The sequence below is a fragment of the Prionailurus bengalensis genome, chromosome B3 (genome assembly GCF_016509475.1).
Source record: "Prionailurus bengalensis isolate Pbe53 chromosome B3, Fcat_Pben_1.1_paternal_pri, whole genome shotgun sequence".
In the NCBI taxonomy this organism is placed as follows: domain Eukaryota; kingdom Metazoa; phylum Chordata; class Mammalia; order Carnivora; family Felidae; genus Prionailurus; species Prionailurus bengalensis.
In genome coordinates, this window is record NC_057355.1 from 98,976,259 (window position 1) to 99,220,285 (window position 244,027).

General features: G+C 40.2%; 3 protein-coding genes and 2 long non-coding RNA genes across 16 annotated transcripts in view; 2 read left to right on the forward strand and 3 right to left on the reverse strand.

The window, feature by feature from the left end:
• Positions 1-49,747, forward strand: part of ATL1 (atlastin GTPase 1) — an 84,750-nt gene extending 35,003 nt beyond the window's left edge. The window contains exons 3-15 of one of the 3 annotated variants that reach the window (XM_043556113.1): positions 12,063-12,310; positions 14,559-14,693; positions 15,134-15,238; positions 17,240-17,290; positions 19,689-19,745; positions 34,921-35,013; positions 36,035-36,173; positions 41,179-41,306; positions 42,390-42,446; positions 43,514-43,585; positions 44,895-45,326; positions 46,527-46,541; positions 48,875-49,747. In XM_043556113.1, the coding sequence (XP_043412048.1) occupies positions 12,063-12,310; positions 14,559-14,693; positions 15,134-15,238; positions 17,240-17,290; positions 19,689-19,745; positions 34,921-35,013; positions 36,035-36,173; positions 41,179-41,306; positions 42,390-42,446; positions 43,514-43,585; positions 44,895-45,326; positions 46,527-46,541; positions 48,875-48,985 (1,643 nt within the window). In that variant the 3' untranslated portion in view covers positions 48,986-49,747. The remainder of the gene's footprint in view (positions 1-12,062; positions 12,311-14,558; positions 14,694-15,133; positions 15,239-17,239; positions 17,291-19,688; positions 19,746-34,920; positions 35,014-36,034; positions 36,174-41,178; positions 41,307-42,389; positions 42,447-43,513; positions 43,586-44,894; positions 45,327-46,526; positions 46,542-48,874) is intronic. The other 2 variants (XM_043556114.1, XM_043556115.1) reach the window with 2 other exon arrangements.
• Positions 49,748-50,236: 489 nt separating this feature from the next.
• On the reverse strand, positions 50,237-75,492 carry SAV1 (salvador family WW domain containing protein 1). The gene is made up of 5 exons (XM_043556116.1): positions 75,018-75,492; positions 71,500-71,943; positions 61,536-61,806; positions 57,479-57,622; positions 50,237-51,631 (listed from the first exon to the last, which is right to left on the reverse strand). The coding sequence occupies exons 1-5, from the start codon at positions 75,109-75,111 to the stop codon at positions 51,430-51,432; spliced, it is 1,155 nt and encodes a 384-aa protein (XP_043412051.1). The 5' UTR covers positions 75,112-75,492; the 3' UTR covers positions 50,237-51,429.
• Positions 75,493-109,983: 34,491 nt separating this feature from the next.
• NIN (ninein) lies at positions 109,984-209,068 on the reverse strand. Of its 10 annotated transcripts, XM_043556118.1 has the most exons (33): positions 208,906-209,001; positions 208,372-208,425; positions 204,557-204,617; positions 199,704-199,907; positions 189,280-189,361; positions 178,924-179,013; positions 176,937-177,097; positions 161,892-161,931; positions 160,445-160,635; positions 156,190-156,336; positions 155,550-155,717; positions 154,922-155,058; positions 154,474-154,614; positions 154,062-154,236; positions 151,263-151,373; positions 150,784-150,873; positions 147,294-147,432; positions 145,320-145,441; positions 143,922-144,427; positions 140,722-142,866; positions 139,330-139,455; positions 139,156-139,225; positions 137,313-137,528; positions 133,948-134,061; positions 131,104-131,226; positions 130,325-130,438; positions 129,436-129,582; positions 127,546-127,713; positions 126,100-126,249; positions 123,585-123,689; positions 119,956-120,156; positions 116,074-116,187; positions 109,984-113,935 (listed from the first exon to the last, which is right to left on the reverse strand). In XM_043556118.1, the coding sequence occupies exons 4-33, from the start codon at positions 199,884-199,886 to the stop codon at positions 113,726-113,728; spliced, it is 6,486 nt and encodes a 2,161-aa protein (XP_043412053.1). In that variant the 5' UTR covers positions 199,887-199,907; positions 204,557-204,617; positions 208,372-208,425; positions 208,906-209,001; the 3' UTR covers positions 109,984-113,725. The 10 variants fall into 10 exon arrangements, with proteins under 10 accessions (XP_043412053.1, XP_043412052.1, XP_043412054.1 ...); XM_043556117.1 differs by lacking the exon at positions 204,557-204,617 and having other exon boundaries at positions 208,906-209,068; XM_043556119.1 differs by lacking the exon at positions 204,557-204,617 and having other exon boundaries at positions 123,585-123,686.
• On the forward strand, positions 131,170-132,709 carry LOC122469077. The gene is made up of 2 exons (XR_006293378.1): positions 131,170-131,277; positions 132,507-132,709. It is a non-coding gene; the product is annotated as an uncharacterized LOC122469077 (long non-coding RNA).
• A 7,552-nt stretch (positions 209,069-216,620) lies between the features above and the next one.
• LOC122469079 lies at positions 216,621-227,605 on the reverse strand. Its single transcript, XR_006293379.1, has 2 exons — positions 226,963-227,605; positions 216,621-217,221 (listed from the first exon to the last, which is right to left on the reverse strand). It is a non-coding gene; the product is annotated as an uncharacterized LOC122469079 (long non-coding RNA).
• Between the last annotated feature and the right edge of the window lie 16,422 nt (positions 227,606-244,027).

Here is a 244,027-nt window from a genome sequence, read left to right on the forward strand (position 1 = left end):
TTGAAACTATAGTTATTTTTAATGCTCTTTTCATTTAACTTTTATACTGTAAGAGTTTAATGTACAATTGTAAAAAAGTTTCCTATTTCTGTTACCTTAATCAGTTTTGTGTACTTTTGTCTTTTTGTTTTAGCTTGAAGAATTCCTTTCAACATTTCTTACAAGGCAGGTCTAGTGGTGGTAGAATGAACTCTTATCTTTTGCTTGTCTAGAAAAAATTTTATTTCTCTTTCATAGCTGAAAGATCATTTTTTCAGATAGAGTCTTCTTGGCTGGCAGTTTTATTTTAAATACGTCATTCCACTCTTTCCTGGCCTATAGAGTTTCTGCTGAGAAATCTGCTGATTGACTGATGGGATTCCTTTGTAAGTTATCGTCTTTCCCTGGATACTTAAAAAAAATTTTTTTTAAGCTTATTCATTTATTTTGAGAGAGAGAGTGCATACATAAGCAAGGAAGGGGCAGAGAGAGTGGGAGAAGGAGAGAATTTCAAGCAAGCCATGCACTGATGGTACAGAGCCCTATGTAGGGCTCAAACTCATGAACTGTGAGATCATGAAGTGAGCCAAAATCAAGAGTTGGATACTCAACTGACTGAGCCACCCAGGTGCCCCTTCCCTGGCTACTTTTAAAATTCTTTATTTTCATTGATTTTTGGTAATCTTAATATGTATCTTAGAGAAGTTCTTTTTGTGTAATAAGTTATTCTATTGGCTTCATGGATTTGTATATACAGTTCTTTCCCCAGATTTGGAAGGTTCTCAGCTATTTTTTTTTAAATAAACTCTGCCCCCTTCTCTCTCTCTTCTCATTCTGATATACCCATTCTTCTTAGGTTGACTTTTCTAATGGGTCTGGTGGTTCTCATAGTATTTTTTCACTTTTAAAAAATCTTAGTTCTCTCTCCTCTTCCACCTGAGTCTTTTTTTTTTAAGTAAGCCCTACACCCAATATGGACTTGAACTCACAACCCCAAAATCAAGAGTCTCATGCTTCATCAACTGAGACAGCCAGGCACCCCACTGGAGTCACTTCAAGATTCCTATCTTCTAGCTTACTCATTCTCTCTTCTATCTGATCTCTATTTCCAATGCATTCTAATACATTCTTCATTTCATTTACTGAGTTCTCCAGCTCCAGAATTGCTTTTTTTTTTTTTTTTTTTTTTTTTTAAGGATTTCAGTCTCAGGGCACCTGGGTGGCTCAGTTGGTTGAGCATCCGACTTCAGCTCAGGTCATGATCTCACAGTTTGTGAGTTCGAGAACCACATTGGGCTTGCTGCTGTCAGTGTGTCAGCACAGAGCCTGCTTTGGATCCTCTGTCCACACACCCCCTCTGCCCCTCCCCTGCTTATACTCTCCCCAAAATAAATAAATAGTTTTTAAAAAGAATTTCAATCTCTTTGGTAAAGTACTCCTTCTGTTCATTAATTTTATTTCTGATATCATTGTATTGCCTTTCTGAGTTTTCTTGTAGCTCATTGAATTTCTTCATAACAGCAATTTTGAATTCTTTGTCAGATCACAGTATTCCCTTCCATGTCTTTGGATTTGGTTGCTGGAAAATTGTCATTTTCTTTTTATAATGCCATATTAATATGACTTTTTCATGTTGTTTGATGAAAAGTGTCTCTGCTACCACATTCGAAGTTGCAGATACCTTTCTCATTTAGGCAAGGTTTTATTTGCTTTGATTCTAACAGTTCAATAGATTTGGTTATTAGAAGTCTTCTTTTTGTTTTCCAGAAGGTGGTGCTATAGCACATGTTTTTGGTTTCCTTGACAAAAGCTTACAGCTGCTAAAGTTAGGAGCATTTATATATATTATGTTTATATATATATATATATATATATATATATATATATATAAAGCTAGAAGAGGGGGAAAAAAGGGTGGGTGGCTTTAGAGGGGGAAAATGTGTACTTAGCACTTGGAATTTGGGGTGTGTCCATAGCTGGAAGCCAGCCTAGTAGGGACTCCTTGAATGGAGGGATTTGGGTCTCAGAGGTCCCTGTGTGGTCCTTTTGTCAGAACCCTGGGGCAGACAGCAGGAAACATTTTTCTTCAGTTCTCTTTGCCTACTTTTTCCTTTCTGTCTCCCCCTTTACTGCATTTTTACCTCAGAGAGAGCAAAGGTCCCTCCAGCTGCAGAATGCAGAACCAGCCTGGCAGACCCCCACTCATTGCCTTTACACTATACCTCTTTAAAGGCTTATGCTTCCCAGCTAATATATTTGATGCTGGAGGCTCTATAGCCCTAGGTTCCATGACCTCCTCTCTCTCCCTGCAGCCTCCTCTGTGGTCCAGTCCACCCACTTTTTGGTGCACAGATGAATGGATCTCTTGGGTGTTGTAGTATGTTGTGGAGAGGCTCTTTTTTTCTTTCTCTTTTTCTTTCATTCGTTATAGATGTCCAGTTAGTTTTAATTTTTTTTTCAACGTTTTTTATTTATTTTTGGGACAGAGAGAGACAGAGCATGAACGGGGGAGGGGCAGAGAGAGAGGGAGACACAGAATCGGAAACAGGCTCCAGGCTCCGAGCCATCAGCCCAGAGCCTGACGCGGGACTCGAACTCACGGACCGCGAGATCGTGACCTGGCTGAAGTCGGACGCTTAACCGACTGCACCACCCAGGCGCCCCAATGTCCAGTTAGTTTTAAATCAAAGAGGTGAGAAACTCATGAGGAAGGACTCATGTCACCATGATGCTGATGTCATTCTCCTCATATTATCTTTTAAATATCTGTAGGATCTGTAGTGATATCTCTTTGTCATATCTGATATTGTTGATATGTGATTTTATCTTTTATTTTCTTTGAATTGTCTTAAATTATTAAATCATTCTGGTTGATCTCTATTTCTGGTTCATTGATTTCCCACATCTTTATTCCTACTTTTTCTTTTCTTTGAATTTAATAAGCAATTCTTTTTCTTACTTAGGATTAATATTAGATTATGCTTCTTCAAGCATATTTTCTATTAAATGTATTTCAAAGTGTAAATTTCTTCTCAGCAAGTTTCTGATATGTTATATTTTAACTATCTTTGTATAATTAAAATACTACACTCCAACTTATTGATTCTAATACTTATATGGAAAGAGTCAAAACACCCCCAACTGTTAATAATTAGAAGATAGGACCAGCTTGCCCTACTATATGTAATGACTTTTCATAAAGCTATTTTGATTAAGATAGTATAATATCGCTGATGAATAGGTTACATTCATTAGATTATTTAGTTTACAACATTTTCTTTTTTTTTTTTTAATTTTTTTTTTCAACGTTTATTTTTGGGACAGAGAGAGACAGAGCATGAACAGGGGAGGGGCAGAGAGAGAGGGAGACACAGCATCGGAAACAGGCTCCAGGCTCTGAGCCATCAGCCCAGAGCCCGACGTGGGGCTCGAACTCACGGACCGTGAGATCGTGACCTGGCTGAAGTCGGACGCTTAACCGACTGCGCCACCCAGGCGCCCCACAACGTTTTCTAATTTCCATTATATTTTCTTTTATCCAGAGGTATTTAGAAATTTACTGCTTAATTTCAATGTATTTAGGAATTTTCTAAATATAGAGTTATTGATTTCTAGTTTAATTTCTTTATTATTAGAGAACATATTTTTTGCAATATTTTAATAATTTGGAATGTGCTAACATCTGATATATGAACCAGTACATGATCTATTTGGTAAATGTCCCATATGAACTTTAAAAGAATGCATGGTTTTGCAATTAGATGTCAAACTGGTCAGGTTGGCTAATGATACTATTTAAATCTTCTACATCTTTTCTGACTTTTTCTTTTAAGTTTTAGACAATGGAGAAAAATTCCTAGAAAGATAAAATGGACCAAAATTTTTCTCAAGAAGAAATGTAAAACTTGATTAGTACTAATGTAACTATTGCATCATAAGTATAATGAAATTGAGGTAACAGTTAAAAGTCATCTCACAAAAAAACAACAGTCCCAGACAGTTTTATAGGCAAGATCTATCAAAATTTTAAAGAACTGTTTGCTCTAATTTTTAAAAAATTTTAAAAATATTTATTTTTGAGAGAGAGAAAGAGCGTGAGCAGGGGAGGGGCAGAGAAAGAGGAAGACACAGAATCTGAAGCAGGCTCCAGCACTCTGAGCTGTCAGCACAGAGCCCGACATGGGCTTGAACCCACAACCATGAGATCATGACCTGAACCGAAGTCCAGCACTTAACCTACTGAGCCACCCAGGCGCCCCTCTAATTTTTATTACAAACTCTTTTTGAAGATAGAAAAGAAAGCATTTGCTAATTCATTTTATAAAGCTAATGTCAACATGGAATATTATACTTGCCAAAGACAAAAATGAGAATGGAAAATTATAAATTCAATTCATTTGTGAATATAGATGCACAATTCCTGAACAAGATTTTCATGAACTGAATCAATAGTATATAATAAGATTTGCACCTTGAAAATATTAGGTTTATACAAAAACTTAAAGATATATTACTTACTACATTAACAGAGTAGAGGTGGAAAACCAGATGATCATCTCAATAGGTTCAGAAAAGGTATATGATAAAATTCATTTTCCATTTATGATTTTTGAAAACTGACAGTAAACCAGTAGAGGAGAAGTTCATTAATATGATAAGGTAAAGTGTACCTACCAAACCAAACTATAACAAATATGAACTCAAATGTTGGAAGCACTCCCATTAAAATCAGATAGTTATGCTCACTAAAATCAGAAGTCATGTCTGCTACTACTATTGCTATTCAACATTGTATTGAATGTCCAATGATACAAGAAAAAGAAAAGAAATACATAAGGATTAAAAAAGTAGAAATAAAACTCATTATTTCTACAACTTATTTTTGTTTCTACATTAATAAAACCCCCAAATGTCTAAGAATTTATAGGGAATGGTAGTTTAATAAATGTTTCAATATGAGGCTAATCTATTAAAGTCAGTTACTCTTTGCCCAAGCAACAACTATAAAACATAATTAAAAACACAACAATGAAACCAGTTATAGTTAGCAACAAAAACTAATGTATCTAGCAATAAATGTCACAAAACTACTTTCCTCAGCACCCCAAATTATAAAAAGTTTATTGAAGGAGATTAAGAGAAATATCTCATGCTTACAGGTTGGAAGACATTATCATAACAGTATTGAGTCCTTTCAAATTGATCCATAAATTTAATGTAACTTCAAAAAATTCAGCTAACACTTTGATTCTAATATTTATATGGAAAGGGTCAAAATAGCTAAGACTGATAATAATTAGAAGAATAAAGGGGCGCCTGGGTGGCTCAGTCGGTTAAGTTTTCGATTTCGACTCGAGTCATGATCTCACGGTTTGTGAGTTTGAGCCCCACATCCGGCTCTGTGCCCACAGCTCAGAAACTGGAGCTTGCTTGGGTTCTGTGTCTCCCCCTCTCCCTGCCCCTCCCCCACTAGCACTCTCTCTCTGTCAAAAATAAGTAAATATTAAAAAAAATTGTTTTTAAAAGAATATGGCTGGGGTGCCTGGGTAGTTCAGTTGGTTAAGCGACTGACTCTTGATTTTGGCTCAGGTCATGATCTCATGGTCGTGAGACTAAGCCCCCACATTGGGCTCCCATGCTGACAGAATAGAGCCTGCTTGAAATTCTGTATCTCCGTCTCTCTCTCTGCCCGCCCCCCCCAAATTAGGTAAACATCAAAAAAAAAAAAAAAAAAAAGGAATATGGTCGTACTATGTATGACTTAAAAAAAATTTTTTTTTAACGTTTATTTATTTTTGGGACAGAGAGAGACAGAGCATGAACGGGGGTGGGGCAGAGAGAGAAGGAGACACAGAATCGGAAGTAGGCTCCAGGCCCTGAGCCATCAGCCCAGAGCCCGACGCGGGGCTCGAACTCACAAACCGCGAGATCGTGACCTGAACTGAAGTCGGACGCTTCACTGACTGAGCCACCCAGGCGCCCCCTATATGACTTTTATAAAGCTTTTTTGATTAAGATAGTATACTGTTGGTGCTGATACAGACAAATTGTTGAATGAATCAGAACTGAGAGATCAGAAACAAAGTGTGTGTGTATGTGTATAAATATGTACATATATATTTATGCATATATATACAACATGCATATATGTGTAACTCTTATTTATGACAAAGATCACATGGTAGGCTGCATGAGGAGAGGAGGCTTTGATAGAGTTTTGAAAATTTTGTTACTCATATGGAAAAAATCAAATTGGTTTTCTATCTCACAGCTTACACAATAGCAACTCCTTGTGGGTTGAGAACTTAAATATCAAAAGCAAAACTTAAAAACTAGAGGTATGTACAGGCGCCTGGTTGGCTCAGTCGGTTAAGTGTCCAGCTTTGCCTCAGGCCACGATCTCACGGTTAATGGGTTCAAGCCCCACGTCGGGCTCTGCTGACAGTGAGGAGCCTGGAGCTGCTTCAGATTGTGTCTCCCTCTTTCTCTCTGCCCCTCCCCGACTTGTACTCTCTCTCTCAAAAATAAAATAAACATTAAAAAATATATTTTTATAAAATGGAGGAATGTATATGATGTCTTTATATTTTGTATAAGGAATAATTTCTTAAACATGACAAAGTGCTAATCATAAAATGAATTATGAATAAAATCTGTTACATTAAGAATTTCTTTTCACCAATAACAGCTTAAGGAAAGTGAAAAGGCAAGGTCTAAATTAGGAGAGTTTTGCCATACGTGTAACTAACAAAGGACTAGCATTCAAAATACATAAAGAACCACTGTAAATTGAGGAGAAGACAAACCTAATAGAAAAATGAACAAAAGGCATGTGTTCACCTTATCAGTGTTTAGAGAAATGTGTATGAAAACCATAATGAGATACCACTCACTCATTTTATTCCTATGCAACTGACAAAAATTAAGAAGTCAGACAAAACCAAGTGTTGGAAAGGATATGGATGAATAGGGTCTCTAAGAAGCTTTTAGGAGTGGGTGAGGAGTGAAAATTTGGTACAACCACTTTAACAGATTGCATCTTTGATGCAATTTTAAAAAATTACAACCCAGAAATTCCATTCAGAGTACCTCTTATATATATGTAGTTTGATGCAAACAATCTTAGAGAATTATTTCAGTCTGTAGAAAGTTGTGAGATAGTTTTCAGCTCTGAAGATGTTTTTCCATACAAAATATTGTTTATCCAGCATCCTCAAGTCACATCAGTTGTGTACTCATGTGATAGGCAAGGAGCTTCATCAAAGAAAATGTATATTTGATATCCTCGAAAAAGGGCCTGTGTTCTGAGGCTGAAATAAGGTTGGCAGGTAGTACTGGAATCAAATATGAATAGATAATAATAACTGATAGTTTTAATAGAAGTCACTATTAATAATAGTGCTATTAATAATACTTTTAGTAGAGGTCATTATAAAGCACATACCATTTGTCTGGCTCTTTGGCCTTCATTTAATGAACATTATTTAATTGTCATAAAACCTTTCTGATATAAGCACTATTCTCAATCTTGTTTTTCAGATAGCTGATAGTGAGCCATTGGGGGGTTAAATAACTTCCACAGCTTCATATATAAGTTGTGATGCTGGGATTTAAACAAAGACTGACTCCAATGTCTGCGATAAGGCAATATGGAAACTGTCATCCTTTGGATATAAAATCAATTTTTCTTCACTTTGCTGAGAGAACAGCTCTGATTCATGGCTATAGGCAGTGGTCCTGTTGTCTCCAGATGCTTTGTACTATTGTTCAGAAAGTATTGGTATATATCTGTCTCCAATAATGAAAAACTAAAATTATATGTTAGATTTGCAATATTTCAGTAATACTATCTTATAGATGAACAATATAATATAAAGAGAGATAGTTATCAAAGTGATACAATTATTTATATACATATATATGTATATATGTAATATGAAGATTCATTTAAAATAACACCAAAAGATAAAATTGGCTTGTTTTTCTCTAGTTATCAGACTTCTTACTAAGTATAGGTATTCTCTTTTTATTGCACTTCGTTTTATTGTACTTCGCAGATACTGCGATTTTACAAATTGAAGGTTTGTGACAACCCTGCGATGAGCAAGTCTGTAGGCACCATTTTTCCAACAACATTTGCTCACTTTGTGTCTCTGTGTCACATTTTGGTAATTATTGCAATATTTGAAACTTTTGAGTTTGATGACTTCAAGGGGTTCAAGACTTCAGTAGAGGAAGTAACTGCAGAGGTGATGGAAACAGCGAGAGAACTAGAATTAGAAGTGGAGCCTGCAGGTGGGACTGAACTTGAATGGATGAGGAGTTGCTTCTTATATATGAGCAAAGAAAGTAGTTCTTGAGATGTCCTGGCAATGATGCTGTGAAGATTGGGGAAATGACAACAGAAGGTTTAGACTATGACAGACTTAGATGAAAAAGCAGCAGCAGGGTTTGAGAGGATTAACTCCAATTTTGAAAGAAGTTCTGTATGTGTAAAATGCTATCAGATGGCATTACATGCTACAGAGAAACCATTCATGAAAGGAAGTCAATCAGTGCAGCAAACTTTATTGTTGTCCTATTTTAAGAAATTGGCACAGTCACCCCAGACTTCAGCGACCTGATTAGTCAGTAGCCATCAGCATCGAGGCAGGACCCTCCACCAGCACAAAGATTACAACTTGCTGAAAGCTCAGATAATGGTTAACACTTTTTAGCAATAGTTTTAAATTAAAGTGTATACATATATACTTTTTTAGACATAATGCTGCTGCACACTTAATAGACTACAGTGTTGTGTAAATATAACTTTTATATGACTTGCTTTATTGTAGTATTCTGGAACTGAATCTGCAATATCTCCAAGGTGTGCCTGCAGACATAATGGAGGATGTCTTTTAAATATATTTTTAAAGATTTAAATGAAAAGTTGTTTAAGAGCCCAGTTGGTTCAAAATTAACATTATTGAGGGTTGGTTTGAGGTTAGGTCATATATCTGATGTGAAGAATTAATTGGTATATGTCTTGGCTTTCTGTTCTTTTGATACAAAACAAATGAGCCCATTTATGTGGTGTCCAAGAGTTATTTGATTTCCACTAAAGAGGCAGAATGTTATAGTAGAAAGGCCTGGGATGAGAGTTTAGATACCTGGGATCTAATCTCAGGTTGACAGTTACTAACCCTGTGAACTTGAATCTATTGCTTACTAATGGGCACTCTCTTGGAAAAGTTACTTAACCCAGTTCTTAGTTTCCTCGTGTCAAAAGTACAGATAATAATAAATACCTTGCTGGAATGTTAAAACAATAGTAACACAAGAAAGCATCCATGGTAGATTGCCTGATACAGAAATTCCACATCCTTTTCTTGGGCAAGGTTAGTTACATCTTTCACTTTAGTTTCCTAAATCTATACTAATACTAATAGCATTTGTTATGTACCAGCCACTGTTCTAGGTGTGTTACATGAATATATTAATTCACAGCAACCTTATGAGGTAGGCACAGAGAGGTCAAACAACTTGCTTAAGGTTATTCAGCTAAACAATGGGGAAGCCTTTATTCAACTCCCACAGTCTGGTGCCAGGGCCTCTATTTTTAACCACTACACTGTACCTCCTTTCTAAAGGAAAGGGTTGTAGACTTTATCAGTAGTTTATTGCCTGTTATGCTGCATAATAAACAACCACAAAACCTCAGGGGCATAGAACAATAAGCATTTATTGATCACACATGTTGAAATGGTTGGTAGACAACTGTTAATCTTGGCTGAGCTGCCCCATGTGGCTTGGGGTTGGTTTGCTGTGGAGTTGGTTGGGACTGGCAGTTTGCCTCTGCTCCAAGTGTCTCTCATTCTGCAGCAGACTAGTCTGGGAATATTCTCATGGTGAATGGGAGAAGTGAAAGAGCAAAACGGAAAAACACAAGTGGTTTTCCAAGCCTCTGCTGTCTCATGTCTGATAAAGCACATCACATGGCTGACCCCAGAGTCAAAGTGGGGAGACATTGCAGTTACATTACGAAGGCAGTAGATTTAAGAATGTGTCACTTGACACATTGAAGCTGTTTTGTAATATACCACAAATGCCACGGTCTAGGGTTCTAAAATTCTTGCATATTAAGGATTAATTCTAAAAGCTGACCTATGTCAAAACTGACATTTCTGAAAATTAAATAAAAAAACTTTTTTTTTCCATGTTATATATGAAGAAACTAAGCACTAGAGTTTCAAAAAGACTTGACAAGAGAACAAGACTTCTTTGGCTCTATTTTTGCTTTTACCCTTTGACCCTCTTCACCCATTTCTCCCACCCTCAACCCCCCATTTCTGGCAACCACCAATCTGTTCTCTGTACCTATAAGCTTGTTTTTTTTTTAATTCCACATATAAGAGACACCATACAATATTTGTCTTTAGATGTCTGACTTATTTCACCTAACGCAGTGCCCTTGAGGTCCATCTGTGTTGTCACAGATGCCAAGATTTCATTGTTTTTTATGGTTGAGTAATAGTCCATTGTGTATGTGTGTGTGTCTGAACATGTATGTATATGCACACATACATATATACATACGTACACTCACAGACACACACAGTATAATTTCTTTATCCCTTCATTCATCATTGGACACTTAGGTTATTCTTAGGTTGTTGCCATATTTTGGCTATTGTAAATAATGCTATAATGAACATATATCCTTTTTAATTAGTCTTGTCATTGTCTTCAGATGAATACTCAGAAATTGAATTGCCAGATCATATAGTTTTATTTTTAATTTTTCCATACTGTTTTCTATAGTAGTTTCACCAATTTACATTTTCGCTAACAGTGCACACAGATTCCTTTTTCTCTGTGTCCTAGCTAGCACTTGATGCTTATCTTTTTGAAAATAGCCAATCTAACAGGTGTGAGGTGGTATCTATTTGGTTTTAATTTGCATTTTTTGATGATTATGATGTTGAGCATCTTTTCATGTGTCTGTGGGCCATTTGTGTGTCTTCTGTAGAAAAGGGTCTGTTCGGATCTTCTATTTTTTAATTGGATTGGGTGTTTTTTTCTTTTTTTTTGCTTTTGAGTTGTATCAGTTCTTTATATAATTATCAGATATATGAAAACTCTGAAGACACACACACACACACACACACACACACACACACACACACACTTCTGGAAACTAGGCAGAAACTTCTTCCAGGAATACTTAGTTCAGTCTATAACCCCAGGATAGTGGTGGGGATGATGATGATGATGATAGGTAATCTTTAGGAGTTTACTATGTGCCAAGCACTGTTCTCAGCACTTGATGTATAGTAGTTTCCTTAATCTTTACAACAACCCTATTAATGGGTACTATTAGTAGTAGTTTATATTTTACAGATGAAGAACTGAGAAGTTTAGTAATTTCCCGGGGTTACACAACTTTTGTATAAGATCTCCACACCAGATAAATTTCAAATTTTTCTTTTTTTTTTTTTAAATCAAATTGTGTCTAGACTCCTTCGCTATGGATTTGAAGGTTGTCTGTAATTCCATTGCTCTGAAGTATAATTTTAGACATTTAAGAATCTGGGATTTTGTAGATGGCATGAATGTATTGAAAGGAGCTTTAGAACTAGATGCTTTAGAACTTTATTCCAGTTTCAAAAATATATGATTCTGAGTCCCTGTATGCATTTCCTCTTTTGTATGTTCAGCTTTAAAAAGTGTTGCAAGGATCCTTTATGTGAATAACTAAACCTATTTCTAGGAGATGAAGAAAGTATGAACTAAAGTCCTTTTATTCCTGTGCTCCAAAAGTAGAATCCTTTGCTTTGAATTTCTTTCTCATTCTGCAAACAGAGTTCTCTGCCCTGACTTAGAGCATTCTTGAGAATAAAATTCTGTTTGATTTGGTCACATGATCAGAAAGACCAGATATGTCTTTCTGAGACACGATGTGAATGACATTAATGTATGTCATTAAAACAGGCATTTCTAATTCCACTGTGCCCCTGTTTCAGATATTTGAGAATTGAGAGGTACCTTACATTTCTTGGTATTTTGAGATGCTTAGCCGAGTAAATTGCTGTTTTATTCAACAGGTGGGTTTTCAGAAAAGACATATGAATGGAGCTCAGAAGAGGAGGAGCCAGTGAAAAAGGCAGGGCCAGTCCAAGTCCTCATCGTCAAAGATGACCATTCCTTTGAGTTAGATGAAACTGCACTTAATCGGATCCTTCTCTCAGAGGCTGTCAGGGACAAGGAGGTTGTTGCTGTGTCTGTTGCTGGAGCATTTAGGAAAGGAAAATCATTCCTGATGGACTTCATGTTGAGATACATGTACAACCAGGTATGTTAAGTGTTCTAAGGGGCACCTGGGTGGCTCAGTCGGGTAAGTGTCCAGTTGTTGATTTCAGCTCAGGTCACGATCTCATGGTTCATGGGATCAAGCCCCATGTCGGGCTCTGCACTAACAGTGTGCAGCCTGCCTGGGGTTCTCTCTCCCTCTCTCTCTCTCTGCCCCTTCCCCACTATGCACACACTTGCGTGCTCTCTCTCAAAATAAATAAACTAAAACAAAATAAGTGTTTTAAAATGTCTTCTTGTTTCCGTGCTTTTGTCACTTTGTGTTTTTATTTAGTAGTGTCAAGTATTTCCGCTTCCATTATCATATACCTTAATATGAACTAGTTTGCTAATGCTGTGGTACAACCATTCTGATTTCAGTGCTTTGGGCACCAAACTCCATAGGCCACTTTTGTCTGAAGCCACTTTGCAACATTTCCCTTAGGACATAACTTATTTTTTTAATTCTTTTAGAGAGAAACACAGCATAGTGATATGATTATAAACTTTACACTTTAGAGTGTGTAAAGTGTGTCAAATAATTTTTATCATAACTTTTATATTATAATCATATTCCCTCCAGCATTTATGATGACATTTTTCAAGCAGGCAGCAAAGTTAAAAGAATTTTATGGTGAACACCTACGTATCAAACTACCTAGATTTTACCGTTAATATTCTTGCTTCATCACATGTGTCTCCAGATACTCTTCCCTCTTTACATCTGTCACTGCATCTTATTTTTTTATTCATGTCATAGTAAATTGCTGACATTGGTTGCACTTCCTCATAAATATTTCGATATACATCATCATCATATATTTCAGTAGATTTTATCTTTTGTTGTAAAACTAGATACACTTACATGCACAAATTGTAGGTGTACATTTGCTAATTATTATTCTTTTTTTTTGGAAAATGCATATGCCTGAATGACCCCAAATGCATCAACTATATCTTGCTGTTACCCCAGAAAGTTCTCTCTTATCTTTTCCCACTCGGTTCTCATCTTACCCATCCCCGGAGACAACCAACAGTGTTATAACATTTGAGAGAGCAGTGTGGCACAGAAATGAGACTATAAGGGACCTAGGATAAACCAAAAGCAGAAGGATAAATGAGAAATCAGAGTCAGAAAACCGAAGGTTGGGAATGGAGAACGTACAAGTAATTTTTTCTGCTCTTTACCCATAGCCATTTCTGCTGCAAATATGGATGTTGAGGCAGAATAGACACACTACCCAAAGAAACTTTGTATCATGTATTTATACCGTAACTATTCATTTTGGATTGATCTTTTATAGTTAGGGTATTTTTGATCAATTTTGTAAAGTTAACTTTAATATCTTGTATCTCTAGCTTCAGTTCAAACAAATCAAGAATAGAACTACCAAAATACTTCATGCTTTGAAACCAGACAGAACTGTTTCTAGCATATCACCGTTAATATGCTACTTAACACAGCTGAGCAAATTAAGTGAACAAAATTAGTATCCATATTAGTTTCCATACTGTGGGATTATACAGTTTTAGGCATATTCATAGTTTTACCTGTGAAATAAACATTAAAATCAAATGCTCAGTAACACTTGTCATGTTGCTTGTGTTAAATGGCACTTGCCAGATTAAAGTGTAACCGATCTGTTGTGTTTTTGTTTTTGTTTTGCTGCATCTACTACTAGGTGCCTCTCCTCTTGCTATTCACCCCCTCCTCTTCCAATACCAAAGCATTTGTATGTATTATTATGGTGTATATCCTGACATATTGTGTTCTCTCTTATCTTTATTCCTTTGCTTCTAGAATGCCCTCCCCAAGTTTGCTCATCTGGAAAAATTCCCAAACATCCTTCAAGTTTTAGCACAAGCACCACCTCTCCTATTAAGTCCTACCTGACCAACTGTTAGTTATTTCTTTTCCTATGCTTCTATCTTTGCGTAATATGCACCTCCATTTTGGCATGCATGTATTGCATCATAATGGTTTCTTGACAGGTCTGTCTTTCTATTAGGCTGTAAGCTTCCTCTGGTCTGGAATGATATCTTCCTATTCCCAGGACCTAGAATAAAATGTAGCACATGGTTGCTCCTCTGTTATAATGTTTCAGATAACAAAGAAAGTAATTGTATCAGTACAGTAGATGTGAATACATCTCCTTTTGACGGCAGTTGGAGAGAGATACCCGCCAGAACGGATGCAGGGAGGAAAGTATACCACCGTCCACTTCCATATCACAGACTTTCTTAATTTGCAGGAATCAGTCGATTGGGTTGGAGATTACAATGAACCATTGACTGGTTTCTCATGGAGAGGTGGGTCTGAACGAGAGACCACAGGAATCCAAATATGGAGTGAAGTCTTCCTCATCAATAAACCTGATGGCAAGAAGGTAAGATGCAAACTTTATAAAGAAAATTGAGTTTTCAATTGGCAACTGTTACCACTGTTCAGGATCCTTGAAAATGATCTTTTGAAAACTAATTTTGACCATTCGACATGAAGTTCAAAAGGGATTCCTTGTTTCCCTTTCTGTTGATCAAGGTGATAAAATCATAGGAACGATAGAACAGCAGATCAGCAAGCTAACAGCTGTCTGTTGTTTCAGTGCTGTTTCTGTTAGCTTGGATTACCAGTGAAAATTGATCATTATAGTACTCAGCTAATTAATATTTTCATTTTCTGTGGCATTCATGGCATATATAAAAAATTACCTGTTAAGTATTCATTGATAATGGGTTGCTATAGTTCTCATAGTGTTAACTTTGTAGTAGCCCTAATTCTACATATGTTCTATAAAATACTGATAATATATTGTCTACTTGCCTGTAGGTTGCAGTGCTATTGATGGATACTCAGGGAACCTTTGATAGCCAGTCAACTCTGAGAGATTCGGCCACAGTATTTGCACTTAGCACAATGATCAGCTCAATACAGGTATGGAATAAAATAAATCCATTTCGATGGCTGTTACTTTAAAAATTGTAAATATGTGTATTCCTATATTCCTACTACCATGCGTGTGGTAGTGAGACCAACAACAGAAATGCTGAATATGTTATTTGGCTCAATTAGCATCCCAGTTCTTATGATTGATTTCTATGAGTAGAATTGGCTTGGTTATTGTAATCTAATTTCTGATCAGTTTCAAGCTGCCAATAGCCAGAAAAGTTTGCATTATTTCACTGATAATTTTTTATGTTTAAAGCCTACAATAAACTTAATAATATTGTCTTATAATGTATGCAGATAGATATATTGGAACTACCCATTATAAGTTACATTTACTGAACCAAGATTTATAAATGGTTTTTTGTTGTTGTTGTTGTTGTTGTTGTTGTTGTTTTCATAGAGTGTAGAAACATTGCTAAGGGTAAAAGCATTTATATGCTTTCCCAGCTGTTAAAAACACTTAATTAACATTTAGGAAAGAAAATGTCTCACAAAATTTTTTTTATCTTTCTTTCCTTTTTTTCTTTGTGTCTTATTAAGTATTGTTTTTGAGGTTAATGTAAGCTTTACAGATCATCTTGGAAAGTCTCTGGAGAGTTTTACTATAACCATAGAACACATAGCATGAAAGGTTTTACATTAACTTTTAGATATTTTCTATTTATTAGAAAGAGCAAGAAGTAGTAGTAGCCAAGAAAACAGTTAAAAGAAAGGTAAGATAGTTTAAAAAGGTAGGGGAGGCAGAGTGGTTGGGATGAACAAGTCAAGGCTGAATTATAAGTGAGCAGAGAAAGAGGCTCATGAGCCAGCAACCAGGGTATCATGTGTGGCTAGGACAGTGAGAGGGTGGATAGAAGGAAGACTGAATATTTTCTACAAAAAGCTTTAAAGTGGAAGCCATGATTATAACCTGTGATTGATTAGCTTTTAAAAATAGACTTCTTAAACGAATGAGCCTGTGAAATACGGACTTAATGTCTATTTTCTTCATAATCAGCAGTATAAAACCACTTGTACAAACCAATTAAAACATAATTCTTTATTACCTATATTTCTGTTTTACCTGAAGACATTGAATATTTTCACTGAAAAATCTTAAGTCCTTAGTAATGACCTTTTTATCATCTGAGAAACAATCTCTTATTTAAATAAGTGCACAAAGCATTCTCTTTGTGTCAATACATAAACATAGAAGCTTCCTTCACTGTTTTTTGAAATTACTCCTCAAAAGAAAAAAAAAAAGATAGAATGTCATCTTAGTACTGTGGTCTGTTCATGAAGTGGTTATGTATATGTATAGGGATATGAGCCTGATACTCAGAACCTAACTTCAATGTGATAGAACTTTCCAGAGACTTAACTAAATTAATCAATTGTGAGAAAGTCAACATAATTTTTCAAGACAAAATTTCATGTATGGCTTACTCAGATCTAGATTGTTATTATTTTGCTATGCTTGTAAGAATGATTTTTTATTGACTAATCGTTAAATCAGTTTCGTAAATAATTTTAATATTCTGTTTCCAGAGCAGGTGGCTGTTGTATTTCTGGAACAATTTTATGATCATTGTACATGGTTTATTGTTTCTCAAGCTTTCTTTACTCCTCTCTCAAGGTCTTATAAATGCCATTACGTGAGAATACATGTAGGGGCACCTGGGTGGCTCAGTTGGTTAAGCGTCCGACTTTGGCTCAGGTCATGATTTCTCTGCTCATGAGTTCAAGCCCCACATCAGGCTCTGTGCTGACAGTGTGGGTCATGGTTGGGATTCTCTCTCTCTCTCTCTCTCTCTCTCTCTCTCCCCCTCTGCTCTCTTCCCCTCCCCAACTTGTGCTTGCTCACTCTCAAATAAATACACTTTAAAAAAAGAATACATATAAGAAAGTTTGATTTTGTGAAAATTGATATTTATAAAAATAATGACATAGTAAGTACTTCGAAGGATGCCAATTATTGTTTCATTTTGACTTTATTTCTTAATCAAGGTATATAACTTATCCCAGAATGTCCAGGAGGATGATCTTCAGCACCTCCAGGTAACAATATGTATACTCTTTTTTATATATATCTGGTAATGTTTTGAAGATGTGTGGATTTTGTTAGGCCTTCTCCTACCTAAAACTAAACAATTCAGAAAGATTTAGAAACATAATCAAATGGAGATTGTCTTATTCCCAGGTTTCTTGTTTTAGCCCTCCATGGTTATGTTCTCTCTCTCTCATTCAGTTTTCAAAGTTCTTTGTTACTCTAAAGCTACTTGCTACTGGCTCCGTATATTTGAAAATATATGGCAAATTAGAGTAGAGAAAGAGCCTTTGGTTTAAAAATGACCCCAGATGTGAAGCTGATCCAGTTATAAAATAAATAACTCACAGAGATAAAGAGTACACCACAGAGAACGCCGTCATTAATACCGTAATGACATCGTCTGGTGACAGATGGTGACTGCACTTGCCGTGGTGAATGTAGCATAGTGTATACAACTATCAAATTGCTATGCTGTGCACCTGAGACTAATATTATATTGTATGTCAACTATACTTTAATACTGCATTTAAAAACCCTTTCTGTTCTATGTGCTGCCCTCAGGGGTATTGTTACAGCACAAATGCAGAGAACAGTAGTGAAGTTGAAGTCTTACGGTCAAAGATTTAATAATTGCTAGTATGATATCAGTTGCGTGCCCGATTTTTTTTTTCCCTGTGGACCACTTTATACTTAAGAACTATGAGGAGCTACCTGATAATTCATAAAACTCTGTTTTAGATCTGAAAGAGACTTCGGTGACTCCTAATTTACCCTTCATATTTTACAGATGAGGTAAATTTGGCTGCAAATAGTAAATGACTTGCCTAAACTCATGTGGCTAATTAGTGGTAGAGTGGGCATAGAGATCTGGGCATCTTCTGGGCTCAGGGCTTCTTCCATGCTCCAAGTAGCGTTTAAATTTCAGATAAGTAAAAGATTAGATATTTCCCAAAGATAGTTTACATCTCTGTAACACTTTCTGCTCTTTTTCAATTCGTGTTATTTTGGTTACACAGCAAAACCTATGTACCTTAAATATATAATCTATCTTGGCAATAAGAGCCATGTACAGCTTTAGCAGACAACATAGAATGATAGAGCAGGGTAACCTGTGATGCTGGACATAACATTTGGAGTTCACACCTGACATTATTCCCAAATATATTTCTAGTATCTCACACTGAGCATTTGTGACAAATAGGCAGTATGCTGAATGACTGTTCGATGTTTCTTGTAATCAATACGATTTACTTCTTCAGGCACGTGTCATAACTAGCCAATTATTTTCCAAGTTAATGGCATGGCACTGTTCAATACCAGCTTAGGGATTTCTTAAAGAAGGGCTGATTTTGGACTTTGATATTGAGTAAGTAATGTTTTTCTGAGACCATTTAAAACTTTTCCTGTAAATGGCAACACCTCAGCCTCCTCAAAAAAGATTGTGAATTCAAATTATGTTGGTAGATGATTCCAATGAGAGTGCCTAATCCCTGGAGCAGCTGCAATATTCCAGACACAGTATTCCAGACTTTTCATTTAAATACTCTAATCAGATGCCTAGTAATTACTCTGGGCTTCCCCGATCCCCCTGCAGGAGAGATGGGGGTTGCTGTGGGAGCTATCCGAGAAGGGCAAGGGGTGGGAATCCTCTGTATCACTTGCACCCCAGCTCTGAGAAGCTGTTGTGCCTTGTAAGTCTTATGGATGAAGTGGCATTTCCTGTGTACAGATGGGGAAACGCATTCCACTGATGACACACTCATCGGAGGCCTAATCACAGTCACCCCCTAGGGTCTTTGTTCTCTGACATCTTCCTTAGTTTTTGAACAACACAAAAAACTGAGAGGGTGCCTCTCAATTGGGAGCAATTAAAAACAGAAGAAGGCAGTGTATTTGGTTGTATTTTTAAGCCAGATGCCTCTATGCCTTTGTAATAATTCAGTCCATTGTGCCATTAAATTTCCTCTGGCGACAACTTTCGTTAAATATATCCAACATAGTTTATGGCTCTCTGGTCTAATCTGTGCAAGTTCTGCTTTGAAAGGTTTTTTAACATGTTTCTTTCTCCCCCATCTTCCCTACAAAAAACTGCCCTACATTCTTGATATAAAGTTGTTGGCTTTGAAGTAGAAACTTTATTTTTAACATATACTTTATGTCCTTAATTTTTAAATATCCAATTACTATCGTTCTGCTTTAATACTTAGTTCCTTAAAATGTTTATTGTAACCTTAATAATATAGTATTATGTTATAGTGAGGGGGGAAAATGAATGGAAGAAAGCACAGAAGTAAAACTTTGCAGATACTGAAGTTTGTGTGTGTGTGTGTGCGTGTGCGCGCGCGCGCGCGTGTGTGTGTGTGTGTGTGTGTGTGTGTGTGTGTGTGTGTGTAATTTCCCTTGTAGCTTTTCACTGAATATGGCAGACTGGCGATGGAAGAAATATTCCTGAAGCCATTTCAGGTGAGTGAAGAATAAAATTATGGTATATTCTTATTAAATTTTTCTTAAGAGTATGACCAGGTATATGAATTGAGAAGGTCACATTTCTTTCCTTTTTTCTTTATTTCATTCAAGAAGCACTTTGAACACCTTGCTAGTGCTATTTGGTGCAAGTAGGAGATTCAAATGGGGAAATGAAAATTTAACAAATTATTTTTTTAAAGAAATGGGAAAAACTTATTGGGAATAACAAAAAATAAATAAAAGAAATGGGAAAATGAAAAGATGAATTAGATATTTTGATTCCTGCAAGAATATCATCTTTTCTTCCCTGAATTCAACTCTAGAGATGTCACAGAAACCAAAAGAAAACTGATGAATTTGTCAAACATAAAAGCTAAAAACAAACAAGATTCCTGGGACTATAGAAAGGGTCACAAGTCACACAAAACCTGGCTAAGGCACAGAGACAGGATATTGGTCAGGTGGGTGCAAGTTTATTGAAGGTACTTTCTCTTTCTTACACAGTGACCCATGTGAACCATCACTTGCTTCATTGCACTAAGTATCAGACTAGCAACCAGCTCAGCCTCTTGGAACAGCAGGATAACATCAGGGCAATATATGAGCTCGTGTTGGGTGGTATAAACAGACTATCGGGTCCTTTAATGCTCCCTTCTGCCCCAGCAGTCTTTAAATAACAGGAACCAGGAGAGTATAATTAAGTCAAAAAGCCCTTGAAAGCCTGGAGGAGGTACAGATTTAAACACCCAAGACTGCTCACTTGAAGCATGACAGCGTCAGCCTTGGCTTCTCAGGGGGCCTCAGGCTAAGTCCCAGAATTTAGCCCCTCCCTGGTACGTATCACCAGCCAAGATGGATAATACCCTGAGAGGTATGTGAACGTACAAGGAGAACGAATGATAAAGGGCAAAGTAGAATTTATGGCTTAAATGGCAAGTAGTTTATTTTTATTTTTTTATAAGTTTATTTATTTATTTTGAGAGAGAGAGAGAGAGAGAGCACATGCAGGTAGGAGGGGGGCAGAGAGAGAGGGAGAGAGAGTATCCGGAGCCAGGCTCCATGCAGTCAGTGCAGAGCCAGATGTGGGGCTCGAACTCACAAACTGTGAGATCATGACCTGAGCTGAAACCAAGAACCAGATGCTTAACAGACTGAGCCACCAAAGCACCCCAGCAGGTAATTTAAAATGAGTTATTTAGTTATCTATTGTTGCATAACAAATCATCCTAAAAGGATAAACATTTATTGTTTCACACAATTTTTAAGGGTCAAGAATCTGGAGTGGCTCAGCCTGGGTGGTTTTGGTTCAAGGTCTCTAATGAAATTATGCAAGATACTGGCCAATGAAACATTCTCAGAAGACCTGACTGGAGGGTCCACTTCTAAGCTTACTCACATGTCTGTTGGCAGGAGACTTCAATTCCCTGCCATATGGACCTTTCCACAGGGCTGTTCACACCAAGGTTCCCAGGGCAAATGATCCCACTGCCAGAGTGACCAAGCTGCAATCATTTATAACCTCATCTTGGAAGTGAAGACACCGTCAGTTCTGCTAAATTGTATCTGTTGTACCCACCTACCCTGATATAATGTGGGAGGGGACCAAATAAAGGTGGGAATACCAGGAGGAAAGGATCTCAGATATAGTAAAAAATAAGCAAAGAAACTAGTACATACCTATTAGAATGGCCAAAGTCCAGAGCACTGACAATACCAAATGCTCCCCAAATGAGGACGTAGAATGTTAGAAACTCCCATACATTTCTGGTGGGTGTGCAAAATGGTACAGCCACTGTGGAAGATAGTTTGGCTGATTTTTACAAAATTAAACATATTCTTTACATATGATCTGGCGTTGTACTCCTTGGTATTTACCCAAAGGAATTAAAAACTTCTGTCCATACAAATACCTGCACACAGATGTTTTTAGGAGCTTTATTCATAATTGCTCAAACTTGAAAACAACAAAAATGTCCTTCAATAGGAGAATGGATAAATCAACTTTGCTACATCCAGACAGTGGAATATTATTCAGAGTTAAAGGAAATGAACCATCAGGCCACGAAAAGACATGGAGAAACCTTAAATGCATATTATGAAACAAAAGAAGCAAATCTTTAAAAGGCTACATACTGTACTGTGCTACATACTGTAAAATTCCAACTGAAATTCGTAAAACCTTGGTTTGCGAGCATGGTTCACTCTGGAAACATGCTTGTAATCCAAAGCACCTGTACATCAATGCGAATTTCCTCATAATAGATAATGGAAACTCGGATGATTCATTTCACAACCCAAAATATTCATATAAAAATGATTACAATGCTATAATATAATACAAAATAATGAAGTACAAAATACAAAGAAAAATTAACCAGCACTTACCTTTGAAAACCTTTGTTGTGAGGGAGACAAAAGACAGGAGTGTTATTGTGTAGAACGACTATCACTATCACTCACAGAATCACTACTATCCATTGGGTCAATGGAATCTTTTTCTTTTTGTGCACCTTCAACAAGGAACCAATCCAATGACCTAGAATGAAGCAAATTATTCCTAAGCTAACTCTTGTATGGAAAAGCAAAGGACTGTCCATAGGTGCTTTGAAGTAACAAAAAAATAAACTAGTGCCCATTGTGGGCACCTTCTAACATTCTGGAAAATCACTGATTTCTGCCAAACACCATAGCCTGAGACCAAGCATCTAAGCATGGGAGACGATCACCCACAATCCCACAGAGAGAGAGAGAGAGAACAACCATGTTCACATGAGGGAAGAGGGTGCAGACAGGAGTTCAGGTAGAATAAAAACAGTCCCTGCTTACAATCCTCTGTTTTGTTTACAATACCTACTAGTGTCTGTTAACTTTAAAAAATAGTAATTTGTCAGGTTGATAAGTGAAGTATTCTATAGTAATTGGGCTATTAGCTTAGGTTTTTCTCTGAACTTTTTACTCTCTGGATCCATTGGCATAGGGTAGGAACTCCATTGCAAATTCTGGAAAGGATTTTTAAGTCTTAACCAGCAAATGTTACTACTTTTTAAAAAAGTTTTTAATGTTTGTTTATTTTTGAGACAGAGAGAGAGAGAGAGAGAGAGAGAGAGAAAGAGAGAGAGCACGCAGGGGAGGGGCAGAGAGGGAGGGAAACACAGAATCTGAAGCAGGCTCCAGGTTCTGAGCTGTCAGCACAGAGCCCAACACAGGGCTCAAACCCACAAACCATGAGATCATGACCTGAGCCGAAGTCAGGAGATTAACTGACTGAGCCACCCAGGTGCCCGAAATGTTACTACTTCTTATGCTTTTTAAGATACATTAAAACCAAGAGGGACCAACTGGTGCTCTGATTAGATAGATAGATAGGTAGGTAGGTAGGTAGATAGGGAGAGATACTGCTTTTGGTAAAAGAAATAATAATGAAAACAATGGAAAAAGTTTTAGCACTTGTTGGTAAACTGAAGGCATTTTGAAATGTCAGTGAAAAAAGTTTTGACTGAAAGAGTCAACAATGACTTCTAAACAAGTTTGTACTTGTAAATCTATGTATCTGAAATTGAAATGAGAAAGTCATTAAGTAGCAAAAGTGGCTTCCAAAGATACTTAATAATATTTAAAATGAAAGCAACCAAATTCAAAACAAAAAATACTACACATCATGAAATTAAAAAATAATATGCAAATATATTCAGGTCTCAGAATTTTTAAGGTATCAGCAAATAATTCACATTTTTAAAAAAAAACACCATTAAGACCAATGTTAATGAGCTTTACTACCTACAAAATAATTCACATTTACCTTAGAAAAAGTTTCAAGAGAAAAAGTTCTGATATGGTATAATTTTTAAATGAAAGTTCAGTTAATTCATCAAGATTTTTTTACTTTTTATTTTATTTTTTAATGTTTATTTTTGAAAGAGAGTGTGAGTAGGGGAAGGGCAGAGAGAGAGGGAGACATAGAATCCGAAGCAGGCTCCAGCCTCTGAACTGTCAGCATAGACGATGACGCAGGGCTCAAACTCACAAATGGTGAGATCATGACCCAGGCCGAAGTCAGACGCTTAACTGACTGAGCTGCCGAGGTGCCCGCATCAAGCTTTTTTTTAGAAGGTTATCACTTCCATCCTCTTCTTCTATCTCAGGAGAGAGCAGGTTTATTTGTTTGGATAAAAGTGTGGAGAAATTTTAAACACTGCCCAAGAAGGCAAGGTGAGAGGTAATGAAATTTAAATCATAGTAATTTGTACTCAAACTAAATTTAATAAATTCAAAATAGAAGAATTCTTACGTCTGAAGCAGTGAAATTGTAAATAATTAGCAAGATATATCACAGGCTGGAAAAGTAAGGGTAATTAGGCAATGAAGTAAATAGCTGCATTAACAGATTCATTTGATCCTTTTTTTTTTTTTAAAGGTTTATTCATTTTTCAGAAACAGAGCATGAGAGGGGGGAGGGGGAGAGAGAGAGGGAGACACAGAATCCAAAGCAGGCTCCAGGCTCTGAGCTGTCGTCACAGAGCCCGACACGGGGATCAAACTCACAGACTATGAGATCATGACCTGAGCTGAAGTCGGATGCTCAACCGACTGAGCCACCCAGACACCCCAGATTCATTTGATTCTTAAATGAAAAGCCAGTTTATATCAAGAAAACAAAATATCTGTGGTATTTAAAACTGTTTTTAAGCAGAGAACTAAAAGCGCAGTGAATTCAGTTTAAAAGCAATATTTAAGTGTAAAGTTTAGCCAAGTGGTGTGCTGGTAAATGTATACAACTGGCTGGTGAGGAGGGAGGAGGTGGTTCTGATTTAAAGCATTTGCTGATTTCTGGTATGAATACCTTTACCATGGCTGATTTCAGGCTGCCAACATGATGTCAACTGACTTGTAAAATTTCTCAGACTTGAACAACTGCTCCTTGTGAGCCTGTATAGGCCAGCTTTACACTAGTTAGCACACTCAGGAAGTATAACCCATGACAAGACATGGCATTTGAAGATTGAATTAACAACTGGGCACGTCCTGGCAGAGGCATCTCTGGTAGGGGAGGTTCTGGTAGCAGAGAGGTGGGGTGCCGTTTCTGTGTACATTTTAAATTTAAAAAAAAAATTTTTTTTTCAACGTTTATTTATTTTTGGGACAGAGAGAGACAGAGCATGAACGGGGGAGGGGCAGAGAGAGAGGGAGACACAGAATCGGAAACTGGCTCCAGGCTCTGAGCCATCAGCCCAGAGCCTGACGCGGGGCTCGAACTCCCGGACTGCGAGATTGTGACCTGGCTGGAGTCGGACGCTTAACCGACTGCGCCACCCAGGCGCCCCTCTGTGTACATTTTAATGTACAAGTTGGTAGTAGATTAAGGTTTACCTGTAATAGGAAAATAAGGATAAACCCTAAAAAAAACTTCCTGCACACAAACTTTAGTTCCCTTCTCCTAGAAGTTTTATTTTATTGCTGAGCATATATTTTAGGACCACTCACCTTTAATCTCTGCTCTTTCACCTCCTGGGTGTTAAGTACTTCACCTTTTAGATTAGTTAATTCACCCCAGTTTTCTCCCCATAGCATTTAAAAAATTTTTTTTCAATGTGTACTTATTTTTGAGAGAGACAGAGTGTGTGAGCAGGGAAGGGGCAGAGAGAGAGGGAGACACAGAATCTGAAGCAGGCTCCAGGCTCTGAGCTGTCAGCACAGAGCCCAAAGCAGGTCTCGAACTCACAAACCTCGAGATCATGACTGAACTGATGTTGGACGCTTAACCGGCTAAGCCACCCAGGGCCCCTCTCCCATAGCATTTTTAATTAATCATTTCATATGCTTAATGGCCCTTAAGGGCCTTAGAAATAGATCCACACACACACACACACACACACACACACACACACACACGATAAGTACATGAGGTGATGAATATGTTAACTAACCTTATTGTGGTAACCATTTCACAATGTATACGTGTGTCACATCATTATGTTGTAGACCTTAAACATACACAATGTAATATGTCAGTTATAGTTCAGTAAAGCTGGAGGGAAAAAAAGATTTGAATCCTCTTTGTGAGAAAAAGTGAAACTCAACTTTTCATGTTTCCTTTGGTAGAGATGTAATTATTAGATCAGTCCATGCCACTTTTATGGTTAAACTGAATGTTGATGGAAAACAATAGTAGAGGAAGCATATAAAATATATTGCTATATTAGGATAAACCTGTTTCTCACAATTTCTCATTCAAATTGGGCCTACATATGGAAAATTAGTAATATTTTACTTAATTATATTTAAGGACCCTTTATTCCTGTGATTTAAAAATGTTCAGGGGCTCCTGGGTGGCTCAGTTGGTTAAGCATCTGACTTTGTTTTAAGTTTATTTATGTATTTTGAGAGAGCAGGAGTGAGTGGGAGAGGGGTGGGAGTGGGGAAGAGGGGGATAGAGAGAATCCCAAGCAGGCTCCATGCTGTCAGCACAAAGCCTGATGTGGGGCTTGATTCCATGAAACATGAGATCATGACTTGAGTCAAAATAAAGAGTTGGATGCTTAACCGACTGACCCACCCAGGCACCCCAAGAGTACATGTGTGCTCGCTTGCTCTCTCTCTCATAAATAAATAAATAAATAAATAAATAAATAAATAAATAAACAAACAAACATAAAAAAACACATGTATAAAAATGTTTGGGATGCCTGAGTGGCTCAGTCAGTTAAGCATATGACTCTTGATTTCAGCTCAGGTGGTGATCTAGGGTTCATGAGATCTAGCCCTGTGTCAGGCTCCATGCTGACAGAGTGGTGCCTGCTTGGGACTCTCACTCTCCCTCTCTCTCTCTTTGCCCCTCCTCCACTCACACACACACACACACACACACACACACATACACACACACACACACTCTCTCTCTCTCTCTCTCTCTCTCTCTCTAACTTTCTCAAATAAAATAAACTTAAAAAAAGAAAAATAATAATTAAAAATTAAAAATGTTCATCTACAGAATAAATTCTTTGATAGTGATTTCAGCCACTTTAAAACAAACTATTCTTGGTCAAATATCTATGATGACTGTAATTGCCAAGTCATACCAGAGAAATGCATGACTTCACTGAGAAAATGAGAGGCTGTTTGTGCCTATATGGGCTGTAAATTAAAGAAAAAGATATGATGGTAGGGCCGAGAAAAAGGCCCATGTTCTGTCTAGAGAGCAATTTAGGTGATCTGAGAGCTGTATGATTCAGAATAAATATTCACCTGGCTACATAGAATTAGGTCAGTGATATGCACCAGGCTTCTCCCAGTGTCCACATTTAGGTACATGAACTATGTAGAAGATCTGTATAAAATAGTAATAGTTCATTGAGCATTTATGTTGTGCCAGGCGCTGTGCCAAGTATGTTTCTTACATAAGTCAGATTATATTCATTATAGTTATATAAAAATAAGTAATGTTGTTTCTTTACTCTTTCTCTTTTTTAACTGATGAAGGAACACTGAAGCATAGAGTAGTTAAGAAACTTGTCCCTGGGCACATCATATCTGTTTTTTTTAAAGGATTTATTATTTTTTTTAAGTTTATTATTTTGAGAGAGACAGAGTAAGCACAAGCAGGGAAAGGGCAGAGAGGGGGAGAATCCCACCTAGCCTCTGTGCCATCAGCTCAGAGCCTGACGCAAGGTTCGAACTCAGGGAAATGTGAGATCATGACCTGAGCCAAAATCAAGAGTTGGACACTTACCTGACTGAACCAGCCAGGCGCCCCTGGTCACATAATATCTTTAAGTTGCAGAGCTGGTCTTCAACCCAGGTAGGCCACAGGCTCAACGCCCTGATAGTTCCACCATCCTTTATTGCCTCTCTTCCCCCTCATAATCCTCGTACTTATTGAGCTATATCGTGTAGTCTTATATTTGAATGTGCACATCTTCCTAAATTATAAATACCTTAGGAGCAGGAACTATTGTAGTTTCCTTGTTTTCTTTTTAGTCTAGTACATCTAACTTCATACAGCAGATGTTCAATTAATGTTTGCTAATTATGGTGCTGTATACATATTTGGGATTGTGTATAGTTTGAATATAATCCGTGGGACTCAGAATTGAAAGACCTGAATTCAAGTTCTTGTGTGACTATTACATGTCCATCCTAGTGTTACCTCTTTACATTTTAAGATAAGATACATAAATATTAAGTCATACGCTGGTATGAGAGTGTCCAAAGTATTTGTATATGCATGGCCCCTTCTTGAACTGCAGAAACAACAATCATGAAATTTTCTTTTGGTGGGTAAGGGTAGTAGAGATTCTGAATTGAAAGTATTAATTGGGGGCGCCTGGGTGGCGCAGTCGGTTAAGCGTCCGACTTCAGCCAGGTCACGATCTCGCGGTCCGGGAGTTCGAGCCCCGCGTCAGGCTCTGGGCTGATGGCTCAGAGCCTGGAGCCTGTTTCCGATTCTGTGTCTCCCTCTCTCTGCCCCTCCCCCGTTCATGCTCTGTCTCTCTCTGTCCGAAAAATAAATAAATAAACATTGAAAAAAAAATTAAAAAAAAAAGAAAGTATTAATTGCTGGGTGGTAATATAAAAAGAGTAAAGTAGCATATTTCATTAGTTGAGACTAACAGAAAAATGTTTGATGTTTTCAGTTTGGAGTAGTGATTGTATGTGGTACCATCAGATTTAAAGGTGATCCTAGTACAGTCTGAAGATGCTTCAAGTAGTCAGACAGTTAGTGGTTAGATGTAGTTCAAGTAGTTAGACAAGGTGCTCTGAAGTTAGAGCAGCTGCTCTGAAGCAAGGGAAGCCTTGGCTGCTGGATCAAGGGATGGGCCATTAAAGTCATTGATGTTTGCCAGGTCGTAATTTAATACCTTGGATAGCCTAATTTCTTATATACATAAAAAAGAAAGATTTATGTAATTTGGAAGATATTAATCTAGACTCATAGATTTGTCACCAATTTTTCTGCCTATGTCCTTGGTGATTTTTGCTCAAAGAGATTCTGCAGTTACTTTTGGAGTCATCCACAACTGTATTTTTAGCCAAGAAGGGAAATTCATTCTTCAAGTGGATTTTTTGCTTGCTCTACCTATAGGTGTCTCTGTTGATCGATTCCTGATTCATAGAGAACAAAGGATATTTTTGGTCTTGTTTTTCATGTGGAGGGCCCCAAATTTGTTTTAATTTCTACCCTGTTAACTATTCAAGCCCCTCTGAAAAGTCAGCCATATATTGGAGATTTCTAGATTGATGATTTTTCTTTCAAGTTTTTTTCTTCAGATTCCTGTATTCTATGTCTGAGCCCATTTAAAAAAGAGCAGACAAGGTTTCCTTTACTTCAGCTATTTAGGTACCCAAAAGATTGAAAATTTCCTGAAGTCTATTTGAGTTTTTTATGATTGATCTTTATTTTGTTTGCAATTTTGAATCTTTGACCAATTAATCACTGAGAGAAAGTCTTCTGAAATGGTGTTAAGGGATGTTTTATCTATTTTTCTTGCCCTCTAAAGGCTGTTAAAAATGTTTTAATTATTATTATTATTATTATTACTATTATTATTTTGAAGAGCTGGTTTGCTTAGATGTTCTCCTGGTCTTTCTTACCCTATTGCTTTTCACCATTTTTCCCCCATCCGAGAGACTAAAAATTAAGTGAACTAGTTGGAACAGAACTGATAGTTCGGGTCAGTAAGTATCAAACAAAATCCTGAATTACACAGCAAATTTATGCCTTCTTGGGTTAAAAAAAATTCTTTAAACTCAGCTCTAGACCAGGGTTTAAATTCAGCTATCTGTAGAACAGCCTTCTGGTCTAGCAATTAGTTGTTTGGGGCAGTGTGGCCAGTCCTTTTCTAGGAAATCAGTTAGGAGGTCAGGGGAGGGAGCAGAAGGAATTGAAGGGGTGCAGTGAGTGGTGAAGATAAAACTGAAAGAGATACAAGGAGGGTAAGTTTCAGAAGGTAAAGAGTCAAATTGAGAGATGCTATTTGGAATCAGCATTTTGAGATCTCAGTTTACTAATTAAAGAAGTGAATTAATGAGTTATTAAGAGAGATTTTATGTCTTAATTTTATAGAACTCTTCTTAACTGTATTAGTTATTTATTTTGACATGTACAAAGATCACCATAATGACCCCTGTTACTCTGAATTTTTTAAAAGGTCATTTATAATTGCAACAATTAGGATTATAGTGCAATACAAATAGAAAGCAGAGGTTTTTCTAGGAAGAGGGCCTAGCTTTGATATATACAAACCTGTAACAGGTTGGTCAAAAGTGTGTGCTTTGAAAAGCAGCTTGGAGGGGCGGCTGGGTGGCTCAGTTGGTTGAGGGTCCAACTTTGGCTCAGGTCATGATCTCACAGCTTGTGAGTTCGAGCCCCGCGTCAGGCTCTGTGCTGACAGCTCAGAGCCTGGAGCCTCGTTCGGATTCTGTGTCTCCCTCTCTCTCTGCCCCTAACCCACTTGCATTCTGTCTCTGTCTCTCTCAAAAATAAATAAACATTAAAAAAAGAAAAGCAGCTTGGTTCCTCAAGCAAGCAGAGGTCAATATGGTGCTGTACGATCAGTCATCTGATAGCCACTGATCCTGTATTATGGGCTAAGAACAGTGACTCACAATTACAAGATCAAGAGTGTCCTCTTAAAAGTTTTGTAGGACTCCCCAGGCCAAGTTTGACTAATTACTTTTGTGTAAATTGGTTGCCAGTTTAACAGACCTCCAACCATTTGTCCTTGGGGCATCTTGATTGGTTTGGAGACTTATGAAGTCTGTGCCTCTATCTGTTCTTTCTGAAGCACTTCCCTATACATTCAGCAACACAAGACAATTCAAGCAAAAATACATGATACAAGGGCTTTGTATGAATTGCCAAGCAAGAAGGCAAAGCAAGCAGCAAAAGCATAAAGATATTAATAACAAAAATATTTACTAAATCGTATACCTCCAAGCCAAAAGTTCTAATAACCTTATACAAAAATTAGGTCTAATTATAAAATGAGTTCACTTCCAAAACTGAAGGTTGAATTGCCCTATACAAAGACTTTGAACTGATGACCTTATATGAAGACCTAGTGTGTCTTTATAACAAAAATCCTAGAATAACATCCTAGAATCCAAAAATCAGCAACAAGAAGCTCAGTGAAACAAATCAGAACTCTAAGTAAGACCATTGTTGAGACACATTCACCTGGCAGTAAATTTGAAGGACAAATGGAATTTTGGAACAAGGGACAAGGAGAATGCACCTGTTAGTCTGAGGGTATCAGAGACTTCTGCCAAGTGAGAGTATTCAAAATTGTCTCAGCGAGACTTCCAGAACTGTCAAAGGATGACACCATCACTCAAATCTGGTACAAAAGCCAAAGCTGAATTTATTGCTTTATTAAGTAAAAGAGGTATGCTGGTGAGGCTTAGTCTCATGAGCAAAGTCAACTAATGATTATACATAGGGTTTAGGAGTGTGTTTTGGAGTTGCGTGGTTTCCAGAGGCAAGAACAGGTTGATGTCAGTTTTAGAATATTTGTCATTGTTGAATACAGAAGCATGTTTTGTGTTGGCTATAGAGGGGAGAAATGGATGCACATCAGCCTCAGTGAATTTTCTGGAGTGATTCTTCCATTAAGTATGAAGCTTTCACTGATTGGTTGGCTTTCAGTGGGCTGTTGATTGAAGTGACTTGTTAGTTAGATGGGTTTAAAACAAGTTCTAAACCTTGTTTCATTGTTCTCTGAAAGTGAAACTGGAGCTGAAATGTGTTGATTACATGCTTAAAAACCAGTTCAGGTATTTACTGACTACATGGTTCTAGAACAGCTAGTCTTTTCCTGGGGATGGGGCTGGTAGGTATCTATAGCTAGCTTATATCAATTCATGCGAACTAGTTAGTAAATATTCAGGAATGATATAAGCCAACTATTAAACTGCTAATAGCTTAAAATCAGCCATGTTGGGCATATTTACACCACAGAAATGGCCAAATGCTACAAAATCAAGTCATTTGGAGAGTCAGTTTACCAGGACATCACTGGATGGGAGCATTAGGCATGGAACTTACGAATTTAATACTATAGACAAGTAATGGATTCCTGATTTGAGAAAATAAGACTTCATATTTGATCCTATTCTACACATGGTCCTCATTATATTGACTTAGGGAGATGGCCAGTGAAACAGACCAAAAAATGAAACTAAAATTTCCCAAGAAAAATGCAAAATATAGCCAAATCCACATACTTGGCTTCATTGATCCTGGGTTATGAAGCTCTATTTTGTAAAAGTTGCTTCCTAGCTAATCTCTATTTTCAAAATACATGTTTAGGTAGAAATATTCTGAATACAAATTACTGTATTTCATTTTGAGAAAAATGGGCATCTGTTACAGACAGTTTAAAGATCATGGATAGGGGTATTTTTATTTTTTAAAAAATTTTAATTTTTTAATTTTATTTTATTTTAGAGAGAGAGCAAGTGAACAGGGAAGAGGGGCAAAGGAAGAGAGAGAGAATCTCAAGCAGGCTCCAAGCCCAATGTGGGGCTCGATCCCATGACCCTGGCATCACTACCTGAGCTGAAATCAAGAGTTAGGTGCTTAATTGACTGAGCCACCCAGGCGACCCATTAAAATATTTTATTTTTAAGTAATGTCTATACCCTAAGTGGGCTCGAACTCAACTTTGAAATCGGGAGTCACATGCTCACTGACTGAGCCAGCCAGGGGCCCTAGAAGTATTTTTAAACTCTCCTCTCCACAAAAATGTCTCCTTCCCCACAAGAATCCCCAAAATGAAAAAAAGAAAGGAGAGTTTCCACTTTGTGAAACAAGACTATCCATAACTCAAACTGAGAAGTGTCCCTGGTTTCAGGACAGGAGATGTGAGCCAAGGATTTTATATCCAGCAAAATTGACTTTCAAATAGAAAAGCACAACTGTTAAAACGGGTCACAAACTTATCAATATGTAAGAATGCAAAGAATATTGTTCTCATGAGCCCTTAATGAGAAAGCTACTGAAGAATGAACTTCAGATAAGCAAAGATGACATAATTTCACCAAAGGAGAGATAATCATAAACTATGTGCCTCCTGATGGAAGAGCACTCTGCCAAAGAAATAAAACCTGAGATCAAGGCTCTGTCTCCAGCTGCCAATTTGCAGAAATCCAGAAGAAAAAAAGAGCATGTTGAACTGCCGGTGAATATGCAGGGTCCACGTTGTGGGAAACTCTACATGGTCATATAGAATTTATGGTTAAATTCCTAGGTTCTTTAACAGATAAAGTAAGGAGGAAGAACCCATCGATTAAAAGAGAATTAAGAGACAGGTCAACAAATTTTAATAAGCAAGATTAAAAATTCAGTTAAAAACTCAAAAGATATAAACTTTTAGAAAGATCATTTAAAGATAGCTAATTTCATAAAAATTATTAATTTTTTCTCAATTTCCTGCATTTTTACTAAAACTAAAATTTGAAGCATCTTTTTTTGTTTTAAGTTTATTTGTTTATTTTGAGAGAGAGAGGGAGAGAGCGAGAATCTCAGGCAGGCTCTTCAGTGCCAGCACAGAGCCCCGGGTGGGGCTTGAACTCACAAACCCTGAGATCATGACCTGAGCTGAAATCAAGAGTTGGACGCTTAACTGACTGAGCCTACCCAGGTGCCCTGAAGAGTATCTCTTAATCTAACTTATAAAAGCATGATTTTATCAGACCTCAGATTGTAAACTACAGTGCATGTTTTATACTTACTGTTGAGGCAGTACAACAAGGTTTTGAAGTAACCCAAGTTTAACCTGTTCTATCTCTGTGTGCCTTTGGCCAAGTGACTTAATGTCAGGTGGAGGTGATTTTTATATATCTCTTGTGAAAAGAGTCACAAATTATAACCTATCTCTTAGCTGTTGCAGGAATGCATGAAATATGCGCATAATTTTTGATATTGTGGTTGCCATATGATAGGCACTTAAACGAAAGCTACAATTACTTTGGTTCCAAGTGGTCTGGGGTGGGGCCCAAGAATTTTGTGCTTTTAAAAGCCTCTCAAATGATGCTAATGATTGTTCTAATTTTGGAAACACAGTCTCTGATAAAATCTTCCTGGATGTGAACAAATATTCAGCTTCAAGGATTTTTTCAATGCATTTCTTAGTAGAAAAACTGGAAGACATCTGGGAGACTGGCAAAATAAACTATGGCCTATCAATTTCCTAAAATATGTGGCCATTAAAATAAAAATCAGATCGCTAACACAGCACTGTTCCAAATGCCTAATACATATCTCATTTAGTAGTCCTGGGAGATGGATTCCATTATTACCCCTATTTCACAGATGAGGAAAAATGTACACGGCATTACAAATAAGTTATGAAGCAGAGACATTTCTAAACTTTCAGTACTATTTTTTTTTATAATAAAAGATGGCCTTGTTAGAGGACAGACTGAATTAGCTTTTTAACAGAAATTATTTCATAATCATTGAAGATGAAGCAATCAAATCATTTGCAGCCAAAAACAGTAGGGAAAAATCTATTAACAAGGTACGTTAATTATTTTTCAGGATTTGTGTGTGTGTGCTTGTGTTTTTGTCAGCTTTTTTGTATTTGTAATTTGTTATTTTTCTGATTCTAAATAAATATTCACTATCAAGCCTAATTATGTATTCTTTTTTGTATTGAGCCCTCCTCCCCCCAACAGACTGAATAAGCTTTGGGCCTCACAAAACCTGGATTCCCATCCATCTGCATACCCTGTATGTAAACTGAGAGCCCCTGAAAAAGAGAATGGGACAGAAGTAGTAGAGGAAAAATATTTAAAGAGATAAAACTTTCCTCAAATAACACTTGAGTCTTCATAAAGAGCTGTCCCCAAATTGCCAAGAAGAATGCGCCCCACCCCCCACAAGAGATGGGAGACAGAGGTGCCCTCAAACCGGCTGAATGGTTCTATGTCACTACAATCAGTTTGGAGGCAGCTTTCTGTTTACACTTAGTGGGAACAGGGAGGGTGATCCCATGGGGGAGAGATTGCTTGGAAACTTTCAAAGGTTTTATGTTTGCTGTTCAAATTCCATAGTGCGTTGTAGGACACTACTCATATGGTAGTAACAGTAGCACTTCATTGGTTTCCATAGGAAGCAGAGGAAGGCAATTTAAAGTCCCCTTATCAATCCTTTCTTCTTCTTCTTGTTTCTCAGAGTCTGATATTTCTTGTTCGGGATTGGAGTTTCCCATATGAATTTTCATACGGAGCCGAAGGCGGCTCCAAATTCTTGGAAAAACGCCTCAAGGTTTGTTAGAAATTTAGGTGAATGAAACTTCACCAGTAGTAATCTAGAATTATTTCTGTTGAATGAGTTGCAGAATGGACATTTAGTAGATACAGTCTTATGCTTCTAGTGTCTCTACTAACAAACTAAGATTGATATTTAATACAATGCTTTCAGAGTTACAGTTTTAAATATTATGAGTAATTATGATACAGATAAAGAATTCTTTTGTAGGTATCTACAAAACAATGACTGATTCCTAAAGATAAATCTTTTAATTTGAATAATTAAATCAGTTCAAGGCTGACAGTACAAATATCTGTTTTCATTGAGGTTTAAAACAGTCTAACAGAAATATATAATTTTGAAATCCCCAAAGTCAGTCTTAGAACACTCTGCTAATAGTTCAGAGAAAGTGAAATTAGAGGGTTCTCTATTTTCTGTATCAGGATAGTGCAATATTGAATCAACTGTTTATATTGAACACAGATGACAACAAATACCCACTGAGAAAAAGTCCTTTTTGGCTTATAACTGCTTTTAGGGTGGTCGTACTATTAACTGTCAAATACATTTGAAAAAACAGGGGCAATTTAGCTTATAAATACCCACCTATTCAGACACCTTTCTAGAATTTTAATGTATACCTACCAAGTGACAAGAGGTTGTCTTGAGTATCTCCTGAAAAGAAGGTAGGAATATCTTATGATCCATTCATGTCTCCTGTGAGTACTTTGAATTAAAATTGTAATTTATAAGAACTAGCTAGAATAAAACCCCACTAATTTGTAGTAAAAAATGGGAAGGCCCACCTGAGTTAGCATAAGAGTAAGCATTTGTTAATTGTAATAATAATGGCATATATATGCTATATGGAGATATGGCTGTTCACCCAAGACTTTATTCTTTCTTTATCAGCTTATATATTGTCATTTTTATCATTGTGGGACCAGACAGACATAGCAAATATAAGATGCTACAGAATTCTTTGGAGTTCAATTTATGTTGCAAGTAGTTTAAACTTTAGAATGATTTACTGCAGGTCTCAGGGAACCAGCATGAAGAACTACAGAATGTTCGAAAACACATCCATTCCTGTTTCACCAAAATTTCCTGTTTTCTCCTACCTCATCCTGGCTTAAAAGTAGCTACCAATCCAAACTTTGATGGAAAACTGAAAGGTGTGTTTTTTAATGAATATATACTTACATTACTTAGTCTGGTTGTAAAATTGTCATTTTATCTACTGGGCTTACAGCTGCTGATTTAGGTTATCCACTTGTGTGAGGCTGATGACTAAAAAATGTCAGGAGAACTGGGAATCCTGGTCTGGTGCTGGAGTACCTTCTTGGGGGAACTGTAGGATTCCATGGGTACTAAATACGTACATGGAGAAAACAGGCAAAGTCTTGCATTCACCTAGGAGGCAGCGACTCTGCCCTTTTTGCAGAGGTTTCTGCTTACGTCAGTACATTGAGAAATGCTCCTTAATGCCTTCCTGTTTAATTTGCCTTATTTGCATTAGAGGAGAAAAATAGATGTCTATGTTATTGGAATGCTGTATTGTAAGTTATAGAATATTATGATAAGTTATAGAATTAAAGATTGAAAGAAACATTGTGTAGTTCTGAACTCAAGCTCTTTAAAAGTGCTACTAAGGAATTTAATTATAAACTATTAAAACCCTCACTAAAAGTGAAATCCTCTTCTGGATGAGGACCAGTTGCTGAAAAACCCAGAAGCACTAGAGTGTTTTTGAAATAGTGTATTCTAATAGTATGTAATTATCTGTCAAACAGAGAGGCATTCCTAACATTTTAAGATTCCAAAGAATCTCAACTTGTTTTAAAAAAAGGGGTGGGGTGGGTGGGAGGGGTCTGAAGAAATAGAATTTAATAGTTCCTAATAGATATCACCAGGTCTTTAGATATTTGCTTTGTAATTCATACAAAAACATTTCTGACTTACTTACTTGTAAGGCTAACATTGAATACACACACCACTGAGTTCAGATATTTGCTTAATTTCCTGTGGCCTTTCTGCATCATGTCAGGGTTGGTGTGACAGTGACATTAACAAGCTTTTCAGCACAACTGTTCTCAGAGGGCTTCAAAATTAATCTTAAAAAGGGACAACATAACATGTATTCACTTTTACAGAACTGGCAGGTTTGAAAAGCAAACCTATTTTTTTCCCCCGTTTCCATGGCATTTGTAGTCAGATACCTTATATTTAACTATGACAGTATCATAAATAGAATCTCACATTTCATCAGCAGTATTTCTGTACATGTTTTAAATTATCTTTATATAACAGAACAGATAGCACCAGGCACATATTAATGGAGGGATTCCAGGATCCTATCATGTCACTGTCACTGTCACTGTCACTTACGAATTCCAACCCAGTAATGAGCACACAGACCTCTTGATACTGTGCACTTACCTAATGCCATCAATGTGTTTTGAATAAATTACATAAAGGGTGGGCTCCCACAAGGCCCCTCTTCTCTGGAGTTGGGGAGTCATAAACAGGCAGGGGAGGGGCAGGCCTTCAACAACAGTCCTTTATTGGGTCACAAAAGTACTCTGGCTTGTTCCATTCATGCAGTGTACAGCCACAGGTCTTAAATTAACTGATAGATTTTGCAATGAAAGAGCTCAGGGAGAGAGTTGAAGACAAAACACACAGGTATAGAACCCCCCCCCCTTTTTTAAAGTTTATTTATTTTCAGAGAGACAGAGACAGCGTGAGCAGGGGAGGGGCAAAGAGAGAGGCAGAAAGAGAATCCCCAGCAGGCTGTGCACTGCCAGCACAGAGCCCGATATGGGGCTTGAACTCGTGAACTGTGAAGTCATGACCTGAGCCAAAGTCAAGTTGGACACCTAACCGACCGAGCCACCTGGGCGCCCCATGAACCCCACTTTTTTTTTTTAAATTTTTTTTCAACGTTTATTTATTTTTGGGACAGAGAGAGACAGAGCATGAACGGGGGAGGGGTAGAGAGAGAGAGGGAGACAACAGAATCGGAAACAGGTTCCAGGCTCTGAGCCATCAGCCCAGAGCCTGACGCGGGGCTCGAACTCACAGACTGCAAGATCGTGACCTGGCTGAAGTCGGACGCTTAACCGACTGCGCCACCCAGGCGCCCTGAACCCCACTTTTTTAAGCAGATTTGTTTCTCATCAAATTGTACATATATGTCTAAATATGTACTAACCTACACAATTGTTTTACAGGTACCCCAAAATTATGAGTTTACCAAAGTGGCTAGCCTGAGAGAAAAAAAAAAATGAAAAGCAGCTTCAGGTGCCCATCAAAATTGCAGTTTGATGAGGCTTTCTAGGACGCCTGCTGAATCTGTCTGTGTGCCAAAATGTTCTTCTTAGCCTCAGTTTCTCCTTGGGCAGTTTTGAAAGTCAGCTATCTACATTGCTTTTCCATCCCATCCAGAATCTTGTAATTCGATGTGAGTTCTATCTGGGATGTCTTGTCCACTGGCTATGCTGCTCTCCAGAAGGCTGGCATCTGAATAACCACTTTCTTCCTCTACGGAAGAAATGTCTCTAAATAAAGAGTTGTGCAAAAATTGTTCTCTGATGATAGTTCCCACATACTCTTTCACAAACTTACAGAAGTACTTTCTAGTTCATTGTCAGCAGTAATAATTGTTATAATTACTATTCATGGTCCCTCACTACTGAAAATGTTATCTTACCATTTCCTCTGTTATATGAAATTTATGATACTATGATTAAATTTAGCTGCTATTAATTTAGTGGCTTCCCACATAGGAAATCAAAAGGATCAGGTTCATTCCTGCTGCATTCAGACAGTTCTTTCCAAGTGCCCACCGAATACCTCTCCTGACGTAGTCAGTCTAACCTTTCAATTAACAAGGAGTTACTTTTTTGTTTTTTTTTGTTTGTTTGTTTGTTTTTTTGAGGTTCCTCTGGGTTATGGTACCACATGTAGAATGGCCAGGCAAACCACATCATAAATTGTGGAGATGCATTCTTAGCAGCTTCAGTTAGAGTTCAGGAAGCGTAGCCAAACACTATTGCAAGGTAATGGTTTTTTAAGAAGCTGTTTCTAATGAATTGTCAGTCAGGTAATCCTGAGATCTCTTTCTTGGTTGATTTACACAGCAGTGCCACACCAGTGCATCTGCCCCGCAGAGTTCTTTTACAGCATGTTATCATGTCCCCAGTTGTGGCAGATAACCACTTTGGCCTAGCCCCTGAATTCCTGGCAGAGTTTTACTCCGGTGGCAAAGATTATTGAAGGAATGGTAAAGACAGAACAGCATCCCCAGTAACGGTCTCCCCACACGTATTTGTTTGAATACTTGGAGTGGGTCAGAGCTAATTAGCACACCTCTGTAAATTGACCTGAACTGGGCTGCCGATATTCTGGGTCATGTGTGTACTGTGTTGAACTGATAGTGTTAGCAAGAGCTCACCACTGCGTATGTTGTGAACCTCTGGTTTGTGTTATCTAAATCCAGAATTGGGATATCTGGTATTGGTCTCAGTGAGAACAAAGACTATGGCCAATGCCATCTTCAGAACGCATTTTTAATCCAAATATGTGGTTATATGCTGGCTGCTTTAATGATAATTACCACACCTGCTGGTGCAAGAGACACAGGTGTATCTTATTTCATTCCGATTTTATAAGGGAGTGGGTGGGGAGTGGAATTTAAGTACATGCGTTAGAAGTGATTTTAAAGTCATTTTAAAATGAGAAAGGTTGTTTCATACAGAAATTCGGGAAGAATTCATGCATTCTAGATATATAGGAATATTTTACAAATGCTAAAAAAAAAAAAAGAAAAAAAAAACCAAGGTGATAAGCAGAGAAGAAAACCTACTGGTATCAGTGAATACAAATGCATGTGGTAACATAATACAGACACCAGTATTGTTCGTGAATATTGGTACCTGAAAAGCAAGCCGCAATAATAACTGAATAAATACATTTGAATAAGTCTATATATAATACAAAGCAAAATTATGAGTAAGAATTGGTACAATGCAACAGCAAAATACATTTGAATAAACACCTATGCAAGTACTCATAAAAGATTGGGCACTACAATTTCAAAGGTATACAAAACCTGAAATAAAAGAAGTCTGAAGGATTTCCAACAGTATGCTCATGCATCTCGTAAAGGCAGCAAGCAAGAGAAGAAAAGCATGAATTCTTATGTAAACTAGTATTTCACTATATAGTGGGGTTGTAGTAACATGCAAGGAAAATGCAAACACAACCACATGGTTTGAATCTTTATTCTTAAGACCTCAGAAATCCCCAGTCCCAAAGCCTGAAAGCTCAGTGATTCTGCTTAAATTCAGATTTTTAAAAATTGTAGGCAGTTATTACATTTACTTAGATATCAAATCTCTGGACATATCTTGCTTTTTATGTAGGTGTATTTTTCTATATCTTTTGAAATGATTTAGAAATTATCACTATGTTCAAAAGACTTCTCTGAATATGTATTTTCTATGTTACTTTGCTAAATACGTAATGTTAAGCTTGAACCTAATGCCGTAACATGGATTATGTGTCATCAGTTGTCCTAAACATGGTAGGTGAACAACTCAGACATCCTGATTTGCCTCCATGGCCTTTTCTTGCCATGTTATTTTGTATGGGCGAATTTCATCACCAAATGTCGCATCACCATCACTGTCTTTCTGAACTTGAGTACTAGTTAACAGACCTTATTCAGTTCTGTACACTTTTCATAAGGTGGGCACACTAAAAACAGAGCAATTTTTGCATACATTTTCTGGCAGGAATACATCTTATAAACCAGTGAGTGTCTGGCCTTTTTCCCATTTATGAGCCTGTATACATAAAACCACCAACAAACTCATCAGAATACATGAAATGTGGTTATGTGAATGGGATGTAAAATATTTAATGTTTAACATCAAGAAAGCTACTTTATGGGTCGAAGATAAATATGTAGTTGAAATAAAGAACAGCAGTTTAGGCAAGGAGGGTCACTCATCCAAGAAAAGTGGGTTTTGGGAATTGCTTAGATGATGGCAAAGTGAGTGATGGCTTTATCACTGGGGAAGAAGTAGACAAAATCAAGAATGTTTTATTTATTGTATGCCTTGGAGGACTTGGATTGGATTTTTAAAATAATGATGAATGTGCTTTTACTTGTAGAAATAGATGATGAATTCATCAAAAACTTGAAAATACTCATTCCTTGGCTACTTAGTCCTGAGAGCCTAGATATTAAAGAGATCAATGGGAACAAAATCACCTGCCGAGGTCTGGTGGAGTACTTCAAGGTATGACTCTCATTTCTAGAGCATTGTTTTGGAATGCAGTTCCTACTTGAAACAAACAAAAAAGTATAGACTCTGTAATATAGGGGCAAACCTAGGAGGAATCTATAAAAATGAGAAAAAATCATTAGACTCCCAAGAGTAGCTTGCTTTCTGAAATTAAAATTTTTAAACTCTTAGTGTTAACTTTATCTTGAGAGAAATATATTTTGAAATATAAATATGAGAGCTGGTAAAGTCTGTTTTTTGTGGGGGGAGGAGGTGTTTCTCGAGGTCCATAACATGTAGTCCTCAGTCATGACCTATGCTGAATTTTACCTTCATTCTGAAGATTCTTCCAAAGGGGCTATCCTTTACCTTTCTACTAGAGAAAATTCCTCCACATTTCCTGTCTCTGCACCACGGGCCGATGTAAAGTGGAATAACTTTAAATTTGTGTTTATTTTTTAGCTTAGGTAGCACCGAATACTACACTTTTTTTTTTTTTTTAACCAACCACATACTTATTGGGGAATTTCAGTAATCAATCTCATTTGTGGAGTGATGCTCCAAGGACTAAACTATTTTTAAAATTCACATTTTTGTCATTAAAAATACTTCACATATCTCCTGTGTGATTATTTACCTTCATCACTCTTAGCAATTAATGAGATGTTATTTATCTATCTAAAATTTGAATTCTTATTGTGCATAACACTATGGAAGAGCTTAGAAGTTAGTAGGAGGTTAAGGACCCTTACAGAAATCAGATATTCCATAAAGGTGATGACAGCAGCAGGTACAAATTCCTGTGAGTAAATGAAAAAGAAAGGTTACTCCTAGCAGAGGGATCTGAGAAGGTTTTAGAGAAGGGGGCAGTGACTTAAGTCTTTAAGAAGGGTAGGATTGGCCAAGTAGAGTTGGATGAAAGGGCCACTTCAGGAAAAGGGAACAGGGACTAAGAAAGGGGGAATTAACACATGAGAAAGATAATAGTTCCCCAAACTGTCAAGACTTTAGACCTTCGAGTACAATTTCACAGAGTTTGAGAAATAGTGAATGGAATTACTTGAACATGAGTCTCTCTTTTTCTTTTCATTTTTTTAGGCTTATATAAAGATCTATCAAGGTGAAGAATTACCACATCCCAAATCCATGTTACAGGTATTTATTCATCAAGAGGCGTGACATTTTTAAAAATACTTGTTACTAAAGCTAAGCTTTCCTTAGCTTTAGGCTATGCTAAGCTAAAGATAAGCTCCAATCCAGCCGTCAGTAATTGCCAAATAAACATGGTGGAATGATTTATTGGAAAGTTATTTCTCTGTTAACTACTGTTTGTGTGTTCAGCTAAACAGTGTTGTATACACATAGAGGAGCTTCACTTGTGCTGACTATACAAACACTTTTTTTTTTAAGTTTATTTATTTTGAGAGAGACAGACTGCAAGTTGGGGTGGGGGTGGGCAGAGAGAGGGGGAGAGAGGAATCCCAACAGGCTCCACACTGCCAGCACAGAGCCCAGAGGGGCTCAAACTCATGAAACTGTGAGATCATGACCTGAGCCGAAACCAAGAGTCAGATGCTTAACTGACTGAGCCACCCAGACACCCCAACATACACTTTATACCAAAGAGTTCTCATTCTCTTTGTACAAAATTAGTTTGGAAAATAGACTCATACTGTGGTTTAGATTCACACATGTTAACAAGTAGAAAAGCAGGTCCAGGTTTTTAAACAAGTGGTCTCTATAAACATTTAAGGAAGGAGAAATTAGCTTTTTCTTTATTAAAAAAAATTAAGTTGTTAATAGTTCCTTTTTGTCAGTGATCCATTGTTCTATCAGTATCAATCTTTAAACTTAAGACATATTTATATATATATTAGTACAGATAAAATGCACTGTATATTATTTCCCATGTGTTTGGGTTTATAAATTCCCCCCCCACATTTGGTGAGAGGGTTAAAATTATTTTTAAGAAGAAAATTCTTCCAAATGAAAATTCAGTTTTAGAACTGTGACTTACTGAGTAAATTTCTGTGTTTTATGTATTTTGAAATTTTAATTTTACCAGTTTTTAAAAATGTAGTGGAAATACTTCAATACTTTCAAATTATTTCATGACCTTGTGTTCTTGTACATTTCTTGCACATGATACTCAGAAATGAGAATTGCCTGTGAGAGTTTAATATGAATTCCATTTTACATCATATTTTGTACTTTGTCCAAAGGCCACAGCAGAAGCTAACAATTTAGCGGCTGTAGCAACTGCCAAGGATACATACAACAAAAAGATGGAAGAGGTAAGAATTAAATAATATTTTAAATTATGTTTTAAATAAAATCAGTATTTCTTCCATGAGATCATTCTTTTTTTTTCTTCCAAGTTATACTGTCTACAAAGGAGTGGTTTTAACTTCTGCTTTCTCAGCCTATGTTTATCACATTTCTATTTATTATATTCCTAAAGTATTTTTTAGGAAAGGAACACTATGTAGGCATAGTGTTAAAACACTTTTTACAAAACATAGTGTTAAAACATATTTTAGATATGTTCTCTCTATATTAGAGACACTTTTCTTATTTTTTTTTTTTTTGGCCATTTCTTCCCACTATTTATAAGTTCTAGTGACTAATATAATGTGCTACCATCTCCACTACACTTCCCTTCTTGCAACAATTCTAGTATTTCTATCTTAACTATAAAAACCTGTTAGGAAAAAAAAGAAATTAAGCCTCAAGGGCCAATATTTCTACATACTATATTTCCTCTTTTTAACATTCCGAATTTGGGTGCATCGAATAATTACTGTATATACCTACTAATTGGATAGGTTTTTTCCCTCTGAAAATGTTCTGTGATAAAGATTACATCCAAAGTAGCTGGAGTCTTAAGTCAAGAGAAATACAGTATATGGAATAGTGTTCACACCATACCTAAACGGTACTTAGAGTATGTACTTGGTATGCTTTATGTAGTAAAATCTCAAAAAACCAAAGTGAAAGGTATGGGTGACTGAGATTTCCCTTGTAACTTTTGAAAAAACTCCAAATGTGGTCCAAGAACATTTAATATGCTTTCATTTGGTCTCTTGAAGAAAATACTGAAAGGGCTCCATTCAAACAAAATCAGTAAAACTGCCAAAGAACATGTTTTTCATAATTTTACTTTAGAGTTTTATAGCACTACTCATTGTTTTAAGCTAAACCTCATTGGTTAAAAATACTTCAGTGTAGTTAGAATAAATTTCCTAGAAGAACTTGTATATAAGTAGTTTATTTGAATTTGGATTCATTCTGTGAATGAACTCAGTTTGCAGTTCACTTTGTATCATGCGTTTTCATCTTGAGGAACTTGGATTAAGTCTTGGATATTCTTTCCCAGGTGAAAAAGAGAATAAAAATTAAGAATGGCTTTATATAAGTCACCTATAAAGTACCGGTCCCACTTACAGTGATGCCTGATAATGGAGGGTGCAAATGTGGGTTGACAAAACATAAAAGTAGACTCCTTCCGTGTTCGAACAAATTCACCTAGCTAAGTGGAAGATTTTGACACAGTTGTGAATTTTACTCTGCATTGCATAAATGGCACTTCTCTATCTGATACAGATTTGTGGTGGCGACAAACCATTTCTGGCACCTAATGACCTACAGACCAAACATTTGGAGCTTAAGGAAGAATCTGTGAAGCTATTCCGAGGGGTGAAGAAGATGGGTGGGGAGGAATTTAGCCGGCGTTACCTGCAACAGCTGGAGAGTGAAATAGATGAACTTTACATCCAGTATATCAAGCACAATGATAGCAAAAATATCTTCCATGCAGCTCGTACCCCAGCCACACTGTTTGTCGTCATCTTTATCACTTACGTGATTGCTGGTGTGACTGGATTCATTGGCTTGGACATCATAGCTAGCCTATGCAATATGATAATGGGACTGACTCTTATCACCCTGTGTACCTGGGCATACATCCGGTACTCTGGAGAATACCGAGAGTTGGGGGCTGTAATAGACCAGGTGGCTGCAGCCTTGTGGGACCAGGTAGGAATACATTTCATCCTTTTCAACGAATTTCGGCACATTTTTGAATGCCATCTGTTTACCAGACACAATGTAAGATGTTGGAAATAAACAGGTGAAAATGACTTGGGCCCCAGTCTTCGTGGGCTTTAAAATCGGTCAGGATGGCCAAACTGTAATACAATATGTGAAGTCCCACACAATTGTTTCCCAGTCAGCATTTCAGTATTTTCAAATATCCGTGGATTAGGCAGTGGTTTTTTACTTTTTGTCCTAAAAGTTAAAGATGTTAAGCACAGCTGAATTTTTTTGAGCCGATTGTTATTTATGTGTTAAGATTACTTCATACTTAAAACCCATCATTTGGCTAGAGTTGGCTTGGTTAGGAGTGTATGTGAACCACTATCCTAAGTTGTTGTATCACTGTCTCTCTTAGTATAATCTCCTGAAAGCAAGATCTGATTGCTTTAGATTGTCTCTATTTGAGCTAGACATTTGTACCGGGCCACAGGAGTCCAGGTCAAACTCTGGATCAGCTGCTGATCGGTTGGTTGTCCTTTATGTTTCAGTTAACCATAACCTAGAGAGTCAGGGTCACTGTGGCCTGTTGTTCAAATAACTGATTATGGGTAGGGAAGACAATAATAAACACACCTAGAATAACAATGAACTCACTCTATCATCCTGGAAGGGTCTTCAGTACCTCATGAAAATTTAGGGGCATTTAGTGAAGCTAAAATAGAGATTCTTCATAGAATTCTGGAGTTAAGACTTTTGAACATTTATGTTCTGCAGGTAGTAATAGCTACAATTATTCCAGCATTTATACTTACATACACTCTTTAGAATTGTAACTAATGAATTTACCATGTGCCTTTGAAGAATCTAGCTAAAATAAACTAATGGTTGCACTGTGGGTAAAGAATGAATGGATCCTCTGACACGGTCTCAAATAGCTCCTCAACCTCAGAAGAGTGAAGAGGGGCTATTTGAGGTCATTTCCAAGGACCTCCTAGAATATGATGCTGAGCCCTATGAGAAATATAGAATTGGGTTCGTCAAAAAATTCAGATAAAATATATAATCTGAACTAAAAATATTTGCAGGAGTATTTATTCTTAAATGCTCATAAATATTGTAAAGAGTTGAATTATCATAATGCTATTAATGAAGCAGGATATATACTTTTCTTTTTTCCCTTTTAAACTGCCTTTGCCACAGGGAAGTACAAATGAGGTAAGTTGAATTTTTTTAATTAAGAGCTATATATTTATAAAAATTACTATGTTCTTATTTTGTAAACTAGCCATTAATGGATATCTCAATATAGATTAGAAAATCTCTGTTGACAACTGCTGTGTTCTAAGATTCACAATTTTAACTATGAATTTTTAACACGGTTTTAAATAATCTATTCCAGACATCTTATGTGATTTGATCAGGAATATCATGTGTTGTTTTGTTTCCTGAATGTGTAGAAAATTTTGAAAGAATTTTTTAAATGTTTATTAGAGAGAGAGCATGTGCACACACAGACGTGTGAGGGAGTGAAGGAGGGGTAGAGAGAGAGGGAGAGAAAATCCTAAGCAGGCTCCATGCTGTCAGCATGGAGCCTGATACCACGGGGCTGGCTCTCATGAACTGTGAGATCATGACCTGAACTGAAAACAAGGATTGGGTGGGTGCTCAACCAACTGAACCGCCCAGGTGCCCCCCCAAATCTCCAAATTCTGCAGTTACAACATTGTGTATTTTGTTGTCCTGGGAGTGCAACAAAATAGTTACGAATCTTGAGGAAACTTAATTAGTAGAGAGTATTTAAATGGAACTACAACCTTTAGAAGTTGTTTTTAATTTTGGCTTTTGAGTGACCATTACCTTTACCACTGTAAGCAGGTTCCGGGCCAGTGTGCAGTGTAACTTTCTTAGCATACCTCAGACAGGACCTGTAAGTTGTTCATATCTCCTGCACATGGGCAAAACTCTGTGTCTGAGGAAAGAATCTGAGCTTGCAGGAAGGAATCATTTGTTACATAAGAAAAACGATCTCTGTGGAGTTATTCTGGTCATTATCTTCAGGAAGCAAAACTGATCTTAATGAGAGATAGCACATAATTCTTTCCTCAGTTTTTGCTGTTACATGTAACTGAAGTATGTCCTCTAATTAATATCAATGACACATTTAATACAGGTCAATAAAGAATCATTTTATATAAAATTCAGTAAAACAAATTCATTAAAAAATAAAAGCAATCTAAGCTTTTAAGAGAACAGGGATTAAATTGAATGTTAGAATCTAATATGATAGATCTAGGGATTAAATTGAATGTTAGAATCTAATATGATAGATCTAGGGCAACGCCATTTATGCATTTATACCCATATGCATTCATAAAACTGATGATGGTATTACTTAGACTTAAGAAAACAGCCATAGAAACTTCAAAAAGATAAAAAAAAAAATAATGGAATTTCCTGGGTATTGGTTACTATTTAGAGGATATCAAGCTTTTACCCAGCTTTTAAAAATATTCAGACTCAAGGGTTGCCTGGGTGGCTCATTCGGTTAAGCGTCCAACTTCGGCTCAGGTCAAGATCTCACCGGTTTGTGGGTTTGAGCCCTGTGTTGGGCTCTGTGCTGACAGCTCAGAGCCTGGAGCCTGCTTCAGATTCTGTTTCTCTATCTCTCTCCCCTCCTCACCCTCTCTCTCAAAAAGAAATGAATATTAAAAATACGTATTAAAAATATTCAGATTCTTTACAGACCAGAATTACATCAGTAAGTTGATTTTAACTGGGTGTTCAATATGTGAAAGTGCGAGGGGGGAATGAATCTTAGACTTTTGCTGAGGGGGAAAAAGGACAAAAATATTTATGGACACTTATGTAAAGCAGTATGTAAAAATTCATATGATTCAAACACTGTTGACACAAAGAACAATCACAGTTTTAATGAGCAAAGGCTTTCTGAGGTAATGCTTCTGAAAAACGTTTTGTAAGATATAAACCAAGTAAGGGAAACAAGGCAAAAGAGCATGTTTAACTGAAGGATCCCAGTGGCAAGGGGAGGGCAACATGTGCTTATTTACATGACCATATCAGGAAATAATGGAAAATAAAAATGGCCCCATTCTGAAAAACCTGTAAGGAAGCCCAGAGAGCAAGTGACCTACCTGTGTATAATAAAGCATCTATTGGCAGTCAGAGGTTATGAGCTCCTCTAATTCCTCCAAAACCGATAATATGCACAATGAGTTCCCAGCACATTCCTCAACTGGAGCACAGTGTTTAGGAAGCTCTGCTCCAAAAGGTGTGCAAGGTAAAAGGAAATGCAGTCTGAGAATAAAACATTTACCACAAAGATCAATCCACAAAAGCAAAAACGCATACACAGTGGAGAGGTGAAGATACTTTTGAGTTCTAAGATTATTAGTTATGAATTTATATCTTATATAAAGATCTAAAGATTCCACATTTAGCATGCTAAATTTTATATAGTACCATAAACTACACTAAAAAGGAAAAATTTTATATCTCTGTGTTTATACTCTTGATTCTTATATTTCTAGGCTTTATACAAGCTTTACAGTGCAGCAGCAACCCACAGGCATCTGTATCATCAAGCTTTTCCTGCGCCAAAGTCAGAATCTACTGAACAATCAGAAAAGAAGAAAATTTAATCTAAATTTTTAGAAATACAGGTGCATGACCAACTGTCAGTTAAATACTCAGTTTTCTGTCTCCATGCAAACATTCAAAGTGCTCCTATCAGGACAGAGTAAAATGCCGAGCTCCTCTGAAAACTTCGAAATGGTTTAGTTCTTTTACTTCAGTGTTTAATAAGCAGATGTATGTATGCATGGTTATATCACTTTGTTAACATGTACAGTTTCCTGATTTTGTCTTCAAATATGCTGTTATAATTTCAAGTATTTGTCTATTTATGATGACAGTACATGTGTTCTGCTTGAATTTACTAAATTCTACTACTGGGTTATAATTAAACCATGTAGTAATATTACTCCATGTTTAGATATGCTCATTTAATTTCCACAGAAGAATTTAAAACTTATTTCCCATAGTCATCCATTTAATCATAGCATCATAACTCAGCAGGCTCATAACTCAGCAGGCTTGATTCAATCTATGTCATCTTCTATATACCATGAGCTTTTATTTTTAAAGACATTTCAGAGAGCTTTTCAGTTGCTTTATCAATAACTAAATACTGCTTCTTTTATATTATGATTTAACATAGAATATAAACTTCTGGATCAAAATGCATAAAAAAATCACTTTGTATATGTACTTGAGTTTCACTGCATTGTATATTTTTTCATTTGGTACACAAAGAAATGTATTCTTCATAGGTTTATTCTTTTAACATGTGAACTATTATTAAAGTTTACTCTGGTTCCTAAGATTAAAAACAAATGCTTACTGAATTTGGAAATGTTTGGGAGGTATTAATATAGAATGATAAAAGTTTAGCTCTCTTTTAAAAATTAAAATGCATTTTTCTTCAGTGTTGACACCATCGCAAACACACATTTCCACTTTAATCCACTAATCCCTTTTAAGGTAACTTTCAGTTCTTTTAAACCAGCGATTCTATAATCTGGGAGCGCTAAAACAGTAATTTCTAACTTTCTTAGAAATGGTTAAGTTTAATTAATTAAATAGTCAGACAAAGTAAGTAGTAACAGGAAAGAATAATGAAGATAGAAGACTGTGTGACAGTTCATAAGATATTTGAAAAGTTTGATTACATGTTCTGAAAGATAACTTTCCCAACTGCTAACATCCCACTACATATTTTCCTTTTTCAATGTCCCTTTCATTATACCGCTTCCTTTGCCTTTGGGCCTTCTGAATGGAAAAATCAAGTATTTGCAGCTCTATGTAAAAGACATGGATTCAAACATGACACATTTAATTTCCACAAAAATATATTTAATAAGCTTGTTATATAAAATCAAACATTTAACATTTTCAACATTTTATCAATTCAAACTCACTGGTAACTGGGAGTGCTCTGTTTTGGAAGATTACCTAAACATATATTTACATATTTACAACACAGGTAAATATAACTGAAGAGCTACTTCAACTAATGTTGAAATTCACAGAATTCTAGAGATTTATAGGCTAAAAGTGCCATAAATTTATCTGTAGTCAAATGTACTGCACTAATTATGAACAATATCTTAGTAAGTATTAAAAGGAAAAAAACCTGGGAGGGAAATGGTGCTCTTAAAGTTCTGTGACAAACTCTTAGAAGATACGTGAAATCAATTTAATGACCAAGATTTCTTGACGAGTCCCTGATTGTCACTTTTGGCAGCTCAACCCAGTCTGTTGAGATGGCAGTGTGCTATATGCTGTCCAGAACCCTGCACTGTCTCATCAGAGCCATGCTCCTAAATGCTCCAAGGGCCCTGGTCAAAAGTAAGGAAATGATAGCAACTCTGAGTGCGGTATACACCTTTCCCATACAGGCTAAGGCCTTATGCCTAAATTTATTACTAAAAGATTACAGGCCTTTTACCCTCTCATACCAAAAAATACATTCTTACCATGTTTTAAAAGGGTTCTTTCTTTCCATTTTGGGAGGAGGTGAACCCTATGCATTATATATAGAAATATATCACAATTAAGGTCCCAAATCCTATTTTGCATTTTAAACTATGCAATAATAATACTTAAACCATCTGATTTCAGACAATATTCCACATTAAAGCAGTACACATCTGTTTTCAAATACTGCATAGGTTGTTTTTTAAAGAAATGTACTGCTGCTGTATGAGTTTACCAAGTGATCATTTCCTATTTACTCTCTGTTTATAATCACACTTCTTGCTGCAGTTGTCTCCACTGAGAATATTCAAAGCAGTTTCTAATATATAGCGTTTTAGAAGTGTTTGCTGTGTTGGCTTTTAAATGATAAACATTTTTTTGCTCAATAAAATAATATTTTTAATAACAAAATACATGTAAAATTAGAATTTTATCATTTCCAAAAAAGTTGCCTTTATTAACCAAAGTACTTGTTTGCAGTTTTTTATCTGTGAAAATATTTTAAAGCCCTTACAAAAACCTAAATTTTATTTAAAAAAAATTTAACTTAAAAATTCTTGCCATGTTGCTGGGCATACCACTGCTGTCTCTGCTTGCGGCTTTCCAACTCTGTGAGCAGAGCCTGTCTGTAGGCTTCATACATTTTAACAATCTGTTCCAGTTCTTTCATGAAAAGCAACTTTAGCATTCCCTGGTATGTATCCAGGTCAGCCAGTTGGAAGAGTTCCCACTTGAGAATGTGGTCATATCTGTTTTAAAACATAATCATGCATATGTTCACAACACATACAGAAACAGGTATTGACAGCAACAAAATAATCTATTTTTATAAAGATCAACTTTATTATATCTAACAAACCATAAGCTTTAATTAAAAATAACTGAGTTATTTAAACAGACTATCTTTTTAGGGAGAGGAGAAAACTGCTGATACTACTTCGTTTCAATTTAAGTTAAAAAAATACCCATTTCTTTAATCTTTATCAATTATTCTAATGGTAACATTAGACAACAATTAACACAGATTTCAGACCACTGTGGTTCTGTAATTTCAGAAAAACACACATGCTATTGCTGTTCGTAAGTTCATCTAAAGTTAATTATCAGGACTTAAGAATGCTGTAGACCACATTATGCCTGAAAATAATATACAAAACTGGGCAAAGTCACTGTGTCATTAGTGTTGATAGAGCTTTCTCAAGAATGCTATCACTACAGTAAACAAGGAACTAAAAGGAAAATGAAAAGGAACCATCATTTGTGGGCTTTTTTCCTGAGGTGAGTATACACTATTAAAACAGAAAAACTCAATCAGAAAGGGAAGAATAAGTTATTTTCAAAATGAAAGTAAGTATACTGTAGAAGTGTGTGGAGAAGGACTCATGTAAGATTGTATTTACATATATCTTAGAAGGCTTTTTAGTCCTTCAATGGTAAGTTGGTCCCATACTGAGAGGGAAGTAGTAAGTAATAAAAAGGAGTAATTTACACTCTATATTGAAAGACCTGAAGCCATTACTCCCAATTTCCCCATTTTACAGATGAAAAAACTGAAACCTAAAGAGGGTATATCTCTCTGGCAAGATTGTTCAGTGACTAAAAAATCAGAAAGGCAGAGAGTAATAGTTTTTAATGTTAAGTTTAGACAAAGAACTTGAAGTTCTTCTCAAATCATATTGCACAACAGATACAATAGGAAGCTCTGATTGTAAATTCTAGTAAATTTATTATTAATAGTTACATTTCCTACCCAATGATTCTTTGGTAATTCACTTACCATCTTATTCCAAAAGTATCATCTAATATATTTTTAAAAAGGGTTTTTAAAAAGGGAAACCGTAAACAAATAATGAGCAGTCAATATGAGCCACACTGACATATTTCTGTACAACTTGGGTACATGTACCATGAACCCCAGGAGCACAATATGCAGAACCACAAGGTAAATATATCTTGTGGGATCCTAAATTTACCCATTTAATTACTTGAGTGCTGCAAATCTAACAGGTATACTTGGTAGAAAGCTTTATATTCTCTTTAGTGGGAAACTCCAATATAAATAAGAGAGATACTATAAGAAATACTCAATGAGCCTCTATGAAATAACAGTTACAAGGTATTTCCTAGAACCTCTGCCATGCATGTAGCTTAAGATCTTATTTGTTTGAGACAAATTCATGATTCCTAGCAAAAAAAAAAAAACAACAAAACGCTTCAGGTCAGAATTCCATAGCTAAAGGACATTGCACCAATGTCTATTGATTCAAGATGCTTAAATTGATGACGACAGTTGGAACTATAATAACATTAAAGCTCATTTATCATCTGTGTACTTTCTAGCAAGGAAAAAGAAGGGAGAGGATAAATTAGTAAGTATCACACTTGTTTTAAGATAGGACTATCACTCTAGAAGCATTCAAATTTTGAAAAAAGGAAAAAAAAATAGCTTCACACAATTTTCTGACTTCCCAATCACCGCATTTAGCATCAAAAACAGGATTAAGGGTAGCAACAACAAAATCAGAATAATTACAGAAAATCCATTGGGAAGAAGAAAAAGCACTCCAGAAGAGCAGAGATGAGAAAAGTATGCAATCTGCCAATTCCCAGTCCAAAGTCTTGCCCCCTTGCTATTTCTATGGCGTTACTTCCCTTCTCATATAAAACTTCCCAATATGCCTGTTTTGTTTTGTTTTTTAGGAGAAGTAAATATTTTCCATTCTTTGCTTCTTAACTAGCCAAATTATCTGATTCCCTAGGCTTAATTTTTAGTCACTTATATAATATATAGGTAAATCATTCAGAAAATAGGCTGTAAACTACTTCAGTAGCCTATACTTAGTTTCTCTTTTTGCTGTTTTTCCTAGGGCAGTATTCTATTCAAGTAATTTCTTATAAATAACTCACACATGCAAATATCAATTGCTGTCGTCCTACCAAAAAATTGTGTTCATACTCCAGGGAATGCTGTCTTTAAGGAGCCAAAAGTCCTACTACTTCCAGCTCCAGGGACATGCAGCCTATATCCCTTCATTGTGCCTGCCCTGCCTGTAACATTCTTCCTTTCTACCCACACCCAGAGCTGGGGCAAGACAACACTGCAGGACCGCCAAGCTGTAAGGAATAAAATACAGTCCATGCGAAGGTGATGCTCGGACTGGTGTTGGGGTACGTGTGTATGAGGAACAATGGAAAGTAAATATGCTCCTGATGGCTTTTTCCTGTTATATATTAAACCTTATAACTTATTCTAGAGTTCAGCTTGATTACAGCTATATGATGCATTACAGACTTCTGAGTAGCCTCAGAAATACAACTTCACTGGGGCGCCTGGATGGCTCAGTTGGTTAGGCATCCGACTTCAGCTCAGGTCACGATCTCAGTTTGTGAGTTTGAGCCCCATATCGGGCTCTGTGCTGACAGCTCGGAACACGGAGCCTGCTTAGGATTCTGTGTCTCCGTCTCTCTCTGCCTTCCCCCACTCACGCTCTGTCTCTCTGTCTCTCAAAAATAAGTAAAAACATTTAAAAAAAAAATACAACTTCACTAAAATTCATCAATAAAAATTTGGAACAATCTAAGTCAAATTCTGGAAGTATATGCAAAATTGTTTTGGTAAATTACTGCTAGAGACAGAATTTTTAAATTTCTGGAAATCAGACTGGCAACTGTTAACAAAAGGAGAAAAGATGGTAGTTTTTTGGCTAAAACCTCTCCTTTGATAAGTAAATGATTCTCCATTATCTACTTCATAGAGAACAGCTCATCCTTTGTTGATAGAACAATATCAACTATTTCCATTCTTTTTAGAGACAAAAATTTTGGACCAACTAAAAAGTAACAGGTTCCTAACACTCTTAAGTTTTTAAGCCATAAAGAAGTACTTGCTCTCTTGTTTCAGTCTGGCCTATTCTGAGAGTTCTGACCTATTTGGGAAAAAAAAAAAAAAATAAGTTGTTCATTTCGTAAAGTTTTATAGCTAGCTCACAGAACCAGAGTTGAAAGGGCTATGATCTCTGGGAGTCTGTTTCTTTTCATAAGAAGCAAGGAATTTCACTTACGTACTATCTTTTTCTTCCAAAAGGAGAGCTTTTTTTGTTATTCCTAATGATGATTATAAAGTAGAACTAACATAAAGTAGGAAGAATAACCCTCCTCAATCTTATCAACTCCCAGAAAGAACAAAATTTAACAGGCACATATTCTTCCAGACTTAAGGAACATATAATATGCATATTCTGTAGGACATAATATTAGCATATGAACAAAGGCTGTACACAGTGATAGGTCAACTGGTACCAAGAGTGAAAAAAGAGGGAAAAAGGGATGAAAAGTCCATCTGCTATTATTCCTTATTCCATTCCTATACTGTATAGATACAATCAGATAAAGAGGCTTCAGTAGGTCAGTGCAGGCACCAAACCAAGCTAAACATCTATGGATAATTAGGTACCTAATTTCAAATAACCTAAAACCAAACTTTTGAAAAGTATTGTTTATATCTTGCAAAATAATATCTATAATTAAAACCTTTTAAAAAATTACGTTATCAAGGCTTAAATTTGACTTAGGGGGAAAAAAAGACCCTCCAAGATTGTTTTGTCTCCATATCAGACCACAGATTAACACCCATGAATTTACAGACTGAGAAGAATGTTTATGTTGGCCAAAAATTAATAGTTCATAATAAAAGGCCAATAACTTTATGAGAATGTTAATGTGGTCTAAATGAGCAGAATCATGATCAAATAATTATGAGATCCTTGAGGTAACCTATCAATTATTCAAATGAAAAGCCTGAAAAGAAGATAATAAAAACAAACAGCTCTAAGCAAGAAAAATAACTTCTAAAATCTCTAGGCTAAAGGCATACACATATGCATGATTGAATGCAGATGCACACACGGTTGGTAAACACAGAGTAACATGGCAAAAATTTAGATCAGAGTTGGCTTAACCCCCTGCAAATTTTATTTCAATGATCATCCTTCAAAAGTATGGTTAAAAGTTACTATTTCAAAAAATATATATGAAAGGTTTTACATTCCTTTCACTTGAATCTCAAAGATTTAATTTTTTTTCCCCAAATTCACTGCCCAATCATCTTATACTCTCTAAAACTCTTCTTTGGGCTATTTTATACTGATAATTTTGGTTTCTGAAATACAAAAAAGAAATAAAGAATAAGACTACAAAAACAAGTAACTAAATGTTACCTTAACAGAGTTGTTAAAAGTACATGCAATTATTACGTATGAAATGCCTAGACAAGTAACAAGAATTTATTAGCTGCTCAGTATGTAATAATTTATTAAATCAGAGCATTATTAATCACAAAAATTAAGAGCATGATCTTTGTAACTAGAGATAAAAGTCTGAAGTCTACCACTTAATAGTTGTATGACCTTAGCAGCGATAAAGCCTCCATTTTTTAATATCTTTTAACCTGTAAAATGGTTTTAGAAAGATTATATGAGATAACATACATAAAAACTAGCACCCTAAGATACATGGGAAGCACTGGATAATTAATAACTATTTATTTTCAAACACCCCCTTTTCTGAAATCATAGCACTTTGTATATACCAATGTTACTAATCTTATCACATTGGGTTACTGACCTAGTACCTACTTGTATTTTCCCAGACGAGAAAGGCTCTTTAAGCCTGGCAAATTCACAGACATCTTTAAAAACTGGCCCACCTAGCGTTTTCTTCTTCAGTGCAGCTTTACTAGCTCCAATCCATAGTAAGAAACCATACTAAGTGCTTACACAAGGCAGCCACCATGCCATGTGCTTTTAAAATGTGTGATCATTTATGAATAATAAAAAAAAAAAAATGTGATCATTTATCCCCCACAGTTCAGTAGAAGAAAAAAACTTAATTCTAAGTTCAGGAACTTGTCCAAGGTCATTCAGTAAGTAGGTGATGGAGCCAGAAATCAGACTTAGTTTCCTTCCTGACCAATCTTGACCACTCTTCTATACCTCTGCCCCCAATCATCATCAGCATCATCATCATCATCATCTTTACTAAGCTCTCAATGTACAAGGTACTGTTCATAAAAAATACTTTAGATGCACTATTTTATTGAAATCTTAATAACCTTAAGAATAGGTACTATTACTATCCTCAATTTACAGAAGATAAAACTAAGTTAAGTACTCTGGCACAGGGTTACACAGCTAAAAAGTATCAGTAAACTCAAATAATCTCATATCAGAACTTACAGCCACTATATATATTTTTTCCTCAACACCCTTGTATCCTGCTGTTTCTTCCTTGTACCCAGGACTTACCTGGGTCCTTACTTTTATCACAAGGTATGTATCACTTATATACAAGTTAATCTACCCGCTATGAGAATGTAAGCTCCTTACTGTATCCCTAATATCGCCCAGGTCTGCGAACAAAGAAAGATTTAATAAATGTCTGCAGAACTTGTATTTGTAGCAAATGATCTTTAAACTTTATAACCTGTGATAGCTGTTCCTCAAGTAAAATATTAGTTAAAAGCCCAATATTATTAAGAGAAAAAAAAAAGGTGCTACCGCTCACCCCTCAATAAAACTCTGTGCTATAAATTCACTTACTTCACAGGAGCTCGAGCATATACCTGAAGCCAGTCAGGAATTTCTGCAGTATGGTACGGATTTGCAGGTACCAGCAGGGACTGATTTCTTTCAGTTTGCTGTGGTTGATATGTGACAGGAGGGGGCTGATCATACCGAGGTACACTAAGAAAAAAGAATCAACATTCATCAGGATAAAGGCTCTAAATCTAAACAAGAAATTATGAAGAATATTATTTGATGTTTTTCAATGTGCCTCTTGCCTAAACTGAACTCCTTCTACCATATAAAAAAACAGAGATGTGCCTTTTGTTTTTTACTATACCAGAAGAGGAGTAAAATCCACCTTCTCCAAGAAAATAACAGGTCATTAGTGATAGATCGAAATCTAAACTAAATCTTTACATATGTTTAAGAAATTTCTTCTGTCTAGTATTTAGTCTTTTCAAGGAATGTCAAAGGAGGCCATAAAAAATCTGGAGATAAATTATAACCTTCATAACAGAAACTTAAAATTAGAATTATAATTTTCATTAATAACTAGTAACTAGTTATACATTTATATTGGAAAGGTTGGTAGTTTCTCTCAAAATGAGAATGGATATGTTCTTCCTCCTTCAGGCTGAAAAGAAGGTCTGGAATATGTAGTACTGTAAGAGTGAGGACTGGGCTTGAAATATCCACATTAACTGTAGTATTTCCTTTCTGCATTTATCAACTTACCAAAGTTAGAATTGATTAGAACTCATTTTAAATCACAGAGACTTAAAAAAAAAAAAAAAAAAGACCATGCTTTTAATTAGTTCTAATGGCCTAACAGGTTGGACAGAGAGAACAGCAAAGTGGGGAGAGAACTGTTATATGGGAAAATGGTAAGGAAAAATACTGAACCACCTGAAGGCTAAAGACAGACATCTGGGAGGTCAAAATGATCTATTTCAGAATTGGAGACAAAACCAGAAGAGCCTGCCCCAAACATCAATATTTATGTGTATACTTGAAAAGGTCACTACAATACTAAACTAGGATTAAAATAAATGTTAGACTGTGATTAACAATTTAAAGATCAATATCCACTGAGTTCTACTCCTGAAACCAATACTACACTGTATGTTAACTTGAATTAAAAAAAAAAAAAAAAGATCAATATCCAAATGGTATTGTGTTTTATCCTTATCTCCTCTTTCTAAGTAAGTACAAAGTAAAATATCCCTTGATAGTGCAACTGGGAGGTGGAAAAGAACTGCAGCTCTGCAGTCAAATATCCTGGAGGGTTTTTTTTTTTTTTAATTTTTTTTTTTCAACATTTATTTTTGGGACAGAGAGAGACAGAGCATGAACAGGGGAGGGGCAGAGAGAGGGGGAGACACAGAATCGGAAACAGGCTCCAGGCTCTGAGCCATCAGCCCAGAGCCCGACGCAGGGCTCGAACTCACGGACCGCGAGATCGTGACCTGGCTGAAGTCGGACGCTTAACCGACTGCGCCACCCAGGCGCCCCAAATCCTGGAGGGTTTTAACCTCAGCTTGGGCACCTTACAAGTTATATGAATGTAGGCCGAACTGCTTCACTTCTCTAACTTTCAGCCTCCTTACTTGTAAATTTGGAATAAATTCATACCAAAGATGATTGTTCTCAACAGTAAATGAGCTAATGTAAGTCAAGAGTTTTGTATATAGATTAGCATAACAGAGATAAACAGCTATTAATATTATCTATGTGAGCTTAAGAAAGGTGTTTATTCTCTCCTGTTTAATGTCTACAGAGTTGCTAAGACAAGCAAATTGTGAAAATACTTTGTAAATTAACAATTCCATAGTAAAAGTTACTGATGACAAACAGAAAATTCAGCTCAAGGTGGCTTGGTAGGTTAAGCATCCGACTCTTGATTTTGGTTCAGGTCATGATCTCAAAGTCGTGAGATGGAGCCCACGTGAGCCTCAGCACAAAGCCTGCTTAGGATTCTCTCTCTGCCCCTCCCCCACTTGTGCTCTTGCACATGCATGTGCCCTTGTTCTCTCTCAAAATAAATAAACTTAAAAAAAACAACAACAGCTCAATATACTCCCAAATCTGGTTGTCAGGACCACAAAGTCTTCTGCCACCAGGTGATAGCAATCTGTTATCACATTTGGTTTTTGGGTTTTATTTGTTTGTTTTTGCATTTCCCATCATTATTCATCAACAAACATCACTGTGCTCCTACTATGTGCCTGTCTCTGTGTTGGATGCTGGGACACGGCAGGAATAAGTGGAACTCATCCCTGCTCTTGGGTGGGAATTGTGATCAGGTAGAAGCGGGAGACTCAAAATTACCCCCATGACATAGGCCTGAAAATGGAGTCCAGGGAAGGCAGCAGCTTGCCTGAAATGGTATAGAGAGTAGGTGAAGGGACCAGAGCCCAAAATAGGCAGAGTGGCCAGCCTGGCTCTTTTGAAAGGATGACAATTTCATTTGTTCAATAAACAATGATTGAATGTCACTAAATGGAATCACTGGGGAAAAAAACTTTTCAAAGTTGAATTAATAAATCCAAATATGTAAAATGATTAAAATAACACAATAATGATAAAGCTTATTTTAGGTGATATTAAAATCTATTTTCACAACAATTTTAATGGTTCTAAAAAATGCCAACGTTTGTTATCACCAAAGATCTGCGTTATGCTAGATATTAAGGAACATCTATCAATATGCTGACGATATTCTACCCATTTTAAATCTTATGGTTCAGAGAGAGTTAACAGGAAATATTTTCAATTTCATTACTAATACTAGCTTTTTATGTACTTTGAAATCCAGTGTGTATCTTACATTTACATACAATATACCTCAATTTGGATTAATTACATTTCAAATGCTCAAGAGCCACATGTGACAGCTGGCTACAGTAGTCACAGGACTAGAAATCTGACCATAAATGAGATCTACAGGATAAGCCCAAACGATCACTGGCTACATTTGTTTATTTTTATTAGAAAAAATTTTTTAATGTCTATTTATTTTGAGAGAGAGAGGGCAAGTGGGGGAGGGGCAGAGAGAGAGAGGGAGAGAGAGAATCCCAAGAAGGCTCTGTGCTCTCAATGCAAAGCCTGACATGGGGCTTCAACCCACAAACTGTGAGATCATGAACTGAGCCGAAATCAAGAGTCAGATGCTCAACTGACTGAGCCACCCAGGTGCTCCTCACTGGCTAAATTTATTAAAAAGATCTGGGATGTTTTGTACAGTTCCAATTTTCACTTTCTTGCCTCACAACAGTAAGAAACAGAACATAAGTGTCAGAAACTGAGTAAAACAGTAAGATGTTATAATTCAGAAGAATATTTTGACACACTAGGAGGAAGGTCTGTATTATTTATAGAAATTGAAATGTAAATAGATAAATGTTTTATTTATTTATTTATTTATATTTCTGGATATCTACAATCTAAACACTGGCATATTAAAGCAAAATCTGATCATAAGAATAATGATCGTGTTTTTGAATTTGTCTAAAAAGTTTTTTTTATATATATAAAGCTTATTTTGAGAGACAGAGAGAGAATGAGTGAGTGCTTGGGGGAGGGGCAGAAAGAGAGAGAAGAAGAGAGAGAGAGAGAGAGAGAGAGAGAGAGAGAGATAGAGAGAGAGAGAGAGAATTCCAAGCAGGCTCCACACAGTCAGTGCAGAGCCTGGTGCATGGCATGAACTCACTAACTGTGAGATCATGACCTAAGCCGAAATCAAGAGTCAGGCACTTAACTGGCTGAGCCACCCAGGCATCCCTTGTTTTTTGTCTTTAAAGATTTAATTTGAAAGTAATCTCTACTCCCAACATGGGGGTCAAACTCACAACCCCCATATCAAGAGTCGCACACTCTACTGAACCAGCCAGGTGCCCCTAAAAAAATTTTTTTTTTAATTATTAAAACCATTACTGAATCTAAGTCCTAAGAAAAATGTCATAAACTTTTAAAAATAAATCTTTCAAATATCAAACTTCAGGATGCCTTTCTCTTTAACGAAAATAGGAATTCAAAATCTAACATTAGATAGCCTCAATAAAAAAACTTAAAAATAGAAGTGAAACTATACCTAGGAGCACAAGGATGCCTATATTGAGCCTTCTTATTTGTGTGATCCACGTAATAGGTTCCAAATTCTGATGACTCAACTCGCTCCCATCCTGGAGGAAGTCCTTCTCGCTCAAGAGGATGGCTCCAATGAGTTGTATTTGTGTTGTGATCTATATAATATTTTCTCCCTCTCATTGTCCAGTCCACAGACCAGCCAGGAGGAAGAGGTAAATCTTCAGAACCATGGTTAGTTAAATTTCCTAAAGATGTAGCAGCAACTCTCCCAATTCCTGAGGATAAAGAGAGAAAAAGAACAGAACAATTATTCAAAGCTAAAAAATACGCCATCTGAGAAACAGTTACAAAATCAACTATCCTGCTTATACTCTTTGGCCAAAATCCATGATTTCATAATTATAAATAAAAATTTTCATGAAACTAGCCAGTATTACTAATGTTTAATTACAAAAAAGGGAGGAAACTAGATTTCCTCTTTGAAATTAGTTTTTTTTTGGTTGATGCCTCCATCACCAGGCTATATAAACATTTAGCTATTAGCAAAGCTACTTAAGTATGTATATTGCTAAAGGAAAAGTGAGGAAAATAAAATTTCACCCCATTCAAGATTTAAGATTTGACATCTCACCTAAAACAGCAAAAATAAATTTGTAAAACTGTTTCTGGTTTATGATTACTTAAATATAATCTAGCTGTGCCCTAGAACCATTAAGTAAATTTATCACGGTAGCATCATATGAGGTCAACATACAAAAATCAATTAAATATCTGTATACTAGCAACAACTGGAAACATATTATACCACTTACTATAGCTCCAAAAAATCAAATATTTACATATTAATAAAACAAAATATAGACAACAAATTACATGAAGAATCTGTATGCTGAAAACTACAAAACACTGATGAGAGAACTGAAAGATGACCTATCATGGTAATGGACTGGAAGACTCAACATAAAGATGCCAATTCTTCCTGAAATGACCTTTAAGATAATTCCACTCAAAAGTCCAGCAGGAGTTTTATAGATACAGACAGAAATAGGCAGACTCTAAAATGTATATGGAAAGACAAAAGAACTACAGAAGCCAAGAAAAAATTTTGTTTTAATTATTTTTAATGTTTATTTTTCAGAGAGAGAGAGAGACAGAGATCAAAATTGAGCAGGAGAGGGGTAGACAGAGGGAGACACAGAATCTGAAGTAGGTTCCAGGCTCTGAGCTGTCTGCACAAAGCCCAATGCCGGGGCTCAAACTCACGAACCATGAAATCAGGACCTGAGGTGAAGTTGGACACTTAACCAACAAGCCACCCAGGTGCTCCAAAGAGCCAAAAATTAAAAAAAAAAAAAAAAAAAAAAAAAAAAAAAAAAAAAAAAAGAACAACGTTGGAGGATTCAAGCTACCTGATTTCTTTTTTAAAGTAATCTCTATGCCCAGGGTGGGGCTCGAACTCATGATCCTAAGATCAAGAGTCACATGTTCTACCAACTGAGACAGCCAGGTTCCCCTCATATTACCTGACTTAAGAATTAAAACAGCGTGGTATTGGCAAAGGACAAACAGATCAATGGAACAAAGAATCCTAAAATATACCTACACATACACTATCAATTGGTTTTAACAAAGATGAAAAGACAATTTGATAAAGGATAGTTTTTTCAACAAATGGTGTTAGAATTGGACATCTATATGCAAAAAAATTAATCTATACATTCTACCTTCTATAAACCTAAGAGGGATCATATACCTAAGCATAAACATAAAACTATAAACCTTTAAAAAAAAAAAAAAGGAGGATAAATTTTTGTGACCTTACATTAGGCGGAGTTCTTATATGCTGAAAGTGTAACCTATAAAAGAACCTGTATACAAATGTTCACAGCAGCTTTATTCATAATAGGCAAAAACTGGAAACAGCCCAGATTCTTCAATAAGTGAATGGGTTAAATGAGCTCTGATACATATATAACCCAGAATACTATTTGGCAATAGAAAGAGGAACTATGATACATACACCAATTTATATCAATCTCTAGGGAATTTTGCTGAGTGAAAAATGCCAATCTATCTCAAAAGGTTACATGCTGTATAATTATATAACAGTTTTGAAATGATAAAATTTTAGAAATGGAGAATAGTGATTATTTGCCAAGGTTGGAAAGAGAGGTGAGTGCGGTTATAAAAGGGCAAACATAAAAGATCCTTGTGTTGACAGAACTCTTGTGTCTTTACTATGGTGGTGAAATACACAATCTACACTACACACACACACACACACACACACACACACACACACACACACAAGTGTTCAAGTAAAGTAAAACTAGGGAAACCTGAACATGATGGATGCATTGTAACGAGGTCAACATCTTAGCTATACTATAGTTTTGCAAAGTGTTCAGCAATGGGGGAAACTAAAGTGTACAGAGGATCTAAGTTATTTCTTACAACTGCATACGAATCTACAATTATTTTGATAAAAACTTTAACTAAAAAACAAAGAGGCATAACCTTTAGATTCAATATACATGTAATAACTGCCAAAAACATCTGAGATAGAGTAAGAACAGTAAAGAAAGAAATAGAGATAAGAAGAGAGCACTGTGAAAAACTAGTTAGCCCAAAACACTACTCTGGTATTTTCTCATTTTCCCTCCACAACCTTCCACAATGCTTCCATCTCTAGCAATCATAGGAGGAGATTTCAAACAACTGGCAAAGAAAAACTTAATTTATTCAATATGTATAATAAGACCAGTACAACATCAATTCTTAAGAAAAATTAAAGAGTTCTTCAAAAAGGTACAAATTTATTTAAATGAACATTCAGAAAAATGTCCCAAAGCAGAGGGGGAAAATAATGCAACTAAATATTCTCCCATTAATTAAACGAAAAAGAGGAGGAAGCAATCAACTCTCTGAAGGAAGATCACAAAGAAAAGCAAGAACCCCAAAGATAGGATGGTAAGCCAACAAAGATAAAAGCTATGCTCAGGAAAGAAAGATGAAGACAAAAAAATGGAAGAACAAACATGCAATGTTTGTTTACAATGGAGAAACCTGGCAAATCTTAACCAAGTATGAATGTCAGTATCACCAGTAATGTCATATACATATCATGTACACCTCCCTATATTTGACATGAAGAGGATATTCCACTTTTGTGGCATTCTTTCCAAAAACGAAAATCCCAGTCTAATCATGAGAAAAACAGGAGACAAACTCTAAACTGAAGGATGATCCACAAAATATCTGACAAGTATTCCTCACAACTATCAAGGTTGTGAAAAACAAGAAAGGAATAAACAGTTGTCATAGACCAAAGAACACTAAGGAAACATGACAACTAAATGCAACAATTTGATGAGGGAGCCAAGATGTCCACAAAGTTCCAAAATGGCTCATCACCTTTACCAATGCCATATTAAACCATGATTCCTAACCTTTTCATGACACACCCCACCTATACTTTCTCAAAGTATTATGTGCACTAATTTTTTTTTTCAAACTATTTGGGATAATTTTATAAAACCCATTGAGAGAAGAATGTACAGTACAAAATAACTCAAAACCACAGATTTAAAACACAACATTCCTAGTAATAAAATAGGTCTAGCAGACAGGGAAAAAAAGCTGTATCAAGCTCTAGCACATGAGACCCCCCACTCTAAGTTCAGCCAGAATGCTGAAACTTCAATAACCAAACATGCCAAATCTGAAAAAAGCATGCAAGGGCACATTAACACTCTTACAAAGGGAATGAGCACTGACAATTACTAGTGTCTCCTCTGTCCCTGCCCTTTTCCAAATGAAGTAGTTCATACACAAAATAACTCTAAGGTAGTAGTATCACTACCAATTTACAGACGAGGAAACAAAGATTCAAGTAAGTTATTTTACCAAAACCACAGAGTTGGTACATGGTCAAATGACGAATTTATTACTAACAAAGTGTCACACAAAAGATCAACTGTAATTCTTCAAAGAAAAAATATGACTACCATTAATACAAGAAAAAGGCAGCTACCAAGTTTGAACTCAGTGGAAAAATAACTTGTTTCTGATACAAGGAAAAAATTAGTTTTCCATTATTTTGATTAGTTTCAGAAAAGAATGGGTGGCATTCATAATCCTCAAAATAACTTCCATTTCATATAAACACCTTCCATTTACATGAAGTAAAACACTCATATGCTAAATACATTATTTCCCATACATAAGGATAAAGGATAACACAAGGATATTACTTTGTCTCTCCACCAAGATTTATTAGATATGCCGCCAAAGAATTTACAGCTGGCAGGTATCTGTGAAATCTGCCCTTATAGACAAAGCTCAAAAATTCTGGTTTGCTAATTTTGTAGTGGATATGAGAATAAAATGGAATCTGAACTCTAAGGAAGGTCCACAGGCTTCAGCGTAAAAAATACTAAACATCACAGCCCATGTTACAATCAAGATGTTGATAAAGAGATGTAAGCATTGAACCAAGCCAACTACTTTTTCTCCTCCTCTGCAAAATAATTACAAATAAAGTTGTATCCCTAAAGATTATTTACATCTCCTTAAAGATGATTCTAGGTTCACTAAATATTTATGCATTTCCTGGAGTAAACTTAACTTCAGTGTTTTTTTGTAAAGTCTGACACTTTTCAGTTCAATTTTGGTAACTTGAGTTCATAAGTTCAAGTCTTGCATCGGGCTCTCTGGTGTCAGCACAAAGCCTGCTTGGGATCCTCTGTCCCTCTTCTGCTTGCGTGTGAGCTCTCTCAATGAACACTGGGGCACCTGGGTGGCTCAGTTAAGCGTGGCTCAGATCATGACCTCACGTTTCGTGAGTCTGAGTCCCACGTCAGGCTCTGTGCTGACAGTTTGGAGCCTGGAGCCTGTGTTGGATTCTGTGTCTCCCTATCTCTTTGCCCCTCCCTCCCTCCCTCTCTCTCTCTCTCTCTCACACACACACACACACACACACTCTCTCTCTCTCTCTCAAAAATAAACATTAAAAAATAAACATTTTAAAATACATAAATAAATAATAAAAGTTTTGAGGCGCCTGAGTGGCTCAGTCAACTGAGCGTCCAACTCTTGATCCCAGGATCATGGGATGGAGCCCTTTGTCAGGCTCTGCAGGGAGTGTGGAGCCTGCTTAAAAGTCTCCCCCTCTCCCCACCCCTCCCCCCTCCCTTGTGTGCAAGCTCTTTTTCTAAATAAATGTTTTAGCAGTCTGTTACTTAAACCTGTATAGAACTAAATTATTTAAATGCAAAACGAAGGAATTCAGTCTGCCATTAGTATTCCAACTAAAGACTTCCTGTTAACAGTAGAATTCCTTCCTTTGGCACATGGATTGGGTGCCTGACCAGTACATTGGCCAAAACATTAAAGGTCAAATTTCGCAGCTAAACAGAACTTGCTAGGCCCTAAACCTCTTTGAGACCTTATACAATCTGTTTTTGGCTTCTGCCAAATACAGTAACATAAAGTTAACCCTTGAGATAAGGTGTTTCCTGAAAGTCTAAGTAATTGGCAGGATATACTACTTTCATTAAGTCATTACAAAACTATTTTCTTCCACATCTTTTTAATGTTTACTACATTAGAAAAACAATCAAAATTTAAAGTTGTGGAAATAAATCTGTCTATAGCACATCTTTATCCTCCCACAAACTTTCTCCTTTCCATTCATTCAAATTCCTTGAACTCTTGTCAGCATAAATCATGAAAATATAATGAAGTTTCAAGTCTTTTCAGGATAAATTCAAGAAACTTCCAGCTACTTTTTCCTATTCAGATTATTTTTCTTTCTGGAAAACACAGCTGTTAGGCTTTTCTGCTCGGTTAATAATTGATTATTAATCCTTTCCTGACACTTACTCCTTCAAAGAACTGGTTTTTTTTCCTAAAAGGTAAAGCATTAAATCTTATTGCCCTGATAGAAACTGTTAAGTGAAATTTCTCAAGTATATGATCACTGCTCTAATAAACACAAATCTTTTTTTAAAATGACATTCTTGTGGCGCCTGGGTGGCTCAGTCAGTTGAGCATCCAACTTTGGCTCAGGTCACAATCTCATGGTTCATGGGTTCGAGCCCCACATTGGGCTCAGTGCTGATAGCTCAGAGCCTGGAGCCTGCTTTGGATTCTGTGTCTCCCTCTCTTTCTGCCCCTCCCTGCTCATGCTCTCTCTCTCAAAAATAAATAAACACCAAAAAAAATTTTTTTTCATGACATTCTTGGGGCACCTAGGTGGCTTGGTGGTTAAGCATCCAACTTCAGCCTAGGTCATGATCTTGCTGTTCCCGAGTTCAAGCCCCATATCAGGCTCTGTGCTGACAGCTCAGAGCCTAGAGTCTGTTTCAGATTCTGTGTCTCCTCTCTCTGCTGCTTCTTCATTCAGGCTCTGTCTCCCTCTCAAAAATAAACATTAAAAAAAAAATTTTTTAATGACATTTTTGGGGCACCTGGGTGGCTCAGTCAGTTAAGTGTCCAACTTCAGGTCATGATCTCACGGTTCATGGGTTTGGGCCCCCCATGGGGCTCTGTGCTGACAGCTCAAGGCCTGGAGCCTGCTTCAGATTCTGTGTCTCCCTCTCCCTCTGCCCCTCCACTATTTGCACTGTCTCTAGCTCTCAAAAATGAGTAAATGTTAAAAAAAATTTTTTGTTGTTGTTTAAATGACATGCTTTAGAGGCACCTAGGTGGTTCAGTTGGTTAAGCGTCAGACTTTTGGTTTTGGCTCAGATCATAATCTTGAGGTTTTCTGAGTTCAAGCCCAGAATCGGGCTCTGCACTGACAGTGTGGAGCCTGCTTGGGATTCTCTCTCTCCTCTCTCTCAAAATAAATAAATAAACTTTAAAAAAAGTTTAAACTTACCAAAACTATGTCAGACTGCCACTAAGAGAGGATTAGTAGAAATTCAGTTCTTGCAGTATTTCCTCAATGATATTTTGTGAATCAAAATTTTAAAACAGTATTTTAACTTGGCATTATTAATTTTAAATACTTATATTTAGACAGAAAAGTGTTAGGAATTTTATTAGTGATGTCTCCAATACACATAAATATAAGAAAAATGAGTGTGAAGTATTTATGGTAAATAGATTCTTTTAAGCTATTATTCCTGCTACCCCTCAGCTAACCAAAACTGTCTTAAGACTCCAGATGTGAAATCTCTGGACTCATTCATTTAGTCAAGCATTTGTAGTTGCAGCACCTCCTATGCAGCCAAGTGCTATGCTAATCCTATCTGACTTTTCTCTTTCCCTCATCTCTCATATCCCATTTGTGGCCAAGTCCCATCAATGCAGATGTATCCCACTTCTTCCCTTCCCAAATGCTTGCAGCTGAGGTCAGGTCCTCATTAACATTTAAAATAATAATCTCCAAACGTGCACCAAATGGAAGATTATGGATGATTGTGGAGTCACCAAAACTACTCATAAATAGTGTATAATGTTAAGAAACTCATTCAAGTAGGGGGGCCTGCCATGGCTCAGTCCGTTATGCTGACAGCTCAGAGCCAGAAGCCTGCTTCAGATGCTGTCTCCCTCTCTCTACCCTGCTCATGTCTCTGTCTCTCAAAAGTGAACGTTAAAAAAAAAAAACCTTTTTTAAAGAAAAAAAATAAAAGAAACTCATTCAAGTAAAAAGCAGGGGTATGAAACTATACAGAGTACAATCACAACAATATGAAAAAAAAAATAATTCCATAAAAAAAAAGATGAAGGAAATTAACTGAAACACTATGAATCTCCGGCCCGATGAGTACTTTCCCTTTACTTTTCCACTTCTTGAAAATTTTCTACAGTAAGCAGCTATTAACTCTAAAAAAAAAAAATGAGTTTTTTTAAAAAGCTTACTATTTTGGTTGGATAACAAATTATTCCTAAGATTTAAAATTACTCAACATTAGAAATATCCAAAATAAACACCAAAGCATGCAACTGTCTAATCCTTTGACCTAGATGCTCTTTAAAAACAAAAAGGCACAGGGGCGCCTTGCTGGCTCAGTCAGTGGAGCATGCGACTCAGTCTCAGGCTTGTGAGTTCAAGCACCGTGTTGAGAGTAGAGATTACTTAAAAAAAAAAAAAAATCTTAAAATCAAAAAGGCACTCAACCATGTTAATTTCTACGTGCCTAGGAAAGCTCTCCTCTTCGATGTCCCAATGAGATTCCAAAGTCAGCTTTCACAAAATAAGCTGCTTTTACCAACTATTCTCCATTATTCCTCAATTTTCAAAACTTCAGTGATTTACTTTCTCCTAAAACCATAATTCTCAATTTTTCCTTCAAAAGCATCACAGATTTGCCCTTTTCTCTCCCATACCACTGGTACCTGCAGTTATCTTTTCTCTAGCCATCTATCTTGAGTAAAACTAGTAATATTTACACACTGCTCTTATAAAATGACTTGTTTTTTGGGGGTGTCTGGGGGCTCAGTCGGTTAAGTATCCGATTCTGGCTCACGTCATGATCTCATAGTTCATGGTTTTGAGCTCTGCATTGGGCTCTCTGATGACAGCTCAGAGCCTGGAGCCTGCTTCAGATTCTGTGTCTCCATCTCTCTGCCCCTCTTCTGCTCAACTCTCTCTCTCTCTCAAAAATAAACATTAAAAACATGTTTTTGAATGACTTGTCTTTTTGAAATCTTCGATGGCTTCTATTTGACTCATGTTTAAATCCTTCAGCCTGTTGTTGAACCACAAATCTGCATTCCGCCTCACATCTTTCTTTAAACTAGAACTACACAGTTCTTTGGATTTACAGGTCTACTCTGTTTTCACCAGGTTATTCCTAATTTTCCACCTCAAATGACCTTCCTCTGCCCCTGTCTGAAGTCCAAGCTCAAAGTGCAGTTCAAGTCCTACCTCTTCCACGAATCATTCTTTAAGTATCCCAGCCTGGGGTGCATAGGTGACTCAGTTGGTTAAGCGTCTGCCTTTGGCTCAGGTCACAATCTCACAGGTTCTTGAGTTCAAGCCCCACATTGGGCTCTCTGCTGTCCCTGCAGCGCTGGCTTCAGATGCTCTGTTCCCCACTCTCTCTGCTCCTCCCCCGCTCATGCACAGGCATATGAACTCTCCCTCTCAAAAAAAAAAAAAAGTATTCCAGCCTACCCTGACATCTATTCTGACTCCCCTATTGTACTTAGTACTGCAAAGTCTAACAACCGTTCTGTGATTATTGTGCATATGTTGGTTTTGTTTCCCAAGTAAGATACCACAGGGCACAGAGGGCAGATACCAAGAAGGTCAGAGAAAATAAATAAATGATTAATACTAAATGTATAAAATGTTTTCTACACTCATGCTCCAAAGTATTTCTAAGTCACCTTGTTTGAAGTTCCCTGAGTTAAAAAGTAAATGTGTTGTGTATTTATTTTTATACTGTCAAGATTTAAAGCCTACAACTTATCAGGAAAAAAACAATCAGATAAAAGTTTAATTTTCAGCTCCTGCTTCAGTTTATCTAGTGTAATCCAGTACTTTAGGAATAAAGTAGAATTGTGCATTTCTATGTCTTCTGCCCCTTGTACAAATATCCCCAAGTTAACAAACATGGAAAGCAGATTGAAAAAAAATTGTATGGCTAATATGTTTGTTCATTCCAAAAAGATCAACAAAACACAGGCTTAACACCCAACCATTTGACAGAAGTTTTTCTGACCCACCTGGGAAATAATTATTGAACTATGAAAGCAGTTTTGTTAAGAGAAACAATGTAGGTTCTATCCCTTACCATGCCCAATTCTTCCTATCCACCTTTCTTTTCTCAAGTTTAAGTCCATGTCCATTTTCTTTGAAACTCTAACATTCCCATTCTACCAAATTATTAACAAAACTGGCAAAATGGGAAAGTATTTTTCTGGGAATGTCTGTTGGCTTCCCAAAACAATCCAGAAAAGAGCATCTTTTTAATTGTTAATAAATCTAATGTAGGATTTGTAATTTAAGTTACCTGAGGCATGCCTCCCCTGATTCTGTGGCATTCTTTGGAAGAGATCGTGGTTGTATTCATAATATCTATACTCTTCATGTGCACGATCTCCAAGTGGGCGCCTTCTCTGACCATCAAAATAATTATCTGAATAATAATATCGGGAACCAGAGTCTCCATTTTCAACAGCAAAATTAACTTCTGTTAAAAATGACTGAGAAGATCCATACTCCCTAGGGACATCTGCTAGACTCCTGGCAAGATAAGAAGGTGCAGATAATCTGTTGCTTTCTCTTCTCATTATTTCATGAGGTGTTCTTTGAATTGGAGTTCTAAGAAAACTCTGGTTTCTTGAAATTATTCCATCACCAGAAGCTGAAAAGGCATTTGGGCTTGATTCTGGCAAACAGATATCAGTTCGTCTTGGAATTGTTGGACCATGTCGAATAAATGAAGGCATGAGATCTACAATAAAACAAAGAGTAAAATGACCACTTCATTAAGGAATTAAATACACTTTTCAAAAGCTGTTCATTTACACCTATTACCCCAAAATGCAAAATTTCAATGGACTTAAGCACACATCATTTAAAATTCTGACTTAAGATAGTACTTGGGTATTTAAAAAATAATGCTAATTAATATTTTCCCACTCAAATGAACTTATAATTTATATCAACGGGGTATGTGTAAACTTAGAATCAAATGTATTCTGCACACCACCACACAAAACAAGATGAAATGTCAGTAAGCTTAATTATGGTTAACGAAATACTGATTAATAAATGTGTAAAAATTGGGGCGTCTGGGTGGCTCACTCGGTTGGGCGGCCGACTTTGGCTCAGGTCATGATCTCACGGTCCATTAGTCTGTAAGTTCGAGCCCTGAGTCAGTCTCTGTGCTGACAGCTCAGAGCCTGGAGCTTGCCTTGAGTTGTGCGTCTCCTTCTCTCTCTGCACATCCTCCACTCGCACTCTGTCTCTGTCTCTCTCTCTCTCAAAAATAAATAAACATTAAAAATATTTAATAAATGTGTAAAAATAGGAAACAATCTAACAAATAGATAAAATTACCAGTATAATTTAAGATTTTTTTGTTGTTGATTTCAGTTCATTTTCAAAATTCCCAAAAATCCTTTTTCAAGCAAACACAATTTCAAGAAAAAAACAAAACATATGCCATTCCCAAACATGTAAAGGTAAATTCCTTTAAAAAGAAAAAAAAAAAAACTTTAATTAACCTGGTTTCCTTTTGGATTACGTGGCACTAGTACATTAGTACACTAATCAAAAGCTGGAGGGCCAAAAAGTTAGCTATGAAAATTAAAAAATAAAAAGATCTCATTTCAAAGAGGCACACAAATGTTGAATCAGTTCAAAAATGCCAAGCCTCAAACTATGGCTCCCTTAAGAACAAGTAATTATAATTCAAAACAAAAGATAACAGAACAATGGCCTTCAGGATACAGTACTTCTGAATACAGAACTTACATGGCTTAGACACGCCAGGTTAGAAAGCAAATAACTGTATAACAAAAAGAAAACTAGATTTGGAAACTTTTATTAGCTAAGTAAAAAATTAGAGAGCACTAATATTAAGCTTTAGAAGCTAACTCTAGAAAATCAATATTCAAATAAGCAAGCTCAAAACTCAATGAAATTAAAAAATACTACATTGTTATTTGCTTTAAAGTATGGCAAACGTGGGGTGCCTGGGTGGCTCAGTCGGTTAAGCGTCTGACTTCAGCTCAGGTCATGATCTCACCGTCCGTGAGTTCGAGCCCCGAGTCAGGCTCTGTGCTGACAGCTCAGAGCCTGTTTCAGATTCTGTGTCTCCCTCTATCTCTGACCCTCCCCCATTCATGCTCTGTCTCTAAAATAAATAAACGTCAAAAAAAAAAAAAAAGTATGACAAACATATTTCATGATTTCAAGTAATGTTTAATAAAGTTTATTTGCAGCAAACTGCAACCTATCATAAATTTCACCAAAAACCTAAAAGCATATGTAACTGAAAAATAAACTGCTAAAAAAAGGTTTAAAAATCAACTTTCATGGGCACCGAGCTGGCTCAGCAGGAAGAGCAAGCAGCTCTTGATTTGTGGGGTCATGATTTCCAGACCCACATTGGGTGTACAGATTACTTAAATAAACTTAAAAAAATAAATAAATAAAAATCATTTTTCAGGTTACTGATGCATCCATCTAATCTATTTTGATGTTCTACCAAGAAAGAACTGCAAATACAAGAATAAATTTCCAAAGCAGATGATGTGGTTATTATTTTTTAAAAAACATGCTCCATGCCTGGTGGCTCAGTTGGTTAAGCGTCCTGTCTTGACTTCGGCTCAGATTATGATCTCACAGTTATGTGAGTTCGAGCCCCACATCAGGCTCTGTGCTGTCAGCATGGAGCCTGCTTGGGATTCTTTCTTTCTTTCTCTCTCTCTCTCTCTCTCTCTCTCTCTTTCCCACCCCACCCCCCACCCCCGCGCCCGACTTGCGCTCTCTCTCGAAATAAGTAACTAAACTTAAAAAAAATGCTCTCTACACCTCTCTGCGTGATCCTGGATAAATACTAGGAACCTCTATGAACAGCTTTCCCAAGTACAGTATGAAGTAATTAATGGTTAAGTCACAAGGTTATTAGGAACTTCCAAAAAGTACACTTACACAAGTGCTCAGTATGCAGTATAAACATCAAAATATTAGTTCCTTACTTCACAAATGTCCTGAACACACAAGCAAAAATTAAAAATGAAAAAGATTCAGCTGAAAAATGAGAGTCAAATACCTGAAATGAAAAGTGATGGGGAGGTGGAGAGAAATACAAACTATTAAAAAAAAAAAACAAAACACTTCCTGGCAATTTCTCCTAAAATACGATAGAAATCAATTTCAGTACTTCGCCTTTTTTGGAGGGGGGGGGGATGGGAGGGTGTTATTTGAAGCAATTCTCACGAATATACCCAAATACACATGATTTTGGCTTCTCTAAGATCTAGGATTGATGAGGCTTTGGGAGCGGCTACAATAGCGACGGTCAACTGTCACCTCTTCACATGTCTGCATCCAGCAGAAGGGCTAAGGAATTCTACTCGGGTTTGCACAACTCCCAGCACGGACGAGTAACACCCGAAATGTTTGCAAACACAAGGCATATCTTGAAGTATCTAGAAGAGGAAAAAGTATGCCCCAGTCTAATCACTTTCACCCCCATAGCATCAGGCAATCGGCAACCTAAGTGTTTCCTTAAGAACCTCTTGCTTCCAGTAATCAAAACGAAACAACACTCTGCCATGGGGGGACAGGAAAGTTTGTTGTTTTTAGGAAGGCCCACGGGGGAGGGACTAACCTAAGTTTCTTATACTGTATCGGCTTTTAAACGATGACCACCACTTTGGGCACACAAAACATTAAAGAACAGTATTTCATAGAGACCAGTAGGGAAGAAAAGCCGCGGGAAGCCGCGTCGGAAGCCCCGCCTGGCCCCCCGCAGCCGCTCGGGCCAGGTGTGGGTGCGCCCCGCCCGACACTCACTCCGCAGCAGAGGCGACGTCTCCTTCTTCACGTACTTGCCCTGCACCTCGGCGGGCTTGGATACTTCGTTTTTGGTCTTCTTTCGGGACAGCATCCTTGTCGACGAGGCCCCAGGCCGCGCCAAGCAGCCTCTTTAGGGCTCCGCGCAGGGCGCCGGTCGGCCCCGCCGCCACCTCCGCCGGCGCCGCCGCCTCCTTCCCTCCCGAGCCGCCGCCGCCGCCGCCGCCGCCGCCTCTCCGCAGCCCGGGGTCGCCCGCAGGGACTGCCGCATGTTCAGGGCGCTAAGCGCGCCGGCCACAGCTCAGTCGCCTGTCAGTCCCTTCCCGGATATCTGCCCACTCCGCGATGCTGCCCTAGAACTCTGTGAGCAGAGGCCAGAAACGCCCGGCCAGGGCCATGGTCCGCCGCCGGCCGCCTAGTAACCGCTACCGCCGCCGCCGCCGCCGCCGCCACCGCCTACGTCCCGTAAACTTTCCCCGCGGCCGCTGGGAATTCTGGGAAACTCGACGCTGCGCGAGCGCCGCCACCGCCCTTCCCCCACCCCAGGTCCGGGGCGCGGCTCAAGCTGCGGGACGCCGGGAGGCGCTGTCAGCTAACGGGCCCTTCCCACTGTCTCCTCGGAGGAGAAGCGGGTCCTGCGGACCGCAGAGGACTGAGGACGAAGTCCGCCAGACTGAGGGCAGAGGCCGTCTCACGCTCTTGCTGTGGAACCCCTTCTACACCACAGATTTTCCCCCAGGACCTTGAGGGAGCAGGCGACGCCCCCCTAACGCGTTCCCGTCGTCATCCTAGAGTGAGGACGTCCCTCTTGGAGTTTGTTGGACTGGTAAATTCAGGTCCCTGCTAACGCAGAATGCGAACAGAGTTGAAGGACCACAACGCTCCGGCTAGTGCGGTGACAAAAAATTCAAGGTGCCCCTTTTAATTGGGAACATTCATCTGTCCATTACTAGTTAAATATAAATCAGTCGTCTCCTGTATGCCAGGGTGCGTCTTTCTGATAAAGGAAAAACGGAGGAAAACAGCAAAATGGAGTTTAAACTACCTCTTCTATAAATTTGATGCTCGCATAGTATTTATCATCGCTCTCTTTGTTACATTTAATAGCACATAATTCCTCTTGGAATTAAATATTACAATCTTAGAATTTGTTTAGCGTATTAAGCACTAAAAGGTCAAGACCTAAAATTTTTAATTTAAAACAGAACTTAGTTTCTTTTGTGTAACTTAGAGGCGCTCCCAAATGTATGCAATAATATTTGAGAAATAAGGGGATCCATCCCCTAAGGAGCAGATTAAGGCTTGGATGATGGAGAATGCTTTCCCTGAGATTGAAAGCGTGTTAGATGTAAAACAATTAAAAAGCAAGGATTTTTTTTTTACTTCTTAAGATTAGGAAGATGGTCACATTTTGTTTTGCCATAAACAATCAAATAAGACGTTTTATCTAGTGTCTGTCTCCATCTTTGAATGATGTTATGCTCCTTTGCTACAGAGTTTCTCACGATTAATAACCAACCAATAATTATTGAGCATCCACTGTGCTAGGCACCGTTCTAAATGATTGGAATATAGCAATAGACAAGACAGACAAGAATCCCTACTCCCATGGGGAAGAGAGACAATAGAGAAAAATAAGTAAAATGTACTGTGCTAATTATTACATAGTAATAAGTGTGGAAGTGAAAATAAAACAAGAAAAAGAGGTTTTGTGATTTTAGGCAGTGTGGTAAAATAACACAGAAGGCTCGTGAGAAAGAGATGTTGGAGTTAATTGGCAAATTGGAGGACGGGTAAGTCTATGTAGCTGGAGTAGAGGCGGAGAATAGTGGGAATTAGGTTAGCGAGGTAACAATGGCTAGGGCATCTAGGGCCTTTTAGGGCATTGCAAAGAATTTCACTTTGAGCAGAGGAGTGACGTCGATCTAACTTAATGTTTTAGTAAGATCGCTTTGGATGCTGTGTTGAGCATGGATCGAAAGGGAACAAAGGTAAAAGTAAAAAGATAGTTAGAAGCTATTGCTGGCTTGGACCAGGGTAACAGTAGAGATGATAAGAAGCACTCATGTTTTGGGCATATCTTAAAGACGGAGCCAAGAGGCGCCTGGGTGGCTTACTCAGGTGAGCATCCGACTCTTGATTTCAGCTTGGGTCATGATCCCAGGGTGGGGGGATCAAGCCCGCTTTGGGCTCTGTACTGAGCATGGAGCCTCCTTAAGATTCTCTCTCTCTCTCTCTCTCTCTCTCTCTCTCTCTCTCCTCTCTCTCTTGCAAATAAAAAAGGACCAAGCCAACAGGATTTGTTGACAAATTGAATATGAAGTGTGAGAGAAAGAAATCAAGGATCACTCCTGTACATATGTAAATCTTAATGATAGAACAGAACTCCATAAATAGGAGAGTAGACACTGAGAAGAACATGAGAAAAGCCATGACTTGTTCCTGTGGTTCAGGTAGTAAGGCCCAGTACTAAAAACTGTTGGTCGTGTGGATGGAGGAGTGATGAAACAAATGAGGAGACACTGGGGTTTTGTTATAGATAGGATATGAGGCTGGGAGAGATGAAGGAGGGACAGGGGCATTCAAAGAGCCAGGTTTCTGCCTATGCCTTACCTCAGAAGGAGAAGAGAACAAAAGGATATTAGGACCTTGTTAATAACACCAGCTCTCCTACACCTGGAGTTTTCTCAAACACGGAAACACAGGCTACCTTTTACATTGGTGGGGGAAGGAATCAGAATTTTAGAGTTGGAAAAGAATTGAGATCTGCTAAGCTAACCTCATTTGATCGATGTGGAAACAAAACTAGAAAAATTAAGTTGTTTTGCCTCAGATTGTGTTCCTAGTGGCAGACTAGTCTCAGAACTGGGGTTTTCTGTTTGCATATTGCACCTCTTTCTGCTGTGGCACAATAAGAATCCCACTAAGTGAGCCTGGACTGTTTATAACACAGTTGTTTTGAAAATCATCCACGTTCCCTACTAAGCACTCCTCTTTTCAACGCTATTTTAATTCTTTTAATTACAGTACAGAGAAAGTCTCAATTAGGTGCTCTTTTTAAGAGTTATAATTTGCCTTTTTATCAAGGAGTGTAAATTCCAGAATTAACAATCTGCAGACAGTCTCAGCACTTGCAATGCATAACAGTATGTGAACTTTAAATACAAATTCTTAAATCCAGAGGCTTTGAATTCACATCTGTTTTCTAGAAATTCCTGGACTTCTGGGAGTTTTTATTAAGTAATCCAGACTTTGCAGCTATAGTTCCCCAGGCATTGCTTTTGATAAGGCTAGTACTGTATTACAGAACAGATATTATCTCCCTTTCAGTTGCTTTCTCAGTAGAGAAAAGGGACAATTAGGGAGTTACCCATGTCTCAACTTTATTAATTTAGCATTAAAATTTCTTTTAAAGAAGTGATAAGGTAGGACTCTGGGCTAACCTCATAGCTCCCTTGGTCTTAGTTTTCTCATCTGAAATGAAGAAATTGGACAAGTTGAATTCCCAAAGTGTCTTTCAGCCCTACAGTTTTGTGCCACATCTGTAAGAAAGATATACAAAAACTAAAACAATTACCCTAGTAGGATAATAGGCAGATAGGTGACTTCTCATCTTTAAAGATCTTTATCTTTATTGTTGTTTTCACTAAAACAAAAGTTAAAGTTACCATATCAGCATTATATAAAATTATTATTAGTATAAAAATAAAATTTCATGCCTGATTGCTATTTTCAAAGAGATCCAATGTTCTTATGCTGTTTCTATTTTCTCTTGCTAGAAATGTGTAAAATTTGAAAAGGTGAACTATCTAATAAAAGATCTAGTAAGGACCAAATGAAGTAAGTCCTACATATGGAGCTTTGTCGCAGACTATGAATCTGGAGTTTTCTCTTGTCCAGCAAGAGAGTGGATGCAGAATTGAATATGATAGAGGCTAATATCCGGGAGGAGTCAAGAGACCAGAACGGCGTTTTCTTCTCCATATTTATTGAGCTCTCAAGATCTTACACACATGGTGAAAGTGAAGAAAACAGTATCTTACACATGTGAATGTGGAGAAAACAATCAGATAGTAATCATTAACTTGTACGTGTAAGAAGCAAAGGGTTTAGGGGGCAAGTGGAATTTGTGATCAAAGTATATATTAGTGTTAGATAGAAAGTAATTTCCTGCAGGTGATATAACAAGTTGCTCATGATCCCATTACAATACCTTGCTAGCTAACTTCAGGTGCTTTAGCTCCATGGTGGCGGCTTTCCACCCTAAGCTTTTTATTTCCCCCATAGTACTTCTTCAAAAAAAAAAAAAAAAAAAAGGCGGGGGAGAGAATTGTCTACTCTCTGATTCACTCTTCTTGGTCATACAAGAGAAACTAAATCTGAATCAGGAGGAAGAAATAACTATACCAGAGTCTAGGGCTTTTCAGGCCTCCAAAGTTTTATTCTTAAAATCTGGAGGGTAATTTCCTGAGTACCTTTTTAGATAGAAGCTTCATTTGTTCCCTATGAAGGATAAAGATGTGTGATGTTTACACGGTAGTGAAAATATAAACACTTAATATTAGCATTTAAGTTGGGTTCCCAAACTCCTAGTGTCTGATGACTCCTTTCCCCCACCAAAATAATGTAGACAATTAGTATCATAAGTCTGATCAAAAAGGGTCAAGCTGTGTCCCTAAGTTTAGCTCTTATTCCTATATACTGTCATTGACTAGATTTAGAGGTCCTCTGAAACCTTGACAGGTAGCCAGAATGAGTCTTGTAGCTTGGCAGTGCTAGCCTTTGACTTCAATTGTCTGTCCTTATAGGTCTTTCTGGAGCTTTGCCTCTCTACCCCAAAATTGGGTCTTCAGCCACTTTTAGTTTTTACTCTTTTATAAAGGAATGAGAATCAGATTAGCATCAAATTTTTCATCATCAACAAAGACTGCTATAAACCAATGGAACAATGCCTTCAAATAAATGAGGAAAAATCAGTTTTAGTTTACAATTCTATATTCACTCAAAGTGTCAATCAAAAGCAAAAGGAGAGTAAAGACATTTGGGGAAATGAAAGAACTCAGAAAATGTACTTCCCATGTATCCTATCCTGGTAAATTACTGGAAGGTAAGTTCTAACAAAATGAGAGAATAAACCCTCACAAACAAAGAACAAAACAAAAGGGGCGCCTGGGTGGCGCAGTCGGTTAAGCATCCGACTTCAGCCAGGTCATGATCTCGCGGTCCGTGAGTTCGAGCCCCGCATCAGGCTCTGGGCTGATGGCTCGGAGCCTGGAGCCTGTTTCCGATTCTGTGTCTTCCTCTCTCTCTGCCCCTCCCCCATTCATGCTCTGTCTCCCTCTGTCCCAAAAATAAAAAAAAAAGAACAAAAAAAGAAAAATAAGGGATTAAAGAAGTAGTGAATCTAACCCAGGAGGGTGATGAATTTAAGTCTAAGTATCACAGTTAGACAACTGGAACTCAATCCAGATTGGAATTGGAATTAAGAGACCTCTAGGAGGAAGTACCTAGGGATAGATGGAATTAAAGAAATCTGTACAAATTAAGATGATAAAGGCTGAAGTTTCAGGGAAAAAAGAAAGGCAAAGAAACATGGAAAACGTGGAGGAATTCAGCACTAGTGGCTCTTCTGAAAAGGACCTACCTGAGGGTGAAATCCAACAAACCAAAAGATTTGCCAAAATTTAAAATCAGGATTGGAGGAGTAGTTGAAAATGGATTGATGCTAAGCATTAAATAGACTTTAATACAGAAAAACCTAAACAATTTTGGGAATTAAGATTTAAAAAAAATCAGACTTTGTCTTGCATTTTCTTCTGTCAATACATCTTTAAAACTTTTTACTTTAAAGAGCTTAGTACTTTTAAAAACTTAATACAGATCTTGCATTTCATCAATACAAGTCTAAACAGGACAGTAAATATCAGGATCTTTTGCCTTTGGCTGGTGATGCTGTGTTTATTTACCTCATGCAGATCAGGACTGAGGAACTAGAAATAACAATGTAGACAAAGCAGATTCAGTGGAGTGAGCAAACTAGAGGGCATGGGCAGGAGGTTGTAGTCAGAGGGGAATTTTATGAGTTTTAAATGATAAGTTACCAATTGTGAAGCATTAGCCAGTAGATGAAGTAGAGTGGATGTAATGAAATTGAGAAAGCTAAGGAATATGAAGGCAGCATGTCAGAAGACATGCAATGTGATAAAAATAAACTATGAGCCATTGACAAAGGGTGAAGGGAATGTCTAGGAAATCAGTAGAAGAGGAAGAGGAAAGGGTAGTGTAAATAAAGGGCATAAAAATACCACATTTCTTCCTTATGATTAATGTATTACTCCAAGGCCTCTGAATTCCAGTAACTTCTATTGAGAAGTTATATTTGGAACTTCTGTTCTAAATCACTCAGTAGTAACATTCAAATACTGTATTTCTCTGATGTATTTCACTGTTCGATTCACAGTCCTCTACACAAATTGATGTTTGGAATTTCCATAATAGTCTCCTCCAAATTTAGAGCATTTGTAGACTTGATGCCAGGGCCTGATTATCTTATCCATGATTAAGGAATAGAACTGAATGATCATCTCTGGCAACCAGGAGAGTTATCTTAATTATAGTATCAACAATTTTTCCAGTAACAACATTGATGATATTTCTTGGGTAAGAATACAATGACTGAGAATACAGGGGGAATAAAGGAATTTCAAGCTACTTTCTTTATTGTCTCCATTTCTCTTACCCCATAAACACACATCACCCCTCACACAAAAACACCCATCTAAATCCCAAATCTTAATGGGTTGTAATAGTATTGATAACTAATATTTGAACTGCTGACACTACTGAGTGCAATATGAAGATCCATGATGGACAGTGTAAATAAAGGACAAGCGTTTTAGCTTTTGTTAAGGATATGGAGAAATTCTTCCACAATCAAGTCAGTGATTGTCTCTCATGTGAATATCGTTATAGTTGAATCCCTGTACACATTTCCTTGGATTAAATTTTTAGAAGTAGAATCTCTGGGTTAGAGTGTGGTAGTTTAGATGATGGCACTTCACAGATAATCCACATCCTAATCCCCAGAACCTGTGACTATGTTAATATAGTAAAAGGGACTTTACAGATGTGATTAAGCTAAAGATCTCAAGATGGGGAAAGTATCTTGGATTTTCCAGGTGGGCTCAACGTAATCACGAAGTCCTTATAAGAGTAGGAGGCAAAGTCATGATGGAAGCAAGAGGTTGGAGTGATGTAGGAAGTAGCTATGAGCTAAGGAAAAGAGACGTAAGTAGCATCCATAAGCTGAAAAAGTCAAGGAAATTAATTCTCCCCTCAGAACTTCGAAGAAGGAACCAGCCCTGCTGACATTTTGACTTTAGCCCAGCGAGACAGATTTTGAACGTCTAACTGTAAGTGATAAATTTGTTTTGTTTCCTGCCACTAAACTTGTGTTGATTTGTCAATAGGAAACTAATACAGATAATTTGGAAATAGCCTCACGGTTTTGATCACTGAATTTCCTGTCAGCATTGCATGGGAGTGTTTCTCTTTAATCTCTACTTTTTTTATATTCATGTCCTTTTTCATATAAGTGGGCTGTAAACTTTTCTAGAGCATGGAATATGTCCTCTGCTTCTCTTTTCATCTCATACAAGTCTCCTGAAACTGATAAACCCACAAAAGTGTATATTAACAATGGTGATGAATTTCAGTAAAGAAGGCACTAAGGAAAAACTTGACCTGATTTTTTTTTTTAAAGAAATGCATAAGTTTCACTCTGAGCCTCCTTAAGTATCATATCATGTGTTTTAGAGTTAAGGAAAAAAAGAAAAGCAAGTAGTAGAAGTAAATGTATCAGGAATCCCTAATATCTCATGCTGAAAGAACAAACTTATCAGACCCATTATATACTATTTTGTTACCAAAATGAGAGAATCAATGGGAAAAAAATAAAGGAAAGAAATAGAAATCTCACACTATGCAGATAAATACAGCAGACACCTGAATGGAGGTCAGGATTAACATTCTTCTCATTCTTTTTCCACCTGTGTTGTAACACACGTTTCTATTGTTGCCCTTTATTTTTTTTCTTAATGGCTTTGAGGTATAAATAACATAAATTAAAATGCATGTGTTTAAAGTATACAATTTGGTAAGTTTTGACATAAGTATAAAAGCTGAGAAACCATAACCACAACAAAAATAATGAAGATAGCCATCACCCCAAAAAGTTTCCTTTTCACCTTTGTATTCCCCCTTTCTGCTGCACACAACCTCCCATCTGATCTGCGTTGTTACTATAGATCAGATCGCAATGGCTTGAAGTTGTATAAATGAAGTTCTACAGTATGTACATGTTTTTCTCAAAATAAATATTTTGAGATTCGTCTATGTCGTGTGTACAATAATTCATTCCTCTTCGTTGGATTAGTAGTTCGTGGTTTAGACATAACCACAATTTGTTTATCCATTTATCTATTGATGGACATTTGGGTTGTTTTTAGTTATTGGCCATTAGAAGTAAAGCTGCTGTGAACATTCATGTACATGTCTTTATATGAACATGTGCTTTCATTTCTTTTGGTTAAATACGTAGGAAAGCAGTGTCAGGGTAATGTGATAGATCTATTTCTAACTTTGTAAAAAAAAACTGCCAGACTGTTATCCAAGGTGGTTTTACCATTTTGCAGTTTGAACATCAGGGTTTGTGAAAGTTCCAGCTAGTCCACATCCTTCCTTACACTTGTTCTGTTCATTTTCGGTTAGCCATTCTAATAAGTATGTAGTGATATCTCCCAGTGATTTTAATTAGTCTTTCTCTAATAACTTACCATGTTGACATTTTTTCACTCATATCTTATTTGGTGCCTATTTTTGCCTACTTGTTGAGTTTTGAGAGTTTATCATTCTTAATAAAAGTCTTTTAAAAGAGCGTTTGCTTCATATGACTTGCATGTGTTTAAATGTCTTGAGACTTGTTTAACAGCCCAAAACATGGTCTGTTTGGGTAAATGTTTCATGTGCACTTGAAAAACATGTGTATTCTGCTATCAGGTGGAATGTTCTATAAATGTTGATTCAGGTTTGCTGATAGTGCTTAAGTCTTCTACATCTATGGTAGGCAAATGAATAAAACCCCAAAGGTATCTATATCCTAATCCCATGATTGGTGAGTATGTTACTTTACATGGCAAAGGGGACTCTGCTGACATGATTAGGTTAAAAATATTGAGGTGGGAGAGTATTCTGAATGGTTCAGGTGGGTCCAATTTCACCATATGGGCCCTTAAGAGCAGAGGAGTTTTCCCATCTATAATCAGAAGAATCTGGGTCTATGGAAAAAGAGAAATTTAATGTTGCTTGCTTTGAAGACAAGGAGGGCCATGAGTCAAAAAAATGTGGGTGATCTCTAGAAGCTAGGAAAGGTAAAGAAATGAATTTTCCTAAATAATGCAGAAAGGAAGGTAGCCCTGATGATAGCTTAATTTTAGCCCAATGAGACCTGTGTTAACATTTCTGACTTACAGTAATGTAAGATAAATTTGTTTTGTTTAAGCTCCCAGATTTGTGGTAATTTGTTATAGCAGCAAGAGAAAAATAATACATTGGCCTATGCAATTAGTATTTGTCGTGCTCTTCTTCTTGTTATTGTTTACATCCAGATTTCCAATTGGTATCATCATTTTACCTATGTAAAACATTTAATATCCCTAATAGTGTAGGTCTACTGTTGATATAGTATTATAGCTTGTTTCTGTCTGGAAACGTCCTTTCACATTTTTAAACAATTTTTTGTTTTTATTTTTTCACTGGGTAAAGAATTCTAGATTAGAATCTTTACCTTTTTTTAGTACTTTTAAAGATACTGTTCCAATACATAGCTTGCATTTTTTTTTTTTCTGATGAAAAATTTGTTTTTACTTGTGTTCCTCTTTATGTAATAGGTCTTTTTCTTTGGCTCTGGAAAATGAGTGGGATATGGATTTATAAACCATGGGTTTATAAACATGTATTCTTTGGTGAGAAATAGATCAAATAACCAAGGTCGACAAAATTACATTTGTCTGTAGGCTAACTAGAAGTAACGTACAGTAATGGTTATCAAACTTTTTGGTCTCAGGACTACTTTACACTCTTAAAAATCATTGAAGGCCTTAAAGAGATTTTGCTTATATGGATTATATCTATCAATATTAATGACCATGTTAGAATTGAAATGGAGGAAAAATTGTAAAGTGTTATTTTATAAGGCCATTATATCTTAACACAAGTAACATTTTTTTGAAATGACCATATTTCCAAAACAATAGTGGTTATAAGAGTTACAAAGAAATCTCTTAAAAGGTACCTGGGTGGTTCAGTCAGTTGAGTCTTGGTTTCCAGCTCAGGTCGTGATCCTAGAGTCGTGGGATTGAGCTCGTTGTCAGGCTCCATGCTGAACATGGAGCCTGCTTGGGATTCTCTCTCTGTCTCTCTGTCTCTCTGTCTCTCTGTCTCTCTGTCTCTCTGTCTCTCTGTCTCTCTGTCTCTCTGTCTCTCTGTCTCTCGTGCACACGTGCCAAAAAAAAATTTTTTTTTCTTTAGGGATACCTGGCTGGCTCAGTCAGAACATATGATTCTTGATCTTGTGGGTCATGAGTTCAAACCCCACATTGGGCGTGGAGCCTACAAAAAATAAATACAATAAAAAAATCTCTTTAAAGTCTGGGTTAACACATAATAGATAATCTCATCTGTTTTAAGTTTTTATTTATTTTGAGAGCAAGAGACAGCACAAGTGGGAGAGGAGCGGAGAGAGAGGGAGACAGAATCCCGAGCAGGCTCCACACTGTCAGCACAGAGCCGGATGTGGGGCTTCAATCCACGCAACTGTGAGATCATGACCTCAGCCGAAACCAAGAGCTGGACGCTTAACCGACAGAGCCACCCAGGCACCCCTCTCATCTGTTTTTGCAATCTGATATATATATGCATTGTTTTGGTTGAAGTTAGGTGAAGAAAGCCTGGCCTCACTTATTAAGTAGTTGGAAAGGGGGAGGGAAATACTTTAATAATCTTTTTCAGATGACTGTAGATATTAGTCACTGATTATATGAATTAGCCTAATTCAACAAATAGTAGTTTCTCACACGTAGGTTGTAATGTGGAATCTGAAAGCATACCATTGAACTTTTTGGACTCTGCTACATTAGTATCTACCGTCTGTCCTAGACTTGGGATCTTTTATCTTGGCGAGATTTTATAACCTCATGCATTGGTCAAATACTGGTTACTAAGTTGTGCACATCTTCTAATTCTTACACATATCATTAGATAATATCTTAAAATCACATTCATAGAGATCACCACTGATTTAATAGTCTTTAAATACCAGGAAGCTATTAAAGTCACCATGGCAGATACAATTTTTCAAAATTGTAACTTTCTCTTGAAAGCTTAAATTTCGCCATTGACAACAAATATAATCAGTTGTTGTTCTTGAACTTGTAGGCTCACCTCCCTCATTTTCAAGGAACTGTCCAGATATCAAAGTCTAGAATAACTAGTCTGTATGCCTATTCTTTTTCCCCCAGTTTTATTGAGGTACAACTGACATGTAAATTTGTAAGTTTAAGGTATACAACTTGATGATTTGATATATGTATATATTTTGAAATGATTAACATAATAAGTTATCACATCCATTACCTTATATAGTTACAGTGTGTGTGTGTGTGTGTGTGTGTGTGTGTGTGTGTAGTCAGAACTCTTAAGACTTAGTCACTTAGCAATTTTCAAACTTTTGTTTCAAACTTTTGTTAAATATAGTTACCGAGCTGGGTATTACATCCCCAAAATGAGTTCATTTTATAACTGAAAATCTGTCCCCTTTAACCCCCTTCACCCATTTCTTCCACCCCCACCATACCCCTGGCAACCACCAATCTACTCGGTTTCCATGAGTTTAGTTCCCCCCCTTTTATTTTTAGATTGTACATATGAAGGAGACCATATGTTATATATGTTGATCTATTTCGCTTAGCACAGTGCTCTCAACATCTACCCATGTTGTCACAAATGGCAAGTTTTTCTTTTTTGTGTGTTTGTTTTTTGTTTTCATTTTTTTTCTGGCTGAGCAATCCATGATACATACACACATATACCACATTTTGTTTATCCATTCATCCCTTGATGGACACTAGGTTGCTTCATGTCTTGGCTATTAAATAATGCTGCACTGCACATGAGGGTGCAGATATTTTTGACCTAGTGTTTTCATTTTCTTCAGATAAATATCTGAAAGTGGAATTGCCAGATCATATGGTAGGCCTACTTTTAGTTCTAATTCCAGTGTAATTAACATTTAGTGCTGTGTGAGTTTCATGTGTACAATATAGTGATTCAGCAATTCTGTACATTACTCAGTGTTCATCATGATAAGTGTACTCTTAACCTTCTTCACCTATTTGACCCATCTCCCCTCTGGTAACCATCAGTAGATTCTCTATATTTAAGAGTCTGTTTTTTGTTTTGTTTTGTTGGTTTGTCTTTTTGAATTTGTCTTGTTACTTAAATTCCACATACGAATGAGATCATACGGTATTTGTCTATAACTTATTTGACTTAGCATTGTACCCTCTAGATCCATCCATGTTGTTGCAAACAGCAAGATTTAATTTTTTTAATGTATCTATTTAAATTCAAGTTAGTTAACATACAGTGTAATATTGGGTTCAAGATTAGAACCCAGTGATTTATCACTTACATATGACACCCAGTGTTCATCCTGAAAAGTGCCCTCCTTAATGCCTGTCACCCATTTTACCCATCCCTTGACTCCCCCTTTTAAGTAACCCTCAGTGTACTCTCTGTATTTAAGAGTCTGTTATGGTTTGCCTTCCTCTCTGTCTCTTATTTTTCCTTCCCTTCCCCTACATTCATCTGTTGAGTTTCTGAAATTTCGCATGAGTGAAATCATGATCCCCGTCTTTCTCTGACTTGTTTTGCTTAGCATAATACCCTCCATTTCTATCCACGTTGTTGCAAATGGTAAGATTTAATTCTTCTTCACTGTTGAGTAGTATTCCATTGTATAAATATACCACATCTTTTTTTTTTTTCAAATTTATTTATTTTTGAGACAGAGACAGCATGAACGGGGCAGGGTGAGAGAGAGAGGAAGACACAGAATCTGAAACAGTCTCCAGGCTCTGAGCGGTCAGCACAGAGCCCGATGCGGGGCTCGAACTCATGGACCGCGAGATCATGACCTGAGCCGAAGTCGGCCGCTCAACCTACTGAGCCACCCAGGCGCCCCCACATCTTCTTTATCCATCCATCATTTGACAGACATTTGGGCTCTTTCCATAATTTGGCTATTGTTGATAGTGCTGCTATAAACATTTGGGTGCATGTGCCCCTTCAAATCAGCATTTTTGTATCCTTTGGAAAAATACATAGTAGTGCAATTGCTGGGTCATAGGGTGCTTTTACTTTTTATTTTTTGAGGACTCTCCATACTGTTTTCCAGAGTAGCTGCACCAGTTTCCATACTCACCAACAGTGTAAAAATGTCCTCCTTTCTCTGCATCCTTGCCAACATCTGTTGTTTCCTGAGTTGTTAATGTTAGCTATTCTGACAGGTGTGAGGTGGTATCTCCTTGTGGTTTTGATTTGTATTTCTCTGATGCTGAGTGATGTTGAGCATACTTGCAATATGTCATTTGCAAATATCCTCTCCCATTCCTTCTTGTTTTGTTGATTGTTGCCTTTGCTTGCAGAAGCTTTTTATTTTGATGAGGTCCGATTTTGATGGTTTCATGACTCACAGGTCTTTTATCCATTCTGAATTTATTTTTGTGTATGATGTAAGAAAGAGGTCCAGTTTTGTTCATGTTGCTGCCAGTTTTCCAGCACCATTTGCTGAAGAAAATGCCTTTTTTCCATTGAATACTTTTTCCTGCTTGGTCAAAAATTAGTTGGTCATACATCTGTGGTTCCACTTCTGGGTTTTCTATTCTGTTTCATTGATCTGCGTGTCTGTTTTTATGCCAGTACCATACTGTGTTAATGATTACAGCTTTATAATACAACTTGAAGTCTGGAATTGTGATGCCTCCAGGTTTGACTTTCTTTTTCAAGGTTGCTTTGGCAATTTGGGGTCTTTTGTGGTTTCATACAAATTTTGGGATTGTTTGTTCTAGCTCTATGAAGAATGCTGGTGTTATTTTGATAGGGATTACATTGAATATGTAGGTTGCTTTGGGTGGTATCGACATTTTAGCAATATTCTTGCAATCCATGAGCATGGAATGTTTTTCCATTTCTTGGTTTCTTCTTCGATTTCTTTCATAAGCTTTTGATAGTTTTCAGCATACAGATCTTTTACCTTTTTGTTCGGTTTATTCCTAGATATCTTACAGGTTTTGGTGCGGTTGTAAATGGGATCAATTCCTTGATTTTTTGCTTTCTGCTGCTTCATTATTAGTGTGTAGAAGTGCAACTGATTTCTCAACATTGAATATATATATATATATATATATATATATATATATATATATATATAATCTCCTAGGACTTTGCTGAATTCGCATCTCAGTTCTAGCAGTGTTTTGGGTGGAGTCTTTGGGTTTTCAATGTAGAGTATCCTGTCATCTGTGAAGAGTGAAAGTTTGACTTCTTCTCTGCCAATATATATGCCTTTTATTTCTTTTTGTTGTCCCATTCCTAAGGCTGGGACTTCGAGTTCTATGTAACAACAGTGATGAGAGTGAACATCCCTGATCTCAGGAGGAAAACTCTCATTTTTTCCCCATTGAGGATGATACTAGCTGTGGGCCTTTCATCTATGACCTTTATGATGTTGAGGTATATTCTTTCTATCCCTACTTTCTGGAGGGTTTTAATCAAGAAAGGATGCTGTGTTTTGTCTGTGTTTTCTGCATTTATTGAAAGAATCATATGTGTTTTTTTTATTAGTGTGGTGTATGACATTGATTTTTCCAAATTTGGAGCAGCCTTGTAGTCCAGGAATAACTCTCATTTGATCTTGGTCAATAATTCTTCTTAAGGTACAGTTTAATTTGATATGCTAGTATCTTGTTGAGAATTTTTGCATCCAGATTTATCAGGGATATTGGCCTGATTCTCCTTTTTAGTGGGGTCTTTGTCTAGTTTTGGAATCAAGGCAATGCTGGCTTTATAGAATCAGTTTGGAAGCTTTCCTTTCATTTCTGTTTTTGGAACATTTGAGAAGAATAGGTATTAACTCTTACTTAAATGTCTGCTAGAATTCTCCTGGGAAGCCATCCAGCCCAGGACTGATTTGTTGGTAATTTTTTTATTACTGATTCAATTTCTTTGCTGGTTATGGGTCTGTTCAAATTTTCAGTTTTGGTAGTTTGTGAGTTTCTAGGGATTTGTTCATTTCTTCCAGATTGCCCAGTTTGTTGGCATATAATTTTTCATAGTATTGTCTTATAATTGTTGGTATTTGTGTGGTGGTGGTTGTGATCTCTCTCTCATTGATTTTATCTATTTGGGTCCTCTCTTTTCTTTTTGAGAAGTCTGGTTAGGAGTTTATAAGTTTTGTTTATTCTTTGAAAGAACCAGCATTTAGTTTCCATTGATCTGTTCTATTGGTGGTGGTGGTTGTTGTTTTTGTTGTTGTTTATTTATGCTCTAATCTTTATTATTTCCCTTCTACTGATTTTAGGCTTGATTTGCTTCTCCTTTTCCAGCTCCTTTAGGTGTAAGGGTAGGTTGTGTATTTGGGACCTTTCTTGCTTCTTGAGATAGGTCTGAATTGCAATGCACTTTCCTTTTAGGGCTGCCTTTGTTGAATCCCAAATGGTTTGGACCGTCGTGTTTTCATTTTCATTTGCTTCCATGTATTTTTTTTTCTTCTTTAATTTCCTGGCCAACCCATTCATATTTTAGTAGAATATTTTTTAACTTCCATGTATTTGAGGGCTTTCCAAAATTTTTTTTCTTGTGGTTGACCTCAAGTTTAATTGCATTGTGATCTGAAAAGATGCATGTCAATGTTAGTCTTCATGTAATTGTTGAGGGCTTATTTATGACCCAGTATGCGATCTGGTCTGAAGAATGTTGCATGTGCACTCAAAAAGAATGTGTATTTTGCTGCTTTAGGATGAAATGTTCTCAGTATATCTGCTAAATCCCACCTGGTCCAGTGTGTCTTTCAAAGTCATTGGTTCCTTGTTTTTCTGCTTAGATCATCGGTCAATGCAATAATGTGGTATTAAAGTCCTCTACTATTACTGTATTATTATCAATGAGTTTCTTTATGGTGACAATTTTTTTTTTTTTTGAGAGAGAGAGTGCAAGTGGGGTGGGCAGTGGCAGAGGAAGAGGAGAATCTGAGGCAGTCTCCATGCTCAGTGCAGAGGCCGATGTGGGGACTCAATCCTATGACTCTGGGATCATGACCTGAACTGGAATCAAGAGTTGAACGCTCAACCAACTGAGCCACCCAGGCGCCCCTTGTTATTAATTGATTTATATATTTGGGTTCTTCCAAGTTGGAGACATAAATACTTAGAATTGTTCTTGATGGATAGACCTCTTAATTATAATACAATGCTCTTCATCTCTTGTTACAGCCTTTAATTTAAAGTCTAGTTTGTCTGATATAAGTATGGCTACTCCAGCATTCTTTTGATACACATAAACATGATAGGTGGTTCTTCATCCCCTCACTTTCAATCTGCAGGTGTCCTCAGGTCTAAAATGAGTCTCTTGTAGATAGCAAATAGATCAAACTTGTTTTTTTTTTTTGTTTTTTTTTGTTTTTTTTTTTTTTTTTTACCCATTCTGATATCCCATATCTTTTGATTGGAGCATTTAGTCTATTTACCTTCAGCATGATTATTGAAAGATGTGAATTTAGTGCCATTTTGTTACCTTTACAGATTTTGTTTCAAAGTCCGTTTTGTCTGATGTCATTATTGCTACCCCACCTTTCTTTTCACTTCCATTTTCACGATAAATATTTTTCCTTCTCTTCACTCTCCATCTGCATATGTCTTTATGTCTAAAGTGTGTCTCTTGTAGAGAACATAGAGATAGGTCTTACTACTTTATCCATTCCATCACCCTATGTCTTTTGATTGAATGTGTAGTCCAATTACATTCAAAATAATTATTGATAGGCATGTACTTCCATTTTGTTTTATTTTTGTTTTTATAGTTCTTTCTTCCTTTTTTCTTAGGTTTATATATAATATGCATATAGCAGTCTATATTAAGTTAATGGTTGGTTAAGTTTAAAACCCATTCTAAAAGCACTATTCTTTTTTTTTTTTTTTACTCCTCTCTGTTTTAGGTATGTAGTGTCATAGTTTACATCCTTTTGTTTGCTGATTCCCTTGACTGATTTTTATAGATCTACTTGATTTTACTGCATTTGTACTTCCTACCTTTCTAACTCCTGTTTATGGTCTTTCCTTTCCATATAGTTTTAATTTTTTGAGGATCCTTTGTACCGCTTTTCAGAGTGACTGTACCAATTTACATTCCCACCAGAAGTGAGTGCACAAGGTTCCCTATTCTCCATATATTCACAAACCTTTTCTATTGTCTTTTTTTGATGAAAGCCATTCTAACAGGGGTGAGGTGATACCTCATGGTGTTTTAAAACATTTTTTAAATTTAACTTAAGCGAAAACAAGAAGAAAAACAGAAACCACTCATTTCTCTGACTCTCACCCCCTGCCTCTTATAACCACCAATCTGTTCTCAGTATACGAGTTTTTTTTTTTTAATTTCACATACAAGAAATAATACAGTTATTTGTCTTTGTCTGTCTGATTTCACTTAGCACAATGCCCTCAAGGTCCATCCATGTTGTCACAGATGGCAACATTTCATTCTTTATTATGGCTGAATAATAATCCAGTGTGTGTGTGTGTGTGTGTGTGTGTGTGTGTGTGTGTGTGTTGTGTGTATTCTAACAACATGTGAGGTGATATGATTTTGACTTGCATTTCCCTTATAATTAATGATACGAACATCATCTTTTCCTGTACCTGTTGGCTATCCAATGTCTTCTTCAGAAAAATGTCTATTCAGATTTTTTGCCATTTATAAAGAATTTGTTAAAAGACAGAAAGAGAGAGCGCAAGTGGGGAGGAACAGAGGGAGAGAGAATCTTAAGCAGGCTCCATACTCAGGAGTCTGATGCAGTGCTGAATCCCATGACCCTGGGATCATGACCTAAGCTAAAAATCAAGAGCAAGACCCTCAACTGACTGGGCTACCTAGGGGCCCTAGATCTTTTGTCAGTTTTTTAAAATTTAAACTTTGGTTTTGCTATTGAGTGATAGGAGTTCTTTATATATTTTGGGGATTAGCCCCTTATCAGATAAATCCTTTGCAGTTTATTTTTCTCCCATTTATTAGGTTGCCTTTTCATTTGTTGATATCCTTTGCTATGCAAAAGATTTTTAGTTTGATGTAGTCCTGCTTCTTTATTTTTGCCTTTCTTTTCCTGTTGGTATCCTATTAAAAAAAAATCATGAGGGGTGCCTGGGTGGCTCAGTCAGGTGAGCATCCGACTTAGGCTCAGGTCATGATCTCACAGTTTGTGGGTTCAGGCCCCTTGTCGGGCTCTGTGCTGACCGCTCAGTCTGGAACCTGCTTTGGATTCGGTCTCTCCCTCTCTCACTGCCCCTCCCCGACTTGTGCTCTGTCTCTCTAAATAAACATTAAAAAAAATCATCATGAAGAGGCACCTGGGTAGCTCAGTCAGTTAAGCGTCGGACTTTGGCTCAGGTCATCATCTCCCGGTTTGTGATTTAAGGCCTGGTGTCAGGCTCTGTGCTGACAGCTTAGAGCCTGGAGTCTGCTTTGGATTCTGTCTCCCTCTCTCTATGCCCCTCCCCTGATGGTGCTTGGTCTCTCTCTCTCTCTCTCTCTCTCTGAAAAATAAACACCAGAGAGTGTTATGCTAAGTGACATAAGTCATGCAGAGAAAGACAGATACATATGTTTTCACTCTTATGTGGATCCTGAGAAACTTAAGACCATGGGGAAGGGGAAGGGGGCAAAAAAAAAAAAGTTAGGGAGGGAGCCAAACCATAAGAGACTCTTAAAAATTGAGAATAAACTGAGGGTTGATGGAGGGTGGGAGGGAGGGGAAAGTGTGTGATAGGCATTGAGGAGGGCACCTGTTGGGATGAGCACTGGGTGTTGTATGGAAACCAATTTGACAATAAATTTCATATTAAAAATTAAATTAAAATTAAAAAACATTAAAAAACTTCTGAAGAAAAGAAAACATGAAGACTGATGTCAAAGAGCTTACCACCCATTTTCTTCTAGGAATTTTTTGATCTTCAAGTTTTTAATCTATTTTGAGTTGATTTTTGTATATGGTATAAGGTAGTAGTCCCATTTCATTCTTTTGCATGTGGCTCTCAAATTTTCCTGGCACCATTTGTTGAAGAGACCATATCCTCATTGTATATTCTTGGCTGCTTTTGTTATAAATTAAGTGACCATATATGTGTGGGTTTATTTCTGGTCTCTCTCTTCTGTCCCATTGATCTTTGTATCTGTTTTTATGCCAATATCATAATGTATTAATTAGCTTTGTAATATAGCTTGAAATCAGAACCTGATGCTTCCAGCTTGGTTCTTTCTCAAGATTGCTTTGGTTATTTGGGGTGTTTTGGTTTCATACAAATTTTGGGATTGTTTGTTTTATATCTGTGAAAAATGCCACTGGGATTTTGATAGAGATTGCATTGAATCTGTAGATTGCTTTGGGTAGTACAGACATTTTAATGATATTCTTCCAATCCATGACATGGAATATCTTTTCGCTCATTTGTCTTGTATAGAACTTTTTAAATCAATATCTTCTAGTTTTTAACATACAGACATTTCTCTGTTAAATTTATTCCTAGTTTATTGTTTTTGATATAATTGCGTTTGTTTTCTTAATGTCTATTTCTGAACGTCTGTTATTAGTGTAGAGAAACCAATAGATTTTTGTGTGTTTTGCATCTTGAAAGTCTACTATTTTAGTTGTAACAGGTTTTTTTGGGGGGGGTATTGAGGGTTTTCTACATATAATCTCATGTTCTCTGCACAAAGCTACTCCTGCCTTTCCAATTTGGATGCCTTTTATTTATTTATTTTTGCCTGATTCCTCTGGCTAGGATTTCGAGTACTATGTTGAATGAAAGTGGCATCCTACTTTCCTAATCTTAGAGGAGAAACTTGCAGCTTTTTGCCATGGAGTATGATGCCATGGAGTATGATGCCATGGAGTATGATGCCATGGAGTATGATGTGAACTTGTCATCTATGGCCTTCATTATGTTGAGCTACATTCCCTCTGTACTTGTTTTATTGAGAGTTTTTGTCATAAAGGGATAAATTTTGTCACACGCTTTTTCTTCTGTTGAAGTTTTGTGGTTTATACCTCCTTTTGTTAATGTGCTGACCATATTAACTGATTTGGGGATGTTGAACCATCCTGTATTCCTGAAATCCCACTTGATCTTTTTAATGTATTGCTGAGTTTGGTTTGCTAATGTTTTGTTGAGGATTTTGCATTTAAGTTCAGCAGGGACACTGGCCTTTTTTTTTTTTTTTTTTTTTTAATTTTGAGGCTTGGTATTCTTCTTTGAATGTTTGGTAGAATTCACCAATGAACTTGTCCGGTCCTGGTTCTTTGTTGGGAGGTTTTTGAATACTGATTCAATCTCCTTACTAATAACATGTCTATTTCATTGTGGTTTTGATTTGCACTTTCCTGATGATTAGTAATGTTAATTGCTTTTTCATGTATCTGTTGATCATTTCAATGTTTTCTTTGGAAAAATGTCTATTCAGGTGCTTGGCCATTAAAAAAAATTTTTTTTTAAAGTTTATTTTTGAGAGAGACAGAATGCGAGTGGGTTAGGGGCAGAGAGAGAGGAAGACACAGAATTAGTAGAAGCAGGCTCCAGGCTCCGAGCTTTCAGCACAGAGGCCGTCGCAGGGCTCAAGCTCCCAAATCACGAGATCATGACCTGAGCTGAAGTTGGATGCTTAACTGACTGAGCCACCCAGGTGTCCCATTTTTTTTTGTCTTTTTGATACTAGCCATTCAGGCAGATTAAGGTGATATTTCATTGTGATTTTTGGTTTGCATTTCCCTGATGATTAGTGATGTCGAGCATCTTTTCATATGTCTGTTGCCGTCCTTATGTCTTCTTTGGAGAAAAATCTATTCAGGTCCTTTGCCTGTTTTTAACTGGATTATTTGGTTTTTCTTCATGTTGAGTTATGTTCTTTATATATTTTGGATATTAATCCCTTCCAGGATACATCATTTGCAAATACCTTATCCTATTCAGTAGGTTGCTTTTTAGTTGTGTTGACAGTTGCCTTCACTGTGCAAAAGTTTTTTATTTTGATGTAGTCCCAATGGTTTATTTTTGCTTTCATTTCCCTTGCTTTGGGAGACCTATCTAGAAAAATGAGAAGGCTGATGCCAAAGAGATTACTGTGTGTATTTTCTTCTAGGACTTTTATGGTTTCAGGTCTCACATTCAGGTCTTTAATCCATTTGGAGTTTTTGTGTATGGTGTAAGAAAGTGGTCCAGTTTTGTTCTTTTGCATGTGGCTGTCCAGTTTTCCAGCACCATTTATTGAAGAGACTTTTTTAACCCATTGTATATTCTTGCCTCCTTTGGCATGGATTTTTTTTTAGCTAAAATTTTTTTAGGTTTATTTAGGAGAGTGTGCACATGTGCACACAGCAGGGAAGGGGCAGAGAGAGAGAGAGAGAGAGAGACCCAGAATGCAAAGCAGGCTCCAGCACAGAGCCTGACATGGGACTTGAACTTGGAAACCACAAGATCATGACCTGAGCAGAAGTCGGATGCTTAACAGACTGAGCCACCCAGGCACCCAGCACAGATTAATTGACCATATAACCATGTGCTTATTTCCACACTCTCTAGTTTGTTCCATTGATTTCTGTATCTGTTTTTGTGCCAGTACCATACTGTTTTGATTATTATAGCTTTTGTAGCTTTTATCTTGAAATCTGGATTATGATACCTCCAATTTTGTTCTTCTTTTTCAGGATTGCTTTGGCTGTTTGGGATCTTCTGTGGTTCCATATAAATTTCAGTGTTATTTGTTCTGGTTCTGTGAAACATGCTATTGGTATGTGATGGGATTGAATTGAATCTGTAGATTGCTTTGGGTAGTATGGACATTTTAACATTACTTGTTTTTCCCATCCATGAACAGAGAATATCTTTCCATTTGTGTCATCTTCAATTTCTTTTAATCAGTGTTTTATAGTCTTCAGAGTACAGGTCTTTTACCTCCTTGGTTAAGTTTATTTCTAGGTATTTTATTGTTCTTGGCACAACTGTCAGTGGAACTGTTTTTCTTATTTCTTGTTCTGCTACTTCATTATTAGTTTAATATATATAAACCAGTTGTGCGTCTATAATTTGATATCCTAAAATTTTCCTGAATTCATTTGTTACTTCTAAGAGTTTTTTGGTGGAATCTTGGATTTTCTATGTATAGTATCATGTCATCTGCAAATATCATGTGCCTTACCAATTGGATTCCTTTCATTTCTTGTCTGATTGCTGTGACTAGAATTTCCAGTACTATGTTGAACAAAAGTGGTGAGAGAGGACGTCTTTGACTTGCTCTTGACCTTAGAGAGAAAGCTCTGTTTTTCACCAGTGAGTATGTTACTGTGGGTTTGTCATATGTGGCCTTTATTATGTTGAAATATGTTCTCTCTAAACCCACTTGGTTGAGAGTTTTTATCATGAACAGATGATGAATTCTGTGAAATCTTTTTCTGCATCTATTGATGATGATATATGATTATTATCCTTCATTTTGTTTATGTGGTGTACTATGTTGATTTGCAGATACTGAACCATATCTATATCCCTGGGATAAACCCCACTTGATCATGGTAAATGATCCTTTTACTATATTGTGGATTCTGTTTGGTAATATTTTGTTGAGGATTTTTGCATCTATGTTCATCATGGATATTAGCCTGTAGCTTTTGTTTGTTTTGTTGTTTTTCTTTGTTTTTTGTTTTTGTTTTTGGTGTGAGGATGGGGGTAGCATCTTTGTCTGATTTTTTTTTTTTTTTTTATATCCACGTAATGCTGGACTCATAGAATGTACTTGGATATTTGGAAACTTCCCATCTGCTACCTTTTGGAATAGGTTGACAAGAATAGATATGAAGTCTTGTTTAAATGTTTGGTAGAATTTACCTGTGAATCCATCTGGTCCTGGAATTCGGTTTGATGGAAGTATTTTGATCATCAATTCAATTTCATTACTAGTAATTGGTCTGTTTATATTTTCTATTTCTTCCTGATTAGTTCTGTAAGATTGTATATTTCTAGAAATTTATCCATTTCTTCTAGGTTGCCCAATTTGTTGGCCTATAATTTTTCATACTAGTCTCTTACCTTTGTATTTCTGTGGTGTTCGTTGCTACTTCTCTTGTATTTTTGGTATTATTTAATTCCTCCATTTATTTTTCTTCTTTTTTGTTTTTTTAATGTTTACTTACTCTTCAGAGAGAGAGAGAGAGAGAGAGAACAAACAGGGAAGGGGCAGAGAGAGGGAGACGCAGAATTCAAAGCAGGCTCCAGGCTCCAAGCTGTTAGCACAGAGCCAGATGTGGGGCTCGAACTCACCAACCACAAGATCATGACCTGAGCTGAAGTCAGAAGCTCTACCAACTGAGCCACTCAGGCACCCCATCCATCTTTATCTTGAGTCTGGCTAAAGGTTTATCAATTTTATTTTTGTAAACAACTTGTACATGGTTTCATTGATGTTTTCTATTTTTATTCGTCTTAATGATTTCCTTTCAGATCTTTATTATTTCCTTCTTTCTACTAACTTTGGCTTTGTTCTTCTTTTCTAGTTCCTTTAGGTGTAAGGAAATTTGAGACTTTTCTTGTTTCTCTAGGTAGGCCTATATTGCTATAAATTTCCCCCTTGGAACTGCTTTTGCTGCATCCTACAATTTTTGAACTATTGTGTTCCCACTAGTTATTTTTGACAGCCTTTGTATTCTTAGAAAATACAAAAAAGCTTAAGTGATCTTTCAAAAGGAATCTTTAAAGATGCTCTCAATGTATTTTACTACCTGTTTTGACTCCTCCTCATTTTAGATCCTCATTGTGAGTGAGTATTCCCAGGAAGGTGAGAAAATCTTTAAAAAACTGCCCTGTGTCTATGTCCTTATACTGTTATCTGTGGGGAAAAAAAACCTGATGGCTTTGTTTCTAAAGACCCTAACTTCATGTATTTACACACACCGTATGTGTGATTATCTAGTTCTGCCTGTTGTTTAATGAGACTAAGAACAATCTTATTTCAGGGTCAAAGTGCAGCCAAGTTAGTACTACTTGAAAAGCAGAATTTAGAGACTTTCACATTGGAAGTTGATGTCAAAATAAAACTACTGCACTTAATTAGGTTCTAACACTACGCCCTGCTACTTCTCTCTCTCTCTCTCAAGATACCACTTTTGTCCTTTCCTAGTAGATAGATCCCCTTTAAAATAAAACTTTACCCTGTTTTTTCTAGAAAGCCAACTAATAGAACTAAACTCTACCTTTATTGGTCTTCTCCATCTTTCCCAGAGTGACCTGCATCTTCTATACTCTTTGGGTTCAAGTTAAAATGTCAAAACCACTCTATCTCCTCCCAATACCCAACTGCCTCCTGGTCTCCATTAGGATTAGGTTTGGCTGCATGTGACCACAAAATCAAAATTAAAATGGTTTAAACAAATTAAAAGTGTATTCCTTTTATGTAAAGATGTTCCAGAGATTTTTAAAATAAATTTCTCAATCTTAATTTTCAGTATGTTTAATATGAATATAACCCACATAAACAAAACTTTCTGGAGTCTTCAATAATTTATTTCTTAATTGAAGTAAGAGTGGTAGAATATCACATTAGTTTCAGGTATATAGTACAACAGCTCATTATTTGTATACATTTCAAATTATTTCCATTATAAGTCCAGGTAATGTCCATCACCATTTATAGTTACAAACTTTGCTTCTTGTGATGAGAAGTTTTAAGATCTACTCTTTTCGCAAATTTCAAATGCACAGTGATGTATTAACTATAGTCACATTGCTGTGATTACATTTCCAAGTGTTACATATTTTATTACTGGAAGTTTGTACCTTTTGACCCCCCCCCTTTACCCATTTAATCCTCCTCCCCAACCCCTGCCTCTAGAAACCACCAATCTGTTCTCTGTATTTATGAGCTTCGTTTCTGGTTTTTTGGATTGCACATATAAATTAAATCATATGGTTTGTATTTCTCTGTCAGACTTAATTCATTTAGCATAATGCCCTTAAAGTCCATCTATATTGTTACAAATGGCAAGATTTCCTCTTTTATGGCTGAATAACCACTGCAGATGGATTCAATTCAGGCCTCACATGACAACTACATCAATTTGAGAGATCAGCTCTTTCCAGCAATCCACTCTTCCACCTGTAGGATGAGGCCCTCACCTTTGTGGTTCAAAATAGCTGCTAGATCTCCAGCCATCATCTTTACTCCAGATAGTAGGAACAAAGAAGTCACCAAAAAGGTGTCCCCTTTAAGACCTCATCCCAGACTTCTCACATATCAGTGGCCAAAACTTAGCCATATGGTCACACCCAGCTACTGAAAAAGCTAGTCTGAAATTTGGGTGATACCCTGAATGGCTTAATGTCAATGTTCTTATTTTCAGGAAGATGTGAAAAAGGGCTAATTCAAGGCAACTATTTGTTCTGCCTTTCCTTCCCAAAAAGACACAGCCTATGAAAAGACAGCCTGACCCTTTGGGAAGTTGACCAAAGTTCAGTATGACTGAATTGTTGTGGGGCAGAGGTACATTGAGCAAGAGTGGGGAGTTAGGTTCTGAACATGTAGGTCTTGTATATAGACCATCTTAAAGAATGGAGACTTGAGTTTGAGGTTATTGGGAGACACTGAAAGACTTTCAACAAGAATGTGATGTTCAATTTTGTTTTAGTGTGGCCTACAATTTTGTTTTAGGACTTCTTTTGGAGGCTCTGTGGAGTACAGGTTGGAATGGGATAACTTGAAGTTCGTAGTGGCCTTGACAAGTGCAGTTTTGGTGAAATGATGGGGACAGACATCTGACAGGAAAGCAATCCCAAATCTTAGCTTTTCATATCCTTTATCTCTTCATTTCTCCTGATCTTTTCCTCTCCCCACTTTATGACCCTTATGTGTACTACGTCAGGAATCCTTTTAACATCCCACTCTTTGACCATCCTTTTTTTCCTTCTACTAATCTACGGTAGCACTGTCCCTTCAAAAAATCTTGACTCCTAGAGAGGGAGGGAGGTAAATCATAAGAGACTCTTAAATACGTAACAAACTGAGGATTGAGGTGGAGATGAGGGGAGGGCAGGGGAGAGGGGAAAATGGGTGATGGGCATTGAGGAGGGCCTTTGTTGGGATGAGGACTGGGTGTTGAATCACAACAATCTACCCCCAAAACCAAGAGCACACTGTATACACTGTATGTTAGCCAACTTGATAATAAATTACATTTTTAAAATGATTAAAAAAAACAGTATAACTGTACCAAATCTGTAATGGAAACTGTTTAGCTATATGTGGAGTTTTCCTCTGTAGTTCAATACACTTTAACAATTAAAAAAAAAAAAAAAAAAAAAAAGCTTTAGTCCCAAACACTGATGCTACTACTTGGCAGCATATGGCAACCACTCACCCACATCCATCTCCTGTCTCCATTGCCCTCTTCACCTAGCTTAGATTCTGTGCTGCCTCCCTAGACTTCTATCCTGGACATACCTTCAATCTCCTTGCCTTTTTGTCCCTTTATCATGACCACTTTATCCGTTATTTCCTCCTTTTTTTTACTTTAACTCACTTGTCTGATCTCCATTAGACTCAAGTTTGATACTTAAGTGTCTTCTATCTTAAAAACAAGTCTTCTCTGTGGGTCATATCTACCTCCTTTTGCAACCCAACTTCTCAAAAGAATTGCTATCTAATTAAACTCCACCACCTCCCCTGGACTCTTGTCAGTTATATGGAAATTGAAGTCGTCAAGAATAATGACAGGAATAGCTGTCTACAAAATATTGATCCAGGTGTTAAACTCTGTAATAAATGGGAGTAAAAGAGGGTAGTAGCCTAATGGTTAGTAGCTGGGACTCTTATACAATCTTACAAAGGATGGTTGTAACCATCAAATTACAACAAGTCACTGACACCAGAGTGAGGAGCTTGAAGTTAGACTTATATTAGTTAAGGAAGATAATGTGACATCTGTTATACAGGAGAATTATGGAGCAAACCACATGTATGTGTGTGTATATGTATACACACATGTATGCGTATGCTGTCATTTACATAAAATTGTGTGAATATGCGTATGTGTACATATGTAAGCACAAAATTATGTCTGAAAGAGTTCAACAAAATTTATTTTCATTTAAATTCACGTTAGTTAACATATTGTATACTATTGGTTTCAGAGTAGAATTTAGTGATTCATAATTTACACATAACACCCAGTGTTCATCCCAACAAGTGCCCTTTTTTAATGCCCACAACCCATTTAGCCCATTGCCCCACCCGACACCCCTTCAGAAAACCTCACTTCTCTATATGTAAGAGTCTCTTAATTGTTTTCCTCCCTGTTTTTTGTTTTTAATGTTTATTTTTGAGAGCGAGAGAGCCAGAGAATCCTAAGCAGGCTCCACGCTATCAGCACATGGGACTGTATCTCACAAACCATGAGATCATGACCTGAGCCAAAAATCAAGAGTTAGACACTTAACTGAGCCACTCACGTACCCCATTCCCTCTGTTTTTATCTTTTTTTAAAAATTTTTTTAAATGTTTATTTTTGAGATGGAGAGAGAAACAGAGCATACATAGGCGAGTGGCAGAGAGAAGGGGAGACACAGAATCCAAAGCAGGCTCCAGGCTCTGAGCTGTCAGCATAGAGCCTGATGCAGGGGCTTGAACTCACCAACCACAAACCACAAGATTATGATCTGAGCCAAAGTCAAAAGCCCAACCAACTGAGCCACCCAGGCACCCCTCTCTGTTTTTATCTTATTTTTCGTTCCACTATTTTCATCTGTTTTTAAATTCCACATATGAGAGAGTTCACCAAAATATTAATAGTGGCTTCTACTGGGTGTTAGGATTTGGGATAATGTTTACTTCATAGTGCTTTAAAAAATTTTTTTTCAGAATATTCTTTAAAAATATGTGTAGTCTTTAATCTTTGAATTTAAGAAGTTGCAAAATTATTTTTCATTTTGGTAGGAAATTTTAAGGAATTGTTCTGAAGTGGCCTTGGTTCTTGCATAACTTCATTTTAAAGTACATGTCTAGGGGCGCCTGGGTGGCGCAGTCGGTTGAGCGTCCGACTTCAGCCAGGTCACGATCTCGCGGTCCGGGAGTTCGAGCCCCGCGTCGGGCTCTGGGCTGATGATGGCTCAGAGCCTGGAGCCTGTTTCCGATTCTGTGTCTCCCTCTCTCTCTGCCCCTCCCCCGTTCATGCTCTGTCTCTTTCTGTCCCAAAAATAAATAAACGTTGAAAAAAAAATTTAAAAATTTAAAGTACATGTCTAATGAGCAGAAGAATAGAAATAAAAAAAGAGTGGATGGGAAGAGACTGTCTTGTATCATGAGATTGCTAGGTTCAAACAGGTGGTGACAATTTATTGTAGGAAGACTTTTAAATCCCATCCAGGCACAAACCTTGAGGCAGAGGCTGACCCCATTGCATGCACTCAGAGCAGAAACCAACTTGTGCGTTTTTGCTTTTACCAGAAAAGTTAGAATGTTGCAATTTGTTGAATAGCAAAGATTAAACAATTGTAACATTACATGTGATAATTTAAGCCCAACATTTCTATCCAAAAAAATTTACTAGAAATTTGCCCTTTTTTTCCTTTCCTTTTTTTTCCTTTTCCTTTTTCTTTTTTTTTTTTTTTAAAGAAAGAGTGGTATTTAACTTGTTACACTGTCTTAGAAACCACTAATGTCGGTGTCATGAGTTTGTATTACTTTTTGTCAGAATTAATAGATTGTGATTTATGGGCCTGGACAGGAAATGTATTCTTTCAACTGCTGGAATATAGCACTTGGTTTTTATCGTGCTGGAAGATGAGTTTTTCTTAAATTACCTGGAAATTTTTCTACAACTTCTTACTATTTTTTAAAATTATGGTACTTAAAATTTTTTTAATGTTTAATTTTGAGAGAGAGAGAGAGAGAGAGAGAGAGAGACAGAGATCACAACCAGGAGAGGGGCAGAGAGACAGAGGGAGAGACAGAATCTGAAGCAGGCTCCAGGCTCTGAGTGGTCAGCACAGAGCCTGACCTGGGGCTCAAACTGAATAACTATGCGATCATGACCTGAGCTGAAGTTGGATGCTTAACTGACTGAGCCACCCAGGTGCTCCAAATTTTGGTCCTGTAATAAACAATAAAGAGAAGACCGAGAAGGGCACCATAAATCCTATACATACAACAGTAGGGATACTTAGTCTCCTGTGAGTGCAGTGCCATTACAGGATGACAATCTGAGAAATCTATATACTTTTACACCCATATAATGAATATTAATTGAGCACCAATTTTTTTTTTTTCAGGCATTGACTTGGGAACTGGGAATACCATGGTAAATAAGGCACTAGTTCTTATCTTAAAAGGTCTTAGTCTAATGGAGATGAGACAGGCAGTAGGCAATTACACAGAGTGTTACCTATTTTACCTGGGAATGCAGAAGGTGCTTATGAGCACATAGGAGGGGCTCCTACACCAGTCCTTGAGACTAAGGGAAAATATTTTGAAAAACTTCAACAGAATTTCTTTTATGCATGGTCTTAATACAAAATTTAAGCCTTCTTCATATATATATATGTATAATGTGTATGTGTATATATGTACATATACGTGTGTGTGTGTGTGTGTGTATATATATATATATATATATATATATATATAATGATGTAAATTTTTTTCCTGTTATTTTGAGAGAAAAACTGTGGGGGATGGACAGAAAGAGAGGGAGAAGGAGAATCTCAAGCAGGCTCTGCCCTGTCAGCACGGAGCCAAATGCGGGGCTAAATGATGTTAGGCTTGATCTCAAAACTGTGAGATCATGGGGCGCCTGGGTGGCGCAGTCGGTTGAGCGTCCGACTTCAGCCAGGTCACGATCTCGCGGTCCGTGAGTTCGAGCCCCACGTCAGGCTCTGGGCTGATGGCTTGGAGCCTGGAGTCTGTTTCCGATTCTGTGTCTCCCTCTCTCTCTGCCCCTCCCCGGTTCATGCTCTGTCTCTCTCTGTCCCAAAAATAAATAAATGTTGAAAAAAAAAAAATTAAAAAAAAAAAACTGTGAGATCATGACATGAGCTGAAATCAAGCTTCAGATGAACTGATGGAGCCACCCAGACTCATTGGTTTTTATATTTTTGAAAAGACCTTTAACTTTTGCCTTCCTGGTCAATATTTTAAATAAGTTGTTACAGGATTGTCCTGTTTAAGTAGGTTATGGTAGGTGGTATTTCTTACACCCACTGTGACTTGGGTGGACACTCTGATGGAGCTATATGTGATATCTGGAGAAAATGTAGGAATTGGGACAAAGGAGTGGGGGCAGGGAACAAGGACAAAAGGTAGGAATAACAGGAATAGTGAGCAATTACATTTGTCACCAGGTGGCATTTAAAATGGTACTTATCTGGGTGCATGGGTAGGCTCAGTTGATGAAGCATCCAACTCTTCCTCTAGGCTCAGGTCATGATCTCATGGTTTGTGGGTTCGAGCCCCACGTGGGGTTCTGCCCTGACCGTGAGGAGCCTGCTTGGGTTCTCTCTCTTTCCCTCTCTCTCCTTGGGTAAGCCAGCCAGGTGCCCCTGAAATTCTACCTTTTAAAGCTGTTTTTATCTACTGTCGGCATATCTTTAGCCTAATTTTCCTTCACTGTCTGCTGTAACCCCTGATATAGGAGAGTATTCTGTCTCACGCAGTAGCCTCTGCAGCTTGTACCGTACCCCAAGACCCTGACTCTTGCTATCCATAGTTGACTGACCAGGCAAGGCTCTTTCCACGACCTAATCAGATTTTTAAAGAATTTGAAATTGTGACTTGGAAGTAATGATTGGATTCTACTTGGAATTTGAATAAGGACGTGATGGAAAGCAGGAAAACACTGCTGCTACCTCCCCCCCCCCCCCCCCCAACCACACTGGTGCAGGGAGAAAAGCAAAGAGAGACCATGTGATGAGAGATAGATAGGGATAGAGATGGGGGCGGGGTGGTAGGGGAGAATACCAAAGGTCTTTAGTGAAGTGTGTCTATATTTTCTGCCCTTGGGTTCCATTAAACAAATTTGATTCCTTATAGTAAATCCCCTTTAAATTAAACTAGCTGCAACAAGTTTGTTTCTTTGAGTCACATTCTTCCTAGGGTAGCAGGAGAGTACAAGCATTTGTAGACATGGATAAAGTGTGTTTTCTACCTGCCATAAATGGCTTCTAGTCAGTTTCCTCTTCTCTACCATTGGAATACCATCTACTGTTCAGAGTTGCTATGAGGTTAACTTTAAAGGCCTACTATCACATTTAGATTTCTTTTTGTTAAACATTTTTTCAATGTTTATTTATTTTTTAGAGATAGAGACACAGTGCGAGCAGGGGAGGGACAGAGAGAGAGAGAGACAGTGACACAGAGTCTGAAGCAGGTTCTAGGCTTTGACCTGTCAGCACGGAGCCTGATGCGTGGCTTGAACTCATGGACCACAAGATCGTGACCTGAGCCCAAGTCAGACTCTTAACCTACTAAGCCACCCAGGTGCCCTCACATTTAGTGTATGTTATACATGGAAACATTTTATTTGGAAATAATTGCAAACCTAAAGAAGGTTGCAAGAGTATTACAAATACTTGCATAACCTTTCCCCATTTTTAAAAAAACATTTGGCTTCATTACTTTATTGTGTGTGTGCGTGTGCGCCCGTGTGCGTGTATGTAATTTTGTTTCTGAGTCACTTGTGAATAAGTTGCATACATTATGGTTCTTTATCCCTAAAAAACTTCATTGTATATTTCCTTACAATAGTCTTACATAAACACATTAATTATCAATGTCATTAATTTTTTAACATTGATAAAATACTACACTACACCATCCATATTCCCATTTTTTTCCCTTGGTTTCTCCATTATAAAATTATAACCTAGGAGTAGGTATTGCATTTAGTTTTCATGTGTGTTTGGTCTCCTTTAATGTAGAACATTTCTGCAGGTTTTTCTTCTTTCTTTCTTTCTTTCTTTCTTCTTTTTCTGCTTTTTTAACATTGACATTTTTCTAGAATAATCCCTATTGTCCATAGCATTGCAATACTGGATAACATCTTAGTGCCTGGGACTGGGTTGGTGCCTGCTTGAGATCTTGAAGACAGATAAAATTCCAAACAGGAAAGAAAAATGTTTGGTAAATGCTCATCTGGGCTTTAAGGACTGTTCAGATTTTTACTTTGCCTTCACTAGTAAAGCATATCTCATGCATTTAGAATTAAATACTTTTAACATGAGGGTATCCAGCTTTATTTTATGTGGTTGCCTCCTTTTTTCTTTTTTCCTTAAGTACGCTCTACACCCAATGTGGGGTTTGAACTCATGACCCCGATATGAAGAGTCAAATGCTCTATTGACTGAGTCAGCCAGGCACCCCAGTTGCCTACTTTTTTTTTTTTTTTTACATTAATTCATTTTCGAGAGACCAAGAGAGGCATGAGTAGGGGAGGGGCAGAGAGAGAGACATAGAATCAGAAGCAGGCTCCAGGCTCTGAGCTGTCAGCACAGAGCCCGACCTGGGGCTCGAACCCACGAACCTTGAGATCATGACCTGCGCTGGTTAGATGCTTAACTCGGCCACCCAGGCACCACCCCCGCAACAGTTGACTACTCTTTAGTTGGCATTTCACTGTTTCAGTTTTATGGTTTGCCTTTGTGGAGTTTTAATTTTTTTTTTTTTAAAGATGTTCACTTGTTTAAATTAGTTATTTTCCCGGATTTATAAATGAGGCAAAAACCAAACACTAAATAAAAACCACTTTTGTGACTTATGTCATATTTTATCTAATTTAAACTTAACTTTTTAATCAACAGATAATAATTTATATAATTTAGGTTAAAATTCCGATCCTTTGACTAAAATCTAACCATTTTATTGGACACCAAGTAAATATTAGAAAACATGACTTTTTGAATGCAAGATGAATGAGATCACAAACAGGTTACACTAATCTCAATGAAGCACATACACAATTACCTTTAATAGAATAGGTGAAGAACCTTCCCCAGTCTACATTAAAATACCTGAAGATGTTGGGGCGCCTGGGCGGCTCAGTCCGTTAAGTGTCTGACTTCGGCTCAGGTCATGTTCTTATAGCCTGTGAGTTTGAGCCCCACGTCAGGCTCTGCGCTGACCACTCAGAGCCTGGAGCCTGCTTCAGATGCTGTGTCCCCCCTCTCTCTGCCCCTGCTTGGCTCGTGCTTTCTCTCAAAAATAAACATTAAAAAAAATTAAATACCTGAAGATGTTAACCTTCCTTATCCTAGTGCCCATAGTATTGCATCTATCAACAAAGTGTAACCATCTGCTACATGGATACATTTTTCCTAACTTTTTTGTGTGTATAAATACTCTACCCCCATCAGATCATACAGTAAACCAGGAATGATTTAGATTTTTCTTTATAGTATGCATTTGATGGAAGTAGAAATTGATACAAGTGTTGCTGCAACATATTAATATAGACAAATCTGGGCCTTAAGTCCTGAGTGCCCTATTTAGCTGGCTGTGTGACCTTGAGTAAGTCACAAGTTTCAATTTACTCATCTGTAAAGAATAATAGCTCTTGCCTCATAAAGGCAGTATGTGCCTGATATGAAAGCTTTGAGGGGCACCTGGGTGACTCAGCTGGTTAAGCATCCAGCTTTTGATTTCAGCTCAGGTTGTGATCTCACCATTGTGAGATCAAGCCCCACATTGGGCTCTGCACTGGGCATGGAGCGTGCTTGTGATTCTCCCTTCCTTTCTCTGTCTTCTCCCCTGCATGCTCTTGCTCTGTCAAAATAAATAAGTAAAAGCTTGAAAAGTAAATAAAACAAGGCTTGTGAGATGGGTCTGGTTTGGCCACCATTTTGCTTCTACGTTTCAGTGTTCAGCTAGTGCCTCAATGTTCGTTCAGGCTAACTTTTATGACTATACTTGCATATATCTAACCAGTCACGAGCAGCTCAACTAAGAAAGTTTGAGTCACCCATAAAGATGGAAAAGTGAAACCAAGCCACTTCGGAAGCACCCACAATCTCAAGTAGGGCCTCGCCTGAGGTTAAGTCAGGATTCTAGAAGTAAATTATGAACCATACTACAGGGTACAGAGACCCCAACCTGGCTGGTCCAGAAGTCCTCAATTCTATGACAGAAATGGAGTCCCAACGCTCAGATCTTCTTAAAATGCAGAATATGAAGAATATGGTGTTAGGTCTGGAGTGGGTACTGAGACTCTGCATTTGTAGAATGTGTTTAGTGCAGTATTATTGATGCTTTTACTCTAAGGACCAATGGTAAACACATGGACACTGTTTAAAAGTTCAGGATGGGGGCGCCTGGGTGGCGCAGTCGGTTGGGCGTCCGACTTCAGCCAGGTCACGATCTCGCGGTCCGTGAGTTCGAGCCCCGCGTCGGGCTCTGGGCTGATGGCTCGGAGCCTGGAGCCTGCTTCCGATTCTGTGTCTTCCTCTCTCTCTGCCCTTCCCCCGTTCATGCTCTGTCTCTCTCTGTCCCAAAAATAAATAAACGTTGAAAAAAAAAATTAAAAAAAAATAAAAGTTCAGGATGTATACAAAACAGCCATGTTTGCAAAATTATTTATTTACATCTTAAGCTCACATTAAAACCTTCCTAAGATAGAATGGCTAAGATGAAATATACAAAGTTGATATCAACACATACACAATTTTATTTCAAAAAGTTATCCTGTGGATGGCTTTTGATGAACTCGTTTTTTTTTTCCTCCACAAAACCAGTGTTCCCTTAAATCATGGTGTGAAAGTGTCTTCTCATAATGTTAAATCATTCAAAAAAGCTGAGAAATAAAGAGCTAACTTTTATTATTAAACAGCTATCCATATGCCATGCAGTGTTTTCTGTTTTAGTCTATGAGATGTTCAAATAGGCCCTAACATGATAAGTTTTAAATATGGAATACTTTGGTTATTAGGTTTTGACTTGGCTTTTGGCCGAAATTGTCTCTCATTCCACTGAGTCATTATAGGTAATCCATTCAAAACAAGACTTGCTCAATACTCTTACAAAGCATTTAGTCGTGCCTGGATTGGGAATACCTTTTAAGATGCTGACAAAAACAACACATTTTTTTTTTTTCTTCACTCAAGAAGAAAACCCACAAAAAATCATTCCTACATGTCAAAGTTGACCATAAAGTAGACTTTTTATTCATTCTTCCAGGAAAAAAAAAAGTTCATCATAACAATACCTGACCTGGGTATTTGTACATTATTGAAACACTAGACCTGTAAGACCTCCTTTGATACCCTAAAAACTCATGATTTTGTGATCTATTTATGTAAAATATGCTTGAGATTAAATACATAAGCAATGCATTTGAAGCTCCTGGGAAGGATTCACATTTAAAATAGTTTTTAAAATCTGGGTTTTAAAAGAGTTCTAGAAAAATAAAATACTGTGATCAGTTCTACCCCTCCCTCTCTACTTTTCTCCCCTCACAACTTGAGCTTAAGAGTTCAGGCTCTAAAAAGCATAAGAAAGCAAAAATAGAACAATGTAGGCTTTGTTACACACATTTTTGTCTCAGTTAACATTATCACAAAGGCAAACCTGATTTTCTTTCCTTGAAATGAAGATCCCATCTTCTGAAACTAACATAAATAACTGTTCAGAAATACAAAGAAAGTTTAACCAGTGCTTTTAATAAACAAGTGGCTAAATGCCTATAAAATAACGTGCTATTATAAATTGCCAGCTAAATTCCCACTCTAGTCTACAAAAATAAACTGCACAAATGTGTAAATTTAAGGTAACTATTTCTCACGTTGGTCTTGCAATTTTATAAGTGCAGTAAAGCAAGAAATGAATAAGCACCTAGATATTGACTGAGTCAACTTTCATTTGAGCAGCATTTTGATTTTTGGATAAAGGGGATTCTGAATGTTTTCTAAAACTTTCCAGAAAGTCCTATTTACATGCATTGTACAGCATTTTATATACATGTAAATACACATTAATGAGAAATTAACCTATGCTTTTCATAATGTAAAAAATACAACACATGTGATCATATGCTAAAGCCAGTAATTTGAGTAATTTGCTTGTTCAGTTTTGATAGCAATAACCTTGAGTAACTTGAATCATATTACATAAATATACCACAGATGCATAGTTTATTTATGACCTTAGTAGCCTAGGTCTAGCCACAGTTTTAAGTGAAAAAGATTCTCTGTTAAAGCCTATGCCATACAAGTAGTTGGGCTTACTAGTAATGTTTGTACTGGGGAAGAAAGATTAAGGAAGGCGTGATAGCAGACATCAAATGTTTTGAAGGATAACTAAAGGGAAGAATTAAAATTAGTTATTTTTCCAGGGGGGTATTCATGACTTTCTGATAAGAGCTGTCCAGACATGAAAAGGTCTGTTTCATGAATGTGAATTCCAGTCCCACAAATGGCCATGCCTTGTCAGAGCTCTGGTAGTGAGGACTCCAGTGCTGGCAGTAGGTTGTCAGGTGGGACTAATAGATGGTCAGGCCACAAACCTATCTAAAGTTGCTTGATGCAAATTTTGTTAAAAAATTTTTTTTGTTTATTAGAGCGCGAGTGCTTGCGCGCACAAGTCGGGGAAGGGCAGAGAGAGGGGAAGAATCCCAAGCAGGCCCATGCTGTCAGGGCAGAGCCCCACAAGGGGCTCCATCCCATGAACCGTGAGATCATGACCTGAGTCGAGATCAAGAGTTGGATGTTTAACCCACTGAGCCACCCAGGTGCCCAAAGATTTTTTTTGTTAACTCTATATGACCTCTTAGGCGGTTTGCTTCATCTTTTGTTGCTGCCCATAAAGCAGTATGTGATTTTGCTGTTATTTGTCTTGTAAATTGATGGGCTTGGCCTTCCAGGAATGTATCAGAGTGAATTTTTCTTATCTAATTGCTGTCCTACAAAAACAAATAGCTGGTTAAGATGAGCTTTGTTAGTGTCTTACACATAGTAAGTCCTCCACCAATGCCTGACTAGCTGAAGTGGGCTAGAAGCAAAGATTTTACTTGGGGAAAATAAAAGTTACCTATTCTAAAATGTTGACTGTTCTAGAAAAGTTCTGGTCTTGCGACTGAATGGAAAATCCTATTTGGCACTCCTTTACCTCAGAATGCATGCCAGTGCTTATCAGAGTTAAGAAATTCTTATGATCAGATTTGAGGTGTTAGGTTAAAATTTCCATACTTCCTATTCCTCTGTTAAACAAATAATAACTTCAAGTTAGTTTTTAACGCTAAAATCAATGCTTTTTTTTTTTCCAAAAGAGTAAATTCAGTAAAAATGTAAAACTAAAAATCCTATGGCTCTAAATCTAAGACAAATAACGTCACATGGCTTATGCATTTCAGATTCTTAAAGAGGCCCTACAGTGTTTCAGGAAGACCATTTAAAATATTGTTCCCTGAGTTCTTGAAGCAACCCTATAAGTAAGTTGATGAACTCCAAGACTTTAGAGAGAGAGAAAACCACATGGTTTGCTTAACTCTCTTCTAAGAGTAACTGTTTAAAGTGGTTTGTGTTCAGTGCTTTCCTTATAGCTCAAATGCTATAAGAATGTGGCTTTATCCATTTCTTAGAAGATAAGCTCCCCAAATGAAACTTGTCAGAAGGAAAAAAAATGCTTAAAGAAAGTTGGGTTTTTTAAAGCAAGTACAGTTTTAACCTTAGTTAACAGTGCAGTTGAGTAAATCAGTTTTTAGTATCCATAATCCATCAGGAGTGGTAATACTGCCATAGGTGTTAGAAGGTCAAGTACATGGGCTCTGGCTCTTCTGTCCTCCGTGGTTATTGAGCTCAGGGTCTCTCACTAAAGAGCCAAAATTATTGGAAACAGAATGACTTCTCCATATTTAAATGTGTAAGAAGACAGACATTTGGTTTTCAAATAAAGATCAAAACAAACTCATCATATCTAAAACTTAAAATACCTGGAATTTACACAAACATTTGTACATAATATTGTTTTGTTTTGTTTTTTAACTTATTCACAACTGGGGGTTTTAAGATTCTTGCATTGTGTTCATATACCCACCTTTTTGGTGGCTATCAGGGTATGTCTTTAAAATTCAAAACTGGGGAATAATTTAAACAGTGAAATATGTGACTATTTGCAGCTTCCATTAGAGTCTCTTTAGAAAAACTAATTACAGTGAATGGAGAGTACAGTTCTGTTGCTGGCAGTTTTAGGTTGAGCTGAACTTTAAACCAGTAAAGGTTTAAAAAAAAAAAAAGGGTTGAGAGAACCTACTGAAATGTTCCATCCATTTCAGTAAAGTGCACAAATGAGTGTATCCTTTGGCTTGGCTATGACCTCAAGGGAGGTGTAGAAGTCAGTGGTGCTGGTGCCAGATTCCTGACTATATTACTGAGGCTGGCAATCTTCTCTTCTAGGAGGTAATTTTTCTTTTCTGCTGTTTTTTGTCGCTGTTCAGTCATTTCCAGAGCTCTCAACAACTGGGCATTTTCAACATACAAATCCTTCACCATCGCATCTGCTTTAGTATTCTTGCACAGCTAGAAACAGAAACCAGAAACATTTTGACTCCATTTCTGTAACTGTCTTAAGTTTAAGGTCTGACATTAGGACAGTTGTTCATAAAGGCAAATGACTTATATTATATTCTTTTATTTAACAATACAGGTTTAACATTAGACGTGGCATCAGGGATACAGGCAGAGCACATCCACTTTTTCCAAGCTGTTTCTTTGCATAAAGTTTGTAGAAGCCACTAATAAAAGAACAGATTGATATTTGAAAGCTCAAAAAATGAAAGCTTTTTTTTCCCACCTAAGTAAATTAGGTGTTACTGCTTTTTCGTTCTCTAAAAATAGCAAAACACTTTCATAACTTCTGAGGTTTAGGGTGTGAACTTTAACTCTGTTCTTAACAGATGCTTGAGTTTCCTTCCCATTCATAGCTATAACCTACTGATTATTTTAAAATTTGGTTCATGTAATACAGAGGTAAGATCTGGGCAGCTCCTTTTCCTTAACTCTTCCTCTTTTACATAGAACTTGTCAGAAGATTTTAATTTTTATGGTTAAAATATATAGTCAAGGGATGGGAAAACTTGTCAGTGGCCTTGTGATAATTTTATTTTGGTTCCTATTATGTGTATTCCAACCCTCCCTTCCCTCATTACACCTCATTTTACAGGCAGTTTTAACCAGGGCATCTAAAAGTATAGAGGTTTCAGGGGAAAAAAGAACAACGGAGAGTGGCTAATTTATTAGCATTGCAAAGGGCAATGATAAAGACGCTAACACCTGAAGCCTGGCATCTAGATGACGGGCAAGTGTAACATACTAACCTACTCTATTGAGCTGTTCTAAGGAAACATTTCATCCCTTCTTCTCTCCCTTTCTTCCTGCCGTTTACAAAACACTCCTGGCTCTTCATCCTAAGACCCTCTACTGCCCACTCCTCCCTATTTATCCCGTTTCTTCTCCTACTCCTCTCAGGACACTATGATCTGTTAATGCCAAAATATTTGTAGATGTCCACACACCATATGTTGTCGTAACTGCATGATGTTCCCGTGGCCTAGAATGCCCTTCTCACACTTCTTCACCTGTTCAGATCTTACTCAGCTGTCAATACTTGAAGAGGCCTTCAGGAAACTTTCTTTAAACCATGGAGTTAGATCAAGTATTCTTCCCTGTGTTCCCCTCTGCTGAAAATAGAGTGGATCGGATTTTGTTTAAAATTACCACCTTGCCAAATGCTTAATACCTTGTATGTGAACTACGCTCCCCATTGGCAGGATTTTGTTCACTGTCATATCTCTAGCACTTAGAAAAGGACTTGGCATGTAGTAACTATGTTTTGAATAAGTGAATGATCACAGGGTTGAATAAATGCTTATTGTGTAAGACTTTCTTTTCTTTCCATTTTGTGATTAAGATATTGGGCAAAGAAAAGTTCCTGTCTAATTCTCCACTAAGACCTTCTCTTGGTATTATTATTCTTAAGTTTTATGTGTCTAGAAAACCAGGTGGGACAATTTCTGCCCCCACCTCCCCAGGTCTTAATCTCAGTTTCCAAAGTAGCTATAAATCTTTACTATAGAGTGGTCCTTTTTCGCATGTCTCTTCAGTGGTTACACAAATACTTTCTAAACCCAGGCCACACCTGCCACCAGCAAGTCAGGGTCCCTATTCTAATTCAGAGCACAGCCTTTTGGGGTCTGGATATAGCCAGAAGACTTTTAGAAGTCGTCATAGCTGTCGCAAACAGCAAAGCTAAAGTTCCATTTATTATCTCCCCATTTTTTACCAACATAAATTTTCTAGTTATCTAAATAGAATGTTTACTGTCTTGGGCAAATAAAAAAAATCTACAAAAATTAGATTTGAGCCACGGAACTTCATTAGGAATGCATTAGGTCCAGATGAGTCTCTTAGCAAATGTACATTTTTAAAATTGTGGACAAACAGGCCTTAGGAGAGCTCTGGAAAAATAATGTAGAATACAGATTTCATATTTTTGGAGTGGTATGGGGGACAGTGAATCCTAAGTCCTGCTATACGTTTGTAGAATTTGCCTTTATTTGACAACAAAAATTAACACGTTAATGGCAATAAAGGAATGTAAAACTGGAGTTAAAAGTGGAATGTGGGGTGGGTGGGTGGAGAGGACCCGGGAGGCTCACTTGTTCTTTGAGCTGATTCACTTTATCCTGAAGAAGCCTTTTCACCAGTTTCAATTTCTGTTCAACTTCCATCATCCGTTCTTCCATGACAGTTACCAGTTGTTCCTGGTTTCCCTAAAGGGAAGAAAAAAATGTGTTGTCATTTGAAAAATATGCCATACCGAAAAGAAAGCCCTAGTAATTTATTTTTCCCACAAGATGCCTAGAGAAAGGACAGTAAATATGTGCCTTTGTAACGGGAGGGGTGGATTTCTGATGAAATGGGGGCTCTGAACACTGCATGGGTTGCACATTAGAAAAGTAATCCTATCAGAGAATCAAAGATTAAAAAAAAAAAATCTTACCTGTGTTACTATCTTCCCCTGAGATAAAGCAAAATTCTTAAAACCCGTATTTTAGTACCTGTGTGCACTTCTTCTAGTAAAATAGTTTTCAATGGTAAATTAAAAATAAGGTTATCAACCTTCCATCTGTGACTTGGGCCTTGGCAATACTGTGGGTCTCTCAAGACCAAAACAAAACTGAGTTTATTCAGGATCACTTAGCATTTCCAGTCAGCTTGCAATTTGCGTGTCCATTTTTCCTGTGTAAAATGGCTGATTACTGTGAGGGTGTTACTGTTCCTTTCTTTATAATAACCGGCTTCTTCCTGCCAGTTATTGTTGTCATCTGTTTCCCAATTTGACTTGCCATTGTGAAGCAAACATCTGGATTGGAGGCTGGGTTTATCATAAAAAAACTTAAGAATCTCCCCACAAACAACTCATAGATAAAAGGAGAGGGCAGAAACAGAGCCAGGGCTTCTCCCCTTCTCTTCACACAACAGTGATAGGTTAAGGAGTTATGTGGGTTTTGAAGAGAGTGTGAGTGAAGCCAGCTGCCCTCCCCGCAGGTCACGAAAATGTCCATGTAAGGAATTTCAGGTTTTTAAAGGTTCTTCAAGCATTAAGCAAAACTCAGGTGTTAATGGCTGATGGTATAACCCCTTTTTTTTCAACGTTTTTTATTTTTGGGACAGAGAGAAACAGAGCATGAACGGGGGAGGGGCAGAGAGAGAGGGAGACACAGTATCGGAAACAGGCTCCAGGCTCCGAGCCATCAGCCCAGAGCCTGACGTGGGGCTCGAACTCATGGACCGGGAGATCGTGATTTGGCTGAAGTCGGACGCTTCACCGACTGTGCCACCCAGGCGCCCTGGTATAACCCCTTTTAAAAGCATGGAGAATGACCAAACGTGGACTGGAAGCCAATGTTTGGATAAAGCAACAGCATTTATTGAGATATAAACAACTAAACCATGTGATTAGTTTGAAGACAACTGTAGTAGGTCAAAGTCTAATGCAGGAAGTAAATTTCAAGAAAGAAGCTTTGAGAACATTTAGCTTTAAAAAAAAAACAACCTGTATATTAAAAGATAGAATGGCTTTTTAAAGGTCAAACGTAAATGGAAGATGCCTGATTTCTACTTGCTTTAAAAAACAAAACAAAACAAAACAAAACATATAACTCGAAGAACATGGAGCATGGCCAGAGTGAGCAAAGAGGAAAAACAAAGGCAGTCATATATTTAAAATTTATTTTATTGTTTCATCAAAATTTTTCTTTTTCCTGTCAAAAAAGCATGATACATCTTATACAAAACAGTATAAATAACCCAAATTTTCTTCCAATTCCATATATAAAAGTAGTACCTCTTATTAAAAATAGTTACAGCATATGGAATGAGAAAATATATAGAATACATCCTTTCAAGAATCTCAAGTCCACATTCTTTAAATGGTATAAATAAAATGATTTGTAACAAGCTGAAATTTGTGAATTTGATTCACAAACTGTCATTTCTACGTTAATAAATAAGAGACCTAATACTGCAAAGGCTTAATAATAATAATATAATTTAAAAGAGCACTTGATTCCAAAATGTTTTCCAGCTTATGTCTGTGTGGGGGGGGGGGGGGGGAGCGTGTGCATCTGAGTAGCTGCCATGGTAAGAAATGTCATCAATAGCAGCCCAGTTTTCACAGGTGCCCAATCCTTCTGTAGGAATCTGCATGCACTGCTCGCTGCTCCGGTAGCAAGGCCTAGAGAAAGAAGGCAAGTGGTATACTTCACCCCATGTCAGGATCATGTTTGGGGAGGAGTCTAAATTCACACATCTATAATGCAAACGATCTTTAAAAGCACACACATTAACACTACAATGCAAGCAAAGCAACACAGAGGCAGAAGAAATCACATCACTCCACACACAGAGGCGACGTGCAGATTCTAATAATGTTCTGTAATCTTAAAATTAGTGTCAGCTCAGGGGCCAGAAACAGGAGAGCCTGCAGTGGTATTCTAGAGACAACAATAAGCAGTCCACTCTGCCATCTGGCTGGAGAAAAAAGTTTTTTTGTTTTTTTGTTTTTTTTAGTACAAAAACCTCAACAGTCTTTGCAGCGCCTAGGTGGCTCAGTTGGTTGGGCGTCCGACTTTGGCTCAGATCATGATCTTGCAATCTGTGAGTTCAAGCCCCACGTCAGGCTCTGTGCTGACAGCTCAGAGCCTGGAACCTGCTTCAGAGTCTATGTCTCCCTCTGTCTCTGTACCTCCCCTGCTCATACTCTCTCTCTCTCAAAAATAAACATTAGAAAAAAATTAGGCAAAAACTGTGCTAAGGTTTTTTTAATCTTATCCTGAAGTAATTGGAGTAAAAGGATATTTTTTTATTTTTAAACATTGGCAGGTGGGTCGGAAGAACATGTTTTGAAAACAGGGTGAATGAGAAAGCAATGGATACAATGTCTATTAAAAACTGAGGTCAAAGTTTTATAACTGAATTCTGTAATGAATTACTGAAGTATCTTCGACAGCCCATCTACACAATTTTAATATTTGGAAACTGAAGCGGAATAGAGGAAGCTTCCAAAAACGTGGATTTTTAAAGCACAAAAGACAAAACTAATTGTAACCTTTTGTTTGAAAGGGCAGATGACAGAGAATATAATGACAAACCCATATATACTATGAGAAGAAGAAAACAGAACTGCTCCACTGTGTAATTGTAGTGCTAATTTGACTTTGCAAAGCCACTTTGAGACAATTAGGGAAAAGGAGTTGGGGAAATTCCTTATTAAATGTCCACTGAGAGACAGAAGATGAGCATCCAAACCAGAAAGGATTCATTTAAAATTATACAAATGAAGGAGTAATTTTAATTTTATTGGTTCTGAATAAACAAAATCGACAAGCAAAGCTGGACTATGAATGAAGCACTTAAGAGAACTATTTGAAAACCCAGCTTGTATCAGATTGTGTCTGTAAGAAGCTAGGATGATTCTAACTCAAAGGGAAGGGGAAAAAGATGTTGATTTTCTGAAAGAGTTTTTGAAACTAGATCATTTTAAAAAACATAGTTGACATTTTTCCTTTATGTCACTGACTCCACAAAGTCCCCACTTGTGAATTCTATGTAATTCAGCAGGTTGTACCCCTCTGGTACAGGAAAACCTAGGGGGCTGTGTTAGTACTGCGTATCCTAGAGGTGCACTTGAATTCTGTAATATTTCTGGCATCGGACAAATGTCAAGTCAAAAACTGTTAGGTCAGCTGTACACTGTGCTTAAGTGATCCTGATCCTTTGTCATGGATTACGAATGTGCAAAGGAGACCCAGAACACTTCATCACCCAGCTTAGAAGCTGAGAGCTCAAAAGCATCACTGCAAAAAACCAAACCCAAACAACACTGCAGTTCCGTGGGTCTGTAAACACAGGTAAGGTGGGACTCTTCAACAGACACGTAAGTTCTTAATCTCCACCTCTGAACGGGTAGAACTTCCCAATAAACAGGTCAAATTAGGTGATCTGAGTTTACTGTGAGGGAAAACAGAGCCTCGTACCTGCGGCGTGTTGGTTTCGGAGGTCCTGTTTTCAAGTTCCTCCTGCAGGCACTGGTTTATCCTTTCTGCCTGCAGCAGCTGCTGTTGAAGCTGCAGAAACTGCTCCCTGGGCACCGTCGGACAGGCTTGCTGCTGGCGCAGCTGGAGATCCCACGTGGGAGGGGATGGGCTAAGCATCACAGTGGACCTCAGGTGCTGCATCTGGAGGACAGAGGCGGAGCCCTGGTCAGCCACAGTGCCTTCAAGCACAGAGCTGCCCTTGCAAATGTCAAGCAGAGGGAACGAAGCTGATGAATTCATTAATGGCCTCTCAGACCCACTGATCACTTGAACACAGGACAGTACATGACTTGAGTAAGAAGTGAATAATGGGAAGGGTCATTTTCCTTAGGAGACAATATAGTTAAGAAGTAGGATTTCTTAAAAGTTTTAGACTTAAAAGGTGTACTTCCTCACTCATGATGGAGCTACATGATATAAGTCATGTGTCTGAATTCTACTTCATTGTTTCTGGCACTAGAACTTTTAATTATGCCTGTTTAAGAAAACAGCGGGGCACCTGGGTAGCTCAGTCGGTTAAGCATCCGACTTCGGCTCAGGTCATGATCTCACGGTCCATGAGTTTGAGCCCCACGTCAGGCTCTGTGCTGATAGCTCAGAGCCTGGAGCCTGCTTTGGATTCTGTGTCTCCCTCTCTGCCCTGCTCATGTTCTCTCTCTGTCTCAAAAATAAAAGCATTAAAAAATAAAAGACACAAGTTGGGGTAAGTAAAGGGGAGAAAGTGGTTCAGCTTTAGGGTTTTGCCACTTTACTTACCATTCATAAAGACTCTTAAAAGCAAATGTTCAATGACTATTTTCCAGGTTAGCAACTGAGTCAAAGAATCTCCTATCCAAAATTATTTTAACCTATTTTATTTTGTCAATGTTCAACTCTTAAATGGCACTATAAGATAAGCAATTCGGGGACAGAGGGTGATACAGAAATACTTGTTCAAGACCGTAAGACAATGATGTGTGTATCACATGCCGAAGTTGGGGAGAGGAAAAGGAAGGAGAATGCACACTGCATGTGGCCAGTGAAGCATGGCACTCCACATCTGTCGATACATTCAGCGGACTGAGGACTCAACAGGAGGCATGCAATGAAGACGACCAAGTACCAAACTCAAGAAGAAGCACCTCAAGGCTTCTGAGAGGGGAAATAGGCCCTCTAAGACACGACTATAACTAAACATTTACCATGAAACTTCAGAGCCACTATCCATTTCCTTCAAGCTAAAGTTCTGAAGTGGGAGATTACCCGTTTTGAAATATTTCTAGTTACAGATTTAGAAAACCCACCATTTTATTTTCAGGAATAAAGAATAGGGAGAGTTACGATCCCATGATTTTCTATCAGCAGGATGAGTTTCTTCACATATATCTTTACATACTGAGGAAAATCCTGGCCTAAATGTAAACAGACATATGCCACAGTTAAAGCAAACTGAAAATGAATACTGGCTCTTACCTAAATATGTATTAACTGTTACAGTCAGTAGAAATGATTACATGAACAGGGAGTCTAATGAGAGGTCTCCATGCTATGAAATTGATTGAAAGAGAATGTTCTACCTTCACACACTATCTCAGGCAGAGAACTGCACCCTTCTCTGCTAGTTCCAACCACAGAGTTCTAGGTACAGGTTAGCCACAGACAAAACAAAAACAAGAAAATTATAGGAGTCATAAAGAGAGAAAGAAAAGTATGAGTTACAAAAAGAGAACAGTTAAAACTGGGTATATTATATACCTGAATAGGTGTGCTCAAGTCAGAAAGAACTTACAAAAACACCAACATTTACATTTCTCCGTGCATAAACTTTAAAATATCTTATGACTCTGATCCTGCAACTGCAATGTGAGTTTGGGAACTTACCACCTTTTCCTCCACCTACCCCACTACAATTATTTAGAAGATTCCAGGTCCAGCATGGGTGGATCTGATGTTAAATACTTGGTTTTACAGTTTATATTCTGCATCTCCAAATGGCAATTTTCTCGTTTGAGTGTTTGAAAACTGTTGGCTACCGGACGTACCCAGTGGACTTGAGAAGTGCTGATATGGACTGGAACCCCTTTTTTGAATGTTCAAAATGAACTGTTTATAGAACACCGCCTCATGCAGCTCAAAGAGCCCCAGAGTGTGACTCAAATTCTTCTATTTCCTAGTCTAGTGATGTGGGAGCATGCCCTGGAGCATGGATATGTATTGTATTACATCAGCGACTTTTAAACTGGCAGAGAAAGATGAGGAGAGATGCCTTCCCTCAAGGGAGTGCCTACATCAGATTAGAAAGCTTTCCTGAAATTCCTTGATCTTAAAAATTCTGAAAAATAATGAAGGGAAATTGCTTATGATGGCTAATCAGGTCAAGGGGGGTTAGGAAGAGATGGGGGTTTCTAAGGACGGCTCGAGCAGGTGGGAGAAGAATTGGCCTGTTAGAACATTCAGAGAGGATCTGCCACTGCCTAAGTATATACCCTGTTACTTATCAATTTGGTACTAGAGAGGTGGGGCTTAGCTTCAGCTATCTTACTCCTCACAATATATAATTATTTCATCAGAAAGCATGTCTGTATCTAAACATAGCCTGTAGCTTGGGCTTTTGAACACACTTATTATATGCTATTTATAGTTTAATCTCCCTATTAGTGGATAAATCAGAGAACATAAGATTGGCAGAAACCTCAGTGGTCATTTAAATGTCAGTGTGACGTATTTGCCCATATTTCGCCAGATTTCGTAAAAATCATCCATTTAAAATTACCTTGGCATGTCCAATTTCTTAAAAGAAAATATTTAAATCTCTCTCATCCTATAATTCTGTTTTTAAGATATGTGTACTCGTAGTAGTTTTTAAGAGCACAAAGACATTTTTTACCCATGCCTCTCTACCTGAGATAAATTTTGTAGTATACTACGTGATATTTTCATCTACCCAAAGCAAAATATCTCTGTGAAGTTTTTACTTACTATAGGAGGATTTGTACGGATGTTGTTTTACATCCTGTAATTGTACTTAGTAATCAGAAAGCAATCTGGTAGACTGGATACTCAATGTCTGAGCTGACAAGTTTTACAACTCCATTTTTATATTTAACAGATGTACCTCTCCCGAGGCAGTGAATTACAAATTTGTAATAAACCATGACACCACCTGATCATTAAACTTCTACATGCTGATATTCCCAAATTCCTAACCCAAGAGGCTGTTAGCAATCCATCTATAAAACACTACGTATGATACGGGAGGTATCGGAAACCGTTACAATCACAGCAGTGGTGGGGAGCTCTGGGCCAGTATCAGAGTCCCCGCCCCCTGAATTTGTTGAGGTATGGGTCCTTGCATTTTAGGATTACCCACATTATTCCTTCCTCTGTGAAGCAGTGTAAATTCCAGTGACTGTAATGAGCAAAAATGTCTATCAAACTTGGTAAGACAGACCAAAGAATTCAGCTTGGCAGCATACTTTTCCAGTTTTTCTCGTAACAGGAATTCATGCTATGCTGCTCTCTCTCAACAAATGGCACATTCGTGGATTAAAATATTCTTCAGAGCTGAGGCCCTTTGCTTAAAAACTCACCTCCATTAGCTGCTCATCCAGTTTTACTTGTTTCTTTTTCAGGCCTTCATTTTCCAAATGAATTGTTTCTAACTCTCTTTCAAGGGAATTCATCTGATTGACCTGCTAAAAAAAAAACAAAAACAAAACAAAACAACCCAAAAATTTCCTTTACAAACAAACACTTGAGTTGCTCTTCTTTATTTTGACAAATTCATGCTAGTCAGAAATCTCACCCCTTAGAAGAAAGCAAAGATCATTCAGCAAAGGAAAACAGCACTATGATTCAGTGCATCAATTACATTTAGTCTAGTTTTTCATCATCACTGCTTACATAGAACAGATGCCGTAAGGCACCTGGCTTGCAAACTTTAGTGTCACTCACTGTAAGAAACACACCCAGGACATAAACTCACACCCATAAGTACATATATACACATCATCAGTTATAAGTACATATCACTGAAAGAAAATTTCATGAAATATTTATCCTTACCATGAACCATGTACTCTGATATTTTCCAGCACATTTTATTAATAAAAAAGGTAGAAGTTTTCACTACATCACTTTCATGATCCTCTATGATGGATCGGTGGGGAAAACACTGTCTTAAGGCAAAGTTTAAGTCGGGTTTAAAACAGAGTACATAATGGGGCGCCTGGGTGGCGCAGTCGGTTAAGCGTCCGACTTCAGCCAGGTCACGATCTCGCGGTCTGTGAGTTCGAGCCCCGCGTTAGGCTCTGGGCTGATGGCTCAGAGCCTGGAGCCTGTTTCTGATTCTGTGTCTCCCTCTCTCTCTGCCCCTCCCCCGTTCATGCTCTGTCTCTCTCTGTCCCAAAAATAAATAAACGTTGAAAAAAAAAATAAAAAATAAAACAGAGTACATAAAACCTGCTTTATAGAACTCCTTTCTCAATTTTAAAGACTAAATTTGAAGATTTTATGAGTATCCAGTTTTGGAATTCTCTATTGCAGGAAGAATCTAATGAGCTACCTGACCCAGGAATTCGGAATATTGCTAAGTAGAAATACAGGACACTTGTATAGAAGGCTGATTTTGGTTTCTATCAAAAAGAGCTGAGGAGAGTAGCAAGAATTTTTGAACAGAAGAGTAATCTTTTCAAGTTAAAACCTATCATTAGACTTTTCTCTCAGTGAGCAGCTGGATGAAACCCTTTATCTTTCTGAAAAATGTACTTGAATGTACCTAAAATTAAATGGCATTTTGGCTTTAGAGCACAAACCAGTCTTCTTACCACCTATGGTCATTAACTTTCACAAACTTAAAATTTTCATAACATTTTTGTGACAGAAACAAATGATTGTTCATCATTCTTCCCAGATTTTTACACAAACCATAATTTTCAGAAGAGAAAGGTAACAGTGACCACTCTGAGTTTTGGTTGGGAAGAAGGAAGAAAGAAAAACAAGGGACAAGAACTCCCAGGGTAGCACTGGTCTTATATCTCTTACTTCAGGGAACCAAGTACAGAAAGCAAAAGTTGCTCTAGAGACTTAACCACATGGTAGCCCCCCTCCAACATGGTCCCTACTGATGTCCACCCATGGTGTTCACACCCTTGGTCTATGTGACCAACTGAAGACAGCAGAAATGATGGTGTGTCCCTTCCAAGGATTAGCTTAGAAAAGGCACTACAGCTTTTTATAGTGATCTTTTGGAATTTCTCTCTCTCTCTCTCTCCTCTCACTCACTGCCATGTCCTGAGAAAAGGCCCCGGTGGTGAGGACGTGAGGCCTCTGGTAATCAGCCAGCAAGAAACAGAGCCTCTTCCTGTAATATTACTGAACTTGGACGTGGATCTTCTAGTACCAGTGAAGCCTTCAGATAAATGTAGTCCCAGCTGATAGCTGGACCACAACCTCATGAGAGACCCTGAGCCAGAACCACTCAGCTAAGCTGCTTCTGAATTCCCGGCCCACAGAAAAGGAGACAACAAATGTTTGTTCTTTTAATTTGTTGCACAGCAATAGATAACTAACACAGACCATATGAAGATGTTCCTGATATTCAGGATATATATATTTTAAAGTACATCTATTTTGCTAACTTAAAAGGGCTGTGGGGCACTCGGTTGAGCGTCTGACTATGGCTCAGGTTATGATCTCGCGGTTCATGGGTTCTGTGCTGACACACATTGGGCTCTGTGCTCACAGCTCAGAGCCTGGAGCCTGCTTCGGATTCTATGTCTCCCTCTCTGCCCCTTCGCCATGTGTGCTCAGTCTCTGTCTCTCAAAGGTAAATAAATACTAGAAAAAAATTAAAAGGGCTGTAATACTGCTAAAGATGATTAACCATCTTCATTATGAATGCTTAAAGTTAACTGCTCCTTTGCAACCACCACTCAATCATAAAGAACTATAATACTATTTGACCAGATTACAAAAACATACATATAAGGAAGAACCAAAATATACCATTGTGATCACTTCCTTGGAAGCATGCAGGGAAAGAAACATACACTTAGAGACACATCACAGTAAGGATGTTGACACATATAAACTCTCAAAACTCACCTTCCTATTAGTAGGTGATCGTTCCTTTTGAAACTGTTCACACTCTCTCTTTAAGCTCAACTTCTCTTGCTCTGTAGGCCTCACCGTACCTGATGAGTTTAGATGTTTTTGGTGCTTAGGGGGAAGAAGGTTTGATTCCAGTTGACGGACCTAATAACAACATATGTAAGAGGAAGAAATGTTAAGATAGTCATCCAGTGAGGAGGAAGAACAAAAAAAGAACATAAGGAAAGTTTTTATTCAGTACTTGGGTTCTGTTGTATTAAAAACACTTTTTTTTCCCAGTCAAGTCTGCCAATTTTTTTTAAATTTTGTTAATGTTTCTTTATATTTCAGAGAGTGAGGGGCGGGGGGCAGAGAGAGGGAGACACAGAATCTCAAGCAGGCTCCAGGCTCCGAGCTGTCAGCACAGAGCCCGACACGGGGCTCGAACTCACAAACTGCGAGATCATGACCTGAGCCAAAGTTGGACATTTAACCGACTGAGCCACTCAGGCGCCCCAAGTCTGCCAATTCTTTAAGTCTGCTTTTTTTTGGATTGCAAAAGATCCTTCTAGGTAAATCTGTTTTTAGTCTGGTTGGGTCTAAAAACCCAACACTGTAAAGACCAGAGAATAGAGGACGTCTGGATCTACCAAATCACTGGGCGTCCACAGGGTGACGTGGCTGTCAGGAAAACAGACATAGTCCTAGGCACTTGCTCTCTGACATGAGCATGGCTTTTAGGAGTCAGTGAGGTGACAGTCCCATCAATTTTATATTGGACTGTCCACACCTGAAACCATGTATCCACACCAACAAGTTCCATGAGGACAGCGACCAGGTCTGTCTTGTTCAACGCTATAACTTTAGCAATAGCAGAGTTTCTGGCACAGAGTAGGTGTTCTAAATTGCTATCTGTGGCTCTTCAGAGAGTTCTTCCTTAAGAGAAATGTTTAAGCATAGGTTAAGCATAGTTGGTCAACTACTTAGCAAAAGTAAAGACTATATATAAACATCAGTTTAGTGGTTGGAAAAGATCATCTTCAGAGACCATTCTAACCTTAAAAGGCTGAATCTTTAAAAAGGGGTACTTTTTCTCTTACAAGGAGTTAGCCCAAAAAGATGCAGTCCAATTTTGCCACTTTGTACTATCAGTCTTGACAGCTAGTCTATTTAAATGAAGAATACATAGTTACCATAATTCTCATGAGTCTGTATTGAAAGTCAGGATTAAAATCATTGATTTTAGTATAGAACTGATTACACAAAATGAAACAAAATATTTTATAAACATATCAGGATAAAATTATTTGCAAGTAAATGATAAATTACGCATTCTTAAAGTAAGTCTGCCATAGCAGAATACTCAAATCCATACCCTAGACCCATTTCAGTCCTATCAAACGTTCATTTTTATACCACACTATTTTCAAACGTATGTCACCATGTGCCGCTTTTCGTTACCTTGTCCCGTGAGTGCGTGAGTTCTGCTTTGGTGTTCCGCACCACAGTTTGGAGTCTCTCGTTCTCTTGCCAAAGCAGCTGTTGTTCCTCCTTCATCAGATGATCCATCTGGTCCCAAGAAGGCCTTTGCTGCTGGTTATGGAAGGTGGCTATTTCTGGGGCCCAGTTCTTAAGAGCAAATTGAAGAGTTAAGCCTTAAAAACAAGCTGATTTCTGTTTTGAGTGTATTTACTCAATGACAATAATTCTTAGGAAGTACCTTTCATTCTTCATATCTTCTAATGGGGGTGAGTGTATGGTGTGTGTGTGTGTGTGTGTGTGTGTGTGTGTGTGTATGTGTCTATATACACACATACATACCGTATTTGGGGGGTGTGACTTAAAAAAAGGTTTGGAAACTTCTTTGTTTAAAATGATCTTCAGCAAAATAGTCCCATCAAGTCTAACAGCAAAGATGACTGTAGGGCAAGTCGATTCTATATAGAACCCAAGTGCGTAGAGATTGGTGGCCTTAAAAATTGCTTCAACTTATCAAGTTAATGCTTTGAACCCAGATCACTATTCTTTTGGTTAACAGAACACAGAGGAAACTTCAAGATGCACTGCTAACTTGAAAGCTTTCACAAGCTAAACTCTTTCATTTTTCCCATATGCAATCATATCCTTTTTTAGAATCCAAAGCACATACTGTCCATGTAATTGAGCCCTGAACTCAGGAATATGCTTTATGCTACCAAAGTGATTTTTTGGATTCTGGAAAATGTTTTAAAAAAGGTAACAAGTAGGTAAGCCTTTTGTGTTTTAAGCTAAACCATGAAAAAGAAAAAGTTACAATCTCATTTTGAGAAAAATGTCAGCCCAGAAATAATTTTTTAAAATGGAAAGAACTATTTTTCTTTTTAAAAAAAATAAAGAGGAGGTTCCTGGCTGGCTCAGTAGGTAGAGTGTGAGACTCTTGGTCTTAGGGTCATGAGTTGAGCTCCACGTTGGGCGTGGAGCCTGCTTAAAAATGTGTGTGCGTGTGTGTGTGTGTGTGTGTGTGTGTGTGTGTGTAAAATAAAAAGTATCACCAAGATATAACTGGATTAAAATAACTGTCCTACTTTTATGGTAGGACAAAATCTTAATATCTCCACAAGGCTGACATCTATAATACCATTTCTAATTTATATAAGCACACAAAATAGCATTTTGATATATTAAAATGAGATACACTTTATATAACATCAAGAGTGTTTTTGTTACCGCAAAATAACTCAGCGTGGTCTCCTGACCTGCGCAACACAAAACGTAACCTTGTCACTATGCTTCCATTTATATGAAGTTCAGAAAAAGGCATCCCTAACCTATGGTGGCAGAGGGTCAAAAAGTGGTTCCCTTATGGTTATCGACTGGAGGGGAGACATGAGAGCCTGCTGGGTGCTGGCAATATTCTATATTTTGAGATAGGAGGTGTTTACACAAATATAAATTTATGCACATACATAGGTATGGAAAATATACATGTGAACAACATAGGTTTGAACTGCACGAATCCACTTATGTGGAGATTTTTTTTTTTTTGAGACAGTATTGTATTTTCTCTAGCTTTATTATAAGGATACAGTACATAATATATATAATACCTAAAATATGTGTTAATTGTTTATATTATTGGTAAGGCCTCCAGTAAACAGTAGGCCTAACTATTAGTAATTAAGTTTTGGAGGAGTCAGAAGTTTTAGGTGGATGTCTGACCGTACAGGGGGCCGGGGCTCCTAACCCCTGTGTCATTCAGGGATCAACTATATATTTATGTAAACACACACATCCATAAAAATATTCAAGTTACAGACTTAAAATCTGTGCACTTAACTGTATAAAGTTATACCTCAATAAAAAAGAAATTACCTTGTCACCAGCATTCTGAAGTTGTTTATATAAAGACGTCACTTCTTGTTTCAAAGCCTCCTTTTCCTGCTGAGTCACTCGTAGGTCAGATTTAATCAGGGACATTTGCAGGTTCACATTCTGTAGGGTGTCTTCTAAACTCTGAACCTGCATCATGAGAAAAATCTTACACTGTGATGCAGATCCTCACGGTCTCACCTACAGCATGTCCAGGAATGAATGAGCTAAGATAAGAGAATTCCAAGGTCCCTTGTATTTACTATATCCAGCTCTTTTTAGTAGCCTCGTGGAGACCCCAGTTATTATGTATATTTACAGGATGTTATATTTAGAGCAATGATGAGCTATGTCCTGGAGCAAGGTGTCGCTAACACAGTCATCTGGTATATGACCAAGTGATATCTTACAGAACCAGTGAGTACCAGCTGGCATGACAAAAGCTAGCTCAATCCCATGAACCATGAGGCCACAACTTGAGCTAAAATCAAGAGTTGGATGCTTAACCGAATGAGCCACCCAGGTGCCCCAGTATCTATTTAGTTAAAAATAATCTAAATTTGTAAAAGCAATGTTGATAGGTATCATAACAGGGCATGAACATGCCTTAGAAATCCTTTTTCTAAATCAGAAACAAGCAGTCATTTCTACACAGTATTCTTAAGCTTTTATAAGTAATCTCATAATGATGAGGTAATCTCATAATAATGAACTCTGAGGGAACTGTTCAAGTTTCCTCACACTATAAGCATATGACAAGTATTAATCAAATTGAATCATTATGAACCCTCTTAGGCCCATTCTATCTGGAATATTCTTCCTACTAGGAATTCTGTTGGAATACATAGGAAAATATTAACTGTACAGGTGAAAACAACAGTTGGCCACATACCTTTTCCTGTGAAGCCTCTAGTTGTGACTTTAAGGTTTCACTCTGGTGTTCCCAAGATTTCTGTTCTTGCTTCATAGTAGCAATTCTGTGCTCTAAAAGACTTGATTTTGCCAACTGTTTCAGGAAAGGAAAAGAGATAGTAGGCATGTTTGCAAACATATCTAGCCTCAATTTATGCATCTCCACAGAGGCTGAAAAGATAAGCGCCATGTGGGAGCAGGGCAAAGTAAAACACAGACATTTTCCTGACTCCCTTTTCTACCTTTAATTTTGAAGAGTCTGTTTTCTTTGGTGGTTTCCATTTTTCTCTCTCATTGCCTCATTGCGGGTGAGAAGCGGTAGGCCGGGAGGCAATTAGACTCAAGAGTGTACCATAATAGGAAAACATGGAATGCCTACTAAGGCAGGTGGGGCGAAAGCAGTGTTGTGGGATTTGCTAGGGAAAATATGATAGAAAAAAAAGCGTGTGTCTATGTAATAGATCTCAGAGTATTATACGCGACAATACTTATTTATATATTAAGTAGCATGGCTATATATTAAAATGAGGCAAACTGTATATTACTATATTTAATAATATCATTATTAAACAAAGTTAGCCTCCTGTTAAAATCCTGACCTCAGAAATTCAGAGGGCACATAAGGCCTGCTGAAATGCTATTCCAGGAGATGGTGGAACGATTAGGCTAAAACGGGACTGCTGAGTGCCACTGGACATAGAGAAATGCTCACTATGGTATACACTGTATGGTGATGGTAAAAAGTCTTCTGTTTCCTACCTTATCCACACAGCTCTTTAGTTCTTCACTGAGAGCCTCCTTTTCTTCCAGAAGTTTTTCATTGTAGCTGAGAACACTAGCAAGTTTTTGCTGGAAGTCACCAAGATCAGGACATCTGTGCAGCTGTAAGAGATCAACAATCCCATTGTGTCTCATGGCTGTATTTATAAAGAGGTATTTATAAACAGGGCGTTTTCATGGCTGCTGCTATTTCCCTATCTACATAGATATTTCAGAGGACATATAAACTCTAAGGAACTATAATTAAATTTAACAAAATGTTCCCTACTCGATTCTCTCCATTCTCCAACTGACTGCCAAAATGTCTGCTCAGATAGATTCAAGCAGACACATACTGTTACGTAACGGTCCTAGCTTCCGTTGCACCTTCAGGGGAAAATAAGTGACATACTGCCATTCTGTCATCAATTTAACATGTGTACATACATAGCACCATACATTTTCCTCATGCTTTTTTAACTAGAAAAAAAATCTTTTTCAGCAATCTCAGTCAAGAGTATAGAACTGGCATGAACCAAGGACTGTGTATCAACAAAAGACAAGTTTAAAGCTAAAACAATCAGCGTTTTTCACTTTGTTCATGGGTCCTTCCCTTTGGAAGAGGCCAAAATTGCCTGGCTTAGTAAAATGCTAATGCGGACACATTGGCTTCCTCCTCTCCACTGGAATCAAGGCAAACCAAAGGCTGTTTCCGTTCCATTTCAGTATCAGCCTTACTAGGACTGACATTCTGGGGGGCCTTTCTGTGTACTGGAGGATGGTTAGCAGCATCTCTGGCTTTTAGATGTCCATAGCACCCCTCTCTCCACACGCCAGTTGTGAAAAACAAAAATGGCCCTAGATATTGCTAAATGTCCCAGGGTATGGGAGTGATTTCTACCTCCCCCCAATGACTGCTTCAAAGAGACCGATTGTTTCTTACACGGCTTTACCCTTTCCCATAGTCCATGTATTTTTAATTTCCCTCTGTTTCATTTGACTTCCATATTTTCAGTTCTTCATTATCATTAAGATTTTGTGGCCATATCTCTACTTTATACCTTCAGTTCTTTCACACATTTAGCTTTAGAATAATATGACAAAATAGACTTTAAGGGTTGAATCTTGTCTTCAACTGAGAACAAATACAGCACACCTTACAAATCTAAAGTCAGAAGGACATAGGACAATGTATTTTAAAGTACCGAGACACTGGTTTACTAAAGGATCTTTCTCCTTTGCTCTCTACCTTGCTTCCTCATCCCCAGAACCTCACAAAGCCTGGTACCATTTCGGGTGTGCAGGCTGGCATGTGGCTTCTGCTGATGCTACTTGTGTTTCTTTGCTGTGCAACAGATAATTTCTCACTCACAAAGTGATTTTACTTGTATTATGTCCTACAGAGCAGCACATACTTCCTAGGTCCATGCCGTATGGCAGCAACAATGGGCTGATACTATCCTACTGTCGTGATCCAAAAGAGCCCAGATGCCGTGAAACAACTTTCTACCCAAGGCAGACAAAGCTCACCATTTTTCCACTTCACTGTTTATCCCACCGCCTCTGTAAAACCTACACAGTAAAAACATGCCAAACGATGTCTTCACCATGCTATCTTACTCCCAGATCCACTCCTTCTCTTCTGATCTCTAGCTTAGTGAAGTCACAAAACATGCATTTCCCATGCTATGGATTTGGAGCCCATCATTATCATCTTAAAGACCGAACAACAGATTTTCAAAAGGTAAAGGAGAAAAGTATGCCCGCGGTAATTAGGAAGAACTTGGTAATAACAACATTGGAAAACTTAGGCACCATAGAAAGGCCCTGTGAGCTTCAACTTTTGGAATGTTTATAAAGGCAGACAGCTTCTGTTATGGCAGAACAGATCTGCTCTGCAGAACAGCATCTGACTTACAGAACTCCTCTCAGGTACCAGTACTAGGCATTAGGAGAGGCACAAATTCCCCGGAAGGCTTACAATCCTATTAGGAAGTCAAGACTTCTAGGAGTCAACTAGAGATCAACACAAACATAAACTCAGTGCTAGAGACTCAGTATTTCAGCATTCAGAGGACACCTTTGTGCTCACAGGCTGAACAGATACAAAAGAGAGAATCTGATCATCTAAGGATGTCCTAATATCGAAGTAAACCTTAAGTGAAGCAATTTTAAAAAACAGAACGAAATTCTATTTATAAATTAGGATTGCTCAAATCCTGTACTCACTGAAAAGTGCAGAATTAAGAATAAAATAGGACAATGCTCAGGATATACCTTTAAGGTGAACCCTCTTTTATACTTAAAATTAAGTCTTTGTTTGAAACTTTGACACAGGCTTCTTAAAACCAAATTCATAAGTGAGACTGCATCCCTGCTAATGTTCTAGAATTTGCTCCTTAGCCCAAGATAGATGCCACATACTTGCCATAAGAAAAAAGAGAAAGAGGTACCTTTTTGTGTGTGTCACACCAGTCTGGATGAGTAGTTATTAAAGTTATGAGCAAGAAAGTCACTTTCATTTTAGACACTTATTATTACTTTGTCACCCGGCCAGAGGAAAGCAGAGCGACAAATTTCTTAAACTGAAGCGGCTGTGACTGATTTATAGAATTTTAGTCTACAACATGTCAGTTACACACCTCAAACAGCATGTAGAGGATTAGGGATAGGAGCCCTTATATGTGGACTTGTACTGCAAACCCTCAGCTTTTACGAAGCAATGAGCTAGTTGACAGGACAGTGTATTAAGGATGTCCGGCGGCTGGCAGCGCCAGACCATCAGGTTCACGATGTACTGTGAGCCTCTCCACTGCACCCACTCCCAGCAGCATGCAGTCTTACTTGTTTCATTTTCTCCAGTTCATCTTTGAGAAGGAGGTTCTCCTGTTCCACAATATGAGTCTGTATTTTCACTTCAGACAGTTCTGCCTCCAGAGAAGACACTAAAGTGGAGGACTAACAAGAAAAATTAAAAAATCAAAGAGTGGACATACTCATTTAGCCTAGGGAAACTTACTGGGTTCACACAAGGCAGCATTAAAAAAACTCTAGCCCCTGATTCAACGACACACTCTTTTATGACCATTATATTCAGTGGAATGAACCAAAACTATTTTTTTAAGTTTATTTTTACTTACCTTGAGAGAGAGAGAGAGAGAGAGAGAGAGAGAGAGAGAGGCAGAGAGAGAGAGAGAGAGGCAGAGAGAGAGAGGGAGAGAGAGAGAATCCCAGGCTGGCTCTGCACTGACCCAGGGCTCAAACCCATGAACCTTGAGACCACGACCTGAGCTGAAACCAAGAGTTGGGCGCTACCCAGGTGCCCCCCAAAATTATCTCTTGAAAGACTGTCCACCTCAACGTCATGAACATGATTTCTCAGGTAATTTTTTCAAGTCTCTCCACTGCAAAGTTATTTCTCTTGGGGGAGACAGGTTGAGACGATGATAACTGTGTTTCTCCTTAAACTTGTTTATTAATTGTAGTTTCTATCGGATTTTGTCTACAACAGTTACTACTCTCATGTTTGCCTAATGATAACTTTCTATTTTCTTCTTTCTTTCTACATTTATTTATCAGAATTCTGCTTTAAGGGAGAGCTGTTAATTCTCCCCCATTTAGTCAATTTTTAATATCGGTTTGTATCCATACCTATTTATTTTATTCTGTATTTATTTTATCCTTTACTATGATTATTTTGTTGGTCAAACTATTCCAGCTTTGGCCATGAGGAGCTCTTCAAGTGGGGTTCTGTGTCCTCTCGATACGCACCCCATCTATTTTATTTTATTTTTAGCACTTTTTTCTTTCATCTTGTATTTTCCCTGCCCTAGCCCTACAATCAATCATTTTTCCAAGGAGCCCTGGCTTCTTTTAAAAGAAAATGGTATTTAGAAACAAGATCTGGGCACTCCATACATATACACACATCTATATCTCTGTATCAATCTCTCTCTATATATATTAAGAAACCTGAGTTTATACTAATGCCTCAAATTCCAGTCCAACACCAGAGGGTTCAGTTTAGCCTTCCCCCATTTCCTCCGTGCAGCTTCCTTCTCCAACAGTGAGAACCTCAGGTCTGTTGCCTATCATCTATTTACTTATTTGCTCAATTCCAATATACACAAAGTGGTTTCAGAATTACTGACTTATCCCCCACGAGAAACACATTCACTGGCTGGAGTATTTTAGTGTTTGTGTACACTTCTTTTTTTCTTTAGCCCTACAGTATAGAGTCAAAATAATCATTTCCAGTTTACTTAATTCTTTTCTTCCCCATCGTAATTATGTTATCCATTTACAATATAGTTAGGTTCATTTCTTAGTGTTTGTGTTCCAGGTGGGTATTCCTCACCATCTTGATTGGTTTCGATTAGGTGTTTATCTGGGGGTATGTGAAGAGCTATGCTTTTAAGAGTCAGAGCCATGGGAAAAGATCTACTCAGGGAAGTGGTACTCCCTTCCCTCATCCCTTCTACAACCTTCCCATTCTTCTCTTCCATCCTTTCCCACCCACCTTCTATGGTAATCATCTCTTTAGTTTCTGGTTTATCATTTTTGTATATTTTTCACACAAATGAGTGAGGATATGAGCAGGTGTATTTTAGAACATCCCTTTATTTCTTACATGGACAGAGTCATCCTATACTCTTTTGTGCTTCTCTTTTTCACGTAACAGTGTGTCCTGGAAATAATTTCACATTGGTAGACAACTTTCCCTTCCTCTCTTCCTTCCTTCCCTTTCTTTTTTTCCTCTCTCTTTCTCTTTTTTTATGGTTACACAGTACTACCCCAAGGTGTGACTGTACCCACCACATTTATCCAGGCACTCTCCTATATATGAACATCTAGATGGTCTCTAATATTTTGCAATTACAAACAATGCTACATTGAGTATACGTGCATATGAGTATTCATGTTGCTGGAGGTGTACCTTTAGGGTAAATCCCTAGAAATGGGCTTGGTGGGACAAATGGTAAGCTCATATGTAATTCTGTTAACTATTAGCATATTTCCTTCCAGAAGGCTAATATCAGTTTACACTCCCAGCAACATATAAAAGTGCCCGCTTTCCCCAAAGTCTTGCCAACAAAAAGTCATGGGTGAGAAAAGATGCTGTCAGTATTGTTTTTACTTCCATTTTTCTGATTATGATTTTGAGTTTTTTCATGGGCTTCAGGGCCATTTTTATCTCTTTTTTTGTGATTTATTCATTAGCCCTACTTTCTGTGATATAGGATATAAATATTTTCCCCCAGTTTGTGAAATGTCTTTTGACTTTGTCTGTAGCATTTTTTTTTCTTTTTTGGCCACAAATTTTTTTATTTAATCATTTCTTTTTTGGTTTAATCATTTCTTTTTTGGTCTCTGGTTTATGGGTCATAGATAGCTTTTCTCTACACTAACGTTAAAGACAAATTGGCCCATGTTTTCTTCTGGTACAGACGTAGTTTTGTTTGTTATATTTAGGCTTCTAATCCAATTAGAGTTTTTATCTTTATGCACTATATAAGATATAGATATCTTTTTTTTTTTTTTTAAGAGAGCACATGGGAGAGGGGCAGAGAGAGAATCTTAAGCAGGCTCCACACCCAGCACAGAGCCCAAGGCAGGGCTCGATCTCATGATCCTGAGATCATGATCTGAGCCAAAATCAAGAGTCAGATACTCAACCGACTGAGTCACCCAGGCACCCATAGGGATCTAATTTTATCTGTTCCCAACCGTCTACTGAGTTGTCCAGGCACCACTTCTTTATGAAGTCCATCTTTACCCCAGTGATTTGTTATATAGTAAGTTTCCACTTGTATTTGAGTTTAATTCTAGACTTTCTGTTCCACTTCTCTATTCATTTGCTGATACTATACTGTTTTAAGACTTTACATATAAGAAATTGAATATAAGGGGCGCCTGGGTGGCGCAGTCGGTTAAGCGTCCGACTTCAGCCAGGTCACGATCTCGCGGTCCGTGAGTTCGAGCCCCGCCTCGGGCTCTGGGCTGATGGCTCAGAGCCTGGAGCCTGTTTCCGATTCTGTGTCTCCCTCTCTCTCTGCCCCTCCCCCGTTCATGCTCTGTCTCTCTCTGTCCCAAAAATAAATAAACGTTGAAAAAAAAAATTAAAAAAAAAAAAAAGAAATTGAATATAAGCATTGCTTTATGCTTTGAGATTTTCTCCCAGAAGGCTGGAGGGTGGCCACATTCCATACCTGCACTTTACATTGTTCCAGTTCTTCCTTCAGATTAGACTTTTCTTGTTTCCATTCCTCCAATGTACTGCGCCCTGGCTCTTTATCCTTCTGGCGTAGCATTTCTGCCAGACGTTGATTAAGTTCTTGCAGTTCTTTCTCATTTTGAGAGTTCTTTTGGCTAAGTTCGGTGTTTTCCAAATCCAACTGTTGGTTTTGGGTTTTTAATTCTGAAATCTAAATAAAATGGAAGTAAGTTTTAAAGACTAGTTGCCCTAATTCTACTAAAAAACAGATTGAGAGACTATCTACCCAGGGGAAAAAAAACCAAAGTTTTATACATACGTATGTACACAAACACATCCTTAATAATAGAATTTAATACGTTATTCATTATTACAAATTCCACCACTTGGGAAGTGTATGAAGAAGCGACAGACCCTCCATTTGGTCTAACTCCACAGGGGTTGCCATTGTTCACAGCTGGGTACCTATCCCTCCAGATTGTTTTCTATGTACATACAAAACTCGTATGTATGTGGAGGTTTTCTCCTTTTTATAACAAAAGGAAATTTGAATCATTTCAGATATTTGGGCAGCCTGCTTTTTCCACTTGTAATAGTTCACAGACTTTTATCTTTCCAAGTCAGTGCATTCAGAAACCACCACAAGCTATATTTTTTAGTGGCTCTAGCATATTGTGTTGAGACATTCCATAATGTATTTATCCATTCCCACACTGACATACAAGTTTGTTATCATTCTTTTAATTATGAAGAAACAAACCAATCTTTTGAAAAACTCATTTACACAGGGTAGCATTTTGAATTTTGGGTCATTTTCTTAAAAGTGGGGCTACTGGGTTAGGAGGTATGCACCTACATTACTGGTTTGAATACCCCCAAAATGTCTTCCTCATGGTGCTACCAACTTATAGTCCTATCGAAAATGTATGAGTACCTTCATATCCTTACCCCTTTTTAAAGACTAGATGGTATCTTTCATTTTTGCTAACCTGAAAGATGAAAAAAGAATTTATTTGCACTTCCCTAATAAGGTTAACTATCTTTTTATATGTTGTATTTTCCCCCTTTACTTGACCACTCCTACCAATTATCTGTTTTTTCAACAGGGTTTTGCCCCTTATTTGTGAGAGCACAGAATATATTTTGGATGTTAAGACCCTGTCTGTTTCTAGTACTGAAAATTCTCTTTTCTCAGGATGTCCTTGTCTTTTGGCTGTTTCAGGCAGATTCTTAAATGGCCTTGTCCTGCACAACCCCATGTCATGAGACTACACAAATTGGGCACTTGAATGGCACAAGCTATCTGAATCAATTCTAATCCTACGAAAAGACATACTGATACTCTATATCTGTGAAATTCTGTCCTTCCCTTTTTGGTTTCAGTCATGGTGATGAAGGAAGGAGCTAACATCAATTGAAAAGAATGTGAGGGACAGAGTTAGTATTTCATGGATTTGGATTTAGAGCTAGTATTGTCTCCCCATTCCCACTGATTATAAAATTTGTATTAAACACCCAGAATCTAGAAATAATATATACATTATTACATTCACAAAAAAATGTAAACCTAGTTTAGAGTCCGCATGGGGTGATTATAAAATTTGTATTAAACACTCAGAATCTAGAAATAATATATACATTATTACATTCACAAAAAAATATAAACCTAGTTTAGAGTCCGCATGGGGTGAGTTTCCATTCTGAAACTCGGGATTCACAACTTTATCATCATTAGCTACATGTGATTCCAGTAGTATGTCCTATAATTTTATAAATTGCAAATTAAAAAAGAAAATTTCAGAATCAAGAACACTGGGAAATACCAAGTATCTCCTCACCTGTTTCTTTAAATTTTCAACCATCTTCTGAACTGCAGCTTTTTCCTGTTTCACAGTTTCTATTTTTTGCCTAAAGGGACAGTGAAAATAGAAGAGTTAGGCTTTAAAAGTTGAAGTCAAAACAGTCTTAGTCCTTGCAAAAATGCCCTAAGAAAATTTAAGTATATGTCTTACCACATTTCTTCCTGAGATCCATTTAATTTCCCTAATTTCAAGTTAGAAATGCTATCTTCTTCATTTAAAGTAGTAATTTCACTTCTCAAAATAGAATTTTCTTCTTGAAGCTTCTCAGATTCACATCTGAATCACAGAGATTTAAAAATATCATTATAACAAGGCAGTCATGTGGCATCTTTGGAAAATGCTTTCTAGGAACTTCCAATAAAACAAGTATTCCATGCCAGTTAAAATGAGATGTCTAAATTAGTAGACTTTTAGTACTGGAAATCAAGCTCTGACATATTGACCCCTTTCTTTTGGGGAGATAAGAATTTCACTAAAAGACATTAGGGAAGTGTGGCTGAAACACTGGAGCGCAGACAGAGACAGGAACCGAGACTACGCCCACTATGTTTGCTGGTTTTCTCAGTGGCAACCATACTGCTTTGGGCAAAAAACTTCCATTTATCTCGGGCTCAGGTCCTACCTGCTCTATATAGGCATGGGCCATATTGCTAAGCTGTATTAGCTTTAGTTACAGACCTCAGGGCACCTAGAAAAAGGAAGTTCACTACATAAATAAAAGAAATATGTACACTCATGTTCACTTTGTGATGTTTTTCAACTCATTATGTTCTGATTTTTAGAACTAAAAATGGTCTGAAGAAGGGGAAAAACTACATCTGGAATTCAATTATTTTGTTTCAGATCATTCAGATAACGTGATGTGATATTTTCCAAGTCTTTGAAAACCAAACTTGCTGGAAGACTATTGCAATCGTGTTATATAAAGTCAAGTGAGCAGTGTTTCCGCATGAGTTTCGTTTCTGTCTTAAGTACAAGCACATTTATTAGAATCTGATAGCTCTTCAACCAAACGATATGTTCTAAGATAAATTTCCACTGTTTACACAATATCAGCATGTACTTCAAGTGATAGGAGTGAAGAACTGTAAGTCAAAAAGCACAGAATTTTTCCTATATTAGTATAAGAGTTCTCATCTACCAAGTGAGTTAATCATAAACAAAAGGCATTCTCACAGAACGTGTTCCATCAAATGCGGGAAACATTAACATTTAGCAAAACCAAAACTACCAATCCAAATGAAATGCTAGAAAACAGTTAAAGACTTGACACACACTGAGGATGCACATGGTTAAACAGCAAACACGCTCCGTTAGGACACCCTGAACGAATGACATTTATTTCCTGTAGAGGGGGAGGGGATGCCTCCTAGGCAGGGTTATTCTATCTGTTAATACGACACAGAAGCAGAAGGAAGCCTACGGTACTGCTCTCTTCCTGAGGACTAACAGGTTAGTTTCTCTAGGCACAGCAAGCGGCGGAAGTTAGATTTGGTGAGATGCTCTTGGGATTCCATGAAGTTCAGAAGGTATATACGTTACCTCAGAAGTTCAACTTTCTGTTGCATCTCACTGCACGTGATTTGCAAGTCATGCATCATCGCCTTTAGTTCTTCCTCGTTTTCTCCTTGAGAAGGTCCATCTTTCTGCTTAACTAAAGTAGTGACTCTCTCCCTCAGCTTTCTAGTCAGCTCCTGCAGCTTCTTCTTCTCCAGTTCCAACTCCGCTATGGTGGCCTGACGCTGAAGATGTCCGTCTTGAAGGCCCGGCAGAGCAGTGTCTTCCTCCAGCAGAACTTGGTTCTGTACTCTGGGCTTCTCTCGACGTGTCCGGATTGTTCTGTGAAGCCAGGCAATTTCACTCGCTTTTACTTCTCCCACGAGCTGTGCATTCTGCTGCTCGAGGTACTGGTTTTCTTGATAATGTTCTTCTAGAATATGATGGACACTTGTCACCGTGGGCACACGCTCTTCCCATGTCTGATGTCGTCCGAGCACCTTCTCGTCAGGTTGGACTTCCCGGTTATCTAAATGGGCTTCCCATAAGGAGAAGCAGTCACAGCGCAGCACCGCTCTTTCCTGGAGCCTCTCGATCTTGCCTTGAAGCCTCAAAACCAGAACATGCAGTTCCTCGTTTTCTCTCTTGACCTCATCGTAACTCTTTTCCAGGCTAAGGAAGGTTTCAGTCACCTCTTCAACTTTCTTTAGCTCATCCTGCAATTTGAAAACTTCCGAAGTGAGGTCTTTGTTATTTTCTAGGGCTTCGTCATAGCGCATCTCCATCACTCTCAGCTCTTCCTGAAGACAGTCATTTTCTCTGCTGGCATCTTCATATAACAATTTATACTTGGGGGAAGCCTCGGGGATTCTCTCAAGCATCTTCAGTTTCTTTTTTAGCACAGAAACGTCAAAAAGTAGGTCCTGTTTCTTTTCAGAAGCTCGACTGCAGTCTGCACGCAAGATCATTAGCTGTTCCTGAAGCTGACAAATCTGATTCTTCAGGTCCCAGGTCTCGGTCCTGGTCTCTTCACTATTCTCGAGCTCGGAAAAACTCTCTATTGATGCTTCAGACTCCTCCGTCTTGACCTCCTGTCTCTGAGCTGAGCTCGTCCCTGTACTTCCCAGATCCCGGGCCTCATCGTCTTGTAGGTCACTTAGGGCGCACCGTGTGGCTACACCTTCTACTTGCTTCGTTTGATTCTGCAGTAAAAATGGCTCTGTCCGTTCCACAGAATTTCCAAAGAATCCAGTAGTTGGCTCATCTAAACAAGAAGACATCACCGACCCTGGCTCTAATTTCTGTAGCTTCTGTTGCAATCTCGAAATTTCAGTGGCCATTTTCACATTTTCCTTCACTGCTCGCTCATGAGCTCTCTGCAGGCTCAAGAGGACATCTCCATTCTCTTCCAACAACTGCTTTCCTTGCTGGAGCAAGGACATGGCTCCACTTCCTTCTGCGTCCTCGCCTCCTGCTGCCCGGTAGCCACTCTCTCTCCTGGAGAAAGGAGATGCCACCTGCTGCATTTGCTTGATTTTATTCTGCAGCCTGGAGATTTCTGTGCTCATCTGGGCCCTCTCCTGATCTGCCTTCTCACAGGTCACCCTGTGGACACTCTCCATGGCCTGAAGCTTGGCCATCATTTCCTGCCTCTCCCGGTCACGTTCCATTTCCAGCTTCTCAAGCTGCTGGCTGGCCTGCTGCTCTGAGGCGCCCGCCTGGCACGGGACCTGCTCCCCGTCCTTCGGACCTCTGTCACGACCGCTCTTCAGCTCAAGTATCTGGTCGGACAGCAGGCTCTGTTGACTTTCAGACACGTTTCTTAGATCTTCCAGGTCTCTGAGCAGCTGCTCTCTTTCAACGACCATACTACTCAAATGTTCCTTGTACGTTTTCTCCAGCATCTCTCTCTCCTGGGTCAGGACCAGAGACGTTGCTTTCTCTCTTTGCAGAGTCTCTTTGAGCTGCTCCTGGGCTTCGGCGCACTCCTGGGCGAGCTCGTCCTTCTCAAACTCCCACTGGGATCTCTCCTCCAGCTGCTGTTCCACAAGCTCCTGCAGCTCTTGGCGGTAGCGCCCCTCCAGGCTCCGCAGAGCGCTTTCACACCTCTCGGTGACCTTCTGACAATCAGCCTGAGACTGGGCTTCTATCTGAGAGGTTCTTCTATTACACTCAGTTTCCATTTTTTCCCTAAATGTAGTCAACATACAGCATTACTGAAACTGCCACCGCCTCCAGAAGCAAACAAAAAACATTTTCCCGCGCACGGGAGAAGCCGCCAAGCAGACAATTTATATCCTTTCTCTAAAAACGGTCTTCACGTATTCCTGTGTAATCGATTTATACAGAGACGGGGTCTCATTTCTGAGGGCTGAGACTGGCAGCCACAATTAACTTAAAAGACTTACCTCACTGTGTTTAGAGAAAATCTAGAAACTGCCTTCTTTGGCATCCTCCTGGATGTATATGTTTATGGATTTTTAACCAAAAACGAACACTGATATTTCACATTCACGACCAAATGCACATTAACCTAACCCCTAACTCGGGAAATGTAAATAATTCCTTCATTTTAATTAGGTATACATTGGAGGGTAGTAGTCACATAAACCACACATATTAATATATTCATTGCTTTTCCTTATTTAATAAAGCAGCAGTAAGGTAATCAGAGTATAAGGGATCAAAGCCCTCAAATATACCTGAGATTTCATGTGGGGAAAGTTAAGCACAAAGCTGCGCTTCATAATTTGGAGAACTCTACCCAGAATTTAGCTCATAAATAGCCTTTCTCAGAACACAGTAATTACTCTCATCTGGAACCTGAAAGGATAACTGAAACAAGAAATACTGTCTGTGGGGGCACCTGGGTGGCTCAGTGGGTTAAGCGTCTGACTTCGGCTCAGGTCTTCATCTCGCAGTTTGTGAGTTTGAGCCCTGTATCAGGCTCTGTGCTGACCGCTCGGAGCCTGGAGCCTGCTTCGGATTCTGTGTTTCTCTCTCTCTCTCTGCCCCTCCCTGCTCACACTCTCTCAAAAATAAACAAACATTAAGAAATACTGTCTTTAAAAAAAAACAAAAAACAAAACCACCGTTTGAATAATCTCAGGGTAGGCTCATGTCTAAACACTGGCAAAACAGGTTGAGAAACTAAAGCATTTAGTCAAAGTCTCCTTAACTGCCTGGAACTTCTGGTGCCCCCAAGGGACAGTATTCTGGTTTCTCCACTTCCCCTATTTTCTTACCTTCCCTCTTGAAGTTCCCTTTGGTGCTTTTCCAAGAGCTCTTTTTGCAACTCCTCCTTCTCAAGAGCGTGCTTCTCCATCAGGCTTTTCAGCTGCTCCTGGTGAAGCTGCTCGAGTTCCTGAGTCAAGCCTCTCACCTTCTCTTCTGTCCAGGCGCCATTCCGAAGGAGTCCTTCCCTCTCCCGGGTAAAGCTGTCCTCCGCCTGCTCCAGGCGAGCCTTGAGTTCCATCTCGTGTTCCAGCCTCAGCTTCTCCCGCAGGTGAGCCTTTTCCTCATCCCACCTCATTTGCAGTTCTTTTTTCTCCTCCTCGTGTCTGCAGAGAGTTGTATGTTGTGCTTCCTTGAGCACCACTGCCTGGCCCCGAAGTTCTGCAGTTTCGTTTTTAAGGTCACTTAGTTGTTTTTCCAAGACGCGGACCTCATTCTCGTACTTTTGCTTCATGCTGTCTTGCTCCTTTTCACAGGCGACCTTGGTTTCATCTAGCTGCTTTTCATAATGGTGCACCTGAAGTCACAAAGCGAAACCACCACAATGTTATCCAACTCAAGGCGGTGGGAAGGTGATGGGGGCGGTAACTACTTTTTTCCCAAGTGACATTCCTCAGCTTTCCCATTTTGACAGCTCGAAAACATGTTAAATAAGCTATGTTTGAGGCAGACATAGTTTGTTTTCCTTTTTAACTCGGTTGAATTTTATTAGTTTCTGAACAACTCTGATAAAAATGACTAGACTTTCACATAGATAGTGTTGGTCTTCCCAGGCATCCTGTCCAACTGTAAAGGTAGGGGTTTAACATACTTAAATTCAAATATTGATTGGACACCTATCATAGGCACTCGGTGGGCTTTGTGGGGACACAAAGTTGCATACGATATAGTCCTGCCATCAAGGAGAAACATCTCTAGACATGGTTTTGACAAGCACAAACAAGTATGCTACAAGGCAGAATGAAAAATATAACAGCTATAGAAAACAGACAAATATATTGGTCAAGGGTATTCAGGAATGGGTTCATGCAGGAGATAGCATTTGATCTAAACTCTGAAGGGTAAGTAGAGGAAATGTATAAAAAGTGGTGCTCTAGGGGCACTTGGGTGGCTCAGTCAGTTAAGCGTCCTTCAGCTCAGGTCATGATCTCACGGTTTGTGAGTTTGACCTTCGCGTCGAGCTCTGTGCTGACAGCTCAGAGCCTGGAGCCTGATTCAGATTCACATTCCTGTGTGTGTGTGTCTCTCTCTGCCCCTGCCCAATTTGTGCTCTCTCTCTCAAAAATAAACATTAAAAAAAAATTTTTTTTAATAGGGATGCTCCATGAAGTAAAAAGAATTAAGTATGTCCTACAAGCCAAAGCTTGCCAGAGCTCAAAAAATGAGAGAACAGAGTAAGAAGGACTTACTTTATCTTCAAGCTCCAGTCTTAAGCGACATAAGTCCCTGTGATGTTGTTCTTTCATCTGCTCAATGACCAGCTCCGCCTCGATGCTCATAGTCAATGGATTGCATTCTTCAGAACCAAGCCCTGAAAAACACACAGGATCTGGTGACCCTCCAGCAGGCTCTTTCAATAACACAACTGACTTCTGAGGAAGGAACGTCCAGTTAAAGGAATAAATCTCAGCCTCAATTACCACTGATGAGATCTACTAGGAAACCATCGATGCCAAGAGGTTTCTTGCTTTCAAGCATTATGGAAAACAAGAAAAAAATGAAGGTGAACAGGCAATACAGTAAGATTCTTTCATGTACAGACTGTACCAAACCTTCACAGAATTCATCTTTTTGAAGAGTAGGTGGGGTTAGGTATGGAAACTGTGGTTTAAATGTGATCTTCTAAAATGAAAATGCTGGGAAGTGAGGTAGTTTGATTAAACCAATCAGCTTTCTATCCATCCAACAAATACTATGGTGACAAACGAGCAGAGGGGCAAAGTGGCAGAAGATGCCTGGAGGCGTTAACTTCATGGGTCAAGACAGCGAACCCACCCCTCAATGACAGAAGATTGAGTATTACGATATTAGTTTCCTATAGTGCAAGTGGAGCCCCATTTTAAATTATCAGCTAAAATTTTAAAAATAGGGCATAGGTTTGGAACCTGGATATAGGCAGTTTGGGAGAAAAATTCTCAAGTCATTGATATGAGTTCACTTCTGCAACCATCCCTGATGATGACGGGGAAGGACGCTGAAATGTGAAGCATAAATTGGAGACTGAGCTTGTACACAGACAAAACGATCATGTCTAATACTATGTGGGAATCTCTTAAGGCAGGGGATTCAAAAAAGTTTCTCACATGGGGTCCATAGGCAGATAGGAGAAAGGGCATGGCTAGCATCCAAGATGAAGTCTTGCCTTGGGCTTTCTTTCCGTATATTCTTTCTTTTCCAGTTGGCATATCCCCAACTGAGAAGTGATAGTTGGGATATGGACCACCCCAGCACGGCACAGCTTCGCATGCCCATGAGGAGAACCCCCAAAACTATGGAAAAAGTCCAGAGAAGCTTCTGAGATGCATCATACACCATCAGTTGGGTTCCATCCTCACACTACAGTAAGGCTACTGACCACATACTTAGAATCACAGGAAAGGTCTTAAGCCCTCTCCCCATCCCCTCCCAAATCCTTTATTCTAGAATAAACAGGTAAGGAGAGGAATAAACAATCCTTGTAAGAACCTGTACTTGCATAGCAGTGGGGAAGACCATAACAGAAAAATTTATTATAAGCCCTTTGTGAAATTCAAACTCCACACACTGAGGAAAGAGGCAGAATGCCAGGAGGGAGGAAAAAAGCTGATGAAAAAGTAGCAGCGTTCCCAAACAACTCTGCCTTCCAACTTTCCCACTCAAAGTCCTCCTCAAAGGCACAGGCAACCAACACTTATTTAACTTCTTAGTTGTTTTACAGAGGCAATGCCGATGTTTAACACAGCCAGTGTAAGAAAACCAAATTCTGGTTTCTGGTTGGCCTATTCTCCAAAATGATCATCATACCAGTGAGGCACTCCTTAAGAAAGGGAGCACTCAGCAATAGCTCAGTGTCTGAATTGTAACACTCCCAAGCGCTGGATTCTCAGACCTGTGGCCAATTTCTTTTGTTTGTTTTTTTAAACAAAGCAAATATCCTTGGGGTTTGATTTTTCCATTCCTTTGTTGATACATATAAAAATCAGAAAGAAATATTCTCATAAAGACTTTAAGGATAAATGAAGAAAACAGACCACAAGCGAAATAGCTCAAGAAAATAGTACTGCCCAGGTTGTTTTTTAAATTTTTGTTGGTTGCCAAAGTTGTGCAATTTTATATTCAACCATGGCCATAAAAGCAAAAACCAAAGGCAGAGCCTCTGAAAAGATGATGTCTGAATGGCTTACCCTGGTCAGGCTCAATGCAACCACTGTTAACCTCAAGTTCTTCTGACACTGAGTTCTTTAAGGGAAGTCTCAACACTTTGCCTTGTGTGCGAAATTCCTCCAGCTCAGACTGGAGTTCATCCACTTGGTCTTGTAATACCTGGAGTTTAGAAACAAACACAAGTCTTTGTTTCCTTTTTTAGTTCGTTTACTTTAAATGTTTATTTTTCAGAGAGAGGGAATGGGAGAGGGGCAGAGAGGGGGACAGATGATCCGAAGTAGGCTCTGTGCTAACAGCAGAGAGCCTGATGTGGGGCTCAACTCCATAAACCATGAGATCATCACCTGAGCCGAAATCAAGAGTTGGACACTTAACCAACTGAGCCACCCAGGCACTCCATAAAAACCAAAAACCACTACAAGTCTTATACATGACAGCAAAAGCACAAGCAACAAAAGAAAAAAGATAAACTGGACATCACTAAACCAAAACCTTTTTATTTTGAAGGGTATCACGAAAGTAAGAAGACAACCCACAGAATAGGACGATAGCTTTTGCAAATTACATGGTCTGATAAGGGACTTCTAACTAGAGTATACAAGGAACTATTACAACTCAATAATAAAAAGACAATCCATTTAAACATTAGGCAAAGGATCTGAATAGACCTTCCTGGAAAAGGAGATATGCAGGGGCACCTGGGTGGCTCAGTCAGCTGGTTAAGCATCCAACTCTTGACTTCAGAGTTCAGGTCATGATCTTGTGGTTCGTGAGTTCAGGCCCTGCATCAGGCTCTGCGCTGACAACACAAAGCCTGCTTGGGATTCTCTCTCTCCCTCTCTCTCTGCCCCTACCCCATTCATGCTCTCTCTCTCAAAATAAATAAGCTTAAAAAAAAAAGGAGATATATTCTGAGAAGCCCTTGAAGAGATACTCAAAATCATTAGTCATCAGGGAAATGCAAATAAAAAACACAATGAGGTACCACTTCATAACCCCTAGGGATGGGTTGACTCCAGAAGACAGCAAAAACAACAGGTGTCAATGATGTACAGAAATTGGAACTCTGTACAATTTGGGAAAAGTTTGGCAGTTCCTCCAAAAGTTAAACATGCAGTGATCATATGACCCAGCAGTTCCACCCCCAGACATATACCAAAGAGAAATGAAAACATATCCACGTAAAAACTTATGCACAGATGTTCACAGCAGCATTATTCATAACAGTCAGACTAACCCCAATGTTCATCAACTAATGAATGGATAAATAAAATGTGGTATGGCCATAAAATGGAATATAATGTAGCAGTGAAAAGAAAGGAAGTCAGCGGTGCCTGGGTAGCTCAGTTGGTGAAGCATCAGATTTGTGATTTTGGCTCAGGTCATGATCTTGCAATTCATTAGTTCAAGTCCTGCATCGGGCTCTGCACAGACCGTGCAGAGCCTGCTTGGGATTCTGTCTCCCTCTCTCTGCCCCTCCCCTGCTTGCTTTCTATCTCTCTGTCAAAATAAATAAAACTAAAAGACTGAAGAAAGAAAGAAAGAAAGAAAGAAAGAAAGAAAGAAAGAAAGAAAGAAAGAAAGAAAGAAAGAAACCACTGATATTCCCTACAACATGGATGAACCTTGAAAACACTATGGGAAGTGAAGGAGGTCAGCCACAAAGGACCACATAGTGTAGGATTCCACTTATATGAAGTGTAAAGGATAGGCAAGTCTCCAGAGACAAAAAAGGTGGATTATTAGTTGCCTAGGGGGAGATTACAGCTAAGTGGAGTGGGAGTTTCTTTCTGGGGTGATGAAAACGTTCTAAGATCAACTATGGTAGTGATTGTACAATTCTGTGAATATACTAAAAGACACTGAATTGTACACTCTAAACGGTGAACTATGTGGGTGAATGGTGTATAATCTGTTTAAGAATATAATGGAATGGATTTGGGGAGGTAGAGATGACAGATTTTACTAATGAAATCCTAACTTTTAAGAACTATAAGGAAAACACCTCTACTTGATTAGAGCCGAGAGCCAAAACTTAATTGTAAAAGTGGCATTAATGTTTCATCTCTTTTCTCAAAATGTGCACATATATTTCCTGGGAAGGCAGGCTGTGGGCAACCTCATAAGGAAGTGATTGTTTTCCTCATTTCTGCACAAATACAATTTATGTCTAAAGTAGTCAGAACTCAGTTATACCTACCTTGTTAAAATCAACAAGTTTTTGTGATTCAAGAAGGGAAAAAAATCCCAAATTCCTAAGTTTAGGAGAGTTAAAAAAAAATCAAAGATGCCCATTATTTATAAAAATGTTTTTGTCTCTTCTGGTATGAATTTGTAATTATTACTAGCTAAAGCCCTGAGTGGTTTCTGCCTCATCTGCATTTTGTAAATAAGGTATCCAGGGAAAACACACACACACACACACACACACACACACACACACACACACACACGACAAAAGCAATTTACATCAGATTAGGTCTGCAGTGTTTGATTAAGAAAGGCTCACTTCAGGGGTGTGTGGTGTCGGGTGAGCATCCGACTTTAGCTCAGGTCATGATCTCGCGATTCATGAGTTTGAGACCCACGTCCGACTCTGTGCTGACAGCTCGGAGCCTGGAGCCTGCTTTGGATTCTCTGTCTCCCTCCCTCTCTCTCTGCCCCTGTCTCTCAAAAATGAATAAATGTTAAAAAAAATTTAAGAGGGGTGCCTGGGTGGCTCAGTCGGTTAAGCGGCCGACTTCGGCTCAGGTCGTGATCTTGCGGTCCGTGAGTTCGAGCCCCGCGTCGGGCTCTGTGCGGACAGCTCAGAGCCTGGAGCCTGTTTCAGATTCTGTGTCTCCCTCTCTCTGACCCTCCCCTGTTCATGCTCTGTCTCTCCCTGTCTCAGAAATAAATAAAACGTTAAAAAAAGAGTTTTTCAAAAAAAAAAAATTTAAGAAAGGCTCATTTTAGGGGCACCTGGGTGGCTCAGTTGGTTTAAGTGTCTGACTCTGGCTCAGGTCATGGTCTCATGGTTCTTGGGTTCAAGTCCCATGACGAACTCAGAGCCTGGAGCCTGCTTCAGATTCTGTGTCTTCCTCTCTCTCAAAAATAAACAAACATTTTTAAAAAATGCTCATTTTGGAATAAGCACATGCACATGACCACGTATTTCTCTACCTGGAATAAAACTACTATATTCTCCCCTAAGCACTAGCAATTTCTGACCTAGCTAAAACAGACTTAAATGCAGTTTGCATGATTCCCTAATATTCTGGGTACTAAATAATAACAGCTAACGTCTGGGCTAAGTGCTTTCTATGTTCCAGGCTCTGTTCTAAACACTCTACGTATATTCACTCATTAATTCTTCACAACCTACCGAGCAGGTACTCTTATTTTTACCATGTTATAGATGAGGAACTGAGGAACCCACAGATTAAGTAACATGCTTATGGTCACTAGTAAATGGTGAAGTGGGATTTGAACCCAGGCCCTCCTGGACTTAATTTCTCTTTAGTCACTTACCCTGCACTGCTGCTCATATTCGTTTCTCATCTGTGTCAGCCTCTCCTCTTGCAGAAAGAATTCAGCACTGCTAGGATCAAGGTCACCAAACTAGAAAAGGACAAGGACACAGCTTTCATTTGCCCCAAGTGTCCGTCTTGGACCTTTAACCCACCAAAGGCCTCAGTTTCTGGTGTTCACCCAGAGTATGGTCTCTTGAGTATGAAAGGAATGTGACATTTATGCAGAACATTACCAACTGGATGATGGGAGAACATTCTAGAGTGATGTGTTCAACTAAGGCAGGGGTCATTTCTCAGTATATGCAATGTTTCCCTTGTATCCAATCTCTGAAATTAGATCCCTGTAAAAACTGACGGCTTACTTTAGCCATCTAAATACTTCCCTAACAGAAATTTACTTGGTGGCATTGCTTCTGCTCTTTTGAGTAAACTACACTTTGGGCTGCATATCAGGAGATCAAATTCAAACAGATTTACCTTTTCTGCTAACACATTTTCCAAATTTCGCTGAAGTCTATTTGTCAGATTCTCATACTCTGCCAACTTCTCTGCATTTTCCAGAAGCTCATTTTCTAGACGACTGTTTTCCTGAAGCAATTTGGGGAAAGTAAATGGGCACAGATTAAAAATTAGCAAACTGTTGTACCATTTTATATGAAGCATAAATTCATGCTCTAGACTGAGAAAATTTGCTCAGCTTGAAAGTTTCAGTAGATTACAGAAGACAAAAGTAAAGATTAAAAAATTGGTATTTATCTTATAACCCAAAAGTTTGCCCCCTTCCTTTGATCCTACAGAACTATGCTAATACGGTAGCTGTTAGCAGACACGTGCAGATATTAAGCACTTGAAACATGTATAGTACAAATAGAGATGTACTCTAAGTATGTAAAATACTCAGTAGATTTTGAAAAGTTAGTGCAAAACTATAAAATGGCTCAATAATAATTTTTGTATATGGATTAGGAGTCTAAATAATGTTTTGGAGGTACTGGATTAAATAAAATGATTCCAATTAAATTCACTTGTTTCTTTTTATGCAGCCATTTGAAAATTTGAAGTTACATATACGGTTTGCATCGTATTTCTCTCCAATAGCATTGGAATGTAGTATTTAATGACACGGAAAAACATTCTCAACACATTGTTACAATTGGCTGCAGGCTACCTATCAGCAAAAGAGAACTCAGGAAAAAACATAAAAAGGTAGAATAACTAGGGGAGCCTGGGTGGCTCAGTTGGTTGATCGCCCGCCACTCTCGACTTCAGTTCAGGTCATGATCTCATGGTTCATGAGTTTGAGCTCCATGTCGAGCTCTTCACGGACAGTGTGGGGCCTGCTTGGGATTCTCTCTCTCCCTCTCTCTGTCTGCCCCTCCCCCATTTATGTCCGCTCTCTCTCTTGAAATAAACTTAAAAAAAAACTAAAATTAATACCATTTATTAAAGATATAGTTTGTTGATATTTACTTTACAATCTTATTTTGGCTTAATGGTGTAAAAGCTGCACATACAAGTTTTTCATAACTTGTATACTGAAATTATTATAATAACACATGAACAGAAGTCCACAAATGGTGGTTTTTTTTCTGTATATATAAAACTTGCTGGAGAGATTTCCACCCACATTTGTTTAAAAAAATAAAACTACACAGACATGCATTTTGACATATGTTCCATTCCAGTGTTAAAGGCTGATTGGAAGAACATTATTTTCAAAGCGTATTTTGCCAGAAGAATATAAAGCCAGTATATTTTTAATACATTCTAGTTCACACTCTTCACATAGCAATATGGAATGAAAAAGAGTATGCTTGAAGAATTTTTTCCTAAAAAAAAAAAAAAAACAAACAAAAAAAAACCACTTTCTCCCAAAATGCCGGTGCTAGAACGCTAAGCTTTCAAAGCATGTCTAAATTTAGATGTCAAAACAGGAGCAATCTCTGTGGTGTATTGGGCCTGTTCTGGTGCTCTGGAAACTAACAAATCAGATTCTGTTACTGACCATAGGGAAAACACAATCTGGACAGTGGGGAGGGAGACAGATGTAGACACAATTATCTGTGATGCACTATCTTCCGTCAAGAAAAAAGGAAGCATAATGGGAATGAAAGAGTCATGTGGTCTGCAGTGTTGGCAAAAGCAGTGAAGGAGCATAAAAACCCACTGAGAAACTGCGAGATCTGATGGCAGGTGCGGTTGGATTAAGGGCATGGCTCAGGGGGTTGCTGGCAGGACCTGAGGGTGGAAAAGTATAAGGACAAGGGCCCTTCCAAGGGCCTTCAGGGCTACCACGCTGTACTTTTACACAGGGTAACAGCACGTCTTCACTAAGTTCTTTAGGGTTCTTGAGTAATGTAACTCTAGTGGCCATATGGAGGCCGGATGGATGGAAGAAAAGATGCACGTAAGTCAGCTGAAATTCTGAACCTGTTCAGAGCCTGCAGAAATGGAGGAGGGGGATAAATCTGAGAGACGTTTCACAGCACCAACAGGACTTAGAGACTAATGTGACACCTCATGGTAATGACACAGATTAAGGAGAAAATTCAGAGAAAGAGGCGATTTGATGGTTAGGGTGGGAGAGTTAGCTCAGTTTTTGATGTGTGGAGTTTCAGGAACAACAGTTAATATACTACGCGTACTTATTTCCTTTTACAGGCTGCATATGCAGCATCTCATTTAGTCCCCATTTTAAATATGCTATGAGGCAGATATTACAACGGTGCCCATTTTGTACATTAGGAAACAGGTCTGGATAACGTGATCGAGGTTTTCCGGTAAGTAGTGGTATCCAGAATGGAAGTAGGCTGCACCGTATCAGAGTCTAGTAAAGAGAAGGATCGTTTCCTCTACTGAGACACGAGAAAAGAGGAGAGGATGTATAAGGCAAAAGACATATTTGGAAGCAAAGAAACAAAGCTGACGACCTGTGTGTGGCAGGAGACCATGCCATCTGCTCAGAATCGGGTGGGGGACAGGGAAGAGAGAAGTCATCAACCAGGTGCCAAAGAGCCCTAATGACTCAGTGCAACTACAAGGGGTGAGAAGAACAAGATCTGCTGATTGACACCGCGGGCACACCAGAAGCCTGGACACTCCTGCAATCTAGATCCCAGCAGGGGCTCTGTCACGTCTGGGTCATGACCCAGCAGGACAAATATACGGGAATCCTGGGACTGCGCCCTGGGCAGACCTGCCCTCTTTCCAGAGCTGTGGTTTTCCATGTGGTGTTCCCAGCAGGGACACGGACCAGAGAACTAAGAGGATGACTACCTTTAAAGAGAGGGCAAGGCGGTCCCGGATGTAGTTCTCTTCTGTTTTTGCCTTTTCAATTTCCTGCTCAAGTTCCAAGCGCTGCTTGCCCACCTGTTGCAGGATCTGTTCTCTCTCCTTTCGGAGTTCATTCTTTAAGGCTGCTATTCGCTCCTTGTACTCTTCATCCAGTTTCCTGTGAGGAGGAAAGACCAATAAGCTGCCAGTAAGACCGTGAGAGGTCCTTATGCAGACCCACCAAAAATGGAAACACAGAGTTCTACAGATGGAAAGATCTACTGGGTCCTGCTTTCCTTAAGGCTCGACCACACCTGCGTCCCTCCAGCCAGGTGTGGCTGAGCAGGCACCAGGCTGAGCCCCACCACCCTGGCCAGTGTGGTGGGAAAGAGGGCCCTGGCCCCGCCAGTCCCACCTGAGGTTGTACTCATTGCGCCGCTCGATGGCCGCATGGTGATCATCCACCTCGGAAGCCATTAGAGACTTGAGCTTCTCAGCTTTGTCCAGATCTGACCGTAGCTTCTCTTTCTCTCTGACCACTTGATCAACTCGCTCCCTTGAAAGAGAAATAGACCAAGTTAAAGGGAAACCATCTCTAAGCAACAGGTGGACCCAAAAAAGTTCTCCTCTGGCTGGCTTCAGTACAAAAACAAAACCAAGGCAACCAAAACCCTTCCAAAATAAACACTTCCACAGCTTCCTTCAGAAGCCTACATGCAAATCTAAGCGTTACTTAATTTTCACAATAGTGAGATGACAGGAGATTAGCTCCATTTGCATACAGAATGTGTCACAGGCCTCCAAAGGACTTGCTGGGCAAGCAGGAAAGGGAACAGGGCGGGTGGACCTTCCAAGCAACTCACAGCAAATGCCGGATCTCAGCCTTAAAGCTGGCCAGAGCTGCCTGGTGAATGCCATTCTTGGTGACCAAAAGTTCATTTTCAAGAGCCAGTGTCAATTCTGTCAGGTTGACATTCCCATCAAGGCTGAAATCCAAGGCCTAGAAATCAGAACAAGTTCAAGATAATTACAAGTTCTGTCCTCTAAAGCGGAAGCTGTGAAGGGTATACAAACCCAGAGAAGTGAATGTACAATCAAGAAGTTGGATGATCACATTTCTTTAGTGACTGCTTGGGAACAACCTTCAATTGAAGTTCTAAGGAAATCATACATGCTCACGTGCATGTTTAACAAAATATTCTCTAGCGCTGTAAATAAATACAATAGTATAACTCTAATCTTTACCAGCCAGAGATCAGTTAAGAGCATTGCACTTGTCAATAGTTTTGGTGTTAAAAACATGGAAAGTAGTTAGCAACAGACTCCTGATTAAAGGGGGTAAGAAAAGTTACTTCTTATTTCTGAGAGCTTGTGAACAGAAGAATCATTAAGGAGAAATCAAATTAAATCAAATCAAATCAGTTTCAAAAGCTCTGGAATTTTTCAACCCTTCCCCAGTCTGTCATTTCTCTCTCATTTTAGCTGCCACACCTTCAGGATCTCCTGGCTGTTCTCAATGCCCTCTTCCTGCCAGGAGTCGAGTATTTTCTCCACTGATGCATAGCCCATCCCATCATCCAGGCAGGAGAAGACCCGAAAGCCAATGGTACTTGTCATTGCTGATGGGGTTGTGGTACGTCGTCCACTCTCATCGAAGGACTGGGAGAAGAAAGAGACTTGAGCAAGGTCAGGTCTTTCAACCAGACATTGACCCAAACTGGTCTGCCCTGACCACACTGAGCAGAAGCCATGTCTTTCTAACACTATTAAAAAAAAAATAAAGTCACGCAGCCCCTTTGATCTTTCTTTCCCAAGGGAGTCAAGAATGCAAAACTTATCAAAAACAGTTGCTCTGGTAGGGAGATCCTTGACATAGATGTGTCTTTACTTAACACCAGGTTTCTTTGGACCCACAGCTAACATTAAGGGGCATAATTAGTGGCTTCCCACTCTGTAATTTATGGTCATTTTTCAAACCCAACTTTTCCTTCCCAATGGTTTAGTCTTTCTTCTTCTTTTGCTTCTCTCTTTCTCCTTATTCTTCTTCAAACAACAGATTAATTCATTAGAAACTATTCAAGTGGGTTTTAACTTCTGCTCACAAAGAAACCACTTCCTATTTCTCTCTCACCTGCATGGAGAGGTGCCTTTTCAACTGTCTATATGGAGTAGATGCTGATGGTGTGAGGGATTTTCCATTTTTGAATAAGCCATAGAAAAAATCTTCTACGCTCATTGTACCATCAGGATCAAGATTATGGAAGACTTCCTCAAGCATCTGGAAAAGAGTAACCATTTACTTTAAGTATTTCCCTCAAAATAACACAAGGCCCAAAGTACATTCGTGGCCAATAGAAACTGGCACCACTGTTGACCCCAAGGCTCCAGAAATATAACATGTCCCTTTATTCTCATTTCACTGAATTTATTTTCCTTTTCAGTAATATGTCCTTCCTCCTCCACAAGCTAAGCATAAACATCCATTTTCATAATCCTAGGCAATTTAGCAATTAACTGTTTTCTTTTTTACTCACACTTGTAAAATGGGTAATCTTTTTTTTAATTAAAAAAATTTTTTTAAACATTTATTTTTGAGAGACACAGAGAGATAGAGGGTAAGCAGAGGAGGGTGCAGAGAGAGAGAGGGAGTCACAGAATCTGAAATAGGTTCCAGGCTCTGAGCTGTGAGCACAGAGCCTGATGTGGGGCTCAAACCCACGAACCGTGAGATCATGACCTGAGCTGAAGTGGGATGCTTAAGGGACTGAGCCACCCAGGCGCCCCAAATGGGTAATATTTAATGTTGCTACACATTATTCTTATGGATTAAAAAATATAAAGATATAGCTTTCCAGTGTTGTAACAACAGAAATAAGTTTGGACAGTCATTAAACTATTATATTGCGGTGACTCAACACGATATTTTGTTTATATTGAATTTTTGCAATTGGTATGTTGGCACAGCAGAATTTGGTCTGGGACAGACTGCAATGATCTAAGAGTTTGGGTCTGAAACTCATGACTCGGGATTTAGAGCACTACATGGAACAGGACTGCATGTATTGGGGTTTGTTTTAATGCTTTAGCACGGGAGAAATGAAGGTCGGATAGGAAAGATTTTGTGTGTGTCCAACAGAACGGCCCCAAGAGATGTAAAGAGAAGGGAATTTTGCCTGTTTTGTGCCCTTTAACGGTAATCCAGTAGTCCTCATCATGTAATTGGGGAAGGAGAGACTGGACTGTAGTCCCTTCAGAGCCTTGCCTACAAGATGGTTTGTTCCCTTAGCGCAGTAGAGGAATAGAAAGGATGGATAAAGCGGCATGAGTCACTGACACCACAGAATAGGGAGGAAAGGCAATGAGCTCTTTTTTCCTGGCAGTTGGATTCCTCTTTCCTTTGGGGGCTTAAGTTTTTCTATACAGACACCCCTCCATTGTACAGAACAGAAATCGCCTGAGGATCTTGTTAAAATGCAGGCTCTGATACAGTTAAATCTGGGGGTGGGGTCTGAGATTCTGAATCTCTAACAAGTTCTCAGGTGATGCCCACAGAGTAAGCAACATATTTAATCTGAAGGCATTAGAGTCTGCAACTGGGTCCATTCTAACAAAGGCCTCTTTGTAACACATCTTCAAAGTTTCAATATCCATTTTGTAACTCTGGACTATTGCTAGGATTCATCATCTCATAATTGTTGATTTTATTCTTCATGGAAGTGCCCGAGGCATTTCTTTTATCTCCAATGCTTCTTTCCAATTCACATCCAATAGGAAACATCTGTCTCTATTCTTTTTTTAATACCACTTCCTCTGGTGAGGACTCTGAAACAAGAAACCATTCTAAAGAGTGGAAATCTTTGGAAGAGGAACAGTTTCTAATAGAGAATTATATGGTAAAACCAATGGAAAGGTATTTGGGTGGGATTCTGAGGTCACTAAGATCCCTCAGCAGTTCTGTCTTGTTCTTACCAACCCAAAGAACACTTTCTTAGAGGACTAGGCCCTCGGGATCATCAAACCGTAAGTCACAGTAAAATCCAGGTGTGCTGACTGAAGTGAACAACTGTATTTTGGCTCTAACCTTAGCTCCACACTGCTTGGCCTTGTGACCCTGGCCAAATTGATGCACAGCTTCCAGACTGCCTAAAAAGCCATCACCTCATTCAAAGTGGAGGAGCAGGTGAGTCCCACCAGTTATTGTACATGGGGGGAGTAGGCGAGTGGTGAATAGAAGGTTGTGGATTCAGAAAAAGGCAGGGTTGGGCTAAATAGAACACAAGTCAAATGGGCAAGTGGGGCACCTCCACAGTCTGTGCAGGAGCCAGATCCAGAACCCTGAGGACATTCTTACTCCTCACGACACACCAGCCAGGCAGGTCTCTGGATGGTTGATTTCCCAAGGTATACATTGGGACACAATGCACTAGAATAGGGTAACAAACCCAAATACCCAGAGAGGCCAGGAAGGTGATATTAATGAATGAGGCAGGATGGTTTTGAGACACTACAAAGGAGTGCCATGTAAAGCAGGGAACTGAACACACGAGTGCGTGTCCTGTCCAGAGGAGCTAGCCAGCCACTTCTCCTGGCTAGCAAAATGGGAGTCAAATCTTTGGGTTTTTAGAAAAATCTGATTTAAAAAAAGTGTAGCAAGAGTTCAATTTTTAAACATTGGGCATACCAAAAGAACAAACAACAAAAGCAACTCAAAACTTTGGGCCATATTTGGCATGTGCCCTCCCTGCCGTACAGCGGTCCTTGCTTCTGGAAAGCATAGTACGTGAGACACTGAGTCTAGTTCCCCTTCCTGGTAACGGCAACAAGCAGCAGCGACATCACTTTCTTTATCTAGAAAACGAGGAGATGACTAAATCTAAAATTGCTTTCAGTCATAAAATCCTATGATCCCAAGTTGCTTGTGGATGAGATCATCTTGAACTTTCAGCTCCTCTGTGGTTGAGAGCTAATAGTACAAAGTACTATAGTATTTCATGACTTTTTTTTTTTTTTGGTGGGGGGAAACATTAAGTAAAAGCTATACTCAATGAGCAATCTTTTACTCATCCTTGGATGAGAGGAAAATAACTAAATAAGCTACTTCTTTCCCTGCGTTTTAGAAATTCCACCACAGAAGAAAATGCAATTCCCCACAAATGGCTACAGTTTATTCCAAGAATTGTTCTTAGATAAATAATCCAAGTTTGTGCAGTATTGTGCAGTATTTCTTGGCAAAACATCCCAAGGTTCTGCATACTGCACTGGGTTTATAATTTAGGAGGATGAATTTAATGTTATGACTCAACAACACTGGAAAATAAATGACCACTGAGCCATTAAAAAGGTAGTCAATGGGTATATAACAGTCACATATACTACAGAGGAGGAGGAAAAAAATCTCTTCTGCAAATGAGGCTACTTGGTAGCTTTTGATGATAAATCTGTTTTTGGTTTAGGAAAATAATATCATTTATCCCCTGAACAAGCAGGCAGTATGGTTTCAAATAGCATTCTAATCAGATTCCCCAAACTGCAACTGTAGCCCTAACCTCTGAGCCCCTCCAGTCCTTATTTTCAGCTCTTTGAAAGACATAGCTTAGAATTATTTATGTTCTTATATTTCATGGCTTTTCAAGCACCCAGTCCTGCCAGTTCCCATCTTAATTTTTCAGAAAACATAAAGCTCAGAATTTTACCAAGCAAGAGTCTTTTGGCGGGGGTGTGGTCCTTCTAGATTCTTCTGTATCTTCAAAACCACAAGCCCACCATTTTCCACTTCCTCATGACCAGAATATTGTGATAGCTCCTGGCTGGCTGGTCTCCTAGCCAAAGGCTGTCCGCACACCAATATACCCCATAAAAGCAGCTCAGACCATCCTCAGGATTTAAGTTTTTCTTGTATGTTACTCAATCTGCTGAAGAATGCAGGGTTGATACTGAGATCTTCTCTCCAAAAACCTAAACTCATCAGTCTGGCCTTTGAAATACTCTCCCAATTCAAATCTTCTGAACTCCCTACATAATCCTTCCTCCACGTCCTTCTCACATTGTGTTTTGTGAATGCCACTTCTACAGATATATCTGACATGGTGGCCGCACCAAGCTGGTTAGTGTCTAGTAATAATGTGGGGTAACATGCTTAGCACAGTGAGGGTCACGTACTATGGGTTCAATGAGTGTCAGCTATTGTCAGGTTTGGGGTTTTTTTCCCACAACCCAACACAAGCTTCTTACGAAAGAATCTTCAAGGCTTATCTCCCAGGAAAAAAAGAGAATGGAATCTCTGTAACATGCTGCAGGAAGGCAAAATATGGCTGTTCCTAGCCTGTGACCAGTTCAGATTTCATCATGATTATTATTCCTGAATAAAAATATGATGCAAGGCTTACCTCTCCATCGATATTCTGCAGGCCATACTGCTCACAGATGGAGACCAGCTTCTTTCGGTTCAGGTGACCATCACGGGTGATCCCCAGATCTTCACAAACCTCCTGCAGTTTCTCTTCTATCCAGTCTTGGGGAGCAGAAGACCCACTTTGTGAGGCATTCAAGTCATCTGGGTTCCAAAATCTTAACTGGCCTGAAATAAAAACATATATTGTGCTGTTCCCAAAGGAATTGCAAAGAGAGAGAGCCTGTTCTCAAAGAAAACTTTTTGAAAGTAAATATTACAAGAAAGAGACTATAAATGCTGATTCCATCTTGATTTGAATCTGTAGTCCAAATGAAATGCAACCACTGGTTCTTAGGCTGCAACAAGAGCAAACAGGCACATTTTTCTATACCACACGAGAAATATCTCCTGTGCAAGCATACCAAGGTTCTAGTCTGTTTTATTCCAACTGAAAACATGCACAGGCTTAAGGCTTGGATGTAACTGGAAGAGAAGGCTAGTTGAGAACCATTCCAAAGAGATTTATCAGCCCTGCCTCAACTATAGCTACAGACTTTATCTAATCACCACTTTCTTTCTGGTCTAAGCACTAGAACTGCTTTTACTAAGAAGGAAATGATTTCGTAATAAATATCATAAAATAATCATAAAAGTCTCAGGATTAGCCTGTTTACACATTTAAATATTCTGACCTACAAACAAACCAACTTGAAAGAATAAATGGTTGTAAATTACAAGTTGCTAGTTACCTATACATTAAGGATACATTTTATTTGAAAACGTAAGGATCAAACTCATTTAAAAATCAAAATTTACTTATCCTCTATCATAAATTCTAATTAAACTTTCCACTTACATACGAGAGTTTTAGAAAGTCAGTACTTAATCATGAGATAATTACTAGGACAGTTTTGTGTGCCTGGAAGAACCTTAGAGGGTTGAGAAGAGCATTTAGTGCTACCGTTACTATTTATTGAACAAATTAAGTTCATTACTGCTGTGTCTTTCCAGGTTAGAGACATAGAGAACACACAGTAATTACACTTAAGTGGAGTACAGCCAGGGTAGGCTGTGAGGTGGGCTCAAATTCTGTCAGCTGAACCACAGTGCCATCTGCTGGCCCCAGCAGTTCAACACTAAATAGGTTAATTTGAAAGTTTGCCTAAGAGAGTAATTAACCCATAAGTGAAATTCTACATCTTACTTGCCATACCTTGTGTGAGGTTAAAATGCTGGGATTTTAAAACTATGAACTTTCCATTGGGAATGGATTTTTTTGTTGTTGCTGTTGTTCTTAACGTTACTTCTTAGCGGGCCTCCAGCATGCAAGGCTGTTTGTTGGGAAGAAGGCTAAGAGATGCAGGAAATGGGGACGTGGAAAGTGCCCTGGGAATGGCAGCCCTTCCTTTCCAGGCAGGCTCCAACACACACACAGTTCCTACCTTCCGCTTCATACTCTTCACTGCGCTGTGTCTTCCAGTGCTAGAGAAGGCAAGAAGAAAAGATTAGTGTGCTTTAGTAAATATTCAGTTTTTCCAGGAAAAACTCTGGGATCATCACCTGAGTAAGTCACATGATTCAGAACCTTTCGGGTGGGCCATCCTTAGTCAACCAGCAAATCGAGAAGAGACACCTAAGAAACACCACTTAGCCACCCGCACTATCTCACTAGGGATTTGCCTTTCACATTTGCAAATTCACTTATTCAACAGCTAAACCTGTCACAGCCGATAAAACCAAGCCAAAGCAAATATTCAGAATCCATCAACCAACAAAAATTCATACCATGCATTTATGAATCTGTTCTTCAATGTTTATTGGGTGCCAAGTGTTATGATACAACTTCAGGATACAACTATGAACAGAACAGACACATTTCTTGCCTCAAGAAGTTTAAATGCTAATGAAGACATGCAGACAAGAAAACAAAGTATAATATTGTAGTGTATTAAGTGTGATGGAGGGGCGCCTGGGTGGCTCAGTCGGTTCAGCATCCGACTTCAGCTCAGGTCACGATCTCATGTCTCCTGGGTTCAAGCCCTGCGTCAGGCTCTGTGCTGACAGCTTGGAGCCTGAAGCCTGCTTCAGATTCTGTGTCTCCTTCTCTCTCTCTGCCCTTCCCCCACTTGGCATTCTGTCTCTCTCTCAAAAAATAAATAAGCATTTAAAAATTAATAAATCAGAAAGCCTATAAAAAGTGTTATGATGTAGAAGTTCAAATACTATGAGGGTATCTAAATAGGATCCTTCAGACTTAGGAGATCTGGGTAGACTTCCTGAAAGAAGCAACATCTAAACTGAGACCTGAAGGGTGAGCAGGAGACAGCCATGTGAAAAGAAAGGAGCAGCTGCTATTTGCTGAAGCACAGAGGTAAGAATGAGCCTAGCATGTCTGTGACACAGTGAGGGAGGAGACAGAGATGCAACCCCAAACAGGTGGGCTAGAAAGCTCAAGTTAAAGAAAATACATGTTACCAGTAAACTGCATTAGAAGCAGTGAAATTTACCTGAACTGGACCATTTTGCCCCTATTGTGCTATGTTACTACTGGTCTTTTTCAGGTCACATCATACATTTATAGTGTGTGTACTGCATGAAAGCACCCAGCCAGGACACAATCAGAACCAAACTCTGGACATTTGTCCACCAGCCAAGCGCAGCACAGGTCTGCTTCTGGTCAGTGGCAACAAGTAGGTTGCGGTGGCCCTTGGCCAGCCCGCGAGGTGCCTAATCACTCCTGTTGGGAGGTTTTACAACCATGGCAGGAAACCCTGTTGAGAAAAGGTGTATCCCCCTTTCAAAACCTGGCTGCTGTCTCAGCAGAGATCCAACTTGATGAATGAAACTGCTTTCGATAACAAATACCCAGCCCTTTCTCTGTGATGGTTGAACTGTACAAGATGATCTGATTTCCTGGAATCCTCAATAAACTCAACAGGAAAATAAGCCTGATTAACTCCAGTCTCCAAGAGCTGGCATCCCTATGGCAAACAGTGTACCACCCTAAATTCTTAGACTGAACGTTGACTTTCAGTATACCATTCAAGTTGATATGAGTGGAGGTCCTCTTTCAGGCAACCCAAGCATGTCTTTTTCCACCCCATACTCACTCATGCTGGTCCTCTCCAATTAATTAAAGGACCGTTGTATACCAGAATTTCACAGTCCCCTATTTTACTTGGAAAGACGCTGAAGAGAGCATCAGAGAGTTTCCCCAGTTTTGTCACACTAAACTAAAACTCCAGACTGACAATGCTGAGGTTGATCGTTCATGCCATGCAGAAGACCTCAAAAAGCCATAACTCACAATGTACAATTTCACTACAACTCATTCAGATTACAACTGAAAAGTATCGCTTCTCGGCCTTTTGGCTAAGATCAAGTGCAGATTACAACTGAAAACCACTAATATACATGGTAGTTACGGAAACAGAATTAGGGGACAGTGTGATTTTTGCTTGTTCGTTTGTGATTACAATTTTAGCAGCCCACAGTTCCTCCTAAAGACGTATTTCAAACCTAGTGGATATATGAGGCATGGTAGGGGTAAGGAAGGAGCGGTGGGGTAAACAGCCCTCTGTAAATTTTCTTACATTATTATTTCTGGGCGGAGCTCTACTGTTTTCATATAAAATGATTTAAATCAATAAAGCTCCACTAATAAAAGCGTCCTGTCTGTCCCAGCATATTTATTTTCTTACCCACAGAGCAAAGACTTAAATTCTTATACTAATACTACTTTCGCATCTCCAAATTGTGAAAATTCATTCATTATTCAGCATATAATTTGGAAGCGCCCTAAAATGGAATCCCTTAAATCTGCTTAAAACAAATAAAATAGGTTTCTATGATCTAAGAACCACTGGTCAAAATAAAACTAAATCACAAGGAGGAAAGGATTTTTAACAGCACAAATGGACAGAACAAAAACAGGAAGAGTATCAATGGGCCCCACCAATAAGCCCGGACTGGGACACACAGATGGAAAAATGCAAAAATTCACTAGAGAATTTGAATGGCAGATTAGAACTGGCAGGATGAAAGAATCAGCAAATTTGAAGACTAGTCAGTTCACATTATCTAGTCTGAGGATCTAAAAGAGAAACACACCTTCAAAACCCCCTTGGTAACAATTCCTAAAGTCATGAGGTGTGTATAGTTACTTAAAAGTTTATTGCTTACATTTTCTCACTTCTCCATTCATTTTATTTATTTATTTATCTTTAATGTTTGTTTATTTCTGAGAGAGAGGGACAGACAGAGCACGAGCAGGGGAGGGGCAGAGAGAGAGGAAGACAGAATGTGAAGCAGGCTCCAAGCTCTGAGCTGTCAGCACAGAGCCTGATGCGGGGCCATGAAATCACCAACTCTGAGATCATGACCTGAGCTGAAGTCAGACACTCAACCGACTGAGCTACCCAGGCGCCCCTCCATTCATTTAAAAATAGTGAGCAATCAGTTCAGAGAAGCAAGAGGATTTAACATACTGTTTCAAATATTTCGTGAGTCTATGGGACTGGATGATTGTATCGGATTCACTTCTTATTTATTTTGAGAGAGCAAGTGAGCGAACAAGGGACAGGGAGAGAGGGAAAGAGAAAATCCCAAGCAGGTTTCACATTCAGCACACAGCCCAATGCAGGGCTCCATCTCAAGACCATGAGATCATGACCTGAGCAGAAATCAAGTCAGACACTTAACCGAGTGAGTCACTCAGGTGCCCCCATACCTGATTCGGTTCTCAGGACAGTACTTCCCCAACTGTTCTCCTTCCCTGGTTCTTTCCCCAAACTAATAAGAATAAGGGGGTTACAGCACAGACAAAGAAGCCATACTGCCCCTTAACTACTGAATTTGGCCTGGACAAATTTATTAATTGCTTTTTGCCTCAGTTTCTCCATCTATAAAATGGGAATAAAGTAGTACATATTTCACAGAGTTGGGTAAAATGCTTAAAATTGTGCTTGGCAGGGGCGCCTGGGTGGCTTGGTCGGTTAAGCGTCCGACTTCGGCTCAGGTCATGATCTCACGGTCCGTGAGTTCCAGCCCCGCGTCAGGCTCTGTGCTGACAGCTCAGAGCCTGGAGCCTGTTTCAGATTCTGTGTCTCCCTCTCTCTCTGCCCCTCCCCTGTTCATGCTCTGTCTCTCTCTGTCTCAAAAATAGATAAATGTTAAAAAAAAAAATTTAAAATTGTGCTTGGCAAACAATAAGCACTATAAAATCTTATTTTTATTGAACATGTGTTTATGTAGTACATATTAAATTTATTTTTGAAGATTTTATTTTCATTACCATGTTTAAACTTAAGGCATTAATTTAGGCGGCCTGGGGGGAATTATCAGTTATTCATATAAATTTGTAAGAAAATGCCAAGTCCAGTAGATAGATATGCAAAGAATACAAAGAGACAATTCACATAAAAGGCAACACAAATAAATATGGGGAAAGACTCATTTCAACAGCAAAGAAGTGTAAATTAAAACCAGGGAATCCCTTTGTTCCCATTAAATTAGCAGTACTTAAGTCCTATTACCATCAAGGTTATGAATTAAAATAGACCTCTTTATATGTTCCTGGTAGCAGTGGGAATGGTATTACCCTTTTGGTAAAGAAAATTGCTTCATGTTCCAAAAGCTATGAAAATGTTCGTATTCTTTGACCCAATAATTTCATATGATTTCCACTGACAATAAAATCAAAGGAAAAAAGTTTATGCACGGATAGGTACATTTAGAACTTTTTACAAAAAGTCCTGAAAGTGTAATTCTAGGGGTGTCTGGGTGGCTCAGTCAGTTAAACATCTGACTTTGGCTCAGGTTATGATCTCACGGTTCGTGGGTTCAAGCTCCACATCAGGCTCTGTGCTGACAGTTCAGAGCCTGGAGCCTGCTTCCGATTCTGTGTCTCCCTCTCTTTCTGTCCCTCCGTTGCTTGTGCTCTGCCTCTCTCTCTCACAAGAATAAATAAAACCATTAAAAAAATTTAAGTACAATTCTAAAACCATGTAAGAGATGGAAAAACACGTGAAATGTTAAATGAAAGACCATGACAAAAATGCCACCTACGCTATGACTACCACGGGCAAAAATATTTATACAATTAGACAAAGAATGGAAGGAAATAGAGATAAGAAAAATAGATGCATTTAGTTGAGGGACTATGGGAAACAGTTATATTTCCTTTGCTATTATAAATGTTTGTGCAATATAAACAGGTGCAACTTCACTATTTCTTTTTAACCCCCTGCCCTCTAATTCTCACTAAATGAATTTCCTGTGACCTGGGGGTGGGGAGAAAGGGAAAGTTCTTTCACAGAACCCACCTGCTCTGTGACCTGAGACAGAGGAGACCTGGAGTGGTGGGAGTGGGGGGGTGGCGGGTGCTGTTCAGGAGGGTGAAAGCTGCTGATGCCAGTGCCTCCTGAGCTTCTCAGAGTGTGGACAGATCAGGGACACCAGTTTGAGACCGGAATTGGGGACTGAGACCATGATCATCCTTCAGGCAGCTTAACCCAATGGCACCAGGCACAGCACGGCCTTCTAAAACCCCAGGCAGCACTGGCAGCTTAAATAATTTCACACAAACTCTGTGGGCAAGTGGTGGCAGGTAAGGGACAACTTGTTAAAAAATCTCTAGGGGAGGTGTGCCTGGGTGGCTCAGTCAGTTGGGCGTCCAACATCGGCTCAGGTCATAATCTCACAGCTTGTGAGTTCGAGCCCTGTATCAGGCTCTGTGCTGACAGCTCAGAGCCTGGAGCCTGCTTCGGATTCTGTGTCTCCCTCTCTCTCTGCTCCTCCCCTGCTCACTCTCTGTGTCTCTAACTCTCTAGGGGTAACAATTTCCCAAGCATTTCTCCCATGGCCCTGTATAAGAAACACAGATCCAGCTAGGAACAGCCCTGCCTAGAACCAAATGTATACTAAATGGCTACATTTCCATTCCAAGACCACTTCAGTTGGAGATGGAATTAGCCACCCAGAAACATGTGCTATGCTTCTCCCCAGTCTCCGCCAAGGGTCTTTTCCTTTAACAAGGGGGAGGTAAGCACACAGAAGCCGAATGTTTGTTGTTAAATTGCAATTTCGTGGGGTGCCTGGGTGGCTCATTTGGTTAGACGGCCGACTTCGGCTCAGGTCATGATCTCGTGGTCCGTGAGTTCGAGCCCCGCGTCGGGCTCTATGCTGACAGCTCAGCGCCTGGAGCCTGTTTCGGATTCTGTGTCTCCCTCTCTCTGACCCTCCCCTGTTCATGCTCTGTCTCTCTCTGTCCCAAAAATGAATAAACGTTAAAAAAAATCATTAAAAAAAATTGCAATTTCGAGGGGTGGGGTGGGGTGGGGTGCGGGGGAGATTCAGTTCATTCATCGCTCATGTTCATTCTCACTGCCTGGAGCCAGTAGTTCCAATTAAAAAGCAGGGGGAGCAGGAGGGGATGGCAGGTTAGAAGGTTGGAGGGATTAGGTCATTTGCCTACTGGAACACCATCAATAAAGGGAGGCATCATTCTGGAACAAGGTCTTTTAATTGCTGCCAGTTTACCCAGCACAGTGAAAGCCCGGCAGGTGGTCTTTAGACACAGATCAGCCATGAGCACTGGAAGGGAGATAATCTTAAAATCTTTGGAAAAGTGGGCGAAGAAGGGAGGGACAATTGCTGGCATGTGTTCTCAATACTAATTCATGAAAAAGGACTGAATTTCTTCCCCTGAAATCTTAGGTCATCTATCACTGGCGCAATGGATGTTAATAAGCGTTTTACGGTCATTCTGTTTGATTCTGGAGGCAAAACGGTAGAGGGCATGAGCACAAGGGTTGAACAGAGAGACTGGGTTCAGTCTGGCTCTGTCGCTCAGTGTGACCCCTTGGTACCTTACTTCATGCCCAAAGTGGAGATGAGCTTCCCAGTGCAGACGTGAAAGCGTATGCCTGGCACTTAGGAAGTGGTAGCTGTCATCATGATTTCAGCCAGAACAAATATGTGGCTAAGGATTTGGGCTGCAGGGGCGCCTGGGTTGAGTGTCTGACTTCGGCTCAGGTCATGAGCCGGTTCTCTGGGTTCGAGCCCCGCATTGGGCTCTGTGCTGACAGCTCAGAGCCTGGAGCCTGCTTCAGATTCTGTGTCTCCCTCTCTCTGCCCCTCCCCTGCCTGCTCTCTCTCTTCCTCAAAAATAAACATTAAAAAAAAAAAAAAAAAAGATTTGGGCTCCAGAGCTGGACCCCCAGGGTTCAGTTTCACCTCCACCATCTACCTGCTGTCCAACCTTGGGCACATTACTTCATAGCCAGTGTGCCTCAGTTATCTCTTGGGTAAGTGAATAACAGTACCTGCCTACAAAGGTGTGCTAATATTTAGAATGCATTTCAAATGGTGCCTGCTATAACTCGAGAACTAAGTATCTGCGAAGTAAATAGATATTACCATTACTATTCCTACTATTTGGGTGTCCAAAACTAGGACAAGGGCAAAGAAACAACAGATAGACCAGTGTCAGCTTGAAGAACAAACCCAGAAGAGGCTCTGTAGAAACTACAGCTTTGAACACGTAATTGTGACGAAGCAATCAACTTTTGATTCAGCTTAGGAGCAGGGCCTCCCTAGTCACCCTCCCCCTGGTCGAGAGTGTCCCCTGGTTGGTCACAGCTGGCAGGGGCTGCCTGTGTTTCCATATGACCATGCCAAGTGTGCTGGCCAACGACCCCCATTGAGAGCAGCCGGAGGGGAGAGGGTCAGAGGTTGCCTGGCCCCAAAATGGCTGCTACAGAAGGCAGCCCCCCAACCCCCTCAGGCGGACAAAGGAAGCCCGCTCTGTAGGCTGTGCATCTCAACGTCACTCTGGCCATTGTGGTCAACTCTCTGGTTGTCCGGTAGCCGGACGAGGGTGCCCCACATGCGTGGGCTACACCAGTCATGCCGCTTTCAGGACTGCTTTCTCTGGAGGGCCACCTGCTTTGCTGGACTGCAGAGCAGATGGCCCGAGCCTCTTGGATCCCGGGCTCCCAGCCCCAAGGCCAGGCCGGCATCTGCAGCCTGCGGGCCTGGCGAGGCCCCTGCCCACAATAGCCCCGTCCCAGCCCCCAGCAGCCATCTGCTCCAGTGCAGACCTTGTGCCCTGCAGAATGTATGGCTAATTAAAACGATTATGGGGGCACATACGGGGCTATTCTTTCCCAGCAGAGGTTGCTGAACCAATCTCAGCAGCCTTAAGCAGATGTTTTTTTCTTTTTTCTTTTCCTTTTTTTTTTTTTTTTCAAAGGGGAAAGCCTTGCAAGCCCATAAAGAAGAGGAAGGAAATTTGCTGGAATAACAAAGCTCCCCAAACAAATAGAGCTATAGTGTCCATTTTACAAGAGCGGCACAATTAGCTAAGCACAGGAAGTCTCTGGAAAAACACAAACAGAACTCAGTTTAGAAGAGTGTTTATGACCAAAACGTGAGGACTTTGAAAAACACACCATCTATGGCATATCTAACTAACAGTTCTAAATATGTATAAAGCCCTTGCTTGCTCTGGGCCAGGTACTAGAAGCCAAGCAAGCCCAGGAGGGCCCCTGTTTCTGTAGGGACGCACTTCCTCAGACTTGGGTTAGTTTCTGTCATCCTGCCTTTGCAGGCAAAATGGGCAATGGAGACCGCCTGCCAGCCCAACTCTCAGTCTCTCTGCTCTGAACCCATGGACCTTCCTTTATCTTTAAAAGCAACTAAAGGCTGGGGTGCGTGGGTGGCTCAGTCGGTTGAGTGTCTGACTTCAGCTCAGGTCATGATAGCACAGCTCGTGAGTTTGAGCCCCACATCAGGCTTCGTGCAGACAGCTCAGAGCCCAGAGCCTGCTTCAGATTCTGTGTCTCCCTCTCTGTCTGTCCCTCCCCTGCTCATGGTGTCCCTCTCTCTCAAAAATAAACATTAAAAAATTTTTTAAAGCAATTAAAACCTATAGGTCAATACCGGGGACAACACGAGTTAATGTAGGATTTTTCACTACACACGTTTATATGGGTCCTGCCACGCTGCAAATTTAAGAGTTTGAGCCTTAAGCCTCTTCTCCTACTGAGATGGGGAGTGTTCTTGGCTCATTGGATTTGAAAGTCCCTAAAGGGATTTATTTTTATTGTTTTTAATCCCTCATTTTTTTTTAATGTTTGTTTATTTTTTAAACAGAGAGAGAGTGTGAGTAGGGGACAGGCAGAGAGAGAGGGAGACACAGAATCTGAAACAGGCTCCAGGCTCCAAGCTGTCAGCACAGAACCCGATGTGGGGCTCGAACCCACGAACCGCCAGATCATGACCTGAGCCGAAGTCAGACGCTTCACCGACTGAGCCACCCAGGTGCCCCTAAAGGGACTTTTTTAATACATCTGCTCATGGTATCTCCTTCATCAGAGTTGCTCTTGGTGGATAATGAACAGTGTTTCCATTCGGAAGATACACTGTACACATGGTACAGATGGAAAATGTTATTATCATTAAAATTAACTTTGTTCATTTTTAATTTGTTGTCTGTTTTTCTTTCTAGTTAGTAAATAAATACTAGAAATTGTTGACCTGGAAAGAGATGGGGGCGGGGGCTGGATGCCAAGGCAATTCCCTCTGGGATCAAGTCAGGAAGACTTACCAGAACAGCAAAGCCTGCAAGCCTGAGAGCTACAGTCTGTGTTAAAAGAGAGAGATCTTACCAGCTTTGAAGGGACTTCTTTCCATCACTTTCAAGTGATCTACAATTGCATCTTGAATGAGTGTTTCACCTCTGGGAATAGCGAAAGGATCTAACAGACTTAAGAAAACTCAAGGGAAACACTGGAAATTCCATTAATACAAAAAACTATCCTGATGATGTCCTATCGTTTGATGGAAATAAATGGCTTCAGTAATGAAAGTGCTTACTTTGTCAAAGATTAGAACAAAACATCTAACAGGAGGAATGGGAACACTGGTACATTTCGACGACAAAAGCTCTTAGCAGAACCTCTCAGTTATTAAGAAGTTTCCTCCAGAATTCAATATTTACACCACACAATATAAATGAATCATTCATGAAGACTGACTGTGAAGATATGCATAGATGAAAATGAACATAAGGGGACTAGAAGTCAGTTTCCCACTTCTTGAAGAAGTCTGATTTTATATGGGGTAGTAAAAATCAGTTTGGGGGGTTGTTCTTAGTTCTTAAACTACTGCTACCACTCCTGTCCCAGCCCCCCCACCCCCCCACCCCCTGCAGTCCAAACACAAAGACGCGATTTGCTGAGCAAGCCCCATTGTTGAGCAAATGAAGCCAAGTGGCTTCAACTTTTCTCTCAGGTCCTCACTCAAACCTCACGGTTTTGGCTTACACTACTATTGTCTGTAGTTGAAGAAATAATGGTTTAAAGCCTCCTACTCTTGATAATAATCTTCCTAGACCCGATTTATTCCCTGTGGAGGAAAACAGTTAACAAGGTGTCCCCTGTTTTCAACGAGGGCAGAAAGCAAAGTAGTCCTGCCCTAATTACATTCATGGAACAACCTTTCCTACAGTAATACAGAATAGAACTGGGCATTAGTTTTGCTCGCCCCCACCCCCCACCCCTGCCTTCCACCTATCCTTAGAAGAAACCACAAAATTCAAGGTCAGTTCAGTAGCCATTGTGGGTATGCATGTTAAGAGAAGGGAAAAAAATGTACTCTCTGGAAACTAAAATCTCACTTCTGTTTCTTAACCAAAAATAACCACCCAAACGTTCTCATTAATCACACCTTACACTGGAATCGAGAATGTGCCCTTAGTCTGGATTAATTCAGAATAGAACGTCCAGTTGAATTGCCTTGAGTGAAAATGATCCCATAAAAAAGAAAAAAAATCACCACTTCCCTTTCAATACCACCTGAGATGAGAGGTCAGACTCCCAAGGGAATCCACTTGCCAGATAAACACACTAAATTGGAAGGTGAAGGCACATTTCAGCCTCGTGGTGGAACCTACCTGGCACCTGTGAAATTAGCGCATTCTGCGTCAGGATTTCCAAATGAAATTCTGAAATACACGTTGTAGCAATGAGAACGTGGGGGAGATTACAGTGGTCTTTCCCTACGCGATGGCTTTCTGGCCTTATGAACTAGACACGGGAGGGGAAGCAAGCTTCATAGCTAGGTTAGATATTTTCTGTTTCAGCAGGAAAGAATCCAATTGCCAGAATTAAAGCTCGGGGAAACATCAAGAGGATTAATATGTACACAATTTTTATTAGGGCTTTAACATATATGGACTGAAACACAAGTCGAACACAATCAAAAGCACCTCATAGCAAGGCTTATTCTCCTACATTCTATTCAGAGGATGAGGCCCAGTTGGTAGATCATTCGTTACTCCGCTGCCACCAAGCAGGCTCTCACCCAAGGCACCACGTCACAATGGGGTGCCACGAATGGTTATGAGAGGGGTTCCAGGTTCTTGTAACTAATGAAGACTAAAGCTTCACATGGGACTTACATTAGAAATAAATGTAGTAGCTTGAAAGCAAACTTTGTAACAGCGTCACTCTTACCTGTCTGTATTTCTAGGTTTTGTTGGGTGGGACAGAAGGTTGGAGTTACAGGTAGAGAGTTACCTGAGAATTACCTATCATTTTGGTTGTACGTATGGGAGAAGGCCTCCCAAAATAAGAATGCAGAAAAAAATGTGAGTCATGGACCCAGGAGTACAGGACCAAGCTGTCAATCCTGGCAACTCCCTTATTACAGAATAATCCTAGAGGGAAGCGGGGGGAAGGAGACATTTTTTTAAATGTTTATTTGAGAGAGCGCACAAGCAAGAAAGGGAAAGAGAGAGAAGGAGAGAGAATTTCAAGCAGGCCATGTGCTGTCAGCACAGAGCCCGATGTGGGGCTCGAACCCACAAACCGTGAAATCATGGCCGGAGCCGAAATCAAGAGCCAGACACTCAACTGACTGAGCCACCCAGGCGCCCTGAGGAGGAATTATTGTTTCATCCCTTCAGATGGCTGTTTGCTCACTTATCCCTACAAGATGAGTTCCTAGAAGGAAGCAAGACTTTTGCAGGTATCTGTGACCCCATTCCATTCCACTGCCCACCCCTCTCCAAGAGCTCAGGTAAATAAAACTGATTGATCCTGGAGCAAAGATTAGTCTCCTTGTTGGGTAGCAACAGCCAAGCTTCTTCTCCATGTAACTTTTGACAACGGGTTAAGGTCCTTTTGTCTTCATCAAAAAATTCTAAACTCACCTTAGGGAAAATCTGGCATGTCTGAGAAACCGCACTCAAAGGCCAGCTAGGAATCTCACCTTGCCCTGAGCCAGGATCCAGGAGTCAAAGGAAACTCACAATCAAAACCAAGAAGGCCCATCTGCGGCTCAGGAGCTGACTACTCCTGACGAATTATTCCCATCAGGAGACACCCATCCCTGCTCCGTCCTTCAATACTGCCCAATGGCACTGAGATGAAGTATGAACCACTGGTAACAAATATACCCAAGAAATAAATTCTTAACACCCAAGGGCAGGAGACAAAAGGGCCTCAGGCAGACAAAAGAGAAAAAAAGAAGCCAACAGTAAAGAACTTCTGACAGGTTCTGAAGTGCTTATAAGTTAATGAATAAACCCCACAGGTCATTAAGAATTTTCTCCTCCCCATCATTCCTATTTGGGAGCCACTCTAGAATAAGGAAGATTACCAGGCATCGTGAAGAGACCGGGGGATTTCTGGTGCGAGCACGTGCTGTCCAGAGTGTGAAGTTGTGTTGGCCAACGGAGTGGCCGTAAATTGCTAAGGCTTCTATGGAACCTGGCCAGGAAACAGGAATACTATCTTGACACAACAGTATATGCCATGAAGGCTGACATCCCGTGGAAACTATGCCACCAGACTGAGTATCTGTGAAGGCAGTGTGCAGTCTACTGCTACACAAAGCTTGGACAGGCCCTCCTTGCTGCCCACAGGAACTTCAAAAATGTCACATGTGAGACTATTGACTTTTTAAAGTGATGAATCGATTTGAAAACTGACAACTCCATTCAGCTCAGAAACACTAAAGTTTTAGGCAAAAAAGCATCTGGATGAGCATTCAGTTTGAGTCCACTTTCAACAATTAAAAAAAGGGTAAAAGGGGGTTATCCAGTGCCCTTATAGGCTTTCGGGGGCCAGATCTAACAGATTTGCAAGGTCGGGTCGGTAGGGGGTCTTCAAGGTGGACAGACATGGAGAGAAAGGACCCTTCTAGGCCTCTATTTGCTGTTCTAGTGAAAGGCAGTTGAGCACTAAAGCTTCTATATACAGTATCAAAAGGTCCCACCTAAGAGGTTCTGAAAGAAGAAAGAAAGCTGAATATCGGGGGTGAAATGTGTTCTCCCAACATGCCCTCTCACTAAGACACAGCAGCAAGAATTCGCCTGAACTCAGGCCTCAACGCTTATCCTTATTTATCGAGGAGCCTAAAGTCTCACTTTTAAACACTAAATCTCACTGGAAGTCCATAGATAAGATAAAACAAGGATATAAGAGCTCTGCTTAAGAACTTTCTAGGTATCCCAAGATCATAATTAGAAACTGTGTTATCAAAAAAATAAGTAATCATTTAATTTCTGAGCACCAAATCATAATGCCTTGGGTACTGAAAGCAGTTGGAGAAAGGAGAATTAGACTTAAAAGTGTTTTCCAAATAACAAAAGGACCAAATACCCCCAGAAGTGTTGAGACATATTTTAATTTTTTTTTTTTTTTTGGTCCATAGGGAAGTGTCTTAGATACATTCCATACTACTCAGGGTTATGAAACAGATTTTATGTAACAAAATGCTATCCTTCCTGACAGCAAGATAAACATTATGAGCACTGCAATAACTATGCAAATTACTTACATCTCTGAAACTGCATATGCAAAATTTTTGTGCACATGAGTATATGTGTTTTATTGGGGAAAGGGCCCTATCTAAATTCTCACAGGGACATGAGAAAGGGTCAGAAACTGACTGAACTCAAGAAGAGAGGTAGCCTCTGCCCCTGGCTGGCCCCAGGCGCCTCTTCCTTGCTTCTCACTGCCTTTTCTGTCTTCAGCTGTCACCTCGCACCCATGCCACCCTTACACCATTTGGCAAGTTTCTCTCTCTCTCTTCTCTAGCTTTTCTTCCTCTTTTCTTCTCTCACATGTCTGCCACTGCTCCTTCACCTCTGGTGTGAGGACAGGTATTCCTTTAAAACTATGGTGCAAACTTCTCGGGATCAGTAGACCACCAGTCCTGTGTCTTCTAAATGTACTCTGGCTGGTTTCATTTTTGCTCAGTACCTAGGATCTGTTACCTTTGGGTTTGTGGGCATTCTGGAAGGCTGAAAATGCTAGATGTCTGACTGCTGGGGTCATTACTGGAGCAAGCTTCCGCTTCCTGTGGATTTTAATGAGCTGAACACGGGTGTTAGCAACGAATGCCCACGCGCGCACACACACACGTGCACGCACACCTCCAGGAAACCACCATCTACGGGCTACTTAAGAAGGTTGAGACACTTTGTCTCTTTCCCAGCTTATGTTAATATCTGAAATATTTGCATCCCCAGTCTGAGCTGGGATTTGCAAGAAATATTTAGAGCTTGCTCAGCATGGCGTTTTCAATCATGTTCTATAAATGGCATGCTGGTAAATGAGCCGTAAGGAAAGAATAAAGAAAATGTTACTGCTTCTCCTTCATTGGTAGAGTACGGCGATGAGTACAGTGGGCACATCTGACTGCTGGAAGGTCAGGCGGGCCTGGGTGCCAGGAAGGAGAACCACGACAGCCGCTGAGACCACAAGAACCAAGTTTGAAAGCTGCTTTATCCCGCCATGATAGGTAAGGCGCGGCTTTCAAAATGTCTAAGCGCACTGCTTTTGTTTCCTACCTGCCATAGATGCTGTTTTATAGCTTGCCCGGGGGGGGGGGGGGGGCAGCTTTTTACATAACTAAAAATGACAGTGCCACGAAGAGAGACATATTCCTAAGAAGTGCTCAAAGTGGCAGACCCCAGAAAATAGGAAAATAACTGAATTTTTAAATTTTTTTTTCAACGTTTATTTATTTTTGGGACAGAGAGAGACAGAACATGAACGGGGGAGGGGCAGAGAGAGAGGGAGACACAGAATCGGAAGCAGGCTCCTGGCTCTGAGCCATCAGCCCAGAGCCCGACGCGGGGCTCGAACTCACGGACCGCGAGATCGTGTCCTGAGCTGAAGTCGGACGCTTAACCGACTGCGCCACCCAGGTGCCCCTGAATTTTTAAATATATAAACACAAAGCTTGCACAGAAATGTCAGCTCTCCAGAAGTTGAAACAGAGGTGAAAACATTCAAACAAAAGAAAAATTAGCCGTCTATATCCAAAAGGCCAAGTAATAAGATTAGCAAGTAGCTGGTAACTGAGAAGAGCCATAAATCCCTCAGTTCTCCTGTTTCCACACCACCGTGGCAGGGGTATCCGTCCGTCACCACACCTCTGGTCCGGATGGATGTGCCCGTCCAATTCCTTACCTCGTGGCGGTCACTGGCTGGGGTGTGTGAAGGCCGTGCTTCTTCATCTAGTGGCTCAATCTCTGCAAACTCTTCCACGGATTCTTGAAACTCAGGCAAGGACCTTCGTCCGTAACGCTTCCCACCTTTAACATATTTGGGCTGAGCTTCTAGTGAACAGTCTAGGCAGGGAGACAAGAGTTGAGGCCACATTACATGACAGTCTCAGCCCTTAGCTGACACTCACAGCTGTCAGACACAGCCTCTTATACTAGCCCCCAAAATAAACCACCACTGTTTGCCAGTTGTGCGGGGATGTGGGCGTATATGAGGCGCCAGGTCAGACGCAGAGCACAGCTTCTAATTCTGAATGACTGACAGCAGCCAGAGTGCATCTCTGCATACAACGGGAGAGATGCAATGCCAGCAGAGGCGTCTGACTTTAGAAGTACAGAATTAAGATCAGGATAAAGCAAGGAGTCATATTTGTTCTTCTGTTTATTAAGCTGGTGTCTTGCAGGGAGGGGAAAAGGGAGACGGGGAGATCGTACTGACAAAGAGACGCGCTAGAGGAAGGCTTGGAAAATAATGATAAAGCGAACACCATATCAGCACTGTCACTATTCACGCACCCCTCCTGTACCTCGGTGACTCCTTTGTTAACCATCCCACCTTCTGATCCATCAGACAAGTGGGATGACAGAACAAAGAAACTGACACAGTGGATCCTAATAAATGAATGACAGCTCATCGCTTACATGAAACCTGGCATCAAGATCGCATTATAAAATTAAAAGCTGTAGAATAAAATAGTAAAGGCAAAACTGTATACAGAAAAATAGTACATTTTGTTTTTATTCTCTTCATGAGTTTGGTGTTGTACAAAACAAAATGGAATGTGCCTCACAGGAGGGTTATTTCTTGACCTTAAAGAAGGACCTCAGCATTTTGATGTAACATGTCTCAGGTTCAATGTTTCACCATGTTCACGACCATCAGTGCCGCCACCTCCATCACCACCACCGCCACCGCCATTGCTGCCACCGCCACCGCCGCCATCCCCGCCACCGCCATCCCTGCCACCGCCACCCCACACTAACCTTTCTCTACAACGGATGGCTTTAAAGCAATAGAATACTTCACTCAATGCACGTGTCATCTTAGATACAGAGATTTTTTAGCACCTTGCACAGAATTAGGAGCACAAAATATTCTATTAAAATACAAAAGATCAGCAAGGCGTTGATTTCAGTTCTTATCATCCGCGAAAGCACGGTGTCTCTCTGAGAATATAACGTGTATTCTATTTGAACACGACAGTCTTTTTTTTTTAATTTTTTTTTAACATTTATTTATTTTTGAGACAGAGACAGAGCATGAACGGGGAGGGGCAGAGAGAGAGGGAGACACAGAATCTGAAGCAGGCTCCAGGCTCTGAGCCATCAGCCCAGAGCCCGATGCGGGGCTCGAACTCACGGACCGCGAGATCGTGACCTGAGTTGAAGTCGGACGCTTAACCGACTGAGCCACCCAGGCGCCCCTGAACACGACAGTCTTAACAAGATGTGTCTCAACTCACACATGGAGATTTTCGGATGAGGTTATGTACACACATCATCAAAACCAGGGTGGTCAATTAGATAAGAACTGAAAGAACAAAACCCTTCCTTTACCACCACTGAAACCACATGAGGGGTTAAGCCATTACTTTATAGCCTCCCTGGGAAGGTCGGCGATCCTGTGTGACTAACTCTGCCCTTCCCCGCACCCCCATGCCCTTCCTCTGATATACGCTCAGATTTCACGGATGTGGTCCGAAGCATTCTGAAAATGCTCAGCACAGCTCAGAGTGAAGTATTTATGCTTGCTCTATAATTTCTAGTGATATTTATATCCAGCTTTTAAAAAGTCCCAGCCAAGTCATTGTATTCGGTGGAGCGATTCTCTTACAGGAAGAGTTTAAGCATACACAATTTAGATTGAAAATCACATGCACATTTGAAGGTACCTTTCATCAGGAGAGAGTGTGTCAGCCTGTGAGTATTCAGGAGCGGCCCAGACACCCGAGCTACTTGTTGGCAGCTGACACCCACAGATGCTAGTCAGATAAAGAGGCAATGTAGAACCATCCTTAATTTATTACACATTCTTAAGTTTTACTGGCAGACAACAAGGTACACCGTTAGTGACGATGGGGGTGGGGGTGGGGGTGGGGGTGGGGTTGGAAAAGATTAAAAGGAAAACTGACAACGTCAGAAAACGGAACATGACGTGTTCCCAGTGTGAGAACAGTCGTGGTCTGGGGATGGAAATGGCAAAGGAGCTCTCACTGCGCGCTGCACTTTTACGGAGGAAAAGAGTAAAGGGACGAAGCAGCCATCTTAAAAAACCTACTGTAATTGACTCCAAAACCCGCCTGTGGATGAGATGGTCTCCCAGTTATGTACCGCTAAATATCCCATGCCCTGCAGGAAACAGCAGTGGATCTGAATAAGGAAGAGAAGTAATGGATTGTGGGCCATTAGGACCCTGGGAGATTTGGGTTTATTTTACTTATTTTTGCATTGCCAAGAGTTTTTAAAGTTTTCTATTTATATTTTATTATAATTGTGAACAAGCTTTTAGTATCTTTAGCAGAATGTAAATATATCACAAAGTCAATTTCTAGCGAAATCTAGTCAAGTATACACTCTTCTTTGGAATAAAGAGATTAGCACAAAGGAAAAATGGAGTGTTAATGTTACCTCACACTGCATTTCCCAAACCTTCTATGTGACCAATAAAGAATTAAACTAACTGAACCAATTACAGTGACTTCTTTGACTTACACACTCACATATTTCTCTCCTTAGAGCATGAGCATCATTGTACTTACATGATAAGAAGTGAAGAAAGACAGCAAAAGTAAGGAGGTCCAGAGAGAACATTCATAGTCAACAGTCATTACTGTGTTAAACATTTGAAAACTATGATTTTCCTTATCAACTCAACCAGGCCTTTAAAAGGCCACAGCAACAGTCCACCAAATGAATTTTAAGACACTCTTACACCCCATAATTAAAGAATGTCCAACCCCATCCTTACGCCCAAAAGAGACTTAGAAAACTGCAGCCCTGGGGCAAAGTCGATGCATTTTACGAACACATCCAGATGTAACTTAACACATGTCAGGGTTTCACTGTAGAACAATTTTAGTCATGCCAGATAATATGGGGCGTCTGGGTGTCTCAGTCAGTTAAGCTCCCGACTCTTGGTTTCGGCTCAGGTCATGATCTCAGGGTTCCTGAGATGGAGCCCCCCAATCATGCTCTGCCCCAGCAGGACGGTGCCTGCTTGGGGTTCCCTCCACCCCCCTCTCTCTCTGCCCTCCCCCTCTTGCATATTCTCTCTCTCAAAATAAATAAATAAACTTAAAAACAGAAATGAAATTGCTTACATCATATAGCTTTCTTTAACATAAGTGTAAGTGACTTCTCCAATCATGTGCTCCAAGGAAGGCTAGGAAATGCCAGTGATACAAACAATATATAAAGGACTGCCAAACTTGCAGTGTATTCTTTCTTTGAACATTTATGATTTTACCCAGATGCCAAGCTTCGGAGTCATTTTTGCTTCTTTCAGTTTTCTATTTCTCCTATTTGACAAAAATAAAAATAGGCTTTCAAGGAAAGAGGACAAGCTGAGCCTGCCTAGAGGTGCCTTGGACCCCATCCTCAGAGAATTTATTATGAGACTCACCAGTCATAGTAAAGTGGCTTTGAAGCAGTCCTACCTGACTTAGTTTAGATGATTCAGGTTTTATTCCATAAACCAAACACATGGTTATGAGTAGGGGACAACAGAGAAATCTTGATTCAATCCCCTAAACACTGCTAGAGGAATATGGAAGCAACTGATAGTCTCTACAGAGCAGATGGGGTGGGAAGGGGAATCTCATTGGGAGTTCAAAAGACAAAAGAAATACCGTTCCTTCCAGTCTTAGAAATCGAACAACTGGATGGTCAGACATCACATTCTTTACTCCAGATCTCATCTGTCCCAAGAAGAGACACTCCAGACCTGTGATAATGTCCACCTTCCAGAATCAGGGTGAATCACTGTACACATGTATGACTTGTGACCAGAAGGGCTTGCACTTATAATAAAAGGAAAATTGAAATACAGTGTCCGTGGGAAGGACCACTCAGGGGATAAGCCGGCTGGAGGCAGGGTAAACCTCTGACACTGACCCATTCTCCCCTCTCTCCACTCCCTCCCTGCCTCAACTCCAGCTGAGGAGTACAGAGCACCCTTTCCTGTGGTCCTCAGACTGACTGCAGCCTTCCTGATGTAGGTCTCCACTTGGAAGGCTCAGCTCTCCCCAGGAGCCAAAGGGCGAAACAACGAGGGCCCAAGAGGAAGCGGAAGGGGTGACAGGAAAGCCTAAACACCATGTATTCCATCAATGCTTTCTTTACAAAAACACAAGCTTGGGACCTGGGATGGAGCGCCTTCCTCGGCACTTACACGGAGAAGTTACAGGAGAGTTGCAAAGACACGCTCCAATATCAGGTAGATTCTTATAGCTTCTAATTATTGAACACCTGCCATGGGCAAAGTATCATGTTGTACCTGTTGAGGGATAAGATGGATATTTGATCGCTTTTTGATTTAAACTTCCCTGTTCCCAAAACTGACCAAGGATACTTACAGGATGAAGAAGAGAGCTCTGCCTTTTTGGTGCTGATATTCTTATTTTAAAATTGCTTGAAAACACCCTTGCTTTCTACTACTTCCCCTCCTGCCCCATTCTGTTAGGCTGGACAATCGTTCCCACAGACACCGGCACCTTCCAAAGTCAAAGGCCCTCAGCACAGAGTAACGCCAGTCTGAGGCCCTCCATATTACAGTTCTGCTGAGCTCACGGATTCCTGAAACTCATTTAAAAATAAGGAGTCAAAAATGAAGCATGTGCAAATCTCAGGACAAGCACTCCCAAGAAGCTTCCCTGGGAAAGGGCGGTCAGGCAGCTCCCCACTTCCTTGCTCCTGTGAACACCATTATATGCAGACTGCACAGAGTATGACCCCATACTTGATACTAAGTAAGAGAAAAGGGCAGAGAGAGAATTAAAGGGGAGACCAAGACCAAGAGAAGGAGAGGGGGAGAGAAAAAGGGAGAGGTAGAGGGAGGGACAGAAGTATGTGCAGATGGGGAAAGGGAGAGGGGGTGGGACAAGATGGGCAGGGATCTAGGGGCCTATGGAAAGACAGAGAGGGGCAGCAGTAGGAACAGATGGGGGAGGGAACTGAGACGTAGGAGCAAAGTATAGTGGGGGTCCAAGGAGGAGGACAGAGGTGAGCTGGAGTGGTGGAAAGAAGACAGGGGTGAAACGGGGGATGTCCCAAGGAGGGAAGGGGAGAAGAGAATCCAAGAGAGAATGAACAACATAAAGACATCAGGAAAGCCCTTGAACACTATCTGCCATTCCTCCCGCCTCCCAAGGTGCTCCCTGCCTCTGTGGGAGGTCATCAGCAAGCAGGGTCACCATCCCACACTTCTGTGCATACACAGCCCTTTCTGGGGCAGCTGCTCACTGGCCACTCGCACGATGCTCCCAGCTATCCCTCTCTCTGCAGTCCCCACACAAGATGCATACATTCATCTAGGCGTTCAGTGAATGCAGTGACCGAATTTTAGGAGCAGTCTCCAGTCAATTCTTACCAATCTGAGTGGAAGTTTCTTGCTGGAACACAGGCACTTCAGGACACAAAGCTAATGGAATGGCTCTGATTAACCTTGCCTGGGAGGAAAGCTCTGGGGCTAAGGTCTCCACCCCACAAGGGTGCCCACGAATGGTGGATGGGTGTGGCTGGCAACCCCCGGGACTGAGTGGTCTGACTAGATGGTCTGTTCAGCCCTAAAGCAGTTCAAGATCAACAGGAAAAACTCTTTGAGTTGATAATGATGACAGGATTGTTTCCTTACGCTTCTCCTAGAGATGTCAGCCTGCTGATCCTCATTGGAAGGTCATGCATGCATCTTGAGCCATTTTGGGGAAGAAGGCAGAGATTCACATTTCACTTAAGTGAATCCTCCCCTTTGTTCCAGGTTCAACTCAAAACTTATCTCTACCAAGTAACCGCTTGGCACAACCTTCATGGAACCTGTGCTTCTACGAATTTAGCACAACTCGTACTGTCGATAGCTCCTGACTTAATGGTCATGGTCACATTTTTCTAAAAGCATTTTACATGTTAGAATCACCTACCCAGCTGGACTGTGATGCTTCCCAGGGCACAAGAGCTTCATGGAAAGAACCTGGGCTTTGATTCAAACAGACTTGGACTCAAACCCTCAGTTGTTAAAAAGATGTGGAGTACTTAATGTCATGAAGGCTTAGTCTACTTATCTGGGGGAAGAGAAAACAGGGGCTAGGTGGGACAAGGTCACTCTTTTGTCAGGTGGCTCCTGCCCTGGACGAAGACACACCCCAGTGAGTCCCCCCACCCAGACATCTGTGAGCCAGCAGTGGCTGGGGGGCCGGTGGGCAGGACCAGTGCAGCCCCCAAACCCGCAGCAAACTTTTCCGACCTCATTTTTTTTGTATTGGGTAAGATTAGTGGCACAAGCATAATGATGTTATCGAATCCGTCATCTCAGAAAGTGGAACCACCTCCATTTCATTCTTGCTCTAACTTTCTCTTCCTTGTCACCTCCTTCCCCTTTATCAATGGGCTGATTGAGATGAGAGGGACACACCAATTCGCTATATTTCGTATCATTTTCATGTCCCTGCTTTCGAAATCTTCTCGGACTCTGGAGTAGAAATAAACTTAAAACACTGGTACAACTCCTTAGTAAACTGTTTTGTTCACGTGAGTATTTTGGGTTTTGCACAACACATGCTTTTTTTAATTAAAGAAAAATTTTTTTAATTTTTCTTTCTTTTTGAGAGAGAGAGAAAGAGCGTGCGCAAGTGGGGAAGGGGCAGAGAGAGAAGAAGACAGAATCTGAAGCAGGCTCCAGGCTCTGAGCTGTCAGCACAGAGCCCAACACAGGGCTCAAACCCACAAACCGTGAGATTATGACCTGAGCTGAAGTTGGACGCTTAACCGACTGAGCCACCCAGGTGCCCCAACACATGTATATATTTTTTTAAAGAATGCCTTCTTACCCTTAGTAAAAACAAAGCACATGCAAAATCATCATAAATACTCTTCGTAAAATCATCACAAGTGTTCTATAGCACACATGAATTGCTATTTGTTCTGTGATTACAGATACAACACGATTTGTCTAACTATACATTATCAAATATTTATGCTCGATATATATTTTTCCACTACTTTATTTTTTTCCCACTACTCTAAATGACTATCCTTATAGACACATCTTTGTGCACATACATAAATATTTCCACAGCATAAAAATCTGAGAGCTGCATTCATTAGCCAAAGGCATTTTTACAGCTTTTGGTGCCCATTCATTGTTTGATATGATTCCAATAAGATCTTATCATTTTGCATGACCACCAGTGGGCCTGAGTGTTTCCAATTCTCTCTTAACTTATGAAATGACTCCACTCCTTTCTTGATGGTGGTGATGGTAGTGGTTTTATTTTGCTTTTAACTTTTGGAAAAATTTTCTGGTCCTCAGCGTTAGCATCTCACAGACACCAGGGAAACAGGGAACTAAATCCTTAGTTATTTGAGTATTTTGTAACAACCAGAGAAAGGACAACCAAGCACAATGGGTGGGTCACTGGTGCCTATATCTCCTAAAAGCAGGGCCCTCAGCCAGACATCAGTGCAGGGCCCAAGGTCTCTAAAGACAGTTGCAAACACATATCTTTAATCGCTGCAAATTAGGGTCTAGCCCGGCCCCTGGCCAGAAGACCTGCTTCAGTGCACACTTGCTCAGTGAATGAAAAGTTATCTGTTTATTATATCTATAGCTTCTTCAAAGTGTAAGAAAAATAATGACATTAGGGCAGCTCCTGGAATTAAGAATTTTATTTTTAAAAAAATCACCTGCCCCATAACCACGCACAGTCTTATTTTCTTAACGATTTGGCTTTTCCAGATCCGAGTTTTCCCTCGCCAGTAAACAAAGGGAAGATTTTTACGTTAACCCTATCAGGGAAAGAAAGGGCTTCCTCCTGTATGATGCTAACATCTTCCACTGAACAGAAATCTAATGCACGATGCATCAAACAAGGACAAAATCTCCGGAGAGCAGATCCAAACAGTATGCCGATGCCGTATAGCTTGGAGCCTGTGCCAGCATTTCCATCACAAAAATCCTATAATCCAAAGCCACAGCAAATTGAATAAGTAACTAATAATTAGGTTTTTGCCCCTCTCTTATTCCAAGAAAATAATTTAAAAATTAAATTGTACACGTAGATAGGAAGGGATTATGTCACTGGTGATGTTAATCATTTAGGAATTTATAAACAATTCCCTATATCCCCAATCCATTTTTCTGTCCTTATCTGAATGGCAGCAGTTTTCACTGTGGTGGTGGTGTTCTTAGGGGGAAAAAAAAGCTTTTTCCTAAGAGTCTTAGAATCATAAATTATCAGAGGAAAAAGATGCTACAAATCATCTAATTTGAAAAATCACGCTAATTTAAAAAAAAAGGAAACTGTACCTCAGAGACGTTATAAATGGCAGAACTCAAGTCTATGGAAATAATGACTTAATTCCATCTCCCCTCAAATTCTAAGATAGCTTCGTTTTTATTTATATATAACTGCCTTTTATTAGAGGAATATGAAGGTATGAAATCCACTGGGCATTTGCCCTTAGCAAGCAGAACCTTGTAATGTTGATTTATGTTAGGTAAAATCTGACAGAAAAGCAAAGCTAGCCTTTTCCATAAATTTAGATGTCATTTAGATATTCAGAGACAACACGACTCCATCTTGGAGCTGAACGGAGTTTAAGTATTTTCCAGTACAACTTCTTTCCCACATGAGGTGACCAAAGACCCCAAAGGTTGTGACATATAAAGCCACCCAATTAGAAAAGCAGAGCCAGTATTTTATCATTGCTGGCTCAGGGGCCTTTCCGCCATATCAAGCTGGATTTTCTATGGGATAGTCTGGTACAGCATCTGGTATAACTTATAAAATCTTAGGTATTATAAAATTTCCACTCATGACCCATTCTGTTTCAAAGGCTGTGCACTGTGTCCCTATTCTTTCGGTCACCTTCCACAGTTTAAGAGTAATCTTTTCTCCCAAAGTCTAGTCGGTCCATCGATTTCAAAAGACAAAACAAAAATAGCACAGGTCTGGCCCTTATCGTACAAATGTACAAGTACTGAAAAGCCAAATAATGCTGCAGACACAGGCATTTCTGTCACTAATGATCAGGTGAAACTTGTTTTTTTTTCCTCCCCTTCTTGCTGACTCTGGCCACTTGTCAGAATCTTTTTGGCCATACTGCACTGACTGAGGACTGGGTTTACCTCCAGCTCATCCAACTGGGGGTTAACGTGCTTCCTAGATTGGGGGAGTCCCTTGGTGAGCCCCTCAGCATCCTCCTGGGCCACCATCTGTGAGACTTCAGTTAAGCAATGTGCCTCTTTGGGCCTCCAGGTGCTCACGATAAGTTGTCAGTGTTTTCTCCAGCCCTACAATCATACGGTCTATGATTTAGATGATAGTTATCGTCATAAAGGGGAAGGTGGGGGTGAACTGAGACGGCCTCTTGATAGTGCATTTGAGTCCGGAACCTTCTTTCTCTCTCACCAGCCAAGCCAGTCGGCCTGTGGGGGTTGAATCACATTTTAGAGTGGGTGGGAGCACGTTTCAGTGCAAAGAACTGCATGATCCCCGAGAACAACTGGAAAGGCCGGAGAGAGAGAGACGGGCAAAAGACAGAAAAAGCAGAGATGTCAGGAACAAAGCAGGGAATGTGGGAGGAAGCGCTGACTCACTGCCTCCTCTGAGATAAAATGCCCTTTACGGCGCTGGCTCAATCCTAGATTTTATCCCACCAGGCCAAACATTAGGGAGGTCCCTTAAATGCTGGATACATTGCTATCAATAAGTACTCTGCCACTCCATCACACCGATCTGGGGCAGCTTTGTAATGAGGGTTTGCTACAGCCTACCCGAAGCATGTGGCACACAGCAAAACCATCGAGATCCCTTCTGGGCGCTGTCCTGCAAGATCCGTCCAAATTATGGTCTTGACCTCCACGGCAGTGGGGCACACACATAACTCTGAAACCAGCATCTGGAGCTAGCTTCATCAACGTTACTTCCCAGCTACTGGCAAACTAGGCCAGCCTCTGTCCGCCTCCTCATCCTATTATTTAGATCCCAGCACTGAACAACTCTAGGCGGTACCCTTCACATCTGGGGTCACCGTAAGTCTGTGCATTTATTATGACAATCTTCTGGCAGGTGACCATGCAGGTTTTGAAGAAAGGGCAGCCAAGAGGTCATGCGGACTAGTGTCAGAGTTGCCCATTCCAAACCGACATAAAAGCACATGACCAGCACCCAGAAGAACCACAAACTTTATGTTACCGAGTTTATGTTACGGAGGCTCTTACTAACTAAAATGTGGAGATGTCACCAAAGCTCTAATCCGGGTCCCAAGATCTTGTGCTATTGTTATCAAGATGACAGACAACCTCATGGGGCGCCTGGGTGGCTCAGTCGGTTGGGCATCCGACTTCGGCGCAGGTCATGATCTCACGGTTTGTGAGTTCGAGCCCCGCGTCGGGCTCTGTGCTGACAACTCGGAGCCTGGAGCCTGCTTTGGATTCTGTGTCTCCTTCTCTCTCTGCCCCTCCCCAACTTGTGCTCTGTGTCTCTATGTCTCTCAAAAAATAAATAAATGTTAAAAAAAAAAAAATGACCGACAACCTCAAATAAATAAAAATACCAATAAAATGTGAGACCTCGTAAGAACAAAAGCCCATGTTCCAGCAGTGGTCATCTACTGAAATTCTATTAGTAGTCTGGAAAATCTCCAGAAGGCAATAACCTCCCCCACAGGCTCACTGTAGGCTTCTAGAGAGCTCTGGCAAGCCTCAGAGTTGACGATAACCTTCCTTGGGGTGGTACTATACACAGAAAGGGGATGTTTGATCCAGAACCCAAAACACCGCTAAACATAATGTTCACAGATATGACACAAATCTTGAGCATTCCAGAAGGTATGATGGAGAACTAGATCACCAGTGAAGATAAGAAATGAGTTCCCATCTGTGCTTTATCTAAATAGGTCACATTGAATGACTCCTTGTAGTGACAAAATGTTAATGATTTTTCCTCAGTCTCAAAAACTGGACTATATTTCTATGTTATCTTTTTTAAAATCAGGTTTTTAAAAATCTAGGTGTAATTCACATCGAATAAATTTCCTTTTAGTGCACAATTCTGTGGGTTGGAAAAACTCATAAAATCTGTAACCACCACCATAATCAAGATGTGAGACAATTTCATCACCCCAAAATCCCCTCATGCTTATTTACAGCAACCCCTATTTCTAGCCTGACAACCAATATTTGATAAAACTGGACTGTACCGTAAAACAAATATCAGCACTGCTTAGACTTTCCTTTAAATATTTACCGTATTTCACCGACCCAAAACAGACAGACTGAAAGGCAGGCAGGCACACACACACACCCTAGATTTGAACACTGTGACAGTAGGATATGTCTTACAATCAATGGCATTTTGCTATTTTAACTGGTAAAACCTTTTTCTTTTGGAGATACATAAAACGATGTCTTATAATCTACGGTGCTTTTTAAAAAACTAAGTGAAGTGTAACAGTAAGTTCTTTATTTTTCAACATTCATTCAATATTTACTATGTGTGAAGCCTTCTTTCTACTAGACACTGAAAACAGAAAAATGAAAACGTGGTCCTCAAAACTATCACTTGAGATATATGTTATCAATTATAATATATGATAATGTCTGTAGCAAAAGGTTATCCACCTACTAAGTAAAATTATCTCTAAATCAGACACTCTTCTTCTTTCAGGCAAAATTCTCCCCCAATTCAGATCCTTCCGCGGACACAGGAAATAAGGATGAAGGTAGTACCATTCGGCTTCACTCTGCCCATTCTAGGAATGAGTTATTGCCACGCCATGTGACATATTGCCTAGGAACAATCCAATTATTTCTTCTATGATACACTGTTGTGGTAGGGAAGCCTCATTTCAGTGTTCAACAGCTGCAAGGCTTTTAGGATAATATCAGAAGACAAGTCACTCAAAATAACTGCTCAATCTGCAAGAGGCAGATGCCCCAAATCTTTCATAGACATGCTTCAAAGTCCCCAAATTCTTCCCTGGGCAATTTTTAAAGGGGAGTGTAGAGAAGAAAAGTTAGTGAGTGCTCTTACCTGATTCTTGAAAGTGTTCTTCATTTGACAGAGTTCTAGACAAGATAAGTATTAATGCTTCTTTAAATTGGTCAAAATGCACCTAAAAGTAAACAATTAAAAATGAGTTCAAAAGAGTTTCCACAGCCTTAAGGACGCAAATCCATCTTCAAGGTACCAGAACCGTTTGTTAGCATCCTGACAGCCTTGAAGTGAGTCACAAACAGCTTTTGTTCTCTTTTCTTCATTTCTCTGAAGCACTGAAGGGAAAAGTGGGCTGATCACTTCTGACACCCCCGTGTCGTAAACCCTAACATCAACATCAATATTTATTCAACCCCGAGGGGGAAAGCTAGATAACAAAACCCTCTTTATACACTCAGAAAAAGATACGTTTTGAACTCAACTCCTTTTATTTTTCTGAACCAGACCACAACAGAAAGATGTTAGGTTAGACATTAGGAAAAACTTCCCAAGTAAATGATCCATTGTAACAATGCCCCAAAGATGCTTTCATCCCTGAAGACATTCTAGAAGAGGGTGAGCTATCATCTGAGGGTGACTTGAATACAGTCTTGCCTGAGGCAGGTATATAATATTTATCTCCCAAGGCCCCTGTGACTCCATAAACAAATAGAAATCAATAGCAAACACAAAGAATAAAAGAACCTTGGGAAGCTTTGTCTTGAATTCTTAAAAATACAATTACCTTGATAGAAGGATGAAAGAACATGAGTTTTATTTAAGTAAATATTCAGTTAGAATTGGGGAAATACTTTGGTTAAAGGGGTAAAACAGTTTTCTTGATGGCCAAGTGTATTCTTCCATAATTTAAATTTATGTGACCTCACCGTGGGGTAGAAGGGAAAGATGGTATTCCTTCTCACAGTAATTCTAGTTCGATGATGTGGCACCTATTAACACAGAAGCCTATACATAAATTCAAAGTTGGTAAATTTGTAATTTGTGCCGCTATGGGTCTCTTTGGACACCGTTACAAAACGTTGTCTAGAAGTTTAAATATGAGTGACAGATAAAAACCACTTGGCGAATTATACTGGGAAAAGTAGCAAACCTCATTAGTTATCTAAACAATGGAGGAAAAAAATCCTATGTCTTATCTATGCAATTTACCATACTGTCCCACAGTAGGTGTGATTTTTCTACCACAACCATTTTGATCACTCCAAGTTACTTTCCCAAATCATCTCCCTTTAGATGGTATAGACTGAAAATCAGTATACCCTATGGAGCCAGAGCAGAAATCCGCCAAGGGAGGCAGGACATCTGCTAGAGAGCCAGGGCCGTGCAATCAATGAAAAGGTGAAGACACTGCAGAAATGTAAGCGATACTAATTAGGGTTCACAGCAGACAAATCACTGCAGAGCCTGCAGGAGGAGAAAGGGCCAGGTCCTGCTGTTGTCCCAAAGTCAGAGTACGGGCTTCAGGCACTGTGGCATCCTGGCTCCCGTTCCCAGGGGCAAGGCCATCTTCCCAAGCAGCCAGGTCAAAACCACACAGACCCAAGGGCTCTCCTGCCCATGGACATTGGCCAGGCATTTACTACTTCCTACCGGAACCATTCCTTCCTCACAGGGGGGCGGGGGGCAGGAGGAGGGTTGGGGTATAGGCTCTGTGCTGGAGCCAGCTGGGTCCGGGTTCCGACCCTGCCTCAGCCACTTACTGCCTGCTGTGAACTGGCTAAATTACTATACCTCTCTGAGCTTTAGTTTGTTCATAGAGAAAAATGGGGATCTCTAACAACTAAAGTTTAGGACTCATTCAGCAAATATTTATTGAGCAGCTGCTATGGGCCAGGCAATGTCCTAAGCCCTGCTGACAGAGCAGTGAACAAGAGTGACAGAGACCTTGCCGCCGTGGAGTGCATGTTCTCAGGAAATGTCACAGAGGGTCCAGGCAGCCACTGTGTGAAAAGCATTGCATGCCTTTTATGTTATTTATAGTAACACCTCCCTCACAGAGGCATTAGGAAATCAAAATGAGAGTTACATAAGGGGTCTAGAACTTCCAGGGTAACTTATCAACTACTTGGTAAGTGGTAGTTAATACTCTAATAGCTATATGGGGTGACTGTTTCCCCTGCTTTACAGAGAAATGGCTACATTTTCAAGCAAAGCAACTGGCCCTGAAAGTGACCGTGACAGCCAAGTGGCAGTGGCGGAGGTGACAGCAGGGATCTTGCCTCCCCGCCAGTATCTGGGCAGTTGCCCAACATCAGAGAAGCCGATCCAATTTGCTGTGCTTGGGGACCTCAGCTTGGGGTTTCTCCTCTCTTAGGACAGTGATGGGAATGACTTGAATGAAACCTTGGCTTCTCCTTGACACAGTTATGAGTTGAACAGAAAAGAGAAGTGCTTGCCTTGAGAACTTCAAGTCCTATCTACTTCACCTCTGGGTGTCTGCTGGGTCTGGGCTTTGAGAGAGGTTATTGGATCCCTACATAGTTCAATTCAGGGAGTATTGGCCATGAAGGTCACCAGGAGTCTATGTACCTCAATTTCTCACCTTGAGAAATGACCAAGATACCTACAATCTGGACGTTGATTCTCATCAACTTCCAAGACTTTGTTACACCATATTTAAGGGATAGTTAGCCTCATACAAACAAACCGACCTTTGAGACAGTAAAACCTCATTTATACGGAGATGGCTTATCAGACAATCAAGCAGCAGACAACTGGAAAACAAAGAAGCGATGTCCAAAGCTGAGGAAGGCATGGAAAAGCCCACACACTCTGCTCACAGAAAATGCCACAGAACCAGCTCCGGAGCTATTTATTCTCACTCTGCCTGATTTATTATAAGCTTATTTTCCTGCTTCCCAGACCACTATAGATTAGAAGCAGCAAATAAGACACAGGAGCGCTCTGAGGTGAAGTACTAAGAGAAGTAACTACTGACATCTTGGGATTGAGTAAAGACGTTAACTATCTTTCCTCAGACAAAAATACAGTTTTTAAACTTAAAAAACCTTGTCTTAAAAACTCTACCAACTGTTAGAGAAGACATGCACTAAAAAACCTAATAGGCTGGGGTTATTTATTTAGTGTTGAGACAAGTATCTATGTGCCACAAAACAAAGGCTGAGAGTATTGCTCTTATAATGTAGACAAATAACTGATAGACCAAGAAGATTTTAAATGATCAAGAATAACCTTATGCTGGGGCACCTGGGTGGCTCAGTCGGCTGGGCGTCCGACTTCGGCTCAGGTCATGATCTCGCAGTTTGTGGTTTCAAGCCCCATGTTGGGCTCTGTGCTCACAGCTCGGAGCCTGGAGCCTGCTTTGGATTCTGTGCCTCCCTCTCTCTCTGCCCTTCCCCTGCTCATGCTCTGTCTCTCTCTCTCTCTCAAAAATAAATAAACTTAAAAAAAAAAAAGAATAATCTTATGCTGTTTAATATCCTCTTTGACAGGGCAAAACTTTAACAAAATGTTTGCAATCCCCAAAGGTTATGTAAGACTGTTACTAAATGGGGTAAGAGATGCTGTTATCAGAAAATTGCATTAATGTGGATCCTGATAACACTAGATGAGTGGGTGTATTATTGCAGGTTCCTTCTTTCCTGGGCATTTGGTCATTTGGATCTCACAACATCCACATGAGCCAGGTAAGGCAGGCATCTCCCCTTGGAATTGAGGAGGCAGAGCACAAAAAAGGCATGGGCCTTGCTGGTGGCCTCACATCTTGAAGTTTTGGGGTTGCCTGGTGAACCCAGGACTTCTGACTGGAGTCATCAAAGCCTGGCAGCCCTCTTGCCCTAGACCTGCTTCACTCTCTGACCTCTCAGGGAAATCCCTAAACTGCCCCACATCAAATCCCCAACTTTACACAAAGCCAGTGTAAAACAGTACACTGGGGCTCCAGGGGGTGAAAGGTCAGGAGGAGAATCTTGAGTATGGGAGGGGAGAAGAGGAAAGAAGAGAGGAAAGTTGATTAGCACTTACAAGATAGAAGCTGGTGAGTGCTGTGAGAGACACAAAGACAAGCTGGAGAGACCATTTTTATGACATTTGGCTTCTCTGAGATATTCACAGGCAGAGCTTAACAGTTTCCAAAACAGACCTACTGAATCAGCCACTTTTTTTTTTTTTAAAGAAAAAGGGGCTATAAAAGACTAAACTTGATTAACTCAGAGGTTCTTCATAATCTAACAGTGTCTATCTGATGGACCTCTTCCACACACACACACACACACACACACACACACACACACCCAGAAATCCAAAAACAAAAACGTGGCAAGCTGATCAAAACAACTGGAGCAGCCTTAAGTCTTAAACCGATCTTATTTTCCCTCCTGCCAGGGCATAGAGACACTGGACCCTCCACTTTAAATAATAGTAAATTCCACATCTTCCAAGAAGACAGTTCTCTAATAGAGGCAGGTGACTGCTATTTTCTGACAGTGCTCATGAATACTGATGTGGTGGAAAAGCCCCTTAGGGCACATCCCAGAACCAAAACGTTAATAAATGCCCTCTATTGTAAAGAAATGTGCATCAGCGGGCTCACTAAGTTCAGTAACTGGAATTTGTAAGTACCATTTTTCTCCTCCAAGGGAGCTTTACTATTGCATTACGTTAAAAGTTAGAAATCGTCACAAATATACAATGCAATTAAACCTCACACAGTAACAAGCCTCCAAGCCATGCTTCCCCTGGTTGGCACCCCCTCATTTGAATAATAATTGCTGCCATTCATTTTACAAGCATTCCTATATCTTGTATGCCTCAAAGGACAGTTTGCAGCAATGGGAAAATTACATGACAGACTAAAAACACACATGACATTTACACTAAATTAATGGGAAGCCTAGTCAAATCTGATTTTTTTTGTCATGTGTCACCAGCACATAATAGAAATTCACATCATTTTTCCTTTCCAAATTTCATACGAATGCTTTTTTAGAAACATAATTTGCCTTTCCGACAAAAATAAAGTAAGTATCACATAAGAAAAAAACGTTACTTCAAACCGCACACACAAAAAAACGGCAACAGGAAGTAGAATAAGGAACCTAACGTTGCATAAAATCATCTTACACAATCATGGAGATCAAATACATACAGTTTCCACATGTATGCAGTACAAACAGACCCAGGATGAGAAACTCAAGCCAAGTGTTGAACCAAGTGATCTTATTAAACGAGACAAAGGCCCATGTAACTATCATCACACAGAGGAGGTTCGTATCTAGCAATACACAGGGAAACTGATGGAAGAACACTCAAAACATTAAAAGCTAGCTGAATCGGGTAGAGAAATATGGACTCTTCAGAAGGACACAGTGCAGGAAAATGATGTTTACAGCATTATGCAAAAGAGAAATGATACAAAGAGATGTCATTTCATTAAGAAAGAAATAGTTGTGAAATGTTTTATTCTAGTAAAGCATTCAGATGATTTTGGTCATTTACTATAGATAATGTGGACAGGGGCAATGTGGAGAGGGGCAAGCCCATTGCCCATCATAAAAGGCAAGTCCATGGGACACGTGGGTGGCTTAGTTGGGTAAGCATCCACCTCTTGATATTGGCTCAGATCATCATCTTGCAGTTTGTGGGTTTGAGCCCCACATCCGGGGCTTGGGATTCTGTCTTTCTCTCTGTACCTTCCCCACTCACTCACTCACTCTCTCTCTCTCTCTCTCAAAATAAATAAACTTAAAATTTTTTTAATAAAAAAAAAGACAAGTCCAAACCTAAAGCAACTGTATGAAGTCATACTCCAAGACTGACCCAAGGGGCCCCACCTACAGATGGAGATGGATGCAACCACCGCCACACAAAAGAAGTTTCTAGCAAATCCATTCTCCACTCCTAGCTATATAGGGGCTAGAAAGGGGCAAGAATCAGTACTTGAATCCAGGTCTGACTTCAAAGACTGTGCTCTAATATTATATTGTCTTGATGTGGTAGTAGTGGTGATGAGAGGGGCGTGGAGAATGAGATTCATTCTTGCATATCTGGAATCCAAGGAGGCTGTGAAAACGTGTATTCAAACTCAGGGATGGGGAAATCTGGGTTCCTATCCTGCTGCTGCTTCCACTGAGTTGCCTGACCTTGGATGGGTCAATGTACTTTTCCAAGTTCTCTTTCTAAGGTTTCTTTGTCATACAGGTCAACACTGAAGTCTAAAATCTGTGATGGACACAAAAGAACAGTAAGTCCCCTCTGTCCAGAAAAGACGTTACTCATAAGAGTATCAGTGGAATACTGCAGAAATCGGATCAGCCTTCTGGACCATACTTTCTCCAGAGAAAGAGACAGTCATTACTGAAATAAAGCAGGTAGAAGAGAACAGTCTTTCAGCACTTTTTCCCACCTCTCGTTGGGAGCCAAAGATCTTCCCATCAGACTAAATACCTCTGAGAGGCTCAAGGTTCACAGCATGTAAAACCAGTTAATTTTGCAATAAGTCTGACAACAAAGTATTAATACAGAAGTAAATCTTGCAGCCTCTTAATCAGATTCTCTTCTTGTCCAAAAATGGGAACCACAGACCCTTAGGAGTTCAAGTCAACCTTAACAGAGATGGTTGTAAAAGAAGGGAGTGATGGTCTACACAGAGTCATAAGACAAAATGGGAATCAGAAAATATCCCTCACCATTTCAGGTTAAACTATGGTGGCTAAACAGTAAGATACAGCAAAGGTCCAGACATTTAATAAGAGCAATGAGAAATGTTTCCACCATTTCCTCCAATGCATTCAAAAAGCCTCAGATCAATATGAAACAGGAGGATGAACACCAGGTAGTTATAAATAGACACTATTTGATGATCAAGTGTAATTTTGCACACAGAGAACAAGTCCAAATAATCACTGCCAGAAAGTGCTTCTGTATTTCTGATTTACTTTTCAAATGGTTAAAATATGTATAAGAGAAGGAAATTTTAAAAAGCTTTTAATGAACTGGAAACAAACAAGCAAGTCTACCATATGAAATTAATCACGATATTTATAAAAGACTCCCCCAAGCACTTTAAAATGAAAGATGGGAAATCTGAGTTTAATTATATATTTGTAAAGCTATTAGATCTTAAAACTAAAAATTTCAAAGCACCTTTGATGAACAAAGTCCACACACCTATGGGACTCTTTGGAAGCCACTGGTAAGTTCTGCTACCAGGTGGCCTGTTTTGATTCTAAAGAGTGCCAAAGACATAGAACACTTCAGCATCCAGGTTAATATCAGCAAGTATAGAAGGAAACGCCTCAGAACCTCAGGGGACTATTTTGTCTCAAAGTTGTTATATTCCATAAGTAAAGGAAAATGCATTTTTAAAACTATATAAATAACACCTTCAATAAAACCAAGGTAAATTATACTTCTGTCCTGATTACTAATAAAGGAGAAAGGCATATGAGAACATTTCATTTCTAAGAAACAAAAAGACCAGGAAGCACCTGTGGCCAATATCAATTGCTAGGATGAAAACTTGGTTCAATTTAAGAGCTAATGCTGCTCTGTTTTCTTCTATGTTGGTAGGATGTATTTGCTCCCAGGACTATTCACCTGCCAGGCACATTACCCGACCAGACTGTAAGTTCTTCAGTGTCTTCAGGAGTCCCTTGTCTTGGGCTCCTACCCACCTGACAGGTGCTTCACTGATGACAAAGCTATGGATGGAGCTCTTTTGATTATGTAGCAGGAAACACCTTACCAGGAGTGTCCTGCCTTCCTTCAAATCAGTGATCCACAATCCTCAGGCATTGCAAACACTTACATAGTAAGCACTATGCTCAGGGGAATATGGCTTCAAGTTATAAAGCAAGATCAGATAGATGAATTGAAAGGGTTGAATGGCCTAGTAGCAAAATGGTGTGAAAATGGCAAGTCAATTTCAGTTACTTTCCTTAACAACTGTCAAAAGAAACATTAGGCTTAAAAAAGAAAAGCCAAGAATTCATTACAGATGGATTTTAAAATAAAAAATAAACAGAAAATATTCATATTGAGGAAAACAATGCATTTTAGCTTATTCCTTTTTCAAGAAAAAAAATGACCAATTCAGCCCAATTCCAATAAAGGTAAACTTGGAAGTTTTGTTTCATTTAAAAATTACACTCATTAAAATTTAAAGATACATTTGAACCCTAGGCATGCAGGAAACTGTTGGATACTACTGTATCCAAAAACCAATTTAATGGAAAACCTTAGTCTATGATAAACATAAATAAGTTGCACAGACTAGCAGAATGCCTAACATGTAGGACACACACAATATATATTTGTTGAATTAATGACTATATTTAGATTTGTCATGCTACTATTTCTTTCTCCTTGTTAAACCAAATTCCTAAGCCTTACACATTTTTCTACAATTACCATCTAAAGAGAAGAAAGATGATTGGCACTGAAAACAACTTACAATTTTACAACTTACAATCCATACTCAACGTCTCAAGAAGGTGTTAGCACTTAGAATTCTTCAGCAAATTCTAAGGAATTTTTTCCTTATAACTTAAAACTATAGACTATATAGAATATCTTAACAGCATATGGCCAAGTTTATGTGATCATCTGAGGAGAATAATTCAGTTTCATAAAAAATGCAAATCGAACGGTAGTGCATTAATTCATGCCAACCCTGCTCTCAAGACAGTCACCAGAGACCTCCCACGTGAAATCAATATGCATACATCTATTTAACTTTTATCACTGGCTCACTAAGTAAATATCAGGCTACAGACCACTGAGGTATTCATTATTCACAGGCAAATAGCAAACGTAAAAAGCAGGCTGATAGTGTCAAGTTGTTAACAAATCAATCGATAACTGCTCCCCTGTTTTAGTTTGCTGAATGAGGGCAAAGATGTACAACATCTGGAGCAAACTGTGTAAGTGCTAAGGTACAATCTGTGCACAGCAGAGGGATCTGTATTTATGCTGATGCGGAGACAACCTCTCCAGGAACCCTTAGGTTGTATCTGTTCTTCTCAGGCTTTAATAAGCACTGAAACAGATCCACTCTCGGTGCTATTCCTTATACAACAAAAGGGCTGAGATCCCTAAGGACCACAGTAGTGGGAAACGCTACTCCCTTAGCTCCCCAAGGTGTCCGAGACGGAGACAGAATGAAAACACATTTGAGCGCGTTACATGAATGAGGAACAAATGATTTCATCCTCAAACCTCCCAATTCTATGACTTTAGCAGCAAGATTTTTAGCATTTTTTAGGGACCACATGTTTTCACAGGCAGCTAATCCCTCCCCCAAGAGTGGCCAAGAATGGGTTTCACTTTTGTAAAACAAACAACAACCTCACATTTTTTTTCTTTAAGTGTGAACCCTGATAAACATGATGTTCATAGTGCCAAGCCCCTGGGAATAGCATCCTTTGTACATTAATTTCAGGGTGATCACTACTCCCATCTGTCTCCTGTCACAGACAGTCAATACATCCTACTGTATCTGAGGTCACTTATCCAACTTGTCATCTAAGAGACAGCGAAAATGAAATGAAGAAAAAGAAATTCAGTCACCAGAATAAAGTTGAGCTTCATGACTCCTTCCTCAATTTACACATGATAAAAACCACTGTCTACAAAGCATCATCGATGACAACAGAGCTCAAAAAGCAATGCCCATTTTTTCCTCTCATCCATTCCAACAATCAGCAGCAAGACTCAACTCAAAGCCATACACATGATGCTCTTAATTATAATTACAAAAATTGAAGGCAATATGAGGTCAAGACAGATCAAACACCCTTTCCACTAACAGCAGGAGGTATATATAAAAAAAAAAAAGGCCCCTTCTCACTTCCTACTCATTTCTGTCACTTGATCTGTGGGGACAACATGACTATTTGTTGTCAAATGCAGAAGTTAACATCGGCACACATGCATATCCCTGCTGGAAGCAAGTCCTGCTGGGTTTTAAATGAACCTGCACTGTATTTACTTATCCTCCTGTCTTATTTCCTAGGTGAAAGGTTTAATTAATACTTCACCCCAGAAACACAAGAAATAGCTTTATTGGGAGTAAAAGTCATAACAGCATTCTATTCATCCCGTGAGCGGCAATTTTCTTGCTACGTTTTCTTTCTCTTCGAGGGAAATCTCAGTCCCCTCCCTCTGCCCCAACGATGAATAGAGAGTTCCCAAAATGATCCACAACGAACAAGAGTTGGAAAACATGCTCTTATTGCCTCTTTTCCCTCTCTCTTCATCTGGGAAGCTCAGGGCACACCTTTATTCCAGAGCACAAATTCAAGCGGGCCCTCGCCACCCGAGCAAACCACACTGCCGGGTCCCACCCATTACATTTTTTCTGTTTATCAGGTTAACAGCTAGGGGCACGCACAGCCAGGATGTTAGAAGCAAGTTGCAACACGCGTGCTCTGCACCCCACCCCCACCCCGGACAGAAGCTGCACCCACTTCCCGCTGTCTGCCTTCTCCCCCAGACCTTACCCTGCCCAAGAGGTTGTCCTGAAGCAGCGTCTCCTGGAGCACTGGGGCCACCTCCTCCAAGCTCAACATGTGGCAAAGGTCGGTGAGTTCCTCCTGTCCCAGGGACCCGGTGCCTGTCGTGTCAAAACTGTCAAACAGCTCCTTGAGTCGGGCCTCATGCTGGTCCTGCTCCACCTCATCCATCCCATAGCCCACGGCGCTCACCTGTGTGCGACAGAGACAAGGGCGGGTGGTGGCAGCCCGGGAGTCCTACCCCTGCCCTCGCCAGCCCCTTGGGAAGGTTCTGTACGTCCTTGGCCCCTGATGCTGGTCCATGAGGACCTCGGTGGAGGCAGGCAGGAGAGGTGATGCTGCACCCTCACTCCTCACCCCACCCCCAGCAAGACCTCAGGTCTCTCCAGGAGCCAGCCCTGGCTGGCCAGGCGCCCACACAGGCACTCACACCAGGGCCACAGCTACACAGGTCACTCAGGGTAACGTTACCAGAATGAGGGAGTCTCCTCTCCTGCCTGGTCCTTAGGCAGGCGGCCAGTCTCAAACTCAAGACTGAAAGCGCTTCTCTATCAGCTCACGAGCCCCTGGACGTACAGAAGGTGAAAGGCCGCTTCTGACACTCCGTCCTTTCAAACTAACCGTTAGCACCAATATAGGCTGCAGGGCCCGAGCTGTGAGGCAAGTCGGCGAGCTCCAGACCACCTGCCCAGATGTCGCAAGCCACCGCTGTGGCCACGCTATCTAGTTCCACTTGGCTCAGCCTAGATGCCCCCCATCACAGTTAGCATGGAGGCTTGCAGCAAGAGGCACTAGATGAATATGTCCGATACAACACAAAACCACCTCCCTGTTTACATGAGACACAATGCCTTTTACACAAGTTCCCCCAAAAGCAGTGCAATTAACTTCACTGGTGCAATTACGCGAGGTGTGACATGAAGGGTATTCCCTGAAGCTGGCTTTAGTCCCTGGGGGTTTTAGGCAATGCCTAATTGCCTAGAGAAAGGGGAAAACACTATTCCAACCTTTCAGACTATGAGCTTCAGAGGAGCCACAGACCATATGAATCATACAGAGTCTCAGGGAACCTCCATTATCCAGACCACCTCATGTCTGTGCACATGGTTAGTCTGTCTTCCTTCTTTTCAACCCCCAACCCCGGGCTTCCCATTTCTCCACCTTCCATGGGATCAATAAAAACACAGCCTCATGATTAACTCAGAATCACTTCTGCTAAAAACAGACATCACAAAATTCTAGGTACCTCATATTTTAAGAGTGAAATCTGGGGGTTTCTTTGGTTGCGCAAGAATTCATTTTTAATGTGTTGGGTCTTCTGATGAGAGCCTGAAATGCGCACGTCTGAAGCTACCTTCACTATGACGCAACGGAAGCCAAACACAACCTAGACCCCTGAGACAATGACCTCAGCCATCTAAACCAGGCTCTCAGCACCAGCCCCTTGACTATAAAAAGCAGCACTTTCAAAAAATATATTTATCTTGCCCATATATTTTTTTTACTGTGATAAAAAATACATAACGTGAAATCTAACCTAACAAAAATTTATTAACAAAATTTTAAGCGCACACAACCGTCTTCTTCGCTAAACGTGCACTGTTGTACAGCGGATCTCTAGAATGTTTTCATCTTGCGTGACTTTGTACCCACTGTAGAACAACTTCCCATTGCCCTCTGCCCCAGCCCCCGGCAAACATCATCCCAGTTTTCAAAGCAGCACCTTTAACAAAAGCCCTGAGTAAGAAAACTCTCTAACTCACGGGCGATGTGCATATAGCAGATGGGCAACACGGGCGACACACAAGTTCAGGTGTTGAACGTGGCCAGAACTGTAAATGAGAGAGGCTTCCATAACACATCAGTGCTGCTCTAGGCTGTGCTGTTTTCTTCCTACAGGCAGCCATCCAAAACATTACAAGCTAAAATGCAACCATGACCACCTGGAGTTTCAGCACAATGAGGTAGGCTCAAGGTGTTTTCAAACAGCTCGGCCACTACTCAAGGCCACTACTCAATTCATACTGGGGCCGCTCATTAAGGCAAAGCAGCACCATTTAGGTCCAGGCTCCTGGTCTTGGGGTCTTTTAATTCTCAGCTTTTCTATTACTAAGGTGCTGTCGGTTCTGGCTGCCTTCCCAGGATTGGTCTGTTGGGTTAACTAATCACCGTGCAAATGTTTTCAAAATAAGTTGAGAGCGCGATATAAACATCAGAGCATCAGAAAAGAAACACCAAGGTGTTAAGCAAAGCCACAAAAGTTAGGAATTTAGATAAGACCAATGCCTGCCTAATGAGACTCCGTTAGAGTCTGTCAGTTTGTTGTCGCCTAGGATCTGAGACTCCCCAGGGGCCCTGGGATTTTCAAGGTTGCAGTGACTCTCAGACTCACTCTGAATTTTACAGTCCCCTGGGCTATACATAATCTGACCAACTTCATAAAAGGCAGACAATTCCACTTTTACTTGATTTTGCATATTAAAAAAAACCCTCAAAAGTGAAAGAATTCAAAAATTTCCCCTTTTTATTTTTAAGGCATGGGGATTGGTTCATTGAGAGCAATGAAAGGGGACCATAAAACTCATAATGTACTGAGAAGTCCTGATCTCATCCATGGCTTTGGATTCAATAAGCTATCATGCCCTGCTCTTTGGGAGGTCATTGGATTTTTCACTAAATCAAATCTCTTTCATTTCACAGCAGCTTTCCTTATTTATCTCTTTTTTTTCATCTCCCTCCTTCCCAAGACGCTATGCTTTGGAGAACATTCTTTTGACTGGAGGGGGGAAACAGCCTCAACCCTGTGGAACAAATGAGCATACGGAAACATCCAGAAGATGTTACATATGGTGACAAGTTGTCAGTCCTCGTTTGGCACAGAATGCATTTTTTTTTTCTGGTTGATATTATTCCCCAAATGTTCGTGAGTAATTTCATGTGCAAGAATTTTTTTTTCTCCCTGCTTGGCAGAAATTTTCGTAAGGACAAAGTCCACAACTTATTTCTTTTATATCCTCCCCCAAATGCATAGCACAGTCTGTTCCTCACACCAGACACTGACTCAGTGTAGGGAGATTCCATGAGTGGAACCTTACCCTGAATGAGTGATGAAATGAGCCTATGAAGATTCTGAAATACCCATTTCTTCCACAAGCACACCTCTCCTTCCCCCATCTGACCCCTTTTGTCAAAGGCATTTTCCGTCTTGGATATCACTAAGCAGAAGCAGAAAGCCAGAACCCACTGCCAACCTGTAGCATCTAGAACTGCCCGGAGTTTGATTAAGGAGTCAGTAATTAAACCAATGGATTCATAAACTTCGGCTGTAATTTTTTTTTTTTTTTTTGAGAGGGGCGGTTATAGGATGTGACTTCGGAAGAGAATCTGTACTAAACCACTGTCCCAAGTCCCCTTGTTTATAGAATGGGAATAATAATACCCATCTGGAAGGGCTGTCCTGAGGGTTAAAGATGGCAAGCAAGTGAGAGGATGACCCCAGAGAAAGTTGATACAAGAGGGGAATTGAGAAAACCACCAAGAAGATACTTGTGACTGACAAAGGCGGGGTGAACTGAAGTCAAGCAGCCCTAGCTCTGCTTTCAGAGAAGCAAAGCGGGAGCTGCGGAATGCCATTGGGAGAGCAAGAAAGCACAGGCCAGGTATTATGTATACAAACACTGTTGTATCACTAAATGGTCAATGGTGGCAGGTAAGGCTCAGGGCTTCTTCCATTTTTAAAGGCAGATTATTGATAAATTTAACATCAATCAAAAGCAGAAAGGCTGAAATATTGTTGGGAGTTAAGAAGAAACTTTTTTTTTTAACTCCTGAACATCTACCGTAAGTCTGGCCTATGTTGAGTACTTTACATAAATGATCTCATTTAATCCTTCTAATGCTTTAAAGTAGACACCATATTCCCATTTAAGATGCAGAAATTGGGGCTTGGCAAAATTAAGCAACTTCTCCAAGGATACGGTGCTAATATGGGGATGAAGTGGAGATCAGAACTCTGGTCTGACTCTAAATTATACTCTCAGTCCTGTGGATGCACACAGAACACATGAACAGGACATCACTGGCAAATCACTTATCTCCACCTTTCTGTGTTAATCAGCTAACCACTAAAGTCCCAGAAACCACCGCGAAAACCTGATGGCCACAAACCCCTCCAAATTGGAGTGGGGAAGGATGGGGTTTCTTCCTCCCTACCTCTCTTAATCCACTTATTGAATAATTACAAGGCACTAGAGAGGTATGGAATGAGCATTCTCTTTTTTCCAAAGCAGTTTTGGGATTTAGGGCAAAGAAGAAATAAAATTTTGTATAAAAATGACCACAGAGAGTTCCGTATCTTCAACAGTGGGCACAGTACAGAAATTGATAATTGTTAAATTACTTCCTCAAAATGCTTAAGTATGTCTGGTCTGTGCAATCAATGCTTTCCACAGTTAAAGTCTACCTATACCCACCAGTGACAGAAATCTTACTCAGAGATGCGGAAAGCTGGGCTTTGAGTAATAAACCCTCCTTCAAATTGCCAAGAATAACTCCAGTTTCATAAAGCCTCCCACAGGTCGTGGCCCCTCTTCGCCATCTACTTTCCCAATCAAATTGACAGAAGCCTTTACAATTCCTTTGGAAAAGAACGGTCGGTGCAAGCAATATTTTGGAGTTTTAACTAAGGATGGTTAAATAAGAGGCAAATGCACCGAGCCATTAATCACAACATTTACCACCCAATAACCACCCATAATGAGAACTATTTGGAACAGTTTCCTTCCAAATAACTCCAAACAGGGCTGCCAAAATGTGCAGACCCTGACGGGTATGGCCATTACTGATCTGTGTCCTTGCGCTCCACTTGGCAACCCTGGCTGATAAAATCAGGGCCAACTGGGCCTGGAAAAGACATAGGTGGAGGTCCAGCTGGAATAATGAACTCCCCAACATAAGGCCAACATGAAGTGGATACATGAACTTATGAACTTTCCAGCATCCAAGGTACACAGAAAGGAGCTTGTAAGAATGGCACCCCAGCCAAAGGGGACGTCTGTTCTGGGCCAGAGGGAGTGAAAAAGGGACAAAGTCTGGCAAGGGAAAACCAAATAATAAATGAGCACAATGCCAGAGCCCCTCGCCCAGGCCTTTTATTTCCCTCCAGATGGTCCAGCAGCTGAACAGCTATGTGGAATGTCTGGAGGCCCCTCCTGGCTCGGCCGCTTTCCTTAGGTATCATAATAGATGCTCTCAGATTTGTGTTCAGACATAGCTGTTGGGGGCCCGCGGACCAGGCAGTGGCCACCAAGTGACTAATTTAGTTACTTTATAACCAAAATGGTGAACATGGACAAATCCTGCTTAGAGAAAGCTTTTCATTCGTGCCTTTAAGCTTTCACCATTTGGCAAGTCAGAGTCTCATAATGCCAATGATCAAATTAAAATGTTTCTTCTTCCCCCTTTTCTGCAAACACTTTAATTGCAAAGATCTCCAGCCTTAACATTTTGGACTCATTTCAGTATAAAATGAAATAGTGACAAGAATAAATTCAAGTTCAGGAAAAGCTTAATAGAAAAAGCAACAGTCTCTTTTCATCTACATATCTATATATCTGTACTTACATTACATTTGTATAAAATATTTCTGCCAAAAACTATGGCTACTCATCAAAATGACTCCTGTCAGGTAGCCTCCTCTCGGTTCAGAGAGTATCTCACTTCTAGCTGGATACTGCAAGCACAAGAATATCACCCAGAACAAAATCATGGCATAAAGAGAGAACACCAAAGTTTAAATGCCACTGCACAGAAAAAAAAAAAGTCACATTAAATAAATATGAAAGAAAATAACAACCTCTGTTAATCTACACTATAAAACTGAATTTAACTAAGGACGTCCTACTAGCATTTATTCTACATTAAACATTAAAAAAGGTTTCAGGATTTTAATATTTAGTATATTGCGGTGTACCAAACACAAGCTTTTGTTAAACCTAATGGCTATGTGGATTACCAATCAGGTGGTTAACTCTGGGCAGCTGGAGGAATAAAATCATTAGGCTAGCACCTTGTAGCTTCGGTAACCTGTAATCTGCTAGTAAGTAAAATTACAGAAGCAGAAAACAGAGCTACAGGTTTGTTTATTTATTTATTTTGAGAGAAAGCGGGATCGGGGGAAAGGCAGAGAGAGAGGGGAAGAGGCTGAGAGAGAATCCCAAGCAGGCTCTCCACTATCATCTCACAAACCATGAGATCATGACCTGAGCCGAGACCAAGAGTCCAACGATTCACCGACTGAGCCACCCAGGCACCCCTGTTACTTTCTGAAAAGAGACTGCCTATAACAACGTTCACTTCTCAAGCCGCATGTACCTGAATTAATTCAGAATGCCTGCGGCTATGACTCCAGTTCCCAGAGGAAGAGCTTCCCTTCCCTCATCTATAAACCAGGTTTTCCCACCTTTGTTTTTTATGTGGACATTAGAACACAAACACTTCGTAATTTTTCCACCCAAAAGTTTGAATAAATGATTAACTGCTGATATACATTGCAACAAAGAAGTGTCCTAATTTCAAAAAAAAAAAAAGTTGCTTGCTTCTACATTCCCATAATCTTTTTCAAGTTCTATTTTATTCGTAAATAAGAACATCTTTTTGTAAGCCTCAGTCTCTCCAGAAGCCTCTGCCCAACAGATGCAAGCTCAATAGCCAGAATTCAAACCACATAATTTATTGGCTTACAGATGAACTGGCATCTATAAAAACAACCCCCCGCCCCGAGAAAAGGCTTTAGGCAGCTTGAATCCCACTTGAATACTCTGGCTAAACTTGCCAGCCCTTTTTCAAGGTAAGACTGATAAAATGCATTTTCGTTACCAACACAAAATGGAAGCATCAAGATTGGTGAAATGTTAGTTTAGAAAGTCATTTGCAGTGACATTTAAAACAATTTATTTTAACAACATTTGACTTACGATAAGAATATTGCCTATTAAATTAAGGTTGGCTGTTCAGAATTCACTGGTGCCCTGTTCTCCCCCTCTGTGACAGTTAACATCTTTTGATACTAAGGGTCATCACATATCTAAAATGGAAAAAGGACAAGAAGAAAGACACCGGGCTATTCTGAGCAAGTGCCTATTAAAATGACTGATCCGTGACATTTTAATGTCAAGACTGTACCCCTGATGGCTTCCATTCCATTGCCCTCTAAAGCTTTCTCCTGCCGTGGCAATATCTCTGTTGATGTCCAACACATTTGGAACATCTGTAAGTCCTACCCTTTACCTATACAGCGGTTCAGAAGGCTTTCCCCTAAGGAATCACCAGAGAACAGGTGGAAATAAACAAGTCTGCAAATAAACTCCCCAGGAGGTCACTCTTCCTCCCTAAGAAACAATGACAACAGCTGAAGAGACTACAACAAACTGGTTTTTCAGCCAGCCTGTAATGTTACTTTTATACACAGTCTGGAAATTATCACAAACACACACCCCCCCCCAACTCCAGGGCAGATCTGCCAATATTTCAGGTCATCCACCCCTACGCTAGCCACTAGAGAAGATTCAAGATAAAATTAAGCTGACACAGAAAAAATACATTTCCTTGTAGACTGTCAAGCCTCTCGAAAGCAGCAGGATGAATTTATGTTAACATATTTAAGGGAGCCCAACCGAGAAATCGTCCATGGCCTCAGGAACTTAGCCCATGCACCATGATGGACTTTATCAGGATTCTAATCCAAAAAAGCTACCATGTCAGTCACAAAAGACAACTACACAATCTGTTTTGATTTCAAAAACTCAGAAGTTATATGGCAAGTCCATCTCAGGAATTCCCCTGCCCCTGTTAAGAAGGCATAAGATCCCATTATAGCTAAGTTGTCAAAACAAGGTACGTGGTAGGGTAGCTTTCCAGCTCCTGTTTCACGTGCACCTTAACCTGGGTTTTTCAGGGCAGAGGCTAAGAAAACGTCTCTTCCTATCTCGCTTTCAACTTCACAGAAAAAGCTTTCGACAGGAAAGTGTTTCCATCAGCCTTGTCCTTTTGTCAGGGACCGGTCTGGTAGCCGAAGAAGCCCAGCCCTTGGAACCCTGGAACGCTGCACTCCACACTTCCATTCCGCTGGTCTGGCGATCAAGGCTTTCAGGCAATAACCCAGTGTCATTTTGTTCTCTCCCCTTCGTTTTTAGCAATTGCACCGGGAAAGTCTTTCTATGTGCATTTCTCCCGCGCACCTTCTAAAATTCCCCCATTCGGGGCCCCCAACGGCACTCCGCAGCACCGAGCACCCAGGCTCATCACCTCGGGTTTCCCCCAGACAGGTTCACTTCAGCTTCTCTATCCCAAGGCTGCCCAGGTGGTTCAGGCAACCGAACCGCCACCCTTTCGGCGCGCTCCGGGACTCCAGTCCGCTCCTGGGTCCACACACAGTAGCCGCTTTCAGCTCGCGGCTGCGGGCTGGGACCACGGAGGTGGCGGGGGATCCCAGCCCCGGAAGAGCGGCCCGAGGGCGGGCGCGCCGCCGCGGTCCCTGCCAAAGCGGTGCTGCAGATGCGTCTCGGAGCCGCCCGCCCGGCGCGCCCCCGGAACCGGCGGACACCCCCATTGTGTCACCAGGCAGCGCGCTCTCTCGGCCCCCGCCGCCCTCGCCTACCTTCTGGCGGCCTCTCCGTCGCGCCCGCACCGCCGGCCGCCCGCCTCCAGCGCTCTGCAAAGCGAAGGGGGACGCTTTGTTAGGGCTCAAGAAGCGGGACAATACTTCGCAGCCGGCGCCGCGGCTCCGGGCGGGCGTCCTTCAAAAGGACGCGGCCGGGGAGCCGCGCGAGCGTCATTTCCATATGTAAGGAGCCGGCTCGTACAAAAGCGCGGCTCTCCGGGGCCGCGGCGCGCATCCTCCCCGCCCGCCGGCCCGCCCCCCGGCAGAGCAGCCCGCGCCGCCCGGGCCCGCCCCTCCTCCCGCCCGCGAAGGCGCCCCCTCTCCGCCGCGTTCCCCCCCACCTCGGGAGCGCCCCGCGCGCCCCGACCTCGCACTCCCGAGGGGAAGCCCCAGCCGGTCCCCGTGCGGGGTCCGCCCTGGGCGCTCAGGGCCTCGCCGACGGCGCGGGGGGGGCAATGCGAGGCCTCCGCGCACCCCACCCCCCCGCCAGGCCGCGGGGCGGGGGTGCCCCGGGAACGGCTCCTCGCTCACCGCGTCCCGGGGCTCAGGCGCCCGGCGCCGCCGCGGGAACCATGGCCGCGGGCGCACTCGGGGCTCGGAGGCGGCGGCGGCGGCGGGACGGCCGCGCCCAGCGCGCTCGGCTCCCGGCTCGGCCGCGGCCACCCGGAGCTTCGGACGCGGGGGAGGAAGGGCCGGGCCCGCGCGGGGAGGAGGAGCCAGGGCGACGCCGGCCGGGGCGCGGCTCCTCCTCCGCGGCCCGCGGCGCCCGGGCGGCCGAGGGAGGAGCGCCACGCGGTGTCCCGGCCCCCGCGGGGTCCGCCCCCGGCCCCCACCCGGACGGGTACAGGGCCCCGGGTTCCGGGGATTGCTCAGGTAGCGGGAACACGGGGAGAGCCCGGTCCAGGGTTGGCTGCTGGGTGACGCTGGGAGGTCGCTTCGGAGATTTGAACTTGGAAAACGCAGGGTGCTAGGGGCGCAGGTGGATCGGCGCTCTCAGGTCGCCGTCAAGCAGGGGCTAGTGCGTCCACCCCTCCACCCCCTGCCTTCTAGCCTCTCCTTGCGAGCGCGCCGCGCTCACACCCCGCTGCGCCTGAGACACCCAGCCAGCCACCTCTACGCGTGGAGGAAAGGCCTCCGCCTCCAGACAGCGGGACCTTAAGGTGGAGATTCAGGTGCCTCTCTTGCCCCCAGGCGGTCCTGGATTTCTCTGCCTTTGAACGCCCTTGGCCCTCATTGGAAGAGGGCTCCAGGGAGAGCGAAGAGCTCTAAGACTTCACTCCAAACTCTGGAACAAGTGTGATCGTCGTACCAGGTCTAGTCGGGCTTCCGCACCTGCCCACCATGTTCTCAGAGGCTCCCACCCGCATCAGGCCTTCCGCGGGTACATCCAGCCCTCAGACACTAGCCACACAGGACGGAGATTCCTTGGAGTTGGTTGTTCTCCAGCCAGCAATTGTTCACTGTTTACCACCTCCTACCCCTACTCCACAGCTCCCCCAAATGCTCTCCTTTTTCACTCCTCCCGCCCCCATCTCTACACTTCTGATCTGGATGCAAATAGGATCTTAAGCCCAAGCCAAGAAGCAGCAGCTGAGGGCAGGTGACATCCACTGTGCTCTCTTCCAACAGCAGCGTTCAATGTGTTGGCCTGGAAGAAGAAGCCGCCTGATTTATTACAACCCACAAGTCTGGTTATTTCAGCAAGAAACTGGAGACTCTTCCCTTGCTACTGAAAGAACAAGGGGTAGACAGGAAGGAACCTATCATTCAATGAGAACCCAGTGTGCTGGAAACTTAGCAGAAATGATCTTACCTAATGCTTGCACCACCTTTAGGAGACAGACCTTATGATGCCCATTTTGCAGATGGGGAAACTGGGCCTCAGAAAAACTAGGGAGCTTGCTCAGGATCTTGCAGCTAGTACATAACACAGCTGAGCTTCAAAAGCAGATTACACATGTGACAAAATTGCACCAAACCAAATACACAATTGAATATATGTAAAATTAGTGACGTTTGAATAAGGCCCTAGGATCCTATTAATGTCAGTTTCCTGGTTGTGACATTGTGCTACAGTTATTCAAAATATTACCATTGGGTAGAAGGTCTATAAGGGATTACTCTGTACTATTTCTTAAAACTTAATGTGAATCTACAGTTGCGCCCTAACCAAAAGTTTGTTATTTAAAACATCTGTCTTGGGGCACCTGGGTGGCTCAGTCACTTCGCCTCAGGTCATGATCTCGCGGGTTCATAGGTTTGAGCCCCACATCAGGCTCTGTGACAGCTCAGGAGCCTGCTTCTGATTCTGCATCTCCCTCTCTCTCTGCCCTTCCCCTGCTCATGCTCTGTCTCTCTCTTTCAAAGATAAACATTAAAAAAATCAAAACAGTTCTGCCTTATTTTAGAACCAAGCTCTCTTCTTTCAAGACATACTCCTCCCCCCACCCTTTTTTAATACTCCTGTGCGTGCCCCCCCACACACACACACTCATGTACTTTGTGCACAGTTGTTCTATCCAGTAATAATTATACAACACACACTGGTAAGTGAATAACTAACTTGTTGCCAGAATACTTACATAGGTGTCATCTCATAAATAAGAGAAGAATGTTCATCGGGGAGGAAAACAGCCAACAGTCTTAGAAGGTAAGAATGAAGAGATGTTTCTTTGTTTCACCTAATCTCTGCCATGGGAGCCTCATCCTACTGGTTCTCTCTCCAAGCATCCCTTTTACCTGCAAGAATCCTTAAGGTGTGGATTGTTCTTGGGAGCCACGGGTTGTGGGAGGTGGCATTCATTCCCTGTAGAGAAAGGTCAGAATTGGTGGGGGTTGTGTGATTTGAGAAACACAAGATACTCTTTCTTAAGAGGAGTGAATGGGGCGGAGTTAATGCTGGGTCTAGAAACTTGAAATCACATTCAACCCCCAGCCTTGCTACAAAGGAGGGGAGAGTGTGTGGCATGAGGACTTGGTGGTGTAGCTTTGCAAGGATAATCCTACCAAGGCAGATAATTTAATACCACGTGCCTGAAATTTAGGCTACATAGGGTGGAAGGTTAATCTTGGTATGTCTAGAGTCACTGCAAAAAAGCAAGGACTTACCTTAGAACCTATCACTTAAGCTTTTCTCTGTTAAAAAAAAAAATGACGATAACAGCGGAAATAGTAGCTAAGCTCCAATTCTACATTATATACAATAGGAGGAAAAATGAAAAGAAGCATAAACATTTACCCAGCCTTTACAGACCACATTTCACTTTTATCTGTTGTAATTTATTTGCCTCTGATATTAACTCCCACAAAGAGCCTTGTTCAGGGACTCAGGATCCTTAAAGTATTTGTAGATGATGTTTTCGAGTGGCTTTTCTGCAATGTTTTTCAGTATTGGACTGGCTTTCTCAAGTGGCTAAAAGCTCTAAAAAGTTAACCAAGGAATAATCTAGGGAAGAGAAATTTATTCTGGTTTCTTCTTGAAGTAACTTTGTAATGAATAGTTTAGAGTCAGAACAACAAAAATGATTTTTTTTTTAAAGGAGAAAGAAAATTCAGGCTTTGTAAATTTCCCAGGATCTACAGAGTTATCTTTTTTTTTTTCCCCTGGGCAAGGAAAGCAGATAGTTGTAACCAAACTCATTCTACCCTAACCCAAAGTCACAGTTGGATGTAAGTTATTTCTTACAGCACAGTAAACAAACAACAACAACAAAAAACACCTCTTCTGTCGTGCTGTAGAATACCCAGCTGCTTCTACACTTGTTTAATAAATGTTTTTCTTGGGGCGCCTGGGTGGCGCAGTCGGTTAAGTGTCCGACTTCAGCCAGGTCACGATCTTGCGGTCCGTGAGTTCGAGCCCCGCGTCAGGCTCTGGGCTGATGGCTCAGAGACTGGAGCCTGTTTCCAATTCTGTGTCTCCCTCTCTCTCTGCCCCTCCCCCGTTCATGCTCTGTCTCTCTCTGTCCCAAAAATAAAATAAACGTTGAAAAAAATTTAAAAAAAAATAAAATAAATGTTTTTCTTATTTCTCTGACCATCTGAACTAATCAGAACAAACTTCAGGTAAGTTGCAAAGCTGCCCCAGGTGGGGCTCAATGGTTAAAGCAGATTATCAGTTATAGTCCAAGCCAGGGACTGTCTGGATGAAAGGGACATCATATTGTCCCCCAAGAACCCAAGGAAATGGGTGGTGAAAGGAGGAAAGGGGAAATTTGGGTTCCATCCAGATACGTAAGTCAAAGGCTAGGAGAAAGTGTCAGTGACAAAATGGTGGTGGTTAAGAACCCAGGAAGATGCCACGGAAGTAGACAGAAGGCAAACTGATTTACACTCTTGCCCCTGAAGAACCCTCATTTGGAATTATGATTCTCCATTTTCCGTCATGAAATATATGAAAGAAGAGGATACATGGATTCAGCACAATCTATTATTATTATTATTATTATTATTATTATTATTTTAAAGTAAGCACTAAGTACATAGTCTGTGCCTACTACTGTCCTGGAAATCATGAGATATTCAAAAGAACCATCAACTTTGGCTCTTGCCCTTGAATGTATTATTCTCTCTTGGGGAAGTAAAAACATGCACAGGAGAGAGTAAGGGAGTAATGTGAGGTAGCACAGGATTCTAATCTAATCCAATTGGGAGGATATGCGTATATAGCATGGGAGGGAAGAGAGGGATGAGTCCCCTAAAACATGGCTTCTGTCAGGTCATTCAGCCCATGGGCTTCTGTGTCGGGTCCTAGATATCCTTCCTGGTAGGCAAGCATCCACTTGATCCCTGCAGATGAATGGATGCTCAGTGTCTCCAGACAACCTACCCTCCTTCTACTCAACTCTTACGTGCTCCCCTGTGAATCTCCTCTGTGCTGCTCTTTCTGCCCAGCTCATCAGTCCTAAGGAATATTTGATACCCTGTCTCTGTCTACTGTCTTTTAGTTGACCCAATGGGTAATGCACAGCAGGAAGTGATTATTGGACATGTGCTTTCTGGAGCTCATGAATTGAGCATTTAGGTGCTTTCCAAACACTTGGTTGGTGCTCACATGGAGAAGAGATGTTGCCTGTGTGTGTGGCAGGGGAGGAGGTCTGCTCTTCACTTTGGCAAGGATCGATTTTCATGTATCTGGAATCTGGAAATGTTCTACTGTTCTAAAAACTATAAGTGCCCGAAGATTGACACTCCAGCTTCACTCAAAGTAAAAGAAAATGAAATTCTAGTTTAAGAAACATTGGTGTTCTTTCCCCTCACAATCTCTTGAACACTTAGCCAACATGACATGACATTTTTACCTTTTAAAAAAAAAAGACTTGGGGCGCCTGGGTGGCGCAGTCGGTTAAGCGACCGACTTCAGCCAGGTCACGATCTCGCGGTCCGTGAGTTCGAGCCCCGCGTCAGGCTCTGGGCTGATGGCTCGGAGCCTGGAGCCTGTTTCCGATTCTGTGTCTCCCTCTCTCTCTGCCCCTCCCCCGTTCATGCTCTGTCTCTCTCTGTCCCAGAAATAAATAAAAACGTTGAAAAAAAAATTTTTTTTAAAAAGACTTTTGAGTGGAAAATGATGTAATATTTTTTCCCAAGCAAGACTCCTTTAAGTTTTCTAGACTTTGATGTGCATCCAAAAGACATTGGAATCCAGAAACCTATATTTTAAAATAGGTAACAACTGAATAAATTTTAAAAATAGTTCTGTCCAATAGAAATGTAATACAAGTATTTGTCACATGTATAACTCCAAAATTTCTAGTAACCACATTTTAAACAGTGAGTTAGTAGAATTGTTATATTTTATTTAACCGAATACAAACTCAAATTTTTATCATTTCAACATGTAACCAATATCAAAACTTTTTAATGATATAACTTACATTAGTGTTTGTACTAAGTCTTTGAATGTGGTGAGTATTTGGTACTGACAGCACGTCTCAATTCAGACTAGTCACATGTGGCCAATGGCTACTCTACCCACAGTGCAATGTTAGAACAAGAAGAAGATTTTAAGTGCATCTAACCCTGTTCCTTCTCACAAGGAATTTGTGACGGTTGGGGGCCTTGCTCAAGTTGATCTCGCAGTGATTGCATCAGACTCCTCAGGCTGGACTGACCACCCTTGGCACTTGCCTTCCGGGAGGGTTTGTGGATGTTGCAAACAGCTGCCTCAAAATGAAACAGTGTTTCAAGATATTGTTAAAAATCACCACCCTCCAAAACCTTGGGGACCCCCCCCAATAGTATCTTAAAAATAAAATTTCAGAAGACAATAGTCTAAAATATACAATTTTAATACATAGCAACGACAGCCCTGCAGGCCATTTGTTAATGCGTGCTCCCACAGCCTACCTGTTTTGTGCTCAGCTGTATCTGGGTCTGCAGGGCACCCAGCAGAGAGAGGGCTAGGGGCCCAGAAGGCCTGTCCTCTGGGGATTGTGCAAGTGGTTCTTCTCCATCATCTATCCTTCCTCTCACCCGCATCAGCTCCTGCCAGCATCCCGAAGACCAGGATGTTGCTTTCCATGATTAATCTCAAAGACCTTGAAGTAACTGAGTGACCGTTTGTCTTCAATCTGCACATTTTGCAGTGCTTTCTATTCTGAACCAGGCCAAAGCTGCTTGGGAGGAAAATGACCATTTCAGAAACAGAAAATGAGACCAATAGTAAGAGAGCATGGCTTCCAATAATGAGGACATTTGGGAGTAAACTGAATAATGAGGGCATTTTTGGATTGATGAGAAAGAAATTAAATATGCTATTACCAAAAAAAAAACCCCACATAAATCTTTGATTTGTATTTTGTTTTCAATTGGGAGAAAATGGGTATGGGATATAAATTAGAGCTCTTTCCACCAAAGTATGGAGGTGTAAGTGATGATAAATTTTATGGTAGTGAGCTCTGTGAGTCATATTTCAATCTACAAAAAAAAAAATGTCATCTTAGAGGGTGGCGTTTTGGGGGCTACTGTGGCGATGCCCAGATACCACACCCAGACTTTAATAAAAAATAAAAATATATTTTTTCTGATTCTTGATTATTGATAGGCTGTGTGATGAGCAACATCATCGGCCTATCTCTGGGTCCCTAAACTATAAATAAGATAAAAGAAAACAAGATCAGCAGAGAGAAAAATTAGGGCCTATTTTATGTGTGTCTGTTCTGAGGCCAAAGTCAAGAACAGGCAAATTCTGTGTGTGTGTGTGTGTGTGTGTGTGTGTGTGTGTGTGTGTGAGAGAGAGAGAGAGAGAGAGAGAGAGAGAGAGAGAGACGGGGGGAATAGGTAGGTGGGTGTGCTGGAGAGCTTCTGTTTGTCCCTCTGGATGCCCTCTCTGCCCTTCTCCACCTGCCCCATGACCTAAGAGGCCAGCTTAGATGTACTGCATGAAGGGGCCCTTTTGCACCTGGCTTCCCATTAGGTTCAGCTCATGGGGTCACTGGCAAAAGATTGGAGGAATGAAGGGGCATGAGATTGGGGTATTTATTTGGCCAGCTTGCCCCCTATAGGGTCTCTGTAGGCTGGTTGCATCCCTTAAGACCACAGCTTCTGCCACAGCCCTCTCCACACAACTCTGTCACCAGTTCTCCAGGTATCAGTGGGGCTTGGTAACAGCACCCCCCGTTACCAGTTTCCAGGCAGGCCCTATCCTTGTTTCTCTGCACCCAGCCCACCCCTTTGTAATTAGTCTCCTTATTAACTATTCTCCAAATACCTAATTTGAGTTCATCCACTATTTCCTTCTGAGCTTTTGATTGATAAAATAGATATGCATGCATTCCTTGCTCCAGAAACAGTGACTCTTATATCTATCAGCAGGAAATAACTTTTTTTTTTATATCAGCATGAAATGAAATTTTCCACTACACAGAATTTTAAGTCATTTCCCCAGAAGCAGACCCTGGGATGAGGATTTGTGTGCAAGAATGTTGTTAAAGAGATACTCCTTCATTCTGTAAGGGAGCGTGGTGGAGAAGAGAAGAAGGAGGGGAGGGAGGAGCAAGACAGGGAAAGCAGAAGAGAAGGACCCAGCCGAGGGTCCACTTTCAGGCAAAGCCCCAACCTCATCCGGATCTGGAGAGGAGCTCTGGAGCATAAACCACATTCCAGAATGTGCCCTGACTTGACTCAGGGGAGCTAGGCTTTCGATCTCCTGCACCAGTAAGTCAGGGACCCAAGAGCATCCAGGCAGAGCACCACCAATTTATAGTTCATATATATTCCCTGTAATTTGAAAATAGGGAGGGGAGACATGCTGATTATTAATTGGTTTAATAATGGAGTTATTAGTAGAGAGGAATGAGAACCACCTCCAGATACCAAAAAAGCTCACCGCAGATGCTAAGGGGACACATCCTTTGAAAAACACCACGTGGAATCATATAGTATTTGCTTTCAATGGACTCAGTTAATATACTTTAATATTAGTAAAAATCAAGACATGGCTTGATCTTCTTAAAAAGCAGAGGCATCTTTGCGGGAATCTTAACTACCAGATGCAGGTAGTAAGTAGTTCTATGGTATGTGTGTGTGTGGTTGGAGGGACGGGGGAGGGGGGGGTGGTGTATCAACACTTGCCATTTCCCTCTGAAGTTCCTAACACTTGGAAATTTGTCATAGCATCTTTTCTCATCTGCAGTTCAAACAGTTTTTTCCAGCAGGAATTCAGCTGAAGTTGAAATCACCATCTGGCATCTCATATTGAACCCGGTTCTTTGCGTGCCAAGAACTTCTTCTTTTGGCAATGACGTTGACTGTGATCTTTCGAAAATGTTTCCTGGGTTGGCAGTCTTGACTGAACAGAGCAAGAAGCCTGTCTTGGAATTTAGGAAGAGATATGCTGAGCAAATCGTGGCCCTGGGGAGAAAAGCGCAAGGTGAAAAGTTGAGCCTTAGGTTGTGAAACCCCAGAAGCCCTCTCTATCTTTTATTATTGAGCTAAAACCAGCTCAGGTGGAAAAAAAAAATCTCAGCAATATGATCAGTAGCAGTACAAATGTTGCACAAGACCTACAAAAGGAGTATTCAATTTGAAGCAATAAATGCTATTTAAGACTTTCCAGGTGGGAGGTAACATCCTCTTTGCTGTAGGGAAATAGGACAACTAAGAAGGGGGTCTCTTCTCCCAAGGAATTCCCTATCTTGGGGCTGGAGATGCATGGGTAGAAACAAGATAGACGATAGTGAGAAGGATAGCTGACATGGTCTGCCTCTTCTCAAATGCCTGGGGACCCCTTTTTACCATTCCCATTCTCCTCCATCAGCTCTGACATACTTTTGCTTCCAATGGCTTGCACCTATGGCTCTCCTGGAGTGGCTGCCCTTGAGTACTGTGTACACAGTCAGAGAGTGGGATGTGCTTGGGAGCTGAGTTGCTTACCAGTGACTGTTCGGTGTAGGGATAAAAAGGCTCAGCCGCCTGGCCTTACAGCAGGACACAAACTAATGTCCAGGCTTTCCCTACCGAATGAGGTGGAGAACTCCCTCTGGGACTCTGTCTAAAGGCACTCTTGCTCAGTCCCTTTCTCTTGTCCGTCTCCTTCTCTCCTTCATTTGCCAATCCCTTCAGGGAACATTTCCTTAATAAAACACTTCGCTACAAATCCTCCTCTCAGGATCTGCTTCTGGGAGCCTGGCCTAAGTAAGACAGGCACTTCACAAGGACAGAAACAAAATGCTGAGACAGCAAAGAAGGACTGACTAATTCTGCCTGGAGATCAAGGACCTTTCCATAAAAGGAGGGTATTTGAGCCAGGCCTTGAAGGGTAATTTGGATTTTGCCAGGAAGACAGAACTGAGAAGTGTCACAATAAACCTGAGGAAAGTACATATATGTGCAGCACTAAGGAAGGGAATGGTGGAGACTGATGGGAGATGGGACTGCTAAGGTAGGCTGGGAGTTAAGTGAAGATGAGTCTTGAATGTTATTAAGGAGTTTGGACTTTAAAAAAAATGGCCATAGTGAGTGATTGTAGGTTTCTGAGCAGAGAAGAAACATGATACATCCTTTCAGAAAATAATTGAATGGAGGGGCATGTGGGTGGCTCAGTCGGTTAAGCATCTGATTCTTGATTTCAGCTCAGGTCATGATTTCACAGGCATGGGATGGAGCCCCATGTTGGGCTCCACCCTGAGTGTGGGTCTTTCTTGGGATTTTCTCTCTCCCTTTTTCTCTGATCCTCCCCCGCTCCCAGACAAAGATGGATAAATAAACCTTTAAAAATTAAAAAATTTTAAGAAAATAATTGCATGGAAATATAAAGAATGGGTTGGTGGGGTAAGAGATAAACAATGGAAGCCAGCTGGGAGGGGTGATTGTTACAGCAATATTCTGGGTGAGGATGATGAGGGACTGACTTAGGGCATGAGAATTAAAAGGGAAGGATGGATCTAGAGGTTGAATGAATGGACTTATCAACTAACTGGATGTAAGTGGGAAAACAGCCATCAAAAGTGACTAAATATTGGTTTCGATCAAAGAGTGAATGATGGCGCCATCAACCAAGAGACAGAACCTAGGAGGAGAGAAAGACAGATGGGGGAGAGAAATCAGTGAGTTCATTTTTAGATATGTTGAAATTGGATGAGACATCTGAAAAAATAATCCCTAATAACTCAAAGAAATTTGAATGAAATCTGAAAATTCATCCGGGAATAAAGAATAAAGAAAAAAAAAGGATATTAGGAACAACTGGAATATTCAGAGACTCATGAAGTTCCAGTTCAAGGTTAGACCAAAGAAACACTTTTTAAAATTAGCTCTCTGGATAGGAATCAAAACAACAAAATCAACCATAGAAACCTGGACACCTTTTAAGAATAAGAACACTTAACATTCACTGGTCACAACAGTGTAATGACTCAGTTTCGCCAGGATTTTATTTTGCTGATTAAAACTAGAGTGGGGTGGACATGGCTTAAAGATTAGATCTGATGTACTACATCTGTGTGACTGTTCGGAGCAATCTATGAAAGCAGAGCCCTATGATGCTGGCACTGAAATACAAGCAGAAAAATAGCGCTTTCAGTGTTTGTGACCTATTATCTGTCTACCGCAACACGTTGCTGGAGGAGGGACTCCTTAAGAAACAGTTCCATCAACTGACAGTGGCTATTTCCTTAATTATTGCTGTTCGTTTGTTTATGGGCTTGAGCTGACTTAAAAAGAAATACATCAATATGTCCATGAATCGTATTGACATTGCAAGCAGCACAATTAGAAGAAAAAGCACAAGTCCAAATTCTTAAAAAGTGTTTCAGTTTGAGGAACCAATCTACTTTATATGATTATAAGGTTGTTTCAAAAGCCAAATGAATTATAGGGCAACATAGAGGCTTCCTGACTCTGTAACAATGTTACGTTTAGAGTCTTCTCTTTGAGAACCCCTGATACTTAGAGAAACTAACACATTCTTCTATCTTAGGTAAGCTGTTAAAGATTTTAGAAACCAAGTTACCCATAGAAATGATACAGAAAGAGAAGGTAGAAAATCCAAAGAACAAGAGAAAGAGGACATTAATTGTATTTATTCATTCATTCTCTCTTCCTCCCTCCTTCCCTCTTTTCCTTCCTCCCTTGGTTCCTCCAATCCTCCCTCCCCCACTTCCAGAAACACATGAGGACCTACTATGTGCCAGGAAGTGTACTAGGAGTTAGAGACACCATACTGAGCAAGGGAGACATACATGATCTCTACCTTTGGGGATTTTAAGTCTATCATACTTGATTTCAGATTCTGCATGTAAATAAAAGATGGTATCTCCTGTCCTTCACTCCTGTTCTCTCTCACCTTCATATTGTATATTAAAGCATATTAGGTTCACCCATTTTGGGGTTAGATGTGCTACCCATAACCCAACTAGGCTACCTTCATTTGGAATTCAACTCTCTCATTTAACAGTTGCGTACATTTGGTCAAATGACTTAACCTTTTGACCCTCCAACTCTTCACGTATTAAGCGTAGATAACAGCACAACAGCACATGCCTCATGGGACAGTTGTATTACAAGGAGATCAATTCATTTAGAACTTAGAATGGGCAGTGGACAATCAATTGATGTTATCCATTATTATTTTTAGCCTGCACAGGAATAAATAGATGAAACAGGTCACATCTTTTAAAGAGCTTATAGTCTTGCCGTTGGAGACAGACAGGTACACAGATAAAGGCAATAAAGTGTGGTGGGTGAACAATGAAGGAAGAGTGTTTAGGCTGCAGTTGGTCACAAAGAAAGAGAGTGGTGAATTCTTTTGGTCAACTCTTTTGAGATGGATGTAATATCAATCCAAAGTAGTTTCTTATTTCCCTGACCCTTAGGTAAATGATCCTTCCCTATTAGATGCCTGTTTTGCTTGCTTTATTTGCCCATAGTTATTCAACTGTGAATAATTATGTGAGCACAAATGCAGGCTTTTCATGAAGGGAATTGTGGTCCCTCTTTACTTACACTCTGAATAAAGGAGCTTCCCAGAATTGGTAAAACTGGGTTACACTCTCCTGATTTCTTGTGTTCAGTGGCATATTTCTTACAGAAATCAGAGTTGTTTTTGCAAAGGGAAAATAGGTCTTGTCTTATCCCAGGAAGCAGTCTTATCCCTCTTGCCCATGACTGGCTAAGTCATTTTCATGCGATTCAATTCTGGCCAATAGGACCCGAGGTAAGTTGGAGGTTCTGGGAAAGATACTCTCAATTCTATGAGACTAATGAAAGCAGACACTACTATTCTTCCCTGGATGTTGTTTGTCTGCATGTGATGGCTGATGCTGCTGTAGCCATCTTGTGACCATGAAGACAGATACTGCTGGTACCCTAAGGATGGAAAAGTAAAAAGATGGTGATGAAGTGGGTCCCTGAAGACATCCTTGAGCTGCTGGATTTACCAACGTGAGCCTTGATCCATCTCCAAATGTCTTGTTGTGTGAGAAAATAACCCCTTAATTATTTAAGCTGCTTTTACATGGGTTTTCTGTTAACTTTCAGTTAACTCCTTGTGGTAACTTGTCCCCAAGTATTTGGGGGCACTTCCCTGTGGGAAAATTATACACATCCTCCCTTTTAAGCCCCGGCATGGCCGTATGACTTGCTTTGACAAAAGAAATATGAGATAATAGTTAGATGAGTTAAAGAAGAAATGATGGATCATTTCCAGGTAGAAGCTTCAAGAGCCAACATATATTTTGTCACGCCCCTTCTCTCTTGCTCCTATGATCGGGGAGGCATGTTAAGATGTAGCCCCTGTCAATCTGGTTCCTCAATCACTGCAACAAGTTAGACCTTACCCCTTCTATGGGGGACTGTAGCACGAACAAGAAGTAACCTTCATATGAAGCTGCTGAAATTTGTTGTTACCACAGGTGACTCTAGTTTATTTCAACTGGGAAGCATCCTACAAGCTGTGGGGAAATGACAAAGTAAAGGCAGAACCTCAACTTGAGGAGTTCCTGCAAAACACAGGCTCCCTTCTGTCGACCGCACACCCTTCCTGTTCAGAGAGATGAGCCTCAGAACAGTAAGTAATTTAATCCAGAGAATGCTTGAAAAATGTCTTCACTTCAAATGCATTATTCAGAGTAAATGAATCACAACTTATTAAGTGTCTCTTCTGTAGCTCTGAGTTCACCTCATCACTTTGCCTCCCCCCCCCGCCCCCCAAGCTTTCCTGGAATGACCTCACCATGCACTCTCCTGACCACATCCACCTTCACGCCTTCCCAGGGGGCTTGGTAGTGGCTCAACAATCACATAGCTGAATTTTCCATGCACAAATACGGAACGAGGGTGACGCCTCTGTGGGCGGGACCGGAGGATGATGAGGGTGACAGCTAACACTTACATAGCATCGGTTCTACACCAGGTACCATTCTAAGCTCAATTTAGTATCTCCCTTAATCCTCACCTTACGAGGCAGTATTCTTACCATCTCTTCTTTACAGATGAAGAACCAGAGGCCCAGAGGGAGAGAGAGAGAGGTTAAGCGTCCTGTCCAAAGTCACACAACTAAAACGTGGTGACACTCAGATTCAATTTCAGGCAATCTGGCTCCAGAGTTGTATTCTGTGATGCTTAGCCAAGCCCTCGGCACGGCCATTCTTGGAGAAACAAGAGGTTAAGAAGTCCAGGTGGGCTTCGCCTGACTGAAAACCCAGCTGGGTGATGTCTCACAATTTGCAAAGCACATCTAGGTCCTGGTTTTCCCAACTGTAACACAGCAACACTTAGGGTTGCACCCTGTGTGAAGGAAGAGAGGCCTGGTGAAGACCCCAACATTGAGCCGGGCCTTGGTAATGTTATAGCTGCTGCTGTGGCTTGTAGGACAGGCCCCACAGGGGCAGAAGTCTGGGGCACAGGAAAAGTCCTGCACAAATATGAAATGACCGTCCAGGGATTTCTCTAGACGTCTGGGGTGGAAGGGCCTAGGAAAGGCTGTCTGGAGAGTCGTTTTTTGGGATCTACAGACAGAAAAGCAGCTGAAGTGCACTTGGCTCGTTGGAAGGAAGGCTAGATAAGCCTTTCGGATTGGCTGATTTAAGAGGGTTGAGATGTATTTTCGCGAGGCCTGCAAGGTATGCACGAATATGCATATGGGTAAGGAGCTGAGGGCCAGGAGCTTGGCCCTAAAATTGTTTCAGAAAAGCTTTGGAGATGTAGCTCAAGAGGGAGAACTTAGTTTGGGAAAATGCAGTTAACTAACAGCAAGTCCTTTAGTTGGTATCTCTAAAATCTGTTTCGAATTTGAACACGTGTCACCATCCCCGTTATGGTCACTGCCAGCGCCCTACTTGGGGCCACCGCTGTGACTCTCCTAGACTTCTGCATCAGTCCGGCTGGTCTCCCTGCCTCCATTCTTGCCCCTGTCCCATCAGCCTGCCTCGCAGGAGACAGAGTGATCTTTAAAAGATCTTTAAGGGGCGCCTGGGTGGCTCAGTCGGTTAAGTGTCCGACTTCGGCTCAGGTCATGATCTCGCGGTCCGTGAGTTCGAGCCCCGCGTCGCTCTGTGCTGACAGCTCAGAGCCTGGAGCCTGTTTCGGATTCTGTGTCTCCCTCTCTCTGACCCTCCCCTGTTCATGCTCTGTCTCTCTCTGTCTCAAAAATAAATAAACGTTAAAAAAATTTTTTTAAAGATCTTTAAAAGAAGGCAGGCAGTGCCTATGGCTGCTTCTCACTCTTAGAATAAACTCCAAACCTTTACTATGAAAGCTGTCTCTGCCTAACACCTGGCTCTCATCTCTCACCACTCTCCACTGCCACCCCCCCCATCCTCCCCCCAGTCCAGCCCCCCCTGGCCACACTTCTATTATATGAACACACCCAACTCCTTCCTGCATTTTCCGCCCCCAACTGTCCGCATAGCTGACTCCTTCCCCTCCAGTGATCCAAACATCACTGTCTCCAAATTCTCGACCACCCTGTTCCCTGCTCCTCACCCTCTCTGGGCACCCTCTACACCATTAGCAGACTTCCTTCCTTCACAGCACTCACTGCTATGTGAAATGGCCTTGTTCATCCATTTGCTTATTTACAGGGCTCTTGCTAGAATTCCCTTTTAGCCTGACTGGGCCTTCTTCACCTCGGTCGTGGCTATATCCCCAGTGCCCAGATAAGTTCCCAGTGCACAGAGGCTCTGCAAACTAAGAAATAAGTAATTTACATTTAATTTCCATCAGTAATACATTTCAAACAATTTACTTATATGCCCCGGTGGAAAAAAGAAGGAGAAAAAATTAATTTTATTTACATTTAATTGAATATTGATGTATTCTTTGGATGATGGCAATGAAATAGTGATATTTGAACACAATTTTGTGAGGTTAATCTACTCCTAGAAAATCTGAAATTACATATGGTTCAGGATAAATTAGTTTTACGTAGGAAATTAAAAACCCAGGAGCCAGGACTGATAGGTTCCTACATTTAAATATCATGAAAATATAAAATTTAAATACTATGAAACTATAAAATACAAGCTACAATGTTTCCATAATAAAGAGCTTATAGTTAGTAAGGGCAAGCGATACAATGTCAAAATCCAGCTAGCCATATGTTCTTTACTAATTTCTCTGAATAATATAATGGCACTGTATGTTTATTTGGAGTCCGTTGAAATATTAACATTATCCCTGTCTGGGTATTAATCACATTTGCCTCTTTGCCTTATTTCGGGATTAGATTCAGCATTTTTATATTTAAGGATTCTGAAAGGAAAGCTCTCCGGGCTATAATCACCTTCAATCCCCATATGACTAAATTTGGTCATATTTGCTGATTGTATAGACAGCCCTTTCTGAGAAGTAAATATTAATGCTGACTGGTTTTGAAAAAAGAACCCTTGGGGCATCTCTTCTTCTTTCCATTTTTAGACACCTCTGTTAGCTGCTTTAACACTCGAGTAGAAGTGTTTTTAAAGGAGCCTGTGAAGATTTGGAAAAGATTTTATTTTTAATACCCCAGATTGCATTCTCTGCATTTGGTTGGTTTTGTTACATGTGTTCCATCTGTCTTGGAGATATGGGAAACTCAGTCGGGAAAAAATGGAAAGGGCAAAATTGTTTCCCTAGCTCCATAAAATATCTAAAAATTACTTCACATGTAAGATCTGGTGTCTGGATTCCTTCACTTCTAACTTCTACACTGCCCAGGGGTAGTCTTCCCTCCAAAGCAGGAAGAGGAGAAATTGCTTAGTTACTCCCCGGTTGGAAAGTGTGCAAGGTAGAAAGCCTTTGAGAAAGGCTTCACCTTGAAAGATTTCTGCAAGACTTATCATTTCAGGTGAATTTAATTAACACACAGATTGGTTCTTTTATTATGAATATCCTTAAAGTAAAATCCGCTTCCTTGCTGGCTACAGTTGATCTGGGATTTCTGGTATCTTTTTTTAATGGTTCAGGCTAAGTACTGGATGAAAAACAAATCTGAAAAACCAAACAAAACATTTCTTTGCCTATCCCCAGCTGCACCTGACAGTGAAAGAAGTTGAAATCTTACTCCTCGCTGGACATTACATCCAATTTCAAGCTTCTATTATCTTTTTTGAAAGCCACTGCAGAATACCTCGTAACGTTTTTTGTTTTCTCTGAAAATCAGCTGGTTATGTTTGTAATTAGAGCACTTCATGGACAGGGTGTCTGGGAGATATAAGTGCTTTTATTCCACCCTACCATTGTTTAGCATTATTTTTATGCATTTATTGAGGGTCTTGGAGCCTCAGAGAGTGAATTTCTGGAGACTACAGCTCTTTTATGATGTGTGTAGCACTGAATAAAATATGGATTCTTCAGGATCATCTTAAAAGGGACTTTAATCTGGAGCTATGAAGTAACATTTCCTTGGTGTGTGTTTATCTGCCAATGAACAGAATCAAACATTCGACAAACAAAACCGCCCCAACTTTATGAGCCTACTGAATTGAGATGGTGTCAGTGTCCTAGTTTGTTAATTTGGGGAGGATCATGGTTTTAGCATTATTATAAATAAAGTCTATTAAATCAAACATGGACTCTTGGAGATGGTGATATTTAAATATCGTGTGATATTTCAATATTTTGCAGTTAGAACTCTGAGAATATAATAAATGACATTACATATCTAGGACAAAAATACCATGTGATATTTAAAGCTGGCTTTACAGTTTATAAATCATGGCTCACACTGATAAATGTATACATTAGTGCCTAATGCACATAATATCAAATTTTCTCATATCCTATGACTCATCTGAGAGCTCTGTTCACTTGTCATCAAGATCCCCTCTCTTGTTACAAGACCTTGTCATCACCTAGAACTTCTTCACTTCTGACATCTTGAACTTTGAAATTCCACTGACCTCAACCCTATATCCTTCCTCTCTTACACCCCCATCCCACCCATCTTCAGTCTTACCAAGGTGTCTGGCCTTCACCCCTCCCAGAAAATGGCCCCCAGCCCTCTTGGTCTTAAGGACATTCTCCTCATCTGACACAATCTCCTTACTCCTTTGACTTAATGGCACAGCCAGTCAACAAATCCTCAACTTTGGATCCATTCATCTGTTTTCTTCGGCCCATGAGTATTGCCGGAGAAAATCACATAACACGCTAATACACATTTTGAATTTCAAACCTCAACTAGGCATTCAAGAACATCTAAAATTCAAGACCAATTATATGGTTCCCCGTAAAATCAAACTGACCTGGATAACACAAACCACAGATACTTAGAACAGAGCTGTATTGAATAATACATATAATAATACATATAATAATATATTATACATATATGTATTATACATATATGTGTATACATATACATATATAATACATATAATATATATTATACATATATATGTGTATACATATACATATATAATACACATAATAATATATATTATACATATATGTGTGTATACATATACATATATATATAATACATATAATAATATATACTCAAAATATACAATAAAGTTCATTTTCTCTCCTGGATTTCATATGGGCCAAACTTTCCCCATTTTGGGGGTATGTATTTCCTCTTATTTTCACTTTCTTTTGCAGTTTTCCAATAGATTACTTATTAAAGAGTTTAGAAGAATATTAAAGAATTTACGATAAACAGAAGATATTTACTACATAGCTATTGCATGCTGAGCTCTGCTCCAGGTACAGGGATACAGCGGTGAGCCAAATAAACAGCTTTGCTCTCAGAGAGTCTGTATTTTAGTAGCAAGGGACAGAAAATAGACAAATAAGTAAAATATATACTGTCAGAAAGTTACAGGTGGGACGGCAGCATCCTGGGGAGGCAGTGGAAACTGTGGGCTACGCTGTGGAGAGACTACTTCCTGTACTAGGTGCGAGGGTGAGCCAGACTGCCTGGGTTCCAATCCCCGGTCCGGCACTTACTACCTGCGTGACCCCAGGCAAGTGGCCTAGCCTCTCTATGACTCAGTTTCGCTATCTGTAAAAATGAAGATTTTCTTAGTACCAACATCTTAGGGTCGTTAAGAGGATGAAATGACTGAAGACACAAGTAACATTTCCCCTGGTAGGCACTACACGATCGTCAACTTCGTAGCTGTCTCAACCATTGCTACAACCCCTCACCTTCACGGCCTGTACCCTGTAGGCAGGGACAGAATCACCCTGAAGGGAAAGCTCCTTGCTTGCACAAGTCACTTGCTTCTGGGGCCCTGGGAGAGGCCTCAGCAATGTGCTTGCAAAAGTAAGATACATATATTTTGAAAGTAAGACATCTTAATTGCACTGTCTAAGATGCCACTGTCTTAGGTAGCATCGAGGTAGCTGTGGGCACTTGGGGATTCAGCTAAGAGGAAGTTAGGTGGGAGACACGTTTTGTCTGAGTTTAGTGGGGAAACATCTATGTGTTTTGGTCACTTCTACATCAGTTTCAGTGAGAGCTTATCGTCCTGGTGTGGAGGCAGCTCCCAGGCTTCCTTCCACCCGCTGTGCCATAGGTGCGAGGCAGGACATGGTAGAGGGAATGTGTCCCGTGCAGGCTGACAACAGAGGTGGGGGGGGGGGGGGGGGGAACAGGGTGCAAAACGTATAGAGCCAGAAGTTGGTCTGTGGAAGTTGGTGTAATCCTCTGATATATAAAACCGTAAGTAGAGGATCCGCTTCTCAGGACACAGTCAAAACAGAAGTCCTTTCCTGTCAGGAACACACTAGATAAGGCAACATTAATAATTACCAGTGCATTTTGATGGACTGAATGTTGGTGCCCCCACCACTTATATACTGAAGCCCTAACACCCACTGTGATAGTAACTGGAGATGGGACTTGGGGGAGGTAATCCAGTTTAGATGAGGTCGTGAGGATGGATGGGGTCCTTATGATGGAGTTAGTGGCCTTAAAAGAAGAGACCAGAGAACTTGCTCTTTTTCTCTTTGCCATGTGAGCACAGAGGGAGAAGGTGGCCATCTGAAAGCCAGGACGAGGGCTCTCACTAGAGCCCGACCATACCGGCACCTGACTTTGGATTTCCCGGCTCTAAAACTGTGAGACATAAAATGTAAAATGTCTGTTGTTTAAGGCACCCAGTCTACGGTATTTTGTTCTAGCAGCCCAAGCTAAGACATACATTACACTTTCTTTTCTTTTTTTAATTGGGATCACATCAGAGAGAAGCGTAATTCCTGCATTTGCAGAACAGAAGCCCACGGCAGAACTACAAACAGCAAGTGGTCTGTGTGTAAAGTTGCAAGCTTCACGCATCCCATCCATCAACGTTAAAAAAACAAATAGCCACGAACCACATCAGAAGAAATGCTGACTTCTTCTTCTACTCTCCCTTTAGAAAATATTACAAAATTATTTTCATTTTAGAGATCGATCAGAGTTTATAGCTAAATATAATATTATATATATATAGCCAAATATTATATATATAGCCAAATATAATATTATAGAGGCATGCCGGTCAGTGAATATAGATCATATTGTTTTCTGAAATTTATAGTATTTGTGGCATGTATCTGGGTTTAAAAAACTTATAATGTGTGTGACTTCTTTTCCCATTCTAAATAATATCCACTGTGTCCCTAATTTTGGTTTTATAAATTTTGTGTTCTTTTTCTTAAATAGGCCCTCCTCCCAACCTACGTGTATTTCAGGCCCATAAGCCCTGGTCCACTTCTACCAGGAGGAAAGAGGAAGGAGGGAATGCCTTGGCTTTTTTTCTCACCTCATCCAGACTGAGCTGTCCCTTCTGTTATACTTCATGTCTTCTGTCCTAGAAGAGGAACACATGGCCCTATTCATTCCCTCCGCTTACAGCCTGATGGCCCCTGGCCCCCTACCCTACTCACCCACCTCTTCCGGTAGCTCTTTACCTCCACTGATGTCCCCACCCTTGGATGGCCATATCCTTGCTCTCCACTGGCTCTTCCCTGTCACACCACAAGCGTGCTCACAAGTGTCGTTGATTCTGGCCACCCACTTCCTGCCCACCTCTGTTTTAGAAGTTTCCTGACTCCTTCCCTCTCTCTCCACTCTCTTTCCGTGTTGAAAGAGAAGCTGATATATACGGCCTTGGCTTCCTCATTCCTCACTACATTGAGATCTGGTTTCTTGCAGGTTTAGGGAACTGTCCCTTGGAGTCACCACTGCCAGACTCTGGCCTCTGATTGGTTCGCCTCCTATGGGGCCTCTCCAGTGCCTCTGCAAATGTCAACACCACTCTGCCCTGCATCCTCTCTGTCGTGCCCCCCCACCACTCCCCAGGGCCAGACCTTCTGGTTCACCTCCTTCCCCTCTGACCACTCCACTTGATCTTGGTCTCTTTGGCAGCCCCCTCTCCTCCCCGGGTTCCCTTAAGTACCTACCAGTGTCCCCCAGGCTCTGGCTCAGACCACTTGTGTCCCCATCTCCATGCTATTCCTGGATATGCCTGTTCATTCGGTAACAAGTCTCTGCTCTTGACTCTGCAGCGAGATTTCTATTCCCATGGTTGCTCCTGAACTTTGTAGCCACATTTCCAACTTTCTGCTGGAAAGATCCATCTGCTTCTCACACGCAACATCTTCACAAATGAAGACCCTCCTCCTCCTCTCCAAACCTCTCCTCCCTCCGTGTTGTCCATGGTGAAAGGTGTCACCATCAATCACTCAGGTGTTCTTAGAGCCTCCTTCTTTTCCTCCTCCCCCCCATCTCCAATCATTAACAAGCATTACTTATTTTATCTTTAAGCCAGATGTTCTTTTTTTTATTGAATCACTAGACCTCTCAGCAGTATGGTGAAGACTTTGGATTGCTTCTAGAATAATGCTTTTTAGAGAATAAAACAAAATCAAAGGATCAAAAAGGAAATAACTTTTTGAAATATGGCTTCTGAAATTATAAATAGTTTTGATATGGTAATACATGTAATAATACACTAACAGTATTAAATACTTGGATCCAGTGTCAGGTGTAATTACCATCATTTTATTTTTTTAATGTTTACTTTTTTTGAGAGAGAGACAGAAGCATGGGTGGCATGGGGGGGTGGGTGGGTGAGGGGGCAGGGAGAGAGGGAGACATAGAATCCGAAGCAGGCTCCAGGCTCTGAGCTGTCAGCACAGAGCCTGATGCGGGGCTCAAACTCATGGGCCATGAGATCATGACCTGAGCTGAAGTCGGACGCTAAACCAACTGAGCCACCCAGGTACCCCTAATTACCATCATTTTAAAGTAATGAGGACCACAAATGATACTCGGGGATTCTTGGAGAAATGCGATGTGAAAAATCTGTGATTTCTTTTGATGACAAAGCCATACATACTGCTAATGTAATTTTCTTATATTAATCATCAAAGAATATGATAAATTTTAGTAAGAGAAAAGTAAAAGTAAAGATCTAGTGTTTCTCCCATACAGGTTTACAAACCCCTTGAGTTCTATCCAGACTAAGAAGACCTGCTTTAAAATGATCTCAGAGGGGCACCTGAGTGGCTCAGTTGGTTAAGCATCTGCCTTTGGCTCAGGTCATGATCTCGTGGTTTGTGACTTTGAGCCCTGTATCCAGCTCTGTGCTGATAGTCTGGAGCCTGCTTCAGATTCTGTGTCTCCCTCTCTCTCTGCACCCCCTCCCCGCCCCCACTCATGCTCTGTCTCTCTCTCTCAATAATAAAATAAATAAAAAATTTTAAAAAATGATCTGAGGAACTTTCCTACTTCCATTGCTCCTGCCACTGACCTAATTAGAGTCCTTCCTTCCACATGGAATCTCCACAGGTGCTTGATTGGCTCCTCCCCTTTCTTCAAAGCCCGATCTTGTTATTACAGTGTTCCCAGCATGCCTGAGAAGAGCCCCCCTCCATCCTGTCACCTAAACTGGGTGCCGAGTATCAGGCTTTGTCTCCTCAGTAGAGCTCAGACTCATCTATCTTCTCCACCCATCTTGACCATCTCATTGGTCCATTTGATTGCTCACGGCCACCAGCCTGCTACCCTGGCTTTGCCTCACCAATCCTTCTGGAAGCACAAATCTCTCTAAAACCCAAATCAGAAAATGACACCCTGTTGTTTCCAATCCTCTCCCGTCTTCACTATACAATTTGGGCTCCTTAGCCTCCCATGGCTTCTGCCCACCTTTCCACCCCGCTCCTGCAACTCTGTTCCAGCCACCTCTCACTTCTAGAGTTAGCCAAACTGGAAGATAATTGAGGGTCAGAGCAAGGGCTCTGGAGCCAGAATACCTCAGTTCAAATGCTGGCTGCACCGCTCACAAAGGACGTGACCTTGAAGAACCACTCCATCCTTTGGGCCTCAGGGACCTCAGCTTTAATATGGAGCCGTAAGAGTGCTTGCCTCACAGAGTTCTGAGAACGAAGTGATATGACACGTGTGAAGTGTTCAGAATGGGGCCATAGCATATAGAGAAGCAGAGAAAGAGAGGGACCCTGGTATTATTTCACGTTTCCCTTGTGGGGAATGACCTGTCTCATGTTTTCTGCTTGGCCAACTGGTCCTTTAGGACTCAGCTCAGGCACCTCCTCCTCCTGAGAACCTTCTGGAACATGGGCTGGGGGCCTGGGGGGGGGCAGGCAGGGTTCTGGGCTCCATGGCCCCTACCCAGCCATCACTTAGCTGCATCCCACAGGAGAATGTGCGGCCCTCTAGGTGTGGGAGGTGGCTCCCTCCGTTTGTAACCCAGGAACTGCAGAGAGTCAGGCACAGGACCGGTGGGTGTTCAGCAAGTGTGTAGAGGCTGAATGGATTAAAGAGAGAATTCAAACCAAAGGACAAAGTGTTAAATAAAGAGAAGCCAGTTCTCTCCTACTCTCCTGACAATTTGCTTTTCAAAGTATTATATACAACATGGACTTATCGTACTGTTTTTCTGCATGGTCCTGTCTGCAGTGAATCCCTCCCTGGCCAATTCTGGGGCTTGATAACATGACGCTTCTGAAAAAGAGAAAAATGTAACATAGGGTCTGGGAGGTGTGGTGGGGGGGGGGGGGCGAGGAGTAGGCAGGACTCTCCACCACCAGCCACTGACAAGGAAACCCTCAGGAAACAGGCATCCAAGGACAGGATATGCACTTAATACTCTTTTAGCAAAGGAGACTACAGCAGTAGGAGCAAGGATTTAAGCATATTTTTAAGAATGGAAGAGAAAAACCTGCTGTGTGGGGCCCTGGCTGAGGGCACGTCCAACATGGCGATGGCCCTGACTTTAGTTAGAGCTGTCCTCATTCTTTCCTTTTCAAACAGTACAAAATAATTCATGTCTTGGGAAAAGATGAAACAATGCAGAAGGGGAGAAAGTAAAAAACAAAAAAACAAAACAAAACAAAAAAAAACCCAAAGCCCCCAAAAACAAAACAAACAAAAAACCAAAAAACCCCCAAACCCCAAACTTCCTATTCCCCAGAGGCACCCTCTGCCTCTGTGCAGATTCGCACCCCCAGGGAGGCTGACACTTGCAAGCATGCTCAAAACATCAGAAACGTGAGATCACTCCTGGATTTGTCCAGAGAGACAAGCCGGATGGACATGCTACCACACTTCTTTTTTTTTTTTTAACAGCGGACAAAGAAACGATTTAAAATACAACATGTAAAGGAACCCTTTCCATCAGAGATGGCCTGGGGTGTAGAGGCGCAGAATGGCGAGCAGGCTTTGGGGTTGGCCTCGAACCTGTGCTCTTCCTCCCGGCTCCCGCAGGAGAAATGGCCCCCACTCAGAGAGCAGAAGGAGGGCCTAGCATTTCTGGCGGCGGCCGGGGACGGTCCCATTTAGAAATGCCCCCCAGGGGACGGGGGTTCCGAGGTGGGTTGAGAGAGGGCCCGCAGCTTCAGGGCAGGGCTGGGCGCTGGGGCCTGGGAGCAGAGGCGGGGCCTCAGCCCGGGTGCGACCTTCCCCAGCCCCCTCTTTGCGGCTACCAGCGCTCTGGCGACTTGACATTGCGGGACGAAGGGAAGCTCAGCACCCGGAGGGCCGCGCTCCGGCGAGCGGAAGCAACAGTTGTGCGAAGGGAAGGGGAGACGCGGCGGGGAGGGCAGCGCTGGCGAGTCTAAACCTGCCGGCCTAACAAAGGCCTGGGGTGAGGCTCACCGAGGGGACCGTGCTGGGTGCTCCATGCGGGCAGTTCTGGGGCCACATGGAGAGGGAGTCCAGACCCTCCCTTACGGGGTGTCATTCCCCAACTCCCCAAGGGACCAACCTGCCCTTTACTGTGGACCAGCCTGCCCTCAGTAAACTCCCCTCCCCACCCCGCCCCCTTTGCTTCCAGGCCTCTCTCACTTGCACCCTGGCTTGGGGGGTAAAGGTGGGTGGCTGTGGTACCTTTGTTTACGAAATCCCCAGCCTGCAGCATCCACGTTTCAGACAGGCAGGGATGAGATGAATCCTCTTTGGGGAGGCAGAGGTAGTGCGGCTGCGTTTCCTCGTTTAAAAAGGAGCCCTTGGAAACCAATTTGCTCTAACGATGTTGTCAGCTCCAGTCCACCGTGGGTTCTCCACTAAGGCGGTCCTTCTTACCTTCTGCACCGCTCCGGGCTTGCCTTCTGTGCCCTCCTGGGGTAGGAGTATCTTGATCCACTCCTGGGGCTTCAACTTGGACCAGTCAGGAAGATGCTTGTCAGCTTTAAAATGCTCACACTCCTAAATGGATTAAAAAATAATATTGTCGGGGTGCCTGGCTGTCTCGGTACAGAATGCAACTGTTGATCTCGGGGGTTGTAAGTTCGAGCCCCACGTTGGGTGCAGGGATTACTGAAAAATAAAAAATAAAAAAAAAAAAAGAAAAGAAAATTGTGAGTAAGCAAAGCAAAACATTTGGGAAGTGAATGAAATTAAGCGCTAACAGGGAGCAGAAAACATATGCTAGAACGGTAAATTCTGCTAATGTTTGATTTTAAAGTTTTTTAAAATAATGTGTTTCTGTTTGGTTTAAATGATTTTAAACAGCTAGCTGGCTTCTCCTGGTCTAGAGTCAAACTTTCTGGCTCAAAGCTGTTCCCATTGTTCCTGCTCCTCATTGGCTCACTGCTGCCTCCCTGTGTCTGATCTAAAAATCACAACACAGTGTTCTGCTTCACAAATACAGGGTAGAACCCCTCTCCCCACCAGTCTATTAGCTTCCATGACAATAAATTACACAGGATTAAAGCGATGCTTAAGTTTGTTAGCGAGAGCTGTACATATCACCTACCTTCCTTCCTTCTTCCTTCCTTCCTTCCTTCCTTCCTTCCTTCCTTCCTTCCTCCTTCCTTCCTCCTACCTTCTTTCTTTCTTCCTTCCTTCCTTCCTTCCTTCCCCTTCCTTCCTTCCTTCCTTCCTTCCTTCTTTCCTTCCTTCCTTCCTTCTTTCCTTCCTCCTTCCTTCCTTCCTTCCTTCCTCCTTCCTTCCTCCTTCCTTCCTCCTTCCTTTCTTCCTCCTTCCTTCCTTCCTTCTTCCTTCCTTCTTCCTTCCTTCCTTCCTTCCTTCCTTTCCAATTCATTGGGCCTTTGCTGGAAGGACAAATTTAATCCTTAGAAAGATTGGTTATGATTATATTATCAATGTTAAGTCTTACTAATGATACTCCCTTCCAGAGACATCACATAACTTATCCATATCCAGTGATGTACATTATATGTTATTTGACACCATTCAATAAAAATCCTACATCCAGGATGATTACAACTTTGCACAAAGAGTCTGTGATGTGAGATAAATTCTGAAAAATGGCTCAAACAAATACACATCAAAATGCAACCTCCTTGTGCTCACCTGGTACCTTTGTCTTTAGTGAACAGATCGGATCCCCACCTTGATGTGAACTAGCTCCCTCTGTGGGTTTGTATTAAGCACCAGTTGTTCCTGTTTCTTGCTCATCCATGTAGTTTGAGATGCTTCTTGCTTCATAGAAACTGGGAGCCACACGGAATATCATGTTGTCCCAGATGGATTTTGGAAAATGCCTTCCATCCTGAGTAGATCAAGGAAGGGGCTGCTCCCTTTTGCAGAAGCATCACCTGCATGGAGGAAATGACCACTTGCTCCTAACGGTCACCCCAGATTCTTTCTATGCTGCAGCGGTGGCCTTAGTGTCGTCTCCCGAAGACACCTGCTGAAGCAACTTCGGTGGCTCCTGAGTGCTTGTCTTTTGATCTTACCGGTCTTTCACTGCTCAATACGAAAATAGCTTTGCAGGAGAAGACATGGGCTTTACCTCCTCCAAAGTAATTAAACAAATCTAGTGAAATTCAGTGCCCACATAGGATGCTGTAGCTCCCCTAAGGCAGATTGTCTTACACCCAACCCCATATCTGCTCCCAAAGGGAAGATGTGAAGGGCATGGTGTGAACGGGCAGCCAGTATTACTGAACACTTCAAGTTTGTGTTCCCACCTGGGTGACCTCTGGTTGGAACTCTGTTCTCAAGTCTTGCTGTTAAGATCTCAAAAAGGGGTGCCTGGGTGGCTCAGTTGGTTAAGCGGCCAACTTCAGCTCAGGTCATAATCTCTAAGTATGTGAGTTTGAGCCTAGCGTCGGGCTCTGTGCTGAGAGCTCAGAGCCTGGAACCAGCTTCCAATTCTGTTTCCCTCTCTCTCTGCCGCTTCCCTGCTTGCTTTTTGTCTCTGTCTCTCTTAAAAATAATAAACAGGGGCGCCTGGGTGGCGCAGTCGGTTAAGCGTCCGACTTCAGCCAGGTCACGATCTCGCAGTCCGTGAGTTCGAGCCCCGCGTCGGGCTCTGGGCAGATGGCTCAGAGCCTGGAGCCTGTTTCCGATTCTGTGTCTCCTCTCTCTCTGCCCCTCCCCCGTTCATGCTCTGTCTCTCTCTGTCCCAAAAATAAATAAACGTTGAAAAAAAAATTAAAAAAAAATAATAAACATTAAATTTTTTTAAAAGATCTCAAATAAAATAGTTTTTCTATGACCTGATTTCATTTTAATAGCATTTATCTGAATTTGTATCATGTATTTGTTTCTATGATTATTTTTTTGTCTTCCCCCTCTAGAACATCAGCACCATAAGAGCAATGAAGTTATTTGCTTTGGCTAACATTGAATCCACAGCACTTAGAACAGTACTTAGCACATATGCTAAATAAATGCTTGTAGAATAAATAAAGAACAATGCAGAATTTCCCTAACTATAATCTTAGTTCTTGAGATCAGGGGCCGTATCTTATAATTTCTCCTCTTCTCCTTAGAGCCTGGCATGGTATAAGTTGTACAGATGGTTTTTAATAAGTGCTTGTTGAGTGGGATTGCACAGGAGAAGGAATATGTGTTGAATCCTTAGGTGGGTCAAAGGCAGAGTGGGGCAGGACGCCACCTTTGCAGAGGGCATGATGGGCATACTAAGCTGGGAATGTGGCTCTTGGGTGTGGGGAAAAGGAGAATAAGGCGGTGGACCCGCAAGAGACCTCTAAACTTTCTCTTGTCTTGAGTTCTACTTTTCCATGATCATGCAGTTCAAAACTGTATAGATGTGAATCAGAGAGTGCCAGAAGGGCCAAAGAGAATGTATGTGATGGGGAGATTGGGATCTTGCAGCACTGGTCAGGTTGCTGAATGATTCCAGTTTTTCAGTTTTTCATTCATCTTACAAAATACTTACTGATGGGAATGCAAGCTGGTGCAGCCACTCTGGAAAACAGTATGGAGGTTCTTCAAAAAACTAGAAATAGAACTACCCTAGGACCCAGCAATTGCACTACTAGGCATTTATCCATGGGATACACGTGTGCTGCTTCGAAGGGACACATGCCCCCTCCCATGTTTATGGCAGCACTATCAACAATAGCCAAAGTATGGAAAGAGCCCAAATGTCCATCGATGGATGAATGGATAAAGAAGATGTGTATACATATATATACACACACACACACACACACACACACATATATATATATATATACACACACACACACACACACAATGGAGTATTACTCGGCAATCAAAAACAATGAAATCTTGCCATTTGCAACTACATGGATGGAACTGGAGGGTATTATGCTAAGTGAGATTAGTCAGTCAGAGAAAGACAAAAATCATATGACTTCACTCATCTGAGGACTTTAGGAGACAAAACAGATGAGCATAAGGGAAGAGAAATACAAATAATATAAAAACAGGGAGGGGACAAAGCATGAGACTCATAAATATGGAAAACAAACAGAGGGTTACTGGAAGGGGTGGGGAAGAGGGGGTGGGCTAAATGGGTAAGGGGCACTAAGGAATCTACTCCTGAAATCATTGTTGCACTATATGCTAACTAATTTGGATGTAAATTAAAAAAAAAAAAGACTAAGAAAAAAATACTTATTTAACACCTGCTTTGTTCCAGGTGTTATGCTAGGTACTGGGGATACCCGTGCTGCTCCAAACTTGACAAGTAATGTCAAACATAACAAGGATTCCCAATTCATACAGTGCAAGGCGATAGGGTTGTGTGTTAAACCCTATAGCCCTTCTGCTTAAAAACTGCTTAGCAGGTCACGTCACGATGCAATTCAACACTCGCCTCTCCATCATGTGCTGGTGGAGTTGCTAAGCAGTTTGTGACTGCCTGGTTGGGAGGTCTCCTTTGGGAGTTCCTATCCCTTTTGACACTTAGCAGTCAGGAGAGGGAAGAGTGTCCCTTACCCCCACCCTCAAGCATTCCTTTGTCTCACACCGTAGGGAAGGAAGAGAGTCTCCTGCGATATCAATTTTTAATTCCTTTTGGTGGGTGATGAAATTGATGAGATCGGCCGCATGGCCTCCTCTGTACATCTGTGTACCTATTCGTATTTATTACTAATTAAACTTCTATGTCACTCTATGAGCCACAATGCTGATGACTGTATTTCTAAATGAATGCATGCAAATGTGCCTAGGAGCCGGACAAAGACAGTATCAAATATACTCATTAATAAATAATATCAATACTGTGCATCTGCAGGCTGAGATGTTTTTAACTTCAAAGAAGAGCTTTCATATCTATGATCTCATCTCACACTACATATTATTATTTAAAAACTCCTCTCTAGGGACAGGTTGTTCCACGCATGCAAAGCCGGGCAGGGTGAGGATAATGAAGACCCGCCTCAGGCTACCCGACATCACTCCGCAGGGCAGCCCAGCACTCGGGGCCCTCCAGTCTCGTGGGGTCTCTCTCGTCTTGTTTGAAAACTAAAGGCAAACATGAAAAAGTACACTCGTTTCAAGTGGTGCTGGGAGCACACACACACTCGGGGCAGGAACAGGGAACTAAGGAAGTGAGGCTACTTTCAGGACCGACTTTGGAGCTTCTGCAAACAATGAGAAACAGACAACTTCAAACTCACATCAGGCATCCAGAAAGCCCAGAATTGGAAACCTCTAGTCTCCTGGGACTGAAAAGCCAGTTCCTGTTTACTCTATCTACAGCTGTGACTTTTTCCCTGTCTTCCCCAATTTCTCCAAGAGCATGCCTTCATTTTCAGGAAGGGTTTTTTTTTTTTTTTTTTTTTTTTTTAACATATTTTCACCTAACCTTTTAAGGTTTTTCTGTTAGACTTCCTTTGGAGTAAAAACACCATGTCATTGTTTTCCTAAGGCTGGGCTGTGGTTATGGAAATGCCCTTCTCTGAAATTGCTCGGACATTTAAAAAATAACTCAAGGGCGCCTGGGTGACTCAGTCGGTTGAGTGTCCAACTTGGGCTCAGGTCATGATCTCACTGTTCGTGGGTTCTAGCCCTGCGTCGGTCTTGCTTGATGTCAGCGCAGAAGCCTGCTTTGGATCCTCTGTCCCCTCTCTCTCTTCTTGTCCCCCACTTGTTCTCTCTCTCTCAAAAAATAAGTAAACATTAAAAAAAATTTTTTTTAAATAACTCAAATAAAAGTAAAAAACAAAAAAACAAAACACAAAAAACAAAACCACCCTGAGAGTGAGGCTCTCCCCCATCCCTATCTGTACGGTTCTAATACCAACCTGCAGTGTTTACACTTCGCAAAAATTCAGGCTGTATCACCTTCCCTGGAGTGGACACTGTAAAGGTTGCTTCAGAATTTCCTACCTGGGTATCCGATAAGGAGGACCGGGTACTGTGGGTGGTGAATTCTTCCACCCTGATTACTCATGAAGAAAGAACTAACTTGTGATTAGCTATTTTAATTCTTGCATTTTCAAGGGTAAGTGGAAGGACTGGTAACCCACGTTACAACTACCAGTTGGTCCCACCTACTTTGCCGTCACTGCCCTGCCCCTCGGGCTGCTTTGACACAGGTTGGTTTCTTACCAGATACCAGGTGCCCTTTGAGAATTAGCCTCACTTTGCCTGCTGCTGTTTTTTTTAATGTTCTTAAAAAATTTTTTTTAAATGTTTTTATTTATTTTGAGAGAGAGGGAGAGCAGGGGAGGGGCAGAAAGAGAGGCAGAGAGGGAATCCCAAGCAGGTTTCACGTGTCAGCACAGACTCCGATGCGGCACTCGAACCCACGAACCACGAGACCATGACCTGAGCAGAAACCAAGAGTCAGATGCCCCTCGCCTGCTGTTTTGAATGAGTGTGGCCTTTGCGCGCAGTGGGCACTCAATCCATACTGAGTGAATGCAGCTTAACATCACCATTTGGTCTCTGGGGGTCTGAGTGTCCTCTATGTAAAAATGAGAGTACTGGCAAATGACTGCTTATATTTCTTCCAGTTTTAACATTCCATGAGGCCTTTTGGGTAGCCATTTAAAATTACCTCCCATTGCGAAAGCTGTCTCCAAGCAACAGAACAGTACTTCCTGACTCCTCGCCTGACCTCTCAGCCCACAAACACGTTTCTCACCGAGCCTACAGCATGATAGTATCTGTAATGCGTATTTATTTATTACCTAGTGATACATCTCAGGTTGTTATTTAGCTTTCCAGCTGTGTGGGTCCTGTCCTTGAGATTAGAGTGTAAGCTTCCCAAGCCAGATACCATCCAGAATGTGCTCGGTAAGTATTTGTTAAGTAAATAAATATTACAACAAGGAATAATCTTCCTTCTGTCTACAGGGAATTCTGGGCTTAAGGGAGGCAGAAGAAATCAAGGGTGAAGCCTCGATTTGCGGTTTGGGAAACGTGGTGTGTGATGAGGCTGCTCTTCAAGACAGGGAGTCCTGCAAACACGCAGGTTTGGGGCAGGGAGGAGAGGAGATGAATTTAGAGAAGAGCTGCATTCTATACATCCTTCTTGAGATTCTCAGAGAGCATTGGCCAGGCCAGGTAATGATTTTGAGACATGAGGTCCTGGCCAAAGGAACATACTTTGTGTTCAGCCCAAAGCTTCCCAAATAACTGAATGTGTGTGTGTGTGTGTGTGTGTGTGTGTGTGTGTTTTCGTGTTTATTTACTTTTGGGAGGTGGGGAGGGGCAGAGAGAGAGGGAGACACAGAATCTGAAGCAGCTCCAGGCTCTGAGCTGTCAGCACTGGCCCCAACTCGGGGCTCGAACCCATGAATTTTGAGATCATGACCTGAGCCGAAGTCAGATGCTTAACCGACTGGGTCACCCAGGCGCCCCTAACTGAAAACACTGGTATAACCTGCGAAGAGAAGCAGGGCTAGGAAGGAAGCCTGCAGACCAAGTCACCTTTAAGGAATGGCCAGGGGCATTTGAAGGAGAGCATCCAGAGAGGGACGAGGAGTTTTAACTGCTGGGCCTTCATCTGGGCCCAGTGCTTCCATAGGTACAGGGAAAAGGCAGAGTCCCAACTCTTGCCAACGGAGCGACAAGGGAGCCCTTGGGCCACGTCCTGGCCCGTGCATGGTTCTTGGGAAGATAGAAGGCACTTGAGCACTTCGCTCCCAGGTTCAACTCTCCCATCACTCTCTCTTCTCAAAGAAATCACCCCTTCCACTAAAAGGAAGCTCAGAGGAACACTCTGGAGTTCAAACCAAGAGTAACCATCCACTCTTGTAACTGTAATAAATCAGGCTTTAAATTAGACCTGATGTAGGCAAAGACAATACAAAACTTTAACAGCATAGAAAAATGAATGTTCTGAGTGAGTCACCTTACTCACTCATCTGGAACTGTCCTCAGACTTCCCTTTAATGTTTCATATCAGCATCAACAGCATCAGTTTGTTTCTTTTGGTAATTGCCTATTGGCATATGGGAAACTGAGGCAAGGTGAAGACGTCGAACAAGGGAGTGCACGGGGTGCTCATGCTGGTGGGATTGAACAGCGGGGTAGCCACTTTGGAAGAGAGTTTAGAAGTCCCTCAAAAAATTAAACACAACATTACCATATGACCCAACAAAGGGCATGGGGTTTCCTTTTGGAGTGATGAAATATCCTAAAATTAAATAATGGAGAGGCACTTGAGTGGCTCACTCGGTTGAGCATCTGATTTCAGCTCAGGTCCTGATCTCACAGCTCGTGAGTTCGAGCCCCACATCAGGCTCTGTGTTGACAGCTCAGAGCCTGGAGACTGCTTCAGATTCTGTGTCTCCCCCTCTCTCTGCCCCTCCCCTGTTCATGCTCTGTCTCTCTCAGTCTCAAAAATAAATAAAAACATTAAAAAAAAAATAAAAAGAAGAAAATGCAAGGGGGATGAATACTTTCAAGATAAAATTTCTCTAAATAATATAAAATTAGTGAGTTGTTGTTTGCTACTTCTTTGTTCCTCAAGTGCTTTGTCACCAGCAGTTTGTTTTCACAGCTGCGTGGCAACTGAGAGACAGTGTTATCTCCGATTCCTTTTTGCCAGAATACCTCTTTTTTTTTTGTTTTATTTATTTAGGTAATCTCTGCACCCCATGTGGGGCTTGAACTCATGAACCCCGAGATCAAGAGTTGTACCCTCTTCTGACTGGGCCAGCCAGGCGCTCCTCCAGAACAATTCTTGGTGGTAAAATTAATCTATCTCTAACTGAGATTTCTTTTTCTACTAGAAGTGCAAATAACATCCACCCATTGGTTTCTGAAATATGTGTACCAGGGGTGTCTTGTCATTTCTACAAAATCACATAAGACATGTTTACTTATATAATTTGTCCATACATTTCTTAGATTTCTTTTCCACAAGTCAGGTTTGTTGAGGTATAATTTATATTCGGTCAAATTCACCCTTGAAAGGTTTCCAATTCTGTGAATTTTGGTGAAAGTTTACAGTCATAAAACCACCACCACACTGGAGATGTGTACTTTTTCCATCACCCTAGAACATTCCCTCATATCCCTTTGGACTCAACCTCCTCTCCCCACATCCAGGCCCTGTGCCCCCCTGACCTGAGTGCCCTTAGTGCACTCTTCAATTCCTATCCTGTGTTCTCGTGATTTCCTCTGAGATAAATCTCTCTACCGGGCAGGACGCTGCTTTGTATCCCAACGTGGTACCTGGCACTTAAAACTTGCCTAGCGAATAATGCTGAATAAATGAACGAATCACTTGTGTTTTAGATTCTGCCAAATCCAATCAGAGGCTCTGCTCTCTGATTTCCAGGACATGCCATTTGAAAAGGGGCTATTAACGTCGGGGAAGGCTTTCACCTAGAGTTTTAATCTTTACAGTCTTTTTTAAGCACTTTTTTTTAAAGTTTATTCGTTTTTGAGAGACAGAGAGTGAATGGGGGAAGGGCAGAGAGAGAGGGAGACACAGAATCTGAAGCAGGCTCCAGGCTCTGAGCTTGTCAGCACAGAGCCTGATGTGGGGCTCGAACTCATGAACTGTGAGATCGTAACCTGAGCCGGAGTTGGGCGCTTAACCAACTGAGCCACCCAGGCACCCCTCATCTTTACAGTCTTTTTAAAAAAGGGGCCATAGTGATTTCCAACTTCAGGGATTTGGCTGAGCATTTCAAACATTTTGCTAGACTTGGGGCCTACAACTTTTTGGCTGAACCAGCTTGTGGACCTCTATCCTCTCAACTTGAATAAACAGATGGAAATGCAATCTGGGACCAAATGCAGCTGCTGCATAGTCCTCCCCCAGTGCTCCCTGTCTCTGATCGCTCCACCTCCACATGGCAAGGCCTAGGGTCTCCTCCAGAGCTTCCCTAAACAGGTTCTATGGGATTCCAGATCCATTTTGTGAAGGACATCTGCTTGAGTGGGAATGTAACCTCCCTTACTATGCAGGGTGTGGGTGGCCCTGAGAAAACTCACCTGCAGGTGGCTCATCAGTCAGGCCCAGATCCCTTCCATCCTTCCTGATCTGATTCCTCTTCTGTCTTGATAGGACCCAGAAAATTGACATCCCCAGAGCAATTACAAGAGGCAGTGAACAAAATTCCTCCTTGGCTGGCTAGTTCTAGGAAATGGCCTAGTCCTTGAAGAGAACGGCCCTTTCTTGAAAGGTATGGGTGCTTTTCTCCAGACTGTCCTACTGGACCCAAGCAGGGGGGTCCCTGTGCACTTTCTGGGGTTTGGCAGTCCTCCCTTATGCCCTTTGCCCCATAGCACAAGCACCACAACAAACAAACAAACAAACAAAAACACATACACACATGCTCCCTCCTGGGGAGGTTGCTCCTTGCCTCCAAGATGAAATCTTCATACTGGCATCAAATTGCATCTGATAGAGACCGCATTCCCCTCCTTCCTCCTTTGCCCCCACACTTTGCCAGGCGACTTCCCTGCGTGGCAATGCATTATGTAGGCCAAACCTGTCAAGGCGTGAACCCCTGGATACAAGGCAAGGTTCTGAGAGATGTTGCCAAATAAACCAAATGGCAAAAAGGTGTTAATTTTAGTGTTAATTGTGTAGTTCATAACCCTGTGGACGGATAAACCATTACTCAAGGGAAGGGG

Bases quoted from the DNA above. Each gene is read 5' to 3' on its own strand.
- SAV1 (XM_043556116.1), bottom strand. From the start codon at position 75,111: ATGCTGTCCCGAAAGAAGACCAAAAACGAAGTATCCAAGCCCGCCGAG. The intron at 61,807-71,499 runs GTAACTTAAATT...CTTTATCCTCAG, and splicing joins TCAGGGGAGGCATGCCTCAG to GAATTGGGAGAGTTGCTGCT. The intron at 57,623-61,535 runs GTATAGTTTCAC...CTTTTTTCTTAG, and splicing joins AGGCATCCTTGTGCTCCTAG to TGTACCTCGGTATGATCAGC.
- NIN (XM_043556117.1), bottom strand. From the start codon at position 199,886: ATGGATGAGGTGGAGCAGGACCAGCATGAGGCCCGACTCAAGGAGCTG. The intron at 189,362-199,703 runs GTAAGGTCTGGG...GTTTACTTTTAG, and splicing joins AGGACAACCTCTTGGGCAGG to GTGCATTTTGACCAATTTAA. The intron at 120,157-123,584 runs GTGAGTTTTTAA...TCTGTCCTCCAG, and splicing joins TGGATGAGCAGCTAATGGAG to ATGCAGCACCTGAGGTCCAC.